This window comes from Diadema setosum, chromosome 22 (assembly GCF_964275005.1).
Source record: "Diadema setosum chromosome 22, eeDiaSeto1, whole genome shotgun sequence".
Classification (NCBI taxonomy): Eukaryota; Metazoa; Echinodermata; class Echinoidea; order Diadematoida; family Diadematidae; genus Diadema; species Diadema setosum.
The window spans coordinates 11,142,038-11,430,395 of NC_092706.1; the positions used below are offsets into that span (position 1 = coordinate 11,142,038).

At 39.2% G+C, this 288,358-nt stretch overlaps 1 protein-coding gene across 1 annotated transcript; it reads right to left on the reverse strand.

The window, feature by feature from the left end:
- Positions 1-23,223: 23,223 nt before the first annotated feature.
- Positions 23,224-201,655, reverse strand: LOC140245489 (receptor tyrosine-protein kinase erbB-4-like). Its single transcript, XM_072325059.1, has 31 exons — positions 201,324-201,655; positions 88,480-88,842; positions 86,182-86,319; positions 84,913-84,978; positions 83,281-83,399; positions 82,400-82,541; positions 80,870-80,971; positions 80,199-80,310; positions 78,408-78,572; positions 75,047-75,054; positions 74,572-74,769; positions 64,050-64,182; positions 63,396-63,483; positions 62,211-62,374; positions 60,979-61,060; positions 60,381-60,476; positions 58,165-58,302; positions 56,778-56,879; positions 54,476-54,762; positions 41,393-41,528; positions 40,578-40,616; positions 39,093-39,302; positions 37,844-38,029; positions 35,731-35,886; positions 34,286-34,361; positions 32,161-32,307; positions 31,173-31,270; positions 30,687-30,866; positions 29,231-29,357; positions 25,833-25,898; positions 23,224-24,496 (listed from the first exon to the last, which is right to left on the reverse strand). The coding sequence occupies exons 1-31, from the start codon at positions 201,439-201,441 to the stop codon at positions 23,967-23,969; spliced, it is 4,572 nt and encodes a 1,523-aa protein (XP_072181160.1). The 5' UTR covers positions 201,442-201,655; the 3' UTR covers positions 23,224-23,966.
- Positions 201,656-288,358: the final 86,703 nt, after the last annotated feature.

Below are 288,358 nucleotides of genomic sequence, written 5' to 3' on the forward strand. Positions count from 1 at the left end.
CTACACAAGCACCTGATGTCAATACATGAACTTGTACTACAAACTGTCTGTAATACACATGTAGTGTGTACTGCATCCTGTATACCGGTAGTACATTACTGTTGAAGGGGAAATTTTTTGCATAATTTTTCACATGGGAATATTTCGCATAATTTTTCGCACAAGGTCGGGTAAGATGAATTTCGCATACATTAATTCTGCATAATGAAAATATAAAACAGTATTGCATCACAATCAAAAAATTTGCATATTTGCGCTGAATGCGCAAAAAAAAATTTCCACACTGCAAAAATGTCCACCTTTATAGTATACTACAGTATAATGTGCAGTATAATTAATATCTTAACTGTCTTATATCAAACTATGCTATGGATTTAATTTCTAAAGAAGGGTTGAAAAGCTATGTGGAACTTCTAAACTGTAGCTCAAAGGCAATTCATTATTTTCTGTCTTGTGTGCTCAGGTTTGCGGTAACGATGATATTTCGCAGTGCGGAAATTTTTGCACATTTGCGCAACCACACCCCAGGGCACAAATAGAAGCATGCAAAATGTTTTGATACGTTAACCACTTCCAATAGAATGGGTAGACGGCTCAATGAATGGATTTCCCATGGAACCCTGTTCAGAAACAGATTTTAGATACTTGCTTTGGCATGCTACTAAAAATTCGGTTTAACAGTTGTTTGCCTTCAAAAGCTTCTTTCACAAAATCCGTCAACTAGAGAAGCACTCTGAGAGTGCAGACCTCCGCCAAGCAGCTCATTTCCACCACTGATCTTGCTCTTCCATAGAGATCAGTGATTTCTACCCATAGGTATGCATGCTGAAAATTGCCTGATTTCTATCCCAATATAGAAACCTTTTGTTACGTCATCAGTGCCGCCAGCTTCGCAGCGTGCCTCGCCTTGGACCAGAAACTAGAGCATGCACCCTAGTGCGCGTATGAAAACCTAAAAAATATGCAGCTTAAACTCCCAACTTCATTGACCCTACAATTGTACATGTACCTGCCAAAACATCGAAAATCCTTCATAAAATCCATGGAAATTCCCGGATCACTACCAAAATTTAATCATCTCTTTCTTGTGTTATTCTCAGCCTTTCCTGTAATTTTCATCCAAACCCGTTCACAACTTTTTGAGTTATTTTGCACACGGACAAACAAACGGTAACGAAAACATAACCTCCTCCCTTGGCGGAGGTAATAAAGGCATTTTGAACTGCACAGAAATGAGCCGTCAACGGTATGACAGATTATTTAGTAAAGGTACCAGCCTTCTTACAACAGGAAATCACCCTACTTCCTAAATATTTTTTATTCATGTGACCATTGGCCTCGAATGAGGGGTTGATAAAGCTTGCGTGCGTGCATACAAACCCACATGAAGGTCTTGATTGTTTTAGTAGATTGAAAAATACATTGCAGCATGTTTTCCTTACATGCTATTACTCTATATTTCCCTAAAATTTACAACAAAAAAAAAGATGTAACAATGCCCTTGTTCATGCCTCATAACATCTTCCCATGGCATAAAATAATAAACTAAAACAAAAACATGTCTTGAATGTCTACACTAGCGACAGCATTGTACAGCAGTAATCAGAAATTTTCCTATCATACTAAGGGTAATGCATCTGGGGGCTTCTCCAAAGTTCACATCATTGTTGCGTATCGACAGATTCAGCTTGTATCATTGTCACTTTAATTCATACATGTATGTAGCTCATATGGCATTTATGAGAAAAGTACCGTTAAAGTGGAAATTTTTGCAGCTTGCTGAAATTTTTGCGCATTTCGTGCAACCAGAAACACGCGCAAAAATAGAAGCACACAAATATTTTTGCTTGCCATATGTTCCAGTACTTGATGTCTTGCTTCTGCGGAATTAAAAACATATGACTGTGAAACTCATCTTCCCTGGCCGAGTGCAAAAAATTACTCACGTGCAATATCCATGTTTACAGTAGTTATTGTTGGTGACTGGGAACATTGCTTTTCCAAGATTTTGCAAGATTCCAGAGTGATGCAAATGGTTTATCATGACATGATCACAGGAAAAGCAGACATGGTGTTGGTAGATTTTGTGTAGTGCAATCTAGAGTTGGCCTGCATTATTCTGTTGAGGACAGACTGATTTTGCTACAACACGCATATCCCATTATATAGAACCCTGCCGGAGTATTAATACTCGGGACTTGTCCTCAATGGGTTCAACAACCTAGCAATGAACTGGGCTGGGGCTTTATGAACAGTGTGGTTCGAAATGATTACAAAGAACAACAGCTATATTAAGGGCTCTGGAATTTATGAACAAATATGCCTAGGTGTAAAATTATATGTTATCATGATACAATAACATGTCTAAGTCATGTATGATAATACTGCTGATCAGTTCCGCGTAGACTAGATCCAGGTTTATGGAATCCTCTCTTACCGAACTGTACACAGACTGAAGGCTGTGATATGCGTTACTGTGCGTAGGGAGATACTCCAGTATGGACACCGATTCTCTGATGATCAGTTATCACCAAAATGAATAAAAGCGCAGGCAGTGCGTGCGCTTCTATGATACCCTTTGGTTATCACCACGTGTTCGCGTGCTATTAGCGTGTAATCAGTGTGTCGACAAGCTGGTGGTAGCTATCTTTTTTCCTAAAATTCCATCCAAATCTTTGATATTTCAAACCGCTGGTAAGCAAATTGTATTCAAGAAATTTTTAATTTGACTACCTTAGTTTTAATTTGCCACTATGAATTAGAAGCAAAAGAGAAAGGTGAGGTACACCTCCATAGGGACAGTGGATAAGCAGCTCCCTACAGCGATGTATACGATAGGCTTCCGTCTGTCTCCTCCGGAGGACCATAAAAGTAAAGAATGTTATGAAACTCCTCTGGACCAACAGATTTTTCCATCTAACGGTACCATAACTAAGATATCAAACATGAACTGACCAATAGAAACGTATGGTTGGACCTACAGTTGTACTTCTCATTGACCGCCTTTATTTGTAACCATTATTTCACCGAAAATATTCAACAGATTTACCTCAATTTCGTCTCACTTTGGGAGAAAATACCGCAGATCCTTACCCCATGCTCAGATTGTCGCTCCGTATCCTACGCACGTAAATCTCGGCGATAAACACATGGGAGGTTTTTTCGTGCGCCCGTAGACTTGGTAGCTCATTTTTTAAACCGACCTCCCGTTTTCCCATTGAAAAGCATGTAAATCCAGTGAATGGGCAAATATGTGTGAACAATAATTACGTGTATTACTAATGAGGATTTTCTTCAATTCTTTTTCCTCCTGTTTCCTCAGGTTATTTACCTCTGTATCCCCCTAATTTTTCTTGATTTGTATTCATGTTCAAATGTTCCAGCGTATTGCGCCCCGTCCCACGAGTATTTTTTATTTTATACGCGAGAAAGCCATTGCACGAGGGTGGTCGATCTAAAAATAGGTGGTCGATGAGTAGTAGACTTACTATACAGTACAGGTACAATGTATACCCTTGGCCGGGTTTTTGAAGCCAGTAGAGTCTATTAGAGGTCTAACTGTAATTTTCTTGGCATTAGTTTGTGTCTTTTTCTGGGGGTGGGGTGGGGGCAGGGACGGGGTGGGGGTGGAGAAGATTCTCCATAATGTCCTGCATGGGGAGCTGGGAGCCCTTTGTGGTTTGACCTTGTATTGTAGACTTCTGGTGGTATATAGACACTACACATTGTTACATTAAGGCTAGCCCGACCAGACCCCGTGCGCTAAGCTAGCACGGGGTCTGACGGTGTGTGATACACATATCTACGGAACCCCATACACATATCTACTAAACCCCTCAAACACGGCCACACAACAACAAAACTATTGAACATTTCTACATTCTTTTCACAAATTTTACGAATCACTCACATGAATTGAGATACTTGGACTATGAGCATGGTATTTCAGTCCATAGTGAGCCCTCACTCAACATACACTGAGCAAAAAGTCCAATCTTAACCCGGAATGCTGTGATCATCGCGGGGCCATTCAAAATAAACCTTTCCCAGCTTTGAACGATGCAAATTGCCCTGCTAGAATTTGTATGCCCGCGAAGTCGACAGCGCCCTCTTTGCCCAGTGCTGCGCCAACATTTCGAATCATTTCTGCAATTTCTACGATTTCTGCGGCGTACAGGACTAAAAAAGGTGCAATTTTTGGTAAGTTATAAAATGAGTATATCAATATCAATAGCTGAAAACGGTAGCTAAATAGATAAAGTTTTCACCTTATGTAGTCTTAGTAACAAATATGGTGCAGTAAATTCAAAATCGCGTCGGCGCCCCGGAATACAGAGATTACGGAGTGTCCACACCGTACAGCCCTGTCGCGACTTACACTTGTGTACAGCGACAGGGCTGTGTATAGTTACAAACGTTAAGGCATAGAAATTTAGAAATTTACTTGGGTTTTCATGCTTCCTTCTTCTACTCGATAGAAGTTCTATGAATTATCATTTACCCTAACCGCAACAGCAACCCCAACATAAACAGCGCCCCACGCCGGGGTTACATTTACCCATAACTGGCTACGGTATATTATTGAATGGCTTATTTTCATCTTGCAAATCAATAGGCCTACCTACCAATCAATGCACCTATAAAGATACGGTACCTGCTGTTTCATAAAGTTGTTGGTAAAGTTATGAACGACTTACGAGCGACTGGTGATCAGTTCTTGTGGTGAATTATTGTTTGTAACTTTACGAACAGCTTTATGAAACACCCTGTTCTATATGGACAATTCTGGACGCAGGCAGGCTTCAGTTTAAACTTTAAGCCTCTCAGTCAATCCAGATATCAATAACATGCATATAATTTAGATCCTCTTCTGCAATGATTCCTTTCTAAACACACACACTGGATAGACTAAGCTCTCCGTTAGAACTTTATAAGCTACATTGCAGTTGCACTTGGTGTCATTTCTACTCTCACTCAGTGAAGTCAATCACCAGTGGCAGTGTCCAATGATCACAGTCAGACTCGGAATGATTGAGTGCATGTGAAACTGTTTGTATCTACCGTTAGTGCACCAGTTTTCGACAAGACCCAGATTTCGACACCCAGCAGATAATTCTTATTAAATTTTATACTCAATACAAACGTCTGACTTCAGCAATCAACCAAGTTATCAATCACATTTCTAGTCTTATATAAACACCGTTTGTCACTTGTCATCATAATCCGACGGTAGAATATTTTGGAGAAAAGCAACACAGTGTCAGCAGAAATATTAATGTCAGCCATTTTTAGGGGTTCAAAACAATATGACGCATTTTATATACATCGCCGTAAAATTAAATTCACCCGTGCCGGCTATCTTGCTTTAGTATCAGTTTGTTTGCCAAATCTTGATGTTTGATTTCATAATCGTCTTTAGTAATTTCATGGCTGAATTCGTGATAAATGAGCAAACTTGTAGAAAGAGTTGGCTTTGAGAATGTGGCACCAGATTTCGACATTCCCATATCAAGACACGTAAGAGGAAACAACAAGTTCTTGCGCTGGTATGATTGCTAGTTTGCGTCCACAATGCAGTGTACGCGTACTGTACGCGCCATGTGATTTCTGTGTGATGCGCGCTGTGATTGTGTCGAAAAATGATGCTGGGTGTCGAAATCTGATGCCAGCGACGACGTGACGGAAATCGCTTAAAATTGAACGCGAGTGCATTCAAATGGGAATTCGTTTAAGGCATATTATTATTGGCCTTTGTAGCTCAACTTCATATCGAAATTCCGAGGTAAAACGGTGCAGTATTGATGGTAAACAAGGAAATGTGCTACAGTGTCGAAAACCGGTACCCTTAGCCTTACTGACACTGTACGTATGTTTTCTACTTCTAGATCTACGGGTCTACTGACAATTGACATTTACAAGGCACTGGTGACACAAAATATAGTTATAGCCATGTTCTAAATGTCAGGTGAAGGTGTCTGCCTGATTAGCATTGCATTGCCATTATAAGAAGACGATTACTCGTTAACGTTAAGCAAAGAAAACACTGAGTGTACCAAGGTAGTCCGTGCACCAACCGTCTTTGGTTTGTCAAATCCCATCAACACTGAGTTAGCCTAGGCCAGTTGGACAACTGTAGAACTTCTACTGTAGCAGCAGTGAAGGTTCTTCTGAACAGTCTGGACAGATCTTCACGACATTAAATCACACAATCACCGTGCAGGGTCCTGACCTTTGATTACGACGAAAACAAAATCGGCTGCTGGCTCTGCGAACAATGCAGGAAAGCTGCTGGGCCTATGCTTCACGCAACGGTTCCGGCTGCGGCGGGACCTGGCGGACAGGATACGTAGGGCCAGGGGTGAGAACGGGCGGCTGGCACGCACGGGAATACATAGGCTCAGCAAAGCATGCAGCACATCGACACGCAGTTGTACACGCGATGGCGCACAGACGATCGACGTGCGTGGCAGCAGAGCAGGCACGTTCGATTTGTTGTATTCATCGAAAGCTGAGCGTAGCTGGCGTTTCCCGGAACTCGTTTTCCAAGAAAAATCGTGGACAAAAGAGGAGTGAAAGAAGATTGGCACGGAGCCCTGGCATTGCCAGGGATCATTTCTCCACGACATTATTAGGCTCAGTCGGCTAAAAATGGCTCTGTATTCATATCATTGACGTTTCAGCGAATCGATTGGGACATTCAGCTCTCAATTAAGTGAAATTGATCGATGAGTAGAACTAATAATATTCAGATACCAGTCCTTATAAAGACTGGTGGTCTATAATTAATTTTCATGGTGTCTTTTTTGTTTTGTTTTCATCAACAACCAGGATTAATAAAAAAAAAAAAAATGCGTCAAGCACGACTGTTATTACTACGAAAAGGAATCATAATAAAGTGTCCCTATGCAATGTAAGTTTGTCTTTTATCTAAAAATATCTACAAATGGCAATTAGTGAACATCTATTTCTGACATTTTAATGGCAATTTCAAATGACGTGCCTGCGGTTACCGAGAAACCATCTCCTCACCGAGGCGATCGCTTTTTACAGTGTGCCAGTCACCAAGCATGGCCCCTTGTGCAATGATAAATCTGTCTAACGACCCAATCATGTTTTACGTGCAGAAACACTGACGTAGAGAGCTGCATGTATAGCGATTACTTTTCTCCCGTAAGTTAAAAGTATATAGACTCACTTCCATGCGCAAGTTCAGTTTAATTTTGTTTCTGTATCTCCACGAGAATACGCATGTATTATATTCACATTATTATGATAATGATCATGATAATCTTTGCATTATTTGAACGAAAACGATGAGATAAAGAAGTCATCGATATAATAATTTACAGCTTGAAAGAGAGTAGAAAACAAAAATGAGAAGCTTTCGATGGAAGTACCCATAACACTGGAGAAGAAAGTTAGGTATATAACCTATCGTTTCTCCCTTGAAAAAATAAAATGGCTAACAAACTAAGATAAGACGATTTGATTTGGGATGGTCTATAGTTTGAGGCAGTTTAGAAATTTTCCGAAGTCACAATTAAGCATCCTCAACTAACTTTCCGTCTTCTGAAGATAGCCCGGGGCCTTTTCCCTCACCCCACCCCCATCACATTAGTATACCAACTGCGCATCGAAAGGTTATTGAATCCCATGACAACGTGTGCAAAGTGACAATGAACCTGGCTTTAGGGTAGGCCCTAATGTCTGTTATTCCGAAGGCTTGCTGATCCGAAAATGAAATAGGGTTCGTCATTGCGAAGGTTCGTTATTCCGAAACGCGCAAATTTCGGTTTATAGATGTTCTTTAATCCGAAAATGAAAAGGGTTCACGTTATCCATACATTTTGTGGCAGTTAACTTTAATTCCCTGTACGGGTTCGGTATTCCAAGGTTTCGTCATTGCCAAAATTAAATTAGGTTGGTTATTCTGAAGGTTCGATAATCCGAAAGTGAAAAAAAAAAAGGTTTCTTCTAATCTTTTCCGAAAGTCCGTTTTAATCCGAAAATGACAAGAAGGTGAGCAACAGAGCAAAAACGGCATTCGGAATTACGAACCGCATTTCATTTTTTTAATTAACGAACCTAATTCGTAATACGGAAGCTTTGGAATAACGAGCTGTGAACCGTTAAATCTCAGGCTCGAAATGAAAATAAAATCTAAGCAAATTGAATGGGAGACATACAAAATTGCGTTGACAAAATTAAAACGATAGCGAGGAGAAGAGGATGCTATGATAATGACATAAATACCTAGATAAACACTTTGTAGAGATGAAACTAGACACTGCCTATATAGTGCTCACGTTGACTTTCATGAATACATTGTACTTCAATTTTTATAGGTCAAAATCATATGGACCAAATCAAAGAGGTTTCACCAATAGAATCGGAACTAAATTGAGGAAAGTAATGTTAAAAAGTTTCATACTTTTTCACGCGGGACAATTACACTATGCAGTAAAAAGAAAAGAAATTGATTAATTGAAGAAAAAAAAATCCCAGGCCTGTGCAAATTATAACGTGATAAGATGTCATTATACATTGGCCATAAGTCTCTCATTAACCTAGATACTATGTTTCTCTCTTTTATTTCCGTTATTGAGTGGGGAAACCAAAGAGGAAGCGTGTTAAAGGGATAGTTTAGTATTGGTTGAGATGAGTTTACAGCTTTTAACTTTTGTAAAAGACGTAGAAATCACTTTCTTTTAATTTAAAAAAGATTACAATTCTAAGAGGAATTCAGAGTTTATTTGATGAAAATCGGTTTTTAAGATGGCTGAGATATCAAAAAAAAAAAAAACTAAGTAAAAGAAAGGAATCCTAATAAAAAGGTGGGTTCCATTTTTCATTAGGGTCGCTTTGTTTTGGATATCTCATCAGCCATTTCAAAACCAATTTTCATCAAATAAATTTTGAATTTCTCTAAGAATTATCTCTTTTTTCCCCCTCATATATTTTGGTCGTATGTTGCATTCGTGCTCATTTTTTTTTTCTACACTCTGTTCAGAAGAGGAACCTCCGTTTATCAAGCTTGCTTTTAAGTAGGTTCCATCATATTTCTCTAGCATACATAGATCCAAACTTACAAAGATTGACCGCCATGTCCTATATGTTCACAATGATTATTCATTGTGCATCCTAGTCGGATATTGTGTTTCACTTTAATTCACAATATTTGATGTATATTCCTCCATTGGGAAATATGAAAATAGATTGAATTGAATTGAATTGAATATTTCATGAGAGGTTTCTCACTATCTATAGGAAGAAATCATCAAAAGACCGTGGGATTAAAACCCATCTCAACAGAAACTGTATACCACCCCTTTAATTCAAATATATTTTTTTATCCTGCTTTTACGCAACGAGCTAACAACCATGCACTTTTAGGGTGACGGATGTGGTTGCTAAATTAGTATGTGGTTGCAACCAATTCCTATTGGTAAGTGGGGGAAACATGCAAACCTTTATCAAAATTCCAGATATCTGTACTTCTTAATTCGGATTGAAACTCTTCCATTCTTTACAGGCGATTTCACTTCCTGTGTAATTGCATCCGCTGAATCAAACAATTAAAAACATATGCATATATATAAAAAAATGGATGAAATAGTTCTATTTCGTTCGCATTCCTGGTAAATCTAATAAAATGAGTTCAAGAATCACAAGGCTATCGATCTACGCCAAAAGTACCACATACGCCATAAATTGTATTTACCGAGTCTATTTTTCCGCCAATCCGGACTTCCAGATAAATTCGCGAATAATTAAATATGCTATAGTGGACTACGGAGAATGTAATAGGGCTCACACCTGTAGATATAATGGAATATCCCTGACCACTTCACAAAAGGTACTGAAATGAATGAAATAAAAATCAGAAATGCAGTTTGGTTTAAAAAAGAATATGAATAGCTGCAGATATTGAGTAAGAATTCCTCTACACAATGCATTTTGGTTGAAAGATGAAAGCTTTTCTAATGGAATTTGAAGGGACTATGTATTTGATTGGGTGCATGTACAAAAAAAAAATTGATTTTTTTAGTAAAAAGAAGTCGCAGTCTGGCTTTGCGAACCCTTGGACAGAGTTTGAGCTGAAGAATCCCCCTTGGAAATTTGATGGATGAAAGGGTATATCTCATTTTTTCAGGTTAGTGAAGATGAGACACCTCATTTCTCCCAGCTATTTTACAGATTTTTTTTTAATTTTGAATTTTTACACACGTCTCTATATGGGGAAATTTTTACCGGTGTGAGCCTTATAGTGTGCCCCTCACATTCATGTCGGGATCAGAGTTGAGATTTTCGCGTGTTTTTAAATTCGCGAAAACTAAAACCTCGCGAAATAATATTAGTAATATTAATACGGTAAAACAGAACAAGGTGATTACACATTTAATACGGTTTCAGTTCCACTTCGATATGGTTCTTCTTGATTTTGTTCATTAAGTTTCTTTAGCTTTAGATAATAAAGAATATCTTATTGGTTTATTTCTTAAGTTAAGTAATTTAAGATTTTGATACGTTAGATCATTCAATTTTGTTAAGTCGGTCTAAATGATATGATTATGGAATACGCGGGAATATCATGGTATATGAGAATAATCTGTTTAATCGATATCAGTTTGTGATGTATTGGCAGTCACTGTTCTTGATACAAACATTGGTTGCGAAATTCCTCAAGGTTCAATATTTGGACTTTTTATACGATATCGATGTATCACGGCATTTTTAATTCATTTCAGTTCTTAAGTTTTATACTTTTTTTTTGGTTGTTGACGACACCAGTGGGTTAATGTCAAATAATGATAATATAACAATCTTAATTCATTCATGTAGCTTAATTAGGAATCGAGAAACTTGAAAAATTTAATTGTTATAGTTAATGACAGACTATAGTTTTGAATAGTAAAAAAACAAACAAACAAACAACAACACCGAAATATATGTTATTCACAGAACAGGATAAATGTAATATATTGATTGTATACCAGTCAATTTCAATAATCATGATTTATCATAATTATGTTGCATCTATAGTTTTAGTTGAATACCGTAATGTACATATACTGTATATATTGTCATGTACATGGCGTGAACACATTGGTGCCGTCTGCAACCGCGTAACCAAATTGTGTCGGTATGCTGTAAACTCCCCCTGACATTATTTTTCAAAAAGAGAAATATTTCGATTATGATATATTACGCTTTGATATTTTCTCATATCAATTACGGCAACGTAGCTTGGTCCAATTGTTCCGATTGTTTATGAAAAGGTTATTAACTACGTGTATTACCGAAAAAATGTAGTTTGATTAATTTCGAATGCCCCTTTTGATGCCCATCATCACATTGCCAATTTTTCGTGAATTACAAAATGTACACGAAATCAGTCTGTTGGTCACAACCATTTTTACGTTTTGTGTTCCACAGGTTAACTGCTGTAGATACGTTAAAGAAACTTTGAGTTAAATAATAGTACCGGTATTCATGATTATCATACACGAAATTCCTGTCATTTTCATCTTCATTTGGTCTGAACAGAGGCTATAATTATAGAAACACTAATCATATAAATTATTTTAATGGTCCTATCCATTGGAATAGTTTATCACCCGGTCTTCAAAATATCCAATTCCGTGAATATAAAGTTCATCTCATGAGTTTTTCTTCCCGTTACTGACTTTGATAAAGTATATGAATGTTACTTTTGTTAATCTACTTTCTATGATTGTAGGGTTGTGCTTGTGTCCGTAATGTGAATTTTTTTTTTTTTGGTACTTCAGGGGTCAACGTGTCATAAGACTTTTAAGCTGTGTTTGTTGGTCCCCATTCACATTATATAAAGGAGCACATAATTGGAGTCTTTATGGATCTTAGTAAAGCATTCGACACTATTGATCATGACATTTTATTTGAAAAATTACATAATTATGGCGTGAGAGGGATTACTTTGTCGTGGTTTAGAAGTTATCTAAGTCATCGAAAACAATATGTTGCATTTAAATCCAGTTACTCATCATATTTGAACGTGTCATGTGGTGTCCCTCAGGGATCTATCCTCGGGCCCCTACTTATTTTGATTTATATTAATGATAGTATTAATTCCTCTCCTCGTTTAAACTTCATCTTATTTGCAGACGACACCAACGTTTTTCATTCCCACGAGGATATTGTAACACTTATTGATACATTAAATATGGAATTAAGCAATATTTCGAAATGGTTAGAAGTAACAAGCTTTCATTGAATATTGATAAAACATGTTTTATACATTTTCATACGCTTCAATCCCAACCCACCCTTCCCCAAAGTATTTCTGTTGATGATATAAACATTGCTGAAAAACATTCAACCAAGTTCCTAGGAGTGACCCTAGGTAGCAATCTAACTTGGAATACTCATGTCCAGAATATGACAACAGCAATATCTAAAGCAACTGGTGTTTTAAGGAGAATAAAATACTAAATTAATGATCACACTTTAATGATGTTATGCAACACTTTATTTCTACCATATGTAATGTACTGCAATGTTGTATGGGGCAACTGTAGCAAAACCAAATTGAACACAATTTTTCTTCTCCAGAAAAAGGCTCTTCGTATATGCACACATTCAAATTTTTTGGCTCACACTGATCCCATACTTTATCGCCTAAAAACTCTAAAGGCCCATGATATACATTTATACCTAACTGCCATATTTATGTATAAACACATTCGAAATTTATTACCATTTTTCCATAATGCCCTAGTAACCAATGACCATATTCACCCATACTCTATCCGTCGTTCCCATGATTTTCATTTAAGTAATCCAAAGCTTTTACTTGCTCAAAAGTCGATTAGACATCACGGTCCGGATACATGGAACACTCTTCCTGAGGAGTTGAAACAGTGTGCCTCCTTGTTTTCATTTAAAGCAAACTTAAAGAAGCATATTTTACTACAGTATACTTCAAATACAAATTAAGCACGAATAATTTATATGACTCATGTTGGTCTCCCGATAGCAACATCGTATGTCGTTCCCTCTTCCAGCAAACCAATTTTATTATTCTAAATTCTAGCCTATCTGCCCCTGTGCACTTTCAAGCACTTGCACGCACATTCACCACCATCACACATCAGAGTTTATTTTCCCCTGCGATCTTCGCAGCAGAATTTGTATTGTTACGAATCTAGTACGTCCCTACCTTTTCCTCGGGCCGGCCATCTTTTCAAGCAATGCTTACAATGGCGGCCATCTGCATCATCGCTTCTTAAATATAAAATTGGTATTGTAATCCCTGCTGCATAGACATGCATACTGTAATATTATATCATTAATTTCCTTTTATATCGTTGTTTATGCAAGTCGAACGACTCTGTTTCAAATATACTTTGTATGTTTCCCATGTTCATGATTATGTAATTTATGTTTGTCAATGTTTGTAGTTGCATGTGTCTTTGTATTTTGATGTATTTTCATGATGGATGAAGTAAGCTGAATTATAAAATGGGCTTTAGAATCTCTGCAATCTGATAATAATTGGTCAATATTGTCATGCATTGATTTTTAGTGATCCACACTGAGTCATGCGTCCTGTAAGATCCGAACGTATGCCTCAAGTCTTGTATAGTGTAGTAGGTGTACCGGAGCATGATGGGGAAAATGGTTGTATTTTATGAATTTACGGGCCCATTTCATAACACAAATGACGCACAGGCCTATTTCTTGGATCAGTGAGAATTGGATGCTCTTGTTTAACTTTGGAACAGTCTAAAACCCACTCGCTGTGTTCGTAGGTTTAAACAGTTCCAAAGCTAAACTCGCGCATCCAATTCTCACCAATCCACTCTGTCCTGCGCATATACTTGTATACTGAACTACACTGAGCTGAACTGAACTCAATCTTCAGATGTTTTCATCATTGACAACAACGTTACAACCTCCTGTATATTTTGCTCTACACTTTACCTCTACTTCTGACGCGTCTACCTCTACCATTTATGTCCCTATACATTTGCTCCAGATACTAATTACCTCTGACATTTTTGTCTTTCACATTTTCACACCTACACTTTCCCTCTTGACATTTAACTCATGACTGTTTTTACCCCGGACATATTTCTTCCGACCTTTTCCCCTGACATATTCACTGCTGGCATTTTTATATCAGACATTTTGACATCAATGCGATAATAAACACACATATAAAAGCACACATGCACACATGCAAACAGACGAGTAATAAAAAATCAATATGGCTATAACACACACACAAGAACACATGCATGCGCGCACACACACACACACACACACACCACACACACTAACAGATAAAAGAGTAATAAAAAATCAATATGGCCAAACACACACAATCGCATATGCACACACAAACACAACAAAAGACCCAGCGGTTTAGTGCTGGTTACAGTTTATTAATCCGAGGGTTCCTACACTAAAAAATGAAATCAAGTTTGTTATTCTGAAAGATTCGTTATTCTATAAAGGTATTATTCCAATAGTTCATAATTCCAAAATAGAAATGAGGTTTGTTATTGCAAAGGTTTGTTAATCAGAAAAACAAAAGGTTAGTAATTCAGAAGGTTGGCTAGTACTGAACCGTCTGACTAACAAACCCTCTTTCATTTTCGATTTATGAGCATCTAGGTTATATAGAACCATGTACCGATATTTTGGGAATAACTAGAGTAATCATCCTGTTTGCTGCAGGGTTCCTATTTCAGGCAGGGCACTTTTATTCATCAATAAAACAGCTAATGAATATCATGTGTGCTTAGTCCCACTTTAGAATACAAGCAGGAGTTACTCGCATGTGTTATGGGAAGTGACACTGATTGGGTCTTTTCATTAATGAATGAAATGGTCCCTGCCGCAAATAGGCACCCTGTACCAGGCCTGCCGCAAACAGGGTTGTTTTCTCTAATCTTCAAAAAGGCAAAAATATCATCCTTTGCGCTCACCTGGGTATACCGCAATCACAAGTTCACCTACTACATATTTGTGCATATTTTTACCCATAACCTAAGAAAACATAACAAACTTGAAGGGGGGGGGGGGGGGGGTTGAAGCCCTCCAGGGGACATGGTGTCTATTTGTATATTTCTATTCCACTGCTAAGTCTGTCAAGTTTGTAGAAAATTCGACCATGCATTTTTCTAAAAGAACAAAATAATGTGAAAACTGGCCCTTGATTCAGTCGCACGGCAACTCCTAGATTTGCTATAAACAACATTGAAAGTAAATTCACAAATGCATTTTTTTGTTTTGTTTATGGAAGTTTATTTGTTTGTCTGTTTTTGTTTTGTTTGTTTTGTCTTAATGTTGTTAGATTCTCAATATTTGGGGGTTTTACTCCCCTGAGAGTCTGCATGGGGGATGGGGGGGGGGGGGTGGGGTGGAGCATGGTGCCCATTTCTACAAATATATATCATTCTGTCACCCTACACTGATAATGCCTGTCAAGTTGGTGAAATCTGATCATGTGTTTTCAAGAAGATGAAACTGTGAAAATTGGTCCCCAGTTTGTTTCCCTCTGGAACATCCCCCATCAGATCTGCCAAGAACAAAGTCGAAACTACAGTTACCAATCTACTGACTGACAGCACTATTTAACTGAGCTTATCACCTCGGGTTCGACTAGAGAAGAAAATCTGGAAAGATTTCTTAACCCGTTCCTTACGGGAACCCGGTATACCAGGTTCCCAAAATGAAGACAAGAGAGCATGCTTTCGTGGCCTAAATTCATGCTTCTTTGTGTTATAAAGTCCCCAAAAATGGGTTTGATAAAAAGGTTAGAGTTTATTCTATCAGCACTTGTTCTCTTTCTGTTGGAAGAATCCGTATATAACAGTATTTTTACCTTTGATCTGATTTAGTTTGCCCATGCTCTGCTACAAAACTCGTATGAACACATACATTAGCGATCAAAACTGATCACCGTGTTCGCTGACCCCAGTCGTTCCATTCTGGTGCCTGATTTGTGTAGAACAAAAGAGTCTGTGAGCCCATCAGCGCACGCTCTATTCATACATCGCAACCGATCGATATTTCTATTGTTCAAGGGGACATGTAGTTGACCATGGGGAGGGGATGCATGCACCGCTTGACTTGCTTTCGCACAGGTGGATTACCAACCTGTCCATTCTCTTGTCGACGGGCAAAAAGAATCTCGTTTGGGGACATTGAAGGTATTTAGAGAATTGCGGAAGGAACGGGTTAATTTGGGGGCTTAAAAGAGAGATACATTATATGATTGATTACACAACAGCACAAACACATACACCACACATTATGAAAACACTCTCCAGTAGTTTTCTATCTCCAAATGACAACACTATTACCAAATGTCTGCAAATGATCAAGAACTGTATATTTATTCACCAGTCCCTGCATCGAATGATGTACATGATATAATAACACAGTTGTAAGATATTATAGATATATACACGCTATCATAGCATAAAAAGTTAAACATTTCTTGTTATTCTTATCTCTCAAATTTTTTTTCTGTATGTATTGTTTTATACATGCAGTCATGTCACACCACCACGTATCATTCGTTCATAATCACATGTTGATAATTTAGAGTAAAGATAGTTAAAGATCTAGTACGAGTAATATCTATGAAGTTCAACCTTCTTTGTAGCTTGAAATGAGCCAACAAGAACTCGAAGTACAACGTGCACATTTGGGCTTGCCCGTGCAACACATGTTAATCAGAAGCAAAGGCTATGAAAGTTCAGAAGACCTCAACTTGTAATCATAGAAGAACTGACCACTAAACCATGAAGATGATAACACACTTTTTTTAGTACTAAAACATTAGTCTCTTCTACACAACATCTATCAGAATTCTGCAAAGAAATGCTGCGACGATCAGCATTACTGTAGACACAACATATTGCATGAGAAAATCATATACCTGAAGTCATCTCCTTCATTAACCAGGAGACAACAGTACCATTTTCAGTCAGATTTAGACGGAATGCTTTAATTCCGCTTGTGACTCCTGCGACCGAAATCACGTCTCCCTGAAATGAACATGAGACAAGTTATTTATAGCTAACTGAATACCAATTTCCTTTTAGAGTCGGTCTGTTTTGATTTCCGAAGAGAGAAATAGAAACTTGTTGAAACCATCATAAAGATCCTGGTAAAATGGCCTTTAATGTTTTGATGTTTTATTGTTGATTTTATTTGGCATGGATAAATTTGACTTTATAGTAGAAAACTTTTTTCTCTTTAAACAACAACACACCTTTCATATAACCAAATGAATATGCACATAAAACATCCGCTGAACAGAGCTAACACTTTACAACTTTGCAACAACTTACAGATACATCATACATTGTCATTTTTTTTTCTACTTCTAGCACTACGTCTTCATAAAAGGAAAGAGGTTTTCATTTTCACAAGAGCAAGAGTATCAAAATATAATTTACACTTTTAGATTGCACCAACCATAACCTTTAAGTTAATCTTAAAAAAAGATACATGAACTCCTCCTCCATATACTTTTTTTTTGGCCACTTCATCTACAGAAGATATCGACAGATATCTCTTAAAAAACAGTACTTTCTCATTGCATTTCACAACTGAAAAGATTAAAATTCCTTTCTTTCTGTAACACATTTTTGTGTAAACTCAATCTGCAGCAGGGAGTCATCTGTATATAGTAACTCCAGTAGTGACTTTGTGTCGCAAAAATCTTTTGAAAAAGTTTCCCTCATAAGACTGTAGAAATATTTGAAGACAAAAAAAAAATCAACAACAAACTTTTATGAAGTACCAGATTTTGTACTGTAAACTTCAGATTGACTGCTTCCACTGAATTGCTACCAAGTGACTTTAACCAACTGAGTTTGAGATCCGAGGAGAAGCGACCGACTCTAGTACTGGCTGGTGCAAATGTACGAGACTCTGCTCTTGAAGGCAGCAAAGACTTTACTGCTTGCGATAAGAATTTATAGTACACACAATGAGAACGGATCACTGCTCCCGAGCTTGCAGGTTTTGATTCCTCCAAGTGGACAGGTGAGCTATGCTAATTGCATGCATGCAGTGATCGCAATCGCTCAACATCTATCAACCTGTTGAGGACAAGATTTCGCTATAACATATATTTCCAATATACACCTGCCCGAGTATACTTGGAACTAGTCTTCAACTGGTTAATAGGCTTTGGTGATCTGGTATGCAGCTCCATTATATGAAGAGGGTTATCGTCTGGTAATCATGAAAAAAAAAATGCAATTGGTCACAATTTGTGTATCATTCCTTCTAAATATGAGCCTGATTTGGTACAGTGTCTTTTTTTGTGTGTTGTTACACACTTAATATCACAGAAACCCTTTATTCAAATCCCTTTGTCGAAGCCTGGCGACATCTCTTCAAACATGCGCAAAGTTTTCGCAGAAGTATCGTTTGTGCGCAGCTTCAAGTTTTTGCACGATCAAAGCAAACCCCTTCACCAGTCTTAAAAATGCCATCCTTACAGCACCATAATACTATTTGAATGAAATAACGCTAACCAGTTACACCAATCGCATCACATGTTCAAATTACTTGGAAGCGACATTGTGGGATAAAAGAAGAACAGATAATATTACCATACACATAGTACCATATTGTCACCTTACACCGTAATACACAGTCTAACATTTGTTCGAGAGAAAAAGAGATGAATAAAGAGAGAATCCTAAATATACACAAATTATATCAAAGAGATAAAGATATAATACACTGACATTGCTCAGTACGGAACACGATCATCTGAAACTCCACGGCTCACAGCACATTTAAATCTCTAAACGAAACTATTTCAACGCAAGATACAAAAAAGTACTACAAACAAAAATGAGGCTAATACATTTGGAAAACAAAGACAGGGGAATAAAAACACCAAGCTCTGAGAGAGATACTTAGAGATTACTTCCACAATCAGGAGATGAGCCATGAAAGACAGCGAAAGGTCATGAATTGTGAAGATGTCGCTTTTGTTGCATAATTGGCAGGAACTTTCTAGCACCACTTAACCTGTTACTGAATTCTGAAACCCCCATAGACTTAATACACAGGCCACCAGGTTCGCGTATGAAACGAGTTAAAGAAAACAAAACACCAAGAGACAGGAACTGCCCAATTGAACCCCAATTAAAGAAGACTCAACTCTGATTCATACTGTGAAGATGGCAAGTGTCAAAGTCACAAATCCCCTAACAAATCTTCCTATTCATTTTTAATTTTGAGAGTGTGTGATGTTTCGTTGCCAATCGCTTTTGATTAATGATATAGAAAGGGGTGACATGGTCTGAGAGCTATAGCCCAGCAATTATCTTTGCAAAGTTTACACACAGGTTGTGGAGTGTCCGACACCCTCGACTGCAGGACGTTTATATACTCATGAGACAGTGGCTTACTGGTACAAGGTTACTGTGGCATAAGGGTTGTATCCCTTATGAATGAGGGTTTGGGATTCAAATCTTAACAATTCATGCTAGGTTGAATAAAGTGGTGGACACACAAAAATTAAGAGGCACACAGTCAGGATCATACAGCACAGCACATGGCTCTGTAAGAAAATAAAAGGGAAATGGTGAGAGAGAGAGATGGTGAGAGAGAGCGGGAAAGATAGACAGATGGAGAGATTTAGAAATACATGGATGAATAGAAAGAGAGATAAAGAGACAAAGACAAAGACACAGGAAAACATACAGAGGTATATTGATAGATGTGGAGAGATAGATGAGTAGATGGATAGAAAGAGAGAGATATATATGAAAGAGAGAGACAAAGACACAGGGAGATATGCAGAGGTATATGGAGAGTGGGGAGAGATAGATGAGTAGATGGACAGAAAGAGAGAGATATAAAAGAGAGATAGAGACACATGGAGATATAGAGAGGTATATGGATAGTGGGGAGAGATAGATGAGTAGATGGACAGAAAGAGAGAGATATAAAAGAGAGATAGAGACACATGGAGATATAGAGAGGCATATGGATAGTGGGGAGAGATAGATGAGTAGATGGACAGAAAGAGAGAGAGAAACAGACAGACAGAACGAGAGATATAGAGTTATATGGATAGATGAGTAGATGGACAGAGAGAGAGGGAGAGATAGAGATACAGAGGCATATAAACAGATATAGAAAGACAGATGAGTAGATGAACACAGACAGGGAGAGAGAGAGATAGGGAAGGGGAGACTGCAGGAGAAAGAGAAAGAGAGAGATTACAATGTACTTCTCTTCATATGTACAGTATCATCTAACAGTTTCAATATTACGTTACTGCAGCATGCTTGACTTGCAGTTGGCAGTGATATTAAGGTTATATACATACAGTAACATTTGCACGTAGTGAGTCATCCATTTCCCACACATAAAAACATCACGGTACCTAGTGACCTAAAAATAATTGCATATAACGTATATATCTAAACCTTGGTATAATAGGTCTATTTCGGTCCACTGGACAATGTCCAAAACACAAACACATGGACTCATCATTATAAATGAGGGGGAAAAAAAATCGCCAAGCTAAATGCATATTCCAGATGCCTCAAATGTATACAGAGTTAGTAAGACGAGTACATGAACTGTCCATTCGAATAAAAAATTCTTTGCAGGTCTGAGGAAATGATTTCTACAGATACACATAGTTTAAGAATGTAAAAATGTATAGTATAAAAAAACTTTTTAAAACATCTAAAAAAAAAAAGAATTAATCTAGGAATATTGTGAGCCAAACAAACTTTGCTGTCAAAAGGTCGTAAGTCTGCATTTGAAGTTGACTACCTTCTGCCTCTCCTCCTGAAACTTTGGTTGTTGTTTTTTTCTTCCTTTCTCTTTGTTTCCCAATTCAGAGAGGGGGGGGGGGGGGGGTCTATACCACCTTAATTAAAACATGTACACACCCGTAGAGATTGCTAACACATTTTGTCAAATTTCTTGCTCAATCTCCATGCACAGCTTCAAACATAGAAAAAAAAAAATGCTCTGTTAAAAGGATAGTACTGCTGGAAAAAGTACCACATAGGTGAAAGAAAGTTGCATTGAACGCAGCAGTTAGCAACCGGCTGAAGATCATAATTTATATGATCTTGGAAGGATAAAGATTGCTTTCTGCCTAATTGATTGAAGCATGGTGTAAGGACAGCACTCTCCAATTTCTCATTCTCTTTTTTTTTTTTTTTTTTTTTTTGGGGGGGGGGGGGGCAGGGAGAAATATATTTAGAGCCAGAGACTTACAAACATCACTGAAGATACCACCCTTCACTTGCATTACAACTACATTGTACGAGGGCATCCCAATGATAGAAACGTGGGGAAGTTAATAAATAGCGAACTGGGGACATACGATAAGAAGAATGGTTGTAGATTGTTACAAAATATAATACAGAATCATTGCATCATATTTATTCAGTGAACAGGATCTGTTTTAAACCCCCAATTCTGGGAAATGATGAACTATGTATCATGAGGGAAATGACATATCATATATTACAGGGGAAAAAAATGAACACACAACAGGATACTAAGTAATTGCGGCAAGTTAAGTCAACTCCATACAAAGGTTACATATGAACCCAAATTTTGATGTCATTTTGACTTTGACATTTTGACACCCCCCAAAAGAAATTGAGTTTTATAAATGTGTAACAACTGCATGGGATGGCTGAAAATCTTCATCGGGATGACAACCCCCCCCCCCCCAAAATAAAAAAAATAAAAAAAAAACAACTTTAGAAACTGGACAAGAAAGTATTCCTGTCTTTACATGTCTTACCCCTCCCCCTCTCTCTTCTCACAATGATCACTCCAACGCTGTATTGCATGAACCCTCCTCACCTCCAGGGCTTGCCTGTCAGTATCAACCCTTGAACTCTTGACCTGTTCAACAGAACACTCACATAAGTGTACATGGCTTCTGATACCTCATTGTGTCTCACCACCTACTTAAAAAAAACACTACATTTTCATTTGTGATACACTCATCATAAGTCCATACTTTTTTTTGGATGAACACCAACACATTTCACATCCATCATTTCACAGAATGAAAGAAAGAAAAAAAGTAGAAATAAAGTATACTCAGGAACTTAATACAACTTGCTACACTTATAAACAAGTACTTGAGACTGTTAAGTACTCAGCATCCTGATTCCTGTGGTTGAAGAACTGTATGCCACACCATACTCCATGTTTCCATCTGCTTCCTACTCAAATGTGATGCTGGCAAAGAAATTAGCCATACTTGGCTGCCTCTTTTTTTTTTTTTTTTTGGTCACCACAAAGTTTAGTATGTACAATGACCTGGCCATAACTGAGCTATGCTTTTTTTTATTGGTGTCACTGATTCATTAAAATATTGACTCCAGACTCTCTGACAGCTTCAGATATATAAAGAATAAGTGACTTCTGTCCAGTTTTTAAATAGATCATTAGAGCTCAATCAATGTGGAGGAAATGTTAACAATTTGCAAACAGTGGTCTGATCTCGTTACTTTTACATTGAGATGCAGCTACGTTTCAGACCACTCATATAGTACAGACTGATGACTCTTTTCAACCTTTGATCTGAGAGCTCAAAGTATTCAACAGATTATTGTCAACTCACATATCCGTGGCAGAATAAACCCAATGTGAATGTCATTAGTTAAAATGCGCATAGGAGAATCACTTTTCTTTTCTACGGTACCAGCCTGAATATATGGAAAAAAAAAAAAGAATAAGAGAAGACATACAGAACAGCAGACACATATGAAAATATTACCCGTGACACATTGCATGTGCCGGGATAGTACCATGAAAGACATTCATACAGTCATACGCATGCACGCTCGTGGCCGAAAGCGGCCGCGGTCAAATCTATTTTAAGTACTGTGCGACATTGAGAGGTGATAGGAGTCCGCATGACGTTCTTGCAGTGCGATGGATGTACAGAGCTTTCATCCAAAGGCTTATACGTATTTCTGGTGGTTGGGTTCCACAAATTTTGGGAGGAATACGGAAAAAAGGGGGAAGAATTCGCAAAGCCACGCTGGATTACAGAGTCATATGTCAAAAGAAGACTGGATTTCTGTTTTTCTTCTTATTCTTTATAATGATGAAACATGTGTGTCAATCAACGGTGCTGCTAGCCCAGGAGGACAACTTGATTAACAGCTTTGGATGGAATAGAATCATCATGTCTTGAATGGGGGGCGAGGATGCGTTTCCTAGGCAACGAGGAGACTGGATGCGGAGAACTGGACCGCCATGCACATCCACAAACATGCCCATTTCTGGAAGATGATCTTACGGTGGAACAATTATCAACATATTCATATACATCTATCTAGATTTGGCTTATTACGATAGGAATGACATCTCTAAATGATAAAAGGCCAAACATTTTCATAACCAAACATTTAAAAACATCATGCAAACAAAGTCCACTGAAGGTGTTCATTGAGGAGATTGATGGGAACCCCAAATTTCTAATTTTTTCTTGTCACATGTCATCTGCGCTATCAACAGACTCTATCCTGCTTTGTTCCTGTGGATTCCTGTGAGGTGTAAAAAAGTCGCTAGTTCTCTTCACACCTTCAAATGAACCCTCTGTTACTTTGTCCCCTTATTGACACAGAGTTATATGCAACAGCATCTCCTCAGGAAGAACGTCGGCAATTTTCGCGTAGCATTTCGTTGCAGACAAACAATCTCTCCAAGAATGCTGCAACATGCCTCTTTTGCCCATTTCCAGCTGCACTGGGCATAAGATGAATATATGGGATGGGATTTGCGTATGCATCCACATAAGTACTATGCCATAAGATTTTTCCTGCTCTTTGCTGTGTTGATTATTCATCCCAATAAAAGGTCCCATCTTGAAAAAAGAGGAGGAAAAAAGATACAGAAGTCAGTCACTGCTTGCAGAGTTGCATGGAGTTTCTTTTTCGCGAGCGTCACACTGTCGACTCGCCGCGGTCAGTGACCACATCAGAGTTCACATAGTCGTTCTCTGGAGCGTCCCCGTTTGACCGCCTCCCGAGGCTTCCTGAGCTGGAGGAAGGGAGCTGGGATCGGTAGGCGCCCTTCGTGGCCCCACTCTGTCCATTGGCCACCCCCGGCGGGGACGCGGTCCGCGGCACCGGCCCCTCGAACGAGACGTCGCTCAGCAGCGGGGTGCTGTAGCTGACGTTGGGGCTGGGGTAGTTGGGCGTGGTCGGGGTGCGGGGCTGGGAGGAGTTGCTGTGCTGACGGGTCATGAGGTGCGGGTGCTGTGCCACCATCGGGGTCCAGGGGTCGCCCGTGTGGATCGTCGGCGACTTGGCCGTTGGTGCCGCTTTGCTCATGATGGCGTGGTACTCCATGTTGTCCATCATCCCACCCGCAGAGGGCGTGCTCGGCTGGGAGCCGGTTCCGTCGTTGAGGGGGAGGTATGCGTCACCCAGGTTGGCCGGTCTTCTGGGATCGTTCTGGTAGTCGTGCTCTTCTGAAATGAGACAAAAGCAAAGGAATGGGAGATTAAAAGATAAGAACAAATTTTCATGTACAGTCACTGGACTCTATTATCACATCTCTAAAAAGTTCTATGCTCATACTAAACTTGAAGGTGATGGCATGCATTTTCAAGATCTTAGACTGACCAATAAACCATAAAGGGATCGTATAGTTTTGGTTGAGACCTAACGTCAGGTGTATAACTTTTTTGGTGAGATAATGAGAAACCTCTTATGAAATATGAAAGAGCTGTAATTCCATGAAGGATTCAATGTTTATTTGATGAAAATTGGTCTTGAAATGGCTGAGATATCCAAAGAAGCGATCCTAATAAAATTGACAGGCCACAACTTTTATCAGGATCTCTTTGTTTTTGGATATCTCAGTCATTTCAAAACCGACTTTCATCAAATAAACTTTTGATTCCCCTTAGAATTGTATGCTCTTTAGCATTTCATAGAAGGATTTCTAAATATCTTGCAAAACGTTACAAGCTGAATCCTCTCCTCAACCATTACTGTACAGTCCCTATAACAGATGACCACCTTTGTCATCAGGAACACACGAAATGTTCAGACCTCAGAGTTTGAATTGCAGTTTAGGGGAGAGGTTATAATATCCTGAGACAAAAATTAAGGGACTAAGAGCCTTCCTTAACTCTTTATGTGCCACGTTCGCATGTCCGACTCAGTCTACGGGGTGCCAACTTCGCATATTCTGCTCAACAAACAAAGCCGCCAAAACCGATTGATAAATCGCTAATCCCGCGGTACAATCAAAGCGTTTCTCGCGCTTTTGTTCCTCTCACATACGACTTGCATTCTATGTGGTGATTGACTATCAAGCGGTGTTCCCAACTAGATTTGCGTGTACATTCTTCGTTTCTGTCACTACTTTATGTGCAAAAGTCATGCCTTTACAGTAATGTAGCAACCGGTAATTCAAAAGAAAAATTGAAAATAAAATTGTCATACATGGTATATGAAAGCAAAGTTTGGCATTCCTCTTTAACTTTGCTCACTATTATGTCCAGCTTAACAGAAATTTGTAGAAGTTATACAAATTGGAAAAACAGAATTCTTTCTCAAAGCATGACTACCTTCGTGTCTCAGAATAACGTGGCACACAGGGGGTTTCAACCATGGCACATAAAGAGTTAACAGCATTTCAAAACCTCTGGTCAGAAAATTGAGCTATGTCCCACCCCATCCACCAATGAAGGCCAGTCATCATGATCTAATTAATATGCAGGCCAAAGTGAAACTGCCATCTCCATTGAAACCTCCTAAGCAACCACCAAAAACAAGTGTGACAAGACGTGAGCTCACCCTCCAGAAGGGGCTGTGCATTCTCCAATTTGTTGTTGGGTATCAGATAGTCATCATTCATTTGTTCTGAAAACAAGACAGACAAACAAACAGAAATGATTAATAGACATGGTGCAAGCTCCAATTTGTCGTTGGGTATCAGGTAGTCTTCATTCATTTGATATGAAACACAGACAGACAGACAAATGGAAATGATTAACAGACATCAGATGCAAGAACACATCACATCTGTCAAAGACTATCATATCAGATGCAACTGACAATTACTTTTTAAAATCATAAGGTTGTAAACTTAATTCATTTTACTTTGTTGCTGTTTAGACAGCACCAGGTTTCCAATACTTCCTAGCAGATCTCTTTGTCACTTACATTGAGAACTTTTTACTCTTCCACCCTCAGTCTCAATCACTTTCATTTTGAAGAGGGAGGACCACTTCTAGTTTAAAGGGACTGTACAGTACTGGTTGAGGTGGGGATTCATGTTTTGAACATTCCTAAGTGAGATAATGAGAAACCTCTTATGAAATATGAAAGAGCATGCAATTTTAAGAAGGATTCAACATTTATTTGATGAAAATTGGTTTTCAAATGGCTGAGATATCCAAAAAAGTGATAATAATAAAAGGCGACAGGCCATGCCTTTTATTAGGATATCTTTGTTTCACATTATTTTTGGATATCTCAGCCATTTCAAAACCGATTTTCATCAAATAAACTTTTGATACTCCTTAGAATTGCATGCTCTTTGACATCTCATGGAGTGATTTCTGAATATCTCGCAAAACGTTAAAAGCTGAATCCTCACCTCAACCAGAACTGTACACACCCTTCAACACTGAGGGGGAGGGAGGGTAGAAATGGGAAGGGGAAGGGGCAAAGGGGGAGGGGTAAAGAGGGGAGAGGGGGGAGGGTATTAACATAATCCTAGGGATGGACACTGTGTGTGGATCACACTTACATGCACTCTTCCCCCTTTCCATAGGGAGAATTTCTGAGACAAAGATAGGAGCCCCTATGGAAGTTGCATATGTGATCGAGGCTAAGCCATGAAAACATACATTCTGTTAAAAAAAAAAAAATGAATGAAAAGATTTGTTTCTCTCTCTCTCCCTCTCTGTCACCATTCTTTGTGAATGACTAATTTGAAGGTGATTTTTTCCCCCTTTGCTTCATTTGCTTTTTTTTTGTTGCTTTTGCCATACTTTTAATCATGTATTCATTTTTTTTTTTTTTTTTGGGGGGGGGGGGGGTGGGTGGGAGAGGGATCCTTTATGTACATGGTAAAATCTACCTTCAGTTATTGCTGAAATTTTCCAGTCTTTGTACGCGAAAACACAACACCATTTCACAGCATAAAACTGGTTTCTAACTGTGAACTCTCATGAACATACTCTAGTACTGTATGCTTTCAAAAGTCCTGCAAGACACTCATGTTGGTTCTTGAAATTCTTCTATTCAGAAATGCAAAAAACAAAAAAACAGAATAAAAAAAAGCAAGAACAAAAAAGACTCCTGATTAAAAATGTAACATTAAATGCCACTGGTAACCAAGGTTTGACAATGTAATGTTCCAATTAACGATGTTGCATTACTTTCAATTTCTTTCGAACAAAGGTTTTCAAAGCGACCTCCTACTGATTGAGGCCGAAACACTTACACAAACACCACTGGAAATTCCCCACGACAACGAAAAACATGAGAAAGTGTTTCCTCGAAAGTGACATTCACTTTTGATCTTTGGATGCAGTCTTTTTTTGAGTGGATTCAATGAGAAATGAAAACCTGGCTCACAATACCGACTAAAAAGACAAACAAAATGATACAGAGTTTGTCACACTTTTCAGTTTTGTATGCTCCGATGGCAATCAAAACTGCGAGGGGATCTGGAAGACACTTGAGATGATTTTACCTCAAATGGACGTAATTGCTGTGACTCACGCTTGCGAAACATAAACCCTTAATGTGCTTTGTTTGCCAATTCTCACGTCCACAACAGTACTTTCATTGCCGATTGGGACATATGTCTGGGCACTTACTGTCAGTGAATAGAGATTACCCAATCCCCCGGATCACTATTGCTTAAGTATGACCTTCCAGTTGAACTGAGGCACGTTGTTACACCAAAGTTTGCAGGCTAACCTATTATTTGATCAAATTTGGATGATTTAACCAAATGCTGATGGAAACAAAATGGCAATTTACATTTAAATCCTTGGGCACACAAAGATTTAAGGGAAGGTCTACTATCATTTTGTTGTTTCGTGTGAGAACAGAAAAAATGAGAGAAGTAGATCAGTGAAAAATTTTTGGAAAAAATTCAAACACACAAAGAAAGTTATGAACTGTTAAAATCTAGAGAGTTAAGACAAACTGGCAACTAAGATGTAGTTACTGAGTAGTTCTACATTTGATTCGTACACAGAAATTCACCATTTTTTTTCTCGTTTTCAAATATTTGAGCACCGACAGAACAAAGCTACCAATGAGGACATTAAAAAATGTATTTCTCTCATCAGATACCATGACCAATTCTGAGGGAAATTTTTCTCTAGAGGAAAATGGAAATTGGTGATTTTTTGGGTGTGGTCCTTTTGTTATTCACTTTACTGGTATCTTCTCTTCTTTTAAAATCATTCATGTTAAATGGCCTGCAAATCAACTGAATGCTGGCTTTGACTGAGGTGATGATGTAACAATAGTTTTATATTTAGAGACAGAAATACAATACAGAGAGAGAAAAAAAAGCCTCTGGAATGAATAGAAAGAACAATGTGAAGCATTTACTGTGCTGGACTGTTCTTATTGAGGTTCTGAATAATACATTTGAGTGGCCTTTGATTGACTACTCAAGACTGACTTCAAGTATGAACACAAAGCAATTTAAATATACTAATCACTTGGGTCGTGTGAATAATGAGCTGACTTCTTGTGAAGAAATTTGTAGCGAAAAAAAAAGTGTTGCATTTTACCCTTTTGTATTTCTTTGTTTTTATTCTTGTGTATTTCATTGTTTTACCACCCAGAAACTGTATTGAAAACATAAACATTAATAATATTGTAATGGTAATAAGAAACGGCGTTGACTGCTTGCAGTAAGTTTGATCTTGTCACAAGCTAGAAAGTTTTGATTATTTCGCTTGAATTGCATGTCATCAGTAATTGTAATCTGACACCACATCCATGAGTCTGACTTACACGAATGAGGCATCAAAATGTGCATGAAACGTCAGAGTAAAAAGTCATGAAATTGACATGCAAAAAAAAAAATATATATATATATATATATATCCTCTGTGAGGGAGTGTATGAAATTTAGAAGGGGGCCTTCCAGCCCCAATCCCCCTTCCACCGATCTCAAACACAAATCTCTGAGGACTTGAGCCTCTACAACAACTCACCCTGAGCGCTGCTCTGTCTGTCAAAGTTTGCCCGGACTGTTGGGTCCTGGCAGTACCGCAGGAGGCTGCTGTCTTTTCTCGATGGCATCCCCGGCTTCTCAGTGGGAGACTTTGGTGTGGAACCGTTCTGTTTGGGGAACAGGCAAAAATATTAATGTAATGTGTCAAGGTCAAGGACATTGTTACTTTATCCAGACTTCATCAAACCATAATACACTGTCACAGCGTAACATTTGTCTGTAGTGTGAAGTGGATTAAGAGTAGACGATAGACAACAACTTCTCTGTTACTCTATGTCATATGATGACATAAATGGTATCCCGGGGTACCAAACAAAAATCAGCCATTTTGTTGAATTATTTATTTTTTTTAAAAGGTTGTACCCTGGGTGCCAAAAAGAGGAAATTATTTTGGTGCTGGAGCTAGCGCGCGCTAGCTACTGCACTGCACTGCACTAAAGCACACGCTAGTGGTATCGCAGCTTCCATGCACGCATAGTATAACATGCAGTGGCATATCATGGGAATGACTATGTACACGCACACACAGTGCATGCATTTTTCTCTGGCTGTCCTCGAGTGGACGTGAGGTGGCGCTACACAACGCGGTTACCCGGGGTACTACGGTACCCCGGGGTAACGCGTGATGCATCATATGCAAAAAAGGGTGCACAAGAGTAGCACAGGAGTATTCTATTATAAAATCAAGGAAGTATATGTAATGTAATTGAATTAAATTGAGAGATACAATGCCTCTTTGTTCACTAACTGAATGACTGCCAGAACTGTGGTGGTGTAAGGTGGAAGGTGGTCTTGCGCGACCACGCCCATGAACGGACTCGAACTCTGACCCACTCCACTGTTTATGGCAGAGGTCAAGAGGTCATACCAAGCTTTTGTTCTCCCCCTTAGGCTAAATTTTGTGGCAGTGATATGCCCAGAAGAGATTTTCAGTGTCACCTCACACGCAAATTGACCTGACCTCTGAGCTACACATTTTGTGGTGGTAGAGGTCAGGAGGTCAAGAGGTCCTGAGGTCAACTCAAGGTCACAAGCTCAGTTTCTACCCTATGGCCATATTTGTGTGGCAGTGACACCAAAAGATATTTCTGGTGTCACCATACACACAAATTGACCTGACCTATGACCTAAACATTTTGTGGCAGCAAAGGTCAGGAGGTCATGAGGTCCCGGGTTCAACTCAAGGTCACAAGCTCAGTTTCTACCCCATGGCCATATTTGTGGTAGTGACACCAGGAAGATATTTCTGGTGTCACCACACACATAACTTGACCTGACCTCTGACTTACACATTTTGTGGTGGCAGAGGTCACGAGTTCACGAGGTCAGATCTCTTTCTGCCCCCTCCCCCTTCTTACTAAAGGTCAGAAAAGAAGTGGTGGCTTGGCAGAGAGTTCAAGTCTGACCACGCCCACCCACACACACTTAAAACTCACAGGTGGGAAGAAGCCCTGTTGACTCTCATAGGTCAGGTTGTGGGCGGTGAGGCTCATCGGCTGCAGGTAGTCCTCGGCATCCATCAGGAGGTCTGGGTCGGCCCCGAGGTCAGTGTCTGCCATGAGAGACTTGTAGAAGTCTGACGGGGTGGGGCTGGGGAGGGCATTGATGCCGTCATTCTGAATACAGAAAGAGAGAAAGATGTAATTTTTTTTTACCATTACCTATAGCAGGGCTTGATACTAACATTTTTCTCTAGTGACCCATTCTGGTCACTAAAATCTGTAAATCTATATTTTTTTTTGCCCAAAAAAGAAATGTAGTGGCCCAAAATAAAGTATGGGATGAACACAAAAGACAGACAAGAAAAGATGAAAGTTATGTCAGAGCCAGAAACACAGAGAGGCAGGTGTAGAAAGAGAGAGATAGAGAAAGATATAATCCTATCAAAAGTAAAAGGTATCACTGAATTATGAAGGAATTACCTGAATGACAAGATATCTCTGGGGGTCTTTGGTCATCCTTTCTAACTCATCCTGCATCTGCTTGAAGGTCGGTCTGCTGTCCTCGTCAATCAGCCAGCCTGGGGGGGGGGGGGGGGGGGGGGGAGAGGGATAGGAGACAGAGATATTGACAGTGACCCTTTCTGACCTTTGACCCTCTGGCTTGTTCTTCCACTGGGACAAACCAGGAAAGGGGAGAGGGAGGCAAATACATTGCCACATGTGATGTATTTCACGGTATTCACTAAGAGCCATGTTGTTCTTTGGAATGCAGAGTATGAGAACATACAATAGATGGAGGAAGTGGTAGCTAAACAAGATATATATATAGCCTGTAACATCAGAGATATTGACAGTGACCCTTTCTGACCTTTGACCCTCTGGCTTGTTCTTCCACTGGGACAAACCAGGAAAGGGGAGAGGGAGGCAAATACATTGCCACATGTGATGTATTTCACGGTATTCACTAAGAGCCATGTTGTTCTTTGGAATGCAGAGTATGAGAACATACAATAGATGGAGGAAGTGGTAGCTAAACAAGATATATATATAGCCTGTAACATCTGCTGTGCACTATTCTTTCAGCCTAATGCAAGTATACCCGTGCCTTTACAATGTATGTCCACGATTGAACACATCACCTATTTATATGACAGAAATAAGATATACAGTTCTCTTTCTTTTATTCCTCATACAACGCAGAATCTAACCCACACTTTCACATGAATACTTTCATTGTGAATTAACATATCATAATCATTTAGATGAATTTCCAAATAAATACATAATCAAATGAAGGAATAAATCAATGAATGAATATCAGTACACCAATAATTCAAAATTTAAATAGATGAATACCTTATCAAATTAATACATGTACTCACAAACTCATCATTTAATTCATATCTATAAAATACTGTGATATGTTTGCCATGCTCTTTGACAAGTCTATGAAGAGACTTGGACTTACACTTGACCATCAGCATGTATATATCGATGGTGCAAATTGGCGGCTGCGGTAATCTCTCGCCTCTTTCCAGGAGGTCGGGAACCTCGCGGGCCTTGACCCCCTCGTAAGGCTTCCCACCAAAGGTCATCAACTCCCACAGGGTCACACCTGATCGGGTCAAAGGTTAGAAAAAGACATGTCACACAAAAATTGATGGCATACACCCCATCACAAGGACGTAAATAATTTGAAGAGTTTAGTCGCAAAATGGGTTATACTGTAAAACAAGGAGTATTTGCTTACATTTTAATTTTTCAAAATTTGTGAGAGCCAAGATTCACAAAATTGAAATGCACACAAAAGTTCCTGTCTACACTACATGTGAATGCAAGTGACATGTCGTGAAAATTTCATGCCGTGAAAAAGGGTGTTGTCTCCAATTTGCGAAAATTTCATGCCATCATTAATAATGACAAAAATATCTTGCCTTACAGAATGCATCATTTTCAAACATTTTAGAGTAAGTTCATCATCAGAAAGCAAAATAAAACCTTTGCAATGATACATCACTTTAACAGAGCAAGAAATATTCTTGAAGTAATTATGACACAATATATCGAATATGATTATTATATTATTTTCTTTGTTTCTTAGCAAGTTTAATTTAAAAAATCTCATATCAACACAAATGGAGTTAATCTGGCTTCCATGCAAACCCTTCATTTTGTCTTTTTTTAATCAACCTGAATGCATTTATGAGAAAAATCTTGTGAGGGCTTGTGATGCAACACACAAAAAAAAAAATAATAAAATTAATGCTGAATTAAGAATTCATTCCAAGGAGAAATCATTATGATTGAAAGGCCATTCGATAAAAACAACAGAACAGAGCAAAACTGTCACTGCATAAGAGCGTGCTTTCAATTACACATTCATCTATTTGATAAGAATCTATCTATGGTGTATGTGTCTTACGTGAAGACTGAACGTTTCAACAATGGACTAAATATAGATTTTCTTCACCATGTTTTCTGTATCAATATTTCTATTCAATCGATGAATCATGTATAAAACAAGATATGGATATGAGCACAAGTGCTTCAGGGACTTTGCATGAAATCATTCCAACAATATTGAACCACTTTTGTGAATCTGCACCAGTTACAGAGGGGAATTTTATGTGATCATTGGAAGTAAACTGTCTTAACCCGTTGAGGACGGTTTGATTTTGCTACAACACGCATTTCCCATAGACACCTGCCCGAGTATACTCGGGACTCGTCCTCAACGGGTTAAAATCTGTAGGGATGACTTTACATTAAAAAAGAAATAAAGAAGTAAATAATGAATTAAGAATTGAAGGGGTCCGTGCAATATAGTGCTAACCCACACAATGTTCATTTTGAGATAATCGCTGTTGAATGTTTGGAAAGTCCATACATTGTACATTGATAAAACATTTTTTTACCATCTTATTGGTTGAATTCAAATATGATATTTTCACGGAGGTTAGAGTGAAGGATAAGGATTATGAAAATGCATGTAACTCAATTTTGACAGAAGTGTGGGTTAGCACTATATTGCACCGACCCCTTCAATTTGTAAACCAGGTACAGCCATCTTCTAACCTCCTTGGAGATAATACACTATTCAAGTTTTAAACAAGATACCATGATATCCATAACCAAAGATACTGATGAGCACTGCTTCACTATTAAATGTCAAAGCCTGCTCATGAACATAACAGACAACCTATGATGACGATATCTGATATCACACAAGTGAAAACGATCACATGTGATCCGCCCACTATAATAACCTTCCCGAAAAGAAAATCTTCCTTGTATATACTGCCTTTACAAATGTGTTTATTTACATTTGCAATCTATGTCTATAAATGTGTGCACAAAACATATTTTTGTCTGAAATATAAAACCAAGGTTTTAGGTTATCTCTGAATATATACACGTATGCATATATATATAGCAACAGTCTTCTCACTTTTCTATACCCTTGACAACTGTGAATGTCAGATATCACATATCAAAATAATTACGCTTTTTTTTTTTGGTGACCACAATGCAATAGAAACTGGCGTTATCGAGAGTTGCGAAAGTGAAAGTATGAAAATGGTACGGCTACTTACCGAAGCTCCAGACGTCGCTTTTGTGCGAGAATCTCCTGAACTGGATGCACTCAAGTGCCAGCCACTTAATGGGCATCTGTGTCGCAGAATGAGAACATACGAGATACAAATACCAATCGAGGGGAAGACAAAAAAATAATACAACCAAAAAACCACTGACACACTGACCTGAGAACATGGAAGAATCATTTTGCAGGCAGTTTCAGTGTATGTCAAATTCCATCTACTACTGGACTATGGTACCTTTTTTTTTTTATATATATATATTATGGTACTCGCTACTTTTGGCTGAAAATCATTTGCACGCAGTTTCAGCGTGCATCATATTCCGTCCACGGGTGATACAGTATGTGGTGTCTCATATAAGAGCAATGTACAATAGCTCATCTTACACATGGATTATATCTGCAAATTTAGCCATAAATGGACAATGCATCCCATTCCCCTTTACTTCAGTCTTTACTGCACCTCCAATATCCTGCTGAATACTGCATTGAAAGCATGTCATTCAAGAGGTCAACGTCCTCCAAGGAATGCGTGCGCTGCACTCGATATAGACTCAAGAAGTACGGTTGAGAAAACAGGGTAGAATTTCATTTGAACGTTAAGAAAAAAAAAAAAGAACAGGAAGGATTCCAGGTAAAAATAACTTCCACGCTTTCCCTTAAAGAGAGCCTCGGGAGGAGTGGCGGGAGTTTTGTTTCCTGCCAACTCTGCGCAACGTCACTCTTGTCGCGAGAGCGGACATAAACAATGAGTAAGCAGGTCTCGAAATCGTCATTGTTGAGATCCGAGTGAGGTGTGGAAAAGGATTACGTACACCAGGAAGGTCGTCATCCCCTACACACTATGATTATAAAAACATCTGAGTTTCCTCTTCTCTTCATTTTCTGATAGCACCATTTCACTATGTGAGTACTTGTAAGCATGCCTGAAACACGTGTAAATTAACACAAAGTCACTCTCTCTCACACACACACACACACACAAATACATATTATTGGTATGCAAATAAATTTGCACCAGTCACAGGGAAGCCAACTTTGTGAACAACATTGTAGTATTCTTGGGGGTGAAAAGGTTTATCTTCAGAGGAAAAAACAGTCATTTTTGCCTTTCTTGCATGAGACATGTGTAGCAATACCATTTTGGGAAAACAGTATTCTCCACAAAACCTGCAGAATGTTTGCAAAAAAAAAAATTACACAAGAGAATGTAACCAAAAAGGAACAGCTGGTATCTCTGCTATCATCCTTTACTATCCCTGCCATATATGACTCATTTTCCTTCTAAGGGGCTGTGCACTCTTTAGAGTCAGTCAATGTCAGCGACACTCAATTCTACCAGTCCCCTTTGCTTTCTTCATCACGCCCACTCCAATTAAATACCTCCCCCCCCCCCCCACCATCACCACCCTACCCCACCTCCCCTCCTCTGGCACTCACTTTTCCTCCCTGCGCTTTGTACTCGTTCTCGTCGATGTCCAAGAACTTGGCCAGGCCGAAGTCGGTGATCTTGACCTGGGCGGGGCTCTGGACCAGAACGTTCCTGGCGGCTAGATCCCGATGGATCAGATGCTTCTCTTCCAGGTAGACCATACCCTGATGGCAGGAGGGCATAGAAGAGTTTTAAAAATGGATTCAAAGTGATAGACAGGCCCGGATGGATGGATGGATTAAGATATAGACACTTAATTTCAAACCAGGGAGGTATTTTGACAGAAATATATAAAACTGAGAATATGTTACAACAAATGGAAACTGTAGAACCAGATCCACCTTTCTTAATGCAAGAAACTTTTGGAAATTTTGTGAGGAGCCAAGATCTCAAAGTATAACGCACGTGGTCATGTTTGTCCACACAATGCATCGAATACCAGCGGCAATCTGCAAAAGTTTCATGCCGCAAAAAAGATTGTGGGCTCCAATTAATGAAAGTTTCATATGTTTCTGGCTTTTACATAAAGTAGACAGATTGGCTACATCAACAAGATTGATTGGTAGGATATACATTGTACATACAGACTGACAAGCAAAAAGACAGATAGACACACACATATGTGACCCGCTACAACAAAAGGATCCGAAAGTCGGGGGAGGATAATTTTCGAAGAATGGCATGACATTACTCCCTAACTCTTCTTCTTTAATTTCATGTATAGCACGACTCATGAAAGTACTCGGTTGCGGAGATATCGATGATTTTATTAGTGCATGTCAAGTGGTTGAAGAAATTAGAGTTTCGAGAAAAACGTCTTCAAAGTTTCCCTTCCAACGCTGTCATGATCAAGGGGAGACGTGAGAGTTTTCACCGCTTGACAATAGAAGGCATGCTCCTAGCGACCTCCGGGATGTTCATTCAAGCTTAGCGCCAGCGGTCTACGCATGGCCAATCAGTAATCAGGATGCTACGCACTGACCAATAAGATCACTTCCTCGTTGCTAGGGGCGGAGTCTTGCTGCGGCACTAAATCCAAATCTTCGGACACGTTTCTGTTACGTTGAAAGTCGGAAAATCATGGCCCAGAAAAATGCTGATTTCTTGCCTTTCCCTTGATCATTTAGCTTCAAAATTTTGGCAGATGATAGACAAAACATTAGACTACAAGATTATGCCAAAAACAGAAATCTGTTTGTTCTGACCAATTCTGATGATGTGACTTCAAACTCGATTTTTCTCGGCTCAGCCGTCAGCGACTTTAGGATTCTTTTGTTGTAGCGGGTCACATATACATAACTTATGTGTTTATGTATGCACATTTATACACAGAAAGACAAAAATAGATTGACAGAGCTATTTTACAAATTGACCTACATATCATGATACATAAAGAAATTTAGGGGCTAAAAGTTTTATGTTCACAGTATTCTTGTCATACTGCATTAAATGGCATTTGTCAAGGCTCAAACTAATGCTGCAATTACTCATAGGGGTCTCTTTTAAATATTCCAAAGGGAATACAACAATTCACTCCATATCATTTCATGTTTAATCACTCATTTCATTTCACTTCCATCCATTCATTCATTCATTCATTCATTCAATCATTCATTCATCCATTCATTCATTCATTCATTCATTCATCCATTCATCCATCCATCCACTCATTCATTCATTCATTCATCTATTCATCCATCCATCCACTCATTCATTCATTCATTCATTCATCCATTCATCCATTCATCCATCCATCCACTCATTCACTCACTCACTCATTCATTCATTCATTCATTCATTCATTCATTCATTCATTCATTCATTCATTCATTCATTCATTCATTCATTCATTCATTCATTCATTCATTCATTCATTCATTCATTCATTCATTCATTCATTCATTCATTCATTCATTCATTCATTCATTTCATGTCATTCATTCATTCCCTAACAATGAGTTGATAGCTAACTGCCCTAGGCACTCACATTTCTACACAGTGAACCATCTGAAACTTGTACACATTTACCCGAGACGGGTTACTGGATCAGTCTAATGAACAATACAATCAAAGTAAACAGACAGACAGACAGACAGACAGACTGACCAAACCACCACTGACCTTGGCAATCTGGTGGCTCCAGTTGAGGAGGTGGTGGGAGCCAATCTGCTCCTTGTGCTGGCGGACGTAGTCCAGCAGCGCCCCCAGCGGCATGAGCTGCGTGATGAGGGTCATGTTCTGGGCGATGCAGACACAGAGCAGACGCAGCAGGCACGGGTGGTCCACCGACGCCATCACCTTCGCCTCCTGCGGAAAACGGACGGACGGAGAGGCAGGAAATGATTAAGATACCATACAACCAGAAATTTTTGCATGCTTGAAACTTTCGCAAATTTCACTAGGAGCCAAGATTTGCCAAAGCAAAATGGCTACGAATGGTTTTGTTTACACAATGCAATGAATGCCAGCGGCAATTTGTGAAAGTTTAATGTTTCTAAAAGGACACCAGCTCCAATTCGAAGAAGTTTAATGCCACAAATGTTTCTGTTTTCCACAAGGTGCACAGACAATGAGTGATGAGGAAAACAGAGGTGGAAGAAGTACCCATTAAGATTAATTCAGAAGAGACAGCTAAAATTCCTGTTTTCCTCGATTCTCACAAATCCCATGAAAACAGGACAAGGCCTGCAGGGTTAATGCTGTATGAGTTTCTATAATTTCTCTGTTTGCTGTTTCTCGTTTATCTTTATGTGTGGGTATTATATAAAACGACTACTGTTTGACACTAAAAAATTATATACAGAATCTATGCCACAATTTGTATAATTCATAGAGCACACATACACAGGGCAAACATAAAGAAGTTGACGCAAGTTCAATGATGAAAGCATTTTGTGCTTCCTTTGCTGGATTTACTTTATCATCAGTTCAGAGACTCCAACCCAAAGCACCTTCTGATCTGGAGATTCTCCCGCCAGAAACCCCTAGCAAATGGGAGACTCCAAGTTAATGTGTGCGAAGCGCGAAGTTCCTAGGGTTATAGATGCTCTCTGGTGCTATCTAAGGCTTATTTTTGCAACATACGATAGCAATAAGTAAGAAATCCTTTCCAACGGGAGACATTGAGCCAGGGAGGGAGAAATTAAATCTCGAACGGGAGAACGGGAGATTTTGCAAAAATGGGTTTTCGGCGGGAGATCTCCCGTCGAAAACAGGAGAGTTGGAGTCTCTGTCAGTTTGGGAGCATGCAGGGTTATTATGGACTCCACAAGCTCTGTGCAGCACAAACACCCCTCTGGTTCTCAAACAGGGAACGTCCCTGTCCATCTGACACCCTCCTCCCCCTCCCCCACCCCTAACTCAAACTTACTTCCAGGAGCTCCTCTGCAGCACTGGAGGACACCTCACGCAGGGCCTTGATGGCTACCGGTATCCTGATCTTCTCGCCCTCCGGGATCCAGAGCCCCTTGTACACGGTGCCGAAGGCCCCCGAGCCCAGCACGGGCCCCAGCTTCAGCTCCGTGTCCTTGATGATCTTCAGCTGTGCCTGGTTCGGTGTCACGTTGCTCGGGGTCAGGGGCTGTGGGGAGGTTCAGGAAATGAAGAAAAAGAAGAAGAAAACAATATAGAGATTTAGCCCATTTCTGGTGACATTCTGAAATTCCCTTTGAATTTGTAATAGCTACCGATTCAGTGGGGGGTTCCCATTGGCAATGACCAACAAAAAGAACTAAGCTTGCATATCAAAAATTTGGCGACTCTCTGTTTGTGTAGTATTCAGTATCTCATGTGAACACCTCCATAAATCCTACACAATTTTGTGATATAGATATGAAAATAATTTTTTTTATTTTTTTAAATTTCTTTAAAACAAGTGGAATATCTTTTGCCGAGACACAGCACTATGCTATCATGCAGTCAAATATACAATGTATCATCTCTATTAACATTGCAAACAATTTTGAGATTGAGACCAAAATGAACATTACTGATTAAATTCCTCTTTTGGTAGCTTTACACACTGGCAGACAACATAATATGAACATACAAAACATAGCTAAACTTTGCAGTATCTTAACCCACGGAGGACGAGTCCCAAGTATACTAGGGCAAGTGACTATGGGAAATATTGACCGATTCTGTGACGCGCTATGTGTATTTTTGGCAAGGGCGCAGCCATAGTGGGTGTATCAGCCGACCCCCCCTCCGCACTCCCCCACCCCTCTCCCCACATTAGCACGCACGCAGAATGAAAAACTGCTTTAGCCAATAGGCGTCTCGTATACTGAGTGCGCGAATGCTTGCTAGTACGCGAACCTTTGTTACAAGTGCGTGATAAACATGTTGCCCCGGGGTGGGGGAGAGCAGGGGGGGTCGGCTGATACACCCACTATGGCTGCGCCCTGTGCCGTAAAATGTCTGCTGCCCTCAACGAACCCGAATCGGTCAATATGTGTTGTAGCAAAATCAGCTCATCCTCAATGGGTTAAAGGGACCAGAGCAGTCACAAATCCATCTTTATTTACTGCTCACTGAGGTACTGTACAATGTATGTTCAAAAACCAAGACTAGTGCAGGCCTGCCAGAACTGAATTGCCCATCAGCAAAATATGAGCACCAAATAGTGTACGCTCATCTGTAGCATGTATCCACTCATTTCGAGATTCTTCGGCTGTGTGTGTAGGGCCTACAGCTGTGCACAATTGACTACGAGGATTTTGATGGTAGCCTAGATGAGCAGACCTTTTGAACTACGTCATCTCTCCAAGTTCTAGTCTTTTTTTAATCGGACAATTGCCAGAACATGCAGATGACCTAGTTTGGATTCAAACTGTGATCAAATAAGGTTACTCACCCCTCCGCCATAGTCACTGCTTTTGATATCGTGCAAATCCTGTGAAAGATGAGAAGGGGAGAAATAAGAATGCATTATGAAATGTTTGAATAGTAGATTATCATTAATGGTTATACGCACTTGTATAGGAATATATTCTACTTCACATATCGGTTCAACGTGACATGACCTTGGTATTGCATATACACTTGTATGTATGCTAAAACCCTCATCCATGCATATACATAGGTGTATATGGAAATCATATACATTGTATGCACGTATATTTACTTAAGTATTCATGTATGTATGTGTTAAGCAGTGTGTGTGTGTATGAATGTGTGAAGTATAAATGTAGTGTATGTGTGTATGTAGGCCTATGTGAGTACTCACTAGGCCCTGTACTTATGTAAGTACATTTCATATGCAACTGTATGTTCAATAATGAATAATGATTATACAGTGATATTAGGATATTGTATACGCCGAATATTTCGTGAGGTTTTTATTTTTGCACATTTTGTGAGTCATATGCTATTCGAAAAATTAAAGACACATGAAAATATTGACCCTGATCCCGATATGAATATGACGTATGCATATACAATTCTCCGTTCAGTACAGGACTCCATGATCGCAACTTTAACCACTCGCGAAATTGTTGGGAAGTCCCGATTCACTCAAATTTAGACTAGCTGAATATGTGGCGTATGCAGCAGACAGATGTCCAGTATTCTATTTATCTCTACATTCATTTCTATCAATCATTATTTGGGCAGGAAGTGTGTTATGTTGTCGAAGTAGAAATGTTGTGGAAAACTTCCTAATATACTCACGATGTTTGGTGGGATGTCGATGTACATGTTGTTCTTCGTGTGCCGCCGGTACCAGCAGGCCAAGAGGAAGATGATGAAGAGAAGGAGGCCTCCGGCTACGCCTATCGCTGCCATGACGCCGACCGGCATTGGGGAGCTGTTGAGTTGTTGCGTTTCACTGCATTAGTCATTGGTTTATTCATTCATTCACAGAGGGCGTCATTTATTGTATGGCAAAATGTATTCACAGTGACATGCACACGAATATACAGTACAATCAGTTTATTCATTCATTCATAGAGGTCGCCATTTTGTATGGCAAAAATGTATTCACATTGACATGCACACAAATATACAGTATAAACATAGGTATTTATTCCCACGACAATGCACATTTCCATTATATTTCAGTGGAGACATTTGAAGAGAGAGCCATTTGCAAAATATGTGCCGTTATGGCACAAATTAAAGATCCCATTAAAGACATCAAACAAATTGCCAGCAAATTGATATTCAAATCGACAGAAAGAGTAGGCAGGCAAAAGTGACAGAGAAAGAGACAAAAATAGATGAAATTGCATTTCAAAAAGCATGATTGAATTTGCATTAATATCCAGCAGTCCCAGTGTTAAAGCAATGCATTTGGAATGTGATGTGCATTGATTGAAAATTTGGACCACATTGAATAATTAAAATATTAGAAATCCACTCGCCAAAATATTGTCAGCAAAATTTGTCAGCAAATTACCATGAGAGACAGGGGAATATTTAAAAAAAGAAATACCCGAGAAATAAAGAAAAATTGATAAAATCCAACAGAGAGAGAATTATAAGACCAAACCAGAGGACCATTATTATGGTGTCAGGAAGTGCCAAATTGGCAATGCGAGGAAGGAGAGTGCAGGTGCAGGGGGTGACGATGAGAGGTCGTGGTGGCATACACAGATGGTCAATAGCGCGCAGGTGTTGTTTATGTACGTGTTTGTCGCAGAGGTCGATTGGACGGGGTCACACAGCGGAAGGGCGAACAGACACAGACGCACAGAAGGACATTATCGTGACATACAAAAAGACAAGACAGACAGACGGACAGACAAAAGGTGAGAGACAACATTAGAGCTGCTTCTTCAGACAGAGTCGATTTCACGTAATTGAAGGTATGGATAAAGATGAAAACATAATGCCATGATGTGTTAAACGTCCTAGATGCTCCATTGACTCGATATGTCTGATAAATTTCTTGGACCCCGTTTACAGTGTGGGCCAGGGCCGAGCCGCGGCCAAGCCACGGCCAAGCCACGGCCAAGCCCAGCCTCAATTGCGGGGCCGAGCCCCGCAATTTTGTCCGTTTACACTGCCGGGCTCGGCCACGCTTTTGATTGAAACCTTTCAATATTTTGTCGTAGTGGCGCTCTGCTTGTAAACAAACGCAATTTGGTATAGTCTGGTTTTCAGACTCTTTGCCAACTGGATTCCGTGGCGACGAAGTCGCCGTTCAGGCAAAGGCCTTTGCCGAAGGAAAAAATTGTTTGCAGGACAAAACCACCTTAAACTATACTAGTTTTTGACGTTGAGGGGGTTAATATCCTGAATAGTGAAATAGTACAGGTAGAGGGTTTGGAAGCCAGACTAAAATTGGCCGCGGATTTGGCCCAGTTTGCGTTTACACTGAGAAAAGGCTGGGCTCGGCCGCGGCTGAGCCGCGCATTTGGCCCCCTCCAGAGCGTGGCCAAATGCGAGGCCAATTTGGGCCTCGCATTTAGCCTTTTGCGCGTTTGCACTGAAATGAAGGTGGGCTCGGCCGCGGCCGAGCCTCGCACTGTAAACAGGGTCAAACTAAATGCATTGATTGAAATATAAATCTTTGCTTGGTGAGGATTTTTCTCATTTCACATTATTGGTACTGACATTAAAAAAAAAATGTTTTAAGAAGGAAAAGTAAAGGGATAAAGAAGACATGAAAAGTATTGTAATGAAATGACGATTAAGTAGATTGCGTACAAGTATGTTGTGTATATAGCTTACGTGTACGTGTATTGGAAGGGCGTGCGCGCTCGGCAACTAATTATAGTACATGACAATGTGTAAAGGGCGGACGCGCTTAGCGCTCGTAGTATGCTATGGGTATATCTGCGAGCGCGTCCGCGTAGTTGGGGAGAGTTGCTGAGCGTTCACTACAGCGGACGGACGTGCTGTCTGAATTCTCTCCGGCAGACTAATCGTCACCTACGAGTTACCATAGGGTTACGTGTGTAGGTGTTAGGTGCTAGGCGTCGGCTTCAGGCACCCACTTTGTGTCGACTGGATCGTCATATACGGTAATAAAGTTCTTTATCTTCATGAACTCGTTATGATTCGCGTGATTTAGTGTGATCAATTCTGCGATTATGATGTGGCGTGGTTTGTTGGCGTGATTTTTAACGTAAAGGCCGTGACCGTAGAGCCTACATAGAATACATCGTATATAAGATACTGTCTACTGAATGTTCAGAGAGAGAGAATCTAGAAGATACTTACGGTTACGTTACATTTTGGCGGCAGCGGTGGGATGCAACAACGGTATACAGATACTCATTATCTATATTAGTCTACGATTTACGGCAGAAGATGTCAGAAAGACGTCGGCAACATCGCCTACATCGACGCCTGTGTCGCCCGCAGTAGCACTGACGCCTACCATATCTCAATGTACACAGAGTGCGCCTAGTAGCGCCTAACAACGGGAGAGTGCGAGTACAACACGGCGCCTGGCAGACGCGCCTAGATGACACGGCGCCTAGTTACGTGCGCCTGCCAGTATTGTGACGTGTTGGCATAGGTTATATTGCGCCTTACCAGTAGAGCGCATGTGTCACCTTCTGCAGGAGCGCCTGTGGAAGTAGGTTACGCCTACTACTGTAGTATATGTACGATATATTCGCTACGCATATATTTGTATATTCCAGTGAGGTATATAGAGCGCCTATGTAGAGCGCTACATACGCCTTCTCAGTTTAGTGCGCCTTTTGTGTAGAGCGCTATAGGCCCCCACGGCTTCTTGTAAGTCCTCGTTCTGGCTCTCTATAGTGTGTTGCATAGTTATGTGGCGCCTATAGAATGCAGGTTGAAGAGAAATAGGGCGCCTTCTATATGAAGAGCAGCCATATTGGGCATGTCGAGAAATAAGCGCCTACTGTATTGTTAAATAATGTGAACGGCTCTCAAGGCAAGCTATAAAAAAAAAGAGTGCCACTGACTTTAGAGCGCCTGTAATATACAGACACTAAATTTGTTAATGCGCCTTCAAGGTATAGTAGCATAGCGTTACATAAAGTTCCACTTAAAGATTTTCGGATGTGGGTGCCTCAGTTTGAAATGAAGGACTTGTGCGCCTACGTCATTTAGATACAGTATAACGTACATACGACTATAGCTTTTTACTTCCATAGATACTGATAGATAGAGCGTGTTAAATGGTTCTTCAGTATATAGCGTTTACATGACGCCTACATATAGGTGTACCTTTTGACACTGCGCCTACCAAGCGGCTATTGTATCACTCTACAGCGCCTACAGAATAATAGTTGAGTTTAGTTTCTATACGACAATCTAAGTGGAAGAAAATGGCGACAGGAAAAGTCTCAGCTGAGGATGAGCTTGACGTTCTCACAACGGAGTTGAAGCAAAGTGAAGACAACCTACAACAGTCGAAGGAGGAAAACGATTTGTTGCTAGAACAGAACCGTTTGCTCAGACTGCAGATTGAACAATTGACACTAGGAGTGGCCGCAGATGGCAAAGTGACACCCCCAACCTCTTTGCCGCAATCGGCATTCTCCGTACCTGATTCTCAGAACAAGGTGAAAAGGGTAACAGACGATCTCGCTGATATTCAGCTTTCAGGATGGATGCCTAAAGCAACTTCAACGACAGATAATCGTTCACGGAGAAGGGTAAATGTAGATGGAGGAGTGCGAGTCGGTCAGGGAGGATTCCCAGAGCTTGGTAAAGCAACGGAAGAAGTGAACCTCGATGCTGTCACAACCACTCGAAAAGATGATACCAGACATGGTTCCGAATCACCTCAATTCAGACAGAATTGCATGCCACTGAGGAATCTCTCCAAGCCAAATATTCTACCAGAGAAATCCGACGGGAAGACATCTTGGAGGGACTATTTCAAACATTTTGAGGCGTGCAAAGAAGCCAATAATTGGCAAGATGCGGAAGCTAAGGTGTTCTTGGCGGCGAGTCTTCGGGGCCAGGCAGTGAAGGTACTTGGGGATGATTCTTCCTTGCAGTACAAGGAGTTGGTGCGGCTTCTGGACAAACGATTTGGACCAGGGCAGTTAGCAGAAAATTATCTGCTCGAATTACGGTTCAAGCGTCAAGGACCCAAGGAATCACTGCAAGAACTCGGACAAGTGATACGAGAAATGTCAACTTTAGCTTACCCAGAGCTCTCTGAAGAAGCACAGGACCGTCTGGCTAGAACACATTTCACAGAGGCTATTGAGGACCAGGCGATCAGAGAAGGTGTGTTCCGGGCCAGGCCCGTGTCCATGGACGAAGCTATTCAAGCTGCATTAGCGACAGAAAACTTCTTGAGGTTAGAGGAGCAACGCAATGGCAGGGGTCGAAGTTATTTGAAGCATGCACGAGTTGCAGATGACAAGGAGAAGGATTCGATGTCCCTGATTTGGGAGGAAATGAAGAAGTTAAAAGACGCAATAGGAAAGCAAGCAAGAGAACACGCAGCGAAAAAATCGGAAGGTAGCAACCGTAGTGGACAGAAGAACTCAGGTCGAAGTCAAGAGTGTTATAACTGCCACGAGTTTGGACACTTTGCTAGAAACTGTCCTAAACGGGCTGCTGAGAAAACCTCCTCGGGAAACGACAACCAGCCAACTCTGGAACCCGAGAGGAGGCTGTAGGAGGTACAGGGTTCCAGCCAATCAGAACGGGACAAAGGAATACCACGACATCTAAAGGAGGTGATCACACAATATTTCTTCCAAGAGGGTGTGCGAAAGGTGGACTCTATGTCGACGTACAGGTACGAGGAGTTAAAGCATTACTCCTGGTCGATACTGGGGCAACTGACACAATTCTCTCCTCATCTATGTACTATAGGATACCACATGGACAGAGGCCGAATTTGAGCTCATTTGAAGCTGATGTACGGAATGCCGATGGGAGTGAAATGGAAACCATGGGCAGTGCCATCATGGAAGTGAAAGTGGGGCACAGTGTTTGTACATCACGTGTTGTGTTTGGTGATACAGGGAATCTAGAAGGAATCCTTGGGATGGATTTCCTGTTGGAAACACAAGCCCGCGTAGACCTCCGAGATATGCGTCTGGAACTTAATGGTGAGAAGATCCAGTGCAAGAGCAGGTATGGCGACAGAATTTGCAGGAGAGTGGTTGTTAGTTCTACGACAAGCATACCTCCTGGCCATGAAGCTTTGATTTCGGGGTTAGTGAGAGGGCGACCTGAGGAGCTTGGTCTCGGACTGGTGGAACCAAATGAGAAGAGTGAGATAGTAAGCAAGGGAGTAATTGTGGCACGAGTAGTAGCATCGGCACAAGGTAATATCGTACCTGTTAGAGTCTTCAACCCAGGAGAGAGAGTGTGTGTGGTCAGAAAGGGAACAGCTGCTGGGTACTTCACTCCTTTAGAAGCAAGTGATGTGGAGGAAGTCAACACAGACTGTTTTGAGAGACAACAGGAAGTCGAAGTCCCTGAACACTTGAGCGATTTGTTGAAACAAAGTTTGGAAGGGGTTGATCCACTATTTCACTCTAAGATCGCGAAACTGTTGAGTGATTACCAAGACATTTTCTCCAAGTCTGACGAAGACATCGGGTATACAAACCTAATTCAGCACCACATTGAAACGGGCACCACATCACCTATTCGACAACGCCCAAGACGGTTTCCCCCCAAGGAGCAAGATGAGGTGGATCGACAAGTGCAGAATCTGCTCAAAACAGGTCGGATTGAACCATCAGATAGTCCCTGGGCATCGAACATTGTCCTAGTGCGGAAGAAAGATGGGACTAAGAGGTTTTGCGTGGATTATCGCAAACTTAACAATGTGACAATCAAAGATGCGTATCCTATTCCACGAATTGACGACTCCCTAGATTCTTTGGCAGGTTCAACATGGTTCTCAACCTTGGATCTTGCTTCAGGATACTGGCAAGTTGGTATGGACGATGAAGCGAGGAAGAAATCTTCATTTGTTGTCAGAGGAGGGCTGTACTCTTGGCGAGTCATGCCGTTTGGTTTGTGTAATGCACCTTCAACCTTTGAACGCCTCATGGAACGTGTTCTCTCTGGACTCCATTGGAACATCTTACTAGTCTATCTAGATGACATCATAGTCTTTGCGAGAACAATTGATGAAGAGCTAGCACGTCTGGCTACAGTGTTTCAAAGATTGCGGGATGCTGGTCTGAAACTGAAACCAAAGAAGTGTTTCCTCTTTCGTCGAAGCGTTCTATATCTTGGGCATACCGTGTCATCAGAAGGGGTATCGACAGACCCAGACAAGATAAGAGTCATCAAGGATTGGCCAACCCCTACCTGTGTGAAAGAGGTGCAGAGTTTCCTTGGCCTTGCCTCGTACTATAGGAGATTCATCAAGGGATTCTCATCTATCGCTCGCCCTCTACATCAGTTGACAGAGAAGGGACGAGATTTCATTTGGACAGATGACTGTGAGCAAGCCTTCAGGATCCTTCAAGACCACCTTGTGTCGGCTCCAATCTTGGCGTATCCAGACCCTGGAAAGGAGTACATCCTTGATACGGACGCAAGCAATGTCGGCATTGGTGCGGTCTTATCCCAAGAGGTGGATGGGAAGGAACGGGTGATCGCATACGCGAGCAAGACTCTGACAAAAGCAGAAAGAAACTACTGTGTGACAAGGAGGGAGTTGCTTGCCATAGTTGTCTTTCTTAAGCAATTCCGCCAATATCTGTACGGCAGTAAGATCACAGTCAGGACTGATCACGGGGCACTGAAATGGCTTCTCAACTTCCGTGATCCACAAGGACAGATGGCCCGTTGGCTTCAGGTCATAGCTGAATACGATTTAACCATTGTCCATAGGGCAGGTCGCTCCCACGCGAATGCTGATAGTCTCTCCAGACGTCCATGTGGGACTTGCCGACAATGTGATTGTAATCTCGAGGGCTCGACTGGACTAGTTTCACACTTGAGAGCACCCCCCTTACCGGAAAGTGACAAAGGACAAGCGGGTCATAGTTCTTCAGAACCTGAATCAAACTTGAGAGCCGATGGTGTATCTGACCGCAACTACGTTCCTGCAGTAGAAGTAAAGGCTGTGACTGCTCAGCCGAATGTTACCACCGCAGACATAAAAGCTGCACAGTTGGAAGACTCATCCATGAAGTGGATCATAGAACGTAAGGAGAAATCTGACCCAAGACCAGACTGGTCAGAGATGGTAGGCAAACCTGGAACTGAGAAGACATATTGGCGAATATGGGATCAGTTGGAGTTGAAGAGTGGTGTATTGTGCAGAAGATGGGAATCAGACGATGGAGGCGAGGTGAGATGGCACAGAGTCCTACTGGAAAGTCACCGGAAAGCAGTTGTCAGAGAACTGCATGGTGGTGCCACAGGAGGCCATCTCGGTATGAATAAAACCATCGCAAAGGTGCGCATGAGATTCTACTGGCCCAGTATGGATGCGGACATCAGGTCAGTGGTTAGAACATGCAACATGTGTGCCAGCAAGAAAGCTCCCAATGCTCACAAGAAAGCACCGCTACAACAAAGGCCAGTAGGAATGCCAATGGAAAGAGTTGCTCTGGACATAGTCGGACCTCTACCGGAGACGGAACGGGGGAATAGATACATCCTTGTCGTTGGGGATTACTTTAGTAAGTGGATGGAGGCTTACCCAATAGCAGACCAATCAGCAGAGACGGTAGCAAACAAGTTCGTGCAAGAGTTTGTGTGCCGATTTGGAGTTCCCTTGACGTTACACTCTGATCAGGGCCGAAATTTTGAGTACCGAGTGTTCAAGGAGATGTGTCGGATTCTAGGCATCGAAAAGACCCGTACGACACCTTACAATCCGAAGTCTGACGGCTTGATTGAGAGATTCAATCGAACTCTAATAACCATGGTATCGTTGATGATCAATCCACTTCAGAGGCAGCGTGACTGGGATGAAAAATTGCCATTAGCTCTTCTTGCTTACAGGTCTGCCCCTCAGGACTCTACAGGCGAGACGCCTAACATGCTGATGCTTGGGCGTGAGACACGTCTGCCGATAGACCTCACGACAGAGGTACTTCAAGACGAGCAGACCGAGGACGAACTGCAGACGGACTATGCGGAAAATCTTCGAAGACGCATGGGCTTAGCTCATGCAAGGGCAAGGAAGAATCTTCAAAAGAGCGCTAGACACCAAAAGATGACTTACGATAAGACTGCTGGTAAGAGAGACCTAAAGGTGGGGACATTCGTCTGGTGTTTTAACGCAGCCAAAACTAAGGGCTTGTCACCAAAACTCCAGAGGAAATGGCAAGGACCTTACCTTATCATCCACAAGTTATCAGATGTCACTTACAGACTTCAAGCAAAACCCCAGGGGAAGATGATGGTTGTCCATGCAGATCGCCTGAAACCGTATCAGGGCGAGGAGTTAGAAACGTGGAACCAAGAACCAGGCACAATACCAAAGCAACAAGACGTCGATTCGTCAGAGGGCGAACTAGCAATTCCAACAGCAGCACCACTTATCGAGTCAGAAGTTCCTGGTCTAAGCACCATGGATGTAAACACTGCTGTGGACCACCAACAGGAATACCATAATCAATCACCTATTGTGCGTCAGACTCCTGCATCAGCAGCTCGTAGGAATCCACAGAGACAGAGAAGAGAACCAAAGCGGTTGATTCAAGAAATATAATGCTCAGTCATTTTTATACTAAGCCACTAAGCCGATGTGATGCATCTGTGGTCATTTGCTGTTTATATTGGATTACACTTGACTTGACCACAGGTCTTCAGGACAGTAAAGATGTGTCCTGTTTGTTTGTTTTTTGTTCTTAATTGTACAGGTATTTCACTATGGTTCGGTACGAGAGCGCCACCTTGAAGTGCTACACTTGTCGACGCTTCTTTCGTCATCGACGAAGTTTAATGCGGCATATAGATGTGGAGCACCGCAGGCCAATGTCCTATCAATGCGACCAGTGTGAGTGTGCATTCAATCGAAGGGACAATCTTCAGGCCCACATTAGGCACCGTCACCAAGGAAGGGATCGTCGTGGGGTAGGAAGCAGGAGTCAGGGCGGCATGTTTCCAGAGCGCCCGTCTGCTAGACAGGGACGGACTGAGCCTGTGGCGAGCAGGAGGGAAGAATCGGGAATTGAAATTCTTGTGTCGCCATCAACTAGGAAGGCTGTCGATGAAGAGCCGACGGAAGCGCTGCCATCGAAGGAGGCAGCGAACGGCCCGGCAGAGATTTCTGATGGCGAGGAACGTGCAGTTCATCTGGATGAAACCGAGCCTGTTGGTGAAGAGGCTGAGCTGCATCAGGCCCAGGTACAGCCAGCTCGACAATCTTCCGTAATTGTTCGTCCCCCTTTGAGTGGAAAGCCGAGGGGAATGATGGCTCTCATTCAGGATGGAGCAGCATTCACAGACTCATCTGAGGAAGAGGAAACGGAAGAGGCTGAGGGTGATGGGATTGGGAACGGAAATGCGCCAATTTTGAGAGCGACTCAGGTTGGCCGTCCACTGCAGGAGCTAAGCGTCCACAAGCTGACTCCCGGTCAATTGCTCAACGTCAGTGAGCAAACCTCCAGTACAAGCTACAGTGGTGACGATAAGGTGTTTGAGGAGCATAAGGAACGGCGCTACCAAGTGATAGTGCTGCGACGGGCTACGGTACATACGTCTTCTCCTCCCACGAAGGTCCGCAAGCTGACACGGGGAGAGGTCGGATCTCCAATGAGCACCTCCCAACTTGAAGAGGCATGCGTCGGCCGAGTCTACCGCATCAAAGAGACAGCGAAACGCCAGACCTACAATGACGGAAATCTCGTCTTCCAGGAGGACATGACCACCGTGTATGACGTTAGTCTGGACGCAGGATTCCTTGGAGCTTGTTAAATGGCATTAAAGAAGGACATGTGAACTTTAAGGGACGCTGTACTCAGCTTTTTTGTTGCAAAGACTGTTGCTTTTCTTTCTTGTTGTGTAACAATTTATACACATCAATTTTTATCAGTTTCAGGTAAACATTCTTACCTTGAAAGTTCCTACGAGAACTTGTATCTGAACATTTCCGATAAGTACAGTTGTAGTTAAAAGTTGAGGTTGAGAAACGTTTCCGGCCTATAGAGGGCGGTGGTAGTCACGTGGCATGGAGATGTAATTAACACGGAGAATAACATGTTTACAAAGTGTTCTATGGAGTCAAAAGACATTTCATGATGTTGTACGAAGTGTGAGGTTATGAAGTCTTTAATGTTTTAGAATGTTTGATTGTCTTCCACAGTTGTCATGGTGACAAAAAGATTTTATTGTTGAACTGTTGCACTATAGCGTTCTAACAATGATGCGTATTCGGAGGACTAGTGATACGGAACAGTGAAACATTTTAATACCTCATCAATTTTGCTTTTTGAGGGGCTGAAACCCGATACATGCTGGTAGCAAGTGCCTCGTTAGCAGAGGAGTTCCTATAACGTTTGAAATGTTGAAACACTAGCTTGTGTAAATACGTGTATTCAGTAATTTCTTGAAGGAGAGAATGTGTTTTTGTAACATATCCATGTGTACTTAGTTGTATGGCATGATTACAAGAATATAAGTGAAGAGGCTGCTAGGCTAATTGCTTGGAAGGAAACATAAAAAAAAAAAAAAAATCGGTGTTCGGGGTTGGTCGTTTTATTATTCAAACAAGCCATGAGATAGATAGTCAAGGGACTGACTATTCTAAGGGAGGGGCAATGTAATGAAATGACGATTAAGTAGATTGCGTACAAGTATGTTGTGTATATAGCTTACGTGTACGTGTATTGGAAGGGCGTGCGCGCTCGGCAACTAATTATAGTACATGACAATGTGTAAAGGGCGGACGCGCTTAGCGCTCGTAGTATGCTATGGGTATATCTGCGAGCGCGTCCGCGTAGTTGGGGAGAGTTGCTGAGCGTTCACTACAGCGGACGGACGTGCTGTCTGAATTCTCTCCGGCAGACTAATCGTCACCTACGAGTTACCATAGGGTTACGTGTGTAGGTGTTAGGTGCTAGGCGTCGGCTTCAGGCACCCACTTTGTGTCGACTGGATCGTCATATACGGTAATAAAGTTCTTTATCTTCATGAACTCGTTATGATTCGCGTGATTTAGTGTGATCAATTCTGCGATTATGATGTGGCGTGGTTTGTTGGCGTGATTTTTAACGTAAAGGCCGTGACCGTAGAGCCTACATAGAATACATCGTATATAAGATACTGTCTACTGAATGTTCAGAGAGAGAGAATCTAGAAGATACTTACGGTTACGTTACAGTATGATAGGCAGATAGATAGAAAAATGAATGAATGAATGAATGAATGAATGAATGAATGAATGAATGAATGAATGAATGAATGAATGAATGAATAAATAAATAAATATATAAATACATAAATAAATAAATAAACAAACAAGAGAGGATATGAAAAGGGTACGAAAGGAAAGGCATGGAATGGGGACAATAAAGGAGTGAGGGGAAAAGGGGGGAGGGGGTAAAATAGGGAGAGGAAAAGGAGGGAGAAGGGAAGGGGCTTGGAAGGGTAGTGAAGGAGGATAGAGAAGGAAGTGTGATAGAGAGGAGAAAGGAGGGGGGAGTGGAGGGGGAGGGAGGAAGGGGAGGAAGGGATGGGGAGGGTGGGATGGGAAGGGAAAGGGAGGAGGGGTGGAAAAAGGTGGGATGGGGAGGGGAAAGGGGGAAGGGGGAAGGGGTGGGGAAAGGGGGAAGGGGTGGGGAAAGGGAGGGAAAGGGAATGGGAAAGGGAAAAGGAAGGGGAAGGAAGGGTGAGGAGGGGAAGGGCAAATAAGGGTGGAGAAAGGGGATGAGAAAAGGGGTAGATAAAGGGTAAGAAAAGGAAGGTGAGGTGGGGTAGGGGTGGGAAAATGTGAGGAAAGTGAAGAGAGGGGAAATGGTGGGAAAGGGCAAGGAGGGGGAAAAATTTTGTGATGACATGGAAAAGAAATGATAAGGTGATGGTGCCCCTGATAGCTGGAAGGCAGGGTGGGGAAGAGAAATATCTACATTGCGTGTGCTTTAGGATTATTTAAATGACATTCTAGTGCACTAGGTATGTGGCAAAAGCAACAGTGGTTAAGACAAGGTTTTGCAAAGTATCAAACATCGCTCAACCTGCTCGTCACTGACAGAAATAAATGGGCTGTCCCCTTGGCTTGGAATAATTTTCTATTCAACTTCAGCAAACAACAAAGAAGCCCTTCTGAACAATGATAACATTTATGTTTTGTGTAAGTAAAGTACCACATCTCAGCTACATTTCACTGAAAATTGTCCCATTATCATGATCATTTTTTTCATCATATTTTCAAACACTGGTTAGCAAGGATGGCTGTTGACTCATAGAGCCCTTCTTATCACACATAATTGATTTGTGTGTGTGTGTGTGTGTGTATATGAGTCATAACAGAGAATCTTCTTTTAAATCATCAATTTTACCTGCCCAGTTGGTTCCATGAGAAATATTGGGCAGTACTCAGGAAAAATGAGAAGGGTGTACGTACACCTTTGGAACTCTTACGACAGAAATGCAACTGCTTATCATCAATAATTTTATTATAAGCATCCTAGAAAACCCTCTGGAGTTGTTGTTGTTTTTTCAGGCTGCAGACATTACTGCACAAGTTATTGCCTGTAATGTCAACACATTCAAGATGAATCAATCTGATATGAGACATACGTCTGAGGAGAATAAGCACCTAGATGCAGAGTTTACATTTAGCAAGGCTTAACAGTACACCAGAAGTAAAACATGAAGTAAAACATGAAGAAAAGATGAGCAGAAAAAAAACCAACAACAACACCAAAAACATGTACTTACCCGGAGGGGTTAGTGCTGCGGGAGGGGTCGACATACAAAACGCAGGTGCCGTTCACCTCCTCCTCGCCGGCGTGGCACCGCTGGTAGCAGCCCCCTTGCCACTTGACGTTGCGGCAGCTGAAGCATCCCTCGTGGGATCCGTTGTGGCAGCCCTCCAGGCACTCGGCGTGGCATGGGGTGCACACCCGGTTCCGGTTCGGGTAGTAGAGGGGCTTGCACGATGCGCCGCAGATGTACGGAGACAGCTGGTAGGGGTAGTCCTTGGGACATTCTGGGGCGCAGAAGAACTGAGATGCACCAAAGAAAATGTGAAACTCGTGAGATATCTAAATTAGTAGGGCAGATATGTAACAAAAAAATGGTCCAAATGCTCACATCCGGCGGAAAAATAGGGGTATTTTGGGGCGCTGATTTCAAAAATTGCCGGATCCAAGAGATCTGACCACGGGGTCAGCCGCCATTTTGAATTCCAATATGGCCGCCATCCCAAAACATATTTAAAGTTCCCTATCTTCAGTTCTAAATGACCTGTGATGCCAAAATTTGGTATACAAGAGCATTATAACATGCTGAATTTTATGACAGATTGATTTGAAGTGCCTGACAAACATAGAATGGCCGCCATTTTGAATTCCAAGATGGCTGCCTCGACGAAAAGGTTAAAATCCTTTTCTCAAATTCTAAGTGATGAGTGACGCGGAAATTAGCTGCAAACAGGTATTTTTACATGCTGAGTAAAAAAATGGAATAATATGATGTGTCTGACAAACGCAATGCCCGCTATTTTAAATTCCAATATGGTTGCCAAGACAAACATCATGACTAACATTCACAAGCACGCCAAAAAGTGCAGCAAAAATAAAGCATAATGCCCCTTTCACTGACGTCACAATGTAAATACAATAGCGCGCACTCAATCACTTACAAATGCGCGCTCAATCAGGTAGCCTAATTTACAAACCTGAGATAGAAATTTTCCACACTCCAACATGGCAACTTTGTAGGAAAATTCAAATTGGCTGCCGCGCAGCTAATCAGACATATCAAATAAGTCTGTTATTGAAGGGGTCATATCACCATGCTTCTATGTATCAAATTTTTAATGGCCTATTTTATTCAGAACTGAAGATAGGGATCTTTGACGGCGGCCATATTGGAATTCAAAATGGCGGCCGACCCCGTTGTCAGACCTCTTGGATCCAGCAATTTTTGAAATCAGCGCCTCAAAATACCCCTATATGCAAAGTTTCATATTTTCCGCCGGATGTGAGCATCTTTTTCCCATATCTGCCCCACTAAATTGCTATAATATGGGAAAGTGAGGAAAATGCATTTCACCCAGCTGGTTGGACTTTCCAGCATTTTCTATGCTCATGTTTTGTTGGTTTTTTTTTTTTTTTTTTTAGGGGGGGGGTTCAAAGAAGTAACTATTATATTAGCAATTAGTTATGAAATTTTAATTTCTTTAGTGAGTACTTGAATGATAGCTGTGGGAAAGACCCACAATATTTCCGTTCATCTTCTCCACAGCTGTCAGTCAAGTACAAATACCCAACATGGGCATCCCATGAACAACTGCAAGGAATATCAACACTGAGCTCCATCCCCCAACCTTCCCCCCTCCCCCCCCCCCAATAAAAAAAAAAAAAATCTTTATTCCCATATAGCATGATGATCGACATCTTCAAAAGATATTGAAAACTGTGTCTAATGATAAGTTAAAACTTCATATCAATTTTTGGAATGACAAAATGTGATTGGTCAATGCCTCACTGTAGCTCTGGTCTACTGCAAACACGAAAATTTTCACAGTACACAAATGAAGGGTTTGTTCGCAAAAACCGATAAGTCCATATTTGCCAAATGGAGATATTTGCGATTAAAGGTCAAGAAAAATAAAGAGAATAATAAGAAAATTTTTGCTTGTTTTGACCATAACTTCACAAATGTACCTTTATATGTAGTGACCAATATATCATTTAAAAGGTATTATTTTGTACTTTATGATAGAGACCGTTCTTCAAAATCTTCGAACATGGACTTATCGGTTTTTGCAAAGAAACTCTTCAAATATTCGCATATTTTGCAGTACTTTTGGCTGGCGCAAATTCTTGTATAAACCCTGAGTATATCATCACAATTCACTGATATCAGTGCATTAGGGCATATGATTTGACAGCAATGCAGTAAGAAAGTGCCAATAAATGTGTGTTTGTTTGTTTTTTTATCAGATGGGGCTTTTTGTATCCCGTATCACATATCTTCTGGATGGGAAAGCTGGATTTAGCTTTAATTTCCTTACCTGCTCGTCGGCAATTTCGACCTTGTGGGTGTTGCACGTTACGCAGTCATACTCTGTGCCATTGTAGCAGGTTCGGCACTCACCGTGACATGGCATGCAAACCTGGAAGAATATACAAACAATGGGTTTGTTTTAATGTTCAGTTGTCCACTCAAATACGACCTCTCATCATCATACAGTCACAGATATCAACCCTTGCTGTGCTTTTTCTTTTTAATGCCGATTAGCATAGATCGCTGTTTTTTTTGCTAACTGACACAGAAGACTAATTGTCGATGAATAAAGATCACCTAATCCCCACAAACCCTGAATCTATGACAACACTGTAGGTCTAGTTTCAAGTGTTGTTTGAAGATTTGCACGATTTCATTTGACAGGTCAAAGGACAGGTCAAAATCGGATGGACTATTGAATGCTGGTGGTAAAAGCCTGGCGAGCTAATGTGGTAAGCTGAATGCCTGGGTGTGCAAAGGGTTAAATGTATGAACACGGCAAAACAAGGTGATTTTGCTGAATTGTGCAAAAACTTGAATTTCAGTCAAACATCTGAGGTTTTGTTATCTATACTACCATCTGTCCAAAATTCAAAAGGCTAAGAATGTACTGTAAAACCAGAAATGTTCGCTTGCATTTTAATTTTGCAGATTTCCCGAAAGCCAAGATTCAGGAAATGAAGACGTACACAAAAGTTCTTGTCTTCACAATATGCATTGAATGCCACTGACAATTCACAAAAAAATTTCATGCCACGAAAAAAGGTTGTCAGCTCCAATTCGAGAAAATTTCATGCCATGAAAAAAGGCTGTCAGCTCCAATTCGAGAAAATTTCATGCCACGAAAAATATCTTGCTTTACAGCTTTGAAACATGAAACTTTTTATTCTGTTTTGTGAGACATTAACTCAGGTAGTTTACTTTGATTGCCCATTGAATCTGAATGTCAGATCTCGTGCATGTTAGGCCACACTTAAGATAACTCCAGAGTTGCTTTTCTCACAGTTTTATTTTGCTGGTGACCAGCTTGCTAACCTTCTTCAGGCAGTTGGTTCTTTGTAATATAGGGGATATCTTTCTACTTCATTCATAATTTGGACAAAATAATTTTGACTATTACATGTATATATCAAAATCGATACACTGACATTTAGTGATTTTGTCATCCTTTAGTGATAATGTGTCACAAATTAACATTTAACCTGACCTCCAAAGAGATGCTAATTCTTGTGGGACAACATGAAATTAGTTTGATAATGACCATTGTGTATAACCCTCCCCCCCCCCAGGTATACTCCTTCTTTCTTCCATTTCTATCCCTCCCCCCCCCCCCCCCCCCGTCTATTTGTGTCTCTCTTTTGCTATTTCCTTGCTCTCCTGCGGCAGGGGCTTACGTTGTTTTGGTCGGGGTAGGTACCGCTCGTGCATTCCTGGACGCATTCCTGGTTCTGCTTGACAAACTTGCACTTTGTGCAGCGCCGCGGTCCCGCGCCGTCACATCCGACGCACATGGGATCGCACCGCTGGCAAATCTGGTAGGACAGAAAGTTGGGCAATGAGAGAGGAGAGATACGGATGAAATGCATTGCACACTGAAAGCAAAACGGACAAGTCTTCCCAAAAATGGAACCATAACAGAGTAAAACAAAAGAAAGAAAGAGAGGTAAAAAGGGATTATATAGTTTTGGTTGAGACCAAACTTCAGGTTTCTAACATTTTTGATGAGGCAATGAGAAACCTGTTATAAAATATGAAAGAGCATGTAATTCCAAGAGGAATTCAATGTTTATTTGATGAAAATTGGTTTTGAAATGGCTGATATATCCAAAAAGGATTGCTCCTAATAAAAGGTGGGATCCACCTGGAGGTGTCGTGGCTGAGTGGATAAGAGCGCTCGTCTGTGAACAACATGAGCGTGGTATGGTTCGTGGGTTCGAGCCCATGCCAAGCCCGACACTTTTGCCCTTCAGCAAGGCACTTTATCCACATTGCTGCTCTCCACCCAGGAGTATAAATGGGTACCCGGTAGGATGAGAAAGCTTATGTTGGTTGATCAGCATGTGCGCGCCTGTAAAATGGCTGCGACTGGCTGGAATGCTCCCCAGGGAGTGGAGAATGAGCACTGTTAGTGCTAGTTGGAAATAATGTATCCAGTGACCGGGGTAATAATAGTCTGTAAAGCGCATTGAAACCCTGAAGTGTGTGAAATGCGCTATATAAAAACCAGCTATTATTATTATTATTATTACGATAGCTTTGTTTGACTTTGCTTTAGGATGTCTCTGCAATTCTGAAACCGATTTTCATCAAATAAACTTTGAATACCTCTTAGAACGGTATTCTCTGTACTATTTCATAAGTGATTTCTCGGTATATCGCAAAAAGTTAAAGCCCAATCCCCATCTCCACCAATACCAGACTATCCCTTTAAAGATTATGTTTCAGATCTGAGAGAAATAGAACTATAAATGAGAAGAGACAGAAGAGAGCTGAGAAAAACCTGTGCATCTTACATCTTTATCAAATCTGTTTTAAGGAGACGTAGGCCTTAACGAAAAAAGAGAAAGAAGTAATCACAAAAGGAAAAAAAAAAATGACACAGAAAGATTCATATAAAATTTAGACACATCACAAGTCTTTTGGACCAAGAAGAGATGATTTACATTTTCATAGAATTTAATGTCATCATTTTATCTATAAAATAAAAAAAAATAATACATTACATTTATTGTGCCTAACACAAAAGTTTACAGCGCTTTACAAAGATGTGTGATCATACAAATAGGCCCTACACTTACCTTAGAAACTGAACTGCAGTAAATTGAATATTACATGAAATGCTGCAATACATTGAACATCAAAAATATAAATTCAGTCAAGGGAGTTAAACAGAAAATGCTTCATCTAAAAATGGCAATCATCAGGAACAATGCATCTCCACATTCGTCATTGCACCAAAAACGGCACTTAATTGACTTTGTTTGTTTTGGTTTAACTCTGTGCTACAGACAATACTTCAATACACTGCATACATAAGAACACGGTTGATAAACATTATTACCAACTGATTCCGTATCAGTAAATTGACAATCGACCAAGATAAATTGATAAATGGTGTATAAATGAAAGATGGAATGAATGAGGGATGAAAGTGTTGATGAGTGGATACTGAATCCTCATCTCAATCTTTACACTCGACTTTAATACTGGGACCTACATTTAACAAGCTTGCTATTAAGTAGGTTCCATCATATTTTTTTTTTCTAAACATCTATTCTCAGATTCCAACTTTTATAGATTGACCACTATGTTCTGTACCAGGTATATGTTTGCAATATTCTATTATGCTTCCACGCTGGATATCATGTACTATTTCATTTTGTTATATCTGATGTATTTTTTCAACAAGAAATAGGAGAATATATTAAAATTGAAATTGAAATTGAATCAAAGTATGGAAGAAATGATTCACAGGGGAGATGAGGATTGGCGGGTCACATTTGGAACACCCGAGAGAAAAAGAGAAGGAAGAGTACAAGTATATGGTGCACATGCTCAGGAGAAATGATCAAGCAGGTTTCATTTGGGACGGAAAGACAATCTTTCTCACCGTTGATCCGGCCAGCTTGTTCGAGGTCTGCGAAAGCGAGATGCGGTCGTAGAAGTAGTCCTCCCCGCACGGCTCTCCGTGCGGCATGCACTCCACCTGCAATGCGCATCGCAAACGTTCAAGAGGGATTGATGGTGTCACTATCAGATTACCATGGAAACCAAATTCCTTTAAAAAAACACACAAAAAAAAAAAAAACAAAAAAAAAAACTGTGACCGTTTTCTTCTCCAAAACTACCGTGTTAGTTGGATCTTATCATTTCCTTCTCATCAAGCAGCTTGGAATATTGGTAGTGTACAGGATGTAATTGTTGTTTCCATAGTAACAGCTGTGCACCGTCAAATTGGCCACCATCAATTTCGCCATTGCAAACCTTTACTGAAATGAAGTGAGTCATATATCATTCTAACTCTGAAAATCTCCTTTTTCTTGCTAATGTCATGACCTTAACTCAAATATCTCATCTGGCACTTTTTATTATCATTTTTTTTTTAATTCAATACTGGCTCTTGGATGCAGGGTAACGTTTCTTCAGCTGTTTAGATAAAAAAAAAAAAAAAAAAGGTTGCTGCTAGTAATCCAAGACTGCATTCTTACCACTTTCGCTGTGTAGTCCAATCTGACTTGTTCACACTTGAAACAGCCTGTGATGCCAACGGTATTGTCCGGGCCGTTGCAGCTGAGGTGGGGGGAAAGAGAGATAGAGGGAGACAAATATTTTGTTATCATTACCAGTCCGATAAGGATGGACTCACACAGATTCTAAAACTAAATTGCAATGCGCTCTGTTATGAAGGGAAAGTAAAACAGGAATTATACTGCTCAAGGCAGATATTTCACAAGCATACTTCTTTTTTTTTTGTGAGTCAAGACTTGCACAATGCTGGCGCAAGTGGTAAATGTTGCAATTTAGAAAACAAGAGTATTACTAAAAGGCATGCCAACCAAGAATATCCTCTTTTTGAGATGTAACCTTGGTGATTTCCCAACCTGAAGACTATATTTTCTACATGAATACATTTACATTGTATCATACTGCACATGCATTGTATGGCAGGTAATATTTATGCACATTCCAATTTTGTGAATGTCAGCAGACTTATGAAATACTAAAAAATACATCACGGTAACATCATATGGTGTGGTACAGTATATTTCACCGAGAGAGATGTGGGCAGATCATGGACGCATATCAGTGAAGGATTATGCTCTAACCACGTTCTGATGCTCAAGTTCCACATTCACTGATGGAAGAGGAAACCACCTATAAATGCCTGGTATCATTCACTAAGTTTAATGCTTCTATGGCAGGCAGACACGGTTTGGGAATTGTCAAAAGGATATTCATCTATCGACACAGGTCAGTGTTTATTTGGCTCCATGACTATTATTTCTCACGTTCTTTTATCCTCTCTCTTTCTCGTTTCACTTCCTTCTATAGCTTTACTGATCACATCATTTGTTCATTCATCGGTAATCCTTCTATCTATCAATCTATCTCACTGTTCGTGTGTCTGTCTGTCTGTTTGTCGTGTCATATATCTAATAATTGAAAAAAGTTGATTGCAAAATGGGCCAAGCACCATCTTTAAAAACATTCTTAAGTACATCATGAAATAGAGTAAAATAAGTATTTTCATTGATAACTTACTGCTAGAATAACAAGGAATATTCTTGAAGTTACGATGTACAAAATATCCCATATTTTCTTTATCTTTTTCTTTGTTTTTTAAGCACTTTTAATTGCAAATATCTCAACTAAAACCAGCAAAGAGTTAAGTCCTTTTGCCATAAAACTCTTCATTTCTTTGTGCTACAGTTGTACGTACCCCTCAAGACAATTGGGATGGCAGTCGGTGCAGTTCTTCTGGGCGTTGGCGAACTTGAGCTCAGGGCAAGACTGTCGGCAGTACGGACCATCCTGCACGTTGCGACACTTCCTCCGGCAGTTGGGCCCCTCGTAGCCCGACATGCAGGTGCAGTTGTCGGGACCCTGGAGGTGAGTGTTTGCAGATGGAATATCTTACTGAGCCACAGACAAAGCACTTTGATTTAACTTTTTATGAGACACACTGTAAACCACGGTGTAAACCCTGTGTTGCCACCAGACTAAAACACATTCTGAGTGCCTTTGGAAAACATTCTATTTTTTTTTACAGATGTATTCAAGCTAGAAATGCAGTACAGCAAAATTGCGGGTCTGGAAGATTTGCAAGCTTTGCTGTGTTAGGCAGATATGTGTGAGGAACGGAGTCGCAGAGGATGCGTTCAGCATAGTGTGGCATATTCCAATTTATCAATCAGTTTGTGCACAGTTGTACATTTGAGCAAAATATGCAAAGCTGGCACAGCTATTGACCGAGTCTTGTGTCCGAATGTGGAACACAAAGAGTTAAAGGATGAATTAATAAATTCATCATTTTGCAACGGGACACTCACCTAGGAAGAAGTCTATCTGACACTACTCTGTAGTCCAGCTGCAAAACTTTACTCTATAATACTGTTGACAAGGATCATTTACCAGTATATTTGCACTGATATTTCTTGAACACACTCTTATGATTGCATTGAAAAAATACACATTAGGAATTCTTGTCATATTCATTAAGACCTCAGCTTGCACAGCCATTTAATTTTTGAAGGGTTTTGAAATATGTATTTCAATCACAATAGTAGCAACTCTAATGTTAAACTGATGATATGATTACCAATTCATTAAGTCATGTTTCACATGCACCATCTTCCCAATAAAATTCACAAGGATGAATGATCTTCACATGCAACTACCATACACTTTCACAAACTGACTTGCCCTCATTACCTCACTTTACTTCGGCCGTTGTTCCGTGTTTTATTTGAATGGGTTTGCCGTAGTTTTTGTGGCGTACATTACGGTTACGTTTTCACAGGGTTGGTTTCTGTTTTTTCTTTTGCCCCCCCCCCCCCACTTCCTTGCCCCACCCCCTCCCCTCCCCTCCCAGGGTGGGAGGGTGAGAGGAGTCATAGAAACTCACCGGTCCGTAACATCCGGCACTGCACTCGACGTCGCACATCTCGCAAACTGCGGGGTTGTCATCAGTGGCAGGGGTTTCGACATATTGCCTGGCAAAGACAAGAATCACAATCCGTCATTAACTGGTACACGTTCCATCCCACACGACATGATTAAAGCCTACACGTAGTCTATGTGCATCTACATGGAATAAACGAACAAAGAATAGTGATATAATTTATCTGTCACACTAAGAGCAACCCCTGGACTTGATCTACAATGTAATATACAGTGGAACTTGCTTATACATGTATGCACTCGGGATTCGAATGTACAACCGTCGTCGGTAACAATAGCACACTTTCGACAGACAGGGGGCCAATTGTATTGATCTCGGTTTCATATCTTGTGCATGTCACATGCGTTAGTTCGGAGCTATTCAACAACAGGACAAGATGACAATCACAAAGAGAAGTTTGGGTCAAATTATTTCATCTTCTGAAGATAAATCCTCAAATCTTAAATTTGAAGATCACTGCACGCGTAAAATATCCTCAAAAAATGGCCATAGCTATTCCGATGCACCCAATGCACCTATCCTAATAACGTTTGAATATCTCATATGGAGACTGCTGCTAGCTAGAAACAACCAGCAAATAAAACAGATGCAACTCACCCATTTTCCAAGTCACACTCGGCCACGCACTTGTTCCCGATAATGGCGTTCTTGCACTTGGCACACTGCATAGGGCCCGGACCCCAGCAGCCGATATTGTCGCATTGTGGGTCGCAGACCTTTCCCTCCGAAACTGATGGGGGTGTTGGCCACATTTTTTGATTATCATTTTTTTTTCATTGCAATCACCAAATTGGCAACACACACCACATCAAAGGGGGGGGGGGGGGAAGAATGGAGAAGCCTTGTTTAAGAAACTGATCCAGTGACGTTTAGCTTGCTCAGTTTTATCTTGTGAGTTTGAATCTAGCAAAGTTTTATTAAAGTCTGAAAGATGTTCTAGACTGACAGTTTCTACACATGCCCGAAACCCTAAATTTGTGCAAATTACTTCACTGGACTTGAAAGTCATTTTGGATATTATTTTTAATCTGTATCTGTTTAGTATTTTTTATTATGAATCTGTTTTGTACTGTTCTATTCAATTACAATGTACTAGCATGTGAGCATTTGACATTTCTAGATCATATTATGAATATCACGTTAAAGAAATCAAATGGTTCAACTATCATTTTTCTGATCAAATCAATATACTCTTTCAGGCACTTACATTTTCAATCTAAAACTTAGGATGTATCACATGAAAGCAACGTAAAGAAAGCGACAAAAATTTCATAGCTAATGTTTTAAAGGTTAAATGACATAAACTAACAAAGAAATATTTCTATTGGATCTCACTTTATACTGTGTCTTTGACATTATGATTCTGAGGTACATGATACCATAAGAATTACAGTGCTGAAGGGAGCAATCTTTATTTTCTTGTAAATACAGTGAGACAGATCAATATTCATTGATTTTTTTTTAATACTTTATTTTCTACTCTTTCATCAGAGCAGCAATACAAAAACAAGATGACGAAAGAAATTCCGACGGGCAGAAAAATGAACAAACGATGGGTAAATTAAGCCCAGTCAACAAAGTTAAGATATTATGTAACACTTAGACCAAAAAAAAAATACAAAAAACAACAACTTTCAAACTTTTAAAAATTTTCAAACTGATTGAAAAATACAACAAAGATTAAAATTTAGACGGCAACTGTCAAAAGAAGGCTGACAGAAAACAAAGTGAGGAAAACAAAAAAAATCAATGAATATGTGCATCAGACTCACTGGCAAAAGCATCAAATTTGATATGGCGTACAATGTATATTATGATATAAACTATACAAGGAAGCTACATATAAAAGCAACTATGAGCAAATATAACTGAAGAAAAAAGAAAGAATGGATGCAACTATAAAAAGCCTGCTTCTATTCTAAAGCTTCTCTCATACACGGCTACTGTACGTGACAGAACAGACACATCGATAGACAGACAAAAGACAGAGCATTTTTTTTTCTTGGTATCACTTCAGAATGGTCCTTTTTCCCTATAAAGAATAAATGGCAAGTGGAATAAGCTGGAAAAACAGAGAATCAGTGAAAAAGGACCAAACTGTGAAATAGAAAGTGCATATGGCATGGGAGATATTTCTTTTTACACTTTTCTATTCTTTTTTTTTTCTTCATCTCTAGCTGAAAAAAAAATGGAAAATGGAAAAATAATTTTTGAAGAATAAAGCTTCTCTTTTCTTGTGGATTTTTATTTTTTATCATGAAGTTCATTAGTCCTTTGTGGACATCATGGAAAACTTTCCCTTCTTGTAATGAAGGCAGCACTAATGAAATAATTCGAGGTATTTCTTGAAGTTTTGCTTGTGGCCTTAAAAATCTTTCAAGTCAGGGATTTCTTTTCATTTATTTATTTTTTTTCTTTTCATAATGACACAAGCCAAAGCATTCTCTAGGCAGTGATACTAAGATAAACAAAACACATATAGCATTCTACGAGGTGCGGAAATCATGAGTTGTCTGCAGTGATTGAGTGATCATCAGACAGAAATCTGTGCTTGTGCACTCCTGTCTGAGGGTAAAAGTTGCTTTTTTGTTTTAAATCTGATGGAAAAAGTGATAAGTAACATTTGTGGGAAAATAGCATGTTTAATCCATTCCAAAACATGAGTTCCAAACATATTATATATCGTGAAAATATGTCAAATATATATGCCAAAATATATATTCAAGGAAATATATGAAGGATGTACTTAAAAAATACATTCAACTCTGTGAAATAAACACCTGTGTTTAGAGTTTTTGATTTGTCTTATTTTTCATTTTTTTTTTCTTTTTTTTTTTGTCACCAGTCATTCAATGGTTTGGGTTTTTTTTTTTCTTTGGTCATGTGACTGGGGACCAAATGCTGCTACAGCATGAATGTTTCTTGCTTGCCTGTCACCAGAAACTTCATACCTGATAGAACATCAGCTTTTTGCAGAAAAGCAACATTTACCCTTTAAATTACAGTGTGGGAAAAAAAATAAGGTGCAGAAAATATTCTTGCCATTTGTAATCAAACAGACATTCAAATTTCCTGATTCATCAAAAGCTATGGTGATCACCATTGTGTGGTCAATGCGACTGAAAGTCTTTGGAACAATGAGTGACTGAATGACTCACAATATTTATGAGAAAAGGTGTTGGTTTTAGCGTCATCGAATGGAAATCACGTAATTTGAATGTCTGTTTATTCACATGGATGGTAAAAACATACGAATGTGCTAGTAAGTACTTTATAAACAAGAAAGAAATGTACAAAGAAAGAAAAAAGAAAAAAAAATTGCATAAGAATCCACTTGAAATAAAGTGAAGAGATGAAATCAAAATGTGCGTTAGAGTGAAAAGTTGGTGAGAATCGAGTGCACCGAGTAAATAAGAATTCAGACCAACCACCAAGCAATCGTCTTCTTGTTCACATCAATGTGAAAACCCACATTTTCGCAATCCCCACCAAGGTGTACACTGCCGTAAATCACCTTTTGTCTGTTTGCCAGAAAATTTGGACAAGATTTTGGACTGTAATGAAACTAAAATATCTTCCCTTGTCATATATAGCAGACTAATCTGCAAAAATGAAGCAGACATTTACACAGAAAGACGGAGTGGAGAGAAACGCATTTTGTTTCCTCCAAATTAAGGGCGACAAAATTCTCTGCGGACTTTCTTTCAGCAGTACACCTTGTGTGGATCAATGCTAATTGCAGGTTTGCGGGTAGCAAACAATGCATTCCACCTATAGCTGCAATGTGGGAAGCTGCGTGGGGAAAACGTTCACGTGCTCGGCTGCCACGCCAACGTCATGAGCAGCGGCAGGCGCCAAGCATCCGCCAACGTTTTACCCCCCTAACGCAATCGCAGCCACTGGTCGGAATGCATCGCTGCCCCTGCTCGTAATACCACGATGATAAACCAGTGCTGTGAGTGATGGTGGGGGACAAACATTATTTATCAAAACTGTGATGCATTCTCGTCATCCGCCACCAATGGAGTGAAAAAAAAAATAAATGCAAGTGAGGAAAAAAAAAAAGAAAACACAAATATACAAGTATCTATGTATGAAGTAGAAAAAAAAAATCATATATAAGTAAGAGAATCAATGGTGAATAGAAATATTTGAAGTGTGAAAATGGAAGTTGCATATAGTGTGAAATGAATAAGAACAGAATTAATAACAACATTTTGAAGGGGACAAATCACATATTTCTTTGCCCTAAACTCAACTGTTGCATCTGCCCTTTGCACAAATTACTTCATTTGCTTTCTGAAGAGAACATTTCCATAAAATGCTTCTTTGGCCAGTAATTCCATACTGCAAAAAAAAGACAGCAATGAATAGTAACCTCATGTAGCCCACATCATGCTGTACTTTTCGCTTTTTTTTCCTTCATTTTTCTGTCCATGCACTTAATGTGACTTGTCCCCTTTCATAACAAAAATTGAAACGGTGCTTGCCAAAATAAACCAACACAAGTAGTAAACTGTAGCTTTTTCTTTCAAGAAAGACGAGGACTACTCCTGAATACAAAGCCACAGATTACTGATGGATGTAGCATTTCTTTCTTCTTTTTCTTTTTTCTTAGCTTTAAAAAAGTCAGAAAATCATTAAAATCTAGTTTCAACCTATTAAAAAAAAAAAATTCATCAATGATTCTTTTTTTTTTTTAATCATTGCGAGACTTTAGGTAGTTGCGACCGACAATAATTACCTGACAATTTGCTTTCTATCTGACTGGAAGATACCTGCATTTTTTAGACAGAGCTTAGACATGGGACTATGCTGGAAACTTTATGCTTTTGCTGCTAATCAGTAATTTGAGTAAATATTTGCTTTTCCAATACTCTGTGTCACCTCCAGAAGAAAGTTTGTTAGATTTTTGGATTCTTCTACCGCTGATAGACACTGCATTTGAAACAAGCGATTGACAGATTTAGGAGAACCGTGATTCGAAAATTACACTTGCATCAATTGCGACCAAAAATTTGGACATGAAAATGTCACAGAAAGAAATGCTACATCATATGCAATAGAAGAAATTAGAATACAAAAAAAAAAGAAAAAAAGAAACACAGAATCACAGAATTTCATTTTGTTTAGCTTTTTACAGAATCCCAGTCACCAGAAATGGTCCAGCCGAAATATCTATTTGAGAATGGAAAGGAACAAATGACCTTGAAAACGACAAAGTTGTCTACTTTTCAGCACAGAGGGCTGAGCGAATTCAGCTGGAGTCGAAAATCGCGACAGGCAGAAGATGCGTTACAAAACAGCCACCACTCAGAAATAGCTTTTACAGAGAGCCCTTGTAGAGCAGTTAAGAGTCCATATCACAAAAGCAAGAGTACGTAGTTCTGTTCGTTTATTTCTTTATTTTAAGGAAAGATCTGCAAAGCCAACTAATTACAGCGAGGATGATCAATAACCTGTGTGTTTTATGATTGACTCAACTCATTTATTACTTTGTCTTGAATTATCATCTTTCAAGGAATGTGTTGCATCTTTCAAATCAGACTGTATGCATACTGACTGGACCCACACTTGTGACTTAACCAAGTATCATGCAAGATATATTTCTTTCCTGTTATGTTTGTCATGCTGTATTCTATAACAACAATATTTAAAAGGCACAGTGTACGAGTTTACGGATATGAAAACCATGTGAGAGCAGCCCGCGCGAGTTTGACCAAATACATTGTATATTATATACCACCAGTGTTACAACCCATGGATGGATTAAATTTCACTCGATGTGATGTCACATGTTTCCGTGCGCAATCAGGACGTTTTGCATCTCGACAGTCCGTGATCGCGCACACAGAAAGACGAATGCGCTACCATGTCATCATACTTTGTTAGGATGGACCCTCGTCCCACAATGCAATGGATTCTACATGATTGGGCAAAGGTTTGTGGGTGGGGTCGGAGCAGGGATGTGGGGTGAGGGAGAGGCTGGGGTTGAAGTTGGGAATAGTTTATTGATAGGGGATACACAGATTATGACATCACATAAACATGATGAAGCCAAAAACTTGTTGGAAAAATGTTGAGAACTGGTGGAGACATGGTTAAGCCAGTTTTCTACTCACACAACAGGATTGGCTTTTTTTTTTTTGGGGGGGGGGGGCGTGGGTTGGTAGGGGGTATAGTTCTCTCTTAATTATGAACAATATCTTTTCACACCATGCATCCTGTTCTACAATAGTGAGCATGTGAGCTCAAATAGCAGAATCTTTCATGTGTTAATTCCCTACTGTACTCAAATCAGGGCCAATTAACGATGGAGCATCATCAGCCAGTTTGGGAGCATTCAACTGCTTCTTTTTGCACCAATAATGTGTGCTGTTGTAACTATAATCGCTTGAATTGAATGTTTTGTGTTTCATGTGTTAAACATAGATGGCAGGCAGATCAAACATACAGACTGGTGATTCAAATCTGAAAAGTCAAATAGACAAACATATCTGATTTCCCATTCAGGGCTTGTCTCGAAAGGGGAAACTTTTTTTTTTCCCTCTCCTGAAAATTCATTATTTTTTTTTAGATACGAGGTCTTGTTATCCCAAAGAGGATATATACATATGTATATATCCTCTATATATCATATAATATATATCTACTATGGGCCAAAAGGGAATTTGGGTAAAGGGGTCCTTCCCTATTACAATAATATCCGACAGTGAGCTGTAGTTGCCCTCGGCAAGTATGCAAGTGGGTTTGTAGCCATTAAGATTACTATTAATTGGCAAGATGGTCTGTATTGTTGAAAGACTTTCAGTAGTTGTGGTTGTATCTTTGGAAAAACAAAGATAAAAATATTTTATATAAAAGATATTTTTTTAGTTGTGGTAGTATCTTTTTTAGGTAGAAATGTGCGCTTTATAAGAGTCTCACTATTATTATTATTATTATTGTGGACTACAATTCCAAGGGATTTTGTAGAAGAACTTGTAAAGGAATTGGATGAAGGGGAGAGCTAGAGGGGGTGATGTGTGGAAGGCTACAATTGTTTGAGGTACCAATCTTCAAAAGTAAAGATCATGCAAATAGGGTCTTAAGGGTCACATTTGTTACTCCTTTTGCCATAACAGACCTGTAGGTTTATGTCTCACATCCTTGTTAGAAATAGTTCTTTACATCTTTATTTTGCATGAAAAAATCACCCTTTGAAAATTTTTGAAAAGATATAAACCTGATTCCTTGATTTTAAGATATGCAAAATGGTACAACTGTGCCATTTTATTGCCCACTAAACCCTTTACAGAAACAAGAGCTCACGAGTGGACATGAACCTCTGTCACTATACACAGCTGGTACAAATGTACTTGTATAAGGTCATACAATTTCGATCCCATATTGGAGGCCATTTTTTCTTCTGGTTGGACACACACATCCTTCATAGCCGAGAAGAGGTAGGTAGAATGTGGGGACACTGGGTATGAACGGGTTAAACACATGGTGGGGGAAAGGAGGGGGTAATGGAGGAGGGTAAAACTCTGTCTGAAAGTGGCCGGGGGGGGGGGGGGGGGGGGGGGTAGAGGGGAGGGGAAGAATTATGTTGTTTGAGGTAGGGGATGATTAAAAAAGTTTTTTTTTTTGGGGGGGGGGGGGGGACAGGAAATCCAAACTCCCATCTGAGAAAAATACTGAAAAGAGAAATATTTCGTTTTTTTTCTTCAAAATTTTGTCATCAATTTTTATATAATGACAGATACAATACATTGTACCAACATTCCCTAAAGAGGGTCAATCTTTAACTCCTGAAGTACCACTAATTTGAAGTACCACAGACTCCCAAGACAGGATATTATGCTGCAGGAATTGAGAGGGTTAACTGGAGGAGCATGGGGGGGGGGGGGTAGCTGAATTAGAAAAGAATACTGCAGTATATTTCTCAATGGTCAAATGATAAACAAATGTTACTTTCTTTAAGGGGGAAGGGGGGGGGGGGAGAGGAGTTTTTCGTACAAGATGTTGGGGAGGGGGACATTATCACATGATAAATATTTTTAGTTCACAAAGTTTACTACATGGTCATCCCACATGATACAAATTGTAAGCCCTGGGTTTCAAGTTAGTGAGACTATAGATGCCGACTATGTATCGCCTCGGCCACTAGCATATCGTACGTTTGTTAGGGATGCCTTCAGAATAGAGAATCGTGTCAAAAATCTATGCGGAACGTCCAGTGTGTCGTAGAGAATGCAAGTTAAGGTAAAAGACTGGATGCAATGTATATGTACTATCACATTCTCATGCACGGATGGCATTACAGGTTAGATCGTTGCCGTTTCCATTAGTGGTGTTTCTGTGATACTTCATTTTTATCAGCTTTATTTTTTCCAGGTGGTCTAATTAATTCAAGGTGTTAAAAGCTGTGGCACTACATGTTACATGAGCAGATGTTATATTAGTGGCTGTGCAGATGTTGGTGTTGGTGATGCAGGTGTTTCAATATCCTTGCCCTGGTTTACACTACACATTGAATCAATACAAGTAAATCTTTTTTGCTAGACTTTTATTATAGAATTACTCTGACAATTTTTTCCCAGTTTTTTCTTCCACATTTATTTATTCTTTTTTTTTGTTCTTACCATCACGTGAACTTGTAGCCTAATCTTTAATCATTTAATACCACAAATTTTATCGACTTATTTATCTATTTCTAATCTAACCTTTTGTAAAGATAGATTCTCATATTATAATTCACTGCTCCTTCTATTCATTTAGGTCTTAGAGGGAACTGAATAGGGAAAAGAAAAATCACATTTAGTGAGCTGAATATTAAGGAGAGTTTTCTGCCATAGAAACTTGCTTGAAATTTGCTATGTCTTTTAAAGAATTTTGATATCCATTTGAGCTCAATTCCCTATTCAGCTGATACTAAATTTCAAAAATATATTCCTGCAATTGCAGAATTCATAGTCTGTTAAGGACTTTTTTTTTCCCCAGTAACCTCATACGTTTAGAAAAAATATTTTTTCTTTTATTCTGTTGAGTCACACTATGAAGTTTTTTTTTTTAAGACTTTGAACGGCTACAGAGTGCAATGGCTTTATCTAATGAGTGTTGCCTCATAATTTTGACTCAGAGAGATAGAGAAAAACAGTATTTCTGTGACTGAAGAAATAAAATAACGAAATGTGATGCAAATCAAACACTTCCAATCGAACTGAAACCTGTGCGTAGTGAATTTAACAGATAATCATGTGCAGAAAAAAATTGAAATAATATTTATACTGGTTGTAAACTGTGCCTGTAACTAGAATGTATCAACAAGCATAAACTAGGTGCTGTGCAGTGAAACTTGTATCAATATATCCAGACTATTGACTACTTGGCCTTATGTTTGAAGAGGGATCATAATTGTTTTTCTAATTCTTTTTGGACCTACATGTTGATATTCACTTCTGGCTTCCAAAAATATTTTGGATTTCTGCTTCTTAGAATTTTTCCACCCACTTTCATCATGGGGAAGCACTTATTCCAAAGACAAGAAATGTGTTTGCTTTTTTCTTTTAAATAAAACATACTGGTTATGTATCCCTCTTCAGATCATAACAGTTTGTGTGTGGTTGGTGCAAAAGTGTGTATGTGTGTGACAATTAAGGTAGCTAATTAGCATATATATTCAAAGTGGGTGAGTCCATTCTACCTGTGTGCGAGGGGTGCAAACATGCACACATGCTTGATGCTGTGGTCAAAGTTCTCGCATGCAGGAGGGAAGAACCGAACGATAACCATGCAATTCCAAGCAACTTGCCAGAGAATTTCATTAACAGAGCAAGATATTGATCAAACCCGCAACAAACGGGGGCTAGCCATGACTGAATTTGATTAATGTCAGAAAAATATGTAGATGCATGATGCATTGTTTCTCTTGGCAAATTGCTTTGACTGATAATACATGCTAAACTGTCAGGCTTTATTGATAAGTGGTGAAAAAAAAACAGAACATGCAAAGGATACAATGTAGATGGTGCAAGAGAAGTTGGTTAAATTTAGGAAATATGCATGCAATCATACAGTGTCAATATCATACGCAAAAAAAAAATAAATAAATAACATGCTGGTATTGCAAGCATTAAGCACAAGATTTAAAGGGAATAGGGGGGAAAAGTCATGCAAAAAAGTTAAACATTCCCACAGCATGCAGTGACGTATCAACTTTGCTTCCCCAAAATGCATTGGGCTTGAATGAACTGTCTGGATAAAACACACTTTAAACATTGCTTGACGAATCAAATCTATATATAGATCTGCCTACACACCAATGTATGGTGATGTTCTGGTTTTCCCAGTTGTATTTTTTTTTCTGATCTGGCAAGCAGACGGAATAAGTAAACAACAGCGAAAGAGCAAAGAAATATAAAACATTCTTGTGAGGAAGATTTAAAGGTACATTCTATATAGATACCCTTTCCTTAACTGCTTTTGTTCTTGAAATGCAACACACCACCAAAGATTTGTGAAGGTTTGCGCATGACTGTTTATTTTGGGTGCCAGAAACTCTGGCAAGTCCGAAATCAAGACCAGTTCATTCAAGCTCATTGTTAGAGTTCAGCTATATGACTCTGATTAGATGAGTGAAAATGGTTCGGAGCTAGGCGTGGGGAAGCTGAAGCCAATAAAGATGACGAATCAAACGACATTCAGATGTTATCAGTTCGCTGTAAATGTTGGCAGTTTAGACAAGCATGATCATGAGATTAAAGGAAGAATACGTGCAGTGCATGCAAGTTGTGCAAACATATGAAAGTAGAACATGGACGTTAGTACTACATCTACCCATGCATTGACACACAGGGAAACCATGAAACCCATTTTTAAGTAACATAATATGCAACCCACTGATATAAAAGTTTTACATTTCAGAATAGCACAGTAACAAATGTACACACTTTTGCCTTGCTTTCATACAGCAAATATGTTGATTGGTATTCAAATGAGAACTGAATTGATTAAGGGTCTAGGTGGGGTAGTGAATTGTTCACGTATGTTTCTGAGGACAAGAGGGAATGTCGGTGGAGTTATTTACGATATGGTCGGGGGGGAGGGGGGAGGTGGAACTGTGCAGAATACTCACTACATAGAGATTTGTCTCGGTTGTTCGCGAAGGACACCGAGAAGTCGTCCTTGACGAGGGGCAAAAACGCGCCCTCATCAAGGTAGCAGAGGTTCCCATTATTTTGAACGTAGACGCCGCCGTTGGTAATGCTCTTGAGAGAGACGAAGTTGGCAGTCTCCACGAAAGTGTTATCAAGTATGGCCAAGGCGGCGAACTCTCTATAGGAACACGACAGAATCGTGGATGGGAACGACAAATCATTTGTTAGGCATCCCAGAGCATCGGAGAGAAACAAAAAAAAAAAAATCATTGAGGAGAGAGATTAGCACATAACACTTGTGTTAGACATGCTCTCCATCAAAAATGATTTTTCAGTGACTACCATAATCACTGACGAGAATGATGATAAAAAAGAAACAGAATTGATAATCTACCACGTGAATAAAATGAGGAATGTAAGAAATCATAAAAAAAGAAAGAGTGGTGTGAATACTGGGTTCACTTCCTATGTGCTCTTTGGGATTGATATAACGTGCAAGATGTACAGATGATCCTGTTCTGCGCTGTCCGTCAAGTACCGTCAACGGAGTTTTCTTGCATTACTGACTCTGCTTCTGAAACCATCCGTGAAAAGAGTTGGTTGAAGTTTTTTTCTTTTCTGCACCTGTAAGACGCTTTACCTGTTGGAATTCAAACTTTTGCTGGTTAGTCGGTGAATGGGGTTAGAACTACGTACATCCATGTAAGTTCTACTTCATGCAAGGGTGAACATGCAATCATGTTGCTCACAAAATCTTGTTTGTTCGTTTTTTTTTTTCCATGCAGTCACTAGTTTGGGATTCTCCAGGCCAGCGACAAGCAAAGGGATGGTGCAAGTGATGTTCAGGATGCCAACAAAACAAAAAAAGGGGGAAAAATATAAATAATCGAAGAATGTGGAGGTGGGGGATTGACAGGCATGGGACTTCGTGGTGGTGGGGGGGGGGGGTGGGACTGTGAGGGGATTACTTACGACACTCTTGCGGGTCACGGTTATCTTCGACCGTGATGTCCTGCACGTTCGATTGCCTTATCGACTCAAACATGCTACTCTTGGCGTAGCAGAGTTTGGCGTTCCCCTGCAGGGTGATGTCCCCCGTGGAGACCTGGCGGAGGCTGGTCATCCCGAGGAACTCGAGAAATGACATCGTGACATGGAGAGCCTCCGTCAGCCGGTCCAATCTATGTCGTTTTGGGTTTGTTTGTTTGTTCGTTTGTTTCACGTTCAGTGTGCCAATGGAGAGTCCATGTTTGGAGATGTTTGTTTGTTTGTTTGTGTTGTTGGGAAAGAGACAATGTGCAATGTACATTGAGACACCTGATGCTACTGAAGCCAACTTGAGTGAGGGGAGAGGAAATGTGACTATAAAACTCTTCCCAGTCTATGAACTTGACAAACTAAAATTCAAACCAATCACCAAAGCTATGGCTGATCATGGCAACTTCCTTCCTTCAAACTTGTAACGACAGCAAAACACACTCGAATTATACTCTCCCCGTGTTACTGTTCACCGAGTAATCTCTTATTTGAACTGTCTTTGCGCAACTTCCTTCCTCTAGACAATTCAATTTGAGTTTGACACTTCCTCCTCAACTTTGGTTTGACCTCTGACCTGGTTTATGGTCCGATGTAATTCGCAGATAAATTGTTACAATGTACCCAAACCTTGACCTTTCTTCAACATTTATAAGATTACCTCAGTAGATGCAGCTAAAAAGAAAATTCGGCCTTGACCTTGACCCCCGATTCTCAGCACACCAAAGTTGAGATTATCTCAACAGATTATGCTGATTTTGGAGAAACTTATTCTCATTTGGATTAGACTTCACACAAACTATTTTCAGTTTTGACCAACACATAAATATGTCTTTGGATGCTGTAAAATCTGACGTTGACATTTCACATTTTCTCAGTTTCTCCCAAAGTCCTGTCATCTCTACTCATGTCTAGTAGTCATAGCCAGCATCTGTTGTGTGACAATTAATGAATGTATCATTTTAGACTTTTCACCATTATTAAACCGAAAATACACCTTTCAACATAAGATGAGAAAAGTTGATTTCCCATTATCTATGTTTGTACTAAACTTCATTGAATCACAAAAATTTTTGAAAAATTCCCCCCCCCTTTTTTTTCTTATCACGACCTTAACCTGACTTAAATTGCCATAAATCTATAGTTTGGGAATGTGACAAGTTTTACTAAGAAATACAGACTTATGGACCTAGGATGGAAAAGGAACCTGAAATCTTACACTATTGTACTACAAGGGAGAAAGATTAAACCAAGAAAATATATAACACAAATGAAAAAAAACCAAAACACCCTCGCATCAAATGAAGACCACTTTCCCTCTAGACAAGAAAAAAAAAAAATAGTTGGATAATTATGTAAGCTTGGTTTCAAGGAACTAGGACAAAGAAAATAAAGTGCAGAAAAGTCTAAACCTAATCAAACACATGATAGAAAACCGTTTGAAGACACTTTCAAGATAATTAAAACAAATGGGGGTTTCTCGGGGTCACACTATATGTGCAACAAGGTATTGGACTTGGATGAAGTTACTCACCATGTACATTTTGATTCACAAATGTGAATTAATGCATTTCAGAAGGTCTACATGAAACAAGACATATGTACTGATTTTAATACTTGCTTTATAAACATATATCTTGCAGTCAAAAAATTCACAGCACACATATGGTTCAGCAGTTACACCATGAATTAAAGTAATATGCAATGATAGGACTTTTGGAGCAATACATGTGGTAAATTGTTGGTAATGTTCTAATTGTTACCACCACAAAATAGCTGCAGAAGCCATCCCGGTTATGAGACATGAATCCAAAATATTTCTCTCATATCACATTCCTGACTTCTCTCTTTAAACGGCAGCCTGAAAGCACGGTTTTGCATGCATTTGTTTTGATTATCTTCTGGTGGGGAAATGTAATATATGATAACATACGGTATACATGTAGTGTTAGTTGGCTGAAATGCCAAAAACCACAATTTTTTACTGGTTTTTGATTGAACATGTAACAGTAGCAGACACATTTCACATAATCTCATAAAGTTGTTGAAAATTTAAACAAGGTGTCTTTGAATTTTACTCTCAATATATCATCTAAGTTGTTGACAACAATTTCAAAGCGTATGGAACATGAGAACAGAACACCAAACTTGGGTTACAAAAGCCAAATTTAGAATCTCCACCAGAGATGGTAAAAAGACACCAGCTCAGCATAGTGTCAATGGATTTCTGGATCTCAACCGTAGATACGACAAGATTCTTTTTCTCTTTTCATTCCTTGTGGAGATTCCATGGGTTGAAGGAAAGCTCAGGGCGCAGATTCTTTGAAGTGGAAGCGTGTTCGTATTCCATCAAATGTTTTATACAAATGAATACACACACTAAATATCTCAATCGTTAAATGAAACTCTGTACAAAATCACTTGTACACACAAATGTGTGTGTGTGTATACATATATATATATATATATATATATATCACATAATATAAAATCAAATGGATAAATGTACATATATGTGTGTGTGTGTGTGTGTGTGTGTGTAAGAGAGAGAGACACAGAGAGAGAGAGAATAGTAGAAGAAAAGAAATATACTACGTAGGTGAAGGTAGCATGTGTAAGAGAGAAAAAGAATGAAAAAGAAATAAACGAAAGGTATTACGAAAACAAAAGAAATGAAAAGAAACAGAAAAAAAAAGAAAATAGGAGCAGACCATTCAAGTAAGTTCTGAGAAAAATCCCCGCATTGAAATCAGATGGGGTCTACGCCTAGATTCCTTACCCGTAAAGTGCGCGGCCGTCGATCCGCTCCAGGTTGCGGAAACTCGACAAGTTGGTCAGCTCGGTGTGGTCAGCCTGGACGGACAGGTAGCCGGTGATGTGCTTGACCGTGCTGAACACCTCCAGCTCGCGCGGATGGAAGCCGATGCGACCTTCAAAGATATCCCTGCGAGCGCAGTGCAGACACACAAGGATGAATGAATAACGGCAGTTTGCTCTCTATACATGACTGCTGAAATGCACTTGAAATACTAACAAAAGTACCATGAAACTTCCACCGTTCTTTTCTGTTTGATCGTTTTCTCTTTAAAGTCCACTCGAATACACAGAGTGGCAGTGCGCTTTTAAAGCTTCACATGTGAACATGCAGGCCTCTCTTGGTATGTATCTCACCCTTCCAGCTCCCTATCGAGATATTGATTTATCCTACTGTTTTGATACATATGTGTCCCGCTAAGGATCCGAAAGTTGGGGGAGGACAATTTTCTGAAAATGACATGACATTATTCCCTTACTCTTCTACTTTAATTTCATATATAACACAACTCCTAAAAATACTCGGTTGTGGAGATATCGATGATTTTATTAGCGCATGTCAAGTGGCTGAGGAAGTCAGGGTTACGAGAAAAGCACCTTCAAAGTTTTCCTTCCAACGCTATCATGATCAAAGGGAAGCTAGACAGTTTTCGTGGCTTGACAATAGAAGGCATGCTCCTAGCGACATCCGCGATGTTCATTCAAGCTTAGCGCCAGCGGTCTACGCACGACCAATCAGTAATCAGGATGCCACACACTGACCAATAAGATCACTCCCTCGTTGCTAGGGGTGGAGTCTAGCTGCGGCGCTAAATCCAAATCTTGGGGCACGTTTCTGCTACGTTGAAAGTCGGAAAATCATGGCCCAGAAAAACGCTGATTTCTTGCCTTTCCTTTGATCATATAGCTTCGAAATTTCGGCAGATGATAGACAAGACATTAGACTACAAAATTATGCCAAAAACAGAAATCCGATTGTTTTGACCAATTTTGATGACTTGACTTCAAACTCGATTTTCTCAGCTAAGCCGTCAGCGACTTTAGGATCCTTTTGTTGTAGCGGGTCACATATACATCTACCCAGATATCTATCTGTATATCCAGATACATGTATCTATCCATCTGTTCATATATCTATACATCTAGACAGCTATCTACACTGTATCCATTCATCCAGATATCTATCCACCTATCCAGATAAAATTTTATCACGATATCTATTCAGCTATCCCAATATCAATTACCTATCCAGATATCTATCTATGTGTAGATATCTGGCCAGATATACTATATTTGCCCAGATATCTACCCATTTGTCTACATATCTATCTATCTATCTATCTATCTATCTATCTATCTATCTATCTATCTATCTATCTATCTATCTATCTATCTATCTATATATCTATCTATCTATCTATCTATCAAACATCTATCTATCCAGATATCTATCCATAAATCCAGATAGTTTCTACTCTTTTATCTAGATATCTACCTATCAAGATATCTATCTATCCATATATCCAGATAACTATCCACTTATCCATCCATCTATCCAGATAGCTATGTATCCATATATCCAGATAACTATCCACTTATCCATCTATCCATATACTTTATCCAGATAACTATCTATCCTGACATCTATCCACATATCCAATATCTCTTATCTATCCAGATATGTACCCATCTAGCTTTCTATCTATTTAGATATCAATCTATCTATTTGGATCTTCTTTCTCTCCCTCATACATACCCATGGAGTGACCTGGATGTAATGATGAGGTTTCCGTTGATCTTGGTGCAATTCCTGAACCGATCAAGGTGAGTCTCATCCAAGATTTCTTTGGCTTCCAGCCCGCTGCATGCTGGAAGAATGAAAAGAATGAGGCAAGCGTAACTAACCGCACATGGAATGGACAACAGGAATCTTAGAAAAACGATGCTTCATGGTTGCTTTTTTCATCTCAATGAAAATGTCTATTCCGGCACCTTTTTGAACTATACATAAAAGAAACCTGTACAATGTGAGCCCTCATTGATAGAATTTCTTCTTAAAATGATCTTATAAGAGTGTGACTTCATAATTATTTCCATGCAATCAACTCTGGTGTCATTTCTGAGAGGCATCCTACCGCATATGCAGACAAAACTTTAGCTGATGGTTGCAATTAGCTCCTCATCGTAATCCATACTTGCTGTAAGATGATAATAAACTAGATTTGGTAGAAGGCAATGACCGCAGCTGACCAATACCGATTGAGTTCTACAAGCTAGTAAAGTACTGAAGTGTTTGCCTGTCTCCCTACTCCCATCAGCTGTTCATCCCTCTGCGTAACCACTGCAGGAGGATTTGAAATCCCGACACGACGGGATCATCCAGTGATCCCAAATCTGATGAGATTTGGAGCCCCCCCGAATACTCACTGCTTGGACAGACACCGTCGCACGGGATGCACTCGTTGTCCTGCTCCCGCTTGCCCGGTCCGCAGACTTTGACGCAGTTGTCCCCGTCAATCAAAACATTTTCTGTTGTTAGAGGGTGAGAAAAAGAGCGAGAGAGAGACAGACAGAAAAGGAAAGAGGGGATCAGATGTAATGCAGTGAAAGACAAACACATCAAGCATTTGTTTTTTCAGGATTGCAGTTGCGAACTGACAGAAAATTTGCAGGTTACATGCAAGAACTATAGGTAATGATTTCCACCCAATACATTCCACTGACATACCTTCAAAAAAAAAATATAAAGGTTTTCATTTTTGCATCTGCTTATTGACAGTTTCAAACGGGGCAGACAAATAAATAGATGAATAAAGATACGGATGATTGAACTATTGATAAACAAATAGAGATTGAGGAATGAATAATCGGTGTAGCAGTGCAGCAGCTCTAAGGAGGAAGCGGATGTTGCCTATGCTCCCATGGGTAGCAACAGAGAACATCGTCTCCTCTTTCCTCGATCCACCACCCATCTCGCAAGCCAACCTCTCTTCCGCCCTCGCGTCAGCAATTCATTGTCCCATCTGCTATCGCATGACCTATCTACAGCCGAATCTGAGATCCCTTCGTAGACAGGGACGTCTCATCACCCCAGCACCTGTCTGTCATGCTCCGGAGTGGGGGTGGGTGTAGGGGGTAGAGGGGGGTGGAGGGGATCGAGTGGGGGGAGGGGCTGGGGTCACATGAGCAGTTTTGCACCTGGTGTGCGTGGACATGAGATGCTAAAGTGAATGTGCTGGCTTTTATTACTTCCCCACACCTCCATCAAGCCTTCCCCCATCCTATTCCTCCTCCCCCTCTCAGGGCAATGGGTTTCAACCACTTCTGTCATCCTATACCATCATTCGATACTCTTCTCTGGTTACGGAAGGCAGGGCATCTTCATCTTAACCCTTCATGTGTATGTGCCCGCATACTTAACTACAACTTTCCAAGCTATCTGATGACGTTTTTTTACTCATTCTCTCTCAAATCTTGACTTGTAGGCTCTCCTCCACAGCTAAAATCTGTTTGATCCCAAGCACAACCTTTCTCTATTCTTTCTATACTGTAGTATTATGCAAGACTTGTCTTTCTTTGCAAGAGGACAAAATCACAAAAATGTTGTCTCTTTTGTGGGTTTTCCCATATTTTCATACTCTACGATTTACTGACATCATGAAAAGAAACATGCTCTTCATCTACATCTGATTACACCTTTATATTCTGTTCAGAAGTCGACTTGTCCTATGCTTTATACTCTAATGACTGAGTTATGCGAAGTTGAATAGAAAAGTTTCGCAGCCCACTCAACTGTGACACTGACCCTGACACAGTTCAGCATTAAGTTCACTGTGACGGAACAGCCATTTTGGAGATCGTTCCTTAAATACTCAAGCACTTCTAACGATGCTCTAATTTCTCATAACATTTCGTATGTTTCTCTGGTGTTTGCATGCATGTTTCTGTATGAGTTACCTGGGCAGTTCTTCAAGCACCTCGATCCATAGGAGTATCGGAAGTTTGGGTTGAGGACATTGGTAAACGTGGTCCGGTCGTACTCCTCCCTACGAGGGCAGCTTTCCACACACGTGTTGTCAAGCGAAAATTGACGGCAGGCCTGGAGGTATTGGCGAAGCAAATACAACACATTCCGTTACATTCATATATTATTGGCATTGGGATTCACCATAAATGGTAAAGAGTGTACCTGGGCGATAGCTGGCACTGTGAAAAATTTTTCCCACCTCTTTCGGGGATTCCATCACTAACACATCAAATCCTAGGAGGGTTCCAAGAGGCTTGTATGTTACATATCTCAATAGGTCACACTAATCTTTAAGCCGTTGAAGATGAGTCCTGAGTATACTTGGGCAAGTGTCTGGGAAATGCGTGTTGGAGCAAAATCAGTCTGTCCTCAACAGGTTAACTCAGGAGAGCTCTGTTTTGGTTTTTTGTTGTTGTTGAGATGAATCTTATTTTTTTCCTGGGAGCCACCCGCAGAATCAGGAAGACTGGCTGCTATAATCTGGCAGGTATTCGAACCCTGGTTCCCCTGTCTAGAGATCCCAGCACCTTGTCGCTCACTTCACAGATCTCCTCGAAAGCAGTTAATCTTTACAGAAAACTGTACAAAACAGCTTTTAAAATGGGGGAGTCTTAGAATGGCTTAAAATAGTAGCATGGCATACGGTGGAATAATTAATCCATTCAGGATGAGTTCTAAGTATACTCAGGCAGGTGTCTATGGGAAATGTGTGTTGTAGCAAAATCATAACGTCCTCAAGGGGTTAACATGACAGAAGATGGTAGGGGAGGCAGTCGAAAGGGTGAGAGAGAAGGGTAGAGAGGTAGCTTACCAAGCAGCCGGCGTTGGTGGAGTTGGTGCAGCCCGCTGCACAGCTCCTATGGCAACAGTCGGCCTGGGTACGGCCCCGACACCGGTAGTCACAGGTGGAACTGCAGATCTTGAGGGTCACTGAGATGGAAGGATGATCCGCAAAAAGAGAGAAAGAGAAAGAGGATTTGTAGACAACTGCGAAGTATTGCTGACAATTTTTTTTTCTCTATACAAGCAGACCTCAGTTTGTCATGTGAATTTCCTCTAACATTATGATGTAACACGGTGAAAAAAAAAATCTGATAGATATTGTGGTTAGGTATAACAATAAAAAAATAGTTAAAGGAAGTCTGAAGGTTTTGTCTTTTCCCTGTCAGCAAGACATGTACAAAATTCATGACAATTTTGACATATGCACATCACGAAAAACCTTCACATAGCTTTTGACATTGACGTATACACTAACAGTTCTGGAAAAAAAAAGGAAGGAAGCAAAACATGATAGCGATACTTTTGAGATTATGTTAATTCAAAGCTCTTCGTAATCAACATCTCATGCCATGTGCAGCTGGTGGGATGTACCGGGAGTCCACCTATGTTCGTATCCGCAATGCCATGCAGCAAGGGTTGTTTTTTTTTCCTTTCAGGAGTGCGCCTTTGGGCATCTCACCATCGATCAGGTCTAATTGCCTCTCAAAGGTGACTAATTAACTAAATGGACGCAGTCGTGACCTCCGTGCGCTCGACCTAATTGGGCCAAAAAAAGGGTGAATCATTTACTGCAATCTGGAGCTACTACCGGGAACTGCTCACTGAGGAACATGGGGGCCCCCATGCATTCTTCAACGGGAGATGGATTAAAAACAAGAAGGGCATTCCACTCCATTTCTTTCTGATGCAAGCGAGATATCCCAATATATCTCTCTCCTTTTTCTCCCTCTCAAATCAAAACACTTTGACCCCCCCTGGACTTGAACCTTCACCTCTTGACCTTTCCTAAGCTGACTGTCTTTGGAATGCCAGTAATGTGATCACCCAAAGTGTAGATCCTGAAGCGATCTTTTCATCCAAACATTAGTTACCCATCACTGACGTGACATCGATATTGTTATGAAAATAAAAACAGAAGCTCTGTCAATGATGATTTTTTGTTCTTCTGCTGATTTTTCACACTGTGTGCATGTTCTGAGGGGATTGGCAGAAAAATTTCAATATTTCTTTGTCGACCCACCTGAAAAGTAATGCAAATATTACTCATCTTTCAATATCAATTGATCATATTTGCACTTTCATCCTATACTGAATATGCACTACCGGTTCCACAATGGAAAGTCACTCCACTTCATCCCCACATATATATGAATATAAGGGACCAAAGAGCGTACAACTCTTTTGTAACTTGGGGATGAGCACAAGACATAATTCCATTGGCATTCAATCCATCACCAAACTCAGATAATAATGATAATTTCCCAAACTGTTTTGTTTACTTTGAGCACTGATTGGCACAGAAACCCCACAGCATTGTACGCATTGGCCTAAGTCCCTGGCACAGAAATGGTTACAGAAAGAAAATAGCCTGCCCTGTGCTAAATAAAAAAAAAATGGACTGAGTCAAAACTAGGAAGATGGGAACTGTGGCAATACTTACATGTTTGGCAGTGTTCGGGACCAGGGCCCCAGCAGTGTCCATCGCAAGACTCATGGCACTGAATTTCTGGAGAACAATAAAGGCGGAGAAATCGATCATGAGGAATGATAAAAGCCAGCATTACTGTCACAGTGATGCAGAAATATGATTGTGACATAGCAATGCTCGTCTGATTTTATGTAATGTAATTTATGTAATTTTGTGTTTAAGCCCTCATTGTGCAAACATATCAGTAAGTTTGCACAATCTGTGCTTGTGCTGTTTTCTAGGATTTGTTTTGATCAAAAATGATTTTGTTCAGTTTTCAGTTTTCATTCCTCTTCCTTGGAATATAAACATGCTTCATGTTTGGATGGACAAGGTTTACATACGACAAGATGTAAAAGGCAGATCGAGCCCAAGTGCCAAAATTAGGAAGAATAATTAAACTTTTTCCGTATCAATTTCTCACACTACTTGTTGAAATGGTTTACATTAAAAGTTATTTATCGTGCGCAGTTACAAACCCAGAGCGTGAATGACGATTTCACGGGGACTCAAAACTCCTTTAAGTTGAGGCAGCTACAGCCAGAAAAGAGTTGAAAACACATTATGACTTCACATATCAAGCAACCACAATGTAGGAAGCCTCGATCTGTCGGTTTCACAAGGGCACATTCATTTAAGAGAGAAGTACAAAAACCCTTGTACATACATGTATGTGGTAGACTTTCATATGCCGAGAAAGGAAGATACTCGCAATGTCTAAAAGCTCCATAAATTAAAGGGACTGTACAGTTCTGGTTGAGGTGAGGATTTACCTTTTAACGTTTTACAAGATATTCACAAACCACTCTATGAGATGTTAAAGAGCATGCAATTCTATGGGGTATCAAAAGTTTATTAGATGAAAATCGGTTTTGAAATGGCCGAGATATCCAAAAACAGTGTGAAACAAAGAGATCCTAATAAAAGATGTGGCCTGTCACCTTTTATTATTATCACACTTTTGGATATCTCGGCCATTTGAAAACAAATTTTCATCAAAATAAACGCTGAATCCTTCTTAAAATTACATGCTCTTTCATATTTCATAAGAGGTTTCTCATTATCTCACTTAGGAATGTTCAAAACATGAATCTTCACCTCAACCAGTACTGTACAATCCCTTTAATAACTGAGAGAGACAGAGACAGACAGACAGACAGACAGACAAACAGACAGACAAACAGATAGACAGATGGGAGGGGGGGAAGAAAGAAAGTGTGCATGTGTAAAGTTGAGACTTACCCGAACAATCTCTCTTTGGGTGGCTGTCCCACATGGAGATGTTGGCCACAAGACCCGGCTGCATGTCATCCCAGGCAATGGTCTCCACATAGCAGAGCTGGTTGTTCTGATGGAAGTAGACCTCGCCTCGTAGAATTTCTGTCGGGCGTTGGGAGGGGGAAGGGGGAGAAAGGAGAGATTGATATCCATAAATAATCAAACCATCACAGCACATACAGACTTTAAGAAGATATTTCATTTCATTTTCATTTCAATTTATTTTCATATTTCTCACATATATCACAATAAAGTATATACATATGAAAATTATAGAAAACATAATTTAGATGAGACTTCATCGGAATGTACAAAAGTTTGATTTGGTATATAAACACAAGGTCTGTATACATGCGAATTGAACTGTGGTCATGATGCGAAAAAATATGATGGGGCCTGCGTAAAAGCATTAGCTTGTACAGCCGCAGGTCCCGTGATAAATCAGATTAGGGGAAGTTTAAAATGCAGATGTTTTTAAAGACCAACTATAACTGGGGGAACCGATTAAAACAAACAAAACAAACAATCCAATTAAATAAGTGTCACTATAAATAAAATACAGAATATATATATTCAGATTCAGATTCAGATTCATTTATTGTCTTTTTAGGATTTTTTTTTAGAATAGGCCCATGGGCTTACACATAGGAATATCTACATGTATAGGAATATATATATAGTACTGCATAATTATGTACATATAAATATATATATATATATATATATATATATATATATATATATATATATATATATATATATATATATATATATATATATATATATATATATATATATATATATATATATATATATGTATATGTATATATATATATAAACATATCATGTATTTCCTGAAGATACATCATCAGTTCAGAAGTGAAAAGGCTTTACCTCCACATACATGTATATACAGCCAAACCTGTTGATAGTGGCCATCCATGGGAGATGAAAATTGTGGCTGCTATTGACAGGTAGACGTTATAGACAGGGTATTCAATACAGCTTTCCTCTTGGAGGGAATTTTTGTTAGTATGCCGTATACGGCAGGTGGCCGCTATAGACATGTGGTCACTAAGGAAGGTTTGACTGTACACATGTATTTTCATAGTTTTAATGACCTTCTGGGTCTCGACCAGCAAGATGAACAAGAACACGAGACAATGAACCAGGAGATATCTGTTTTATAATTTTGTGTTCTTTTTCCGCCACTGAATGCTTTCCTAGCTTTAAAGCGCAATTCTTGAAGTCAACCAAGGTTCATGCGCTGAGCCAATCCATGATCATTGTTGGTGATGGAGGTCTTTGACTTTAGAGAAATGAAACATTAAAAGTCTGAGCAGTTAGTTGCAAACATTGTTTCCAAAACATGGAGGACATGTGACCGGCATCGGAGCCATAATGCTGTAACCACAGCCCCATTCTGATTTGTGACTTCCGATACAAATACATCCGATACTGTTTGAAATAATCTACAGAGATAAGGGCTTATACTGGAGTGAGATACTAATCTACTACATTCAGGTTTCGGGGCTGTCGAAAATCAATGAATGTCAACACTGCACATTGATTTCAATACCCATTGTTCTTCCTTTGTGCTCTTGCTTACGTGAATACACCAACAGAAATAATTCTGTGAGTTTCATTCTTTGCCAAGTTGCAAGAAAATTGATAATGTGGAACATGAAACTGAGAATGCAGTGTACTGATGTAGGAAATTATCAATTTGAGAACACTTTGCAAAATATGTTTCTTACCTACCGTACCTGCTATTCCTATGACATGCTGTGGGCTTTTCTGTATAGGATTAGCAATTGAAATCGCAACTTTGATACTGCCTTCGAAGTTCTTTTCCAAACTGGCGAACATATTTCTACGAAATATGATGCCAACTCGGCAAGGCCATCTACAAATTACTGTAAAACAAGGAATGTTCGCATGCATTTCAATTTCGCAAATTTCGCGAGAGCCAAGATTGGCTAAATTAAAATGCACGTGAAAGTTCTTGTCTACACTATATGGATTGAATGTTAGAGGCAACTCGCAAAAATTTCATGCCACGAAAAAAGCCGTTGGCTCCAATTCGCGAAAATTTCATGCAGTCCAGCTATAAACTTCGCACAGGCAGAGCTTGAGCTATACTATTCCATCTGCACATTCATAAAGATCACTGCAGAATCTGCAACAGAAGCACTATCAGATGGAATGGTTAATGGATGGCTACTGTTTGAGCACATGACTACAGGCAGGTCAGGGACTCACCGTGGAGTGATGTCAGCCAGATCTCCTCGGTTGCTATGCTGGAGTCCTCGGTATGGAAGGTGAGGGCCACGTAGAGGGCGTACTTGTCCTCGTACAGCCGCGTGCCTCGGATCACGCGCAGGTCGGTGAGCGGGATGACGCGGGCGTAGGTCAGGAGGATGAGCACGTAGCCGGTGACCTCGCGGATTGAGGACAGGAAGCTGAGGTCATACTCCTGGCCGTGGAGGAAGGAGATCTCCAGGTTGCCATCGACGTAGGTGCAGTTGGTGTACCGCTCCTTGAGGTCGGCATAGTACCGCGCCTCGTCGTCGGCGTTACCGCTGTTGTAGGGACGGGCGGTGCCTTGGTCGGTGCCGGTGCATACTAGAGATGGTAAGAGAAGAATGTTGAAACCTCATCATTAATGACACAAAGAAAAGACTTGCACGCACGTAAAGTAAACTGGCAAGGAACATTTTCACGAAAAGTTTATTTTTCATTAAAGGTTGGTCAGTATAATCAGCAGTACCCGTCAATTCTTCAGCAGGCTTACATAGATTTCAATTTCACATTTCTCAGCATTTTTCATCCCCTCGATCAGTAAGTACCAGGTAATTAACATGCCAGCAAAAGCACACACACTCAATTCACTGTTGCATACACACACAGGCATACATAAGCATACAAAGACACATGCCAATGTACACTTATACATAAAAGTCAGAGATACATCGTCGCTGGGGTGACAAGACCTCGTATCTCAAAAATGTCAAAAATTTTTTTTTTAGCTTAATGGTCAAATAATGGGTCAAGTGATGTCTTGGCCAAATCCTAACTGTCTTACTCCAAAAATGAAGCCACCATGACATGTCAAAGAGAAGGCTTTCCCATTCACTATAGTGCTTTGGCCGCCATGTTTTTTCGCTCTCCTGAACATTTGACAATTTTGAGATACGAGGTTTTGTCACCCCAGCGACGACATGTATAATGTCTAACACACTTATACACAGTCAAATCTAGTGGCCACCTGTGTATAGTGGCCATCTGCTGTATACAGTCACTAAACAAAACAAAAAAAATCCCCATGAGACCCTGTCTATAGCAGCCACCTGTCTATAATAGCCACTTTTTGGGTCTCCTTTGGGTGGCCACTACAGACAGGTTTGACTAAATACAATATGTAGACAGCGTAGGATGGACATAGACTACATGAGTAAAAGAACTGGGATAGAGCATTGCTAATGTATACATGTACTTGCAATGTTTTATATGAAATGACAAGGAGGAAAAGTGGGAAAGGTTAATAATCATGAGAAGAAGGAAAAAGCAATGTGATTTGACAGGGACCAAAAAAAAAAAAAAAAAAAAAAAAACCCAAAACTGTGGAGATGAAGAAACAAATAAATTCAAAATAAAACAAATAAATGTAAAATCGGAACAGGTCAAATCAAACATGAGTCATACACAAGTTCAAAGTCCAATAAACAAAAGAAAATCTCTTTTGTTTCATATAACAAAAAAAAATCTCTCTTCTTCCTTTTGATTCTCACTGCAGAGTTTGGAATTAATGAGCATATACATTTTTTTTTGACAAATGATGTTGACTTTGGTGACATTGCTATGGGGGATGAAATTGATATTTTTCATCTCCTTTTCATTATGTTTGTCCTCGGCAAACATCTACAAAAGAGCAATTTTCTTGGTAAACATACTCTTTAAGACCTTTTTTTTTTAGTCTAGCTTTGCAGAAATCAATTTGCAGTCTTTTTACGCGGAAAAGGGACCATTATCAATTTCTCAGTATAGGGTCTACCTTCCAGAGGAAAAACAAACTGGGGGCTAGAAATGAACTTTGAATTTATGCTGTTCTTTATAAAGAGAAAGAGAGGGATGGAAATTGAGATGGGGGGGGGGGGGAGAGGAGGGGAGGGGAGATAGAGAGAGAAAATATCAATTTTAGTTTACTGCCACGAATCAAAGTTGGCATATGACCAAAAGCAGTTTTAATAGGCAGTGAGATAAATAGACCCAGGGAATCAGGATTTGTTTCTTAATAAACAAGACCAAAAAAAAAAAAAAAAGAGAGATGGGGGGTGGGTGATAGACAGAGAGAGATAAAAAAAAAAGGTTAGAGAGAGAGAGAGAGAGATAAAGACTAATTGAGAAGGTAAAAGAGTAAATAGAGAAACATTCAACATGCTAATGTGGATACTCTTCTGTTCTTAACAGATAGACAGCACTAACATGTGAGCAAGATTTCTCTGTTCAGCTCAAATTGTTTTATACTCTATGAGAATCATATCTCTGTCCCCTCACCTCCCCCCTACCAACATTCCTAGCAGTCACACAAGGGAGTTGAGGGACCCTGGAACTGCCCTATAAAATCATATTTCAGGCCATATCTGGTTGCCGCAGTCTGTTATGATAGAAATCCATGTTTGCTGTCCTGAAAAGCCCCAGAGAAATCTCCGGAGACTCACACACTCGTCAGAGGACGCTATTTTTTTTTTTCCACAGTACCAGTCAGGTTCTCCTCAAAGGTGGCAAGAATGAAAAGAGTCTGGTTTGTCATAATGTGCACTTTCTATTGGCAGTAATAACTGGGAAGACAAATGAATGAACGTGTGCCATTTTCGCCAAATCACCACAATGCATTTGTGGTCCTCACAACAAGAGATATCCATCAAGATTTTTTTTTTCTAATGCAAGGTTTGTATTAATGGTACTCTTATCAAATGTTGTCTTTATTCTTAAGAGTGCATGCGGACAAGGCATTTATCATGACACACTGTGAATGTTTTAATGCAGCAACCACCCGATACATAAATTACAGCTTAGGTCCCTATAGGGCAAGTTAACTCACATATCATAATGGGATTTGTAAAGCAGGAAACTTAGTGAAACACATTAGTGAAAGTTATAACATTATACAGTTTATCTGAGGCCTTTACAATGGGCATCAAAACAGCATGTGGCTTTAATAGCTCTACCAAGAGGCCCAGAGAATTATACTAACCTGTTGAGGATGAGTCCCGAGAATACTTGGGCAGGTATCTATGTGAAATGCACGTTCTAGCAAAATAAGTCTGTCCTCTATGGGTTAAAGGCATAATTTACCATTTGCAGATGAAAGCATTAGTGCTTTAAAATAGTTCTAAAATGTGAGTTAGGGATAGAAACAACCACTGTCAAAATTTGAATCCGTATAATCGATGTTAAGTGTTGTTAAATACACAAAATGTGAACAATAGTTATAATAAAAATGTTTCCAGACTAAACCGTATACAGTTACGGTTTACTGAGAAAAACCCTGATATCTCCTTATATTTTAGGTTTTATTGCAAATATTTCATATGGTAGGATGTTTTATGATACAACAGACCTACACATATGCATCAAATGTGATATCTTGAACATTTTTGAAATCACTGCTCCCAAAGGTAAACTGGACCTTTAACCTGAAACACTTCTAAGAAACATGTCATGGAAGACATGACCTAAAGAAAATAATTATTCAACCTTCAAGCTTGTGTACACTGTGCATCCACATGGGGAAAGTGTTGTGTGATTAAAGCTTGAAAGATATTTTCTTTTACCTACAAGTAGGAATGGAGCATGCACATGGGCAAAACAATGGTGAGGTAGTGTATCATAAAATTGCACAACTTAAGTGGAGTCTTTTCATTTGGGGTTAATCATTTGGGCTTTCAGGTGGTGCCTAGCAACTCTGGATGAAAGTCTAGTTACGTGAGAGAAATGTGGATCTATTCACTGCCAATGTTTAATAACGTCCCATTAGTCTCTACACTTGGCAGAGTGTCAGATATATTTACACACCATCTAGCTACGCTGAAGCACGTTTCTCTGGACGAGACTCTAGCAAGTGCGCAGAGAAAGAAATGGGGTGTTGACTCCGGGAGAAGTTCTTCTCAAAATGCAAGTCATCGGGGACCAGGCGGGAGGGTAGGGGATGCCCTCCCAAGTTCGATCAGATGAAATGGGTCATAGACACTGTCAAGGGTGTGGGGGCTGGTTCCATAAATTTTCCGGGTGGAGGGTGGCTTAAACAGGGGGTTCGGTTGGGAACCTGTTGTACGGCACCCTGTGGAAAATGTTTTCAGCCGTGACCTTCGTAAGAACCTCATCTAGAGAAAAGAGGGCACTGAAAATTCTTAGCCCGGGAATCAAGGTCAGATTTGGTTTCCTTGTTGACACACTGGAACAATGAGAGAAGAGCATCTTATAAACCAAACACAACAACTAATGCGCCTATCATCACGTCCTTTATCACTTGTTTTGGCAGTTATCCCTAAATGTCCTAAAACTAATATGAATGCATTTGATCATATCATAATGATGCTCACACATTCATTATGTTTATCATAATTTTTCTTGACAAAAAGTCTAAACTTTTCGCTTCTTGCCAATATCATCGCATAATTATCTGAGACTCCAAAAACTGCACTCACAATATCTGGAGCAATTTAAGGAGTTCATGTGTTAGTAAAAGATAAGATTTTATATCAAAGGGGGATGACCAAAAGGGGAAGTCAAGGAGACAAAGCCCAATGAATAAAGATGAGTATGTGAAAAAGTGAAGAAAGGAGAGACTATCTGCTAAGATTGGAAGATGAAACAATAGATAACAAACAAGAAACACACAAACAAAAAGTTTAGAAATGTGCTATCAACTGACAGAGAATGGGGATAGAGCATTAGGAATAGACAGAGAGAGAGAAGAAAATAGAGACAAGGATTTGAGAGTGGTTTCCATGGCAACCCTTCCTCCTCCTTGGCCCTCGTCCCGACTGACACCTAAAGCTAGAAGTAATTATTGGGGATATGACAGCAGGTGGTTTATTTCATAAGATTTGCAGCATCTAACTTGACGAGGTCACAACTGCCTCACTGGTCCTATTTTCATCTTTCCCTCTGTCTGTCTGTCTGTCTGTCTGTCTGTCTGTCTGTCTATTTATCTCTCTCTCCTCTTTTTCTTTTTCCCCTTCTCTTTCTGTATTAGCTCTTCCATGAGAAACCCTGTGATTCTAAGGGACAGGTTGTCAAGAACACTTTATTTCTGAAAGTCCTCATTTGTGCATGATTTATCACTTTTTCTCTATTTTTTTTTTTTTTTTTTTGGGGGGGGGGGAATCATATGCAACCAATTTGTGACAGAACAATAGGCACAGTTACTTGGTGTCACATCACAAATTCGCAAATTTGTGATATTGAAGAAGAGCAGAGTCTCTACAGGTTTTTTGTTTGTTTGTTTGTTTGTTTTAAATGCCATTCCAGATTCCCCTCATACTCATGAATTATTTCAGCATATTTCATCGTTGATAACTCAAGATGAGAAGGTTGATCAAATGGAAGTCTCCCCAAGAAAGCCATTCCACATGAATGATAGAGTATCAAAACACTGGACAAGGGACAAAATGGACTATAATGAAGATGACGCGCTCAATACTGACAGTGTTCTTATCTAATCAAAGTGGTTGGTACGCTGTCAATAATTTCTTTTATCACCATCTTACAGAAGGTTCTATCCAGATACTTTGGATATTTCTTAGCGTTGAACTTCTCAATACTTGACACCTCTTACTAGCGAGAGGAACATATCTTGTCTAATCATTTTTAAAAGTGACAAAACTGGAAAATTCTTGAGATATGATTTGCTTCACATGATTTCTAAAGAAGCAATGAACACTTGTAAGCAAGCAACAACAGGACTGTTAATGGCTTTTAGTCCCCTCCAAAAGATGAAGCAATGAGGATACATTGCCTCACCTGCAGACACCACAGCTACTGCTTGGGGATTTGAACCAGGGACCTCAAGATTACGAGGCCATGGTCTTATTCCTTAAGCCACAACCATTCCTCACTAAAGAAGAGCATAATTATTCATCTTCTCATTCCTTAGTGACTGATCATGTGGCCTGCTAAATTAGGATTATGAGAGACTACTACCAATATCGGCTTTTTGCAAGTCTCTGGGTATTTCATCAAAAGTCATATTGGAGTACCGATATGCCCTCACTGAATTCAATTAAAAATCAGTGATATGATCTCTTGTGCCCCCCCCCCCCCCCATCCTACCCATGTACTGTCCGGTTCAGAGCAACAGTAGGAGAGTAGATGTTGAGGTACAATGTACTTTATCGCTCCAGTAATTTAGAAAAAAGGGGTCAAGCAGAAACTAAGAGAGGCTAAAGCAGAGGATGAAAGATGGAGGCTCGGAGTGGGGTATCCAGAGACAATCTGAAGCGTAACAAGTATCAATGTCTAATTATCTACATATTATCAGTGACCCAAGGGTTAGAGACCATGGGGTCAGACAAGGGGGTAACAGGATCCTCCAGGAACGCTTGACTCGCATCTATAAACACACTGTATCACCATGGCAACACGAAACCTTTCACCACCAAATTGGGGTTTCGTGAAGTACACAAAGAGACCAAAGACTAAAATAAAAGTCACCGAAAGGAATTTTTTTTGGTCCTTGATGAAAATAAGGAGAGGAGCAGGGTCCAAACTTGGATGAAAGTTTTTGTGGAACACTCATGGCATTCTACTCACTCTTTTACCAATACATTTGGACTCTTGTTTTATTACAAAACTTAGTTAGTTAGTTATGACATGATAAGATGAAATGTCACAAAACATGCTGGCTCTGTAAAGCTCAGATGTAAAGAGCAGCAAACTGCAATGCAAACATTGCTGTGGGGTAACATTTACACTGAAAAAAAAAAACAAAAAACAAAAAAACAGGTGCCCATTCCACCTCAAAAAAAAAGGAGTTACATTTGATTGACAAGACCTGAATGTCTGCAATCAATTCAGAGGATTTGGAAGGCCCACCCAAATTCAATCAAATCACATCTGCTGCTGCATGTTTAGATCATGACAAATTTCTACCAGTTGGCATCACCTGTCTTACTCCAGACTCAAAAGCAACTTCTTCTCTCTTTTTTTTTAATTTTCTGGCGGGACTGACAGATATCTTATTACATGCTTCCCTATCTCTTTCTAGGCTAAGGGCATCTTCATATAGCTTTGCAATGATGATATACTCCAATAATTTGATATGAAAATGTTACATCTTGACCAATAAGTGGACAGTGTAATTTCTTTGTAGTCTAATCTATTATCACTGGCCACCAACAGCCTATTCAGTGCAATCTAACCTCTCCCCTCCCCACCATCCCCACGTCAATAAAAACGCCATCCTTGACAAATTGAGATTACATCAGTTTTCAAATTGTGCCACACATATATAGAGTTTGATATTTATATATAAATATTCGTCACCTATAGTGAATGGAGCAATTTGCGAGGCCATGGGCCTTTGCTGTTATACAGTGATCAAATATTTCATTTCAACGCATCCATCAGCCTTGTGACTAAACGGACAAATCCGAGTCGTTGACCCCGCGTGACCCCCTTTCAGGACTTATCCACACAGCCTGTGGGTAGGAAATCGATCAGGACTCGAGCTCCACCAGAATTAGCATCATGATTGCGACCTCCCCATACAGTACCTACAGTACAGAATTCACATCATTCCTGCCACCCCCTTCAATTTCCACGACACCGGGGTCCAAATCTGTGTGGGAGATTTAGATGTCTGCGGGTGCATTACCCCCCTTTTGAATAAAAAGAGTGCAATTTTCATCTTATCCGTCCCCCCCCCCCCTTACCACCACCACCCATACTTGAGGTACATGTATCATGTTGCGGCATATTGTGCAATATGAACTGTGATCACACTAAGTGCATTTCTGAAAAATGGAAACCAAGAGAAATAGAAAAAATAAGGGAAAAAAATGATACTTAGAAGTAGCCTGTGTCTTGATGTTATTTCTAAGAAGTGTCCACCTCTGGATTACACCCAGAAACTCATCTGAGAGGTGTCCATTTTCTACCTTGATACCCTGGTAAGCTCAATGCCCTCAGTGAACCCTCATGTACATGACAAAGGACAATGGGAGATAGTAAGAAATGACTAAGAGGTCCTTCACCTTTGGAAAAAAAAAAAGTTCCTCATCACATTTTCTAGCTTATTTTGTGCCAATCAAATAAATTTGTTTTCTTCAGCCCATTCCTAACCACCCCCCCCCAAAAAAAAGCATTTCTCAAACCATGTTTGGCCTCTTTTTCATTGAGAAGTGCAATGCAGGGGAGTTGAGCTTGATTTTGTATTTGTTATCTTCATGGCTGGAATTTGAAATCATAACAGATTGGGTAGAGCTCAGTTCGATCTCGCATGTACATTTGCACTTGTGTCACAGTGCATGCAAGTTTAGAAACCCGCTTATGAACGAGTTACGGCGTTAAGTGTGAAACCCCTCATCCCGCACCGGAGGATCACCACTACCTCTTGTCGAGACCGAGATGAAGCGAGCGCTGTTTTCCCCCCGCACGTGGACTGAGGCGGGAGAGGGGTCGAGAGAGAGAAAGTTCTCCGGGTTAGAGAAGGGAGGAAATTCCTCTCTGACATCTCAGTCTCGGCCTCTGCGTTGACAGCCGACTCAGCCGGAGAGAATGGGAGGGAAAAACGCCTCCGAGGTACAAACCTTCTTTTGGGGGGGACGCGGTCGGAGTACATGTACATATTCCTTTCGCTTTCTGGGTGTTCGGCATCGATCTGCTTGTTTTCGGTGCTCGACTTTCTCTCCCCTAACTGGAACCCAGTTTCATTTGGTACATGTATCTTACACATCAGCATTCTTTAAAATATACCTCATCATTGAATGCCTGGCATTTTTCACTTCAGCAGGGATGGCATGTCACCTTAAACCTATCCAACCCCTTTAAAGGGGAAGGCTAGTAACTGATCAGTGGGAATCAGTGGAAATGCTGGGAGATGATTGTTCCAATCCTTATGGGATTCATTCAAGATTACATTGTATATCTATTGTTGTGTGAAAATTATTTACTTCAGAATGGTCTCATATTCAAGTAATGTGCAGTTTAATGCCCCGTCACTGACCAGGGACGCTTACCTGGAAACATTAAACTGCACATTACTTGAATATGAGACCATTCTGAAGCAAATAATTTTCACACAACAATAGATATATAATGTACTCTTGAATGTATCCCATAAGGATTGGAACAATCATCTACCAGCATTTCCACTGATTCCCACTGATCAGTTACTAGCCTTCCCCTTTAAACATTGAAGGCATAATTCTTACACATTGCAAAATCAGTTTTCCATCATTTTTAGTTTGGATAACCCAGCATGTCCCAGAAACCACATTCTTGTGGTTTCGTGCTGTATCTGTTTTATAACATTTGTGGTCCCCACAGGATCAATGCAAGATGATTCAATGGACAGAACACTAGTAAAAATGAATCATTAGGTGCATTCACATTTGAATTATCATGACATGCCCATGCACATATCTCCAATGAGAAAAGACATAATGTGCGTCAGGTCACATGAAAAATGCACCACTGTACAATCACTGGCACAATTCACACTCAATCTTGCATGTGTATTTCATGTAAAGTTTGAATATAGCCCTATTACAACATTCATGGTATTTCACAATGTCTTTTGCAGTGTAATTTGTGATGTATTTTGTGGTGTATCAGCATTTACATTACAACATATAACTCAAAATACTGTATTTCAACATCAATGTGAATGTGCACATTGATCAGACCTGCACAGAATGGAAGACATTCCAATTCTTTTCTTGTTTGTAACCTTTTTTTTTTACCACTTGTCACATTTCCTGGAGAAAGATGAGTTATGACATTTGTGATAAAGCAATATCCACCATCTTTTTTCTCTCTCAACTGAAAACCAATGCCCGGAGCCCATGTCTGGCAGAAATTTTTGTCAGAGATAAAGAGGTGTAATTTTCTTTCATTGCGTCACCTGTCAGGAAAAGTGCCTCAAATACAGCTGAAAACATTCGGATCATCTCATTAGTGGAAACTTAATCTACCTTATCCAAGAGTATTACATGTATGCAGATTCATGACGGGGGGGGGGGGGGGGGGGGAATGAAGGAGGAGGAACACAAGGAGAGGAAGAAAAGGGAGGTGGCCTCACTAATCTGGACTTGCTCCAGTATCTGAACTGTTTGGAAGGAGGGGCAGGGGTGAAGGAAGGGGGCGAGAAGGGGTGGTAGTGGAGAAGGGGGCTAATCTGGACTTGCTATACAGTCCTTGAGGGTGAGCTGCTGGGGGTGGGCAGGGGGTGAAGAGAGGGGGAGGAAAAGGGGTGGTGGTGGTGGAGGGGGGGGGTGGTTAATCGGGACTTGCTACTGTCTCGTGAGCTACTTCAGATGCTGCACAGCCACAGTCAATGGTGTGGTGAAATCGCATGCAATAATTAGCTGTGATCTAGATCTGGATGGTATTGCCCGACTACCTTGCAAAGTGGTCATGTAACAGCCATGAGAGAGACAGAGATAGATAGATAGAGAGATGGATATTCATGAAACTCTCCTTGCATTTTTCCTGCTTTTCACTATTTTCTTGCAGTAAAATTCATCATTACTTCCTACCCCTTTGGCTTAGTTGGGTCTGATATTTAAGATGCATGCTTTTATATTCTGTTTCAGGGAAAATATATACAGGTGTGTGTACGTGATGTGTGTGGAGGACACACTACCGAACATCCATTAATCACATACATGTAACACTTATTCATTAAGTTAGATTGCTATAAAAGTCAGAGTGTGTGCTGGGGGGGGGGGGGGGTGGAGGAGAGAAAGAGAGAGAGAGAGAGGGAGGGTAGGTAGTGCTGAAGGACAAAGAGCGATTTTACATAACACAAGGCTCGATATTCCCATTTTCTTTTGGCGGCCCATTTTGGCCACAAAAACCATCACATTGCAATTTTTGGTTGCCCAACAAGGAACTTTGGTGGCCTGAAAATATAAAGAAAAAGCATGAAAATGCAATAACTTGATAAAACATTCAAATAATGGTGTACAACAAACCATGATGCTAAGAAAATTTTCGGCATGACAAAGTGTGTCAAATACCACATACTGTGACTAAGACGTAGGGAAGTGTAAAAAGAACATTATAAAGTGAACTGATTTGATAAGATATTAAAATGATTTTTACCTTACTACGCATACCTAACTCAATGTGCAAAGGGAAACAACATTTAATTTCCTGAGTGCTCATGGTTGGCATTGATCAGCTAACGTGATGCGAATGGAAGCCTTCAATCCACTTTTGTGACTAACACCATTTCCTTCGTGGGCTATGATAACTATTAAAGAAATGACATTTGTAATTCCACAGCTAGAACCTCAGGGGAAATATCCATACAAGCACATATAAAGAATTTGATCCCCAATTTGGTTATATGAGAGTAATTTTCAAACATTTTAAAGTAAGTTTATTATTAGACAGAGCAACATAAAACCTTTCCAATGATACCTAACTTGTTGCATTACAGGGGATATTTCTAAAGTTATAAGAAATTTCCTACATTTTTTCTATTTTTTCCTATATAATTGCAAGTATCTCATATTGACAAGAATGGACTCAACTCCTTTTCCAATAAAACTCTTCAGATAGAGATTGTGATAAAAAGTCTAGAAGTTTTGCTCAACAATGTTTTAAATCAAAACGACAAGGAAGCATTAATGCAAACATTCTGTTCGAAGAATTCAGTTTCTCCAAGTACATGTCAACTGAAGAAGAACAGGATGATCTTTTACAGCTTTATAGACCTCCCATGCCAACCCCCTCCCCCGCATCAATGCCTTTGGCAGCAAAGCTCAGATAAATATTGTTTTTCCACGCTGTATTTGCCCTGAACCGTTTTCTTGTTTTTGGGTTAAGCAAACACAAGCTGAACACCAATCCCGCAATGCTTGGAGTCTCTGGTACTCATCCTCATGTCCAAAAATGAAGATGATTGGTCACTCTGAGACTCGATACTGTTCATTCCATGAGGACTCACGCAATACAATATCGACTCACACATTCATAGAAATAAAACCTTGATGCAAAAGCTACTTTGAGATCGAGGGGATTGTAACCCACTGACCTATGGGTCCATTCATCACACGCCAGCGCCAAGAAATTGGGTAATTTTATCTTCATTACCGACACTGTGCACAGCCAAAAGGACCTACTCGGCTCAATGTAAGAGGCAAATCGCTATCGTAAATCATGGACGTCGCATAATCACTGTTGCTCAATGATCAGATCATGAGGTAAGCAATAAAGTAAGAAAGGAAATGAGCCATTCCTTTTTTTTTTCTTTTGCATAGGGGGATCTGCCTTTTTCTAGCCTACACATTTCCTCTACCACATGTTTTCACCTAACGTAACTGGATAGCAACATCTGTTTTTAGAATTTGTGTCTACATGATAAAATAACACACACACACACACACACACACATACACACACACACACACATATTTAATATATACACATAATGGAAATAAAATACCAATCTGAAATGACACTTTTTTTTTCTACAGTTACAAGAATATTTCACTCTCTTTTTGTGACAAGAGTGGGAAAAAATGTAGATAGCAGCCATGTTATAGCAGTAAAAGTATAGCGTCTGTGTCCATATCAAACCACAATTATAAAGACTCTCCCCTTATATTTGTGCATTATGAGATACTGATAGGTAAATAAAACATATATAGGCCCTGTATCCCTTACATTTGGAACACAAAAGAGCCATTATAGCCCTCATCTGCAATGTGCATTTCAATGCCAAGATGACTGAAAAAAAGAGAAATTACTAACATGGTGAACTTAAAAGAAACAATGTTGAATATGAAATGTATCCTGTACGATTCACCTTGAGTCATCAATGTCAAAGAATGCCATTTTTGACATTTTGAAATAGTTTTTTTTTAATCATCTTATATAAAAACTCCCAACAGAGTGAAGTAGACTCGTACTCTGTCTCACACACCCATCAGGTCAGAAGCAAAGAATGTGGCTATATTCCACTATCTACTGTAGATGTAGACAGAGTCAGTTCACAAGCACACATTTCTTATTTTCATCTCACAACACTACCGTGTACATTAACAAACATCAGGGTTGTGGCTCATTATCTTTGTATGTATGCCACTTAAATGCTTTCTCTGCACTGAAGCATTTGAAAATTTTATGTTCTTATGAAGCCGTGATCTCATTTGGCTCTGAAAGATTCTTGGTACAGGTGTGCCTTTGGTTGGAAAAATATGGCAATGCGCAGGCATGGATCGTGAATGAGGTCAGGCACGGTGAGAGATCGGGGTGTCCTGCTTAACGGGGAAGAGGGAGAAGACGACACGCGTCCAATTAGATCATCAGCCTCTGCGAGCCTTAGTGTTATGACGTCAGAATAAACAAAGACCTTGTCATTCCTCAAGCACAGTTTACTCACAATTCAAAGAAAAAAGAACAATTACGGATCCTTCCCGCATTCCAGGAAAAACTTGGAGCGCTTCCTTCCAGCGATTCCACGATGTTGAACAAGTTGAGTGTCTTTCTAGAAATCTTGAGGGGGACAATAAACATAGTATTTTGAGTGTCATTTGCATCACTGAATATCATATCCATCATCTTGAAATTGCAGATGTGTGTTTGCATTATTCTGAATTCACTGTCGTTTAATTTACATTCACTTTCATTTCCATCAATGGGCAAGCAGTGAACCCCAAAATGAATTGTTACCTCTTGGTGGCATAAGTTTTCGAAGAATTGAGTCAATCGTTTTATTTTCTTGACAATCAGGTTGGTCTCAAAAGCCCAATGCATTGCCAGGTTCGTCGCATCTTCCATTTCTTTTTTCATTTCTAGCTGAATCAAGCAGGTGAGTGCGAAGCCATCAGTGACGTCTGAAAATTCATAATAGAGCTGTGCTTACTCTTCTGTCTCGTGAGCACCAGACCGATTTGATACTTAACCTTTAAGGGAGAGACAAGCCTGTCACAGTTGTGGACTCGTGCATAAAAGTCTGCACACTTGACAGCAATACCCCCCCCCCAAACCCTTTCCCATTTCTGTTCCTTTCTTAGGGTACCGTATCGTTCAGACTGATGTGAACTTGCTTTCACTTTTTCCCTTGTTCTACTCGCTCTCTCGCGGCAACAAATTCCGGTTGGCTTTGATTTACGATTTCGAGGTACTCCACCACTGGGGCAAGCGGGCAGAACATAAACACTCCGTCGATAATTTCTTGTTCTCTCCTTCTTCGGCCGCCGCTCATCTTCTGCAAGTGGTTTTACGTCGTGGATCTCGTGGCGGCGCTGCGACTGACAGGGTTGGATGCTTGACGCAAAAAAAAAAAGGGGAAAAAAAAAGAGCCACAGAGGAGAGTAGTCTCCGCTCTGCGTAATCTCGACAAGAGATAAATTTTGCTTCGTTAGCGGAGACAGGGGGAGAGAATCGTGGCGTTTACGGAACGCTTGATGTTCCGGCCATACATCTTTCTGACTGCTTCGTAGCCATGGTGACAGAGCTTTCCTGTTTTATTGTCCTGCAACTTTACACGACTGTAATATTGGGCTTAAAGGACTGCTCACATGGAATAGAGCTAAGAAGATCTTGTCTTTCAAATAAAGAAAAAAAGACAAGATTTTGATTTCAGAAAAAGTGAGATGCCATCAGTCATATTTCCTTCAGGTATGTAATATACTATTAAAGAAAGTGTACTTTTACACACTTATGACTCGAATAACTTGGGGAAAAATGTTGAATCATGTTGCATGTTTATTACTGTGAGAAGATTTTCGAAGTAGTCTCATATTTCTGAAATGTCACAATCATACGACCGTCCACTCACATGTGCGATACATTCATTTGTTCATCCTTAGCCACCAGTTTATCACAAACTTATTAATCCCTACAAGCATATCATGACCTATTCTAAACATTAAATTGAAATGGCTTATAAATATTTCTACCTCCTCATTTGATCACATGTATCTAGTTCTTTCTTTCTCTCTGCAAAATTCTGGGGTTGTTTTTTTTTTTTGCTACCAAAAAGTGTGTTAATCTGGGAAGAGACAATTTTAACCAGAATAAATATTTGCAGAGCAAGCATACTCGTCATCATATGCCTATTTGTTCTACACGCATACACAAGCAAATAAATACTCGAGTGCACAATGATATTTCTCGACAAAAGCAAAAAAATCAGGCATTGAACTGAATTCAATTTCTTTATCCCCCGCAGGGCATTGGGGTCAAGGGTCAGAACAATGGGTTCAACACTGATGGATAACAAATCCAATTTCATTGTGTGTAAATTAGTAAATATTGTAAGGCATACACTGCAAAATCCAATTTAGGCAGGGGGACACACTCTTCCCCTCTCCCCTCCTACCCCTCCCCATTAAATGATACACTCACGGCTAGAGAAAAAAAAAAATCTGTATGTGGGTAAGAAAATCTGAGTGTATTCCCAACCTCCCCTCCTCTCCTTTTTCTTTTCTTTTTTTTTTGTTCATTTATGGGCATTTATGGTAAAGGTGGTACGCTAATGTGAGTGGCGTGGCGTATCCAACCAGGCTGAAATGATGTGCAAGTGCTAAGAAGACAGATTGGATATATGTTGTAAATGATATGATTGTCTCACTCACTAAGAGAGCTCGGCCAAAAAGGAAACGGGGGGGGGGGGGGGGGGGTGGTTATAAAAAAAGAGAAAAATAAAATGATCTAGGGGGACTTTTAGTCAGCAACCTCAGTGGTCCAATAATTGGATTCTGGTGTAGATACTTCATGCAGTTTTAATATGGAGTAGTTCTGCCTTTTAACACATAAGATACCATTTTGGACAATGAAACACTTTTTAAAGGCAAATACCACTGATCAAACTAATCATTGAATTAGACAAGAATTTACAGATGGAATACTTATATTCTTGTTCTGGCAATCAACTTTAAATACAAAGTTTATCCTGCAGAGGTTGAAGCTTTGAATGAAAGAGTGTTAGAAAAAGGGAAACACCAAATAAGCACACAAAAAATCTGCTGATGAAAGACATAACTACTTGATGATTTTTTCTTTTAGATGACTGTCATTTTTTTTCTTTTTCTTTTTTTTTAAAGAAAACTGTTTACGGTACACAAGATTACCTACCTGTCTCATTCTATTTATTTTGTTTTTTTACTTGCATGATGGAACAAATTTATTCTCATCTAAAAATGTGCATGAACACTTAAAGTAATTGACAAGCCTTGGTAGAGCATTGATGAAAAGGGTTTCTTTGAAGAAAATGTCACAAAGCTCTGTGGTGCAAAAGTAGTATTATTTTAAACAGCTTAAAACATGACTTAACCTTACAAATATAAGTAAATACTGATACTGATAAGACTAGAATACAAAGAATCATATTGTTATCAAAATCTTATAGCATAGCAAACATGTCTATTTGTAACCAAACCCCAAAACAGTACATGCTCTCATTCAATTACTCTCTGAGAATTTATGTTCTAATAGCAGTAACATTCTAGAAAGAGAAGCATTTCTGACGAAAAGACCTTCATAACGGGATGAAACTGATAGGCTGTAGCTAGAATGTTCAACATCTTTAATGGCTAAACGGAAGAGACACGCTCCACAGCAATGTCATGAGAGCCGGCAACCAGGAAGCGAGAAGCAAATTCACTGATCAGGCAAAAGCAAGGGAGGGAAACTGACCCTGAATGCAAAGCTTAAACTTCAGTTCTTGTGTGTGTGTGTGTGTGCGTCCGGCCAGCGCTGGTTAATGGAAATATTATGAGGCATAAGGGATATCTTGAGTGAGGACAGCGGATGAGGATGGAGGTGGTGGTGGTTTGGTGGAAGAGAGGTTATTGGGGTTGATGAAATAGTCTATAGAGGGGGTGAGGAGGATGCAGAATGACAATGTGATGATGGGCAGAGAGAATTTCAGTACCGGTAGTCTCGGCTCAGGGGATGTAGTCTCTCTTGACCTTCTATTCACTTTCAATCAACTACGTGTGATGATGAAACGGGGAGGGGGGGTGAAAAAAAAAGGCACAAACCTATACAAAAAAACTGCTAGAATTAAATCGTAATGCAGCATTCGATAATCTGAGTGAACACCGGGTAAGAAAAAATAAAAGATTGTCGGTTCTGGTGACCTTCACGCACTGAAAGAGAGGGAGAAATGGTGTTAATACGGTGGCAAGGTTTCTCTGGCCTTTTTTAAGCACCCCATCTCCACACTTTGAGATTGGATATTTCAGTCTCTCTCCGAGCCGGCTACTAATAACATCTCTCGGTCTCTATTGAATTTTCATCATCATATCTTCTTTATTTTTCCTGGATGTTTTCTACTCGTCTTGTGTTGTCTCCTCTTACTTGGCAAAGTGCATTCTCTCTCTTATGTCCCCTCAAAATTTGAAATAAATGTCTTGAATCATTCAACATTTTTTTTTCACTCCTCTAATGGGGCCAGTACATACTGTCATGGACACAGGACATGCTTTGACCACTTGAAAATGCTGAAAGGACACTTCTCACTTTCCTCAGGGGTGACCAGATTCTGCCGTAAGCACTCGGAAATCAACAACAAAATGAACATTTCGCGGCTACTCTGGTTTTCAAACCGCGTAATTCTTGGGCGGTTGCGCGCCAAGATTTCATGCATCCTTGTAGGGTATCAAATGCCACTTAGGATGAATTTCGCGAGAAATCATGAGGGGGAAGAGCGGGGACTCATAAAACCTGACCGATGTCTTCGCCACTGGAGATGCTGCCGGAAGACTGGTTTGGGGGGGGGGGGGGAGGGTGGGTGGTGTTGCAGAAACCAAACTTCACAGAATGGAGGAATACAGTGGGTTGTGTTAGAAATATCAACAAAGAAAATAAGAACGAGGCCAAGGAAGAAGCAATGCAGGTGAGGAAGGTGGCGTGAGAGTCGATCTCGACGCTCTTAAGAGGCGGAAAAGGAGGGAGGTAATTAACTCCCTCGATCCCAATGACAACATGTCTATCTACAATGTGTACAGGATGACAGGATCACGGTCCTGAAAGGCTTCAAGAAATAATTCATGACATTAGTCTTGCAAACAGATTTTAAAGGAGAAGGGGGTACAAAAAAAAAAACAGAGTGGAAAAAAAAAAAGCAGACCCTACAAAATTTGGGAAGAACAGGATGAAACAAGTCTATTCAACTCCAAATATTACCTCAACAGCAATTTGAAGTGATATTGCATGATCCTATCTATAAGATGCTGTAGCATTAAAAAAAGGGTACTATGAGATCTGTCATGGATTTTTTTTTTTTTTTAATGCAAAATGTTCACAAGATATCATTAAAAAATACCTACAAATAGAATCAAAGTTCACAAAAGCATGAAGCTGCCATTAACAGTCTTCTGTCTTTTGATAAATAACTGCAAACTGTAAAGCAAAAAAAAAAAAAGACACTACTGCTACACAGATGTATAACTATACGCCTATCATCCAATATCTGAAGACATTTCTGTTTTAGCTTGTTTGATTTTTTTTTTTTTTTATAAACCAGTGGTTGGCCTTGAAACCCAGAGGGTTCTACTTTGATAGACAGGTAAAATTCAGCACTGCAGCTTTTGTCGAGTGAACTTCTTTGAATGCCATACATCAGATTTTTTTTCTTTAACAATTGGCCCTACCCTGGATATTCATTTTTTCTTCTATTACGTTTTTTCTGCTCACTGTATATTATTTTCTTCCACTACACTTCTGTCTCTGACTGACTGTCTCTCTCTCTCTCTTCAAAATGGATTGTACCGAAGTTTCTACTCTCCCCGTACCTGCGCTGTTTGTTGATTGAATTTGTGTGGCAAATTACGTGAGCCCCATTTCGGCCTAAACTGCTGCCATCACCTGAATTAGGCCCTTCGCTGCTAATGGTCTATGGGCTTACGGCAAATTGCTGGAAGTGGTCTTAGTTGGTTGGGTGGGTGTGGGCGAGGGTGTGGGTGAATGTGTGGGGTTGGGGAGTGAGTGGGGTACGTGGAGGGATGTTGTGTGTTTTGAGAATTGAGTGAACAGGGAGGAAACAAGCAAAATGACACAGACATAGATAAAACCACAAAAAAAAAACATAAAAAAAAACATAAAAAGACACTATGTACTGTCAAACCTGTCTTAGCAACCACTTGTCTATAGCGGCCGTCTGCTGTATACAACCACTAAAAACAATTCCCTCCGAGAGAAAAAGCATGTCAGAGAACCTGTCTGTAATGGCCAACCATCTATAACGGCCACTTATTTCTGTCTCCCTTGGGTGGCCACTATAGACAGGTTAAACTATACTATGAGTTACTAAACAGTAATGTGAAATCACAATTTTATCTTCTCATTTGGTATCTCCACTTTTTTCATGTCCTCATCTAGCCATGAAAGATTAACAGAATTCTGCACAAAATAATCTGAGTATCTAAGATTGTTTGTACTGTATTATGCTCAGAAGGGAGCACTGTGTAACCGTTTTTTCAGAAAGAGAGGGTGAGGGTGTAAACATTCATTCATTCATTCATTTATTCAATCATTCATTCATGCATTCATTCACTTATTTATTCATTCAATAATTCATCCATTCATTCATTTGTTCATTCACTCATTCATTCATTTATTAATTCATTCAATTATTTATCCATTATTCTTTCATTTTTCATTCACTCATTCATTCACTCACTCATTCATCTATTCATTCATTCATTCATCCATTCATTCAATTATTTATCTATTCACTCACTGTCAACTCCCTACTCAATATTTCTCAGGTCACAACAATAACATACAGAAACAAAGTATCAAAATGTATGACAACCAAGACAATTTTACAAATAAGTTGTCGAACCGATAGAAAAACAGCAAATGATGATATCAAAGAGAAAGTTCATGGCACTCAAACACTCACAGCATTCTTGCAATTATTAATCACAAATGCTGAAAGATGTCACTGGGATGAGGGCAAAATATTTAAAGAGTTTACTAGTAGAAACTGATTCCACAGGTTCCAACTGCACTTGTAGAACACAAGAAAGATAAGTCAGTCAGTAGAAAACAGACAGGAAAAAAAAAAAAAACATTCTCAAGAGAGATCGATGATGATAATCGTCTTCACATCACCCTACATCAAACACATATGACAAAATTAATGACTAGATAAGAGAGTGAATGCACCAGACTGATGAAACTTTCGGATAGAATGAAAGAAAAATACAGAAAAATGAAGAAAACTATGTCTGCTAATGGGTCTCAGTTAAAAACCACAAAAAAAGTTTTGTCTAGTTCTGGTGGCCACTTCATAAAACTTCTGACAACTGCCACATTTCTATGACAAATTTGCTCTCAGCCAATCAGATGCAAGGATTTCAGTAGCTTGTCACATCTATGACAACTTGTCACTCATGACAAGTTTTATGAAACGGGCCCCAGGTCTGCTTCTGTCTGGAAAAATACATAATACCATGATGTCCTTGAAGATCTCCCCCCCCCCACTTCCAGCCAAGAAGAAAATGCATCTTTATGAAGAAAGCATTCACTCTGCTGGCAAGTGATGTATGATGCCAATGAGGCATTCCATGCAAGCAAATGCAAAGCAAATCATGTGACATGGGGGGGGGGGGAGGGGGTGGGGGAGACTATTTTTGTGGTGCTCCTGTGGATGTCGAATCGGATGATTCACAGACCGTTAAATGGTCATGACTTTCCTTGCATTTGTCCCATTTCGCTTGACTTTCTTCCCCCGTGCTGATCTGTCCCGTTTTTTTTCTCGTTTCGGTCCAAATGTCTCCTTCTTATGCGACGAAAGGGGTCTTCCTTTTCGAGGCAATTATTCGATGTGTCGTAAACGGTCTGGCCGGCAATACAGCATTGCAGCCGTACAACCCATCCCTGTCACGGATTTCACTCACCCAGTCATATGGAATACCATAATCCATCTTTTTCTTACACTTTATTTCCCTCCTCTATCACGTTCAGACATTTTTTTGATGGCCTACCAAAACGATTTGCTGCGCGGGGACCCATTACCAAACTGGGCGCATGCAGCGATCCCCCAATGCTTCCGTGAGCGCCGAGGTGCGTGCACATCCCCCGTTGCCCAATAAAACGGGGCCCTTTTAAATGGAGATATTTATTGATTAAATCAGGTAGGAGATTTGGTTTCATTTGCAGAAATATTTAAGTGAAGCAGAACAAGGAAAAAAAAACCCTGATAACCAAAGGCTTTAACATACAAGCCATTACTGGAGCTCATACATGCAATATGTAATACCTCTCTCCTTCAAAAAAAAAAAAAAATACAATGTTGCCCTTCTAAAGAAATCCACCGGAAAATCAGGCATAGCATCCAACCTCTTCTGACTGAAAATTGTGAGCGAGCATCTTAAAAATCAATGGCCTCTATCTACAAATGAGACCCATTCATGAAAATTCATCCATTAATATCGACCAACCATTCCATCTTCGCTCTTCGTCCAAAAAGATATAAATTGTACCGCGGCGGCAAAAGTTTTTTCCCCCTTTTTTTGCGACTCCTCCTCGCCGCGTAAGCTTCCCGCCGTCCCGCTTGTCCCGCTCCAATATTTTCTCTTCCTAGTCACTGAGTTTGTAATTTAAGTTTTCTGTGGGGTGGGGAGGAGTGGGGGAAGCACATGGTAGATGTGGGTGGAATACGTACATGTCTCCTTACAGCACGGTTTGAATGAACAATGAGGCGTTCACGAGAGGTTTCACTATTTCATTTGTCACTGCTCACTTCTCAGAGTTTAGCCCTTATACTTCACCACCCTTTCCTTCCTCTCAGTATCTCAAAAGACCATTTTTCTCTCAATATTTCTCTCTCTTTCTCTTTATTCTCCGTGCCTTAACATGCTTACTAAGAGTGAATACAAATTTTATACTCTCAATCATTATCATGATCAATAATACATACATTCTGGGGGGGGGGGGGTTGGTTGGTTGACAGTTTGCAACTGAAGTACTACTAATGTTACATCTGCATCAGTCGAGTTTGGAATCTTGGGATAAATGTCTCCCATACTTTACAGATGAACAAGTTTTTGAGGATTCTATTTAGGCCTACATTTGTTGGAATCAAAAAAGAACTTTCATATTCTATCTGTCAAATATACACATATATATCCACATACACACATACATAGATACATATACTTACATTATTGCATACAATTCTACATTTTATACATTTACCCACATGTACAATCAAATATTGACATACATACAGAGTAGGTAGTACATAATGGATAAACTTATTCATATACATACATATAAACATGATTTTGTATCTCCTGTTAAAACTGGTTCACACCCACGTCAATACTCTGCAAAAGGAGTTATTCATAATCAAGCCACTTCCTACGCATTTCCGATATCTCCAGAGACGATACGCAGGACCCATGGACCATAAGGGTTAATAAAGGGAGAATTTGACATTGATGCAAAAGCTTCCCCTTTCATTTCCTGAGACAAAATAGGAACAGATGTAGGTCACTCTCATATCTGAAAATCTTCCATTTATTGCGGCTTCACAGAACTTTCTACCTTTCTTCGCGCTGTGGTCATTCTTTTTTGGAAAAAAATGGGTGTTACAAACAAATTTGGCAGCCTGCCTCAAATTGAGAGAGGACATGTTATTTAACCCGACACAGTTCTTGCAATTATGTGATTCTCGGCCGAGCGTAAACCCTTTCACGGCCTAAAAGGGAAGGGTGAGCAAGGTCTCAGACAATAAACTTTGTCTGTTTTAATGGTTCCATTTCAGCCATAACGACGACAACATCACTGATTGTAGTTGATGATGAACAACATTTAACAATAATCAGTCGTGTCATAACACCTGTTGATGAGCTTCAGGGAAGAAATCATTGCGATCACATGATGACTGAATGAACTACGTGTCATTTTGACGAAGCAACGGCTCACGATGATGAGACAACCGCAGGGTTAAGAGACCACCGGAGGTAGTATGCAACAAGACAAGGGGGTCACACTATCTCTCTCTAGGGGTACGATAAAACCCCTAATGACAGGCAAATGAATTCCTTTCTTTCACCCCCTTGATTACCTTGATTATTTGCAGCTCTGCTCCCCATCATGCATGCCGCGGCGATAATCGAGACCGACTCCAGACGATACAAACACAGCGAGCCGACGACTGAGAGCGAGCCCGGGTGACGTGAGGCCCACCCGATATTAAAAACAGAAAATTCTCCCGTTTTAGGGCACAAATGTGGAGAGCCCTTTCCTCCAATACAAACTGGGTCATTTGTGATAGCCCCTTCATATTATATGGTATTATCACAGAATGGACTTTTTTTTTCAATTGGTTTAAAAGCATAGTACATTTGTCCCTAAATCAAATTTCCCAATTTTACTTCCTTCAGGATATAAAACAAGAGGAGGGATAACAGAAATGATAAAAACAAGCAGAACAAAAACTCAGATAAAAAGACAAAGAGGAGTAAAAATGATAAGAAGCAGCGGAAGAGAGAGAATGGGAAGAATGTAAAGGAAAATGATAATGATAAGAAGAAGATGGAAAAGGGAAAAGGATGAGCAACGAAGCCTTGGACAATGGTGAATTTCAATAATGAGAAGAGAACAAGTCATTTGGTGCTAAGTGATTTCATTCTTTTATGCAAAGAATACAAAGGAAGTTGTACAACTGACATAGCCACAAAATATGCAGCAGCACAGGGAAAGAAAAGGGACATCAAAAGATGGGAGAAGTTCTGTAGGTGCTACCAGAGGAATGGAAGATGGACGGAAGAGAGAAATACATACATGAAGAGAGAAGAAGCTGAATGAAAGAGAGATATACATGTAGAGAGATGCTACCAGATGAAAGGAAGATGGACGGAAGAGAGAAATATATGAAGATAGAAGTACATGTAGAGTGATGCTAGCAGATGAAAGGAAGATGGACAGAAGAGAGAAATATATGAAGAGAGAAATACATGTAGAGAGATGCTACCAGATGAAAGGAAGATGGACGAAAGAGAGAAATACATACATGAAGAGAGAAGAAGCTGAATGAAAGAGAGAAATACATGTAGAGAGATGCTACCAGATGAAAGGAATATGGATGGAAGAGAGAAATATATGAAGAGAGAAATACACGTAGAGAGATACTAGCAAAGAAATTGAAGATGGATGGAAGACGAGATGAAGAGACACTGGTCGGAGAACAGAGATGAGGGCAAGGGAGGATGGAGTGGGGGAAGAAGGAGGAGGAGGTGAATAAGAGGATCGCATGCAGCTTTAATTGCTGGAAAAACACCTGAAAACGACGGAGGAAAAAGCCCTCCTGCTTATTACGGCCCGGCGACTAATTGGAGTGACGCAGTAGGCCGTCACTGTGATCAGGCTGACAACGCTGTCGTGTCAGCGCAGATTTAATCTGGACTGCTCACTGACCAGATTTAATGGATGGGCAAATGTCCTCGGACATTTAAATCTAACTGAGGGCGGAAACACAAATCTGAACTATTGACACGTATTCAAAAATAGCCACAATGTATTACAATATATTCCTATTTGGTCCATCAACTGGATACAAATACTTAAGAAAATTCTAGTTTGGGTCAAGATAATACAAACGCACTTCAAATACCACAAAATTAAAACTGAAAAAGGCTAAAAAAAAAAAGATATTCAATGAATATTAAGTTTATAACAACAAAATAACCACCTGTCTCTCAACTAAGAATGTGAGCTCCTACTCCACAAAACCTTTCTTTAAACTACATACATACCACTGAAAACTCTGTCTAAGATCAGTCCCAGTTTCTGCTCGATGCACGAAGGTTAATTTGTGACACAATCCCACTGTAACAATTAGGCCTACAGTGAGTTACCATGCCAGTTGTATGAACGGATGACAAGAATCCAAAGAAATATCACTGTATCTGTTATTCTTTGAATGCACCACCATGCTGTAACAAAATGATCTTGGTGTAATCAGTTGGTCATTGTAATCCCAATACTACGTTCACATCAGCAGCAGATCATTCCAGTGTTTTACAATACATCCTCTAGCCTCATGCTATACTAGATTCTGCTACTGTATGTGACAAAAGCAAAAGGATGTAACAGCCATGTTCTCATACTCTTGGTTGTGTTGCTTTCTAACACTGCATTGGCTCTCTCATTGTCTGTCATTCTCTCTGTGTTTTACGACTTTGTGACGTTTGCTCCTCCATTACACATCATACAGTACAAAGAGAGAAAAGGCGAATGCTAAGACTTGAACAGAATATCATCACCTCTCCTTTTGGCTTGCATCTTGTTGTTGTTGTTTTTCTTGTTCTCTCACAACTTAACCAATTCTAGAGTATACATATAAATATGTGGCTCTCATTTTACCCATGATAACATGGAATTCACACACAAATTTACAGATAAATAGAGAAAAAGAATAGCGAGAGAGAGAGACTATCCCAAGGCCATCAGCTAAAAACTGCAACTGACGTCCTTGCGTCTTCCATGCCCCAATGTCGTAATCAATAACACGCGGGTCTGTATATTGAATAAATAAGCAGTTGTACAGTTCTTTCCTTGCCACCTTGCCTTGATACATTGATACACGCAGCAAGAGGGATGTCTAGGCCATCTGAACAGGATGCTCTCTTTCAAGTCGGGCGCACAAAAACGGATGAATGGACAGAATTAACCCGAAGACTGCCGAAAAAACCCAGCAAGTCCCCTCAGGCAGAGCCCGCGGCATCTTGGGCAGAATCGAGTAGTGAATGGGTTAAGGTCTCTGAGTCTACCCTCGAAGAGAATGTTTTTCACCGTCACTGAACGTCAGAAATAACTGCAAAAATTCAATACGACCTTCTCATCTCTACAACAACAAAAAAGAAGAAAATGAATACATCAGTTTTCCTTTTGCCATCGATCAGTTAATGTGTCTCTATTTTTAATAACTTCATTAATTTACCCTTGAATTTCTTGTAGCTTTTAAGTTTTATACAAAGTCAGATGATGACCAAAAACAAAAAAAGGACACACAAGGATGATAAAAAAAGGTACAGTCTCGTGTCCTGTACGTCTGAAAAATTGAGTCAGCACAATCATTATCTAACTGCCTTGTTGACACCAACAGGTCCATTTAAACAAGCCTGTTGCATTACGTATCGATCAATATCACCATTTTGTTTCACCGACACTTTCAGAGTGCAGAATGTCTCTATTTCATTCAGCGTGAGGAAGTTCAAGACAAGTCGTACGTGAGAGAAATAAATAGAGAGAGAGAGAGAACACTGAAAGGCATTGGTAGTCATGAATGCCTTTTTCCTGGCGGCGTTTTGCCTCACAACTAGGCACATCAATAGTACATGGCAACCTTTCTGGCGCAAAACACACACACATCCATACAAGAGGATACTGCATGACTACCTCCCTAGCTGGTACTGCAGCCTGTTCTCAGCACATCAATTCCATGTGAACTTTAACTGCACCATAGCCTCACTGTTCATCTATTCCACATAGGGCCCTATATTTTTCTCAATGGAGGGCTTGTCTACAACAAGCTTAGTTATTTCTTTTTCTTCTCCTTTTTTTTTTGCCTATGGGCCTAAAATAAAATGCTGCCAGATGAGATGAGTTGTCTAGGTAATGAATGAATTCCAATTAAGTCCTGCACATGCCAGTTTGTGAGCCCTTTAACACTGGGCAAAGACTCGGATGTATTAAGTGACAGACAGGAGCCTGGCGAAATGGGGAAAGTGAACCCGACTCTGACGGTGGCGCATCGGGGGAGGTGTTGCGTTCTGCGCACGTGGAGCTCCCGAACATGACCGGCAATAAATCACGTGCCCCAGATTGACTGTTCGGGTGGACGGAGAGAGAGAGAAAAAAAAGGGGGCAAAACAACAGAACGGAACAAGACAAAAAAACAAAGAAACAAATTAATGAAAAGGGGGACAGAAGAAGCCACAAATAGATTAGTCTGGAAAGGGCAAGGGTTGGCAACCAAAGTTTCTGGATCCTCCCCCATCACAACCCCCAAGAACTAGTAGGAACAGGGGGACATGTCATGCTCTCTGATGTTTGCCCTATTCACTTCAGTCAAACAGACATCTATATACCTTAAAGGAAATAATATTTTCAATAATTCACACAACAGATATTTGAAATACTTTAACAAAACTCAGTCAGTTAATGTAATATTATAATGTTAATAGTTACAAAATTGGTAATGCTAACAACAATAATAGTAATGACAATAATGATAATAATGATAATACTATAATGTTAATCAAAACAAAACAGGAGAATACTGACACAAGCTAGAATATTATCACAGAAAGGCAAGAACTTTTCTCCATCTGTTCTATGTCCCCCCCCCCCCTCTATATACACAGTATATCCATCTCTCACTTACATCATATACCCCCATCCTACTTCTGGTGCGTCTGATACAACAGACAGGATGAGACGCCCCGAGTGACATAAGTATTGATTAGTTGCTCCCTGGGGTGATATTCAGGTGTGCGCCGCCCAGCGATTATGACGCCAATCGCACGAAAGACCGACACATGGCATCAGAGAGAAAGGAAGAGGAAGAGGAGGAGGAGGAGGAGGGGAGAAATTTAGGAGATGAAGGAGGAGCAGAAGGACCTAGGGGGACAAAATATGCCGACAGAGTTGTTTGGGGATCTGTCGTGATTCTCAGCTGCTAAATTAATTTTTGCACTGTCACATCACCCCTCCTAAAAAAAAAAGGTATTAGAAAACAAGAAAGATGTTCTTCAGTGCATGATAGGGTATTTCTGGGATCTTTTTTTTTTCTTCTTACTCCTTATCAAATTCTACAATGATCCTTATCTTTTGTGGCAAAAGTCTGCCATGCCTGCAAAGGGGGGGGGGGGAGGGTAGGGGTAAGGGGTGAGGGCACCACCTTTGCAGGTGGAAATCATTCTGCGAAGAGCTGGAAGTGGTGATGGCGTCTGCTAACACAAAATCCTTGGAAGGTAATCAGCTATGATCCTCATTAGAGCATCGATATCAAGCGGGGGAGCGTAACTACTCAAATACGTCTTCCTGTGTACTCTGAAAGGGGTTCAAGGGCCATTCATTTTTTTTTTCTTTTCCGTGTACACAGCCATTAACTCTTTATGTGCCATACTGTAAACCATCTGTGTGCCACATTATTCTTAGACAGCAACGCAGGCACGCTTTGGGAAAACATGCTTTTTTTCAAATCTATGTAACTTTCAGGGATTTTTGTTTTCCTGGACATGAATCCATAATGAGCAAAGTTGGAGAGGAACTGCAAAGGTTTGCATAGACATAAATTGCGTGACAGATCTATGACATTTTCCTTGCATGACTTTTACACACAAAACATAGACAGAAACTTAGTTTCCTAGCCACTAGGGAATACTGCTTCATAGTCAATTACCACATAAAATGAAAGTGACAAGACTGAACTCGCAAGAAACACTTTGAATGTACTGTGGCATTGGGTGATTTATTCCGTTTGGCGTGTATGTGCGTTTGAGCAGAATATGCGAACTTGGCATGTTGTAGACCGAGTTGGACATAAATATAATATGCAAATGTGACACAGAGAGACTTAAAGGCTTGCACAAGACTCCATTTTGCCATGATCACAATAAATATCCTCTTGTGTATGCTAACAGAAGCTACTTCTTACAAAAACCGTTGTCCCTCTAGACCCTGTACAACATTATTCCGACATTTTCACATTTCCAAAGTCAAGTTCACAATTTACATGTGTGGTAGTTAGCATACTTTTGCATGATTTCATGTGGGGTTTTTTCTCAAAAATTTTTAACACTCTCTTCATCAATTACAATTCATTCCTTCTGTATGATCTCACAACAGTCTTAGATTTGATTCATGGTCAACAGATATTAAGTTGAGAAAGAGTGAGTTTAGTACAAAATGTACTACTATTCATGGAGACCTTTAATAGACAAACAGAATGAATGAACGAGATGAATGCTATTCATGAAAGGTGGATGCAAAATAAGGAGTTCAGAAAAAAAGAAATCGACTTTTACATACAAAATCAAGCGAAGCTTGCCTCTAATTTCATGTTCCGAACACTGTACATTTATATAAGGAGATTCTTAACGCAGAGAGACAGGATTTTGTTAAATGTTTCTTTAGCATGTGGGATAAAAATACACACATGCACACACACATGCATGCACACACACACACACACACACACACACACACAAACACACACACACACACACACACACACACACACACAAGGTGTAAAAACGAATTGCCAACAGGTTTTTGCCGGTCATTAAACCAAAACATGACTCCACAGGCAGATCATCCTTCTGCTCTTTCTTTTTTTTTTTTTGTTACTTTTGAAAAAACCCTTCAATGTTGAATTCATGAATTTCAACATCGGAAGCAGGGAGACAGAAATCCTGCCCACACAAAACATTAATCACCCGCGTCTCGGCGCTGGTGTCCTCATCTGCTTTACATCCAACCCCTCTCTGGAAAATTCTCGCCGGTGTTGACAAACATTTCTCATCCCCTTTGAAATCTTTGCTCTCTTGATATGGAGGGACGACTTGTACCTTTCTGCTTGATTATAGGTGGGGGTCAAAGGGTCATCAAAGGGTGTCCAATCTCCCATAACATTACTCCATCTGTTTTTAATTGAATGGAGCTATGATTTTTTTTTTGATTTTTTTTTTTACCTGGTCACAAAAAAGAGCACTGAATGCTTGTAAGCAAGCAACATTGTGCCCCGTGGCTTTCCGTCCACTCCAGGGGACCATAATGGCTGCTTGTTAAACCCATTTAGCACTGGTCCCACCTATAAGAAATTATGTCAGCGTGAAAAGATACAATGTATGCACAACTTGAACCAATACTTTCCTCTTCCACCCGATAACATATGCCATTAAAGGTGTAATTTGACGCCATATCGAACACTGGCTCTTCTAAACTGAGTCAGGATGCTATTGGCTTATATTCTACACTATGTACCCATATCAACAAAAGCTTATATTCTACACTATGTACCCATATCAACAAAACCATATCAACATTATTCATAAACACACACTCTTGTGTCTTTGTGTGTATTATGTATGTAGTTATTTTTTTCTTTCACTTTTGCTAAATATATACATGGATATAGATACATGCGCGTGCACACACACACACACACGCACATGCATGCAAAAACAAAGCTGCCATTTAGCCAAGCAAAAATATTTACTTTTTTTTTTTCCCACCACAGTACTCTCCAACAGGAAGCGAAGTCCTAATGTCGCAGTCTTCCATGACTGACTTTTGCTGACTTTGTGCATACGCAGCAAGCGTCTAATGAAATGCCCGAGCAATTATTAACTCCTGGGAATGACCCGCGCAAAATGACCTTCCCCCCCATTCTCCACGCCTCGGAGCGCAAGCCCCAAAAGTTGGAAAGATTGAGCTTCGCCGAGAGGAAATAAAGAAGAATGAAGAGAAAGAAAGAGAGTGAGAGAGTGAAGAACAAAGAGAAAGAGAGGGAGAGAGACAGAAGAATAGAAAGAGATAGATGGACAGAGAGTAGGGCATGGAGGAATACCATCCGGACGAATAAAAATCAACCGAAATGAAAAACCAACATCTGTAATAGTCATTAACACTAATCCATATTTTCCACACACACAAATAAAAGAGGACACAAATTTTCCGATTTGCTCAACCACCAAAAGGCCATATGATCCTCTCAAGCGGTCAATTTAAAAGGAGCATTCATATCTCGGTTTACCTCAGAGAGGTATGTAATGCCTGAATGCGGTAAAAACAGAAGCTACAGGAGTATGCACAAATTTGGGCCAAATCAGGCAAATATCGAGAAACTAACGGGAGATTGAAGGTCAGTAAGTGGCCTAATAGGGTGTTCAATAGACACCTTTGAGTGTTTCCTCCAAATTATGCCTTGGAGTCTTTGCAGGCTTTTTCTTCTTCTTCTTCTTTTCCTCTTCCTTCTTCTGCTCTTTTTTTGTGTGCAAGATTTCAATTTTTTATACTTTCAAAAAAAAAAAAGAAAAAAGAAATTCTGCATGACTCTGTAATCTGGAGATAATCATTCACACATTTTCTTGCACATCCTCCAATACAGAACACGGTTCAATTAAGAAAGCTCAAGATAAGTATTGTTCTCATCTCTTTCAGAACAATTTTTTTATATATACACAAATCTATAGCTATATCTATACATATATATCTATGTATATCTTATATATAAAAGGATTAAAAGTACTAATATACATAAATGTATACATACAAACACACATATATGTCACACAAATATATGTCTGCATGTACGCATGTATACATATAAGTTAAAGGTATTCAAGAAAAAAAAAAATGCACACGCGCACACAAAAAATATTCTTCCTAATGACATCTTACAAAGTAGGGATAGGTGTACTGCAGCTCTTATGAAAAAGACCGGAAACTCATTTTTTCCTTTCATTCTATCTTTTTTTCCTTTTTTTTTTTTTCTTTCTTCTGATAAACCTGTGGTTGTATAAATGAAACATGACAGGCTGGAGGAAAAGAAGACCATTTCTGTGCTAAACCTGCCAATTCCCGGTAAATCCTCACTGAAAAGCTTGCTGTATCGGATTTGCCTCCGGGCGATAAGAGTAAGGGGAGAGCGATAGGACACGCGCGCTACCGCGATACACAAAAGCTTGAGAATGAAAACTGGACATTCCACAATTTTTTTGCTGCTATGCTCGCTTAAAATTCTGGCGCTTCAAACTTCCACTGCAGTCCACATCTCTGCTCCCCCCCCCCCCCCCACCACCACTAACATCAATGTATAACACCCACACATGGACAGAAATAAGAATTGCATGAATGATACTCATGGCTTTTGTTTCCGAATCTACGTCACGTCTGGATTTAAACGAAACTCCAGGTGCGGAAGACTAGAAGCACACACAGTTGAGGGCGCCACTTGATGCAAGAGAACAAATCTCTTACCCATCTCACCCACTTTTCTTCTTGGGGTCGCTGTCTCTCGGCGAGTGATCCCAAGTGCGGCAAAGAAACAAAATCCAGCTAGTTGTTCCACGCACAACATCATGTACTTGTATCACTCCCTAAACGATACTCCTTCTCGACGGGCCACTAAAAAATGTTGTAACATTTCCATCCTACTGGTGGGAATTAATGACAGCAGAAACCACGTAAACATCTCCACTCCAGCAAGCTAATGACAAAAAAGCCTTAAAGTCATGAAATATCGAGTGACAATCTCAGAAGCTAATGACATGAACTACCTGACAGAACTGGCCACTAGTGTTTATCTTTGAATTTTTCTTATGCTATAAATAATCCTTGCTCTTCCACACCCCCCCCCCTTCATTCATACCAATTCTTTCCTGACAAGAGAGAAAACATGTAAAGAAAATGTTTGTAAAAAATTAAATCCTTTTCCTTTACACTTGACACTCTTGAGATTTCAAGCATCAAATGCATGAGGTGCACATATTTGCACAATTTGATCTTTTGATGTAAATATTTGCCAAATCTGCCTGAGAAACAGATGAATATCAATGCAAGCACCATCACAGGGGTTTTTTTTTGTGTGTATGGGTTTTTTTTTTTTTGTCATACAGTTTCAGCGGGGAACACACGAAGGGTATGAGAGAATTTCACAAATTCTACATATTTCTCAGGAATGGAAAGTCCAAGACAGGAGAGGAAATGAAACAAGATGGCACAGGAAAAATATACATAAGATATACATAATTTGTTGTCAACTGTTGGATATTTGGAGATTTAAAGAAAAAAAAAAGAATGTTAGATAAGGGTGAGAATGTCCAGAGGTTATGTAATCACTTGACACTATCCTGGAGCTTCAAGATATTGTGTAACATTTCCATGGCTCGATTTTAACAAATTGTAAACTCTGACCTTTGCTGCCTGAGTAGTGTTGATGATGTTCAAATGCATGAAAAACAACAAACAAACAAACAAACAAACAAACAAACAAATAAACACTCCAGCATACTGTAGTTTTAGAAATCATTACTGTCACAATCAAGAAGTTTTCAGGTGTAGTGCACCAGTCACTCATAGATTTCACTGTTTTGAAGTGTTTAATTTCTTTAACCTAATTCCCCTACTTTCAGCTTCATACAAACACATGATCAGAGAGTTTGAGAGAATGTAGGACAATGCATCTCATTATTTCAAACCAAAAACACGGTTAAAGAGTGCCTTTGGTGCACCTGAAATGAAAACATCACTGAAGAACGTGAGAATTTAAATCGTCATCATCATCGTCATTGTCATCAGATCAGCAGAAGAGTCCTAGCATGAAATTTCACAACACCCCCCCCCCAAAAAAAAAAAATCAAAAAAAAAAAAAATCAAATTTTTGTCCATGACATAATTTGACAAGAATGTTGAAAGCACTTTCACAAGATGCAATTATGTGTATGTGTGTGTGTGTGTGTATGTGATTTTTCGAGCCTCTAAGCCTTACGACTCTTCTGCTGTCCAGAAAATGAGATTTATTGACAGAAAAGCTTTCAAACTTAAAATTACATATATGTCTACTCTGCATGAAATGGCTGAGGAGAGTTTCATTTTTAAATGCGGGGGGGGGGGGGGGGGGGGAGGAGATGTAAGGAAAATGATAATGAAATTTATCTGTGGCAGCCAGACAGCAGAGAGTGGATTAACAGGCTGAACTAATTACATCTGGGCTGCGGTCAGAAAGGAATCGGCGGGCCTGGATACATGTATGAAGGTCGGACAAAATATGACGTGTTGATGTAAAGCCAGCTCTGATGACGATGTCGGATCCGTCCCCTTCTGCACAATTCTCATTTAATTCCAGTGCTTACAGCATGCCTTTGATACAATGCAGAGCTGACCCCCTTGACACACTGGTCTACTACCAAGGAAATATTGCTGGTTTCATCATGCATATGAATACATTTTTTGGGTATCAGAAAATTCTATGTTCGATATGGCATTGACTAAATATGACAACAGAGTCTACCAATTTTGGGAGTAAGAATAGTGCGGGATGTGTGTGAGTGGGCAGGGTCAGCAATTAGCACTTGATTCCCTGCCCTTCATCTTTGCTACCCCTCCCCCCCCCCCCACCAACCCTGTCATTTTCTGTCTTAAGATGCGACATGTAGTGACATTTGCATCCCCTATTTAAACCTCTTTTCATCCACGGCAGAAGGTTCTTGCTTCCTGCTCTTTTGTTTGGTAACCCATTACCCAAATCCGTATATATCTGCTTTCTGGAGTAGATATGGAGCAACTTTGGTTCACTTTAAAACATGGCCATTCATAGAGCTCTGCATACGACTAGTCTCGATAAATAGTAGCATTTATACATGAATATATGTATGAAATATGCATAAATATATATAAAAATAAATATTTTACTATGTATATCAAATGTACATACATATATCAATTTACAAGTGTGTGTGTGAGAGAGAGAAAAAAAAACCCACACAAAAGCGACACTTACGGAAATGATTCATTATTATGTTAGGATGTATGTGCTGCTTTTATTTTCAAAAATGATATAGCCTTTTAAGCACTGTGTCATCTGTATCAATGGCCTCCATTTTCATAAAGGTTAACATACAGGACTGTGAATTTTGCTATGTGATTACATTATTATATGAATGAAAATATTAATAAGCATTAAAACTAAAAATGTGTGTGTGTTGACAATATGGAATTAAATTTAGGGAATATAAAGACCGGAATATTACTGACTGTTGAGTTGCCCTTTTCATCACATATTCCCTGCAAAATCTATTCATTGGCAAATTCTATCTGTCGTGTCATAGCGGCATATTTCTTTGTGCGTGTGTTGTTGTTTTTTTTTCTAGGGAAATAATCACACCGCATCATTTGTATTCTTCCGAAGTTTGGCCTTTACTGGCTCCGATCCCGATTATCATCTTTTCTAATTAGCGCCATTCGGGTCAAATGCTATATCAAGTTTAATGATAATTTTTAAAAAAAGGTATTTCCCAGAAGAGCAGATGAGGTCATGAGAGACTGCTGAATTATTGACAGTGGACGGTGCTGTTCCAACATTTTGATTGTTTATTAAAAGACACAAAGATATTAATAATCTACTCTGGACAGAACAAAATAAATAAGACAAAGAAATGAATGCATGAATACCTATGCAGCCCTTTGATGTAAGCCACAGTTTCCTAGCAATGCTGCTAAATCAATTTCCAACTTATTACTCATCCAAGTGGATCTATGAGATGGTTCCTTTTAAAATATTCAAGCGCACAATGTTGAGTGTATTAATATTGTGCAGGTGATAATTGTTGAGTACCTCCCCAGCCATTTCATAATTAACTCATATGTATTGTGTTGTTGCTTTATGAATCTTTCACACACACACACACATGCACACAAAAATGTGCACTACTTATGGTTAAAATGGTCACATTTTTCACTGTGATGGAATCTCTTAAATAAAATTCCACTAAACTAACAATACCGAATGACCATTTGCTTGATATTTATTATGAATTTTCTGATTCTTTTATTCCTTTTCTCTCATCCACCTTACAATGAACCCCCGTCCTAATTGGAGTGGGGTTAATAGGATACAACACATGGTACATAAATGGTGATATCATAAAACTTCAGACAAAATGGATTTACAATACAACAGATTATCAATTATGAACCACTGCATAAATTTGAGGCCTATCCTCAAAGGGGCTACCCCTGTCTAAAAATTACTCCAAAAATATTATCAGTTAAGTGCACTTGTAAGCCGCTCAAAATCTATTATAATCTCTTTCTCTACATGGCATTTATCATGATAGAATATCTACGATAAGCTTGCGGAGGAGGGATGTGTCCCGCCTACGTGGCAACACGCAACGGCCACAATTACTCGGAAATACGTTAGTAGCTATTTGTGCTCAAAGATGCACAAATGGCAACTTTCTCATGCCTCATTGGTAGATCAATAACTTCTTAGGAAAGGTAATTTAGAAAAAAAAAATCCTGGTTTCATCTTGGAACAACATCATTTTCTGGATGACAAGGATTTTTTTTTTCTTCTGGTGACGATACAGAGTTTCCCCATTCTGAGTTAATTGACGACAGAAATATTTCACCCACTTCATCTCATCCCACTCATTTTTTCTTCTTCCTCCTCCTCCTCCACCTCTTCCTCCTCCTCCAAAGTCTGGCTAAATATGATCACCTCTGCTTCGATGATGATCCCCATCCCCCTCCACCATTCACCATGTTGCTGTGCCCACCACGCCCATTATTTATGGAAGCAAGCTGGAATAGTGATTTAAAAGATCTATGCCAAGGAGGGGAAGAGAGAGCAACATGTGTATGAAAAGGAGTACTTATTTTTGTCCATATGGGACTAAGGAAACCTTTGTGAGATTGGACATGGGATTACAAAACACATCAGAGCATGAAAACACAGTTACAGTTTGTTATTTCATGGGTTTGTTATTCCAAAGATTCATAAATCCCAAAATTGAATAAAAATTTGTCATAGTATGCACCTTCTTTTCATTTTGGGATTAACAAATCTTTGGAATGATGAATCTATTATTTCAACTGCAGATAAACAAGTTTCAGAAAAACAAACATCACCCAAAAACATGCTAGAGGACACATGACTAGTCATGTCTGAACTCATTGATGAGCAGACAACGTATTCAACGGATGCTCACAAAATGGTGCCAACAACATAACATTTTCAAGCAGCAAACATACAGCACCTTTAATGTGCTCCATCCACACTTTCCTACTTTCACAATTTATTACTTGACATTTATTGAGGGGGATCAATTAGTGGGGTATCATAAAACAATTCCCATATTACTATTTCCCTCCCTTCGGTTTTTTGTAAACAAGTTAGAGCCGTATGCTACAATGATCTAGAGATGGGTTAATGGTCAATAAACTACTTATTAAAACAAACAATATCATGTTGCCATAGTAACTGCAATCATTACAGCATTATGACATTTGCAAACCACTCTGTACAATGGTCCTGTAGTCCACGGTACACAGTCACATCTCCTTTATCGATAGTAGCATTATCACAACTAACCATTCCTTCTTGTAATACTGTAAAAGTGGATGTTTTCGCGCGACTAATTGTTCGTACGCCACCCGGTACGAAGAGTTTCGCATGTTTTTAATTCCACGGAATGAAGACAGGAAGTACTGGAACGTAAGGCATGCAAAAATATTCGCATACTTTTATTTTCGCGCTAGTTTCTGGTTGCACACAATGCGCGAAAATTTCAACACCGCAAATATTTCCACTTTTACAGTACATTGTACACTTTTGTTTTCTTTGAATCTGTATTGATAACAAACATGTCTCATTGGGAATGAAATTTCATTTGAACTGGAAATAGACTGCACAGACAGTGCAGAGAAGACTACCAATCCTAGGGGTGCCGGTCCCTGATGCATTTAGAACAGATGCAATCAAACATTAGTCATAAAATCAAACATAAGTCAGGTATCGGCCAATCAGAACAAAACATTCAGAGACCTATGTTTAATTTTCTGACTTAATTATAATTGATCTCAACTTTTATGCAACAGGGCCCAGCTAGTTTTATACTTAAGAAGCCTGGGAAATTTTCAGCCTCCGTTCATCTCCTTGGCAACCTACTTACACGACCTTTGTTTAGAAGCTGATTCTTTCTTTTAACACAATTTTTCTCTATTTTGTTCTCTTCCTTTCTCCATTTCACTCTGCCGACGTGACAATCCTGTTGTAAAGATGGATTGACAGAAAAGAAAATCAGTGACAGTAAAACAGAAGATGGAAGCAAAAACACACTCACGCACGATTAGCATGATGGGGGAAAAAATAGAGAAGGGAGAGAGAAAAAAAATGATAGAGAGAGAGGGGAAAGGGAGAATACAAGAGAGGAACAGACAGACGGCTTGGGATAGAGAAAATCTCGAGTATTGAAAGGATCGAGGGATTCGCGAGATAATTGGCTGCCAAAACAGACTGACAGACAGGGCTTATTGACGAAAATTATCCAAGCATAACAAATAATCGGCAACCCTTAAGGAACGACAATAAACAAATGCCCTTGGATCTGCCATCGCCATGGATACATCGCGAGGAAAGAAGGTTCGGGTTCCAGCGATGTGTTCCTTCGCTAACACATTCTGTCAAGGGTTGCATCATAAAAGACAAGTGTTTCTGAATCTCTGTCCCGATACTCTGTTTGACTTTGGGACTGCAATGTAAAAGTTCACTTCTGAATTACTCAAAATTCACACAAGAGTCATCTTTTGAAATAAAAATTAGACCACTTTGTCCACCTAAAGATTTATCATTTCCCCTTTCTGCCTTGAATCTGTTGGCTTGTCCCAATTTCTTTGCAAAACATATAAATTAAACAAATCTGCAAGAATCATAATAGCCACAAAATATTTCACTGTCCAACAGAATCATTCCCTGGGCTGTCTTTGGGATAAAAAACAAGATAAAAGAGGGTAACGGAATAACTAGGGGCTGGGGAATATATACATCCCCCAGCTCAACCTCTCCGAAAAAGTTCATTGACGCAGCGTGATCTTCGAGCAATAAGCTAGATCCCGGCGAACAAACAGCAAGAACAAACTACAGAGACAGACGGAAGAAGCTAGAGCTAGGAAAGAGTGAAAGCAAACCAGTGAAATTGACAAGAAATTGACGATAAACAGCGCATTAATGAACGAGGAGCAAATGCCACGGTGTCCGCGACAACTCTCGAGGACTTGCCCATGTTGTAACATCTTCGGCCGTCTCCTCAGCGAAAGGGGGGGAGCTAATAAAGGTAGCCGGCCTGGCACGGAATACTGCTCGGGGTTCATTAAGGAAGAAGGAGAAAGCTCCCTTTTGGGAAAAGCTGGGGTGTTTGCTATCGGAAGTAAAGGGTGGTGGGGGAGGAAGAGGTGGTGATGGGGGTGGGGGCACGGATTTCCGCGCCTGAGAAAGAGATGGCAGAGATCCCCAGTGGAGTTTACCATGGCAATGAGCGGTAAGATTTAGTCAGCAAATGTAAAGGGGATTTTATCCTCCCAGAGACAAAACAAGCTCACTCCGCGTCCCACGGGTGCATTTCCAAAGAATTCAGAACTGCACGGTTACGAGGAAATCATCTTGTTTTGGCATTTTATTATTCCTTTCCCATGGAAATCAAAAGCAATAAAAGAGCTTAATGCCGGCAGTCCCTGATTTGCTGCTGTGGCATTCTGGAAGCCTCGAGAAAGGGATGGTTGTGCGACTAAGATCATCAGTGCGTAGCTGTCATACTGTCCTTTATGCTCTTGACAAACTATCATATAAACCGCTGGAGATTACCAAAAGACTGCAACTGAGGCGGGGATGAGTTACTTTGGTTATCCCCATTCCTAGAATTCAGTCTTTGCTGATACAGAAACCTACTTCTTTGTACGCTCCGTGTTCTTTGCTTAGATTTCCTTTTGTTGTTGTTGTTATCAGCATCTGGGATGTTGTATACGATCTTTTTCCCAAAATCAATCAACTCTTCACACAATTGCCGCAGTAAACAGTGGGACTGGTGATTTAGGTTACCAAACACTGGAACCATATCAGTCTGGTTGAGTTACTAACGTCTCACAGGAACATACAACCTAGCTGTCATTCTATACGCACTATATCCATTCAGCATAAACTTGGCACTGACCTGCAACAACAGCATGCTAGCATTACACAAACACACACAAACAAACCTACAAATGATTTTGCATCTCCAATATTTGGAACGAATCCAAATATTTGCAACTAGTCCAGCTAATGAAATCAAGGCTTGGACTCGACTTTGGACAGCTTGACAGCTTTTGTCAACGATGTTACATTGCTGTGTCCACTGGAATCCCATGACCTGCATGGCTTAAACCTGCATATGACACTGTATTATGTCATTACCACAGGCAAATGAAAAACATGAATCCACTGGTTACAGCTACATCTACATTACAAAACCTTTTGACTGATTTTCAGCTGATATAATACCTGGGGACAACATAAATCTATATGCTGCCTAGAGCTGGCAATGCTTTGCAAAATGTATGCATTAATATTACAAATTTGTCCCATACTTGCAAAAGAAAAACCCTGAAGCAATTAATGTTTTATTGCTAAGTCTTTGGTGTATGTGTGATGTGGATGCAGTATAATGCATGCAGTAATATGTACACTGACCGACGAAACCTGGCAAAAAGCCCACGGCTCCTTCGGCAACATAGTCTATGTGTATTCATAAACCGCTGAACTTAAAAATGTGATGACGTTGGCATAAATATTTAACTTGCGCAGACCGCATGGCATGAATTATGCGTGATACTATGACTGCGAAAAGTTTCTACGAAACGTTCCCCCATTCTGATCTCAAAGCTGATATCAGCATTTCCATGGTTTGTTTGTTTGTTTGTTTGTTTTTTGCTATTGCTGTTCATGTGCTACTGCTTTCATGAATGTTACGCTGATGTCCTGGAGTTGTTCTGCTCAACAATTAGATGATGAAATGATCTTGGTAGCATGCCAGGAACATTAACGCTTCAACATACTATCAATCATACTTTGCAAATCCTCTCTTCCAAATTTCATCTCTTTTCAGCTGCTTTTTATTGAGGTAATTCTTTCTATATTTCATCTCCACCTGTCTTTTTCACTTCCAAGTGCCTTTTCATTCTTCCTATTTCATATCTGTAACAAATAAAGACAGAAAAAACTGACCAGAAAGAATATAAATTATTAGTGGACAAGTGAGCAAAGAAAATGGGATTCCATCGGGAGTCGAACCCGAGACCTCCGGATTGCTAGACAGGTGCTCTACCGACTGAGCTATAGAAAGCCCTAGTACAGTGTTTGTCCCAGAAACCCTTAATTCTCAATGCTCGGGTGGTCAGAAGCTATAGCAGTGTGTTTGTGTGTGACACACACGCACACACTTAAACCTGGCATAAACCCGAATAAATAATTTATTTCATATCTGATCTACTTCTTTTGCCATCTCTAAGAATACTGCTTTTTTCTTTCTACCTTCATCCTTGTCACTTCATATCTTTCTGTTTCTCTTTCTTTTATTTCCAACTTATATCTGTCTCTCTGCCTTCCTTTCTTCTTTTGCTTTTCTTCCTTCATCCATCTCTCTAACTTTCTAGTCATTCTCCTTCTTTTTTCCTCTTTCTGTATTTATTGAAACATATACACAATGTACGTAAACATGCCAAAGATGACAGTACAACATCTTTGTAATACTCTCTTACTCTGTAAATGATGAAATTTGTCAAATGCATCAAGAGTGGTTCATTTCTTTAAATACGAGGGTTCATGTCTGATTCAAATGATCATTCTTTCCTGTTTAATAGTCTTTTCTCTGTTAGTATCATTTATATACTAGAATCCTTCACACCATCAACAGCTTGCTTGGGGGAGACAGTGTGTCTGGACATTTTGTGTTTTCAAAAGCACTTTGTGGGTATAATGACTCACAAAGGTGAACAATGAAATAAAAAAAAAAGAACAACTTGCAAAAGATTCTTTGCAAGTAGTTTCAGTACTCAACACTGCTGAATACTGAGCTGTATTAAAGGAGTGTTGTCAACAACATTGCTATTTGTCTAATTCTTCTAATCTGTCTCTCTCTCCATACACTTATCTCTCTCTCTTTTTTTTTCCATCTCTCTCTTTCTTTGAATGGACTAATAGCTCCACAATCCCCTGTTACTCTGAATGCATCGTTTGCAGCTATTTTTCCAAAAACATGTTTACGATAGAAAAGCCTGTATCTTTGCAATATTCCTCTCACTATTAGATCTCCATACTCTATTATTTGCCTGCATGGATAGATGACTTTCAAGAATAACCATTGTCAAAAAAAAAAAAGTTTCTACTTTTATGCACAAACCCACCACCTGAACAATCAACACTGGTTTTTTTTTTTTTCTTCCAAAGTTTGTTCACATTTTCGTTATTTTTTCTGTCACCAAGTAACACCACAAAAGATTCATGAAAGCTTCACAATGGATACATGAACTTACATTTGTGTTCCGCAAACATTGCAACGAGCTGAAAATTACATGCATAATGTTCTCCGCAGGCAAAATGTTTAGAAATCTGATCGAACCTGAATGACTCACTGCATGAATATGAGGTGGAAATTAAAGGGGTTCAGATGACAGCTTTGCCTATTTGAGAATGATTACACTATTGTGTGCATATGACAAAGTTTGATTGCAAAATGGGCGAAGTGCCATTTTTAAACATTTCAAAGTAAGTTCATGATCGAATGGAGCAAAATAACAGCTTTTCAGTGATATCTCTCTTGTAACATAACAAGGAATATTCTTGAAGTTACAGTAGAAAATGTCCTGTATTTTCTTTGCTTTTAAGCAGCTTTAATCATGAATATTTCAATTCAACAAGAAAGCAGTTAATTCACTTTATGATCAAACTCCTCATATTTCATTCATATCTGTTTGAAGAGACACATACAAACATAATTTGAGCATGAAAAGTACATGCAATGCATTGCTTCTAGATCACTTCTTGTTTCATAGGATGTTGTTTGTAATCATACACTTACTGTATGATCACAAAACTGAGGCATTATTTCTGGCAAAACTGGTATATATGTTTCAGGGAGAAACATATATACTGGCAGCTTAAAAGCAACAACAACAACTAGGAAGGTATTTGCATTGTACATTGTGCAAAGACTTCTAGTCATCTGTGTTAATGCAAACAAGATATACACCAAAAATACTTAGACTCCCCAATGTGAAGTGTTTACAAGTGTAAAAGGTCGACCTCTGACCTTCTTTCTTTCCATCGACTTGCCTCTTCTTATTGATTATCTCTTGACAATTGAATCGGTGTTTAATAGAAACCAGAAGTGATAACGAAAATACCACGGAGAGGAAGAAGCAACTAATATGATCAAAAGCATTGAAAGAGAGATGAAAATCTTGACCAGTACCAGCAAAAATGATAAACTGTTAACAAACTCGAGATGTTTAAGAGGGCAATACCAATGAACTGAAAAAGACAAGGATTTAAGGGTTCCACATCCAAAGAAGATGACAGAGATGGTGGAGGGAAAAAAAGGGGGGAAAAAAGAGAGGAAGGATGATGAGGCGAGAGGATGGGGGAGGTGCTCCTCCTTAGCCTGACTGACCCGGGGCAAGTCACCGGAGGAGCCATCCAGAGGACATGGTAATTGATCGTTCCCCGAGGACACTCCCTTCCAAAGCTGCCAATTACGATTAGGGCTTCCGATTCTGGCGAGATCATTACGCGACTTAATGCTTAACCGCCACATCCACCGCTTTTCTTCGTTCCCCTACCCCCTCCCCCTCCCATCCCTCCGACCGCATTTTATGCAATCAGATGTGGAGGCTTTGTCTTGTGTATAATTTGAAAATGATACCGTTCTGACTTATAGGTACTGCTAGGCCCTCCCCCGCAAGTGCTCCCAATTTCAGACACTGACATTCCATTTCCTGCTAGGATGGCAAGATTTAAATTCTATCTCAAACTATCACAGATTTTTTTTTTCTGTGAAAAACCAAAGTCCTGAGTGTATTCACAAGAGACTCGAGAGTGAATTAAAGTCCTCTCCAAAAACAAAGAGTCCAATAACACAATGAAAATTACAATTCCCAAACATTTTTGCCACGGCAAAGGTACAAGGATTAGACATCACCCTCCTGTCTAATTTGAATATGTGGCTAATACTGCCACCTATGTTTCAGGAAAAACATGTTGCACTTCAAAGTTCCATAACTTTCTCATTTTTGGTCCAAGTTAGATGAAAAATCTTGTCACTAAAATCTACAGCACAAAAAAAAAAACCCTTCTGTAAAGGTTGCTAGATTTAAGGTCAACATCTCACACTATCCCAAATTTTCTCCTCACTTTTACTATCTATCTAGAGTCCTTTTTCACCCTTTTCATTCTCTGCGTCATCAGATTTGTCTCCCGAAAGTCACCCTGCGATGATGTCGCCCTCATCACCGAGCAACCCATCAAGACTGCCATCTCGCGATCCATCATCCGTACCCTCATGTGCGCCGGCACCGATTTTCCGGAGCCTTCTCAACAGTCATTTTCTCCACCATCATCGTGAGAGTCGAGTGCGCAGTGTTTGCAAACAAAGTTTAGACCTCAACTACATTCACAGAATTCAAAGGGCTCTGTTTTTAAGACATGTATTGTTTCCTAGAATTTGAGAATATGAGGATGGTGTTGCAAGAAGCCCAGACACATAGAGAAGAAATAGGTTGAGCAAAACTTGAGCATGTTTTTTTCTCTACCCTCCTCCACTTTAAAGAAACAAAAACGAAACAAAACATGCTCGTGGATGTCACAGGTTACAATACAATGCCACCTAATGTTGCAGTCATCTTGAAGAGTAAAGTAAAATCAAATGAAAGTATAATGCTACATGAATGCACAAATGGCATAAAATCACCAGCTAACACTTCTCCTTTATTGCAAGTTTTTGCAATTAGACACCGTTCTAGTTTTTCTTCAAACTGTATTCGTCTTCTACCTGAGTTTCTAACTTTTCTGTTTCTTGTTTACACTGGTCTTTGGAAATAAAGTGGGAGTTTTATATATTGGTAAATATGAAAAACTCATATACAAAGGATAAGGTGAAATGAAATAGGAAAAGAAATTCACATAATCATATACTTTTGTAACATAGCATTAATCAAAACAAATCAAACAAAATCACACAAAAATAGTTGCACAACAATCTGAAAGAAAAAAGACAAATGAAGCTGAACAGTTACACGATATCCAGCATGATCTCTGCCAATATATAGGATTTCAGATTGAAAATGCACGGGACTGACTACATTTCATGATCTTTTCATCTGGAATAAGGAGTTACACAACAACACACTATTTACTAATCATCCGGGATCCAAAAGCGGCAACTGATCTGAAGATGGTTACATAATCCTGCTCTCTCAATCTGTCTTAAAATAAGTCTTTAATTAAAGATTTCATAATGTAGGCCACAAGGGAGGGTGCCGCCATCTCCCCTTACACCTCCCACGGGGAGACAATCGGATCCTTGGTGCACATGATCGCATCAAATCCTTTGTGATGAACAAATAGTTTGTTACATATGCTGGACTCAAAATAAAACAAGATTCGATGAAAAATGAAGAAATATAGCTGACTAATCTAATATCATGTTCTACAGCAACATTCTTCTTTTTCCTTCTCTTCTCTCTCCCTCTCTTTCTCTTTTTCTCTAATTATATAATCTACATAGCTTTAATCAAGCTCACACTTTTAATCCCCTCCTGGGTATTAATATATCAAATTTTGCTCTTCTATTTCATTTTATCTCTCTTTTATGATTTTATTTATGTGTGCCATTTCATTTGCGTTCTATTACTAGTTATGATACGCTCAGTTTCTTCATGAAAACATGTTTCCAGATTTTCATTCTGAATAATTGTAAATGTATATAAATGTAAATACATATTCAGCATGTGAGGTGGGAGGGGGTAGGGTTGGCAGACCATCTACAACTGTATGAGGAGATCTGTCACTAATGTATAAATATGCTAAACAGAGCAATGTTTGAAAGAGCACAGAGCACAAATACTGTTGTTGGGAAGATTTTGTTTATTCATGAGAAATATTGTTTTTATCATTCTAAATATGGGCTTTCTACCGACTGTAGTTATCTCACAAACATGTGAGTGTGTGTGTGTGTGGGGGGGGTGGGCTAATATGTTTTTAGGTGTTTATCCAATATCATACTTCTAGCACTGACACTTCGTTTAATCACTGGGATAGTTTAATTCTTAGTCCCATGGGTCACTAAACTCCAATAAGCTGATAATAGTATGATATGTCAGCACTGCACAGTTTCTTTGTGTGCTGACCGGTCGCCTTTGTCAGGGAGATCTGGGACGTCCCTCTGTCCGTCCGTGCATCTGTTGTGGTGGCGCATTCGCTGCATCAAAGTTTTATTGTGCTCCGCAACCCTCCATGTAATTTCAAAACCATCTGACATATTTTTCTGTCTCTCTGTCTCTCTCTCTCTCTCTCCCTCTCTCTCTTCCTACTTCTCCCTCTCCTGCTCTTTCTCTGTATCTCTTTCTCTCTCCCTCTATCACTATATGACTCTACGTCCTCTCCCAGAGGTAGTCTTGGTTCAATTTCCACCTCTGACCCCCCAGCCCAGCGGGTGCCGCTCTATTTAACAGGGCAAATTAAAAGGGATTTCTGTGGGCATCGATGGTAGCCATTATATTGGTTTATATCAATGGGTTTTAATCACAGCAGCAAATTATGTTGGAATTAGATACCAGGCACATGAAATATTTGGACAATAGATAGACTGTTATAGCTTCCCAGTAATTGGAATAAAAGTCTATGCTTTTTCTTAATGTACAGAAATACCCCTATCTCCTTGGCAATAAATGCATGTAATATTAAGCAATGAGAAGTAAACATCAAAATTGCCAGAGTGCTTAGTTTTTCTGATATCATATTTGATATTAAAAAAATGACACATTCAAGAATTTTTTTTTGTTAGTCTTCACTGGGACAGGATAAAGCCTATAGGTCATTGTCCTCTTGCATTGCAGTTTCAAACTCTTTGGTATTATCATGACTCTATTCAAGTCTGCCATTACCACTGGAAACTGTACTACACAATATGTCAATAACATTTTAAAGAAAAGAAAGAAAATATACAGGAAATTCAACAAAAATTCACTTTTCTAGCATTATGAAAGAGCACTTGACTAACCGCTTTCAGAAAGCAGGGGGAATAATTGCCACCCTTCACATATGTCAGTATCAAGTTGATGGAATTTGTAATTTTCATGAAAAATGAGTTTTTGTGGAATTTTCTTTATATTTTCTTTATATTGTTGTCCACTCACACGTCATAACCTCTAGTAGTCTCCTCATCCAGCGGTTCCAACACCAAAACTTTAAAAATTCGTAACTTTTGCATCGATTGTCCGATTTTCTTCAAACTTTCACTGATGTGTTCTACTGATGTTGCTGCTTTCACTCAATTCACATTGCTCTTTGGGTTTGCGTTCCCTTTAAGCTTTGGTGTAACAGGGTTAAGAAGATTCAACATCTGTCTCTTCACAAACATATCCTCCATACTCTGTGTCCTTCTACGTTATCCCCACTACCACCACCAACATCACCACCACCACCACTACCAGCACCATCACCACTACCATCACCACCACCATCAACGCCATCAATATCACCACCATCATCACCAGCACTACCACCAACACCACCATCACCATCACCATCACCACCACCACTACCACCACCATCACTGCCAGCACTATCACCACTACCATCACCATCATCATCAAAGCCATCACCATCATCAACCACCACCACCACCATCACCACCACCACCACCATCACCATATCAACCATCACCACCATCACCATCAAGACCAGCTACTACCACCACCACCTGTCCCCAAGCCTATGGATCTGTCATCACCCCTCATCGGCAATCCCAACAGCCTAACAGAGCCTAACAGACCTTATCACCATCATCAATTCATCATCATCATCGTCATGGTTACCGGCCGTGGACCGCAAACGAACCCTTCCCCAATATGTCACCATATTTCTCTCCAGTCCCCTCTACCAGTGTGTCCATGAGAGATACATTGCAAATGGTATTTTGATGGCAAAACAGGGTATCCTCTTCCAGTCCTGATGAACACACAAAAGAAATTCTTCAAAATGCGTACGTACGCTTTTGCATCTTCCTCCCCCCCCCCAAAAAAAAAAGTCATCCACCTGTTAAATACAAAACCATTTCCTAAACAGATGGGAGGAGCCACAGTCCTCCAGGCAGTCCAAGGGGACTGAAATACACCCCAAGCCTTCTTCACGCTTCACTTGACACTTGAAACCCTCTGCCTCCACCCCTTGGTCTACCGTTGCAACATATTTCTCTAGCACACTCACAAAATAAGAATTGCTCCAAGAGCACATGCAAAAAAAAAAATAGCCATTACTTGATATTAAAGGCATTATTTACTATTTGCACATGAAACAAAAACCCTGCTTTAGTGCTTCAAAATAGTTCTAAAATTTGAGTTAGGATAGAAATAGCAAAAGTAAAAACGTTAATCAGTATAAGCAATGTTAAGTATTAATATACAAAATGTGAACAATAGTCAATTGTCTCCAGAATAAACTGTCTACAGTTAGGTTTAGTGAGAAAAATAGTGGTATCTCATTATATTTAGACTTTATTGCAAAATTTTTATAAAATGATACAACTGACCGAGACATATGCATCAAATGTGATTACTCGAACATTTTCTTTAAATCACTGCTCCCAATGGTAAACATTGCCTTTAAAGCTAGGGAGGAATAAAAAAAAAGTTCTTGCAATTTACTTTGTGTCACAATGGGCAGATCTGTACAAAATGTCAGCCACATTTAGCATCATGTCTAACAAAAAAAAAAAAGGAAAAATCTCCCTTCTATTTAAAGATAGTGCCAGTGCCATCACAGATGAAATTCATGTACGTTACACGACCACTACAGAAATACAGAGGTAGGGCAAAAAAAAAGAAAGAAAAAGTTTTGATCTACCTCTTAATAAAAAAATGTGGCTTCAATGCACTGAGCCATGCATGTGCTGTTCAATTGCCATGAAACACTTTCCCTATTCGGATTTTCCTAAATCTCGTTTGTCAATCAGGCGCCATTTTTAGACATTTCAGCCCGAGTTTGACCCGCAGTCGCCCCCCGGGCACGCTCCCGTCTGTGTTATTCTAGCGATTCACGGCGAGGGGGTAGAGGCAGAGAGTAAACTAGTGAATATCTCATTAACACAACATGCTTTCTTTTTCCCCTCTTTTAGGAAGGGAGGGGGATGAAGGGGTAAGAAGAAAACACCATTTATATGACAGGTAAGGCCGTAACGGAGGGTAGGAGGTTGAAAAAAAAAGAGAAAGTGAGGGAATGGAAAGTAAGTTACAATAGTCTGCATTCCAAGTATGTCACATGAGAAAGAACGTATACACAACTGCTGTCTTCACTGTACTGGATCGCGGCACCATTCCATACGGCTCTCCACAACTCTTGCAAAGTTTGAATAACTGCAGTTTTCTGTAGCAGCAGCCATGCAGCAACCAATCACATGTGAGTGTATGTGTCATTACCATGGTAACTGCTGATCATTAATCAATATTCAATCATTGCAAACCCCTTTATGAAATGGGAATCCAGGTTGGGATAAACAGGACATGTGTTATTCTCTGAAACACTAACACCATATTTTGATGGCCTGTTCTGTCCATTTCACACTTGTGAGGTAAACTTAAACAACATTTTCAATGGACATTAGAGAGTTATTAAAAGGGAATATACACAGATATATACATTTATTAATCTATTGATACATATACATATGTAAATTGCATGGATAAAAACTCTTGGCATCTAGCATGAGAAAGAAGAGAGAGGGAGAGAGAGAGAGAGAAATAGACAGAGAGAAATATATTAGACACAAATATTAACAAGGAGACTGAAAAACAGGAAGAGGGGGGGGGGGGGGAAAGAGAAAGAGATAAAAAGAGAGAAATATATTAGATATGAACATAAACTGTATAACAGAAAACCAGGAAGAGAGAAAGAGATTATAGAGACAATTACTGAGGATTAGCTTGACTGGAATAGAATAAACAAGATAATGGAAATATTCTCTATTCAAAAGGTTGCAGACTGATAATGCACTTAAATTTTTGCATGACGTAAAAGTCTCGCCTCCGGAGAGCTGTATTCGCTCTGCGTCAACATGTTCACTGACTCGAATAGAACAAACACGCCATATTTAATGTGCAACCCCCCAAAACACAATAATAATGGCAACCGATGTTTCTGTCCTGAACTTTTTGTTCAAACAATGCACCCTCCATGTAACCTTGATCTTCTTTTTCTGTAACTGCCCATTATGTAGGCCACACCTTCTTTTGCGATTTGAGGTCTGTGACAACATGTTTATCATCACTACCAAACTGCACAAAAATGATGCAGCACGGGCTAGCAAAAACTCTTGTTGCAGTTTTAAAAAAACCTGACTTCAACTGTTTATGTGACATTGTTCCTCTTTTCAGACACAAACATCACCTACAAAACCCTCTAACTCTGCATGCTAAACAGCTAGTGAGGGGAAAAAGGAGGGAAAGAAAAGAGAGAAAAAAAAAGAAGTAAAAAAATCAATTTGTCCTTTCGTGCAGGCCCCGGCGAGTGATGTCCATCTTAATTCGCAGGTACACAGAACGAGCCGATGATTCTCCAAAGTCAAACAGACAGGAGCCGTGACGGATACATCCCCGCACTCTCATCTTTAACTTTTCACTTTCTCCCTTCCTCCGCCTCATCTCCACGGCTCTCACCCGGAGCACTCCTGTGGGAGGGGGGTAAAGAGATGGAGAGGGGGGTAGAGGGGGCAAGCGGTGGTGGCACCGACGGCAGCGGCGTCTGGTGACTGATGATTTGTGTTTGCGCAACGAGTTTGAGTGTCCTACATCGGCGAGAGCGCCAGTGTTTCTATCTCGGAGAGGGCTAGTCTGTGCGCATCAGACTCAAAACATCACTCCGTCTTTTCTGCAAAGCTCATGTCTAATGTGTTTTAAAAGGCACAGACAAACAATGACTGACCATCACTTTCTTCTCGTTTTTGGTAAACTGTGAGGTTCGAGTTTTAGAGATGAAGCAAAGACAAGTGGTCTACAAACCTCTCCGGGCTGGCAGAAAGTAAGCGAGGAAAGTTGAGATCACAGAAGGATTGACTTTGAGAATTTCATTGAAAAGTGGTGGTGGTGCTGGCGGTTTTGGTGGTGGTAACACACATACAGGGATCATAAATGAAATCAGAGGATGGTAAAGACAAAAGTAGTGAAACTGATGATAACCTTGATAACTGGTGGTGATGAAGATTAAAGATGAAGATGATCACAGCTGAGACAATAACAAAGATGATGAGTTGATGATGATGATGATGTTGATGTTGATGATGTTGTCAATGATGATGATGTTGATGTTGATGATGTTGTCAATGATGATAAGGATGATGTTGATGCTGCTGATGATGCTGATGATGCTGATGATGGTGATGATATTGATGATGTTGATGATGAGGATGATGTTGATGCTGATGATGATGCTGCTGATGATGATGATGATGTTGATGATGATGCTATGGATGATGATGATGATGATGATGATGATGATGATGATGATGATGATGATGATGCTTTCCACATTACAGCTTACACATGAGGATGGCAAACCATGAATCACACTGAGAACACAACCGCACCGTGACTCTCTAAGTGACATATGCATCAACATCTATAAAATAAAGGAGAGGGCCTACTCCAGTCTTCTGTACTAAAGTTTTTATTTCTCTTCAGAAATCACCCTCAATGCCACAGCAAGAATCTCTTAGAGAAAGACAGAGATACAGATCAAAGAAAAAGAAGAATAACAATGAGATAAAAAGAGAAACATGGACAGATTCTGAAGGAAGGACTACTGGAGGAAAATGGGGCAAAAGTCAGTAACAGCAACAACAAAAAAAATCTACGCAGTGACGGAGAGAGAAATGTCTACAATGGCAAATCAGTAGATTTCCTGGCTGCCCTGGATCTTTCCGACTAGTAGACTTGTCATCGGGAGGTGAAGGCTCATCCTTGCAAATTAGCAAACCCATCTCCTGGATCTGGCCCTTGATCCGACGACTAAAACACAAGAGTTGACACATCTTTCTCGGTGTGTGTGTGTGGCAGGCTACCAAAAGGAGGGCGAGGAGAGAACGAAATACCTACGAATTCGGGCCTCGAGCGATGCAAGCAGAAAAAAAAAGAAACATTTCTTTGAAAGACACTCAGCCACTAGGAGCTAATTCTGTTTTCGTTCATTCTTTGTATGAAATAATCAAGATTATGTTTCCACCACAATTTCAATCTGTTTCGATTTGAACAGCCTCTAAAGTTACCTCCATTCGCACCATAAATCATTGAATTTTAACCATGTCTCCACTTTTCAATAAACTGTCTGCTCCACCATCATGGGCGAAAGTGAATTTGCTCCACTGAGACGAAGGGATCTGAAAACTTGCAGTGACACAACAACTTCCAAATTTGCTGATATGTCTGATTAGACTATCAGGGTGTGTACTTGATGTGCGGTTCTGACAAATGACGGACATACACAGTCTCTATTCACTGAAATTCAAGCACAAGACATTTATAACTTATTTGTGAAAATCCATCATCACACAAAAAAATTCCTCATTTTCTGTTCGTTTGTTTGTTGCTCAGTGCTTGGTGTCCTTGTCAATCTGGTAGATTCTGTCATTCACATCCTACTAATTATTATGCTTTGGGTTAATATGGTACATGAAAAATGAGGGTAATTGAAAATTAATGCAGGCATTAGGCAAATCCCCCCCCCCCCCCTTCTATCTTCAAAGTCCACTAAATTTAAATTCCTGGCTCGAAATTTCTTTCGAAAAACTTGCCGGTCGCCATGGCAGTCACACTGTGGCGCACTGATTAATTTGAAGGCGACGATTATTTGTCTCAGCAGCAACATCGCTTGTTCACAAACTGCCCGCACTCAAGTGGAGGCGGCCCACATCTCAATATTCCGAAGCGGGGGGAAAACTCGCCAACTCGATTATTGCCAGAGAAGGCACAATGTGCCGAGACGTGTTGAGTGCCGGTGTCATTTTAAGAGCTCATCACTTTGGATTGGAGACCTCGTCTTCAACCGACAAGTGTGAATGTTTCTATACACAGTCTTAAAGAACGAATCACCTTTATAAGCAACATCTCATTCTCGACCAAAGCCATGATGAAGATTTCCTAATCCGCAAATAAATCGGCAAATCAATTGGAGCGAAGTCTACTAAAGAGAATACCTCCACCAGTATTGCTTATGTAAGACCCAAAATTATGTCCTTCTTCCCCACTCCTCACTTCCCACTGTAGATGTCCTTGCAGTGCATTATGACGCAGGACGCACTGGTTTATTTGGAAAGTGGTCAGTCCCCACTGACCCATGCCACCCACCGATTATGAGCCCCTTTGTTTAGACTTCTTCCTAAAACACTTGACCAGCACATTCCTTTGTGCTGACGACCACTACTAAGGGCTTTTTACACTTGTGTTTCTTAACCCCGGACTTTCTCTGACCCAGGACTATCGTTAGTCCCGTACCAATTTTTTCAGCTTTTTACACTCGCCAATTAGTCCCGTACTATCTCTTGTCCGGGGCTAAGGAGAAAACTGACCTTTTTACACTCGTCTTTCTTAGCCCCGGACTTTCCAAACCACATGAATATTCATAATTACGCTGTGTACTGTACACGTACACGCACGCACCGGCAGCACTTGATTACCTCGTTTCTGATTGGTCAGTGAGGGTCGCACTTCGTCTCCGTCGCTTAGCCCAGGATTATTTTTTCGTTCTGTTTACACTCACTTGCTTGGCACCGCAATTGCGGTGCTAGCACCGCAATTGCGGTGCTAACCCCTGCTATTTTGCAGGGCCAGATAGTACCGTACTATCGGTGGGGCTAGCCCACTTTGGCAAAAACGAGTGTAAACAGAAAGTGGGCTAAGGATAGTCCCGTACTATCGGTGGGGCTAAGGCCCCCCCTTAGCCCCACCGATAGTCCGGGGCTAAGCAAAAATTTACAAGTGTAAAAAGCCCTCTACAGTTCATTCATAAACTCTCATGACCAAATATGGTATATGAACTTTCCCCTTCCCAAATTTGGATTGCCTTCTAAGAGATATCCTGCATATGTATTAGTTAACAATAATCTCCCCTTTTATTTTATGCAAAGTGTCAATAATAATGTATTCACAAGTTTTAGTATAAATGCCCCTGTAAATCCATACTCTTAGTTCTTGTTCAGCCAAACTTACACTGGTTCGGCCAGGCCTCTAGCCACCCGGCAGAGGGATATCAGCGATACACTCCAGCCCCGATTGGGAGCATAGCAGGGAGTGCCAAGTGTTCATACATTGAGATTGTACTTTCACCAAGTTCCTGTATTACTACCAATAAAGTATACATTCTGGCTGAACTGTACTTTCCTTCGCGTCTCTTCGTCATCATTATCATTGTGTCATCCAGCTGAGACTGTCATCGCACATTCTACTGAACTGTTATACGTTTCTAGTAACACTCAGTTATACAAGTGCTACGAGTGGTGACTTTGCATTATTATCACCGTCGTGATCCTGATACTTATACTCCAGTGACACTCGCCTATAAGTCCACGCTTACCACAATCAATCCAAAAACACAAGAGTGTTACAGTGGTGGCAGCGGTGTAAAGCGGAGCCATCTACCCGCTCGACGTTACTCTTGGTGGCAGCAGCAAAACGGTGACCTGCAACCCGTTGGCGTGATTGACTACTCGTCGTGCTGCTGTTCATCCGGATGTCAACTTATATGAGCCTGGTACATGTGTATGTTTCCTGCATATCGTACAATTGTACGATAATTTTTTTGGACGCTCTGCTGCTGTTGACTAACTCAAGTTAGTCAGTGTTCCCGTCTACTCTGTCTGTGTTTCCTGTTCAACTCCCCCCGGTCATCTCTTCTCATCGACTTTCTGGGATCCTGTTCATCTTCTTCCTGTCTACCTTCGGCTTCTACCTGACGATCTTCTGTACCTGACGATCTTCTGTCGACCCATCATCTTCCCTCTACTGTGGTCATCCTCCTCATCCTGTCTCTGGACTTGTGCTACCTGAAGCTGCGCCTGCAAGGAAGCTGCCTTCGTGGGCTTCTCAACACAGCCTTCCCGGCAAACTTCGCCTGTTCATCTGTCACTTCTCTTGTTAAGTCTACTTTCGAACTTTATTTTCCCTCTTTCTATATTATTTCTATTGTATGAATTATATTGCATTTTTTTTTGTGTATAGGACCTCATGTTCTATTTTAAGTTTTTATGTTAGCTGTCATTATCACTGCATTCCATGATTTCTACATATATAGATATAGGTATTGTGATAGCTTATAGTAGTATATCATATAGTTTGTTTTCTTTGCTTTACACTATACTACCCCTCCCTTTGTAGCTATTGTTTTTTATTGTGTGCTGTCGGCTGACGCTTTACCAAGCGAATTACATTTTATCTTATAGCTCATACTTTTCACTGCGTAGTAGTGCCCCTCATTTCCCTTCAGTGTCCTGTTTCATTCTCTCAGTCTTATATCTCATGGCGCTTCTTTCCTCTTTGCTATTTCCCCCCCCCCCCTCATTGTGAATACTGTAAACATTTGGTTATATTGATTTTGTACATTGATATTCCTTCTATTCCCCATACTTTTTCCAACACAATGTATTCTTCCCAGGATCATATTTACTCTCAAGATCGCAGTTTTCGACCCCATTCACCCTCTTATCATTCTTATCGCTCCCGCTATCACTCCCGTTCTCCCTCCCCGGAGCACCATTCATCCTATTCCCATTCTCATTCACACTATCGTCCTCGTTCTCCTTCTCCTGGCTATAGTTTTTCCCATTCCCCACATCATCGCTATGTTCACTCGCGCTCTCCTTCCCTGATCGTTACTTTAACTACTATAACCGCTCCAGAAAGCTTTCTTCTCCACCCCCGCCTCCTTCTCCTGGTGGTCATTACAAAGGTGGTCATGACGATTTACCTGTATCTTCATCTTTCCCTTCAACAATAGACAGAGGTCATAATCCATCCCCTCCCTCATCTCTATCACCAGCAGTACCGATTAAAGTAGCTTCACTTCCGTCATCGACACCAGCATGTGCCGATTCATCGTCAATTTCATCTCCTCCCTCCCCTCCCGCTCCTCCTACTGATGTTGCCTCCTTTTTTAGTGCTCTGTTAGAACATGGTGTACGCCTTCATCAGGCTCAGCACCAGAATCCAATCATCCGGCAGGTCACTGCCTGGATCCGTTCTGGATATGTACCCCCAAAATCGGCCATCCCTCATTACGAGGAATGCTTGTTCAAGTTTCGGCATCAGTTTGAGCGTTTCGTAATTCGTGATGGATTGTTGTGTCGGCGAAAGAGACATCCCTCTGGGATAATGATAGAACAGGTTGTCATTCCCTATTCTGTGATCCCTACTGTCCTGTCTGTCATGCATACTTCCATGTCAGCTCTTCACTTCGGTACAGCCATGACAATTGAGCTTATCGAAGGGTTCTGCTACTGGCATGGGATGCGCAAAGACATTGCAGACCTCTGCTCTCACTGTGAGGCCTGTAATTCATATCGCACCTCTATTTTTCCGCCTCCCTCACTACCACAAACATGTGCAGTGATTTCCCATCCCTCATCCCCACCTCCCCCAACTCCAACCCAATCACTGAAGGACACTCTTCCCATCTCTAGCCCACTTTCCCCTCTTTCTATTGACTGCGACATTCTTCCCCTTGACTTTGACTCCGACGCCCTTACATCATCTTCCACTGGGACTGATTCGGACAGTTCCGCCCCTCTATCAGTCTTGACCTCATCTGACCCCGTTGCAACATCACACACACCAGATGATTACGCAACAACCCTCCTCCACCGTTTGCACTCAGCATTTGAGCATGCCGACGCAAAGACCGAACGGGCGCGACACTCACAAAAAGCGCATTATGACAGAACCACACGTTTCATCCCATACGAAGTAGGAGACAAAGTGCTTGTAACTGTCCCAACTCGTGACAAGCTCTCTGCGAAATGGAAAGGCCCCTATCGCATAATGCGGAAAGATAACAATGGCATTCTATACCACTTATCAGATTTGTCTAATCCCAGCTCTCCCCCTAAAGTTCTCCATTACAACCGCCTCAAACCCTATCTTGAACCCACATCACAACCCGCGCCCCCTTTCACTCCCAACCCGCCCTCTCCACCTACATCCGAGGAACAAGTTGTTTTTCACATACCTGTGTTTCCATTTCCTACCTACTCGTCTTCTCAACCAACTGCTGAAGCTCCATCTCCTCCTCCTCCATCTCCTCCTCCTCCTCCTCCTCTCCCACCTTCCCATGATGCCCATGCCCGAAACCATGACCCTCACACCCACACTCGTAGTGGTAGGTTAATTAAGAGACCTGATTTTTATGGTGTTCCCCTTTACTAAGACAATCACACTTTGATGATGACTGTACAACGGTACTACAATAATAATGATGTAATTCTAATGCTGATGCCTAGTTATACGATATGTTTATCTTCATAGAAATTGATTTTGCCTATATGGTATGTCTCTTGATGCCTGCTGACTTTATGTGATGGTTAATCTTGTTTTAACTAGCATTTCCTGATTAGGTGAAAGCTGAATCCACCGATTTCAAAGTTTTCATACAACAGGTTAAGTCCTTATTGTATGTTCATAATGTTACATAGCCGACAGTTGGTACAATAACTTTACGTGTACTTGAATTACATTGATATTTTATGTTTGTTTTGTGTTTTTATGCCATTTTGTTTGCTGTAATCAGTTGATTACATTACCATGTTTGTATTTTATCATGTTTCATATGTTTAATTATGTTTCCAGTATCAGTCCGTCATTCATTTTAATCAACACTTTCACTCAGTTTGCCAATTTTTATTATTTTTGTTAAGTTAATCGCATCTATGTGTGTTCGAGTATACGCTTTTGAGATTACAATTTGTACATTCCCTTGCAATATTTAAGACTAATGTTTGTTTAAATTTCTTATATGAAACGAGGACGTTTCTTTTTGAAATGCCGGACGAATGTAAGACCCAAAATTATGTCCTTCTTCCCCACTCCTCACTTCCCACTGTAGATGTCCTTGCAGTGCATTAAGACGCAGGACGCACTGGTTTATTTGGAAAGTGGTCAGTCCCCACTGACCCATGCCACCCACCGATTATGAGCCCCTTTGTTTAGACTTCTTCCTAAAACACTTGACCAGCACATTCCTTTGTGCTGACGACCACTACTACAGTTCATTCATAAACTCTCATGACCAAATATGGTATATGAACTTTCCCCTTCCCAAATTTGGATTGCCTTCTAAGAGATATCCTGCATATGTATTAGTTAACAATAATCTCCCCTTTTATTTTATGCAAAGTGTCAATAATAATGTATTCACAAGTTTTAGTATAAATGCCCCTGTAAATCCATACTCTTAGTTCTTGTTCAGCCAAACTTACACTGGTTCGGCCAGGCCTCTAGCCACCCGGCAGAGGGATATCAGCGATACACTCCAGCCCCGATTGGGAGCATAGCAGGGAGTGCCAAGTGTTCATACATTGAGATTGTACTTTCACCAAGTTCCTGTATTACTACCAATAAAGTATACATTCTGGCTGAACTGTACTTTCCTTCGCGTCTCTTCGTCATCATTATCATTGTGTCATCCAGCTGAGACTGTCATCGCACATTCTACTGAACTGTTATACGTTTCTAGTAACACTCAGTTATACAAGTGCTACGAGTGGTGACTTTGCATTATTATCACCGTCATGATCCTGATACTTATACTCCAGTGACACTCGCCTATAAGTCCACGCTTACCACAATCAATCCAAAAACATTAGAGTGTTACACTTAAATGCATACTCTACAAACAAGCTTACTTACATTTGCTGGAGGAAATGTACTTCTTCGGAGCAAGTCTAAATTGCCTTGGACTACTTCAAATGTAACTGTGATCTCCCTTCCCTCCCCCCCCCCCAAAAAAAAAAAAACCAATAATGTCCATCATGTTTTCATGGATATGCCAAATTTAAAATCCAGCTATTATCGAAATTAGCTGCATTTCTTACCATTTCTTTGATTTCACTAAAACATTCACCAGTTGATTCTTGTTTTTTTTTTTTTTTTTACTTTCATTGCAAAAGGGGCTATCAAGGTTATAAATCAACATTTTTGGGGAAAAAAGAGACATGTAGCCAGCAAGAAAGACAGATGAAGAAAGAAGGACGAACAAATAGAGAGAAGCACAAGGTCTAGTAGTCAGCTAAAGACTCGGGCTCAAATGATCAAACAATGATAGTCCAGGTCAAGTCAATACCTATGCACCCATGACTCACGCATGAGAAGAAAGATCAAAAGACCAATTCCGTGACAAGATGTTAAATCCACATGGAGATGCATATATGTGCTGTGTTCGATGAGTCAGATTTTTGGGGTTTCATCAGACCCCGCAACGATTTGTTCGTAATTGCTAATACTCCAAGTATGTGCTTCTAAACTAATATCTGGAAATGGAGCAATGATTGTCACATGCAGAGACACACAATCAGACAGACAGACACACACAAATGTATCAGCATACTGGCAGCACAAAGAAAGAGAAACAAAGGTAGCAATGTGTAATGTCTACTTAGCAAGTTGACACCTTCGGGGAGCTCCACCAACAAAGGAAACGGGAGAAGTTCTTTCATTTTGTTACTAAACAAAAGCCCCCTTCCCCCCCCCCCAAAAAAAAAAGGAGATGTAAAGGAGACCTGTGAAAGCCATTTGAGCCACAAAGTCACACATACACAAGTGACCACATTAATCCTGGCTCTAGCATATGATATAAAATTTCATGAGATTCTCAGGTTCTTTCTCTCTGGACAGTATTTCTTTTCAGCTTTCACACATGTATGGAGAGGGGTCGGGGTATGAAAAGTATCGGGGGGGGGGGGGGGGGGCTTCAAGCGCTACCACAAGAAAACAATCTACACAGTTAGGCCAGTTGTACTAATTGCCAATTTTTCTCCTCCCCCTCCCCACCCCTCATCCCATCCCCCCTCCCCACCCTGCTCCACCCACCCCGAAGCCTATCGCCCCCATTGTCAACTATAGTGTTAAAAATGTACATGGTACTTCTGAACAGTGGTCTGGATAGGGTTAACGGTAAAATCAAGTTGCAAATGACAAATCGGCTCAGACATATCTCGACAGCTTGGTGGTCGCTATGATCGAACGACTGACCGACCAGCCAGCTCGGGAAGCGGTGGTACGAGCAAATTACAGAAGCTCGGAGACCCGAGTTGTCTGATCTGGGAGTCACGCGTAATCCGCAGTGATCGATACCCATTAATACTTTATTAACGAATCGCAAGAGCAAACATCAAATTGGGTTCTCTTCAGGAGAGTAGAACAGAAGACAGACGAGAAGGCATAGAAGATAATGAAGGGGGGGGGGGGGTTGGAGGAGTAAGTATTTACTTACCCTGTTAGTAATTATTTCTCAACACTTTTTCCCCCTCAAAATCTCCTTCCATTCATTTAAATGCAGCCTTCTTCTTTTTTTTTTTCTTTCATTTGCCATATTACCTCTCATTTACCATTAAACTCATTTTGCAAGTATAACACTAATTTGTAATCTATGTATATTTATCATACACATCCTATATTCAGCACAGGTAATCATGAGTGCTCATACATTATCATGTCAACAAAAGTACATCACAGCAAAATGTGTATCACATACATAAACACACGAACACAGACACACACACACACACGCAGACAGTCGAGGACAACACAGACACACATACACACGCACACGCATACCCACACACAAACGTCATCACTTCGCCATTAATTTTGTGCTCATGCCCTTCTGACGGTATGCCATGGCACGTTGCTCAACATTATGAACGATTCATTTGCTTACCTGTAACAAAGTGATCCATTCGAAGAAGGCCACAGAATGGATGACGGGGCACATGAAATGATACAAAATAAAGGAAAAAATCAATGAGTTTTACATTCATATCCTTCATAGGTATCAAAGGATTGGACATTGATTTTTTTTTTAATGTACATAACATCTGGCACAATAAAAAACAAACCCACATGCAGATTTGAGAGCAATGATAGTCAGAGAAGAAATGAAAGTATCATAAACCTGGGAGAGAAATTGTCAATATCTATATTTCATGATCATTCCAGTATGTATTGATACATAAAACTTAGACTAGTGTAAACATCCTCATCTAAGTCACATATATCATCTTATGTAATATGCAGTGGCCAAGATGTTTTCTATGCAAAATGGTAAATGTGCTGGTTAAACTTTGTACACATCCATTGCATTATCATCATCATCCCCATCATCATCATCGTCGTCGTCATCATCGTCGTCGTCATCATCATCATTGTCATCACTAACAACATAATCATCGTCATCATCAACTTCATCAAAGTCATTATCATCATTGTCATCACTAACAACATAATCATCATCATCAACTTCATCAAAGTCATTATCATCATCATCATCGTCATCATCGTCAACATCATCATCATCACCATCAACATCGTCATCATCGTCATCATCATCACCATGTACACATATCTCTTCTCAGTCTCAGCACCTGCTCAGTTTCTTCACCACCATCCTTAGCCGCAAATTTTCCACCCCCGCAATCCTCTCGCCTCGTTAACCTCTCCCGAACCTCTTTGATGGAATAGGCTCACCTTTGCAGACTACGTCTAACTAGAGTCACCAAGCCAAAAACAGAATGTATAATTTGTAAACATCTTTGTCTTCCTCTCTCTATCTCTTTCTCTCTCTGTACGTACATTTTTATGCACATGTCTGTATCTTCATATGCATCAAAAAGGTCAGAAAAGCATATTTCATCATTGATGTCAATTTCCGTTACACAGAGGTGTGACCCGCGGTTTCTCATTCACGAGCAGCCTCTGTTAATCCATCTATTCCTTTCCTCCCACTCGCATCGTCGATACTGACCCAAGAATGACAGAGAGGATGACATCAACCGGCAATATCGCAAATAATAAAATGTAGAAATGGTCTTTACACACACAGACACACACACACACACTCCCAGGAAGGGGCAGAAAGGAAAAAAGGTCATCAAATGATATTTGCCTAACACCATCACCACCACCACCACCAACATCGCAGGCAAACAAAAATAGCTTCCATGGCAACGGTATCCCGCTCATCGCCACGACATCATCCTGCATCAATTTCTGATCGTCACTTCCGTGGCAACAAGTCATCATCTCTGGATGATGTCAATCTCCCTCCCCCGTCCTCTTTATCTGATGGAGTCATCCTTTTGATTCAACGCTGACAACGGTAGTGGCTGTTTGCCTTTCAAATAAATGAGGGGGTGGAGTGACAATTCCCCCCCCCCCCCACCCACCATATTTTTCTCCCATCCTCATAACTGGGGCAGCTTTGATGCAGATAATGCATAATTACGTTGCTGAGATTTGCAAGCTTTACTCAGCACCAACGTCATAATTTGGGGTTAAATCTAGAAATAGTGCTTCAACAATCAGCATCATCTACCGGTGTCACAAATACACATCTATAAATGTCAATATGATCACAACAATACAATCGCAAGTGCAGGTGAAAGATTTCATCTCTTCTGCTGCCTAGTCTGGGAAATCTCCATGAAAAATTCAAACCTATCATTTCTTGATGACTACAGATAAAAGAAAACATTTATTATTGCCGAAAGCCTGCAGCACAACAAATTAGCCAGGATTGTACATTTACCTGAACATTCAGAAAGGTTTGCCCATTCCCGTCCAGCAGCTTGCTTGATTTTGCTGCAAAGCATGCAGGGAATTTCATGCTAACTTTGACACACTCTATCCTGACATGACTGTGGCAATAGACACAGGACATAATTACAGATTGATTACTTCTTGTGAGAAATGCATACATATTCTATGGAGTTGTAACCATCTGCCTTTAACCTCTCAAGTTCTGGTGGGACTTCACTACAAAAATCATCACCTTATTGTTCAACTGACAATTCTGAATTTCACTGCTGAATATCCTACATGTATATTAAAGATTAGATGTAACTAGTTGAATTCATGAAATCTACATAAGTTCAGAAAGAAATATGTTTAGAATATCTTGCCAACTTGCAATGTTAATTCAAGAATCAGCAATAAACTTAACAATTTAGTGCCTTTTGAAAATCCTGACATTATGACAAACAATAAAACAAGGAAAATGAAGGGCTGAAATAAAAAAAATAAAAAAAAAGTGCTGTGTGTAATTCTACCCTATGAAGTAGTCACACAATGAATAGTAATAACTGCAGTAAAGAAATACGGCCGAAAAAAAAATGTTTCTGGAGTTAAAGGATTAAACTGACAAAATGAACCTCTGCTCTTGCAAATGTTTTAGATCGGCACAACACTACTGGACTCCAGTTCAGTAACATGGGGGTGGACCCTTCAATGTGTGGAGTCTTTGACCCCCCTATTGAAAGACGTATCACGTTTACTTTGGCTACATTTGATGGATGTACCTTGAGCATTCAACACCACAGCCGCAATTGTCAATGCGTCAAGTGCGCTGGTTTTGATCCCCGGCACAAATTGAACCATGAATATTTGAAATCTCGATATGGCAGGGGTGTCCAACCCCCTCCAGGCCCATGGGGGGCAACCGATGGCACCTCTCAGAAATCCCCCCTGGACGAATCCAACCACAAGTTTCTTTTCATTTTTTTCCCCTTCCTTCACCACCTCCATGAAGCCTTTAACCTTTTGTTAGCATTATCTCCCAAAAATAACACACCCTGTACTGCATATCCACATCTCTTCTTCATTCATTCATGCAACAGTGACATATCATCTATGTTTGAGTCCTGCAGCAAAACTTGCGCACTCTTTCTCATTAAATTACATACATGTATGATATCATATTTCCCATAAATTAGCATCGACACTTCATATGCTACTACGCTGCTTCCCTAGCTTTCAATATGTTTCCCCAAAATAGACACAAGAAACATTCCTGCTAACCACCTTAACAAAAACAGAAAATAGACTGAATGCTACAGACATACAGTAATGTACATCAATATCATAAAGGTAAATTGTATATGTATACATGCATTTTTTTAATTCATTTATTTATTTATTTATTTTTTATTTATTTATTTTTTTTTTTTACTTATAAGCAGTTTTATAAAGAATGTACATCTACTGAAGATTACCACCAGTAAATTCTACCACTCCGGGGGCAATTTTCATAGCAGCTCACTATACCAATTTCGTGAGAGGTTGCAAAATGTAAAAGCAAATATATGAACCTTGTACAAGTCTTGCCAAAGACCTTTCATTATTTTGGCACTTGGTTATCATATTCACAGTTCTTGATTGCTGCATCAAACAATGCCAGAAGCCTGCATTTATAAGAAAAATTTGATAGCCCATACAAGCATATCATATATTTGTTTGCAATTGTGCCTGTGCGTGTGTGTGTATTCATGCGTATGTCCAGGAGTATGAGGGGGAGTATCTATATATGATATGCAGGAATAATACATCTTCAACTAGCACTCAAGGGCATCTCTGTTCACAGGTGTTTGATGGCGTCATCGAAGCCTGAAATTCAGATTTTGATTGTTGTGGTTTCCAAGCTTTGGGCCACCGTTTCCATGGCAACTTAGGGGAGACAACAAATGATTGTTTGGAGCTTGGGAGAGAGAGGGGGGGGGGGGGGGAATAAACAGCATCAAAAGACCACTGCCCATCCCCCACCCCCCACCCCCGAAATAACCCGCATCCCATGTGGACAATACACAAAAGCATCAGCCCTGAATACGAAAGAAGGGGGTAGAGAGGGAATAATATGCCCCCGCAGCATCTCCCGGGGACAAACGGACCTCACTGGTACCTTCCATGTCATCTCCTTCTCCAAGAATGTCATCAACCTCTATTGTTGTCTTTCACTCACTGAAAATACAACAATAATTCATCTTTTCTTTCCATCTTTCTTCTTCTATGTTTTCTTGTTGTTTGTTTGTTTGTTTATTTGTTTGTCTGTGACCTCTGCATTTCAGATTTACATATCAATGCCGCCTACAACCTCTTTTGAGGAAAGGCTGCTGACTTTTAGGAAAATTAATTTCCTTTTGGCGGCAGAGCCCAAAGAATCTCACCAAATCCCATTATTATTTTCATTCTTGTACCACAAGACAAGCAAATCACTCAGATTTTGTGCAAAATGTGATTGTCCACAGCCATGAATTTGTGATAGGGATTTTTTTTTAAACATGTTTTCGCTCCATGAGTGAGAAGCCAAAATATATTTGTCTACTCCCTATCAATATTTCTCTTTCTCTCACAAATAAACTAAGTTCATCAGTTCTCTTCATTTATATACATATATTTATCTCCCTATCTATATATATCTGACTTTCTATCAATATCTATATTTAATCTTTCAATCTTTCAAGAAATATCTATCTATCCATCCATCTATCTGTCTATCTATCCATTTCACACATGTATCACATGCATTATGAGATCTTCTTTTTTGCAATTAAAAATGAAGAAATCAACCCTTTATTCAACTTTCTCACCGAGAATGACATCTAGCGCATCTGGCATAAAACCACTTGTTGACACATCTCTGGATGACAGGACCAGTTTTTGAATGAGAGCACCACGTGTCCTCTATAAGTTGGAACCACCGGCTGTCCCTCTAATAGAGACCATAGACCACCACCCGCACCATCACCATCACCAAAGAAAGGTTAGTCATATACCCGTATTCCCTTTCAACTAAACTAAACACTTCCAATTGTCATGCATCAGCATGGATACCTAACATCTGCTTTGGTGCTTGATGCCTCTTCACTTTTCCATGTTGTGATGGACTGTTACACGAACAAACCCTAATTCCCCTTCCCCTCCATGCAATTCATTTGACAGGGCTGTGTGATGAAAAAAAAAAAAAAAAAAGTTGTCAAAGGTTAATGACCCACCAGGTACAATTTCCATTTTCCTCTTCACACAGCTGAGTCATTCACTGCGGTTTTCTACAATCACTAAATAATAACTTCCATGACCTATATATATGTTTTCCCATCATGGACAGATGCTCCCTTCCACACCACCTCCGCCTGAGTTCCTTGGCAGGACAAAAACAAAAGTTCCGTTCACACTGAAGCTGCTCATCGACGATACGATCTTGCCCCCTAAACTACGATGTGCATCCACAGGACATTTTAATCCTGAAGATGAAACTTTCAAGAAGAGTCCCACTGGATGATAAAACCATAGAACCAGAATAAATACATTAACACAGCACTAGCGATAAACCTGATCATGGTGCAATGGATACAGTAGTATACGACATGCTCTGGAGGTTGGCCCAAAATCTGAGGGGGAACAGTGTTCATAGAAAGGTTATGCTAACTTTTGAGTTTTCTGATTATCGTTTCAATATGAAGCTAAACTACGAGGGGGACCCCTTGTGGCTCATGGATAGAGCACAAATCCTGAAAAATCTTGTGGTTTGTATCATCCAGTAATCTTTGAAATAGCTCATTTTCCAGTGTGTCTATATGGTATATAACTTGGAGGTTAATCAGCAAAGTTTAAACCTTCAAGCTAATCTTCAAGTTTAGGAACATCATGTGAACGTATCTAAAGAGATGAGTTGCGGGACATCATGAATATTTTTTTCATATCAAGAAAAGTAGGGCGATGGTGAAAAAAGTGAAAGACTTGATCATAAACAGATTAAGAATAGTTCATTGTTGAATATCCCCCCCTGCCCATGTACCCCACCACGAAAAGTCCCTTGCAGTAAGGTAGATGAGACCTTTCATTGACATTGAGATTGCGAATCCGGCGAGTTACTTTACTTCCGATCAATTATGGGCAGACTGATGGATTTTCAGGTTTCTGGCCGCCGTGTCTGTATCTTCCATTAATCACTTGCACCTTTTAATGTTTACTGTCACTCAGTCGATTCAACGCCACAAATGCCAGAGGCCAGTATTGCTCATGGGAAGGGTTTTTTTGTTGTTTTTTTTTTGTTCTCTTTCCTAATCTGCATGTAACATGCATTTTTTTTTTTTTCATTTAACATGTTGTCAAATTTGTTGATGTTTTTCTTTTACCTCAAGTCACATTCACTTTACCTTACAGGCAAACCTTTGCTGATTTTTTTTTTTGTCTTTTTGGTGGTGTTCTCATCAAAATTTCTGTCATTGTGTTTCTACAACCGACAATTCTTACCAAAAATTACTATATTTTCTCTAGAAATAAGGGTCTTCCACTGACATCATGTTACATTTAGGACTTTATGTCTTCAGAAAGTGACAAACCTCAAAGAAACTGTGAAAAATAAAAAAAAAAGAGAAAAATGATGGAAAGATAACCACGACTGGGTATCACTCTAAAATTCTGTGTTGATAAATGAAAACAGGAAATCCACCTAAAAAGGCAGTACTTTAGTGCAAAATAAATAATAAACAAACTCCGAATACCACATCGATTGAATATACAAATTACTCTCACATATTTGGGAATAGCACAGCTGAGGATACACTTTGTAATGAAAGGTTCATTGAAGACAACTGTATTTTATGATTATATGATTGGTACAACTGACTAGACACGTTTCATATTCATTGGGTTTTTTGTGCATTCAAAAACACAGTCCTGTCAGATGATATGCGACCCAACTCACTCAACCGCAGAAAGTTCAGTCCCCCTTTGGGCGACTATTAGAAGTCATCGGAAGACACAGAGTTAAAAGGCCTATCACAATAGTCACTTCATGCCTATCAAGCGCTGAAAACTGTTTGTCGCAGAAACCGTGCGCCACCAATGCGCAATTAGAAGAGGCCTGTAATTTCTCAAGTACACTCACTTCCGTCAAAATTGATTGGACTGGCCGACAAATTCTTTCAATGAGCGCCACTCGAGGCTATCCGTTTCAGATCCATTCATAACTTTTCCTACTCCACTGACATTCCCCCCCCCCCAACTTCGGTCTTTTCATTTTCGTCCTGAATATTAAATTACGTATTAGAAATTCGAATAGAATTTACCCATCAAATTATCCCCCCTGATTTCATCAAATCCAATTTCACGTGCTTCCTTTTTACACTTCCCACTCCTAAAATTAATTTAGATACAATAAACTGGCGAATGATACTAAAAAGTGCATCTTTAGAGCAAAAAAAAAAAAAATACATATATACAAGTGCATACTTTAAGTCCTCTTTCTTGTTCTGTATCTTATCTCCTGTGTTCCGCTGTATAGTTCCACTGGTTTATCTAATTGAGAAGAACTCCACTTAATCAAGGCTAAGTACATGAGTGGCTGCAAGAAGGAGAAACACGCAATTGGACAAATTTCTCTAATTTGGAATAAAATCTTCCGACGACGCTCGCGGGGTTCCTCAACAAGATTGCCGCGAGAGAATGAGAGAGAGAGGGATAGAGAGGGAGAGAGAGAGAAGAGGAAGGAACGGCAGCTTATAACACCGCGTAGCAGAGTATGAGCATGGATGCGTCGACCATGGGTACTTCTGGCTGCCCAAAGACCTTCATACAAGCGGACAGAGACTATAAAAGTGGAAGGGGGGGGAGGGGAAAAAAAAAGAGGCGAGCCGAGCGGCAATTCAGTGTGCAAAATCCCATTACGGGACCTGGAGGAAATAAAAGGACACATGTAAGAGGGTTTTGCTCTCTTTTTTTTTTCTTTTTCCATCCTCCCCCGTTTGACACGAAGAGGAGTGAATGGGATGTGAACGTCGCAGAGACCGAGAGGGAGGGGATGGAGTCATAAAAGGTTTCTGACTGAGTATTCAATTTGACAAATGCGATATGTGGTTCTCTCCTGCTGTTGGTTTTCTTTTATACGTTCCCTTTCTTTCTCTACCCTGGCTCTCGTCCCAGTGTGCGGTTACAATATTAACATGGCACAGACAGACCATCCATACATGTGGGTCGTTATGCTGAAAATCAATACGCACGGACGGTTGGTCGAATTCAAGGCAATTGCTTTTTCATTTTTTTTTTTTTTTGGTCCCTCACAATGACGGGAGGTGATATTTACACTCGAAATCTATTTGGACAAATACGATAAGGAGTGTGAGGTATTGTGTTCAATTCTTAACCACACACAATTTTGAGTGTATGGGCATGGATGAAGACAATCTTGGAAGATGCACTGTTTTATATCCCCCCCCCCCCCCCCGCCAATCTGATTCTCATCCAGCCACTCTTTACGAACAATGACTAATACACTCTCATTCACATTCCAGAAATTTGGGGACAAATTGGTACCAAATTGAAATGAGGGCCCTTAGCAGATCATTGATAGCGCAAAGAATTGTCCACACAGACCGCATTCCCTTCCGCTTGAATATTCATTTCGTGTTTGGTTTTCAAGAGCCAGCGGAGTGTTGTACTGCCACAATCGTGCGGCAAATTACGACGGCAATATGACACATCCCCGGCAATAACGGATTCAAATTTTTTAACATTGATTTGCATTCCTCGAAAAAGCGTAGCAGCACTGGTTAAAACATCATCCTCTCTCCTGGACCGACAGCCGACAAAGTGAATGAAATCGGTACGCGCGTACTATTTCCGTCTACTAGAGTAAGTTACGAGGAAAAAGACAAATGTCTCTCATTATAGAGAGACACACACCGCATTCTCGTTGATGAACAATTTGAGGTTTGATAAAAGGGTACTAATTCTGTAGATTTAAAAAAAAAAATTAATACAGTCTGTACATTCTTCTGCTTCTACACCATTAATATTTGGACGTAAATTGCTGTGAATGGCACGGGCAGTTTCATTTGTGGAAGGTTTCATTTGTAAATGACGAATGCAATGTACTTTTTATGAGGTGTTTGGTTGACTACCTACTACCCTTCTGTAACTGGAATATGAACATTCAACAAATTGCGCCACATTTGTATAAAAAATATTTAAGTGGAAAAATTAAATGAGATGTTTAATATCATTTTCTCCTTGCATATCAGAAGGCTATCCATACATCAACCTGCTACTCCATGTAAACATCCAACAATACATTTGAAAGTCTTCCATCTTTTTGACTTTCAGGGATTTTTTTTTTCCAGTTACACTTTAGGATGAAAGTGTTTAGCATAAAAACCACAAACTTCATATCAAAAGTGAGCTCAAATATATATGAGGACTAAGTCTTTCTATACAGGTACAGACAGTATGACCTCCCCCCCCCCCCCCCCCCCCCCCACTCACCTACAATCGATCAGTTTATACACCATGGTGCCCATGTGGGTTAACAGCAAACACAGCAAGTTCTCCTGCTGCAAGAGAGCACGGGCGTAGGAGGAGTCACTACGGCAACCCCAGTCCACCGCCCCGCATCCCACCACGTCCTTCCGCACACGACTTCCAGCTCTACCTCATGAAAATTGCATCTCCAAAGCAAATAGCCCGTGGCGAAGGTCAGACACTGGGATTCAATCGTTTCCCTCTTTTGGCATGTTCTTGCTTCCTCATCCTTCTCTCTGCCTCCCCCCTCACCTTTATCCCCTTTCCTCATCCCCTTCCCCCCCCCCCCCCGCCCCCATAAAAAGGAAGAAGAAATGAGTTAATCCGAACTTACGATGACGTAGTTCCACACAGTGATGAATGTTTTAGAGAGTGGTGCTGCATGAATGCCCTTTCTTCCCCTTCAACCCCCTTCCGCCTACCAACCTCTCCTATCTACCCCCTACAAGGATGTTATCTGTGATGACGACGATGATGACGATGATGATAACGATGATGATAAAGATCATCTTTATAGCACCATTTATCTGAAGGGAACATTCAAGGGCGCCTGGTTCCCACAAAATGCAACACACTATTCGCAAAGTTGTCAAAAAAGACATTTTGTTGGTTCAGATTTGAAGGTATCAATGCTGTTTACCTACTTCCAAAGTCGGACTGGTAGAGATACCACAGTGTTGTTCTAGATGTGATAAATATATCAGAGATGAGCTACTAAGAAAGTTGAACTACAAGCTGGTGGAGCAGTCACCATGACAAACGTCACTGCATCTTCAAGGACTTTGAGATTTTATATGACTCTGATATGATTTTTCTACAAGTTTCACTCCAGATACTCCAGCAAAAACAAATGATATATCGATTCCTTCAGGACGATTATTTCAAATCTGACCTGGCAATCCATGAAATTCATAAGGACTCAAAAGACATCTCTCCATCCCCCTCCCACAGAAAACAAGAGAAAAGATAAGAAAAGGGGTGCTGTATGGCAGATAGAATGGACCTGCCATTGAGGGGAAACAAAGAAAGAGGAGTAACTGAGAACTGGAATGTTGAGTTTCATTTCTGCAGGAGCTGGCTCGGAAAAAAGTGCAATAACAGGTTCATTGACTGGAGGAATTGCCCAATTACTTAAAACTGGGACTAATGAAACAGATATATGCCTCAAATCACTTTTTGTTTCATTTTTTTTTTCCTTCTCTGTGGGAATTTCTTCCCAATGTAGTACTAACTCTACAGTGCCAACATCTTGTAGGAAGAACAAAATTGAGAAGGGGAAAAAATTGATTGCGCAATTTATTTGGTCGCATCTCTGAAAAAAAATTGTCTTTACTGCTCTCGTACTGACTCCAAAAGTTAAGAGCTGTATGAATCATTCTTCAATTTTGAGCATGTGTAGGCCCATTCACACGTAAAAATAATCCGTCTTTGAATTGCATTGCAAAAGTCGGTTTTATTTGCCACAATTTCACACATGGCCAAAAAAATCATTTAGTTTCAAATGAAGCAATCAAAAAGAATACTGAAAACTGTTAATTTGGGCATGTGAGAACAGGAATTGTATGGAACTTTCAGGCAATATTCTCAGCCATACAGTTATCCCCCCTTCCCATTCCCATCTTGTCCATTCACTTAGTTTAATCAATTATCGTGTACACACAAAAACTTGTCTTGTGTAGAGGTAAGGATATCATCTCACACAAAGTAGTTCACATCCTCAACTTCATTTCAAAAACGAGATCCTTCTGAGGTACACACTCTCAGATTTCAGCATCCCACAGAAACTTCATAATTACCTTTTCCTCCCTTTACTCAATTGGTAAGCTCTACATGATGGATTTCTGCACTGAGTGGTCCCAATGATTATAAATCAACAGTCATTTACGGCAGCAACAACAGAATGGACAGAAGGTTTTTTTTTTTTTCCCTTCAAGGAACAAGTCAACAATACAAGTCCCTTTAATACCACTCCAAAAATCAGGTTCTTGATAGAGAGAGCTCGTGCCGATTGCCCTGATGTCTTCTGTTCAAATCAATTTATCACCCTGTCAAATTAAGGGATTGATTCCCTGTCGCTAACAGCATGCCGGCCGCCAATGCCCCGGGACTTCTGCCCCAGGGGGGACGAGAGAACAACCCACAAAAATCGGAAGCACTCCAAGGGGGTAAGCGATCGGACCCCAACTCTCACCCCATCAACCCCATCTTCTCCATCTCCTGGCCTCATGGAGGAGGACACCATTGTGGCGTGCTGACAAACTCCGGGAAAAAAACAAAACCTCTCTCGTTCACTGATTGCACAAGATCAGCTTTAATTATGAGACTGTACTCAAGTGTGTGGATATATTCACTCTGTTTTTCTCTCTGTGGTAGACATCCAGCTCTGGTCCATTACTATAAAACGAGGAATGTCCACATGCATTTTAATTCTGCAAATTTTACAAGAGCTAAGGTTCACAAAATCAAAATTCACATGAAAGTTCTTGTCTACACTATATGCACTGAATGCCAGAGACACTTTGCGAAAATTTCATGCCATGAAAAAGACCTTCAGCTCCAATTCGTGAAAATTTCATGCCGCGAATGTATCGTGTTTTTCAGTAACCCTTTCAGTCCATAGCTATGTACAATTTCTACAGCATTTGAAGATTGTTAACTTAAAAGGTTAACCGTTGTACAACACACTTCCCAAACCTTCTGTGTGTGTATGATCATCATTATCAGCGAACTCCATTCATTTTCTGAACACACTGCAGCTAAAAACACACAATGGAATTCAAAGAAAAATCTCAAGACAGACAATAACACCTGCAGTTAAGAAGCTCATTGATAAAGAATTTTTTGGGTCAAAGATATAAATATTTCTGCTCAAAATTCTTAAGGCCAGAATATAAGGATACAGCACCATGAGGAGCGTGAATATCTCAACTGCAAAACTAAAATAGTTATCAATTTTGCGAGACTATTGTACCTTGTTTCCACACAAACAACTTCCAACTGAGTAAAAACCATGGAAATATTTTGTCCACGGACTCCGCTATTCCACTCTCAAAACGTTGTCCGACAGATTCAATAGGCCCGTTCACAAACAACGAAAATCGAAATTTCAATCGCGATCCAAATTTCGATTTTTTTTTTTGACTGTTCATACACAGGGAAAAATCGCACTTCGCAGCAAGGAAAGAACGATCGGTGGCCAAACTGCGCATGCGCGAATCTTGCATGACCGAAGACTGACCCCGCCGCAGTCCCAATAGAGTTTCGCATGCGCTACGAACGATGGGACTAAAAATACCGATTTCCGAATCTCTATCGCGCTCACACACACGACGCTTGGCAAAATAATCGCGATTATTCTGAAAAATCGCACTAATAGTGCGAGTTGGATCGCGATAAGGATCGCGGTAATTAGTGAGATTTTTCTGTCCACACTGAAAAAATTTCGAAATTTTGATCGCGATAAGAAAATCAATTTTTAAATCGCAGTTTTTCCCTTGTGTGTGAACGGGCCTAATATCAGTAGAAAGTGAAACAAGTTACTATCTGCTGGTGGGAATTCTTGTTTGAGGGGAGAAATAACGAACAACTGAATGGTTTGTGACTATTTGACACCTCCAAAGTACCGGTACTCTCATAGCAGTAAAAGAGATTCTTACCATCCATTTAGCTCTCGAGTAGCCAACATTCAAGCCAGAGATATTCGCTTTCCAATGATACTACTGGTAATCAATAATATCAAATTATGTTTTAATAGAACTCCAAGGAAGGCCAGCAAAACTATGCAACACAGACATCTCTATACCTCAAACCCCCAAACTTGACATTAGACATTGAAGTAAAATGATGTGTTTCCATCATGGCAGCGTGTCATTTGATATGCTATTCAGATTGGAGTTTGAATGTTGGTGTTTATGATGACTTTTGCATATGTGATGCTAATTCATAAAACAGATCAATTAATGCGTTCAACGGGTCAGACTACAAATGGGCACAATGCTTTCAGGACAACACTTTCAATCTGCACGCATTCTAAAACAGTCTTGTCCATGGGTACAAAAGGGTTATGACAAGAAAATGACAGAAAAAGAAGATATGTTTCAGTGTATTTTCTCCTTTTTTATGTTTTATGCAACATTTGGTAAAACCTACAAATAGCATGATCTTTGACAAGCCAAAACTATCACTTACATGCAGTCAAGCATGCAGCAATACATCCCCATGGTGACAAGACCTTGTATCTCAATTGACTCATACTATTCAAAAACCTCCTAACTCATTTAAGTTCCAAAATACTAATTTGAGTTTGACATCATTATGATTATTCATGTGGTAGAAAACAATGTTCCCACATTATTTGACATCAACACTGATGTTACTTTGCAAAAAATGTGCAAATACAAAAGTCTGAACCACAAGGAGACATCCATATACAACTGGCTATTCTGAGGACACAGCCCCGCTTTACAGCTTTTACACATGAATGCGATTAACAAAGCCTGTACTACCTGTGGAAGCATGGCTTGAGGTGAGAACATTCTACTCCCTTTAAGTGACCGTTCAAGCATGCCACAAAAAGGTCATGTGCAAGAAAGACAGTCCACTCGAATGCTACCTTGCTTTTCACGTCCCTGCTAGGTTGTGCAAGATTTACATTTTATATCGGGTAACGACATAATTGTATGTGAGGGACTAAAATTGTCAACATCGGCAGCAGAGTCTATAAAAAGACGGCTTTACCTTCACAGCAGAAAAAAAAAATGAATGAGAGAAACACAAATGATGAAAGGAAAAGAAACAAAAAGAAAAAAGGAGACAGAGGAATTTTGAAAAAGAAACGAGAAAGTAAGTGGATACTAAGCCATTCACAACTCTCCATTGTGATTGGTCTGAGATTTCTCGAGCTGCAAGCTTGGCGACAATGAATCCGTTGGAAAAAAAGGTGCACAACTTTTGGTGGGAATTCCTTTGCTTTGGAAGAATTTTTTTTTTCAAAGGAGATTTCCACTTTCTCGTCTGCGGGAGGATTTAGACAGGAGAATAGAAGAAAAAAGAAGGAATTTCTTTGAAAAGGGACAAAGTTTTGCAAAAGACTTTTGCAAAGACTCTTACTCACAGTTTACAAATTACTTTGTAGCTCCAGTTCTACGCACGCCTTTACGGAATCAAGTGCTTTCCAAAGGGACCAACGAAAAAAGGTGATCTCGTACCAAAGGAGCATTTAGCAAACTTTCTTCCTGACATTTTCTGATGAAATAATGCAATTATTCAGAGTAACTTTCTTTTTTTTTCTTTCAAATAATATTAATTCATATCTAAAACAACAAAAATAAAATCAAAATTTTCATCTACCGCCATAAACTACAGATAACGTCAAACATAATCAAATAAGTCATTTGGAAGAGTAAACAAAGGTCTGCCAAAACATATCAATCCTACATGCCCTTGAAAAATAAGTCTCGGCTTTTAAACAGTGGAAATGCATGTCTCTCTCTCTCTCTCTCTCTGTATGTACCTAAACTTGGCCACCAACATTTTAGCCCCAATTCGTATCAAAACACTTGTCGAAACCCAAGACTGAATCAACTCCAAAGGGGATAAGCACCTGCTCCCACAATGCAATGCAACCCCTGCTCTCCCCCCCCCCTCCCCCTCCGCTCAATGAGATACTGTTGAATACTCCTGGCATATAGAATGCTCAAGTTGAGGGTGAGTGCTTTATGGAAAAGAGGTCTTGTGCTAAGAGCGAGTCCTTGAGCAAGCAATCACATGATCTAGGTTACAGACATTATTTCAAGTGTCCTACTATAGTTATGTTCACACACTGTTCCTAAACTCTAAGTTTTAGGTCAAGAACTTAACTCTCAATGATTACTTTGTAGCTTAGCGCCATGTGGACGCACTCGAAAGTTAGCAACCTTAAGTTTAGTCAATGATTACAAACCACAAGACATCTTAGGGTTTACACTCTATCCACGAGCCACAGGGGGTACCAACCCTAGTTTCGCTCCATGTGGACACAATAACCAACGAGCTTGTGTGCTAGCGTGAACCTCGCTTCTCGTTCGCTTCCGGGTCAATCTCCAGCTGCGTTATTTTGTATGGGCATACGGTCATAGTGAAGACTCTGCACTTCCGGTACAATCATCGAGTTACATTCGTTCGAATGTTGTATCTTAAAGTTTAGGTGAGCGTGTGAACCTGTGTCATGAATTCACGAGTGGAGCTAATCATCCCCATTGAGGACAGTTTGATTTTGCTACAACATGCATTTCCCATAGACACCTGCTCGAGTATACTCGGGATTCGTCCTCAGCAGGTTAACTTCAAGTTTGGCAACTGTGTGTGAACGTATCTTATGTTAGGTCTGCTATGTCCAGATTATGCATTCTGAACTTCAGCTGCCCTTCACCAGTGACATTAGTATGATGAATGTGAATATGATGTATGCATCTTTTAATCCGTTGAAGACTAGTCCCGAGTATACTCTGGACTCGGGATGTATGCATCTTTTAATCCGTTAAAGACTAGTCCGAGTATACTCGGGACTCGGGATGTATGCATCTTTTAATCCGTTGAAGACTAGTCCCGAGTATACTCGGGACTCGGGATGTATGCATCTTTTAATCCGTTGAAGACTAGTCCCGAGTATACTCGGGACTCGGGATGTATGCATCTTTTAATCCGTTGAAGACTAGTCCCGAGTATACTCGGGACTCGGGATGTATGCATCTTTTAATCCGTTGAAGACTAGTCCCGAGTATACTCGGGACTCGGGATGTATGCATCTTTTAATCCGTTGAAGACTAGTCCCGAGTATACTCGGGACTCGGGATGTATGCATCTTTTAATCCGTTGAAGACTAGTCCCGAGTATACTCGGGCAGGTGTCTATGGGAAATGTGTGTTATAGCAAAATCAGCCTGTCCTTTAACTCGTTGAGGACGAGTCCCGAGTATACTCATGCAAGTGTCGCTGGGAAATGCACGTTGTAGCAAAATCAGCGCATCCTCAGCGGGTTAACGGGTGAAAGAAGTAAACAAAAGCCCTACAATTACACAAGTGAGCACTGAAAACATAGAAAATCATGACAAGTTTGCACTTTCTATCCCCCCCCCCTTCATATGATGAAAATATATTCCTTAGAAATATACACATAAAAACACCTTGGTATTGTGTGTGTCATATTGTGTCTGAAAAATTATGTCAGAAGTCAAATTCACTCCTCCCCCTCCACTTCTGAAGACGCCTGATCTATTTCAGTACAGAGGAAAACAGATGTTGTTTGTACATTAATGTGAGATAATCTCTTTCTTCTTTTTGAAACATGTGATGAATTCACATACAATTTAGGGAGGAGAAGGGGTATAGGGAAGAGCGGCAAGAAGAGAACAATTTAAAATGATTTTGAATACAATGGGTGCTAAGTGGCTGCCAAGAAAACCACGGAAGAGTTTGCTTTATATCCACAATTTAATCATTAAATGAAAAAAAAAAAAACCCAATCAAACTTGAGACATTCTAAAACTCCCAAAATCCCTCCCTGGAAGTGCTGTTCAGAACATAAACATAAATCACGAGGCAGCGTACAAAGCTTGATGGTCTCTCAAACGGCATGCAGGGGCCCTGAGCCACTGACGTACCCTGACATGAACTCAGCCCCTGGGAGGGAGGGAGATACACAGTACAAACTCATGAAGGAGTCAACTTTATCTTTCATGAATACCAAAGAACAAAAGGACATAGATATCACTAAAAGTTGGAGCAAATGAAGGATAAATCACAACAACAACAACAACAACAACAACAACAACAAAGCAGCCACCAAATCACTATGGCAACAGAGTCACATACAATTGTATTTAACATGCTGCACCTCAACAGAGTCACTGCAGTCATGTGATGGTTATGTTGCTTAATCCTTTGTGTGTTTTTGAGTGTTGACTGGCACAAAAAAACCTCATAGTATTACACACACTGTACAAAATTCCTGACACAGAAAGGGTTAATACTCATATTTGATCTTGTGCAGAATGCCATACAGCATAGAAACATTCAACAATAAGAACAGCCCACTCCCCCCCCCCCCCCCCCGTACCACAACCTCTTTCCCTCCCACCCCAGTATTCCTACACTTTTATCTCAAAATATAGAAGACCAAAAAACAAACTTGTTACCCAGTCTGCCCGAAGTCAGAGAGCAATTATTTGTCTATGGCACGGTCTTACACGTACATGTATGCTCACAGTGCCTCCATAACAGAGCACACTCAAAATGATCATTACAAATCATTCTCGCATTTGTCATCTCAAACTTTTGTTTACATTTGAGCCCAGAGCTGATGAAAAGTCATGAACCACAACATCATAGTGTTTTATATTTAATCTGGCATATCTACCTCACTCTTTATCTATCTATCTATCTATCTATCTATCTATCTATCTATCTATCTATCTACGTAACTATCTATCTATCTATCTATCTCCATGTTTACTTTTTTCCCTATATCTATTCTTAGAAATCTGGCATTTTGTATGCTCAACAAGTTGAGTCATTGTCAAGGCTGGATCATTCCATTCATGGTCAAGGGGTGTAAAAGATGTAGCATCTTATTATCTACACCCTTAAGAGATCACTGTTGTGTATGTCACAATTCGGCTTATCTCTGAATTGGTGCTATTCCTCCTGGTGCCAACTTAGAAACTCACCTCAATGGACACTGAAATTCAGAGGTCCAAATCACTCCTATATTTCAGCCTAGCTTTCCAGTTCGTTTTATTTCTTGAGTTGTACAAATGAAATCATCACGAGGAATCAACAACATTCAAGTTCAGTGTTCAAAGTTCAACACTTTTCTGTGTTTTGCAAAGATGAAATAATGATGAAATGACAATACTATAAAATCATCAAGCCCAAATTTGACATCTTTCTTCTCTCAGTAATTCAGACCTCCCAATCTGTTCTGTGTGTATGTGTTTATTTTTCTTAATATATATACATATGCAATCATTATTTGTCTTGATGAAAGACTACATCATTCTTTGACTCAACTGGATCAAGCCAGCAGCGAAAAGTGTGAATCCAAGGGGCTGTGTCAATGTACACATTGTACAGTGCATGGTGTGTGGGTCTTTTCTTTCCTCAATGCACCACCAGTGCCCTAAAGTCTCTTGTCTATTTGTTCTTGATTTATGCCCGTTCTCCTGAAATCCAATATTCTGTAATTGACACATTGTTGTCTCTAGTTGTGGAGAAAAAGAGATGTCGCCTTGACATTGGGGTTTAAATCCTAATACCCAGCATGACGAAGGAGGGGAGGCTTGGGGGGGGGGGGGGAAGCAGATATTGAGAACCCTCCTTTCTTCTGCTTTCAACACAACAAATCCAACTTGGGCTCATAATGATCATTTACGACTTAGCAGACAGTTTTAATTGGAGCACTGTCTAAAACAGCTTAGTAGTGTTCCTAATGTATGCGAGTTGCTAGTATTGTTGTCGTTTTTTTCTTCTTCCTTTTTTTGTTTGGGAAGAGGAGGGTTAATGGGAAGGTGGAGGATTTGTTCTTTTTTGTTGGGGGTGGGGAGGAGGAGGGGGAGGTGGTGACAAGTTGGGGTAGAATCAGAGTTTACCATTTTTGGCCAGTTTTGCACAAATTTCTCTTACTTCTTTTTTTTTTCAAAAGGTACATTGTAGCAGTTCTTCTTTGTACCTTCATGGAGCGGGAAAGGGGTGGAAGGAAGGGTGGGGCTGTCTTGCTTCCACAAATATACTTATTGCAGCTTGTAAAGACAATTGATATACGACAAGATATGTCTGTTTCTGAGCAAAATGTAACATGTATCTCTTCAGGTTAAACATCTCATTACTCTGGAATTCTAACACGATCTTGACCTGCATCAAAACCAAGCTTGGCTTTATTCCACGTAAGTAACACAGAATTCAGGGAGTATATTCATTTCTACATGTAAGTTAATAGCAGCAGCAATTTTGCGTTAAATCAGCATACAATATGCCTTTGTGTGTGACACTCAATTGAATCGAATCAAATCATATCAAATATAAAAGAACTGTATCATCTCATGATGAAAAAAAAGATTGAAGGATATTTTTGATGGGAGGGGAAATTGCTTGCACATAAATGCATTCACAATCAAAATCGCGTCTCCTGGATCTTGCCCACAAATGACAAGAGTGGGAAATTGTATGCATATTTAGCAATTTCTCATTTGACCACCGACCCGGGACAGAAAATGAGGAAGGAAGATGATGAGGATGTGATTGACGTTTGGTCTCTGGTTCCCCTCTGGCGTCCGCTGGATCTCTTCCCAAATAATTATGATTTCCTGCCATCTACTACCTCGCGCTCTCTCTTTCTCTCTATCTATATATATACTGCTCTGTCTATATACAAATCTCTCTAATATACAATCTATCTATCGCTCTTTGTATCTCTATCTATCTCTATCTACATCTATGTATCTCTTATCAAAATCCACTTCTATCTATCTATCTCTGTCTATCTCAATTTATCTCTGCCTATCTCTATCTATCTCTCTCTATCTCTATCTCTTATCTACTTTTATCTATCTCTATCTCTAACTATCTCTATCTCTACATATTTTTGTCTATATCTATCTCTCCTATCTCTATCTATCTCTATCTCTATCTATCTCTATCTCTATCTATCTATATCTACCTCTATCTATCTCTTATCTATTTCTATCTCTTATCTATCTCTATCTTCTTATCTATCTATCTATCTATCTATCTATCTATCTGTCTATCTATCTATATATCTCCATTTCTATCCTCTTTATCAATTCTATTTCTCATCATGCATCAACAGAAAAGTGAAATGTAACAGTGGGAGATCGAAAGCAATAAAAAAAAGACAATTTTCACACTTTCACACACCAACATGTCCCATCTGTCTGGTATGATTAGAGAATGTTGTGTGCCAAATGAGTGAAGTTTGGAAAACTGTACGCACCATCACACAGGGCAATGACTCATCAACTTTTTTTTTTTCCTTTTTTTTTCATTCACTGGAAATCATTACTGAATCCATGTATAAAAGTCACGAAATTTCCTGGCTTATGACTGACCCTGGCAAATTCTTTACTGTACAAAATCCTTCTATTCAGTCATCTTTCTTTCCTTTTTTTTTTCCATTTATTATTATTATTATTATCATTATTATTGCTATTATCATTATTATTATTATTATTATTATTATTATTATTATTATTATCATTATTATTATTATTATTATTATTATTATTATTATTATTATTATTATTATTATTATTATTATTATTATTATTATCATTATTATCATTATTATTATTATTATCATCATCATCGTCATCATCGTCATCATTATTATATCATTTTATTTATACATTATTTATTGCCATACAACTCAATTCTTTTATAGCTTGATTTCATTGGTCCTTATGATCATACTTTGAGCTCACAAGATACACACACACACACACACACACACACACACACACACAAGTAGATAATTTGAATTATAATTTACACTTGTACATATATCTCATGTGTGTGTGTGTGTGTGTTTCACAACTCAATCTTATGTATGTACATTTATATGTGTTTGTGCACATATGTGTGTGAATATAATGTGTGAGTGGAGAGAGAGAGGGAGAGAGTTAAAAGGGAGAGAGAGGAGAAAAATGTCTGTTCTAGAAGAATAAAAAGTGAAGATGTTGCCTCATTACCACAGTCCAACGGCTCGTTAGACTGTTCATGAGGCAGTGCCTCGGGCCTGCATCAGCACTGTCAGGCATATTACCATCGTCCGCAATCACTGCAAGTGAAGCCACCCAAGCAAAGCAAAGGGATACATAGAGTGACAGAGGGAGGGGGAGAGATGGAGGGATATATATATATATATAGTGAAAGAGAGAGAAATATATAATGGGAGAGAGATGAGGTATATAAATATAGTAAGAGAAAGGTATAGTGAGAGAGATATATATATATAAATATATTGAGAGAGGGAGGGAGAGTGGAAGAAGCAGGTTGATGAGAGACACAAACACATTGACTGATAGCAAAAGACAGGGTATTTGAAGGTATTGAGTGCAGTAACATATGGCTAATTCACAAAGCTATAGTACGATGCTCAACTTTGCTTTTCTTGGGGGTTTTTTTCTTACATGACTGTTACCCGAGGTGTATGGTCCCAAAGGTGACTAGAGTCTCTCACAGTGTGCAGATATGAAGTTGTGATTAATTCCTAGTTGAAAATAATGCTAATGCTTACAAAAAAAAAAAAAAAGTGAATATCTCTAAGTGACTGGGTTCATGTACCATATTCTGCATCTATCTTTCCCTTGGGCAAATGTGTTAGAATACCCCATTTAGTGAATGATTTATTACAATAATGATATTTGTTCAGAGATATTTTGATGGGAACTGCATCGTTCTTCATATTTTTGTGAGCTGGAGCGTGCTTTCATGCATTTGAAAATCATCACGCAGCTCAGACGGCAAAGTTATGATGATTTTAGAAACGGAGCCACCACAATGTTCAAAAGTGTTTTGCAGAGGTTGTAGCCCCAATATCTTCTCTGGTAGAATAAAGCGTCCTGGTGCAAACAGGTTCAGTAGTACTTTATACGAGGTAATAATCTCTTTAAGTGATCAGGGATGCCACTTAGAATGAGAAAGAGGGCCTGAAATAAATCTACATGAAGCTACTTTGTACAACAACAACAACAACAAAAAAAACGAAAAGAAAAGAAAAGAAAAAAAGGAGCCTGAACTTTGATACTATTGTACCAGGGTCTGAATTCAGGCGTTTGCCTGTCATCCCTGAGTAATCTATTGTGAGCTATATGGTACGGGGAGAACATATGAGTAGCTATTGAAGAATCTTTCCAGGAACAACACAGACGTTGCGTGCCACAAAAGTTAAGTAGTGGTTTCATGCCACTTGAGCCTTGCTCTACTGCAAACTCACACACAATATCCTACACAGGACAGCAATGCCAAATGCAATTTACTGGGTCACATCATGGACCTACATGCAGGTCCACAGTCACATAATACTACAGTCGCAATCACAGTTGTTTCAATGTCTTTTGTAGAGTGCAGACAAAAGTGTATGCTTGAATAAACATTTTGTACATTGCATCTATCTCTCTCTCTCTCTCTCTATCTCTCCTGTTGGTACAATCTCAAACAAAGAAATATTTGAGCTGGTGTACGATGGAATGTTTAATTACTTTCTGCATCAAAGAAAATATGGACTGGTAAGGCTACCATTTAAGCAACATGCCCTAAACATGGTCTCTACAGTACAGGTATGGGAAACTATTCATAGACACACATTCACACATACACGAAAAAATAATGTAGAAAAGGCAAAATTAATTTAGGGATCTCCTATATATGGGTCAAGAGCACTCCTTAATAAAACACAGAGATCCTACTTACAGTCAGCAATTAGGGTAGATCAGAAGGTTAGCATCTTAGTATTCATAGTTTTGTTGTTCTCAGTTTAGTATCCGTCTGACCCCTAAAAAAATAGAATGATGTACACTGAAGGTGTTCAAAATTCATCATCTTTATCTTCTTGTTGCAATGACAATCAGGGAAACATGTTGGATGCTTTTCTGCAACTCATCATCTTCAAGGGTAGAGCACACTATATATATAGTTGTTCTTCACTATGCCACCACAATTGCATGGAGCACAATCTAACCCTCTTTCGAACGTCATCTTAAAATGGCATTGACATTCTGTAAAACATTTTAACTACGGTGATGAAAGAGTTAAACACTTTTTCATGTAAAGATGTCGCTTATGCTTTAAGTATGGATTTTGGGTGAAAAATATGCAGAGATTAGTATCACACCTTTTAAAACAGATATATACCAGCATGTGATGAACTGAATGCGTATTTCTCATTAATTTTTTTTTCCTCGTGTCTGAGCCGGAACGCGTAACCTTCAACCCCTCAGATTCAGGGCATAGTGACCGATATATCTGACCCTGCTCACTTACGTGCTACCACTTAAAACTTCCCACTTACTGGTATTGGGGCTAGCTGTTCTCTCGAGGGAAAATATTTTGGGGCACTTCTTGATTGATGCTTGTCGGTGAACATCTGAAGATGATGGGGGGGGGGGCAAGATATCGCTGCCATCGAGAATGACGACGCTCCTCTTGCGGAGCGTCATCGTCGAGACGTTCGGGAAGAGATGGTTAATGATTATCCCTGTTGCCGTGGTGATGGGGATATTGCAACATCCCGTGGAAGGTAGGATGACAACAGGTGGAGGGTGATGCATGGACATGAAGACAGACGTGACGCCTCATACGACAAATCTTCCGGATGGCATCCCGAATTTATGGCACCCTCGGCGTGATTATGTTGCGTCATGCGTCTCTCTGTTCTAACCCCATCCCCGCCCGGTCCACGTTAATGGTTTACTACGACAAGGTTAGGATACAATGAAGCAACACCGGTACTAGCTTTAATCTTTAAATGCCAAATGGGCAAAATCATAAACTTGCTCTGCTACTTCTTTTTCTTTTTTCCTTCCTACGGATTGCTGAAAACAAATATCCCCACCAAATGGGCTGTCTCTCATAATTACAATGATACCCCTTTAGTCCACTACATCTCTCATCGTTTGATGCAAATGAGTAGCCAATCGCTTCAGAAGACAAATAGATAGAATCCACACATGAGACAAAAGGGGGGGGGGGGCTTAACTTGCAGCCCCTCCACCCCCCAAAAAGCAAAACAAAAAAACTATGAGACATAACTAACATGGAAAAAATTAATGATGGTAAAGAGAAGGAAATGGTACAATGAAGAAAGAGAGCAATGCATGTCAGAAATGAATTTTCTCTTGCTATGGAAGAGGACAGGCATTAATGTGTGATGGCAAATGAAACACAGCGTACAGTTGGACAGGGCATTTTCGTAATTATCACTGAATCAATCATTTGGCCTTTAACCCCCTTCTGGCTCATGGCTAGAGTGCTATCGAGTCCCAAGGGTTGGCATATGGCCAAAATCAGCCCATAGTAATTAAGCATACACTAGGATCAGTGGTTCTGCCGAATCGCATAGTCCATTCGTGTGGTCATCTATCACTTCTCTTTTGTCTCTTTCTCTCACACACACACTCTCTCTCTATATTTATCTATTTATCTATCTATCTATCTATCTATCTAACTAACTAACTATCTATCCATCTATCTACAGTCTGTAACTATCTATCTATCTATCTATCCATCTACCTATCTATCGATCTATCTATCCATATATCTAACTATCCATCCATCTATCCATATATCTACTATCTATCTATCTATCTATCTATCTATTTATCTATAGGTATATACATTATATAACTTTCTATCTCTCTATCTATCCATCTATCTATCTATCTATCTATAGGTATTATATACATTATATAACTTTCTATCTCTCTCTCTTTCAATATATAGGGCACCATCCATAACCCTGGCATCACTGAACATCCTATCTACCTCTTTTTTTTTCTTTCTCTATCTCTACCACTCTTTCTGATTCTCTCTCTCTGATTATCCCAGGGATCCTACTTTGCAAACATTTGTCAAAAAAAAAGGATAAAAAAGAAAAGCCTAATGAGCATGAAGACAAAAAAAAAAGCAACAGAAAACAAAAAACAAAGAGCCGGATGCATGTAAGGTTTTATAGCAGTGGTCCATTTCGGACGATTGGCAACGTATAATGACTGACATGGACACCGCTGGAGATGGCACAAAGCGCTTTGATTGGGAGGAAAATCGACTCAGACTGCGAGGTGTCATCGAGAAAAAGTGCAAGCTCGTTTGGAAGGGCGTCACCATAGCTACCTGGCTGTAGACGACCATGCATTAGCTACTAAAGTTTCTCATTTTTTTTTTTTTTTTAGTCGTTTCTCCCCTAATTTCGCAAAGATTCATTTCCTGTTGAATTCTGGACAATCAAGAGAAAAGCATACCACGGACATTCTGTTTAGAATACTCATACTACTGTAAGACTTCCCACAACAATCTCCACAACACAATCATTTTTGTTTCTGTTTTTGTCTTAGTGGGAATCTTTAGCTACTGAATGATGAATTACTCAGAGAAACAACTTTTCCAGTGTTATATCACACAACTCAGTTTGATGATGATGGTGATTGTGAGTCAAAGCATTCGAATGGTGCCACATCACTTTTTTTTAAGCATTCACAGATGCAGACTCCTCCAAGACAGTTAGCAACTGTATGCCATTTTCACTCCAAAAATTAAACAGGAGCTTTTATCAAACCCATCCTGTGACTTTTGCACATCATTTGACCTTGGCCATTAGATTATCATTTCTTTGGATGAGCTAAAACAGCATGACCTCAAGTCTTTTGCAGATAGTCAGAGTATACATTTCTGAGAAAGATAGTCCATGCCGAACTAATCATCCTTCATTAGCAAAAAGTTGGGAGCAATACAAAGTCTTGTTTGACTTCTTAAACAAACTGATTTTAAAATCGTTAACCGCATGAGATCTTTTCATACACAATCCGTACATAATCCGTGTGGAGAGTTGACTTACACTCCGCGTCCCCGGTACCTGGGAATCGACTTAATTACGGGTATTGATTAAACAGGTCCGAAGACTCAAATGTTACCCCCTCCAGGGGTCAATGATTTCTGCGTAGGTTTGATTGATGAACCATACAGGTTGGAGTACTGAAGTAAATGAGCGTCCTCCTGACGATCGTTATCACGGCCAAAATCTACCCAGTTCAATGTTTGGTAAACTACGAGGGACTGATGAGGGGTCAAATCATTAATGAGCAGTAAGTCGGTAATGAAGTTTGGCATGAATGGAGACCACAACCTGTGAAGGGTCAGGGTGAATGCAAAAAAAAAAAATGCAGTGAGAAGTCCATCTGTTTGCCCAATAAAAACTCAATGCAAAAATGAATGGCAAAATTTAAGCTAGGGTAGGACACTTTGTTCACTGCCTTTCTGCATCTATCATAAAGATTAATATCTCCATCTTTGATTTTTCATTACCTGAAATGTCACAAAATGAGGAAATGCTGCAGTGTAGGGAGTATCTTTACTAGATGAATGTATACATGGTGGTACGTTGAGAATGTCTGTTCACACACGGTGGAGGTTGTAACAAAATCAATTCCTCCACAATGGATTTAATTACAACGACCCTCTTCCTTTTCAGGAATCCCCAATGCACTTTGCTAACGCAAGCTCGGTGGTGTACGTCCAGCGAGTTTCGTAGGAGAGTTCAGAAACGATAACATGTATTGATTCCCTCATAAGATACTGTACATTACCTCAGAGCTAGATGTAGGCCCAATACCAATAGCAACAAAAGAATCAGTACTAGTAGCAGCAGTAGTAGCAGCAGCAGCAGTGGTACAAACAGTTGCAGTGGTAGTGGTGGTGGTGGTGTGGGTGGTAGTATTTTATAGTAGTAGTAGTAGTTAGTAATAGTATTAGTAGCAGTACTAGTAGTAGTAGTAGTAGTAGTAGTAGTAGTAGTAGTAGTAGCAGTAGTAGTAGTAGCAGTAGTAGTAGCAGTAGCATCAGCAGTACAAGAGCAGCAGCAGTAGTAGCATCAACAGCTAATAGTAGCAATAGCAGAAGTATGATTGCAGTAATAAAATTGTTATATATATAGAGGAAGAAGTCAAAATAGAACTAACTCAGATAGTAGTAGAAGTAGTAATAGCAGCAGCAGCAATAGTGGTAGTAGTAGTATTAGCAGTTGAACCAGCATAAATAGAAAGCATTGTGGCAGTAGTGCATGGTAGGAATATTAATATCGGTAAACAGTTAAGACAGTTAAAAATGCCTGATATCAGTTTTTCTTGTCTAACTTTAGAAATACAAAAAGGGATTTTTTTTTAAAGAGAAAAGACAGAGAGACAGACACTCGGACATACGAGAAGAGAGAGTAAAGTGCGACTCACTCAAAGCACATTGGCTTAGGACTCAACCAATATTGTGCTCGGTGTGTCAAACATGTTTGCATAGACACGAGAAAGGTCTAAATCTCACACCAATATCTCCATTCCCCCTCCCCCCCCCCACACACACACACACCCTCCTTGCTTTCTTCTTCATCTTTGTTTTCGTTTTTGTTTTTTGCCTTTCTCACTGGAAGGAGCATTATTAAAAATCAGAATATATCAGTGGCGGAGAGTGCAACGTCAATAATGGGAGTCCCTCCCCAGCTGTTAATTGCCCCCAGATGGAGTGGAACGCACTCCACATTTAGCCACCACTTCACAGTGGGTTTTCTTTTTTTTTTCTTTCTTTCTTTCTTCCGTTGCCCAGTCACTAAAAAACGGGAGCGGAGAACAAGCGAACATGATAGGTGATGTAAAAGCTAACCCTCACAAGCATCCTACAGACTGCATACTTCTAGTCTCTATCATCCGTGTCCCTTTCCTTGATCACTTTCTCTTTTGACTAACTTTCTCTTCACCTTTGAAAAATAAAAGGGCCACATACTGCCTTTAAAGGGTATGTACAGTTCTGGTCGAGGTGAGGATTTAGCTTTTAACGTTTTGCGAGATATTCAGAAACCACTCTATGAGATGTCAAAGAGCATGCAGTTCTAAGGGGTATCAAAAGTTTATTCGATGAAAATCGGTTTTGAAATGGCTGAGATATCCAAAAACAAGGTGAAACAAAGAGTTCCTAATAAAGTTGTGGCATGTCGCCTTTTATTATTAGCACTTTTTTGGATATCTCAGCCATTTGAAAACCAATTTTCATCAAATAAACGTTGAATCCTTCTTAAAACTACATGCTCTTTCATATTTCATAAGACTAAGAGGCTTTTCATTCATTATCTCACTTAGGAATGTTCAAATCATGAATCCCCACCTCAACCAGTACTGTACAGTCCCTTTAAAATAATGATCGAACACGCTATTCAAAATACAATTTTTATAATTCAACAATACTAGGTATGCTTATCAATCTACTGCGATTTTCAGCTGAATCAGTCAAAAGCATGAAAGCAAGAGGAGGAATGAATCCTTTTATACTCATTACAGATTATTATGATGATGATGATGATGATTATGACCATGCTTGCGATCATAATCATGATTCAAATTATTATCACATCAGTTACTTCACGCATTATCATTATCATTACTTTTGTAGTAAAGGAATCATAAGGGAGCACATGAATGTCTTAATTCGCACAAAAGCATATGGTCTCATACAATAACATAAACTACAAATGTAAACTGTTACCTGCATACATCCCAGCATGCTTTGGGGGATCTGAAGCGGTTACATAATCCTTTTACTCTCCGGGGATTTGAGTTCACGCGGAGTTTAACAAGATTAATGCAAACTGAACGTTGAGAGATACTTAAATCGTGCTCCCTACCACTCAACCCTCTACCTTTAAAAGTAATCTTATTAATGGTACAGCTCATGGCTTGGACAGTGGTAGAACATCTTCTACTCTATTCAAATGTCATGCGATGTAAAGTTGTGCCACGCTCAGATTTAGTAATGGTTCCATAGTCAGTACAAGGGATAGGTATAATTCCCTTCTACGGTTCCTGGTTTATGTCTTTTATCACCAACATGCACTGATATCAGCTGCTCATCTGGGTTAGCTCTGCCAAATGCATGTTTGAATTATTGATATGTTATGTTTTTTTTTTCTTGTTTTGCTGTCTATTTTTCTTCTTTTCTTGGGGGGGGGGGGTGCAGGGGAATAATGAGAGCTATTGTTTTCACTCTATTCTTGATATTGACTTGATGATTATCTCACCAGCCACAAAACAGAAACCAAAACTAATACTTGAGCAAAACCAAAGCAGAAGCAGATCATGGAGTTTATATACATGCACTAAAACTTTGATAAAAATGATAAAACAGTAAGCCATCACCCCCTAAAGTTAAAGGCAGCTCACAACCCAACGCGGATGGACAGGTGACCAGCGGTGGTCACACCCATTTTAACCCCCTACACCAGGACACCTGCTCCATTGGAAGTCTCGGAGGGGGAAACCCCCTCTGCCATGCTGAAACCGAGCTCACCATGTGAAGAATACATGGTGCATTCAGCATGGGGGGGGGGGGGGGGGGGGGAAGACCGGGATATGAACCTTCCAAAAAGAGGAAGTTTTGTAAAGGAACACAACAGAAAGAAATCGCACATCGCTCAGAAGGACTGAAAACATATACGTATACATCATTACAAACGGAGCGTCATGCAATAAAGGTCACACAATGTGCTTATCCACATGTGGATAATAGGACATATAAATACATATTTGCTTTTGCATTTATACAGTGACAATGCTGAAAAATGGACTTTGATCCATAAGCTCAGCTGATCAATACAAACAGTAATCAATATCTATTCATATCTGAAGTTGTATGCACCTGAACATGAACTTTCAAGTACACTGATACTCCAATGAAGCATGAACTTTAACCCGTTGAAGACAAACTGATTTTCCTATAACACAAATTTCCAATTCACCCCAGCCCAAGAATACTTGGAACTAGTATTCAATGGGTTAAAGATGCAAAAGATCCCTTAGAGCGATGACTGAGCTATCAAAGAGTGTTTAAAGTCACTATATAGGACATTGATTACAAATAGCTGATAAGTTTGGAACATCAAGAAGAGAATTGACTTATGACATAATAATGTCAGATGTATTGGTCAACAGCTCAGATTTATAAGTAAGTCTAACAGGGATTACCTCCTAAAACATCCATACTTTCAGTGAACAAAAACTTGAGATGTGCCTTCAAGAACACGTCCAACATCCAAGACATGAATACAGTTTGGGGGAAACAGACATAAAACATAATATACCCAACTTTGCTTCATCCTCAAAGTAGTCAGAAGTCTGACAAGAAATACATATGTGCATGAACCAGAGAAATGCTGTACGAGTAAGAGCTTAATTGAAAAGAGTTTTTCACAGACAAAATTCAGATTAGATTTCTATCATAATAAATGGAAAAAACATGATTTAAGAATAAACCTCACTGCCCAGCACTGGCATATATTTCACAGAGGTTTGTAGCCACCATGATAGCAGAAAGCTTTTTTTTTGCAATTCTTTTCTTTTTCTTATCTTGTCGGTCAACATGCTTTTGGACCCTAAACATGAAATGTTGCAGATGTCAAATACTTAGAACAAACTGTCAGCTATTTCTCTAGAAATATACAGGTATGCACTTCCCAATAGTAGTGGAACTGTAAAGAGTACTCCCAGGGAAGACGGGCAAAAATACCGTTGAGACAGTTGATAGTGTGAAGGTACAATCTAAAGCTCAAAGACAGACTGGGGATGCAAGCGCATACACATCTTCAAGTACTTCACACTTTATTTTTCGTTTAATGACTCCAGATGAGTCGATTTGCAGTGCCTCCTTCACGTGACCTTAGACCCAGGGGAAGATAAAGTCTACTATTGAGCTCTGATCAAGCAGGGAGGCCACCTCCCTGGATCAAGGTAGCATACGAGGGTCCAAACTTCAGGGACTGTATAACGCATGCAGTACAGTACAGAGCGCATGTTTCGTTGTGTAGGAGCCACATGGGTGGATTCTTTGCTGTAATTCATGTTACCTGCTTGTTTGTAATAAAAGCAAATTCAATCCGCTCCGCCATCAACTCACCGCCCCCCCCCCCCCACCACCCCCATCTACACAATGTTCAGATGTTCAATCAACTTTGCTCCGTCAGGTAACAACAAATCAACCTAATCTCAAGGGGCCCCTTTGCTCTTTCCATCCATCTCCACCAACCCATCCCCCCCCCCCCATCGCTGTGATGCAATCAGTCCCATGTATAGAAAATTGCGTTGGCATCCTTCCTGTACACAGGAACAATTAAACATGAATGACAATTTGCAGGGCAGGTCTTGAAGTCTCGTGCCATCATTCAAGTTTTACAACTGGTCTGACCTCAGGTTATTGATTGTCCCACCATCTCACGGGATATCTCGTTTCAAGAAACTAGCTCGGTTGCCTCCGTGGATATAGCGTTGGCTTGATCCCCACAGAAGACAACTAGTAACCAGGCTCGCGAGCTTAGCACTGATCTACAAAATGGTCATGCATGGCACAGCGCTATTGGGCCTGTTTCGATTTTTGAGATTGGTGCATTCTGAATCATTAGCCGCTGTGATATATTCTGACAAATTTTTGTGCAAGAGGCAACGCAGAACAGGCATTAACCTCTGGAATAGAAAATAAGATTTGAAGTATGTCATGGCACATCATGTGTGTCAGAATGGCATAATCCAATATATCAATCCATTTCAGAACAAAAGACCCCCCCCCCCCAAAAAAAAAAAGTACTCTTTCGTTCTGGTGCAGGCTGATGCAGTTTTGACTGGGTCATGAGGGTAAAAAAGTCCTTGCCAGATTCAACCACAACTCTCACTTGACAGATACACCACATCTTTTCAAGCTACAAAAACAAAAATAGGACAAATAGTGTGTCTAGGTGCAAACAATCGCATCCATGGAGAGTGGAACCAAACACAGCCTACAATTGCAACCTCCCATTCAGACTCAATATCATGGCTGTCTCGTTCACCAAATTAAAAAAAAAAACCACCAACAACAACAAAACCAACATGGATGAAAATTAGGGCACCGCAATTTACAATGACCAGTCATGCAGAGAATAATATATGGGGAAAACATCTGACTTGTATTCCCGACGTAAATTTCTCTTCAATATAAGATGTGAATGTACTGAGACTGCAGGGTGATCTAAATTTGATGCAAGCCTGCAATTAACCCCGGGCATTACCACGGCAACCGGTTTAAATTAAATGCCAATGCCATTTTTACACACAGCGACCCTGAAAGGGTTAAAATTACCTATATGACCTATGTTTGTGCATGTACGTTCTTCTGATTGCAAATGAAACTATTCAATAACATTTCCACAATGGCTGATTGGGGGGGGGGGTGCTCACAAGGGACAGACATGATATATTTTTAGACATTTGTTCACATTTGATTAATTCCTGTGGATCTTAGGGCAGCCATCCCTGATAAATGAAAAATGGTCTACTCAAAAGACAACCCAATCTAGTTCAAAATGCATCATAAGAAATAATTTCAAGACTTTACTTTCAATGTAAATTTTCAATGTGTCATTCCCCATTCTCCATGAAAACATGTGTTTGTGGGGGGGGTGTAAATGCTTGGAGGAGAATTTGATAAGATAACTACAAAGGAATCCTACTTCTAAGACTTCCTGCCTTTGAATTGGATGTCTTGAATGGTATCAAGAAATCATCAACATTTTGCCATCTGAAGGCCTGCTATTACAGGGAGGGTCAATTTATCTTCTACATCTTATGCTCTCTTCTAAACCCCCTTCCCCTACATTCAAATGATTAAAGTTTACGAGTGTTTACCTTGTATCACTTTGGTAAACATTCCTGTTGGATTGGCCCTCGTTGTTTACCAAAGCAAAACGAAAGTTCTATAGGCACAGGACCTCCAATTCATTGAGTACTTAATCCTATCTACTATACATGGAAAAAGAGGGAAAACTATTGGGTCCAATTTGAGAAGTAATTTGTGTGGTATGGGGTGAGAAACTGTACTGGCATTTGGGCTAAGAAATGAGAAGAAAGGTCCACATTTCAGAAGGAATTCCTAATACCCGATCATTATGGTCAGAAGGGGCAAAAACCCTATTGTTGTGTGGAAATGATCCATTCTCACCATATCATGAAACACTGGACTACCATGGGGGTCCTTACCTCTACGTTTCTACTGTTATGGGTGCCTTAATGAGCCATCTTCCCTGACAAATGAAAAGGGGGGCAGCATTAAACCCCTCTCGAACTTCAAAGGGGTTCCAAGAAGACCCCCTTGTGGCCCTTTTGTCAAAGGGTCTAAAAGGGAGGATCCAGCCTTGTGGGGAATGATGAGCAAAGGTGAGGTGATAATAGTGGAAGCGTCCAGGTAGTGAAAATTTCATAAGTAAGGTAAGGCCGGTTTAGATGACCCTCTTTCAAGCAGTCAATGGTGTTTGTATTGATCTTTGTTGAGTTGCTTTAATCCAATTGCGTAACACCAGGATTCTACCAAGGAAATCCCCATCTGTTTGGAAAACAGTTGTTTGTTGGAAGTTACGTTGTGTGCTACTTAAAAATGGAGAGTGATCGCAGGAATTTGAAAGCCTCGACTGATATAACACGATGAGCACTCTTTAAAAAAAAAAAAATCTGCCCAGAGCTGTCAAGTGAAAACTGTACGGAACTTACAAGACTAATTCTTGTATCAATATAGTAAGACTATACAGAGTCTAATCCATCAAATTCTCAAATCCTAATAATTCCGCCAAATTGGTTGAGGAATAGAGAAAGAGAAACACGACCCTTGTATTGGCAAACACTTGAATTATGGAGGGGAAATGAAGCTCATGCCAGTATCTTCTAGCGTTTTTCTCCTTTTAATCTACATTTGTGAATGATTGTAGGAGCATGTATTTGCATACTCTTGAGCTAGATTTTCAAGCAGTGTATGAATCAGTACAACCCCTCATTCATGATGCTAACAAACTACCATGCATGATTCAAATCATCAATCAAATGACACAGAAGCAACGTGCAGCAACATATGCCCCTGCAAATTAACATTGGATATTCCAAACATATTACGCACTTCACAATAAGACATCTACTCTTTTTTTCCCAATCATACACAGTTCTGAGATTCTGATACTACTAAATATGAATGAAAGGTGACATGAAGAATGTTATGTAATTTTCTTTGAATAATGGCATATGTGCTGAATAACGTTTTACAATAATAAAGAAATAAACTTTTTAGAAGAACAAGTTTCATTGAGTACATTTTAAAACAATGTTCTTGTATTCTTTTAGAAGCAAATGAATGTAACAACCAATCTGTAACACTTATTTGCAATAATGCAACACCATGGAAACAAATAGAATAAAGTACTGTATCAAATAAAAACTTCTTCATTTTGGGGGTTATTTATTATTTTTTTTTTTGGTAATTTCTCTTTTGTGACTCATTTCTCATCAATTGATGCCAAGGACAAAATGAATGGTGGTCAAAGATCCCGACACCAGAGCCGCCCGCTAAAAGAACGCGAGATGGGATCGATAAAGAGGGAAAGTCCTCGCCTCCCTGGTGTGGGATCGCCATGGCAACCTCGTCTCCCATTACCTTGATCCATATTGTCCGGGGCATATCAATGGGGATCAGTGGATGACTTTGCAGTCATTTTCCCATCAAATCTCCTCTTTCCTCTGTCTACCATTCATATTTTTCACACACTCTCTCGCTCCACTGGGAACTGGATCGCTATGAATCACATCATTATACGCTAGGGACTGGAATGATTTTCAACACCTTTCACGAAAAACAAAACTCACAAAACAAAACAAAATATAATAGGAAAAGCATGACAGAAATGCACAAAAGTATCATACTTATACTTCACACATTTTTTACTTTATACTATGTACTGCCCCTGTTTCATTCATATGATTAACAAACAAACAAGCAATGCTCTGTTAAGCCTTTGAAACAGAAATTCTGGGGATCATTAGTAAATGGGCTTCTAGGATCAAAATGCGTATTTAGCCGGTAAGGGTTTGTCCAAATTTAGGTTATTTTGCAGTGATTAGAATCAGCCCTGCTTTCAAAGATTAATGGAACGAACCAGTTGAGCAAATATATTTCTGAGAATTTGGACATTTTTTGTTCCTGAATATACCATTCTGAACTTAAAAATAAAAATCACTCGTAAAACATTGCAGAATACCATATGTCCCCTAAAAAATTAAAACGGGACCCTCTGCATCGGTTACTTTTAAAACTAGTGAATCAATTCAAATACAATTTCAGGGTATGAAACTATAACTTATTACCCACATCTTACAGAAAACCCAATCCAGTTTGCTTCAGTAGTCAAAGAGAAATGAGGATCTTTTTTAAAGAGTGTGTCAGGAATCCCTTCCCTCCCACTTCTGTCCATTGTGTTCACACAATGTGGTTCTGAGACCATCCAAGTGCTAAACTAGGAAGAAGCAGACCCATGACACGCTTTACAATGATCCACGTTTCTCTGTGACCACTTAACCAAATTGAATGGGGGTGTTGAACTGCAAAATATAGGTAAGATGTTATATTTTTAGATCCTGAAATAGCATTCAGACATTTTAATCATATTGAAAGTTATCAATACGGAAATTTGATCGCAATTCTTTTTTGGGGGAATATGACTGTAGACATGACTATTAAATTGACTGTTTGTACATCTGGTGGGCAGATATTAATCTACATGTTCATAAAAACAACTAATAATGTTGATGAAACCCCATTAGCTCATATATAGGAAATTCTTTGAAATTACATCCACAGCATCATTATGAATATTTCTACAAAGGTAGCACAGGTGCAGAACATCGATAAATATGTTCAAAATTAGACTTTTTCAAACCAAGGTCCTGTCATCATCAGTGATGTGACGAATGTTTTGAAACTGTCCGACTATAATGGCCATTTCCTAGAAATAGACGTAGGTTAGCTGGCATCCACTAGCAGCCAATATCAAATCGCACCAGATCATATTAATGCATGCCTACAGCTGTACTATGATTCATCTTTAGTCTAATGGTAAGGGTTGTTGACCTCATCTTCAAAATGATAAAGCAAGGTGGGGGGGGGGGGGGGTGAGGGGAGGGGAGAAGTGGGAGGGATCTAAACCACCGAAGCAGAAGAATGATGATTACAAAACTTTTGTACCAAATCATGCACATCAAAATGATTCAAGTTTCAAACTATGACAATTCTTGCTAAATGTAACTGGGAGGTATCACTATACATGTAATATATCAAAGAGATGAGGGAATTTGAAATCAGGAGAGACACACATGAAATCTCTGCATTTTTCTTTTTGGCAAGATCATGAACTATTTTTATATGAAATTTGTGATGCACCATGCACCATGCACTGTTCACACTTTGACACATTCTGCCGAATTAAGTTTCATCTGAGTATGACATTTGAAAGATGATATTGAGTTTTTGATGAGGAGGAGGGGCATCATTTTGGAAGGTATTTTTGGTTTTCAACAGAGTGACTTAACAGTGAATGCAAGAAGATGACTTTCATTCACAGGGAGGCAGCTTCGCCTTTGAAAGTGATAGTGAATGTCATTCAGTAATGAGCCAGTGACTGGCAGCGCTCGCGAGAAACGGGGACAACCACCAGCACCACGTAAAACCAGCTCTTCCTCTTTAACCCGTTGAGGACGAGTCCCTAGTATACTCGGGCAAGCGTCTATGGGAAATGCGTGTTGTAGCAAAATCAAACCGTCCTCAACGGGTTAAAATTGATACATGGGATGACTTCCAGAGGTCAATTTGAAACTAGGTAGAGTAAACATCAACCTTGTTCGAGTGGATGGGCTGGGCGAACGACAATTAAAAGCACGCATTTGAAAGCGCAAAAGCTGTTGCTGCTCTGCAGAACTCCTACCACGGCAATTCTCCCCTCTCGCGCGGCAGTTCAATTTACTTCTTGCTTAACTGAGCACATTTTTCTCTGATAAATAAAATGCGAGGACACACCAATTAGTAATTATCTCCCATAAGAGTCATCATTTGCCACTCACAGTCGATTCCTCCCCCCCCCCCCCCTTTCCCTCCCACCGGTAAGAGTGCTTTCAAACATTTTGATGTTGTTTGCACAAAGTATCAATAATCGAGAACATCATTAGCCCAGTCTGCAAAATATTTCCCCTTCATGCAAAGTGAGCTCAGGCTCATTAATGGTATTATTGGCCTCTCTTTGCTGTGAACAATGTTTTCTACCTCTGAGCACTGAACATGTGTGCTGTGGCTGAATGACAACATACAAATTGTTTCTTTCTGTCAGTTATTACTGTTGGTAAAAAACTGCACATTCTCGGAAACGAAAATGTAATCATATCAGGAAAATGCATCCTTGACCAAAGATTGATCCCTATTATTTTGTTTTTAGTGAAGATTTCCATTAAAATTGAATTTTTCACTTTATTCACCATCGGTCAGGAGGTCAAAGGAAATTCAGACAGAATGAATATCCTCATTTGACGAGATTTTTAAAAAGAAGAAGTAGGAAGCTGGCAAAATTCTTCTGGTTCCACATCTGATACAGAATCTCCCAAAGTTTGAGATTTGAGCAAGAAGCAATTGGCAGCTGGTAACATTCTCCTTAATGCTCATAACTGTTAAAACCAGTGGCGTTATTCAAATTCTGCAACAGCGTGTCAACAACTCTGTGCTAGTGCACAGCACGAGCTTTTTTTTTTATTCTGTGCATGAAAAACGTGTAGCACTATCCTTATCTCTAGACTATTATATTTTTGTGGATTTTCTCAGCAATGGTTACTTGTTGGCTTGTTGGACACAAGAAATATCAAGTTACAAGCTCTGAAATGCATTTCTATCATAAAGTGGCAATGTTTTCGTCACAACAGAAAGAGAAAATTTGTATGTGATTACCGCATACAAAGCTCTGCACCAGAAGTGCACCTGACCACACGTGCAAAATTTTTACATTTATATGTAATGGGGGAAATTCTTCCAGTTTGGGCACTTAAAATCATGTGGGACAGTTGCACTCCAGAAATGCCTCCAGGTTTGATATTCAAATGCAGCAAATTAGCTAAAAATAAAAACAAAATTTGATGACTGGGAAGAAAGCCCAAACCTTTTTGGATGGCATCAAATCAGCTCGTTTCCTAGTCCCATGGCGACCTTAATCTAGCCATCTTTGTTACAGAACCTGCTTCATGCAAAAATCCCTACTATTGCTTTTCTCACAGAGATGAAAAAAATATCATATTTCTTGAATCCCTTCCAAGGAAGAACTTTCTCCCGTTTCCTTCGGAGGATATACAATACCCGAAGCAACGGCAAACATCCTTGATTTACTTCTGAAGGGGTGAAGAAGGTGATATAGCAAACAAAACAAGTGAAGATTATGAAGCTTAGACGAAACGCTCATATCTGTGCTACAGGGCTATTGCAAGGTGCCCGCTAAAAGCCGTATCAGGTAACCTACATCCAGAAGGTCAGCATTCTCTATTTTACAATTTGTCACTATTTTCCTGTTGCCTTCAGACAACATAAATTTTGTCCTTGGAGTACATTTTCTATCCATTCTATTCAGCAAGAAAAATGGCCGTCTGCATGAAAGGCTGTATCCTTAATAACTTTTTGGAAATTTGATGGCCATGATGTAGTGCTTTCATGACCAAGATGGAGAACAAGGTGATATTCATTATGAAATGCTTGTCAGTGAATGTTTTTCCATTTTCCATGAAATGTTTTGCAACCATCACACAAAATGAAAAAGCCAAGACATCTGGTAATACATGACGTAGAGCAGTAGCACTTGTAATTGAAACTGATCACAATAAATGTGCTTCAAATGATTACAACTACAGGACAACATTGCCAGTAGTTGCAACTGATTGGCTCTTGGTGCATTGCTATGGTAATTACAAGATCTTGGTTGCACTGGATTGCATGTGCACCAGTATGTTGTGTATGTTGTGGGTGTTGCGTACATGTACATCACATATATGTGTAGGTGTGTATGAACAACCACATCAGTTCATCATGAACCTGTTCCCTACCATGAGTATGAAATCTCCATAGACTATACACACGACCCGCCAGGTTGCCTGTTTGGTGATACCGGTAGTGCCGAGGAATGAATGTACAGCATGGACTACATTGATGCATGATGATACAAGGACCAAAAGTGCATTGAGGAAAGTGATGAGAGATGCTGTTGGTATGTTTGGGGGGGAGAGAGAAGGGGGTGGATGGGGTAGGGTGGGGTGGGTGGAGAGAGAGAGAATGACCGGCAGCCAGCGGAGAGGATGTCATCAGAACTATGTCATCTTCATCACTTGCAGCAGACGGGACCTGGCTCGGGTTTCCGCAAGTTCGGCACGTCTACCACACACACACACACGCCTCCGCAACAGCACAATTTCATTACTCATCAGCCACACTGTATGCGAAATGGCCGTGTCGCAAAAGGCAGCATGAATGTTGGCAAACCGCTGCCACAAGATTATATATACCGCCTCCGAGTGCCAGCATCATCAGACGTGGTCGTCACGACGATTCATCACGGCTCATCACCCCACCCAATGGACTCAAGATCATCAATGTTGGCTGATAAACACCTTGTCCCTCAACAAAATTTGAAAACAATCGCATCACTTTTCCATGTGGGCACTAATTCCCCTTTTCAGCTTCTTCTCTTTTATTTTCTCCCCCCCCCCCCCTCTCTCTCTCTCTCTCTCATTCATTTTGGTAGAAATGAAGTAGAAACACATCCAGAAAAAAAATTCAGTCAGATCATTGACTGAAATCGTAACTGCACGATCATTCTTCAGTTTACCAATGCAATGCCATCGATACATTCTATTGCCTAGCGGGAGATGATAGTCCCATAAACAACAGATATTTCTGGTCTTACCTGATTGACATATGAGCGGATGAAACGGGAGAAGTTACAGGAGGCCACATGGAAGAGAAAAAAGGGAGAGACAACATCACAAATGGTTATTAAAGTAATTTGCAACATGCATAGAGCGAGGCGATTTACGTCAATGAGATTTACACTAATGCTGCTATTTATTCGGCATTTATCAATTACCAAAGTGGCGAAGCTTATATGCCTCTACAATATAGCATGAAGAATTTGTCCAACTGGCCTAATGTCATCACTCTTCACAGAGAGATGACAGAAAATAACAAAATGGATTATCATTATTATCATCATCATCACCATCATCATCATCATCATCATCATCATCATCATCATCATCACCATCATCATCATTTACTTATTTATTTGGCACTTTATCATAATATACCAATAGAAAATCATATTACATGATATGAAGAATGTGGTGATTCTAGGTGCATACCGCTGGTTGCCAGGGGAGGAAAAGGCAAAATTAATTGCTAAGGCTCGAAGCCTTCCTCCCCATCGGTGCAACGGCTGAGCAAAGAAATGTTACATACATATGTATACTATATGATTTACACACTGTCTCTGATTGCCACTGGATTAAGAAGAATGATCAAAATCTTCCTCCCCCACCCTCGCATCTATACAGTACTCCTCCCCATCCATGTGTCTTGTGTGTGTGTGTGTGTGTGTGTTGGAGGGGCGAGAAGAAAATAGACTACTCTTCTCAAGCAGAGAATGAAATGCCCCCCAAATTAAAAACACATCTGATCTCGCCTCCCGCCAGCTATTGTTTTCCTCCGCCCAATCGAATAATCCCTCCGTCACTTTTGCGTCAAGATGCCCTCCTTTCTCTTACCGCTACCCCATTCTATCCCTCCTCCTCTCCCCTCCCCTCCCTCCTCCGGCAGCCGAGCAAGCCAGAGAATCCCCGGTGTCAACTACACGGCAGAGTCCTGCGAGTCGTAGCAGGCAGAGAAGCATCGTGCCTAGCGACACGGGGCTCAGCGGGATGCGGCCGAGGTGTCTTTTTCCCCCCAAAGCTTGCCCCTCCCCTTCGCCCCTGTTGATGGTGTTGGGTAGAGCTTTTCCTCCTACGAGCTGCTGGATGCATCAGCCTTGACTCACTGGCAATGCTGAGCTACCAACCCTGTTCACACTCAAAACATAAGCCTCCTCAAACCTCCAATTATCCCTCTGATTTGCCTTTGTCTTTTCCAATCCTAATTTACACCATTATAACCCCACTTTTGATCCCTTCTTTAAAACTTTTGCTTTATGTGTTTTCCCTCTTTTTCATACAAGGCAACCTTCTTATAGAAAAACCCTTCCCCCTCTATTTCTCTCAAATTCGATCGGAAGGTATGTGCAACGTCCAGAAAAAGATCTTGTTCAAAAGCTACTCCATGCTCAAATTGATTGAGGTAAATTATGTAAACACAGAGAATGATAGGAGGTTCATCAACTGAACATGAATTAGAAAATTTACAGAATTTTGACGTTCACTTACGCTTCCACAAAATGGTGATATCCCACACAGATTGGTTGCATGTGTGGTTAAAACCCCCACTCAGTGCAATTTAGATGGATGATGGTGATGCCATAATATCTCAAAACTCTGCAATGTATGCGCAAAAAGAAATCTCACAGACAATATGTTCTGGTAAATCATCTAGCATCTACCACCTCCATATAAGCCATAATTCTTATATCAGTTCTACTCTACGAGAAATTGATGCAAATGATGCCCTCATTCTGTTTTATGTAATGTCAAGGCAAGGAATTGGAAGGGCAAATTTTGCTCAAGTTTTACTGTTGCTGTTTGTCAGATGCTGTTCTACTGAGTATTCAATCCAGGGGACATGAACTTAAAGGGGCAGTTCAGCTTTGACTCAAATTTCAGCAAAGAGTTGCAAAGAAGGGAGTATATTCCTCAAATTTCATTCCGCTTTTTCCTTCTACGTTGGCCTCACAAAGACACTTTCAATGTTTTAAGAATGCCAGCATTCCAGCGAGCTGTCCGCGGAGTATAGTGAAATGCCTGCCTCATGATTCATCTCATTTCAACTCAGAGTTGCAGTTTAGATCATAATATCAAGTCACCCGAGGCCTGTAACAGAGTGTTGAAAAAATGGAGGCCAACCACCTTTGAGAGGGCAATGCAGCCTCCCAACACATTCTAAAATCTTCTACAACATTCCACATGTAGGCGGTACTTCATGTGATTATTTGAGGCATCATCAACTTAATTTTTCAAATGCCCAGAAGCAGACTGGATGCCTTCTACATAAAAAACCATACTTCTTTTTTTTCAGGATTTGGAATAAAAACAAAACAAAACATAGTTGATGCTGTGAGTAATCATTCAAAACAGAGTAAGCACAATGACCAGTTACCTCTTTCATCAAATTCTACCCGTAGGAAATTAACCTGAAGGTTTTCTCATCATATTAATCCAACTCATGGATGCAGATATACCCATCTCTTCCCTTCAAGGGATATAGATGAAAAGAAAGAGGTGACGTATTTACGGACGCATTTAGACAGATTATTGCCAGTAAAATGGATAGATGACTTTCAATGGATATCTTGCCAAAGGAATTATGCTCACTACCCTCAGTGTCAACATTCCAAAAGAATCTATAAAAGTTTCTATATTGTTTTTTTACTTGGAACTGATACAATTTTGATCATGTAAAGCACACTCATCGCTTTGATTTTAATAGAAATGCGCTACTCAAAAGACTGTATTATCATTATCATTAGCATTTTCACTACAGATAAAGGTTTAATATATGGGATAGAGATATAGAGAGATACATAGAGATAGAGATATATAATAGGCAGAGATAGAAATGAGAGATAGACATAGAGATAGACATAGATATAGATTTAGAGGTAGAAATACATTGCACAGATAGGTCTATTTTTCACATACACATGCTGATACATCTGTTTCGTGATTTTTGGTAAAGTGCAACAGACCCGTGACTCAGGATCTCCACAAATACCTATCAGGTCCACCAGACAGAACTGATATTCCCGGCAAATGAAAAGAACCTGCACGGGGCAACAAATTGGTGGACAAATAGCCGCAGCACTATCCGCTGACCGATCATAACCACCAGGATTTCTAAGAATGTGATTATGGGATGTGGCAATAGAGAGAATATGTGTATCACACGTGAAATGCATTTCGTATGAGTATCACACATGAAATTCATTTCACGAAACTCATACCTCTAAACAGATTCCTTAGCCATTCATCACACACAATACAAGTATTTGCAAAAGAAAAAAATACATTATATTAAATTCAGAGTACATCTCTTTTATTATGAACTCCAATTCACAGCAGTTGTATGGTTACAAATAAATGAGGAAAAGTGAACAACATAATTCTTTTGATTTAAATGCATTACAAAAACACAAGGCTCATTGTTATGGCATTGTCAGGGGACTTTGAATTGTGACTCAGGTACAAAGGAATGATGTCATGGTGGATGTGTCTACATGTATTGGTTAACCTATATATGAACAGATATGTTTGATGGTATTTGTATGAAAATAGTATGAAACATTATATTATGCTTTTATTTCTCCTTACTGTACACTTTTACTTGGTATTAAGTAGAGTTGGGTCTTGTCTGAAGAAATGCAGGATGGTCTATATGGAGGGTTTGAGCATGCAGCTGCAACGCGCTCAAATTCTTGTGCAACATCCTCAAAAGCCGCCAACATGCTATGCAACATCGTAAATAATTGGCAACATGCTCAAAATACGATGTATTTAAACATGTGAAAAACATGTGCACAACTTGATGCAAATCATCAAATTACTTAGAAATTTGTGAGCAAAATATGAGACAGAACATCAAGTCCAAGCAGCACAACCAGAATAAGTTGTGCAATACTGTGCGCTATGAACTCGTGATGTGCACAGAGTGCACATACAATTTCAGCAATATTCTCACATTCAGAGCTTGAAAGATGCTCAGATTTCAAGGTGTGTACCATCCTAGAGTTGACAATCTTTTCACACCCTGCCTCATGCTACTGGCACGAAGAGAAATTGTACTACTTCTATCATCGATGTCGGTCAATAGCAGTCAAGAGTTTCTCTCGGGCAGATAGTTCTGGGTCTAGTGCGGACAAAACACACACACATGTGTTTGGACGGAGCCAACATGCCCGTACCTCATTAAGGCAAACAAAGTCTGATTCCATTTGCTGGTAATGCATGCTTGATGCCACGGACACGGCAATGTTACCGTCGGTGGGTTCATCGTGTGGGACTGAGCGCCATTCGTCTGCAACGCCAGTCATTAATTGATCTCTGCTATGACAATGGCACAGCATGAAGCGAAGCATGTCAATATGGGCATGCCAATAATGTTGGGCCATGAAGACGGGCAGGACAGGTAGTAGTGGTAGTAGTAATGATAGTGGTAGTAGAATAGTAGTATTGATAGTAGTAGTAATGATAGTGGTAGTAGAATAGTAGTATTGATAGTAGTAGTAGTAGTAGTAGTAGTAGTAGTAGTAGTAGTAGTAGTAGTAGAACACCTGAATGTAAGAACGACCCAAGTCCAAATTTGGCTATCGCCTTTGGAAACCATTTACAAAGTCATGCAAATACAGATAATCATTCAAGTGACTGTTTTATACTATTCAAATTTGTATGAATACCATCCCAATAAATGAAAATACTAAAAGCAGTAGGAAGTTATTTATTCATTTCTATTTTTCCTAAAATTTCTCTAATGGTCTTGGGTCATTCTTATATTCAGGTATTCAGTAGCAGTAGTGGCAGTAGTAGTAGCAGCAGAAGCAGCAGCAGCAGTAGTAGTAGTAGTAGTAGTAGTAGTAGTAGTAGTAGTAGGAGTGGTAGTGGTAGTGGTGGTAGTAGTAGTAGCAGTGGTTGTAGTAGTAGTAGTAATAGTAGTGGTAGTGGCTGTAGTAATAAGTAGAGGAGTAACAGTACTAGAAAACTAGATTAGAAACAGTAGTACAAAGCATCAGCTGAGATAGTGGAAGTCACAGCAAAATGAAGCAAGAAAAATTATGCAAGTTAAAAACTACAAATATTTGCCTTCAAGTCGAAAAACATCCCCACGCAATCACGTCCCCTTGATTCTGAATGGGCCCAATCTTTCCTTATCAATTCTGGAGATCAGAGTTTTCAAAGCAAAAAGCTATTATCAGTCACACCACTTACTACTACTCCCCTAACCTGATGCAATTCCTATACAGAAGTGCACAATTACCTAAAAAATGAACAAAATGTTTGCAGGCAGTCCAATCTACCCGTACAAATGCTTGCTATTCTCCACATTGTTTCTCTGCAAGATAGTCCACTCGTCGGCCTCAGCGAACCGGATCGGGGCATACAAAGTCCCATTGTGCGCGGCGTGCGCTTCAGCAGACACCCCCCGCTTGACTCGTCGACCTTGAGGGGATGTTCGCCATTTTGGAGCAGCAATTGAAGAGCAAGGGCAGGAATAAACATCCTAAAATGTCATAGTCTTCAGGTTTATCTCAGTTTTTAAACACTCCATTTTCAAATATATTAGAATGGAGGAAATTATACAAGAGAGAGAAAAAAAAAATATAAGCTTGACTATACTGAAAAATCGCCCCCCAAAAATTCATTCAAAAAATTCTCTACAAATATTTATCCCCATAAATGGTGATTTACAGGTGTACTCCTTTGCAGGTATCAAATCTCAATAACCAGTAAAGCACATATCAGGATCGGCAAAAGACATTCACTGAAAAATAAATCAAGTCCAAACCTGTCCCCAAGATCAATCATCTATAGACATAAAGGGAGATGATAATAGCCTCACCACAATGTTCATTTTTACTTTTTCTTAATGTTTGATGTACAGGCTCCCTTTTGATGTAAACATCTAAATTGTCCCGCCATGTTAACCCTACACCACATCAAATACTGTGATAGGGTTAGTTAAATGAGATACAGGAGAGCATTTGTAGCTCTTTCTCTCAAAAAAGAAATAATCAATATTAAGTACTGTACCTAATACCAAAATTCGCCCAAATTTGACTGTTTGCAAAATGGATCTAGGTTTCTACAAGTAGCCGGCAGGTGAATTTTGGATGGCTTACTGTATATTTGCTCTAGAAAAGAAAAGCATAAAGGTGTAATGCCCTTATTGGTTCTTAATCAATTCATTCTTACGAGTCATTTGAACCATCTCTGTACAAAATAATCAACAATAAACATTTTTCATTGTAAAGATATTTCTACATTGGTTTCAAAATGACAAGGGACACTGAATTTTAGAATATTAGAAAACATGTGATAGACTGTCACTGTCACATCCCATTTTGGACCTCTCTATGCCACTGTGTATGCAACAGTTTATTTTCTGAATTGCAAGGTCATCTGAAAATCTCACCAATCAGATTTATCATGGAGATTATTCCTAAAGCTCATGGCAAAGTGACTTGTATGCAAGCTAAGGTTCAACCTAAAATGAATGGTAGAAAGGATCCATGCTTCATGTTCTCTATAATCATTTCCTAATCAAATTTAACAAAATTAAATAGTGCAATGAGATAATTCCACAAAATTTAACATATTCTTTCCCAGTGCTATATTTAGGCACTTTTAAATTCCCAGTCAATTCACTCTATGATTGTACGTTGTGTTTTGTTTCGTTTTGTTTTGTTTTTATGGGGGGGGGGGTATCTTTCTGAGTCTCGAAATATCACAAGTCATATCTAAACTATGTTCTCATAAACCCAAATACTGTCATTGCTATGCCATAAATTTTGCACAATGTTTTCCCTTCAAGTGACAGACCACAAGGGAAAAAAAAATGCCTCTGGCACCCTTCAAGGAGGAGGCATATAAAAATGATTCAAAACTATACTCTAAGATTTCATCATCCACCATAATAGCGGCAGGTCATCGTATACGTATCAAATATCCACCTAGCTCAGGCAGAAAATTTCATCAATTCCATCAGCATTCTAAAGGTGTCACGCAAACAAACACATCAAAGAGAGAGACATACAACGCGTACTAATTAAAAATGAAATATGTTACTTTCCAAACATGATACAAAATCTATTGTTTACACATGAGCTTTTATGAGTGTTGAATTCTCTGCTCAACATACTATATGAACAATCAAAACTATTTTCCAGATTGGGGAGGGGGAGAAAAATTACATACTATATAGTTCTGTTTGCCCACAAAAAAACTAAAAACTAAAAAATGATGTCACCTTGGTATATCTATTTTGAACACCTTCCCCTCGGATTCCCCTGAAAGTACCCAGAAAACCCTGTTATATTTGCTGAACATTTGGTTCTGGTTTCAAAGCTACTGTGTACTTATGAATCTAGTCTCACTGATCAGTGCTGGGTTCAGCAAACAGAAAAGAAAGACTTTATCACTGATGTGACGGCCACTCCAAAAAGATATGACATGTTTCATTTATCATCACACTCCCTAAACATAACTTCCTTGATATGATGTAGGTTGTCTTCAAGTATCACCTTTGCATCAACACATCATTCCTATAAAGAGAAAAAAATCAGGAAAAATAAAAAAACACAAAATATATGCTTTACACATCATTGTAAAATCTCTCTGTGATCAAAGACTAGATAGAACAATGAGTTATGAACAAAATTAGACATTTTCAGTGTGAGAAGTCCAATGCAAAGACTTTACTCACTCTGCACTGAACTTCCCACTCCCAGATGCAATAAAACAAGGCTGATGTAAGCTGCAGACATCTTTGATAAAAGCTGTAATTCCATCTGAAGCATGGGTACTTAGGGAAATCCCCCGATTAAAAAAGAAAATACACAACAAAACACACATGTAAAGTGTCAATTTTCTTTCGAAATTAAACAAAAAGACCATGCATGGATCAAAAGGTGCCCTTTCAAAAAGCAGGAAACATAGAAAACCACAACTTGGATCTAAATCAAACTGTCAGCATACATCACTGCTTCTGTGCAGACTAATGAATGAAGTTGAATGAACTGAATTAAGACCGTGTTTTCCTCCCTTTTCCGTACTGTGACATACCAACATAAGTAATATGCATGTGTGTGTTTTTATGCAGATGCATGATTGTGTTTACATATGAAGGGTTGAAGTGCGAAAACCAATATATCAATTTTGATCATCTTGATACATTTGAAAAGAAAATGATTAAAATATGTGTGATAATTTCAACAATATCTTCAAAAATATTTGACTACAAAATAAGAGCAGCAGCATTATAAAAGATTTAACTCATCTCTATTTGATGACAGATTGAAAATGATATTCATCTCTTTTTGCATTTCAACTTTTCATACAACTTGCCAAGATTTTATTTACCAAGTACTGCATATGGCATACATTTCACAAACTTTGCGAGTCTGGTGCTATTCGCAAATTTTAACCACGCACGGAAATATCCATTCTGATCCTGACATGAATGCGATGTGCATCTGTACATTTCCTTGTTCATTTACTGCCATGCTCCATGATTGCAAATTCGATCATTCGTGAAATTATCAGGAAGTTCTGAATTGCGTAGGATTAAACTTGCTAAAATACATGGCATATATAGAGTATCCAATTATCATCTCCAAATATGATATGTAAAACTGTACTTTGTGCCTCTGCTTCCTGTTTAGATGACTGTCTGTGTCTCTTTTGGTCCCAGCTAGAAGCTATGTGGGAAGAAATCCTTTGTAACTCCAGTAATCCGCTTTTACATCGCGCTAAACGGATCATCTCTCCTTTCGTAATGAAGGGGAAAGCAATATACATGCCGAAGGGAAGAGGAGATAGAAAAAGAGAGAGAGAGGGGGAGAGAGATAGAGAAATGAAGAGAAGGGACAAGTCATCAACCACTTAGTACCCACAGTACAAATGGGATACGGAGAAAGGTATACAAGTTTTGTAAAGTTTGAATACATTTTGTTGTTGATGTTGTTTGGCCTATTTCTTTCATTGTTAAGATTATTGTGGACAGGAACAAAAAACATTGCAAGTTTGTTTGTGGCTTCAGAATCCTAGTCCAATCCTGCACATTTTTGTAGAGTGAGGGTGTGCACCTACACAATAATTAATGGCCAACCTTATATCCAAGAGGTCTGCTCAGAGCAAGAATGGAGAAGAACAGAACTACTGATGAGGAAAAAGTTGCAAAACAAGATAAAATTCAGTTAAAATAATTGTGACCAGAGCAATAGTCATAACAACAGCTTGTCCTTATATATTGTGTTTCAGCTCTCCACCATTTCATTAGAACTATACAAGAGCAACTCACAAGCTATCCTCCTTTTAGGGGAATCAAACAAATGTCTATCTGCATTATATTGGTCCAGGGTGACATGATTCTGTACACATACACACATATAGATGCTATCTTTGAGCCACATTGACATTCAGCTTCCTCCCAAGCCCCCGTTTACTTCACATTTGGGGAGAGCAGAGCACTGCGGATTGGAGGGTCTTGCTCCAGTCCTGTAACGGGGCTTGAACCACAGACCTCCTTATAGTGAGTGCTGTCCCCTAGACCACAACACCTCTAACTCCTCTCCTGCAAAGAACATCATTTGAAGAGTTTGAACGCAAAACAGGTTGAGTGCTATTTGTACCTATTTTAGAGTAAAACCATCACATAGAACAAATTAAAATCTTTTCATTAATACCTCACTTGTTAGATAACAAGGAATGTTCTAGCAGTTATGATTACAAATATCCCATATTTTCCCATGAATTTCTGGGATTTTTAAAAATAGTTTTAATCACAAATATCTCAAATTAACAAGAATGGAGTTAGCTCGTTTTGCGATTAAACTCTTTCTTTCTCTCCATTGGTGCTAGATACTGCCATGACCTTAGTAAATGTCAGAAGCTTCACTAAGAGGATTATGTGATGCTGTACCTATACATAGCAGAGTTTGAAAGCACAAGTGACTTCATACATCATGGGACTGACCACAATTCTTCTAAGGTCTCCATTGGGTGTCCTTTCAGAAGAGTCAGTCACATTCAAATGCCCACTTGGTGATTCACAGCCCTTCTTTTTTCTTCAAAACATTGTGACTTTTTCAAGATGAAAGGGTACTTGAGCCCAGACCAAAACTGGATAAAACTAATGAACCTAAACTGGACAGAATCAATGAATATACTGTCACAACAGAAATTACAATACTATATAATACAGGGAAAAAAAAGTGACTGATATGACGCTCATCTTACAATTAGGAGGTCTTGGTTTGAGTCCAACCTGAGTATGTATGCCCACAATTTTCATCATTGCTTCGATTAAAACACTTAATAAATGGCATTTATCTACAATGGACATTGATGAAGGGCAATTAGTCAATCGGTTGCCATAAAAACAACTCCATACAAGAATTATTAATTTGAATAATAATTCCAAAAAAAAGGTTCAAAATTTAACTGATACCACTTGGAGATCTCGGCTCAATATTCTGACAGCCAACACAACTTGAAGATGTGGAGCACAGCGAATGAATCACCAAGACAACCCGACACGGGACTTAAAACAACTTTATTTCCACAGACCCAGGACATGACTTGTATTTCCGCCTCTCTTGAGTGCAGCATGTTTATTGCTCGGGAACTAAATAGAACATGAGCAGGAGTTTTATGTCACTGGCGTTCAATCACGGGGGAAAGCCTGTTGACAACTCAGAATATGGAATCCAAATTAGAGACAGAGCTAAAAGACAAGTCCCCGACTCCCGGGTTTGTTTGCCATGGCCCCTGAAATTCCAGGGTCTTTATTGTGTAAAAGGAACCCTGGCACCCATAAGCAGCACACTGGTAGGGCACCGTACTGCAGTGTTATTCCTCCGTTACTGGTAGCTTTCACGAGGTGCCCCAATTAGAGCCCTCAAAGAAACTCTGGCGCTTTGCCAGTTATTCATAGCTTGCACCTCTAGTTATCCTTGATCGGTGTCTATTGGAGGTAAAGATTAAGAGAGAGAAAAATAATGGTTGATTCGTTTTTATCTCTTTTTTTTTCCTTTTTTTTTTTTTAAAGGATGTATGATATCTTCTGTTGGTATTTCATGGTTGGGTGGTTTTCTCTGGTGAAGTCAAGCAGAGCTAGAACTTGTTTACCGCAAGCTCTCTGTGTAATGTATTAGGATGTCTCCCTCACGTGATTGCCATTTTGCATTATTTCTCCCCCCACCCTTTGTTTTTTTCCTGTCGAGAGCATTCAGCTATCTGTTTAAGTTCTATTGTTAATATTTGGTACAGAGTCAGGAAGATGCATTTTTGGTTTTGTTTGTCAGGGGTTTTTATTTTTTGTTTGTAGGTGGGTTTTTTTCGGGGGGGTCTCCATTTTCGAGTGTGGGTGATTGGCAAACAATTAAAACAATCTGCTACGTCCTTGCAGTGTACTCTGCGTGCGTAAATACCAACCACAAGATGTCGACACTAAAGATATAAACAGTAAACAGCTACATGTAACCAACGTTTCATTTCAGATTTGAATAATTTCTTCATAATTCGTACACATGCAATGAATCATACTTGTTGCAGCGTGTTGCAGCTACTGGCATTGCGGTAACCGTGGCGATGGTCGGTGGTTGTAGTCAAAACAACCCGCTTTCAAACTTGCGAGTCGACATTTTGGCGCTTAGTCCAGATCAGTGATTCTTTAGTTTTCTGAGCTAAAATTCTCTAAAATCTCGGCTGAAACAGTCAAAACAATTTTCCCTCTCCCCAAGGTAGCAGAGACGACAAATGAAAGATTTGGTAAACTATACTTGTTTTGTTTTTTTTTGTGGGATGAAAACTCGAAAGAAAGACTGGTCTGTTTATTTTAACCAAACACTGGAATGTTCTCCAACATATCTATCCAACTCATAACTACTATAACAAATATCAAGCAGGGAGATATCAATAACAACAAAAGTTATTGCACTATATGAATAAAAAGTATTTGAGCCATCACTGAAGATGGAAGCTATGTTAATTCTAGCTTTTGTTTTGTTGTTCCAGCCTTGTCGATTCAATGCATGTCAAAAAAAGTGATTTCTTCCAGTTTATTATGCAAGAGATATATGAATAGGTGTGGAGAGACAGTATTAATCATCTGGGGTTACCATGGAGACAGGAGTGAAATTCTCTTTGATGGGGATGTTCAGCACCATTCGAGATACCCCCCAAAGACTCTTACCTCCTTTCTGGACGTATCGACCTTTGGCAGCAGCTGGGGATATTGGTAGGAATGTAAGAATGATCGTCAAAATGGGTAAAAGCATCCCAAAACTTGAAAGTCCGCTTCTCACTATCATGATGATGTCTGTGGACGCGTTGGTGTCGACGATGGCGACGACGTGACAATCGGTGGTATTCCGCAAATTGGGTTAGACTATTCCGAGAATCCGTGGCCGCGGAGCCACGATGCCTCATAACTCCAGTCGCACGTGCACAAATAAATACATATACACTATATACAGGCACATCTCAACATGACGACTTGGGTTGCGGCTTCAAAAATCAGGTGCGCTCCGCTGAATGAGAGCGACTAACGATGAGAAAAAGTGAAGCAAAATAGTTCTCTGACCGCTCGTCAGTTTACACCACAGTGCACAGACACATTCCTCAAGACTTTGACGTCGACTGGTCACAAAACAAGCCTGAGGTGCAAATTTTTTCGACTGAACAAGACCAAACAAACAAGGAGAAGAAAAAAAAAAAGGGAAAATCGACTGGATGGTGGGGTAGTTCACATAAGACGTCCAAGCCGAGTGGCCAAAGTGTTTCCGTCCACGTCGACTGGCCGAGAGAATGAAACACTTGGAAGTCGATTGCCCCGGATTGGTGAAAACGTGCGTAATCCAATAACTGAGGCGGTTCGGCTTCGCTATCTACGGGCGGGCAAAGTGAAGTGAGGAGTGGTTGGCCCGATGCCCCGCGTACGCAAGCGGAATGAACGAGTCCCCTGGGGCAATGTGTGTCTTGGTTAACCAAGAGTGCTAATTACTCCATCTGTGAGTGGGTCGGACAGTCAGTCGTAAATCCCTCTATCTTTTTTCTTTCTTTCTTTCTTCTTTCTTCTTCTCTCCTCTCCTTTTCGCCTTCACAATATTCTCTCCCAATCCAGACAGGCCATATTACATCTTCAGAGCTGTGCACAACAGATTTGAACAGTCAGAAGCTTTGCTTTTTTCTCAGCCAGCACTTTTACACCAAGTTATATACCTCATCCATGCAGGTTAATCCTTGTCGAATATATATATCCTTAGTATCTTTTTTATTGATTTGGTAGTCCTGACAGCCACTCGATAAGGCTTTCCTGTGGCAAGATAATATCAGCTTTGATTCAAGATCTAGTCCTTTTCTCCAAGAGGTGGTCCATTAGAAACGGGTAAAATTGGCACGTCAAGACAGACAGCGATTATAAGCAGCAGTTGCAAGAGTCTTTGAAGCGTTTCCGTTTCCCCTCTCCGTGAGCCGGAAGAGATGGGGCAAGAGTGGATGTTGGTAGAAGCACTAGCGGAGGATTCCCCCTGTATCAGCTGGTAGTGCAGCAGAGAACCACATGTGCCCCTGACATTTCCCTAGGCCTCTACACCTGGCCGGCAAGTTTGACAGAGTACTGCTATACACTGCTGCTCACTCCAACCAAGCACATGCACACACATTTAGCACTTAGCTTCAGTCAAAATATGGTCACTCACATACTACACCACAAGCTGGCCCCTGTACCCTGTACGTGTGTGAAGCCTATGTGTGTGTGTGTGTGTGTGTGTGTGTGTGCATTGGAGTGTGCAGATGCACATTGCTCTGTGTAGCATTGTATTGACAAATCCTTTTATCGTGTTACCCTCCCTTGCTTTCCATCTATCTTTTATACCCCCTCCATTTTTTTTTCTCTCTCTATTGCTCTTTCTTTCCCCACAGGGCCTTTGCAATGTAAAATAAACACCTAACAGCACATCAAATCCACCCTGATCCCTCACTTTACAATGAACATGACTCCCCCCATTAGTCAACAATGGAGCAGCCCACTACTCTGCTAGCAGGGCTAACAGCCAATGGGGACTTTCCAGTAGAGCATTTTTAACTTATCTCTTTGATTTCTGACAACTACCATAAACATCTTTCCCCTTCCCCCTCACTTTCTCTTTTTTTCCCCCCATCAAGTCCGTAGCGTAGATAAAAACACATTTTCCAGGCTATTCTCACTGATATTCATGTTGCTGTGCTGTAAGTGCACGAACCGATGTTATGTCAATGGGATTACGTTGGGTTCCTCTGTGCATCTAATTCTTAGTAATACCCATCCATTGAGTGCATCGAACAAATACTCCCTCTATAGGGGGATTCGGGTTACTACACGGTATTTGTAGTCTTGCCTCAAGCCTTCTTAATGATATATCCCGGGCCCCGTTGTGTCTATTTGAAAAGGAAACCGACCCTTTATTGCATCACTGTGATTTCTCAATCTCAAGAGCTGAATTTCACACATTTCTGAGAAGAGGTGTTGATCTGATTTTGTTTTTATGCCTCCGCCACGAAGTGGTGCCGGAGGCATTATGTTTTCGGGTTGTCCGTCCGTCCGTACGTACGTCCGTACGTCCGTACGTCTGTACGTCCGTACGTCCGTACGTCCGTACGTCCGTACGTCCGTACGTCCGTCCGCTTTCGTTTACGCGATAACTTGAGTAATATTTACTGGAATTTTACCAAACTTGGTCCAAGTATGAAGTATGATGGGGCAACGATTTGATAAGATTTGGGGTGAAATCGGCTAAAGGTCAAAGGTCAAAGGTCAAGGTCAAATCATGAAATTGTATCCGTTTGCGCGATAACTCAAGACTGTATGGAGCAAATTTCACCAAACTTTGTTGGAGGATGATGTATGATGGGACAATTACTTGATTAGTTTTTCAGTGAAATCGGACAGAGGTCAAAGGTCAAAGATCAAGGTCAAATCCTAAAATTTATCTGTTTATGTGGTAACTCAAAACTGGATGAAGCAGCTTTCACCAAACTTGGTCCAAGGATGATGTATGATGGGACAATTAGTTGAGTAGATTCTAGTGACATTGACAAGAGGTCAAAGGTCAAAAGGTCAAGGTCAAATGCTAAAAATGTTGCTATTTCCCCCATATCTATGCAATGCCCGCAGTTATTTTCTTGAAACTTAGTGTAGACATGTACTACTGCGTAAGGATTCTCCAGAGAGAGTTTCATGTCATAAGGTCAAAGGTCAAAAGGTCAAAGGTTAGGTGAAAATGTTGCAATATCACTTTTCTCGCAAATGGTTCAATGTATCTTCATGGAACATGGTACATATGCATGTACTGACTGGCAGGGATTATCTAGGGAATTTAGGGGTCATGGGGCAATAGTCAGGGGTTCAAAGGTCAAGGTCAACTCCTCAAAATGTTACTACTGTATTTCCCTCATACATGTATACTAGTATATGCAATGATTGCATTATTAGTTTTAAAAGTGTTTAATATATGTACATTTATTACTTGATGGAGATTCTCTTGGAAATTTCCAGCCAGAAGGTCAAAGGTCAGGTTTAAATGAAAAAAAAAAATATTTTGTACTGTAATTACACTCTTTCTTCATACCTTGAAAATTATACTCAATGCATAAACTTATAAGGTCGGTCAGAAGTCAAGTAAAAATTTTCAATTCCCCAAATATGTGTACCTGCACTCTTTAATAGACAATTATAGCAAAACCAGTTCGTGGAAAGTGAACATTCAAGATATTTCTGACAAACCTATTATTTCGATATTTTGCCAGTTATGTGAAACTGTCATCACACATTGTCAAGACATTGTACTATACACCTATTGGGAGAATCATGCATTATGGCGGAGGCATCAGTCGCCGTAGCGACATTTCTAGTTTTCTAATGATTCTTCACAAGACAGGCACTTTTTGATCTATCTGACCGACATTCTCAAATTCAGACTAGCATTTTTTTTCTCTATGCATCCACATTCACATGTATACACACACTCACGCACACACACATACATACAAACACTCACACTCACAATGTCAACACTTTGTGTGTGTGTGTAAGCGATCCTGTTCACACAACTCAACTCTACCCTACAAAAACACTCGCTCGATGTGGAGTGGAGGAAATAGAATCACAGCGCCGCGGTTCGACACATTTTTCTGATGTCCCACAGCATCATGGTGTCATGGACACAGTTGACGCAAGCATCTTCACTTCTTGCGTTCAGAAAACATGCCATCAGCACGATATCAACTACATAAACTTGAAATTCTATTCCATCATCATAAATGCCGATCAATTTTAAGATATTCATTTTTTCTTTTGTTTTCTTTTTTCGATCTTGTATTTGGTTATCACTGATACTAAGATGTTAGTATTGCCTTAAACCATTATCTTCACATCACTGTTTTTTCCTGAATAACCTTTAAAAAAAAATTACAGCATAGCCTGATTTGATACAAAGTATGTGTAACTGTAAAATTCTATAACATTCTTTTTTTTCATGTCTGAGTATACTGAAACATCTGATACTTCATTTTCCTTTATCTATCAAAATCAACTTGAAAAATGAAGCAGACTTTTTCTTTGACTCTCTAAAGAATGGATTCAAAACATATTCATGTTTTGGGCAGAAGGAAATATATGCTACATATATACATTGATTCAGCAAAAGCAGAAATATTAGTAGAAAATATGAGTGAAGTTGGGAGGAAACTGGATAATCCATTCAAAATGAACAAGCACAATTGTAAATTTGCAGGATAAGACCTTACAGCGGACATTAAATCCTCTTTTCCATGTTGACCCTAGTTTACAGCAACGTTTTGCCCTTTGTGCATGTCACTTACTAAAGATTCAATACTGGATGACAAAACAAGGAGAAAGAGACTTGCTGTCACAAAAACAACAGATATATAATTCTTGCTTCCTGTTTTTGTTGCATCTTTTATGAAACATAAACATTCATCCACAGCTGACTTTTCCACAAAGGACAGACGAGATAGAATGTGGAAGAGATGGAATGAAAATATCAGTCTAAAAGTGAGTCTGTTTACAGCTCCTTCCCCTTCCCATCTTTATTCATCACAACCACATGCACACACATGATCTTTTCAGCAATTTTTTGCTTTATTTCTGCCAGTTTATCTAATGCAGTTAAACAAAAGTACATGAGCCCCTTTTTTTTTCACTTCGAATGTACAACAAGGAATCAGACATTTTGTGTCCATCATTACACAGAAATCAACCAAGCAATGAAAAGAAACTGATAAATATGAAATGCATCAAGGCAAACACTGGCCAAAATCCATTATGAAAGAGATGACACATAGTGTATACATCACATATTCAGCGAGTCTATTTTTTCTTGAATTGAGACTTCCGGACAATTTAGTGAGTGGTTAAATTTGTGATCGTGGAGTACAGTACTGACCGGAGAAATGTTTGCGTGCATATCACATTCAAGTTGGGATTAGAGTTTTAACATTGTTAGATGTTTTTTTTAGTTTGTGAATAGCAACCGACTAATGAAATTTACGAAAATAAAAACCTCACAAAATATTAGGCACATACAGTATCTTATAACACACAACCACACATACACACACACATACATCATTCACAAATAGAGCAGAAGCCGTATAGTGATGGGGTATGCAATGGCAGATTAAAGAGACAAAAAGATGTCTGCCCCCAGAGAGTTTCCTCCGAGGAACCGGACATCTCAAAGGAGGAGGCATTTCCTGTGACATCTTAAGCTCTTCTTCGGGGGAAAAATCTTTAGCCTTAACCCGCTGAGGATGAGTCCCGAGTATACTCAGGCACATTTCTAAGGGAAATGCATGCTGTAGCAAAATCAGTCTGTCCTCAATAGGTTAAAAAAGACTGGAAAGGAATAGAAATGCATTTCAAGTTGCAACGGAGGATCTACTCTTGACGACTTTCACTTGGGACATCATTTAAGAGATGCACACCTATTATTCTAGGTTCCAGAATGGATCATTTCTTTTTCTCTAGGAAGTTGGACTGACGTAGTAGACCTACACACCCACTACTACTTCCAAGCAACACAATGTCGAAAACATATCTTGTTTTCCTATGATATCTGAAGCTCTCCTTCGGGGGAAAAATCTTTCACTCTTAAAAAAGACCGGAAAGGAAGAGAAATGCATTTCCAGTTGCACGGGAAGATCTTCTCTCAATGACTTTCACTTGGGACATCGTCAAAGAGATGCACACCTTTTCTACGTTCCAGACTGAATCATTTATTTTCTTCTTCTCTAGGAAGTTGGACTGACGTAGTAGACCTACACACCCATTACTACTTCCAAGCAATGTAATGTTGAAAACATAATATCTTGTAGCTAGACCTACTCCTGCTGATATTGTGGGCTTGTACGTACATACACTCCAGCCTCATGGATAATCTCTCCATTCAACATAACCGTAAAACACAGTATTTTTGCGGCATGAAATTTTTTAATTGGAGCCAATGGCCTTTTTTGCGGCATGAAATTTTTGCGAGTTGCCTCTAACATTCAATACCCATAGTGTAGACAAGAACTTTCATGCGCACTTTAATTTCGCAAATCTTGGCTCTCGCGAAATTCGCGAAATTAAAACGCATGCGAACATTCCTCATTTTACAGTATAGGAAAACATTATCAACCATGAGATGAAAAAAAAAAGGAGCAAATTATCAAAATATCTAGGGTATTGACTTATACGTATTAGTGCAGAGATCTTGTTTTCTCAAAGTTACAGCAAACACTTTACGCTGATTTTCGATTCACTACCTACCTACATTACATATTGGTGGTCATGTTTTGTTGCAAATGAGTGACAAACTATCAAGCATACCACTACTTAATTAATTAAACTACTATACTCATTATAATTACCATCCAGGCCAACCACATTGAAAAGCGGTGGAACAAGACATCGAGAAGAATGCGGCTCTTTTTCATAATTGCTTGAACATTTCCTTTGGTTGGTCATGTATGCACAAAATTAATCAATTAATTACACTTTGCATCCACTCTCTGATAGCAAACATGGGGGGGGGGTTGAAACATTTTGTGTTTTCATGCTATTTGGGCAACAAAACCTTGTTTCTAAAAATGTCAAATGTTCAGGGGATTAAAAAAAAAAATGCCAGCCAGAACACAATAACAAGTTGATAAATGCTACCACACATGTGTGTATACTAGAGGCTTTCTGTGAAGGTTACATATTCAAAACGATCATTTGTGTTTTGTTCTGTCATTAAATGGGTGTACTAGTGTAGTTGAGGTGTGATGTGCATACATCAGTATGCCTGTTGCAGAGTATAAGTAGTATATGTACATCCATTTTCATGTATAGAAATGTCAATGCAATTTGTGTGTGTGTAAATTGCTAGAAAACATACTTTCGGGCACTTGCACAGCACAAATTTACAAACCTGCAAATATGTTTCTAAAACTACTTGCCTCCTTGTCCGAGATACTACCAAATAAGCGTTAGGTGAGTAAAATGAAAGGTGTTTGCTTCACTGTCAACTGTATGGGACACTTGCTGAAGGAAAAAGAAATACTTCTTTTATGCGGTAATGCCATGCAGCAGCTTAAATCGGAATCTCTACATCCACAGCTATATCCACGGCTGCATTTTGCTAGTTTTTTTTTTAGAATTGACAGGTGTTACGTGCCAAGAAACCTGGTTGTATACACACATTTCCTCACACACGCTTGACAAGCATCGAAAAACGCCGATTCCGATGGAGAAGTTGATAAACACCAGCGCATTTCCTCCGCAACCCGGGAAGTGTCAAAAAAACGCTCACCCCACCTTATCACTTATACATAAACATAGATGGAGAGAAAGAGAGGGGGGATGGGTGCATGTATACAGAGAAAAGTGTGAGCCGTACTCATCCGTTTCCATGGCGCTGAGCGACTGATGATGACGGATGCACTTGATTTCCTCTCCACAAAGAGGGTGGCAGACTTCGGAGAAGTAACCAAACGAGATCGCTAAGCTCTTTCTGGTATTTTGTGACTGTATTTTAGAAAAATGCCTCTGTGCAACAGAAGCAACAACTCTGAATAATGTTGAATTAAATACATATATATATATATATATATACATGTGTGTGTGTGTGTGTATGTGCGTGTGCGTGTTTTTATACATAAAGAATCCAGATGTACAGGTGTAACAGAAGTGTCAATTTAATCCTACAGATGCTTTTTTGGCTGATAGTATTCACCGCCCAAATTTTCTAACAAAATTTTCTTGATATTTATTTTTTTTTTTCAGTTCAGACAATCTGCAAGTCAATAAGGATCTGCATAATTCATAATCCACAGGGTATGAACAATTTCCTTCACAGTTAGATCTGGTAACTATATAAAAAAAAAATGGCGGGAAATTATCATTCAAACCATTACACCCAAGCCATACGGGGGACGCTGAATAAGAATTTGGCTCATCATATACGAATAGTGACAATGAAACATAACAATACCTGAAAAAACAAAAAACAAATTGATTCTTGGTATAAATGCAACATTTACACAAGAAATCATAAACATCATTTGTAAAGTTCCTGACCTTGGAAATTGCCTTTTGCAAAATGAAAAATGAAAAAAAAAGCTAGCAAGACCCTAGGTCACAATGCTGATGAAACTAACCTTGGGGAAAGGGACATACGTATGCCATGCAATGTTTATCAACTTTGGCCTACAACAAGAATGTATTGTACGACTCATCTGTTTTGTGTGGACTGACAACACATTAATTTTATTTTCTTTCATTTCGCTTTGTTCACTTATGACCTAAATATCTCCGGAATGTTTCTATTTTGATCTCTCTATTCATCAACAATCACTGCAATTCATTGTCATCCTACTACTCATCAAAACAAATCAGGGGAGGAAGAAAAAAAAAGTGATGCATCATATTTCAGTTTGCTGAAGGGAAAGAGCTGGAATGTATTTGCAAACATTCACTGCAAAGCACAGGGGACGGGAACATTTTGCAGGCTCGTGTTGATCAATTGTTTTTTGGGGGGACCTGGATGGGGACAGACAGAGCCTGTGTAAAGTTTGCAGTCTGACTCAAAACATCGCCAACTGCCAATCTGATACCCTCAAAGAATGGGCAAACAAAGGAAAAATGTTGCGTAGGGGAAAGAGAGAGAGAAACATTGGCAAAGAAGCAACATACTACAGAGCCATTAACCTCAGCTCCATACTTTTTCAAACCATTTTTGTAAAAACACTGCAAAAGACTAATGACTATAATAATTATAATTAACCCGTTGAGGACAGGCTGATTTTGATACAACATGCATTTCCCATAGGTATTTGCCCGAGTATACTCTCAATGGCCCGAATTCACGAAGGTGGTACAAATGAAACCATGGTTTAAACCATGGACAAAAACCATGGAGCGCCAAGTGTCGCACGGAATATTTCGTTACGAAATTGGTCATTTCGTTGACAAAATGACCGTTTCGTTAACGAAATTATCATTTCGGGGACGAAATGTTAATTTAGTTACAAAATGTTGTCCTCTCGTTACAAAAAAAATAATTTCATCAACGAAATGACTGATTTCGTAACGAAATATTCCATGCGACACTTGGCGCTCCATGGTTTTTGTCCATGGTTTAAGCCATGGTTTCATTTGTACCACCTTCGTGAATTCGGGCCAATGGGTTAATCGTCTATACCACATTGTAACAAATTAGCGTTCCCTAAGTGCTTTAAAAATATCTATTTTACACCCACACACAAAATAATAAACTAATTGCCTTCAAGGTAGAAACTGAAAATAAACATTATCAAATATACAACACACAGCACAAGCCATACGTTTGAGAGAAATGTTCACTTTATAAATGAGTCTTCTGGGAGGATTGAAATTAAGGCGACCTAAAAATTGAAATGATCGTGAAATGGGTTAAGCGGCATTTTCAATCATTTCATAGTTAGTCCATCAACAAAATCAAACTTTTCAAATGATACCTCACAATTTGCATACAAGGAATATTTTAGAAGTTATAGTTAAAAGCATCCAATATTTTCATACCATTTTCCTTCTTTTTTGGCATGTTTAATCCCAAATATCTAAAATTGACAAGAATGGACTTAACTCATTCTGCAAATTAAACTCTTCATGTACAAGTTTGAACTTCTACATCACATGTAAAAAAGGGTAGACGTAATAGCTTCTTTATTTTGAGAGATTTTCATGAGGTCTCCTCTCTGCTTGATTTCGCTGTGTTTATCAAAGTCAACTTGAGGTCATGGAGTGAGGGGCTAGCATTCACTTTAACAATGCAAATCTGGTGAGTAACAAGATTGCTGAATTTTATTTTTCCCCATTTTTTTCTCTTATTCTATCTGCATGGAAATATGACTTCTAATAAATGTAATATTGTCTGTTTTATATAACCACACATTACACCACAAATCTATCCACAAATGGACATAATAGCAGAGATACACGCAGAGAGCACTAGCAAATAGGCCCATGACTCATGCAGATCAATCTAGTTCAATTCCACACAGACCGCTCAAGTCGATGCTTCATTATAGTCTCGGCAGTGCTCGAAATCAATACTTGACTTTTCCATCAATTGCCCATTACATAAAGCTACAGATGTACAATCATACTTGATTCATGCTGTCTTTAAACTCTTCCAGACAAAGCCTTAAACAAAGACTAAAAGTGTAACAATGGCACTTGGATAGCTTTGCCTACACAAGAGCGTAAGGCTCCACTTCCCCATTTTCCCGCCACCAACCCTAAAGTTCAGATGAAAATAAACAAGGCCTATGGAAGACGTAAACAGTGCTGCAGCTAACTTGCCAAGTGATATTAACGCAGATAGAGATGCAATGTTCATTTCTTATTCACATTGCAGAGAGAATGACTAGTGGCGTTCACACAGACAAAGTAGCGGGACAATGGTCGCGATCCGAATATCGTGATATTTTCCGCCCGTTCAGACGGACAGAAATATCTGATTGCCGGTGGCAATAGTTTGTGAACTAAACTGCACATGCCCAAAATCTACCATAATGGTAGACCTCGACCATGTATTTTTGTGCTATTGTGATGTGTGTTTTGAATTAGGGGTCAAAAAGTTTCAAGATTTTTTGGTCCAAGATTCAAGATTCAAGATTCAACTTTATTTTCACTTCCATCAAATAAACAAAGAAATTATATACATTGCATATGTACAGGATATTTGTAATACTTGCAGAATGTAATTTGACAAGGTACATATGAAAATGAGAAGTAGATGAAAAAAAAATGCAATTACATCTTTGTTAATATATACATAAAGCGTATAATACAAGTCAACTAAGGATGAGGATGGAAGTGGAGGGTCCCACTAAGAAGCAGAGCTTGTACGATATGGGACCCTCAGAAAATACACAAGACAGCAATATCAAACAAAATAAAATGAACCGATGTCAACTGACATCGAGATGATTGGGAAGGGAAAAAGAAAGAAAAGGAAAAAAAAGAGAAAAACAAAGGAAAAACAAAGGGGGGGGGGAACTACAGCACGTGCCATCGTGGACGCAAGCAATCTAGATTCCTTAATGTAAAATAAGTGATGAAATACAAGCTGGATTGAATATAATGCAAAGCATTTTTTATACGTAATTATGTTGGTAAGAATGCAGGAGAAAGAGAGAATAGACACATCGTTGTATTCAGAACACAGACAGGAACATAATTATAAGGAGGACTTACATAAAAAAGAATGATGACTTGATTGAGATGATAAAGGGAAACTAACTCAGTTGGATGTTGTAAGATTTCAATAAAAATGATTTTAATTTATTCTTGAAGGAGTATAGAGATTGAGCTGTTGTAATATTGTTGTGAAGTGAATTCCAATACTTTGGCCCATTGTAGATGAATGTGTTTTGAGCCAACAAAGTTCTCAGAAATGGCAAATGGAAGTCATTTGATCGCCTTGTTGGATAATTGTGAACGGATTGATTTCTTTGAAACATTGTTTCGAATATATCTGGAAGATTATTTTTGTTATAATTATACATAAATTGTCCTAAATTAAACAAATACAAATCATTAATTTTCAATATTTTATGCTCATAAAATAGTGGGTCAGTATGGGACAAAAATGCAGTATGACATATGATACAGAGTGATTTCTTTTGCAATAAAAGTAATTTATCTAAAAATGTTTTATATGTATTTCCCCACGCGAGAATACCGTAATTTAAATATGGCAATATCAAAGATGAATATAGTACAAGCAGGGACGACAAGGGAAAACAAAACTTATACCAATATTACGTGAAATAATTTTACATATACTGCCAATATGAAATTTCCATGAAAGCTTATTGTCAACTGTTATTCCAAGAAATTTTACATGGGAAACATTTTCGAGTGGAGTACCATCTAAAACAATGTCAACAGGTAATGCCTCAGTAGAATTACTAAAGAGCATATATTTTGTTTTTTGAAGATTAAGAGATAACTTATTTGCTTTTATCCACTGGGCAACATTTTCTAATTCTGAATTTATTGTATTAACAAGGGTAAGAAGATTATTGCGTGAAAAAAATAGATTTGAGTCATCTGCAAAGAGAATGAAAGAAAGAACATCTGATGATCTACAAAAATAATTTATGTAAACATTAAACAACAGTGGACCTAATAAACTTCCCTGTGGCACCCCACATTTAAAGGTAAGGAATCCCATTTGCACGCCTTAAATGAAGAGTTGTATAAATACAGTGGTATGTTGAAGAGAGTATCATTTTAGAAACTCCCATAAAGTATTGAAAGTGGAAGGTAACATTTAGTACATTTTTTTTACCGTTAAATTTTGAATTGAATTGTTTTCGGGGCTCACCGTAAATTCCAGTACATTACTAGGCTACCTTTGCAGACCCATGTACTGCATGTGTGTCCATCATGTATATTTTGTGAAGAAAGTTCATCAACACTTACAAACATTTCTATAATACATTCTTGCCACACACTCTATATGTTATTACATCAGCTCTTGTACTTTTAGATTTGTGTTTATAGATCACAAATACAGAAGAATGCAACAAAATGGCTTAAGTGTGGCTGACACACAGAACTACTGAGTAGTTGAGTTTTGTGCATTATTCAAATTTTAGATAACTGTTGACTTCCAAATTTCTAAGCAGTGGCCTAAGCAAGTCCCCAGAGGTTCATATTTAATGTTTTGCTGCATTTTGGGAGGTCTGTAAAAGGTATCCCCTACCTTTAATATTTAACATTTGTGAATTACAACCATTTAGAGAGACATATTGTTTCCTGTTCATAAGGTAGCTCCTGAACCACTCCAAGGCCTTCCTATGCACTCCATAATGATGTAATTTGTTGAGTAAAATATCATGATTGATGGTGTCAAAGGCCTTGGAGAAGTCCAGAAACAGATGAGAAGATTTATTGATAGCATGTGCCACTTTTTCTATAAAACTCAATAATGCATGTGTAGTGCTACGTTTCTCCCTAAATCCAAACTGAGAATTCGAAAAATATATCATTGAATTTAAAGAAATTAATAGTTCTTTTATAAGTAATTTTTTTCAAGAATTTTTGACAATGCAATTAAAAAAGAAATTGGTCGGTAATTATTTACGTCTAATTTGTCACCTTTTTTAAACAAAGGGATGACTTTTGCTGTTTTCATACTTTCAGGGAAGGTGCCGTTAAAAAGGGAAAAATTAAATATATGAGCTAAAGGATCTGCAACTGATGATATTACCCCCTTTAAAAGAAAATTGCTGATGTCATCGTGTCCAGCACTTTTTTGGGAACTAAAATCAGAGACAATACTGATTATCTCCTGAGTGTATGTTGGATTAAAAAATATTGAACTAGAATTTGGTGGACCCCAAAATTCGGAAAAATGTTTTGTGGAGGGAGGAATATTACTTGTCAGGCTCCAGCATTCACACACTCACCTCGGTGTGAATTATCTCTAATTCCAAAATAATCATGAAATTTCTCCGGATTTGGAGTGCAATGTATACTCATTGTGCTATTTAGTGGGATTTTTGTGTCCACACAGGCAAAAATATTGAGATAAAGGCCGTGTCTATGCTTCCCCTTTTTGGGCCAGAATCAGCGTTTTGAACCGTGATTAGTGCAAAACACTGTTGCGTTCATGCTCACTTCGATAGAAATGCTGATTCAAAACGCCGATCTAAAACGCACAAAAAGGAGCGTTTACGATCGGCGTTTCTGACTAATCACGTTTGACGGGGAAGCATAAACGCAACAGCGTTTCTAAACGCGTTTAGAGTGACGTCATCTAAACGCCTTTCCGGTTCACATGAAAAAGCATGTGCCCGGCCAGCCAGATACCCTTGCCTGTGCAGTTTTCCCATGTACTGTGCATACGCATGTCTTTCCCAGCTGCTCTCCCAGGCCAGGCCACCGATCGCAGCGCGCGCCCCAATTTGACCTGCCTCTGCTGAGGTCAGCGAAGCAATCGCAAACGCTCTCTCCAAGACTCGAAGAAAGTGAGCATAAACAGTGCTCCATGAACGGCGTTTTGAATCAGCGTTTCAAAATGCTGATTCTGCCTTCGCAAATTGAGCATAAACACACCCTAAGATCACAATGCAAATCTTGAGATTTGTATCCTGCTTTCCATCGGTGTGAATCTGACTTTAGAATGAGATTTTCTTATAAATTGGACTTTGCAGCTACATCTGCCCTCCATCACAAAAAAAGAAAAAGACACAAAAAAAAAGACACAAAAATAGAAAACAACTTCCCGTGCAAAGCAAATAAATAAAGTCAAACTAAATGTGAAAGGTAATGTTTCACTCAGCTTGTACATATAGCAAAATGTTCCCTATACACAAAAAAAAAAGAGAGAAGTGTATAAAAAATGTGTGTCTTTATCAAGTCTCAATACCTGGCCAGAATGAGATGATTTCACGGCTACAACCTCATCCATCATTCCGGACTGTATAGAATTGGTTGTTAATCACTGTTTCTAATTGATGCCATGTTTGCTCTGGCAGGTAAGAGGGGGATTTGCAGGGGGGGGGGGGGAAGTAGGCTATCATCACTCATCCTTAAGCCTTCTAGAGGGCAAATGTTTTGGGGAAAGAGGGGGGGGAGGGGGAGAGAGGGAGAAACATGGGGTATGGAGAGGGAAAAAAAGGGAAGGGGGAGGGGGTAGAGTGAGCAACTGAGAACAGGGACATTAAGGGGGAACATAATATGTTCCCCCTTAACATTAGTTTCTTTGATTTTGTTTCATATAATGTTTGTAGTTTCATTAAGTCATTATTTGTTCTCTTACGTCATTATTTGTTCTCTTATGTATTTTCTGAGGGTCCCATATCCTGCAAGCTTTGCTCTTTAGTGGGACCCTCCATTTCCATTCCAATCCTTGTATTATGCATATGTAATATACCTTAAAAAATTAATTCATGTTGTTACTTGTGATCACATGTATGTTTTTGAAATTGTTACAAATATGTTCTGTTAATGCACTGTTTATAATTTTCCCTGTTTATTTAATGGAAATGAAAAAATAACAGTTGATTGATTGATATGTCGTGTGTGCATATTTATTTTGTGTGCCTCTGCATGAGTTTGCACGTAACATCATCAGCTGAGAACCAGAAGGGCATTATAAAATCACAATTTGGGGGATACTGAGTTATTGGTATCATGTTGTAGAGCTCGTCTCCTCTACATTACGGTGTCAGTATTAAATCATTTTCATTTGCAGTAAGATGTTAACGATCAAAACCACGAGGGCGCTATTTTGCCCAATATTTGGAATAACGCGAATAAATCTATCCGCTTTTTATTTTTTTACGTCATAAAAATTGACAGTTTCATTTCTATTTTTTGCTCAATTCTTAGAATGCAATAGCGCCCTTCTGGTTCTCAGCCAATGATACAATGTGAGAAGAGAAGAACAGAGAGGGAGAGAGAAAAGATGAATATGGGGACAGGCAGATAGATAAAGAAAGACAGAGATGGGCAGAGAGAGAGAGAAGGAGCTAAAAGAAAGAGGGGGAGAGATGGAGACAAGAAGAGGTACACTGTAGGTACAGTAGAGAGTAAGACAGAATGATTGAGTAATGGTAAACATTTAGCAAGGAGCAATGCAAATGTGCCTGGTCTCCCTTGGGCAGACCCCAAAACAAATCCTCAAAGTTCATCTCCTCCAGGTCACTAAAGAAAATAAGCCCCCTTTTGCTGGCTCTTGAGAATCTACCAAATTTTCATCCAGTGATGGCATTTAGCATAAATAGATCTTGTCCCTAAAGTACCCGAGTTGAAACTACATCTGGTTTTGACAATAATGAGGTAATGTGTGCCCTGTTACTATATTCCCCACTATATTACATGAACATTGAAGCCATGAAAAAACTGGAAAAGTGTGATTTACTTTAACCCATTGAAGACGAGTCCCGAGTATACTCAGGCAGGTGTCTATGGGAAACGTGTGAAGAAATTCTATATTTGTTATAAGATTGAAAGCATGATATTCTAATTATTTGTAATGTTTGAAAATGAATGAATGATTTGAAAATTACCTGTTTATATTACTGAAACAAACTTTGTAACTGCCTAAATTGCAAAGGGCCAGAGTTGACTAGCATTCATACTATTTTTGGGTTCCTATTATCCTTGTTTTTTTTATATGTAGCTGAATGATTGTAAATGTGTATGTTTACTATCACAATGGATAATTGAAAATCCATTGATTGATTGATTGATTGACTGATTGATTGATTCACTCATTAATTAATTAATTAATTAATTATTCATTCATTCATTCATTCATTCATTCATTCATTCATTCATTCATTCATTCATTCATTCATTCATTCATTCATTCATGTCCAAGTTTATGAGTGTTTTGAATTTGAAACTTTTCATATTCTATCCAACAAGTTGCTCTTGTGTTTGATTGCTGGTAAACATCTTATTTCCTGTACATGTGACTTCACCAGAAGATTGGGAGGGGGTCTTATAAGTTACATTCATATATCTTGATCAACTTTCTTTCCTTTTTATGTGGTAAGTGTTTGGAGATAAATAGAACATATTCTGTACATCACTGGAGAGAACAGAGTCTGAAAAATATCTCAACACTAAAATCAGAAAATGTATGTACTGGCAACTTTGATAAGGCTTTCTTCATGAATGGTAACATTCTAATATAATGTCATCTTTCAAATCATACTAGAGAGGACTGTAGTTATGAGGAAGTGGTATAATCCTCAAATATCTTCATAACTTTATGTCAATGTTTAAAAGCAACTTCCAATTATATATCAAATCAATACCTGAATTGCAGTACATTAATTACATTTCTTAGCCACCCCTCTACAAACGATGATATGCAAATAATATATGTGGTGCATCAACACGAAAGCCATACAGTGTCACGAAAATAATTTCTTGGTTTTTGGTAGATATAATTAATGCAAAAGTATGTTTTAATACAAATGCAAATCAAAAGGCCACAACTCACATGAATACAAAATCAAAGTGCATTCACATTCAAAACCACATGACCTCCAACTTTTCCACTTAAGCTGCCTCTTTCCTAATACTTTCATACCATGAGTCAAAACAAACATATTTTTTAGGTCCCTCAGAAACCTTGATCCAGGCATCTGCCAAATGCAAAAATACTAGAGTATAACAAGGAAGTACAGAGTAAAATAGAATAAAATCTTACATTTCCCAGTCTCAAATGAAGCATCTCCAAGTCCCACTGATTCACAGTATCCTGCCGGAAATATCACATCTTTTACACATTTATAGGTTTAACAAGGTTGACATATAAATATGGAGGGTTTGAACACAAATTTTTTAAACATTGTAAAGTAAGTCCATCATCAGATAGAGCAAAATAAAACCTTTCCTGTGATACCTCATTTGTAACATGACAAAGAATATTCCTGAAGTTATGACTAAAAATTTACCATATTTTCATATTACTTTCTCTGCTCTTTAGCAGCTTTAATCGCTAGAACAGAGATTATACATGTTGCAATCAAACTTATATAATGTATTTATGTATATATGAAAATAATAATGTATTAGCTCTGTGTTTTTAATGAGGAAAAAAGGCGGACACTGCAATATCCACTATCATAACAGAAACTGTTCTATTTCTCAAAAGCCATGCTCTGTTTGAGTCAGCTTTCTTGATCATCAATGTATTACCATATAACCAGGGGAAACCCAGACCAGACGGCACAGTATCCTCACGGGTTAGTTTTGACACCTACAATTCTCAACAGCGAACACATCATGCAAATCAAATAGTCTCTTTGCTTATACTATTATTCCTAAATATACCCAATGATCCAAACATAAGTTGCGTGTGCTAAGAGTACACAGCAGACACAACAAGCTCTTAACCTTCTATTCCTTTATAAAGGGGGAGAGAAAAAAACAACAACTAGTACTCTGCATTAAAAAAACAAGGACTAAACTAAATACTGGTCCCTGGAATTCTTTTGTTATTTGTCAAACAACAAATACACTCTATTACATGGTTGTATGACAAAGACATGAAGAATCGATTCAAGCACACATGTACATCTGCGAAAGACTTGGCGCGCAAAAGAGGTGAAGTTAGACTTTGGTCCCAGGTGCAGTGTTTGGTGTTTGCTTTGTTTTGTTTTGAAAGAGGGACAAGGCCCTTGATAGGTCAGCAGTCAACATCACATCGTTGTTGTATTCACATCGAGATATCGAGAGAGGGAGTCACAGTAGTACAAGAAAATTAATCCGCGGCTTACTGGAACGGAGGTTGTCATGCAATAACCCTATGCCACTGACATTATATCAGAAGCAGAGAGGTTAATGAGATGTCATGCTGAGTGCAACAAGCAAACATCAAAACTGGCTCTCTCTTGGTGGAAAGATGCCAAATGTCAAAGACGTAACTCTGAGCTGTCTTAAACAAGACATATGTGGCTTTTTCATACCTCCAGACATGTCTTAACATTTCTCTGAGCATGGATGCCTATATAGACTGGGCACAGCATAAATATAAACTTAATTATACTCTCATAAAGACATTACAATTTATTGCACTGAAGGGTGCACTAAACATGTTTATAGATGTGACTTTGCGTTGTGACATTGACAACTGTGTTTTGCATCGGCTACTTCCTCCTCAAGATTTTACTCTCTGCATACACAAGTATGACGTAGAAATGATGGTCACCGCATCGGCTAAACTGAAACAAAATTTCTTCCACGAGGCAGCAATGACGGACAGGGAACATTTTCAAAAACATGCCAAGACATAAACTCAGACAGGAAGTGAGTCCATCTGCTTTGAAAACTTGTTCTGAATATTTGTAAGCAGTCTCACCACACATAGATGTATTGGCTTTGCTTGATCTTGATATCTTCAATAAATTGCAACAACAACAAGAACAACAAAAAGGGCTTTGTTTCTGATTTTCATGTGAATCACTGAAAACAGATGCACATCAACGAAACACATGTATGCCACGTTTGATTAATGTCACACCCAAAGAAAATGATATCATAGACATATACAAATATTTAATTCAACCCCCAACTGGTTTTGATGTGTATAATAGTGGTATTCAATGCAGTGTGTACAATAGTTTGTGAGAACACATCTAAAATCCTTGCTCATTCAGCAAATTACACTTGTGGCATGAAAGATCAGTTGGGATAAATGATGCTCATACAAATAATATCACTTATCATGTCCTCTCTATTCTGGACGGCCATATTTCAGTGACTTTTGATCTACATTTGAGTAGCCTGCTCTGTGTTTGTTTTGGATATTATCGCCAGCGATCTTTTGTGCCGGTTGACACCAAATTGACTTAGATTAGTCTCATCACTGGCTGCTTAATTTTTTTTTTTTCACATCAAAATGACAGGAGAGTCTTGAGTACACAGGGGCAGAACAAATATTAGAACAAGTATACCTCTAAAAAAAAGCCAAATTTGTCTTCTCCGCCCTTTCGCTGCTCCTCTCATCCACAAACCCTCTACTCAGTACCCGGCCTCACTCTGCATATCAGATGCGGCCTAGAAAGCCATTTTTCATTCCGTTTTTTTTTTCCCTTCTCTAAAAAATGACTAACTGTTGATTTTCACCGGGCAATCAAGCTGTCGATTTACCCCCTCAACTTTGGGTAATGATTGGCGAGATACCCCTAATGAAGTACCACCACTCTTTCCTGCCGTACTGCGATCACATGTTTACATGGCAAATATGCTTCCAACGCTTCATCCATGCGTTTCAAAGAACTCATTTGCATAATTATTCATCCCCCCTTTTTTTTTACCGGGCACTAGTTATCAGAGTGCAGAAACTCTAATTAAATTTGACGAATGTAAGAAATCCTCACTGACTCGTACACGAAGATATATCACCACAGGGTAGCTTCAATGAATAATCCCTCATTTACACTACTTTCTGATATAAATCTGTTTCTAACTCAGCAAAGATTCAAATTTGAGAAATCTGGTGTCAGAGGTCCCTGACATAGTGCAAACAATGGTGTTCTAATGAGGTGTTGACCATCTTTCATGTTAGAAATCAATTAAATTTTGTCAGTGGGGGATGCCAGCAGGATTAGCTGAAGCTTTCAACACTTAAGTCTTCTTCAGCTTTATTGTCTGCTTGGCAGGTGTGTGTGTTGCTTGGGTTGTGTCACGCCTCCCAAGATGACACAATCAGATGACACATTCGGCATCATATCACTATATGACATCATATACAGTCAAACCTGTCTATAGTGGTCATTCAAGGGAGATGAAAACATTGGTCTCTACTGACAGGTGGCCACTACAGACAGGGTTTTTAACATGGCTTTTCTCTCGGAGGGATTTTTTAGTGGCTGTATACAGCAGTGGCTGCCTGTATACCAGGCAGGTTTGACTGTATGTATCATTACAAATGCACCAGAGTTGTAGGTTCATAGGTATTGTACAGTATAAAATTACCCAACTCAAAATTACAAAGGAACACTTCCATTAGTTTCTCCTGTTTCATGCCTCACCCCTCTAAATCCTTGCCTCATGATCCCATCACTTCCTCAAAACAAAACATTTTTCTTTGTATTCTTAGACTTCTTTGCCTTCACCCCCAGCTCCTTCCCCTCCCCTCCCCCCCCCCCCCCCTTCCCTTGAGTAACTGCATGGGAGGAAGATTGAAAAGGGGGCCATCATTTACCCTCAAGAAGAGCGCACAGCGCCCCCGGGATGGTCCCACACCGGCAATCTATCATTCCCGCTACCGCTTGATTGTGCAATTCAATTCAGAAAGAGGAGGACTCTCTCATTTTCATCTATTTTAAAAGAAAATCATTTGTGAATGTTTCTAAATCAGTCTCACGCTCATAAATCAAACTGGAGTCATGTTTTTTCTCCAAGCCACGTTTGGCCAGACATGATCAACAAATGTTCTATAAAAAAAAAAAAAAAAAAAAATCAGTAACGCAAGTTTTGTTTGATTCTTGGCACTTGTTTGATTCTGGAAACTTGGTTGCAATTAGAAAGTATTGCCCTCTTAGACACCACTGACGATATGGAGGTTAGTATGACCTTGTCTTAACCCACTGAAGATGAACTGATTTGGCTACAACATGTATTTCCCATAGACACCTGCCCAAGTATAACGGGGATGAGTCTTTCATGGGTTAATATCTGTTATAAAATGGGTTCAAGAATGTAGCCAATAGGAAGCGCTGAAATGAGTCACATGTGCTTCCTTTATTCTAGTCCCATTGCACTGCGTGTTAAATCCTATTGCCGATCATCTGTGCGCGCGGCGGCTCCTTTGATGAATTGCATGCATACGCGCTGTCAATCCTGTAAACAACTTCTAGTTCGGGCTGCCGGCCGGCCGGCCTTTCTTCCCTTGTGCATAACATGTGTGGCGCATGGCATACGTACCTGTACGTATGTACAGCTATAGACCAAGCGTTGTGGGACTGGACGCGTACATGGAGTCACTTTGAAGGGCAAATCCAACGATTTAGCAGGTTAATTCTCACGCCGTTTTCATAGTATGTTGTCTAGTAGGCCTATATAAGGAGTCTATATCAAGTCTTTAAGGTAAAGGGTGCATATTCTATGTAAAATTAGTAAGTTTTCATGCGGCCGGAACTTAAGTGTCCAGAAACCCAACCCCCCATTATACTTACTAGTATACTGTATGTGCGGGATTTCCGAGTGCGACGTGCGTAAATGTTTGGGATGAACATCTTCGGACGTCTCGACCCACAAAGGTACGTGAAAAACGCTGAAAAATGCTGTTAGTTTTCGAATTTTCGACCCATTTTATAAAACAAATGATGCACAGGATTATTTCGTGGCGTTAGTGGAGGCGTAGCTCACTCTCGGGTATTTACAATGTAGCGCAACATGCACTCGGCTTCGCCTCGTGCATGTTTCACAATTGTAAATACCCTCGAGTGCACTACGCCTACACTAACGCACTCTATCCTGTGCATCATTTGTATACTATGATGCATACATAATAATGCTTTCATGCTTTTGCATGTACAGTAGGTGTATCAAAAGAAACATGCTCATTGACAGATCACTGGGGTTTGTAATGTGACTGTTGTATGGAATACCATTCATTCAGGGAGATTCACTGTTGTGTCTATCTACATAAATCCGTTGAGGACGAGTTCCCATTATACTCGGGCAAGTGTCTATGGGAAATGCTCTTGGTAGCCAAATCAGCCCGTCCACTACGGGTTAAGAAGTGTATTTCAGAAACATGATTACAAATGGATTAGTTGAAAGTGTGAAACTCCTCACTACCTGAAACCAGGGATATAAATAGTAGTCTGCTAATACCCTCTGTGATGTTATATCATCTATGTATATCTATCTACATATTGCTATTTTTCTTACTAGCTGTGCTGTATCACAAGGCCAGGGCCCCATATAAGCTGTGCAAAAAAGTGCTATGCATCCTAAATGTATTAAGTTAACTGTCATGACATTGATCAAGCACTGATGAATCAACATTGAGTAAGTGAAATCAAAATTTAAAGGTGAAGTGATTTGAAACATTCATAGAATTTTACCCCATGCAGGCCAAAGCAATTATCTTCTAATGTCATTCTAGTACTTCACCATCTACCAAAGATATGTGCCACATAGCTACTATCAAGAGGCTTTAACTGGGTTATCAGTTTAGTTGAGGAAATGAATGGGCACATGTATCTTCGCCGCTTTACCAAATAGAGCTGACTTTTAAAGAGAGAAAGGTACAGTCAAACCTGTCTATAGCGGCCACCTAGGGAAGATTTAAAAATGGCTGTTATAGACATGTGGCCCCTATGGACAGGGTCTTTAACATGACTTTCCTGGGGGAGGGGGGGGGGGGGCTTACTTTTTAGTGGCCATATAGGGCAGGTGGTCACTATACAAAGGTGGCTGCTGTTAAAGGCAGGTTTGACTGCATATCATAAGTATACAGGTTTCAGTTGTTGTGCAGTGCTTGTGGACTTTCAAATATTCATGAGGTGCATCGGAATGCCAGAGCAATGTATTAACACAAATACTTTCAGGCAAGAAAAAATTGACTTCCATTTTTGTGAAAGAGAGCTTTTCCACAAAAATATTCAAGAATTTTGCCCTCAACTGAGAACCAGAAGGGCATTATTGCATTTTTTTTTTTTTTTTTTGGGGGGGGGGGGAGGGGTAATCAAATTATTGGTATCAATCACGTCACAGGACTCAATCTCCTCCTCATTCTGGTGTCAATTTAATTCATTTTCATTTTCAGTAAAATGTTAAAAATCCAAACCACAAGGGCACTATTTTTCCTGATATTTGAAACGATGCTTATAAATCTACCCACTTTTGATGGAACTTTTCATTTCATAAAAATCGATTCTCAGCTGACGACATTATCCATGCAGACACTGCTGAAGGTGAATTTCAAACCAATTAGTCGAGACAATCCCCATGTCCTGGTCAAAACGACTCTCGGTCCATTAACAGGAGACAAACACAAATTTATATGTGCTGCCTCATAGCCTACATCTCATCACTTACCGTCACATCCAGAGCAAATTTCTACGAAAAAGACATCACATGCTTCCCCCATAAAGTCATTGATATAAATAGATGTTATAACTAATTGCCGTACAGTCGGGGGGGGGGGGGGGGATTAATTGCAGCATGGTGGAAAAAATAATCAGGTGTTTGATCCTCAAGCACCTATTATCAGCTCTCCATCTCTCTCATTCATTATCTCACTTGCTCCTGCTGTGTCTTCTCTATAATTAGAAACCTGCTACAACAATAGGATCTGAAAGTCAGGGGAGGATAATTTTCTGAAAATGACATGACATTATTCCCTTACTCTTCCGCTCTAATTTCATATATGACGTGATTCATATAAGTACTCGGTTGCGGAGATATCGATGACTTTAGTAGCGCATGTCCAGTGGTTGAAGAAATCAACGTTTCGAGAACGCCGCCTTCAAAGTTTTCCTTCCGATGCTATCATGATCAAGGGGGAGCAAGAGAGTTTTCGCCTCTTGACAATTGAAGGTATGCTCCTAGCAACCTCCACGATGATCATTCAGGCTTAGCGCCAGCAGTCTACGCATGACCAATCAGTATCCAGGATGCCACTCACTGACCAATAAGATCCTAATTTTCAGACATGTTTCTATCGCATCCGCATTCGAAGATTTGAGCATAAATAAAGACAAAACAATCAATTTCCATGAAATAAAAAGTTATTTTATCAAAAGTGGGTAGTTTCATACCTTGAAAATATAGGGTTCAATAGCGACCTTTTGGTTTCTTTTTTTGATATATTACTGATAATAAAAGTATTCAAAATTGGCACAATGTTGAGCAGATCGAGCTCTACAACGTGATACCAATAACTCAATACCACCAAAATTGCCTTTCTGGTCCTAAGCCAAAGATATGCAATTGTTCAATTTCATTGTAAAATTAGATTTAGAGCTGATGCTCAAATAGGGAATACATTTTAGAGCATCAGAGTAAATATCTCTCTTTCAAATTGGTTATTTGTTTCATCGCAAATTTCTTTCCGGTTGTATGCACATCTAATGACTGTAAAGCAGTTCCATCAAATATTTCTCCAGTATATGATATGCTGTGAAATGCCCACAGTTGCCAATTTAATGATCATAAGAATGACAATTTCTGCAAAAAAAAAAAAAAAAAATCCCAGAACTTGATGGTTTAAAGGCATAGTCTTATTTCCATCTTCACAGAGTTCTTTGTTCTATTTTTCTCCACCCCCACACCCCTCCCCTTGTACAATATGTTCCATTCTCCTGGATATTGCACACTCAGGATTTACAATCTTCCATCTTTATTTTTTTTTCTTCCTATCTAACATACTCTTTCTCTTGCTATTCATCTTCTCATTTTATTTCTTCCTTGTACTCTTCCCTCTATTCCACTCTCCCAAATGAAGCTGTGCAAAGTCTGTTTTTAATTGCAGTCAACACTCCTTAAAAAGTCACTTCTTTCTAAATTGCCTCTTCCCTTCCACAGCTTGTATCTGTTGCTATGTACATTACCATGCTTTCCCCTTTCATTATACCCCACGTCAAAGTTTTGACACTGTGTAAACACTTGTCAGCTAGTTAAACAAAACCATTTATTTGTATTTGCCAAAAGCAAAAAAAAAAAAAAAACCTACGTACATTTGTATTTACATAAGGACAAAAAATAAATGTACTGACGAGATAAACCAAATGAAATCAGTTTGCATTAAACATTTGTAAAAATGCTCTAAATGCATCACAACTACCAAATTTCACAATTACTCGAGTATTTGCCTCAAGACATACAAACACCCACACACACATACACACAAACACATGTATATATGCATTTACATAGAGATAGAAAAGAGCATTTTCCCTCAAGGCAAGTTGTTCTTGACAAAATTTTTGCAGATGTTTTTCTCAGAGATTAAAATGCATTTGAAATAATGTATCAGCAATAAAGCAGTAATGAAAACACTACTCATGAAAAACACAACACTATTTATTACTTGATAGCTCAGAAGAAAAAACAAAGTGAACAAATTACGAAAATATGCCTGCTGGTGGAATCAAATTGCAGATATTGTGTTGTAAACTGCATGCTACAGAAGATTCACTCACATGCAACGCTAACTTTTTGTCCTTTTCTTCATCATAAGATTAAAACTCAAATATCCAATGGTATGTTTCTTCCATATCCCTGCTTTTATTCGAAGTATGTAATTTGTCCCTTGTGACACAGGTTTCATACTGAATTGGCAGACATCTCTTAAGGTCAGGTCATGGCGATACCTTGAAAACAGCAAAATTTTACAGATACACATCTCGTTTTCATAAATGGCACACCAAACTCCTTTTCCCCAGGAAGAGAAAATAAGAGTTTTAAAGGGATAGTACAGTTTTGGTGGAGATGAGAATTGGGCTTTTAACTTTTTGCGAGTTACCAAGAAACGCTTATCAGGGGTCGCACTTAACCTTTTTTTTTAACTAGCCAGGCGGACTACTTAGAATCAATTTTGATACTGAAGCAATATTTTGGCTAGCCAGACGGACTAGTAACTTCAGAATTTTATGATTTTTAGCTAGTCCGACATGATTTTGGGTGGCCAATGGCCAGCGGACCATCGCCAATTTCGAACCCTGCTTATGATATAGTACAGAACATACCATTTTAAAAGGAATTCAAAGTTTATTTGACGAAAATCAGGTTTGGAATGACTGAAACATCCAAAAACAAAGTAAAACAGAGCTATCGTAATAAAGTGTGGGTCACACACTTTATTAGAATCGCTCTTTTTTGATATCTCAGCCATTTCAAAACCAATTTTCATCAAATAAATGTTGAGTTCCTCATAGAACTACATGCTCTTTCACATTTCATAAGGGGTTTCTCATTATCTCACCAAAAAAGTTAGAAACCTGAAATTAGGTCTCAACCATAACTGTATGATCCCTTTAACCGGTTGAAAACAAGTCCCCGAGTATACTCGCACAGGTGTCTATGGGAAATGCGCGGTGTAGAAAAATCAGCTCGTCCTCAAGGGTTCATAGAGATACAGCCAACACTTTCCAATCTTAATCGCATTCGTGAAAAAAAAAAAAAAAATCTCGGTCTGATGATGACCGACCGTGTAGGAGAGAGAGAGGGGAGAACAGGAGACATCACACGGTTTTCCCAGTATCTTCCGCGCCTTCCGCGCATCAGCGACCATCTCCACACCCGATTGGGCGAAAGGCCAACAATGCCGGCCCGTGATTGGTCAGTCGTGATGGAGGGAGGGAGGGGGGCCTCCTTGGGGTCAGGGATGGGGAGGGAGGGTCACTGGGCAAAGGCTTTCATAAGAGAGAGTCACACAGGACTGCTGATTTGAAAAACAGAAGACCCGTCCAGCGGCACATAATATGATCATCGTAATAAGACATGTCGGGTGTAAAGATGTCTAGTACTTAGACTCGACCACAATGCGATTCTGAAACTTTGGATGCTCTAAATGCTGTTTGGAAAATGCTGTAAACTGTTATGACTGTGAATTGCTTGAAAGCTTTGATTGTATGTTTTGTCTGCAGCAGTACTTAAATGCATTCAATGCAAGATATGTACATGCACAAGTGAAAGGTTTAAATGCACAAAGAGATATCAATTTTTATGAATTTGATATGTATCACATTAAAAAACTAATGAAAGCAAAGATGAAAAATTGAATTATATGTGATACTTTTAATATCTTCAAAATTATTTTATTATTATTATTATTTAAGTGTGGTATCATTAGAAAGATCTAATTTTTCACTATTTGATAATGACCTCACGTAAAAACAATACCAAAAAATGTGCAGACGGCATACACATGTTTCAGTTTTTTGCATTCAAACTCTTCATGCAATAGATTTATTGAATTGATTTCGAGTGTGATGTGTATAAATTAAAGGAATTTGAAAAGTCAATGACAAAAATTGTAAAATATAGACATCAAATTAGGTTAAATTTACTCAGTTTGACTAAATCAATTTACAAGAATTTGCAAGACATGTGAGTTACATTTAAAAGGATGGTATAGCATTGGATGAAAAGGGATTCAGCTTTTGATATTTTGTGAGATATTTAGAAACAACTCAATTGAATATTAAAGAGCATATAATTCTAAGGGGAATTGGAAGTTTATTTGATGAAATTTGGTTTTCACATGACCGAGATATCCAAAAACAAGGTAAAACAAAGACAGCCTAATAAAAGTTGTAGCTTGTCACATTTTGTTAGGATTGCTTTTTTTGGATATTTCAGCCATTTCAAGGCCAATTTTCAAATAATCAAAATTATCAATTAATAATTATCAAATAAACTGTGAATTCCTCAAAGAAATACATGCTCTTGATTATTTTATAAGAGGTTTCTCATTATCTCACAAACACAAAAAAGTTGGAAACCTGCAGCCCCATCTAAAACAAAATTGTACCATCCCTTTAAAAGGCAAGAACAGGGAACACAGAGAGCGACCAATCCAAAGCATTCAGATGCATTGATTTCTGTGATGATGTGGTATCCAGGGTAGATGTGAACTTGCCTCTAATATACACCTCTGAATTCAATGCTTCCATGCTGGAACCTTGTGGGGCCTGTACAAAGTCTATGCAGAGTTTGCAATCTTGCAGGATTTGGGTTAAGAAACAGGTAATCATCTAATCTTCTGAGGGGTCTACAATGTAAATCTAACCTTCTGCCTTCCAATCATGGAAATGCCCTAAGTACACCTGGTTCACAAGTGGTTCTTTAATTCATTTTTGCAATTGATTCACTCTGAAAAACTGTAACTACCATAATGACACTATGCCTAATTGTTCCCTGCACTATAATTTCGTAATAATCCATTTGTAACTGCAGAGCTAGAACACATTTGTTGTTGTTGTATTTTTTGCTCACATTTGGTTTTGCTAATGTCCATGATATGCATATGTATTCTCAGTCATTTTCTTTTTTGGACTGGCAAACCAGTCAACTAACAGAGACAGAGGGGCAGGAACTATCACATCAGAGCACCACGTATCGATGCTATGAAACTCTGATGATAAGTTTAATAAAAAACTTTTGACTTACAAAGTCTCATGCCTAAAATGTGGCTTATGGTTCTGTGTGCGATTTCCTTCCAAAAAGGAGGCAAAAAAAGGAATTCTTCTTTCTTTCTAAGATTTATTGTCAGCAAAAATATGACCTCAATTCAAAAAGGTGGTTTTACCTGAAACCCACTCATTGCAAGTTCTTGCGCATGAATTCATTGCTGGACTTCCACTAATGCATGCAACGAATCACACTCGTTTTATATGTACTCTAAATTGACATTAACGGATGGACCACATCGAAACAACCTTTGCAGAATTCCGGCCTACATTTTTCTTCAGAGGTTAACATACAGTCTACACGTAACTGAGAGCAAAGCAATTCAGTACATGCATTTTGATGTACATAGGGAACATTCCCCCCCCCCCCCACCTGCCCACCCCTTCCTATTGCACAGGGGAATGCAGTCAGACTCCTAAAGTGTCCTTTGCATAAAATAACAAGTCATACTTCACAGCTCTGTTGGTTTCTCCTCAACAGTCGCAAACCCCATCAAACGGAAACCATATCTGCATTTGCTTTCGCCCCCCTGGGAGGGGTCACTGTCCTGAACATCAATGTGTACTCTTTTACTCGCCACGCAGGAAGTTACCCCTCGTCGGCGAGGCCTCGTGCCGCGTAACACTGACAGAGGCAACATTGTGGCTAAAAACTGAGACGCAGCCATATATGCAAACAGAATCACTTGAATCGCTGTCATACTTCAACACTCATTACACACACTTGACTATAAAAGTATGAAAGGCTTCTTTTTTATTTTAAGCACCTTTCTAAAGGTGGCACACACACAAAATTATCAGAAATATCTTTAAGTATTGCCTTCCTTGACAAAGGGAATTTTCCAAACACTTTACCCACTGCCAATGGGCAGATTAAAATAAAACAAGATTGAAAGTTAAATGCATGTGACTCTTAGAGTGTGCTATTACTGCAAATGTTGTCTCTACTCTTCAGTAAAATCACAACAAAAATTGTGTGTTCCAAGAACTACATGGTACTCTTTCACGACACAGTGGATTCCCATTATAAAAAAGTCGTCGGGACCGGCAGTTTTCTTTCGTTACATCGAAATTTCGTAATAACCTAACAAATAAACAATAAAAAAAAACAAAGAGCGGGCAATGTTGCAGCCTGAAGTTTTACTTCGCTGTAAACGGAATTTCGTTATAACCGTGTTCGTTATAGCGGGAGTGCACTGTAGATACATGTACCTCTTCAAAGTAATTTGTTATTCATCACAGATGCAAATTATCATTCATTTTCCAATCTATTCTTCCCAAAGTAATGTTGATTCATACCCGCACGCACCATTTTACAAGAAAACCTCCATGGATCTTTCTGTTACTGTGAGAAACTCCATCACAAGGTAAAAAGGAACACTTTGAAAAAATTCTGAATAATTTTTGAAACATTCAGCTTGACGATGAAGGTCAAAGATAGTATGGGATGGGTTAATAATAGTTTGTGAGGGGGAGCCTACTTTTAGTGACACCACTCTGCAATTTGTTGATCGTGCGGACTCAAAGGAAAAACAAGCTGCTGGTGATCTCAGTTGTTACAATGTCTGTAGTGCTCTTGGCCCGCAACAGAGCCGTAAATGCTGTTCTGTGGGATGTCGAGATGGACGCCACGACTGATAACAAACACCGACTGCTTTTCTAATTTCACGGACCACGGTGTCTGAGCAGAGGGACCCGTCCTCGGAGAAAAGAGGAGGAGGAGGAGGAGGGGGGTGGTTGGTGGGGTGAAAAGAAAAGTTTTCTCCGGATCAACACACGAGCCGTGGTCACCAGTTCAGAGGCATGACAGATGCATGTTGGGAGAAGAGGGAGGGGTAGGGGTATGGAAAAGCTCCGAAGGGATTTCCATGATAAGGCAGATTTTTTTTTTTTTTTTTTAAGCCGGTTTCAAGACAGTCATCTCTTTTCCATGCACATTCATGAATCAGGATTCTTGTTTACAGTCTGCATCTACATCGCCATGTTTTCTTAATCCAGAAGTTACAAATTCTTACAAGTGTTTTGCACTGGCTGTCGCTGAACCAAAGCACGCAAGAAGATCAAAACGAAATAACAAATAAAGACGGCAACAGGTCTGATAAAACAAACCGGTTTCCTGCTCGATGGACGTTATATCAGACTGTTTTTCACTGTCCTGCTTTTCTCCCCTGATGTTCTGCCTTGCAAACAGTTATTCCCTTGTAATATGGGCTTCTCAGTAAGACAGATCTTACCTTATAAATTTTCCTCACAAACAGGGCTTACAGTAACTCCCAAATCCCTGGTGAAATATCTCATGCTGCCTCTTACTCAGCCGTGTTGTTTGCGATCATTTAAAAAAAAAAAAAATAGCAATGACCCTCCCTCTGCGAAGGAGGTATGATCTCCATAGATGTCATTAAACTTCAGCTTGCCTTCTGCTTGAATTTTGATCACATATTGTACCCTTTTCCCTTTATTTTTAAAGTTTATAATAGAGGAAGCAATTTTTCAAATGGTGTGGACAAATTCCAGTATCCATACAGGATATGGCTAGCCTAAGAAAAACAGCCTGAACACAGCACACTGCTAATTTATCTCCCTAATTTGGTTCAAAGTCTCCTTAAAGGGAAAAAATCACACAGCATGTGATTGAGTGAAGGGTCCCTAATTCACAAAAGATTGCTAATGAGGAAAAATTGTTACAAATGAAATGACACTTTGTCATGAAGCTGTTATAGTAGATCCAGGCTCAGTGCAATATACAATCCCAGAGGCGGATCCAGAGGGGAGTGCACCGGGCGTGCGCCCCCTCTTTATTTTTTGTCAAAACAAAAGAAATAAAAAGAAAAAAGGGGGGTCACGTGCGCCCCCTTTAGTTTTGTAAAGGTGCCTCCCCTTTACGGAATTCCTGGATCCACCCCTGCAATCCTGTATGACTGTAGCTCAAAGAGTGCATGTTCTTCATGTAGTATTTTATTGTTGGTTTTTCATTTACTTCAATAGTGTCTGATTGTATTGTTCATTTACAGACAACAAAACTTTATGTGAAAATTCCTGTATTTTTATCATTAATAATTAAAAAAGTAAAATCTACATTTCTCTGGAAAAACATCCTAGTAACAGATACCATTCACTGTCCTTTTATTGTCAGAGAGAACAGAAAACTCAAAAGAAACTTTCAATCAAAATGAACTAAGAGCATTCAGGGAGTATAGAGAACCTCCACCAACACCTTAAGGCTGCGTTTATCTAAAAATTTTCTGAGGCAGAATCATGATCCTAAACTCGTTTGAGGTATTTTCAGGGGTTAGATAAACGCAACCATGTTTTCAAACGCGTTTAGGAACGCCGTTTTGAAACGCCTTTCAAAGGGCGTTTGAGACCACAATCGCTGTTCTGTGAGTAGATAAACGCAATGCCGGTTTGAAACGCGTTTATATCTCGAGGTCAAATCCCAGCTGTTTCCGGTTGTACTCTCTACCCATTATTTGTGTGTGACTGAGGAGGCATGTTTTGTGGTTGCAGTTGACCTTTATTTCCCAGGTCAAACGGCGCAAAGCAGCTGCGCAGTGACACCACTGGAATCGCGATTGTATGATGGTTAGATAAACGCGGCTCATCGAGAATCACGTTTCAAACCACGTTTACAAACACCGTTCCAAACGCGTTTGGAAACGTGATTCTCTCTCTCAAGTTAGATAAATGCAGCCTAAGGTGACTATTAAAGGGATGGTACAGTTTCGGTTGAGATAGGGCTTCAGGTTTCCAACATTTTTTTTTTCTTTTTTGAGAGAATGAGGAACCTTTTAGGTTATATGAAAGAGCATACAATTCTAAAAGGAATTCACAGTTAATTTGACGAAAACTGGTTTTGAAATGGTTGAGATATCCCAAACAAAGCGATCATTATGAAAGGTGGAACCAACCCTTTATTTGGACTGCTTAGTTTTGGATATCTCAGCCATTTCAAAACCGATCTTCATTTTAAAAAAAAAAAAAAAAAAAAAAATTGAATTCTTCTTAGAATGGTATGCTCTTTAACATTTTATATTGTGGTTTCTAAATATCTCACAAAAGGTTTTAAGCTGGATCCTCACCCCAACCAATACTATATCATCCCTTTTAAATGTCATAGCACTCTGAACACATCCTTTCACACTTTCTGTGTCAGGGACTTTGGACATTGTGTACAATGGTTTTGTGCCAATCTGCATTCAAAGTACATAAAGGTTAAAAAAAATACTCTGGATCATGATGTGAACCACTACCAAGGTGCTCTTTTTATCACAATGGTCATACTCCTCAAAACTTTGTAAAATCCCTTCATAACTCTACCATGTCATACTGCTAAAAACACACACAAGCAAACCAATGCCAGAGATACATAATCTATTTAGCACTTATACAAAAACATAACCTCCTTATGCATTTATCATGAATGCTTGTATAGTGCATGTATGTATATGTATGTATGTATGTATGTATGTATGTATGTATTTACATGTTTGTGTATGTATGTATGTATGATGTATGTACATACTGTAAGTATGCTTGCTTGTTTGCTTGCTTTAAGGTGTTCTGCTAAAGGAGCTTAGGAGAGGGTTCATCCTTTCTAATACATGTATGTTTCAAATTTGTGTAAAGAAGTGATTTATGAGTTTGCCTCTTCTTCCTAATAACCCCCTCCCCCATCCCCACCCCCACCCTCACCTGTCATTAGAATGATGCCTGCATCACTGATATGGGTTATAAGGATGATGTAACTTGATATGACAAGCAGTGATGAATCCAACTCTATAAAGTCTGGTTGCCATGGCACCTGATGGGACCTGCTGCTTAGTTGGAGTGATCATGGTTGCTCACAAATGCATGCTTCTTAGACAGTCGAACTGACTATTCCCCTCCCCCCCCCCCACCCCACCCCCACCCCGTCCCTAATCAAATTCAAGGAGTACTTCAGTCAAGTGTCACTCTGTTTCTCCATTAAGTGTTACATGTGAGAAGATTTTGATAAAGTTAATGGAAGTTGTGGCACAATGCCAATCAAAAAGTCACAAGGCGACATAATATTCCAAACCAGTCAATGCTGATGCTCAATGTCATACAGCATGAAATGGTAATACAATTTGCAATAAAGGAGATTTTAGCAATCTCCCATACTTCGCTTATAGATGTTCACAAAAACAGAGACACAAGCTTGAATGAAGTTTCTCCTTATCATAAATGATGGAAATATTCCACATAAACAGGTATGTGAGCAGTTTGTGCTTACATAAACACACTTATTGCACCAGCTTATCAAATATTGCCCTGTTTAATTGATATAATGATACATGGCTACCTTCCTTGTAATAAACTGCAGTATTGCTTGAGTGAGTACTGTCTGCCAAGTGTGCCTTTCCCACAAATCACCCTCATATATTTCAGCTAAATTCACCTGAAGAGTTAAAAACAGAAATGGTTCCTATCACGGAAGATTTGTCTCCTAAAAATTGATTTTCCAAACTGATATTGCTCCCTCTATAGTCAGCTGGTTAGATTGTTTCAGTGCTGTATCCATGACTGCAGACTGGTTGGCAGGTGTATGAATCCCCAAGTGCATCTTGCATGCGAAGCCTGTAGAGGGCGACATTGCTCCACAAAAGCACTCACACATTCATTTTTGGAGGGGTGGGAGGGAGATAACAGAGGGTTGTCACTAGAGGGCAGTATGCTACATTGCCCATGGGGTAAGATTGTATCAAATGGACTCTGTGAGTGTACTTCAATGTCTTGTTACCTTTGTCAATACCTCTATTTCTGTGCAATGTCTACAGGTGTACCTCACTTCATTCATTTATTCTGATCAGTTACAGAAATGACTATAAAAAGCTCCAAAATCCATTCCATGACTGTCACTTGGCATTACTCTTTCCATCAATTTCCATCTATTGCATCTGAGTATTACTATTAAAGACATTATTTACCATTGGCAGATGAAACAAAAACCCAGCTTCAGTGCTTCAAAATAGTTCTAAAATGTGAGTTAGGGATAGAAACTTAATGTAAAAATTTGAATCAGTATAATTAATGTTAAGTATTGTTAAATATACAAAATGTGAACAATAGCTATAATGAAAATGTTTCTGGACTAAACCATCTACAGTTATAGTTAAGTGAGAAAACTAGTGATATCTACTTATATTTTAGGCTTTATTGCAACATTTTTTACATGGTAGGATGTCTAATGATACGACTGACCTACACATACAATTTATATACATCAAATGTGATATCTTGAACATTTTTGAAATAACTGCTTCCAATCGTAAACAGTACCTTTAAAGTTTGGTTGTCCCTTTGGCAAACCTTGAAAATTGAATTCCTTTCATATTCTGATACATTGTAGAGGTGGATAATTCTGACCTTTCCTCAGAATGATTAAACTGGAAATTTCTTTCTGATGGAGGAGAAAACAATGACATAGATTTCCAGTGATTTCAATCACATCTCAATAAAAAATTTACAACTGTGATTCCTGGTACAAAAGGGGAATGCATTCTCAACCGACATGGGGTTAGTTTTTCATTTCTTAAAAAAAAAAAAAAAAAAAAAAAAAAAACCTCTTAGGTGTATTACCATAAGATTTCATGTATAATGTTGGGAGACATCATTCCTCAAAAATGAAACCATTTTGTGATATTTGCAACTAGAGTATAATGGGCTGGATTGCAATGTCACTGTTCCAAAACAAAGTGTGCTTTACACCTCTGAGAAAAACTCTTCACTACAACTTCGTAACTGTCACAGCACTAAAAAGTCACATGTGGTAGGCCTTGTTTTCAAAGCACCCTTTAACCCGTTGAGGACGAGTCCCGAGTATACTCGGGCAGGTGTCTATGGGAAATGCATGTTGTAGCAAAATCAGTCCGTCCTCAACGGGTTAAACAGTGACAACAGATTATCTCGACATCTTGGTTCAAACTTATAACAAATCCAGCCTTGAGAGTAAAGTAAAAAATGCCATTACTCAATCTTTCAAGTGGTAGAAACATCCGCCTACCAATTTTTATTTAAGTCTGACCTAAAAATCATTGCAAAACACCCCCCCCCCCCCCCACAGTTCTCATGGGTAACAGGGTATAAAGAGAACAACTAGTTTTTCCAGTCTGTATCACCAATCTCTCATAGAATAACACAGCACTACCACATACATGATTGCTCTTTTGATAAATTCTTCTTTTCCATAAAAATAGCAAATTTAGGTCTCCTTCAGCATGGGCTCAATGTTTGTTTTACGACTCCTATTCAGATGAGGGAGCACCTTCATCTTTTTAAACCAAGTCAACTGTGTTTCCACACTGTCTGTCCTTTTGTTTGTCAGTTTGTCTGCCTGTCTGTCTATCTATCTTACATGTATTTGCCTTCTCTATTCTTCTTCATCTTTCCTCTTCATTGCTCTATCAGTTAAGTTCTGAAATTTGAAGAAATGTACCATTTCAGCTGGAATGAGTTGTTTAGAATGTTAAACAACATATCAGGAGTTTTGTAGGAATGCACGACATTCGGCCAGAATGATCTTGTACATATATGATGAAACAAACCTTACAATCACTGGATCCCAACTATCGCACGGCCGCAAAATGGCAAAACAATGTATCTACATGCAACTTCTATTCAAGAAAATTGAGTTTAGAGCTTTGCAATAACTTAAGTTTCCCATTTTTGTTCAATATTTTATTCTTTACCTTCAAAGGACCAACCAAATCAATCAAATGTTAAGGCAAATTCACTGTAGCCCTTATTTTTAAGGTAATTTGCATAAATCAAAGCATATCATTTTATCCCCATAGCCTAGCCGAGCTATTGCTGTGGCAAAATGATGTAAGTCTCAATCAATGGCATGGGTACATTAATGTCCCACAACATCATTCTCCACAGAGTTATACAGACTGCACACGCCTGCGCAGCATATTACTGACTTAACATGTACGTATATGGCAAAACAACACATCGCACGTACATGTAGATACGTTGCTTTGCAAAAATTCATGATAGACAAGTGTTGAGAAAGGGCCGGTATGTTGAATCTTACGCTGTTTTGCCAACAAAATACTGACTTTCCCACTACGAGGCTGTGCCATATCTCAGTAACTGAGCGTGGTCTGATTTCAATATTTGTCTAAGAGTTGGATTACACTAAAACAAAGTGAAACATGTGACTACATCAATTTTCTAAAATATTTGACATACTTTCTTTTGCAAGCTCATGGCCGCACAGAAATTTCACATTTCAATTCTTAATTCTTAAGTGTCTTATTACACACTGATTATCCTACCATAAAAATGGTTAACAAAAAAAAAAAAAAATGTATTCATACCCATACTTGGTCTCCTACAAATTCATATGCTGTAACAATTTGTATCAAAATACGAACTCCATGTGTGGAAGTAAGACAAGTCATTTTCATAATGGGAGACAATCAAACAGATACTGAACCCAACCATTTATTGGCTGGAACTGGGCAGTAATCAATTAATGCTCCTCGCTCCTTTATGATTTGTGATGTCCTCCACGAAGTCAGGGAGTTTCCTCCCAATGTTAGTGTAACCAGCTGTTATCCAGATAATCAGTCGTCTCAGGCAACCATGAAGATGACAAAAACTCAGCAGCCCGTGAACGCCTTGGCATATTATCACCATCCTGGAATTATTAATTTTTTTTTTTTTTTATTCGGTAATGCCCATGCACGTTCTTTCATTATCCCCAGAGGCTAGAATGATGTTTGGCCGCGTCTGTCATCCACCAAATTAATCATTGCATCTTCCAAAGACTCCCCTCGCCATGGTTCACAGAGCTTTCCGCCCAAATTTTTCCAGCGAAAATGCAAAAAACAGACATGTATTCATTGTTCAGCGAAGACGGAATTCAAATGTAGGTGGCATGTGTTTTTCACCTTCTTTGTCCATTCGTAGGCGATGCCATGTGAGGGTGTCTCATTCTGCTTTTCTTTTCTTTTTTTTTTGTTACTGCTGCGAGGACTAATCCCTGAAAAGTGTTGCTTTAGCACATTAGCTTTTCACACATGACAAAAAGGTCATATGAGACGCATTGTACCCTGTCTGGGCGGAGAATGGTATCTCGCAGCTGTCTCTGAACACGGCAGGCAGGTCGTAACTTTGTGAAGGAGGATATATATGACAATCTGGCATTGAGGTTCACAAAAAAAAAAAAAAACAACCATGTCATCCTCTCTCTCTTTCCTTGATTTTTTTTTTCTTCATTTGCCCTTCATTTTTTAATGATTAATCTTGCTTTTTGAAAGAAGAAGGTCTTTCATGAGCTTCTTGCATGACAGGAGAAATGACTCACGATGTAGTGATGGCATTCACCTTGCTGGCTTTGTGGTGCTTTCCAGCTCACGACAACACCGCAGTCTGCGTTCTATTCTGTCTGCCGGGCCGGTTTACAATACTGTAAAACATGGAATGTTCGCATGCATTTTAATTTTGCAAATTTCGCGAGAGGCAAGATTCACGAAATTAAAATGCACGCGAAAAGTTCTTGTCTAAACTTTGTGCATTGCGTGTTAGAGGCAACTCGCAAAAATTTCATGCCGCATAAAAGGCTGACGGCTCTAATTTGCGAACACGTCATGCTGCGAAAATATCGTGTTTTACAGCACACTGTGCTCTTTAGGTCAAACCAAACTTAGAATATATTACAGCATTGTGGGTCTGGGTCCCAAGACTAACACCGTAGATGGCTAGGAAAGTAAAGGAGTTAATGAATTTCAGCTACATTTAACCCACTGAAGACTAGTCCCCAAGTATACTCCGGCTGGTGTCTATGGGAAATGCATTTTAGAGCAAAATCAACTGGTCCTCAACAAAACTGAAATTGAAGTTGATATAGTTATTGCTTGATGTCCCGTTTTACTTCGAAGTTTCTTTCATTACAGAACTTGGCAACTATTTTTTGAACTTGGCAACTATTTTTTGAAAGTGAAAATGTTGTGTTACCAGGTACAAGGCACCTGATTCTTTCCCCACTCCCTGCCTACATTTTTGTGTATTGAAGTTTGATCCTTTGAAAAATCTTTTCTATCTAAAGGAATCTAGGAAAAATATTGATATGACAACAATATAATTTCTGTGAAAAGGGCGTTTCAGACAAGAAACCTCAATCAGAAGTACAGCATGCCCAGAATATAAAAAAAAAAGATAAACCAATCAAATCTTTGTTTAAATGGTTAAGGTGCATCTTGAAAGCCTTTAAATCTGGTAGAGTAATTTCCTATATTTTTGCCCCGAAAATTCTGATATATAAACAGAGGGGGAAAAAATCAAACTGACAAGAGGGACGGGATGTTGTTCAGACATAAAAGATGTATTAGACTTCCTCAACTTCGGGCGGGAAGCTTAAAATCGTGCCCTTTTCCGAGGTCTCTCCACTGACCCAACATTGACCTACAATGACAAGCAGGACAGTCTACTTCATAGTGCGTCAATTCCTTGATCAACATGTCTGATTTCATATTTTGAGAATCAGTGTGACGTGTTTGCACACAGGCAGGGCTTGAAAAATTAGCAACTTTTATTTAATAGCATTGGGAACATTTTTGGTGCAATTACGATCATGGGATAATGCAAGCTCGAAACAAATTTGGAAAGTAAAGAAATATAAGTCAGATTCTACAATGAAGAAAAAAGAAACAGCAAAAGAGACATAAATGACTTTGTTGGGATGTGTATGATTATATCTTATTAGTGTTTAAAAGTGGAATTTTTTGCAGTGTTGAAATTTTCACACATTTTGCACAACCAGAAACTAGCACAAAATTAAAAGCATGTAAATATTTTTGCTTGACATATGTTCCACTAGTTGATATCTTGATTCTGCGGAATTACAAACCCGCGAAACTCTTCTTACCCAGCCGAGCGCGAAAAGTTAGTCGCCTGAAAATATTTACTTTTACAGTAGGTGTAAAAAATCAGTCTAGAGGCAAGACCTGAGAGTAGATATTCTGACTTGCTGGTCTTGCCACTAAAAGGTAAGCACTCAGAGAGTTAAGAGATGTCAGTCTCAGCCTAAATTCTGGGAATTCCTGACCGGAAGATTACCAATAAAAGCTGAGTCCAGGAGATGCCATTGACTTGTGTTTCAAAACCTCTTCCTGCATCTGGGCCAGCTACAGGGGTGAGCTAAGAATCCTATTTCATTCTTGCTTGAATAGATGTACAGGTCTAACTGCAAGGCTTTTGACATGGCTAAGTTCTTTCTTTTTTTTGAGTCAAATTTTGCATTATATTACTCACAGGATATGACATCCAACACTTCGCTAACATCCCATTCCTTTTTCTTCTTTCATTTTCTCAATGGGTAATTCCCACCCACGAACCGCTAAATCTATCCTGGTTGTGCCTTTACACAAAATGAGAAATGTACTAAATTAGAAAAAATGATCAAAGCAGGGATTCCACTAGTCTGAGGGAATGATGTCCAAAATTCAAGTTACAGTGCTGTATTACTAAGTTGTGCAAAGATGGATTCTAATTCACAACAGCCTTGCATCTTTCTAGAATACTGAATGTCATGATTCTTTTCATCATCATGCACTCGAAGAACGAACAATAACGTATGTGCTCCATGACTGATCATCTAAATCAAAAAGAAGAAAAAAACAAAACAAATCGAGCCTGAGTTTTCAAAGAATGTGGGACAAGATGATGAGTTACGGAGAGATCTGGGAGAACAAAGGTACAAGAAAATAAAGGCATGGGACCATGGAATGATCTTCCAGGATCCGATGCACTGTGTCCATTCAATGGATATGCACTGCTAATCAAGAGAAACTGAGATTTGTATCTTTTTTTAAATGAAAAACAAAAAACTAAGAACAAAACCCCTATATATATTCAGATAACTGTGATAACACACTTGGTTAATCAAAAAAAAAAAGGCTTCCTTTTTTTTTCTACTTCTAATGATGTGCCTGGCGAAGTGCTAGTAATCAAGTGGTGAACTAGTTTGTACTTGAAAGCAGTGCCCTCTTTTTAAAGGCTGTCTGTAAGCTTCCTATTTTTGTAACACTGAGCTGAACCATAATTGGCTATTAATAAAAAGAACTACAATGTAGTGTGGTTCCCAGGATATGAACTTTGTTGTTGTTGCTGCTGTTTCTCCCCCATATCAGTATTCTGTCCAATCGATAAATGCATCCCCCGATATTGAGAGAAAAATCAACTTCTCACACACCCGGCCATTAATGGCAGACATGCTATGTGGGAAGGTTTTAAAGGACAACTTTATTTAATTGGAAAGGATTATGTTTTGCCTTGAACAGTACGGAGAACAGCAAAAAGATCATTGAAGAAATTCAAGCCAAATTGGGTAGATACCAAAAACAGAAATATTCTAACCTTTACCAAACAAGCAACACGTCAGTCACATCTGATACAATCTAGTAAGAACCTCCTACGATATTCTGAGTAGATAGAAATAACACTGTTGCACCTTTATTACTGCTATGAATACTTCAATTGTCATACTCCACACTAAACCTTTGAGGAGATATTTCCATCCTTCGTTCTAAATCTGAAAACATCTGTCTGTGGGCATATTACGCAGGGACAATGCACGGTGGCACCAGTACGCATTCCGAGACAACTCCACAGAGCAATCCACTTCCTACGTAAGTTAAGTCTACGGCTGCTGTACACTTGTCTGAATTTCCTTCCTATCAAGGCCGGGATTATATAACTGCAACAAAATCGACGGAGGGAGATCAACCAAAATGAAATACATGTTCCCTTCTTTCTGCACAAACTCACAAAATATCAAGCAAACGATGTGGCTGAATTCCATATGCAAGAGAAGATTCTACTAAAATATTCTCAAACAGAACTTTTCATAATGCTGCATTAGCAAATTTCAATTTCTACAGCAGCCAGACTCAATATCTGCACAGTATGTGATCTGTCTCTTGTTTAATAAACTCTGTACAACATGACTTTCTAAAAGTTCGTTCATGGCTGAAAGACAAAATTGGAAACTGTGCAGCACATATGAATGCACCGTGCCTATTACTACAGAAAATATTTAGCATCACTTAAGATGACATGCTTGATAAAACAATTTTAAAAAAAGTATTTGATATCTGATCATAGCTACAATCACCTCCTTTAATATTTCACACATATATGTATGACTAGAACTGCCATACGCTTTTATCAGCTCACTGAGATAGCATATTTATGAGACATAGGGTGCATTTATCAGAACATTTCCAGAGGACATAATCACAACTCCAAAAGAGTTTGACCCATTTTCCGGCTACAGATAAACATGTTTCAAACTACATTTGTATATGCCTTTCAAGACACATTTTGAGTCGTGGTTCTATCTTTCGAGTTAGATTGATGTGCCAAATTCACAGAGGGAAACTGATTTTCAAGTGGTCATGCCAAATTATTTCTTACCTGTTAAGTGAGAATGATGTAGAGTTATCCCATCAGAATCATCACGCCACAGAATGAGGAGAAAACAAGACAAAGGAAAAAGAAAAAAGGGAAACATTAGTTTTCACATCTTGAGAAATACACCTATTGAAAGTTGACTACATGTAGAGTTGGGGAAAGATTTTTCGCCAAGTGACCTGGGGAGTGTTTCATAAAGCTAGCTGTTCTTGAAGTTATGAACAACTTAAGAATGACTGGTGATCAGTTTCTTGTGCTGAATTAATGAAATTCTAATAAGTATAGCACATCAGAACGTGTTCCAGTCGTTCCTAAGTAGTTCATAACTTTAAGAACAGCTTTGTGAAACACCCACTGTTAACATCTTAACTACTGTGCTTCACATTGCTTTAAAGAAAACAGACAATCAAATAGAAACAAAAACAAAACATGATTCCGACAAGAACAGATATCATACAATGATCTGCAGCTAAAAAATAATAAAAATATCATGTTCACAATGTGTTGGCCCAAATATCATTTCAGAAGCTTTTAGAATTAAACATCTTCATGTCTAAAAACAAACTCCAAATGGTTTCTTGTATCCAATATATTAGTCATGCATACTCATACAAGTCAAAACAATGTCTTAGAAAAAAAAAGCATACTTTCTTTCCCAATATTACATTGTTGCTTTTCCATATTGTCAGCATCATTGTGATAATATTGATTGCATTATTGTCATTGCACAATGTTATCAGGAATAGAGAAGAATACAAATGTGTTCCAACAATTCCCACACACCAAATTGTGTGAAAATGAAATGTGAAGTCAGAGAAGTGCCTCGTACAAAATGCTTTTTGTATTTGGATGCATTTCATGCGGTGAGTTTGGAAGAAGCACTTATGAATGCTTGAGAGCAAGCAACAATTGAAAATACAGCTTTAAGTCCCCTCCACTATCTACATTTTATATACCCTCAAAGGGTCTACACAATGATGATAAAATGTCTTGCCAAGGGCAAAATCTAATTGCTGTCAAAAGACTTCGTCCACAAGGGTTTCAATCGCGATACAAATCTTGAGATCTGTATCCTCCTAATTCGGGTATGTGTGAATCCCACTATTGACTCCTGAAAATGAAACAATAGTGCATTGCATCCCATAACATGTGATCACAAACCATCGAAACCTATCCATGAAAAAAACAAACAAACAATTGATTGTAAAAGAAAACAGGATTCTATAGATTTTCAATGCATGTGACTTCCTAAAGTAACAAAAATTATAATGCATTGTGTCCTTGTAAATATTACAATGGCATAGGTATAGATTTGTTTCATTTTCATTTGCAACCACTGGATTACAGAGTAAAACTACAGAGCTGTTTGTCAGTGCAAAACCTCTGAAGTGAAACCAGATATTCCAATTAAATAGGGAAAATGATAAAATGGTGTTATACTGATACGATGCCTATCATGTTCACAATTTCTCAATGAGCTATCTTAACCCATTGTGGACGAACCCATTTTGCTATAACGCGCATTTCCCATAGACACCTGCCCGAGTATTCTTGGGACTTGTCTTCAACAGGCTAATAAACCCAAAATGGTACCAGATACATGAATGAATACGTAACTGAATTTATTGCTCAATACAGCAGATCTAATGACCTAAACAAGACATTTTGCAAAGGGTGAAGACATTGCAGCCATATACAACTAGAAAAGCACTCAAGAGTGCAAGACGTCCGCCAAGCAGCTCATTTCCACCCATGCACATACTGAAAATAGACCAATTTACAGAAGCCTTTTGTTTACGTCATTAACTTCCAGCTACAAAGCACCTTGCCCTAACAAAGCCAAATCCATAGATTCCTGAATCACTCACAAAATTTAATCATCTGTTCCTTGTGTCATTACCAACTTTTCCTGCAAGTTTCATTCAAATCCATTCCCAAATTAAAAAACAAACAAACAAAAACAAACAAACAAACAAACATAACCTCCTTCCTTGGCAGAAGTAAAATCCAATCTTTGTTTTACATACAGATATTATGTGTACATATGTATATGAACATATGCATATATAAAATACTAATGTAGTACCATATACACTTTGTCGTTGTTTATCCAAGAAATAAAGAATTTTTCGTTGCGACAAAACTCTAGAAAAGATTCTAAAAATCTGCCATCACCTAGAGTGCTTGTTTTTTATGCACTTTAGGGTGGGACCTGTAACCCCTGGGATAAGGTAGAAAGGGAAGTAGCCCAGCCCTGCCCAGTCCTGGTGGTGGTAGAGACGAGAAATGGAACAAGGCAGGGGGGGGGGGGGAAAAAAGGAAGAAAGAAAAAAAAAAAAACTTAAAACACCAAAACCAGGATAGGATGTAAATCATCACGGTGGTTTCTCGGGCTTCCTGTCTCATTCTTTTAACAGATTGGCCGGTGTTTGCGCTGAAAGCGAAACCACCATTCTATCCACCCTAGTTGTTTGCTGGTAGAAGCTCTCCTTCCAGAGGACCGTGCTTGCTCGCGGTAAAGGGCAGTCAACATTTCTACGGCAAGTGGGACTTCAGTCGTGACCTCTCTTACAGCGGTCATCTTGGGAGGACCAAAAACTCTGGTTTCAGGTTGTAACCTAACCCCCTCACGAGCACCGCAAACTTTCACTGGAAGATGACATCACACATGATGTTCTCACGGCATCAACGTATCGTCTTGGGAAATGAAACACACACAACAAACAAACAGACAGACAAACCACTTTCAAAATTCTACTTTCCTCCAATGATTACAAGAAAGGAAATATCACATTAGAACTATGCAAGTACGATCCAAAGAGTTCAGAGACCAAAAGATATTCGTATCTATAAAATTCCTGATTGAATCTAAATAATCATAATAGTCTAGTGTACCCATCCTTTGCCAGTTCTTCTGCGTGCGTGCGTGTGTATGTGCATGAGTGTGTGTGTGTGTGTGTGTGTGTGTGTGTGTGTATGTGCGTGCATGCATGTATTATATATGTAGACTTTTTCTAAACAGGTCTGCAGTTTTCTTTCAATTTTGTAACAATTCTACTAATCCACACAAAAACATACATGGGCATTGGCATGCTTTTATCATTTCCTGTAGAATATTTGTTGTTATGAAAACAATATTAAGCTTTCTGGAAAGATGCCAAACAATGGTTCCAAATAATATAAACAAAATACTTTTAACCTTCATCCCTTTATTACAATGGAAGGAAGCAGTACAGCCATTTGTAGTAGGAAATTAAATGCTTTTTCCCCATTGATGAGCCAAAAATATACCTACATGTGACCTGACCTGTTTGACTTTACAGTGGGATATTTTATGATCAGTGACACACAAATAAAATAGTAATAATAATGATATTAATAATAATAATAATAATAATAATAATAATAATAATAATAATAATAATGATAATGATGATGATGATGATGATGATGATGATGATGATGATGATGATGATAATAGTAATAATGATAGTAATAGTAATAATAATAATAATAATAATAATAATAATAATAATAATAATAATAATAATGACAATAATGATAATGATAACAATGCAAATAATAAAATATGTTAGGATAACAATTTTGGTTGGAACACAACTTCTTTCTAGCAAGAGCCAATCGGGAAGCAAGATTCTAATCTTCACCCATGACACTTGCCATTTAAATGAGACTTGCTGTCATAGCAACTTTCTATGAAGGAAGCTCAGGAAGACCTAAATGAATGGGTAAACCATAAAACAATTGTCTAAAATCATCCACAAAATTTCAAAATGTCCAGCCAGAGCATATCAAAATTGAAATTGATAATGTTGATGAATTTTTTAAGCACATGACAGTCAAACCAACTCAACACCACATTCGGCCAGGCCATTTGTTTACAGGAAGGGGATGTGACATGCATCAAATCTACAGGAATTGCTTTATCCCAATGACAACTCATTATCTATTCACTCACGGAGCCACCTCAGCACTTTATTATAATGTTACCTGGACACAGCAGTCGAATTCAGACTGACAAAATAGCGGGATTATGATAGTGTGAAAAATTTTTGCCCCCATTCGGACAGACAGAAATACCCTGTGGATTGCCGATCATAATAATTTGTCGAGCAAAGTGCGCATGCCCGAAATCTACCAAAACGGTGACCCACGGCCCTTGTGTTCATGGGCTGTTGTGATGTGTGTTTTGAATGTCAGGATTAAAAAAAAAAAATCCAATTTTTTTTTGCTCCTAACGCTTGCACACTTGCCCTGGTGTGAGTTATTATGCTATTTCGCAAATCATCTCAATAATTCCGAAATACTTGCTAAATTTCTTGGGATACGGATGCTCCATGATCACACTATTTAATAAGATTTTCATGTCCAAAAAGGCAAAAAAAAAAAAAAAAAAAAAATCTCGAGATTTGGATTGCAATTTGTATCGTGATCCAAATCTTGAAATTCATATCCCACTACTTTGTGTCACTGCAAATCCCATTTGTTTCTATATCATATCAGGTTTTTGCCCTGCTATGGCGTGGTGTCCAGATTCGTATTTTGGCAAGGGCACAGCCACACACACAGACAACCATGCCCACAAGCGGAGCGGCAAACTGTGCTCAGGACAGGTAGTCAATTCCTCCGAAAGGAAGAAAACAAGGTCGCAATAATGGTTCCATTCTAGCCCATGGTCCGCTCCCCTAAAAATAACTCACATGTGCGAGTTGCCTTGTTTGCATTGTACAAGGCAGTCGCAGTGCCGACAATACAAGCGGCAGGTACATTGTACATATACAATGAACCCAACTCCATTTCCTACTAGCTGAAATGTGCAAACTGAATGCCTGAAAGTCTCTTCCCGTAAGGTAAAGTTTTGGGGGCAGTGAAGATGCTCACAAAAACGGGAATATATTTCAGCACAACTGGAGAAATTTAACCTGTTGTTCTCAAGATATTGTTAATTCTTAATCAAATCAAAAACTTGGCACATCTGGTTTCCATTTGCAATGTGCTAACAACTGAAAAGTAATGTGCATAGTGGTATGAAGATGGTGTGAATGTTGCAATCTATTTTTTCAAAACCCAGGATCAAGACCACATGTTAAGTTTTTGCATGGCAAGATAATAAAAATGAATCAAGCCAAACAGTAAAAGAAACTATGATTACCTTTCACATTTCAGCTCAATTTTGCTGTAATTGTTCCACATTTATCGCACAAACTACTGTGTGTGATCACACAGGAATTGCATATTTTAAGAATTCAAGATGAAAAAAATAAGGTTGAATTACCACCGTAAGGACCATAGAGTTTGGTAATGTTGTTTTTGTGAGGTATTTCACAGTTTATGTGCTTTTATATTACATCATATCCACAAAATACAACAGTATTTCACTGTAAGTGTGTTTGGGCCTACCGATACACTCACAGTAGCTTTAAATGCATGTGGAGAGCTACAAGTATCCCCATGAGAGTTTTTCCACATCATTTCGTCTATCACAGGTTAAGGAGCAGGCTGGACACAAGCTCTGGTGGAAAGAGAAATGATACACAGTAACCTTTTCCAGTCTGCCTTAATAAGACAATGAATCTTTCATCACCCATTTAAACTGTGGGGAGAATAAATCTGTCATATCTTCAGAGAGGGCTCACAGCGGCAGTATTTCATATGCCTTATCAAAGCAGGGCATGGGAATATCATGAAATTATCTGTCACACTATAAACATCTAAACCCAGGACCCTCCTTCCTTTTAGTCTTAGTTCCATACACATATGTCACGATGACCAAGGAGAAAATACATCTACACATCTCTCTCTGTCCTTATTTCTCTATTTCTCTTCCACTTCTTCATTCATATCCCTCTCCTTCCTTCTCTCTTTCTTCTTCTTCTATTTCTTCTTCACCTTCTTTACCTTCCTTCTGTTTTTCTCTTCTCCCATAAACATGTTTTCTATCATTTCAGATGGCTGCAGTTGCTGAAGTTGGACTCGCAATGCAATGGGTTCGCCATTTGGGGAAGTTTGGACTTGGACACGAGCTAGGGTAGAAAGAAAAATGATACATAGTGAGACCTTTTTATTCTGCTCAATACAGCAATGAATCCTCCATTGTGCCATTTGTTAAACTGTGGGGACGATTCAGATCAGATTCAAATCTATGTGAAAAATGTCCACAAGCAAGACTAAATTCAACACCAGCAATCACGACTACTACTCAACATACCGCAAGTCATCTCTCAATTTGAGACGTATGTGTCTTGCCACTCTTACCTTATGCCGAGCTAATAGCTATCTGTTAATGCTCAGTGGGACGTCTGCTTGTATAAGTTTTGATAACCTGACCCCTGCCTCGCTGCTTATTCTTACGTTATGTAAGAAAAAAAAAAGAGATAGCTTCTTTCATCAGGACCACATCTCTGGCAATATATATCTGGTGTACTTGTTACACCAAATAAGATGCAATTTAAAGGGTGTGTACAGTTCTGGTCGAGGTGAGGATTTAGCTTTTAACGTTTTGCGAGATATTCAGAAATCACTCTATGAGATGTCAAAGAGCATGCAATTCTAAGTGGTATCAACAGTTTATTCGATGAAAATCGGTTTTGAAATGGCTGAGATATCCAAAAACAAGGTGAAACAAAGAGATCCTAATAAAGTTGTGGCATGTCGCCTTTTATTATTAGCACTTTTTTGGATATCTCAGCCATTTGAAAAACAATTTTTATCAAATAAACATTGAATCCTTCTTAAAATTACATGCTCTTTCATATTTCATAAGAGGCTTTTCATTATCTCACTTAGGAATGTTCAAAACATGAATCCCCACCTCAACCAGTACTGTACAGTCCCTTTAACAATGTGCTGGCTCAAACACAAACTTTGGCTCAAAACAAAAGATTTGTCAAACTTTGCGTCCCAGCTGTGAAAGACACCAGAGCATACAGAAGTTTTTGAACATTTCACTATCACCATCAAAATATCTATACAAACAAATATCACCATGCCAGTGCAGCATTTCATTTTGGAACAGTTATCCTAGTACTCTAGTAATTGTGGCTGGTATAAGTGGTCACTCTTTATTTTCCCTTTTTTTAATTTTTGAAAAATTACAAAACGGGCAATTCATTCTTAGCTTCATATTTGTCCAACATTGCAGGGACTGGCCCCATGCAGAACCACGCAGACCAGTGGGGGCGTGTATCATAAAGCTGTTTGTAAAATTATGAACGACTTACGAGCGACTGGTCATCAGTTCTGATGTGATATACTTATCAGAATTTCAATAATTCAGCACAAGAACTGATCACCAGTCGCTCATAAGTCGTTCGTAACTTAACGAACAGCTTTATGAAACACCCCCCAGACTTTTAAACTGGAGATATTGTAAAACAGGACACTTTACCATCGGTGTGCTTTGAGCCCTACATGACTGGCAAAGATAACTCCATAGCATTGTACACACTGTCCAAAGTCCCTGGCACAGAGAGGGATAAAAGGATTGTATCATTTTGGTTGAGACCTAACTTCAGGTGTCTAACATTTTTTGTTGAGATAATGAGAAACCTCTTACAAAATGTGAAAGAGCATGTAATTCCAAGAGGAATTCAACGTTTATTTGATGAAAATTGCTTTTGAAATGGCTGAGATATCCAAAAAGAGCAATCCTAATAAAAGGTGGGACCCATCTTTTATTACAATCGCTTTGTTTTACTTCGTTTTTGGATGTCTCAAACCATTCAAAAACCGATTTTCATCAAATAAACTGTGAATTCCTCTTAGAATGGCATGCTCTGTACTATTTCAAAAGTGGTTTCTTGGTATCTCGCAAAAAAAAAAGTGAGAAACCCAATCCTCATCTCCACCAATATCATACCATCCCTTTAAAGAGAATTAAGTGCAATTAAGTGCACTAAAGGGATCGTATAGTTATGGTTGAGACCTAATTTCAGGTTTCTAACATTTTTTGGTGAGATAATGAGAAACCTCTTCTGAAATATGAAAGAGCATGTAATTCTATGAGGAATTCAATGTTTATTTGATGAAAATTGGTTTTGAAATGGCTGAGATATCCGCAAAAGAGCGATTCTAATAAAGTGTGGGACCCGCTTTGTTTTTGTATGTTTCAGTCATTCCAAACCCGATTTTCATCAAATATACTTTGAATTCCTCTTAAAATGGTAAGCTCTGTACTATATCATAAGTGTTTTCTTGGTATCTCGCAAAAATTTAAAGGGATTGCACAGTACTGGTTGAGGTGGGGATTCATGTTTTGAACATTCCTATTAAAGTGAGATAATGAAAAGCCTCTTATGAAATATGAAAGAGCATGAAATTTTAAGAAGGATTCAACATTTATTTGATGAAAATTGGTTTTCAAATGGCTGAGATATCCAAAAAAAGTGCTAATAATAAAAGGCGACATGCCACAACTTTATTAGGATCTCTTTGTTTCACCTTGTTTTTGGATATCATCTCAGCCATTTCAAAACCGATTTTCATCAAATAAACTTTTGATACCCCTTAGAACCGCATGCTCTTTGACATCTCATAGAGTGGTTTCTGAATATCTCGCAAAACGTTAAATGCTAAATCCTCACCTCGACCAGAACTGTACACACCCTTTAAAAGCCAAATTCTCATCTCCACCAATACTGTACCATCCCTTTAAAACTTACCAGGGGAATGTAGCAGGAAACGAAAATAAAAAAGGAATAGGAGAAGGCAAGAATTAGGATGGAAAACAGGAAAAGGAAAGACAAGTATGAAGAAAACTGAAGGGAAGACAAAGGAAAAGACAAAATTAAAAAATTTAGAAAGAAGTAAAAAAAAAAATATAAAGTTTACAAGAAAAAAAAGAAAAAAGACTACATATTGGGAAACGGAAGAGGAAAAACAACGACAAAACAAAAAGGAAGAAGAATACAGATGTAAAATCAGATAAAAATGAATTAGAGAAAAAAAAATGATATAAAGACTGAAAAAAAAAACACCTATAGAAATTGTACATATACATACAACTAGGAGGAATTGGTTTGGGGAAAAGTCACACACGATACATAAAACGTGTTCTGGACACACCTCCTTGACAGTCAAGAAAAACAAAATATTTCCTTCCTATTCCACTATACTTATACTGAACAACACTATTTCTCACAAATCACTTTGACATATAATGCTGGTATACAGTTTGACAATGATTGAAAGGGTGTTTTCTTCTTTGTTTGTTTGTTCGTCTCACAAGATGGTTGCAAAGCCCATCTTTAGCTGCGTTAGCTGGGCCCTGTCTTATAAAACTTGTGATAGAAATCACTCAATCACAAATCTCTTGAAGGCCGCAATCAATCACAATCTGTGATTGATCGATTGCAGTTCTCCGTTGCATTTTAATCATAACTTTTTTATAAGATGGATTTGCATTCAATCTTAAAGTTGTGATCGATTTGAATCAATCACAAGTCTTTATAAGACGGGGCCCTAGTCTTCCTTGGGATCCAGAAATGGAAGGCACAAATGTCTTTAGCATATTCTTAAACACTTGCAAATTATCGACTGGAATGGAAGCAGGTTTCATTGATATACATTAAATGCAATAAGCAAGAAACGGATTGAATTCCATGGCAATTTAGATACAAGCAGTTTCTTGAATTGTCTATCATTTTTACTTCAAACTCAAGAATTCACCCCACAGAGGCTGTAACACTGCACTATTCTCCTGCATAGACTTACAGCTGTACATGAGATTTGACAGGTGGCAAAAGTACAACTTAATGAAACTTTATAATTAAGGTATCTCGTTTAGGCAGAGAGGGCAGGCCATATATAACATTTTGATGACCGCCCTCGCCACATTGTTCAGAATGAGAAGGCAAGAAGGCACCTTCTCATCCTAAACAAGGTACTCAGACCTAGCCAAGTTTTGAGAAGCCTACACGTTTACACCATTGTTGTCCTAAACAAGGCACTTTAGCAGACGGGCAAGCTTTGAGACGTTGCCTTCTCACCTCGCCTTCCTATAAAACAAAACTCCTCGGCCCTCTGAGCTATTCTCCGGCACATACATAAAGATTAAATATCGTCTGTTGAGAATGAGAAGGGCGTTTAGTTGTCTCAAACACTATGGGTTTTGTGACAACTTAACGCCCTTGTCATTCTCAACCGACGATATGTGGTAAGCGTTCAACTTCAGGACAGACAAATAGCTTTTGAACAATCGACTTAGGCACTTTGTTCAGGATGTAAAGGCAATAAGGCACCTTCTCATCCTGAACAAGGTACCTTCCAGGACCAAGTTCTGGGAAGCCTGCCTTTTCACACTGTCATCCTTTATACACTGTCGTCCTAAATGAGGCACTTCGGCAGACAGGTCTTTCTTGTTGTTTTGCTATTTTGATGTAGGCGAGTTTTGAGAAGTAACCTCCTCATCAGCTCGCCTTCCTAGAACAAAGCTTCGGCCGGTTTCAAGTGACAACTTCTTATGACACGTTTTAGCTTCTGTAACTGCACTTAGATTTCACCTCATTGAAACTAACCTGCCGAGCATCTTCTACTTCTAGTGGCTCACATCCAATATTTACTTCTTCAAAGAGACACTTGAGGAAATATGGCTTCCTATTGCTTACAACAGTTTCGTATCCCATCTTTAAAGTACTGGCGTGTAGTTTCTGGAAGTGCATCAGAAAGAAAAATACTACTTTCAACTGTGCTTGTCTCTCAAAATAACATTGAAAAGCATACTTACCTGTTCCCTAATGATTTCTACATGAAGAGAATTTGAGACTAAACTGGATATCATCTTATTTTGAAGAAAAAAAAAGTTTTATCTTATCAAACACATCTATCTTTGATACTCTTTTACAGTCATATCATATAGGCGCTTTCTGGCAAACATGGTGCCTTGGAATCTTAATTTTACAAAGGCACGTGGAAAATGTTAATCAGAATACTAGACTGATACAAAAATTTGCCCAATTTTCCTAAAATATATTAATATATACATTTGTCAATGACAATGTGAAGAATGTTAATAACGATAATAATAACAAAGGCAATATTGATGCTAATAGTAATGATGATGACAGAAAGGATAAAGCAATAACACTCATAACATAACAATTATAACAATGATAATAATAGCAAACAAAAACAATCATGATACAAAACAGTACAAAGGTAATTGCAAATATGATTCTGCATTCATTATTCAAATGTGAGAAAAACAAATATTCTGATCCCTCTTGCCGATGAAGATTACAATAGTAAATTGGTTGAAAAGTCAACTTTGTGAAAATTACATCAATTTATTCAAAACCAATTTAATACATCAGTTAATTCATTGTCATCTGATCCAGTGCAACTGCTGAAGTTGATTGTGGCAATGTTTGTCTTTGAAACTTGTACATTTCTTCTCATTAAATTGATATTTCATTTCATTCCATGTAGTGCTTCTTAAATTTGACATCACCAAACGCTGTGATGTCCTAAACCAGGATGGTCCTGAGAATGTTAACTTGTTTAAAAATAAAACTAATGAGCGCTTCAAAGCTCGCTGAACTTTGATAGTCTCATCGTATCTGCATCCCCTGAGCCTATCAGATGCAGATGCAGGTGCAGAAAGAACGGCTGCCGTAGACGACGTAGATCGAACTAGCCCTCCGAGCTGAGGGCATCTGCAAATTGGTGTCCCATACCGCAGGCGTGTAGATAGCGCCTAATTGACATCATGGAATGCAGAGCATCCCAAAACTGTGATGCCAGGAGTGTTGAAAGGACCTGTTGCCCTTTGGATGGATGGAGGTATTTGTTCTCATCTCCTTACACTCTGGATTAGAGGGAACCTACGGGCCGGTTCACATGCACAAAATCCGATCGCAATCGGAGATATCTGGATTCTCTGCACTCACTCAGACAGACATAAATATCTTACTAATTGCAATATCTTATTAACCAAACTGCATACTAGTATGCCGGAAATTTACCAAAATAATGACCCTTGTTCTTTTATTTGTGCTTGCATTTTGAATGTTGGGATAACAATCGTAAGATTTCTCACCATTTGCAGCATCATGCTGATTGTACTTTTTAAGGAGATTTTTAAGTCTACACTGCTAAAAAATCTCAAGATATTGATACCAATGCAAATCTTGAGATTTGGATCCTACTACTCCACACCAGTGCAAATATGATATCTTATCTAGTGAGATCCTACTTTCAATAATTTTGTCCCTCTTTTCCCATACCACACACCTAGATGCAGTATGGTTCTGGAAAGCAGCTTTTTACAACATATCTTAAGGCAATTTTGCATTAAAAAAGCTCATTATGGTAGCTTAAAGAAATGTCCTTGATGTGTTCTACTAACATTGCTATATTTTCTCAATCCATATGTATACTACGGTGAACTTGTCCTTTAAGCCACATGCAAGATGCTAGGCACTAATCATCACAAAGTTGTATGATTCTACGGTAAAACATTTAATCTGGTCCATCAAATAAAAGATACCAAGATATTTGAATGAGTAACCATCTTTCAGTAAAATTCATTGCTGTATTTCTCAAGATGAATTTAGATTTCCAAAGTAAATGATGAGGACAACACATTTCCTCTTAATGAACCCAATGAACAGTGGTGGATCCAGAGAGGGGCGCACCGGGCACTCGCCCCCTCTTTATTTTTCGTTAAAGCAAAAGAAATAAAAAGAAAAAAATGATTCGATTTTGTAAAGGCGCCTCCCCTTTACGGAATTCTTGGATCTGCCCCTGATGAAGAAAGTATATTCTAGCTCGCACAGCAAAAACTCATTTCCAATAATCAGATAGCTATTAATAGGTACAACAGACAATTGGGCCCTTTACAAAGAAGGAAAGGGAAAGGGAGAGAGAGAGAGAGAGAGAGACAGGAAAGTAGAATATATTGATAACCTAGAAGTCACTAAATTTGTGATGCAGCTTTGAATGGAAAGTTTCCAGCTGTACCCATTCCAAGTACATTGTCAAGGTCTCAAATACAATTGAAGCAGTGGGTGGTGTTCTAGAGTTCAGCTTGCATGGAGGCAAAAACCTAACCACTATTATGGATATTGGTGCTGTCTTTTCCATATAGTTAGAATTTCTACGTAATCTTATTTTTTTTATGGCTTTTAGTAGTATTACAAACAAAAAGTGGTGATATTTTAGTATGAACTTTGCTTGGTTAGCAGTGACAAAACAAAACATAATTTTCTATCATTGAGACTGTTCTCTTAAACTGAGTAGGGCATCTGCCAGAATTCTGAAAACATGAATCCTGCTTTCTTATTGGGTGGTGAAAATATCCCTAGCACCATGAACTGAAACATTGTGATAGATGTTTACCAATATGTAAAGTGCAGTGAACCATTTTTTTTTTTTCACAAGCAACAAAATGAAATAGAAGTTCTGAATTTCCTGGACGTTCGGAAGGAATCTGATGTGGTTATTTGATGTGCTCTGCAGAAAAATCAACAGGGAGACTTGTGTCAGATTCTAAACATTGTGTAACTCTGAACACAACATATGATTGCACCAGGTACAGTCCACAAAGTCTAAAACCACTTAAATTCAATTCAATTCAATTCAATTCAATTCAATTCAGTTCAATTCAATTCAGTTCAATTCAATCCACTTCATTCAGACTTGATGTGTGTACCAGTACATAGCACAGCACATGATTACAAGAAGGTACAGCCAACAAAGTCTAAAACCACTTCAATTCAATTCAATTCAATTCAATTCAATTCAATTCAATTCAATTCAATTCAATTCAATTCAATTCAATTCAATTTATTCAGACAATGAAGTCATGTTTACCACTGCATGCAGGTTGACCTCTGTATGCTGTTAGGAGGGTGGGGGGGGGGGGGGGACTAGATTAGTGAGAGGGGATTTTGGGAGCATGGTAGGGGAAAGGGGAACTCCCTTCTTCCAGACATTAGACTCCTCTTTCCAGCCTCCCTAAGAGGATTATTTGTACCTGGAAACAGAAGAATGCTTGGTATGCTTTCGAGATGGATGACTTGCCAGTTTGTGAAATGAGCAAATCTAGCTTATCGGTTACAGCTCGTTATTCCGAAGGTTCGCTATTCCGAAGGCTCTTCAGTCCGAAGATTCCTTATTCCGAAGGTTCGTTTTTCCGAATTTTGTTTTCGGATGAACAAATCTTCGGAATAACGAACCTTCGGAATAACGCCACAAATGTTCGGATTAACGAACCCTTTTTCATTTTCGGATCAACGAACCTTCAGAACAACGAACCTTCGGAATATCGAACCTTAGGAATAACGAACAGCACCCGCTTATCTGTGGGTCTGGTGGTGATGCTGCAAAAGAAACGACCACTACATTCAATAAAAGTCAGAGGTACACTGTATGTATCCCCCTGTTCAGACACAAGCCAGTTAATACCAAAACTCGATAAAGAGATGACGTATAAAGAATCATCGTAGAGCCAACAGACCGCTCAGACGCTAATCTCGATCGTCCTTGAAAATGTCGCATTAGATGTGCAGTTTCCCGCTGCGCATGCTGTTATGGTCATGAGTGACAGCTACACGAGTATGGGGTCACCTTTATACCATTCTATTGTAGCCAATGGACACGAAGAAATGCTGATTCGTTATCTAGTTCTAGTTCAAAATGATGCTCTGACCGTCGTTTCATTATACGTCGTTTCGTTAGTCAGCATTCAGACATATAAATTCATTGTAGAGCAATGCCGTTTTGGTAGGCTATATAGTTCTAGTATTTTTTTTTTTTTTGTGTGTGTGTGTGTGTTTGAACACACTGCATTACTCTTGGAGCACTGTCAAAATTACTTTTATAGTAGTCAGGAATATACAGACATGTTCTTATCTTCAGGGTTTAAAATGCTATTCCAAGGATGTTCCTTATCGCACTGGTCATCACCTAATTTGCGACTGTTTGCAACTCAAACAGAAACTCTCCCACTTCCGACAGTCGACAGTAGAAGCAGAGCAACATGATCTTTATGTTGACAGCTGACATCTTTTGCCACCAATAAATGTTCCATCACTGCAGCTCATGATTACTGATGAATACACACCACGCTCACATTATCTTACTGTCTTCTTTATACCTGTTTTAGAGTATCAAATTCTTCAACATTTTATTCTCGTAAGTGGAATGGGTGGTAAAGGTCACAGGCTAGTCTAGTTTCAAGGTTTTTTTTCCCCACATTCTGTGTCAGCGACATGTTCAACCTACATGTATACACCACAAACATAATGTTGTCCTGCATTCTGCATTCTTGAGGTGTTGTCAGAAAGAGATTAATGACACAGAAAGAGTCAATGAGATGGTAAAATGTGAAGTCATTCCGATCATAGATGGGTAAAGGGTCTTTTTTTTTTCTACATCCATGCCAGAATTTCAGACTACTCCCAAGTGTAGCTTCACCATGTAGGATGTAGTTTTACCTCAAACCAAACCTCACTTCCTGAATTCACACGACTTACTTCCCTTAGGGCATTCCATTCACATACACACAAACACACACACACACACAGACACAGACACAGACACATCTATAAAAGACGGAAAGATCCTAAAAATTGCAGACTTTTATCTAAATCAACAGACTTTGAATTTACTTCCCTGCTCTGAAAAAAAAAAGCAGTTTAACTTCCTCCTCTTCTATTTCTGCTTTATATTGATGATTTAACTCGAAAATTGAAGGAACTCTTTACATTGACAAATGTCACACCTGAACATGTTTTGAATAAAACCAAAAGAATATGACAATAATTCACTTTTGGTAAGACACAGTGAAATTATATAACATAATGCACTGAGAAGTTAATTGGTTACAATCCTGATGGAATCCTTTTTTTTTTTTTTGTCATTTTTACAATTTGACATGATTTCCTAGGAATTCAATTTCTATTTTTTCATAATTTTCATTTGCTTGCTATCACTCACAAATCATGCCACAAGCACATTACTTCAGACACTTAAAGGCATAATTAATGATTTGCAGATGAAACAAAAGCCCAGCATTAGTGCTTCAGAATAGTAATGGGGTTCTAAAATGTGAGTTAGGGATAGAAACAACCAATGTAAAAATTTGAATCAGTATAATCAATGTTAAATATTGTTAGATATACGAAATGTGAACAATAGTTATAATAAAAAATTTTCCAGGCTATAGTTATGGTTTAATGACAAAAATGGTGATATCTCCTTATATCTTAGGCTTTATTGCCAAAATTTTATATGGTAGGATGTTTTGTGATACTGTAACAACTGACCTACTGTACACATATACATCAAAAATGATATCTACTGTACACAGATACATCAAAAATGATATCTTGAATATTTTTTTAAATCACTGCTCCCAAAAGTAAACAGGACCTTTTAATTCATAAACAAAAATTTCTGTCATTATTCATAACTTTTCAAGCAATTTCATATCTTCGTGCTGAACAATTCAACAGTTGTTCCTGATCTGGTATGTGTGTGTATGTGTGAGTGTCTGTGGGAGTGTCTGTTTGTCTGTCTGCCTGTGTCTGTGTGTGTATGTGTGCATCATTGTCTATGTATGTGCATGTGTGTGTTTAATTCCTATCAAAGTTTTCTTCTTTTTTTTATTTGTTTGTTCTTCCCGCTTTCTGATTTATGGAGTTCAGGTAAGGTAATGATGGCCCTTTGATCTCAGCTGCTTTCTTACCCTTCCTAATGATACTCCAAACTCCCATTTTCCCAGAGTGAGAGAGAGAAAAAAAAAACACCAGTGATTTCCTGTTATGGCAAGCCATAACACAGACCTCAACAAAACCATGTATCACTTTGATATACTATTCTATAGTCTATACAAAAAGATTTAAAAAAAAATAATGCACTTCACAGATGTCTGCAAATGTTAATTTTCCACGAAATCTCTTGATGCATTTGTTTTACAGATGTGTTCTCACACAACCTCACACAGAGAGGAGGTCAGTTTCCTCATAATTAGAACATTGTTTAAAAAAAAAGGAAACAGATTCAAGTTTTAGGGATTTTGGAAATTTAAAGAAGATACACAGAGATGGCTATCTCGCATATATGTGGGCTAAAAACTATAAAGCATTCTACCAGGTCTTTGTTTAAAATAAAAAACTATACAATTGGACATGCAATTGTGACTAGACAGATGCAAAAATTGAACGATACCAGAAATGGAATGATCATAGCTCTAGTCAGATTAGACAGCCATGCAGCGAGAGACAGATAAACAAATACATCAAAGATGGATAAAAGGAATTTGAAAATAGATTAGCAGACAAATTGATAGATAGGTAGATGGGTAGATAAACAGATAGGTACTATTAAAGTGGATAGTTAGAAAGATGATAGATGGATATTTAGATATTTAGGTAGATAGGAAGATGGATGGTTAGAAAAATCACAAATAGGATAGATGGATAGATAGATAGATAAATATTGATAGATATATGGATGGATGCATGGATGGATAGATAGATAGACAGATAGAAAACATAGATAGATAGATAGATAACTAAGTAGATAGATGACATATAGATAGATAAATAAAAAGATGGATAGATAGATAGATAGATATAGATAGATAAATAGAAAGATAGATAGATAGATAGATAGATAGACAGACAGATAGATAGATACATAGATAGATGACTGATAGATGAATGGAAATATAGCTAAGTATGTGACAGAGACATGGGTGATATAAACCATCCTTTAATCTGCTCAAGGATGATTGAAGAAGGAAGAGAAAGATATACACAGATGACAAACAGTAAAAGAAAGACAAAGAAAAATAGAACACATCAGGAGATACAGAGAGAGAGAGAGAGGGGGGGGGGGACAGTGACAAATGTGTGCACATCTTTATGTCTGCGAACAAACACACCAGGAATGTTGCCCACTGATACCACTCAGGGACTTGTATTCACTTCCTAGGCATTCCTGTCCACATTCCTTCACTGACCTTCTATTGAAATACATGCAAGCCAGTCTCTTCTCCACATTGAAATAAAAAAGTAAGGCGCATTCATTCATGCATGTGTTCAGACAAAACATGTAGATTTTCTGGGTCAGACCAGCTGAAGAATAGGCATGATACAAAGGGCATGATATAAGCAAACCTGCACTGGTCATAACAACGGGGAAGGTGCGCATAAACATAGCTGGGAAGTTGGCCAAAATCATAACATGCATTTCATGTATCCAAACCCATATCCAATCCAACCAGTGTTTAAAGGGAAACTTCCCAAAACAGTGATAACAAAACAAACTATTATGTGACCACCTGTAAAGATTGCCATCACATACCCTCTGTTCAGACGCGAGCGAGTTTACACCAAAACTCGATAAAGAAATGACGTATAAAGAATCATCGTAGAGCCAACAGACCATTCAGACGCTAATTTCAACCATTCTGGAAAACGTCGTATAGATGTGCAGTTTCCTACTGCCGCGTGCTGTTATGGTAATGAGTGACAACTATGGGGTCACCTTTCATGCTCGATCTCACTATTAAAGCCCTGCCCAGTTATACCATTCTAAGGTCGCCATACGTTCAGACGCACAATAGACACGATGAAATGTTGATTTGTTATCGAGTTCTAGTTTGAAACGATGCTCTGACTGTCATTTTGTTATACGTCGTTTCGTTAGTCTGCGTTTAGACATATAAATTCATTGTATAGCTTTATACCATTTCAGTATAGCTATACCATTCTAATATAAATTTTTTTTGTTTTTTGTTTTTGTTTTTTTTGTGTTTTTTTTTTTGCGTCTGAACACCCTGGAAGTATCATTGAGAGGGTTGCAGCTATGGAGTGATATCCGGTGTTCTGGCAACAATTTTGCTCAAATTTCACTCAAAGAACTCTAAAAACTACTTTGTGTTCATGTTCACACTTGCATAATAGCTTATAATGTAAAAGCAAATTATGGAATGGTAGAGGTTCTATTTCAAATGAATCCTTAAATAAGAATGCTACAGGATTTTAAAGTTTCCCACATGTCTGCATGACGGTACCATCGAACTCATTGAGGTGATAGTGTTGTAACCTTGCAACTTTAGTAACATGTAACAGAATTCTCTGAAGGTAATAGGATGTTTAGTGGTTTGATGTTTTCACGGAATACCATGTATTCATTCTTTGATGTGAAGGTGGTCCTGAAAAGGACCTACTCAATCTCACCGTTTTGGTTGGCATGTTTGTACCGTCCTTGCAAGGAACCACAATAAAACCATCCATCCACCACTCTGCAGTGGTGGATGGGGGGGGGGGGGCGCCGGGCGTGCGCTCCCTCTTATTTTTTGTTAAAACAAAAGAAATAAAATGAAAAAATGGGGGCTCATGCACCCCCTTTAATTTTGTATAAAGGCACCTCCCCTTTATGGAATTCCTGGATCTGCCCCTGCTCTGGCAGCACCGTAAAGAGCGATGTTGCACAGTCCAATAGGATCTTCATACAACAAATAATGCCTAAACCTTCAGTATTTCAAAATTGCCAGATTACTGTCTATGTCTATGATTGCAGAGCAAAGCTTTAAAAAATATAAAAAATACAATTCCTGCTGAATCACTGTTGATGCTTGTTCAAGAGAAAATAACACCGATTAGTTTCATTATTTCTACATGCCAATGTGTATGACCTTCACTGAAATACAATATGATCTTCATGGATGTTTATTTATGTCACAGTTTGGAGGAAAAAAAAATGATTTTATTGACTGAAAAAGGGCTCAACAGGACATGAATAATCAAGGCTGTGAAATAATGGTGATGCAAGGAATGCGCTCTTGCGTAAAGATACATACAAAAGACAGCTTACGTAGCTTGTTGTATACTGTATGTGTGTGTTTGTATCGAATCTACTAGAATGGCATGTCCAGAAGTTGATGATTTAAAATTTATGCAAGTACTTGTTCAATCTTGAAAAAGATAGAAAAATTATAACAAGGATGACATAACATTGATAACATTTCATTTCTACCTTTTCCTCCAAGCACTGAAATAAACAAAATGGATTGGAATTGTTCGTAAACACACATATTTTTCACAGGTTAGAAAGACTTTACAGAGCACTTTTCACTCTCTGTACATATAAATGTGTTTGGACTTGTCCATATGTTTGTGTATGTTTGCAGGTATGAGTGTGTGTGTATGTATGTATGTATGTACGTATGTATGCGTATGCATGTGTGCCTGTGCTTGTGTGGTGTGTACACATTGATGTGATCGAGAGCTCGATAATTACAATCTTGCAAGCATCACATATCACTACGAAAGCATTTGTGGTTCAAATGAGGGAATTTGCACGTCAGTGAAGGTTCCGCACCGTAGGCCAACTGAAAGTGCTAACTCAATTATGGGCTCATTTGCAGAAGATATATTTGAGTGACTACACAATGTCAAAACCACACACACTCTAAATACCATTTCCTTTCCAAGAAAAAAAGGTAACCCTTTTTTTTCTTCGTAAACTGTAATCAATCTCCATGTTCAAGTTTGATATTTAGAAAGGGTACACTGGATTCAAATGAAGAAAACAATGAAGAATGTCCATGATTTCAAATTCACTAAATGATTGTTATGGAATTCTCGAAGATGAAGAAGAGTTTCCCCGTATGGCTACATAAGAGCAAGGGCATCACACGTATCACAAAATTTAAAGAAAACTTTCATACCTGTCATGTACGATGATGATGGTGATGTTTAGACGACAGAGTTCCAGAGCGTCGAGGAGCGGAGGAAGGATGGAACACACATGCAAGTGAGAAAGAGAGGAAAACAGAAAAATTTAGTAATTTCTTCCATATTTTCTCCAAAATTTCCAGCACAACTCTGGATCTAAAGAGATTCAAATCAAGTGTGCTGTGTAAGTAAGAAGAAGTGACATAAGCTGCTTTCAGACAGGCATACATTTTAATCCGTTGAGGACGAATCCCGAGTATAGTCGGGCAAGTGTCTATGGGAAATGCGTGTTGTAGCAAATTCAGTCCGTCCTCAGCGTGTTAAAAGCCAACGCTTCATATTAAAGGACAAGTCCACCTTCATATACATATGGATTGAGTGAATGCAGCAATATTAGAACACATCAGTAAAAGTATGGGGAAATCAGAAAATCCATTCAAAGTTATCAATTTTTTAAGTATCTGCACAGTCACTGCTGGATGAGAAGACTACTACAGTGTATGATGTCACATGCGTACAGTGCATATAAAGAGAAATATAAAGAGAATTTCACAAAATTTTACATTTTGAAAAAAGTGCACATTTCCTCAACTTGTCACTGATGTATGTTTAAGGGTAATATCATTCCCATTGCCTTCTGAAAGTGGAAAGTCAAATGTTCTTTTATTATGCGAGAAAAGTGAAAATATGTTGATTTTTTTAATATTTCCTTTAAATTGTTGTACACATGTGACATCACAAGCTCTAGTAGTCTTTTCATCCAGCAGTGACAGAGCAGAAACTTTAGAAATTCATAACTTTTGAACGGATTGTCCGATTTTCCTCAAACTCTTGCTGACGTGTTCTATGGATATTGCTGCTTTCATTCAATCCACATGTCAATGAAGGTGAACTTGTCCTTTAAATTTTGTGATATTGCATTGAAAGTAGAATGCAGAAATAAAACTGAACTGAAGGAAACTATGGGACAACCACTCAGTCGGAAGTCTTGGTTGGTTTTGTGGTTTCACCTTCTACTTTTCTCAGTTTATCGATACTTTTGAAGGAAATGACATATCCAAGACTTACTCAAGCTTACTTAAGCTCTTACTTAACCTCACTCCTGCCCCTCATCTCATGGCTGTGAAATTGATAGGTCCAAACCTCTGTCGCACCTGTCATACATTTTTGAGGCTGGGAACACAGGCCACTTCAAACAGTTTCAATTTAATTAATCAGCCAATGAGAATCTTGCAGTTTTAGGTGGCCTTTTGATGATGAAAATATTATCAGTGAATATGGACTCCAGACGTTTATCTTCTGCATACTGTGCAAAAATGACTTGACTTCCACTTTTGTGAGTTGAACCAAAAGAGTCAATAAAAACCATTCATGACATACCACAAATTTGCATTCATTCAGTGCCAATGTGATGCTCAAAAAAGAAGAAGTCTCAACTACCTTAAAAAAAAGTATTATAAATTGTATTTCATCCTCTTCGACTACTACAGTGTACACAATTGACTCCATCTTTCAAAGAGAAATCCTAATAAAACTAATTTCATGTAGGTCTTGAGATTTTTTTTTTTTCTGGTAAAGAAATATGTGTATCCTGTATAGCATGAGTCTTGACGGGAGACTAGGCAATGTGATTTGCATACATTTTTTTTTGTGTGTGTGACTACACACCTGTGACACACAAATAAACACATGCGTATCAATTGCTTACAATTCTAGAACAAATTAAATGGAACCATAATGATTGTTGGACATATGGCTAATGACTACCACAACTGCTGGATCAAAAGTAATACAATTAGCCAGAAACATGACACACGGAAATTGACATCGTCCATTGCATTCCTTTAATGGCATCAATGGAGGTGGGGGGTGGGGGGGGGGAGGTGGGGGATGTATGTCCCCGACTGCATCTCAGCACGTCATCATCCAGGAAGAACGTGTAACCTTGGAAAACATGATCCTTGGGGGTTGGGATGAGTCACACGACATGTGCCGTCGTCCATGCCGATGACGTTCCGTCACTCCCATCATAGTGTGACAGACCAAACCTATGCGTACATCCAACTATCAATTACAACACTGACTTAGATCATCAAAAGATTTGATCATTGTACTCCCATAAAGTAAAAGCATAAGAGCAATAACTTTCCACTTTAATGGTTTTTCTGTTATCTTGTTTGACAAGAGATTCCTAACGTATATTCAAGTGCTTTCAATTCAACTAGTAGGCCTACCTGCTGTCTTCTTTGCATCAGTCTGCTATGTATAAAAGCTCCTTGGTAAAAACTAAACATGTGCTCTTCATGTAAGTGATATGCAGCGATTTATCATTAATTTTCATGCTATTACTACAATCCCCTCCCATTGTTTTCATTATGTCAAATGTAAGACTACTGTACGAGTTGAAATTTTCGCGGTGGTTTTATTTTCACGGTGGTTTTATTTTCAAGAATTTCGCGAATCACCTTCGAACCGCGAAAATAACAACACGCGAAAAAAACAACGTGCGAATAGATAAGTACAATTAGACCTCGCAGCCGCGAAATTAACAACACGTGAAAATGTCCTCCTAGCAGCAATTCGCGAAAATATCTGTACGAGAAAATTTCAGCTCATACAGTATATATTAATCTCAATATCTGACAAATATAAAGTAAAGGGAAATGAATAGTGAAAGATTCTAACTTTTGAAGAGTGTGATGGAGGGGGGGGGTCCTGCAGACCATTGGAGGCAAAACGAAACAAAGCTTGGATATGATATTTGTGAGAAGACTGGAGAGAATCATAAACCAACTTATATTATCCCTTAAATGTGTCTTCTTCTTGTTACCCTCTCCAGCACCCCCCCCCCCCAAAAAAAAAGGACAGCATATGGTCTAGCTTCCTTTCAGACTCCTTGACCTTTCCCAGGGGATGAGGTCACCAGGGGTCATTGCCATCACAGGGTGAAACCTGGACTCACAGAGTTGTGATAGCCTCAGATCTAGACTTCCAGTTTTCTTTCAAACTATATTGAGACAGATTCACAAAAACCAAGCACTTGGACTTGTCCTGGATGACAGCACAATAAACTGCTTCTAATGTCCATAGGTCATACACTAATCTTTCAACACACACTATGAAATCATACAATTGAAGTTGGTATGAAGATATAAATTGATGAACAACAAATAAATACTTGATTTTTGTCTGGAAGTAAGACCATGTATTAGCTGTTTGCAACCAGTTGAGCCAGAGGGTATAGACTCCATTGGGTTTTGTTTATGTTTTTGTTGTTGGGTTTTGAAGTTAATATGGGAAAAGTCTCAAAAACAATATATCATACAAGATATAATCCACTATGAATGGATTTCTAGGACTGTACATCTACATTTTCACAACATCAGCAATTTCACACAAGATAGAAATACAACTTATGAGATACAGTGTATGCACTATGTATCAATGTAATATAATATATACAAATACCTCCTACAAGGAATACTTCATGCAAAAAAAGAAGAAGAAGAAACTAAAGAAGACATCTTTCAAACAATAATGGCAAATTCACTATCAAATACTTTCTTAGTTTTAATCTTCGAGGCTGATCGAAGAAACTGCCGTTGAGTATCACAAAGACTTGATTTTAAAACTGGAGGCGATCTTTCAACAACAACAAAAAACCCCCAAACAACTACTACTTTACAGCAAGTAGGTTGTGACACAGGACGTATCCTTCAACATTGTGGGAAGCGATACCAGGAAAATATAGCTTAGGTTGAGGAGGCAGGAAAGAATGAGAGGTCATAGGTCACCTTGAGACATCTGTCACACAGACAGACAGACACACACACACACACACACACACACACACACTCACACAGGTTGGATATGTTTACAAAATAACTCAGCATGCCAGGAGGAAATTTACAGCACACCGTTTTATATCCTGGATGGACTAGCCACCCCCCCCCCCACCACGAACAAAAAAATGGAGAAGATAAGTGGTGATAGAGCACAAAAATGGACCTACTTATCTGAAATTGTATATTCTTCCTTAATGTAGGTAAAGAATGATAAGAAAGAAACTGAAGATATCCAATTTCTTCTTTGGACCAATTTGTTTAAAATGTAGAATACAGCAGACTGGCTAGCATGATATGCAAACTTCAATACAAAAACTCTAGGGGGCTATTTCTCCTTGTCATCCCCAGCCCCAGCCCCTCCCCCCCCCCCCCCACAAGGAATAAAAAGAAAGACGGCAGTGACTACGATGATCAAAAGTAGAGAATTATTTGAAAGTCACTGTAATGCTTTCTTGGCATTTCCACTTTGCTGTTGATTGCCCAGTTCTTAGCAAAAATAATCTCGAGAATTGAAATAGAGTCATCAGGATTATGGGACAGTCACTTGTTGTTGGGAATTGTTGAACTGCAATTGCAAGGGGGATCTTGAGGGCCAGACTCCCATCTAAATATCAACATATTTTTCTTACCAACTCCCACACTCTCTTACCCCCCCCCCCCCCAATTGTCCCTCAGGTACCTGCCAATACCGTGCAAGTACCTTTGACATTTGACCTTTGGCCCAACTAACATTGACTTTCCTTTCCCCAAGAATCAATCTAGAATCCAACATTCTCCTTCACTCAGAGGTTCTTGCTCTTTCATAGGATGTTTTGAATGACTTTTCTCTTAACTTCCTGGAAGAGAGCCACATTATTTGTTCAGCAAACAGCTACACCCAGGTTTCAGGAGTGCTGCACCTGTACATGTTTGTAACTACATTCAATTTCAGTCCTACAGTCAGCTTTGGATTACCAAGGGAAAGGGGGGAGAAAGCAGAGAAAGAGTAGGGGAGGGTGTGATGCATCATTCTTTTATAGTGATATTCGAAAGACATCAAATAACTTGAGTAGATATGGGGCCAACACACACACACACACACACACACACATATACATACGCATCTATGGTGGAAACCGAGGACCTGTTTTACACATAAGAATTTTACCGCATAACCGAGGACCTATTTTACTCATAGGAATTTTACCGCATAACTGAGGACCTGTGTGTCAGTAGGACTCTTGTCGACCAAGGACTCACCTGTATATTACACCATCCAACCGAGGACTTATTACAATAATGCTTATCAAGGACCTACAAACATGTACTCCTACATGCAAAAGCATGCAAAAGCAGACCGTTTGGAATGGTCTGCGTACCGAGGACGTCCTCGGTCCTCTGTGCGTCCTCAGTGTAAACGTTAAGTTTGTATGTGTGTCCTCGTTTTACACCATGGGTAAGTGCAGACACACACACACACACACAAAATGCCAAATTTCAGACTCAGGTTGTCATACATGACTTTTCATACCTGAAATAAAAGTATAATAGCACTCATAACTCTTTCCATTATCTACATCTCTCTATCATTGTATCTCTATAGGCCTACTTTGTACCTGTATAATAATATGTCAATGCGACTCCTGTAAGTAGTTCCATCTATGCATATAATTTTCATAGTACATTTTCATAACATTTTTTTTTTTTTTTTTTTTTTGCTGGTCTAAATTCATATGGTAAATGAGGGCTCGGTAAGCTGGGTAAACTCATATCAATATGAGTTTTCAGTTCTTACTGAAGTTTTTCTCAGGTAACTGAGGGCTCAGTTTTATGAAGAGTTAAGATTGATTATATAGCTGATCCGTAATCGATTTATTATCTTTTGCTAAAATGGGGCCCAGGTATTATACACATTACCAGGATTACAAACATTCCAACATGAAAATCAAGGCAGTTGCAATAAGCAATCAGGGATATACATGAGTATTGCTTGCATCTCAGTGGGCAAAAATAATTCTTATATCAGAGAGACCATTACATTTCCTTGTGAAGACATGGTGGAATATATATCATATATTTGTTAATACATATTTGTATTTATATATCATAACATATCAGGAAGCTACCTGGAGAATCCAGGAACTGTTCTCTATGATTTTTCCTAACAAAACTAAGAATAACACACCAGGGGGGTGTTTCATCAACGTTTGTCGGCGCTGACAACTTGAATCACCATAGTAACAGTCAGTGACCAGAGCATCTCAGCCAATCAAAACCAAGGATTTTGCTGAAATTGGTCAGCGCCGACCTGACAAGCGTTGATGAAACACCCCCCAGAGCATCTCAGCCAATCAAAACCAAGGATTTTGCTGAAATTGGTCAGCGCCGACAGTTGTCGGCGCTGACAAGTGTTGATGAAACACCCCCCCCCCAGTTTTCACATTAATATCACCTTCAATTCAACCTCTCCAGTATTCATCCTTGAATACAACAGAGTAGACAAACATACACATCCTCTTCTTGAATGCTTATTTTTGCATTTGACGTGCTGTGCACACCCATTCTCAGAAAATTACACAAAAAAGACAATGTTTGCATTCATGTGGCAAAAAGAAAAAAAAAAGTTCTATTGTTCCTACCACAAGGACTACATCAACAAAAGACAACCACAACAGGTGAGTAATCCTTCAATCTAGGTGAACTGACATATTTCCCCCAAAATAAACAATATGCCAGAGTTTGTCTTGTTTACATTGAAATATGCATGCACAGAGCAAACCAAACATGTAAATTCTTTAGGATCAGAAAAGTTCATTGTGGGTATCGCAAGGCTAATGAAGCATCCAACTGCAAATCGCATTTTGTATTTAATCCCGTTCATACCATGGGCAAAAGGGGCTACATGAAACAACAGAGATACAGATCACTCCCAATATGACGAAATCCTCTGGACCAGCAGTTTTTCTTTCATTATATTGACATTTTTGCCATAGCCAAACAAATCAAGTATACAGGTATTTAGATAATAATTTGGGAGCTTAAATTTTTACTTCGTCATAATTAAATTTCAAAGTGAAAAATTGAGCAAAATAAAATGGGATTCCATGATTGAATCCAATTTTTTTCTCAATTTTTCATTTATATATTATACATATTTCTGGTCACTTTCCCTTTGTTTGCATAATTAAATTTTGTTATAATCATAGTCCTTTTAATGGGAGTGCACTGAATCTTTTAACAGCAATCCTGACATGGTTAAATGGGACATGTCAAAACTCTTCTTTTTTGTCCACTTTACTGGAATTTTTCATTCAAAATCTGCCAAAAGGCCATCACAAAGACTGGCACACTTATGGTTGAAAAAATAAAACCAAACAAACTCCTGTGCCTTGGGCACATATCATCCCTTTGAATGGAGCCATGACAGCGTACGTTCCACATGGACAAGTCTTCTATAGACATTCACCGAGCTTTTTATCCCGATATGAATGCGGCAGAGGGCCCAAAAAGCAGGATGTTATTATCGCCCACAAAAGAGCCGGGACGTCAAATCTAGGAGACCAGTTTAAGTCTGTGAGTGCCACGGTCAACTGATTCTGCATGGGATCTCAACAGTGTCATTTGGCTAATGGGGTTGGGAGGGGTTAAGTGATGTGTTCAAAGTCAAGGATGTTGCTGAACTGAATGGTTCATGGTATGCTTTTCACTGCACCTGTTTCTTTCAACTTTTTAATTGTATGGCAGGGATTTCACCGGCCCACTCTAGTATTTGTTCAGCACAGCAAGTCTCTGTATTAGTCTCTGTATTAGTCTGATGGAAGGGATATGCTGAAGCATTGCCAACGATAATCTTTATGGAGAAAACATGCCTCTAGAACAATCACATCTTTGGCTTGTTCAGTGAAATGAGATAGCTAAAGATGTATCATTACATGGGAACCAAACTTTTCAACTAACATGTACACTGTATGATACCCAAGCTGGTGACATACATCTATAAGTTTGACTGAATGCTTACAATGTACACACAGTTATGTTGGACTGTCAATTTTCAGACATCCCCTCAAAAATGTGTATTCAGGATACACTATACTACCTTTAACCCCTGCTCTAATTCAATTATATTTAATCACAAAGTATGTGATGATGATAATGCTTCTTATTTCTTGCATTACTGCTGCAACAACTGCCACAACAACAACAACAACAACAACAACTTCTGCTACTCCCACTACTACTACTACTACTACTACTACTACTACTACTACTACTACTACTACTACTACTACTATTACTATTACTACTACATGTACTGCTACTTTACTGCTACCAATCATGACAATGATGGAATATAATCATATGATTACTAGTAACAATAATAATGATAATGACTGAAAAAAGAAAGGAAAATGAAGAGCAGAAACAATCACAACTAATGCAACAACATTATCACAAGTAACTGTACATTTGATTTGAGACCGAAATGGGATACTACACTGATGACAAACCACATAAACCTGATGCAGATGGTTTCAAATCGAAATTGAGACACTTCCCGGGCCAAGGTTGCTACTTCAAAGCACATAGCTGACAAGAGCAGATGTGCAGATCATGATATCTTTGGGGGGGGGGGGGGGGGGGGTTCCCCTGAACATTGCAGGGGTGATTGAAATTGAGAATCAGAACCAAAATCGGAATCAGAGAGCAGAGAGTTGTGATTGGACAGGTCAGCTGGACACTGGACTCGGAATTGGACAGATTCCTTGTTAAAGATGCTGTTATAAAAACCGTAGTTGCTAAATTTCAAAGACTGTTCACTTTGTCTCGTAAGCAGTGTCGTGATGTTCAAACACATCAAAAACGCACCAGCATAAGAACAATTTGAGATAAATTCAATTCAGTTTAATTCAGTTCAATTCAATTCAATCTCTTTTTCATATTTCTCGAGGAAAAAAATACATCAAATATAACAAAATTAAATAATACATGATATCCAGCTGGGAGGCATGATATTACAAAAAAAAAAAAAATGATACGTGATATCCTGCTAGGAGGCATAATAGAATATTGCATAACAGAATAAATGATGCCACTTTCAAGATAACTCTTAACAGATATCATCACGCTAACAGACAATTTACTAAATGGCTTTATAGGTGATGGAACATATCCTCATCAAATGATTGGTTGAGAGCATAGTACATGTGACCTGGCATTCATTTTGCCTAACATTCATGTTTGTTTATGCACCAGTTATTAGTAAAGTATGTTGGCCAGTCATTAACTACACTTTCAAGCTGCCATGGGGACCTGTATAGATTTCATCGTTTTATTCACTAGGAAATATACGCACTATGCTATCCATCACAGACTTCACCTTTTGGACGTATGTGTATAAAGTATTCATTTTCCACCTTACTTTTTCACAGTTCTTCGTGTTTACATGACATAGCTAGTAGAATGTAGGACCACACAGTTCAGTTTTTTTTTTTTGCCAACTAAAAACATTGTTTAAACAAATCCTTTAAGTTAAAAGACTTCAGAGACTGTTTACTGAACAGACAATCACTATTATCTCTGACATTTTTACACTGAACCTAGATACTCTAAACAGATAGGCAGCCTGTTGTATCTCTGGCATCATTTGTTATGGTATAAATAGTATATGTTATAAATGGTATAAGAATTCAAAAGGTATGAATTTTGAAAATGTTTGGTTTGCCTCTCATATGGATGAGAAAAAAAAAGAATACACAAAGAAACATAACAGTGCATGACTAAAGCTCACTAAAAATATAGCATGATCCAAACTCAACTTAAAATGAATCAATCAAAAAATCTCTATACCATGAACCTCATGTTCTTTATTATTATTATTATTATTGCTGTTATCATGATTATTATTATTATTATTATTATTATTATTATTATTATCATTATTATTATCATTATCATTATCACTATCATTATCATTATTATCATCATCATCATCATCATCATCATCATCATTATCATCATCATCATCATCATCATCGTCATCATTATTATACATGTAGGTTATAAGTCTTTAGAAATTGCTTTTTCTTCTCAATATCAATTGTATCACTTCATTTTTTTCCATTTCATTGCAGAAGTTCATTTTTCAACTCATACAATTGAGCCATTCCACCCCCCCCCCCACACACACACGGAGGGGCAAATGTTGGTGGTGATGTTGTTTTCATGTCACACATGAGCTAGAGTGCACCTGTGCATCAATCCAAGGGTGCAAACGACATCACATCCATGACAAACAGGGGCAGACTTCAAACATTAGCTGACAAAGTGAAAGTTTGAAACTTAGTCTACAGTAGATGTGAGACTACTCAGCTAAGAGGTATGAAATTTTTGCAAACGACTCTTGATATCATTTCCAAAACTCGCATCGGATGAACACTTTCCTGGAAATGCATGCTCACTACCATCCAAACAGATGAATCCATCTGACCATGAATCAGAGCTAGTCTCACAACGAGGAGTTTTTTTTTCTTTTTTAAAGATTATCTCAGGAAATATATCCCCTGGACTTCTGGATCCTAAAACAAGCTTTTGAGGGGAGAGTGATGCCAAATGTCAATACTTCATCATCTCGCCCTCACTCGAAATCCTGGATGGCGTAAGCAAACCGGAGGAATCGGATACCGGGATGGGGTGGGGCTGATGCGAGTGAATGCTGGATGGCTGAGCATGAGGGGGAGATTCCAGACAATAACGGTGACGACAGCGGCGGGATGAATGATCTCATAATGGCATCAAATGATGCCCATTGGGCAACAGGGACAGTCATAAATCTATATCAAGGTAAAACTTCCATGAAGTTTCATCAATCTTTCCGCTCTTTTTTTTTTTTTTCCTTTTGTGCATTTGGTTGATATCCTGGTATTGTGAGTGCATGATTAGATTGTGATGATGAATGTTTTGATGAGATAAATGATGAGAATAAGTGATCTGATGATGGGGGTTAACCAATTTTTTTTTTTTTCGAAAAAGGAAGAGAAAACAAGGATGCCTTTCATGATGGTGGTGGTGATGGTGGTGGTGGTGATGGTGATGGCAATGATGGTGGTGGCAATGATGGTAGTGGTGGTGATGGTGGTGGTGGTGATGATGATGTTAGTGGCAATGGTGGTGGTGGTGGTGGTGGTGGTGGTGGTGGTGATGGTGGTGGTGGTGATAATGATGGTAGTGGCAATGATAGTGATGGTGGTGGTGGTAATGGTGGTGGTGGTGGTGGTGATGATGGTGGCAATGATGGCAATGATGATGGTGGTGGTGATGGTAGCAGTGGCAATGACGACGGTGGTGGTGGTGATGCTGGCAGAGCTGATGGGTCTAAAGAAGCATTTATACAAAAACGTGATACTGTTGGACAGGGCGATCACAATAGTGCCAACAGTAGTGAAGGGTCATCTAACTAGTCTCTGTTTTGTGACCCAAAGCGTACCGGTACTGGAAACTTCATTGACAGTGAATCAAACATCAATGGCAAAAATTATGTCTCAAGGAATCTTCAACTCATGAAGAGCACTTACAACATCGACAAAATAAAAGAACAGGCAATGAATGATGTAGCTCAACCACAAAAAAAAAAAAAAATGGAATTTGAGTATGATGGCAACAGCAGACAGAGATATCAATCGCTAAGGCCCAAAAAAAAAAATTGTTGCATTGGCGTAACCCGCCCGACCCTAAAAATTCCGCCGACCCCATGTTTTTTTTTTTTTTTTTTTTTGCTATCGATATCAAATATCTTGTTGATTGCGATCACGATCGCACAAACCCGGAAGTGGAAACGGCTCTGGGGATATCGGATGTACGATCAGTACGAGGGAGAGATCTAGCGCCTCGCATAAGCCTTCCTTGATCAGTACGTCATCTGTTTCCAACACGGACACGTACTCTAACAAGATTTATTCAGTGTATACGTAGCATTCAGATTGCGATGTATTGTGCACAGTTTTGCCATAGGTTTCTTGTGTGGAGAACTTACACGAATCTGTATATGTGGGACTGTAATAGAGATCGCCGTGTGCGATGAAAAGATCGTACATATGGGTCAATTTGCATCTATCTTATCTAAGTCAAAATAGTGAAATATGAAGTGAAAACATTCAGGATAGGGATTTCAACATCTTTAAATTCTGTGAAGGGGTATAATTCCAGTAATATCGGCCTCATAAATGATTTGTAGAATAGATGAACACAGCACATTCGGTGCAGCAGTTGTAACTGTTTACTGAGCTGAGCACGAGTTTTACATGTAAAATGCAGGTAGCAAAAAAAAAAAAAAAAATCCGCCCGACCGACCCTATTTGAAAATCTCATGTTACGCCAATGCAACAATTTTTTTTTTTTTTGGCCTAAGCTATGCTCACACATGAACTATACTTAACCCATTGAGGATGAGCTGATTTTGCTTTAACACATATTTCCCACAGACATATATGCCCAAGTATACTCGGGACTGGTCTTCAATGGGTTAAGCTGTTCAATTGTCTGGTATAAGAGAGATTTCAGGGACAAAATACAAATGATATTTAAAACAATTTTGCAAGGGGCTGACACTGAGCAATCAGAGTGGTTTCAGAGGGGTTTCTTCTAAACTTGATAAGTGATTACACTGGAAATACTACACTTTATTTTTAAAAACTAGTGATCCATCCAAACTTGATCTAACTGTTGTTGTAAAGTTAGCAAGCCTACGCGGGGGCAGCAATGTGTCTCAATCCAACAGGATGGCCATGGTGGCACAATGGGGGTGAGGGGGAGTTTAATAGGTGATTTCTGTTTTCATCGGCAATTGTGGTAGTTTCCAGACAGCTGTGCTAATCATTGAAGAAAGCATTCCAGCATGCATACGAATCAGTGAAGAGAGCACCGTAAGGGTTTTAATGTTGACAGCTCTGCCAAACGCACCTTCCACTGGCAGAATATATAAATGCTGAGATTTAGTACCAATTATCATCCCAGTTACGCTTGATAATAAATGTCTGAAAACTGGTAAAAAATTGACCAGTCTTGTTCTTTGTGTGGCACAATGTACTCAGTTGATACCACTTGCTGAATTTGTGCTGGTCACAAGGGGTCAACTGAAATGGGGTCAGCATCACTTGTCCATTTGAAATTTGGAGCAGATTATGTATTTCCAAAAATTACAATATTACTTGGTTATTGCTCTCTCACACAGACGGAATCAACAAAATGCTGCAAAAGCTTTGCAGCAGTTTATTTCTGCCCCTGTTAGCTATCAATGTGTGTAAGACCAAACACAAACTACAGTTAGAGATGAGAAGAGAGGGGCAAAATCTAAGATTTGAAAGGGTAAACATTGTACCCTTTTGAAAGATACAAAAAGAGAGAATGCGAGTGTGTGAGAGAGAGGGGAGGGGAGACAGTGTTTATGTATAGGCTATTGTGGGCTATGGAAGATGTGAAGACACAATATATTCAGAAGAGATAACGGGCAGAGGGACGAGGGGGAGGAGGGGGAGGGGGGAGTTCCGTCTGACAGACGCGGGGATAATCTACCATGACGATGACGACAGAGATGAGTTATTATTGCGCTCCCGAGCTCCGTGTCGGGCCGGTCCTTGGCTCACATTGCTGGCATTCCGGCAAAGCGGGGTGATACGAGGAAGAAGAAGCGTTTGGCGCTACGTATGAGGCTGGTTGGCATGTTTTGTTCTTTTCTTTTCTTCCTCACAGAATCCTTCCCCTTTTTTCCCTCATCTCCTGTCTACTCAGTCCTCTCTACTTTTCTACTTTCTACCCCCTCGAATCAGAAGACAATCCAGACGCTCATGACCCTTACCAACAATCAGCGTACACCCTGTGACGCTGAAGAATTTATTCTAAGTGTAAGTTCTGTAAACACAGGCATGCTTCTATGTCATGGACGACCCCATTTGGACTGTGCGAACATGCGAAATTGACTCAATTGTAGCTTTGGCCTGGGCGATAAATCTAATTCGTTTGTGACCCAACTGGTATTCTCCTGCCTATGCAGTGCCATTCGAGAGGTACAACTTTACACAGTCAACCCCCCTTTTTCTGTTCAGTTGTTATGAGGCATAAATAGAATGGAGCCAAGTATGTCCATTATTAACCCTTTTACATATCTGGATTTCTTCCGGTGTCATTTAAACCTCTGATCGATGAAAGAAAGGTACATTCAAAGCAAATTTCACGCAGCTTTGAGTGGGTTTAGTCTAATTCCCTGTGGGTTTGCGCTGTGGGGTAACACGGGGCTGACATGAACCAGTCAAAGAAACAAACACATTTAAAATACATATTGCATTCCTCACATACACTAGCTGTATATTCCATTTGTCTGAAGACTATGGCAGGAATCAGTGTATTTTTAGCAAACATAGACCTTTGCAGCTCAAACCCTCTAAATCAATGGTTTCAGTTTCCTACTGCTGTCATTTAACACTATTAAGGTAGTCATGTTATTGATATTTCTTACATGTTATACAAAAAAATTTGACAGTTTTATATTTCAGATCTGAATGATGGATGATCTGCAAATTCTACAATAATTTGTAAAGTTTACCAGTGCAGCAAACAATGAACACCAGTAGTCCTACATATTGTAAGTTCTTTTCATTTTTTAAAGATTTTTTTTTTAAAGCAGAGTGATGCAGATTATGAATTATGTTACTTACAATGCAGAAGTTTTACTTTTTTTGTCTTCACTCTACATTTACATGTACAAGACGTAGCACTTTTGTGAGCACAGCAAAGCTTTAATTGCCTAACAAATGGTATTTAGTGTGATTTCTAAATATCAACTTTCAACAAAAATTGTAATAAGTCTCAAAGACAACTGATTAAACAGTTCCTGAGTTTCTACTGACCATATCTTTCTTCTCTGATTTTTTAATTGCAAAGAAATTTTTTAGTTATCACTTTGTTTGAGTGATATCAATCCTAAAGTGAATTATACCACTACAAAGAATTGCTCTTCTTTGATGTGAGAAACCTCCGTGTGTTTAAAGGGCAAGAGGGGCAAATCTCAGGCATTTTCTTGTTTAAATGCATCACCTGCATCTCAAAGTTCGTTAGAAAAAAAAATAACAAAGGTTATTCAGGTCCGTCAAGCAATATTGGGAAGAAGTATTGTATGATCAATCCAGAGGGTAATTTTGGGGGCTACCACCCTTCAAAGTGTTAGCCCTCTTGAAGATCTACTTATTCTACATCATACTTGAATCCAGCAAATAGTGATTCCCTGTACTTTAGAATAAGAGTTTGCTCTACAAACATTCAAACAAAATTCTGTAATACTTTTTAATGTGCCAACAAAGATCTGTTATTTCAGAATAAGAGCAAACTTGAATTGCAGTAGACACAATGCAATTGTCATTTATGGACGAAAGCTTATGATTCTAAGTTAACATTCATTCGATGAAGTTGGGTCAATATCTGAAAGAAGCTATTAGCAGTTTGAGAATAAAGTCAGGGTGCCATCAGTGAAACAAACGTAATGCAGGTCGGTGCAAATTTACATTAAAGCTATACAGCAATGACAAAAAAACAAAAAACATGAAGACTTCAGTATACATTTTACACACTTACCTACCCCTGGTACTCATAGAGTAATCTAAAAATTTCACCATTATCTGGACAATTAGCGTCAACGGCGAGTCGTTTATACTCACGACAGTTATGCGGATGATGAAGGAAGGAAAAGATATATTCTGACCTCTTTTCAAAAGGCGCGATACAAGACACCACACGGACTGAAATGACAGCAAATTAATGAAGGGTTTCATAGGAAACGACACACCGTAACTGGTGCCATGTGTAATAAGCATCTCCCTAATCAAGCGTTGCATGTTTTTGTGCTTTCACTCGTGGCCCAGGGACCTTTCACACATAGGCGATGTCGCTCGGCGGGGCACAAAAGCTGCCGTGATGGATTAAAGCCGACCACACAAATCTTTACCAGACATGTAACCAATCAATTCTCAACCCAATGCTTAGACACAAAAGTAAATGTTCTGGCCACAGCATGAGGGAAACCTGAAACTAACCCTCAATCTTTGATCTATGATCAACTTTTTTAGTCAGATTACAGCTGTAAGTCATTGAAGAACTGATATTACACCATACTTCTCTTTTCTCACTCATTACCACTTTGCTGCTATACCTAGAATGATAGCCCATCAATTCAACACTGCATACAAGTTTCTCTGATGTACATGTCCGTGGAACTCGTACAGACATCACTTCCCATGTGAACCCCTTTCCCTAATAACTTTAAAATCTACTTGCTTTGGTAAGGACCAAGATAGTAGTCAAAATAAAGATCAGCATGAAGACTAACCATAGGATAAGGATCAGAATCAGGACCGGGCTTGCACATGTGCTAGTGTATATATGTCATGATCATGCTTGACAGTTCGCATGGATTATCGATATAGACAAATGGGTATAGTATGTTACCCTTGGCCATGTGGTTCACACTGGAAACTCATATCAATGATTCATAGGTGCAGCTGCACTCATTGACATGACTGGATATTTGGTACACACTCGGATTGTATTACCCAATGTTATTTCAGGGTACAACAAAGATTAATAATTAAAAAAATGTGAGTGTGGTACTGATTCCATCAAGTCAATAAAAAAAAAAAAATTAGTGCATGCTTCTTCAATTTGATCGAAAATATTAACTTCAGGATCCCAATACTTATATGTGTACATATATTATGTAGTATCTTGATATAAACAGAAATGAATATATGTATGCATGGGGGATTAGAAACAGATATATGTAATCAACCATTTCATTTTGATTAGGTATGGTTGTAATGAATGCTAGTAATGAGTACCACTTCTCTGAAAACGTGAATGTCAACATTCAAAGCTATCGCTATCGTTTCTTCTTTCCGATGTGATCTGTCTCCACCGTCAATTTCTTTTTTTTTCTTCTCCTCCTTACTTTCAAGTTTAAACTCAGCTTATGTCCTCAATGAGGCATTAAATCAGCATCATTAGCTCTGGCAAGGACAAGGTGTTCAAGCGATCAACTTCTCCTTCTTGCCCACATCCTCTGCTCTCCCTTTCTCAGCTTATGAGACAGGGCTCTATTTTTTTTTTTCTTTTTAAAGGAAAACCATGAAAGCTGACACAACAAATCATCAAAAAGTATGAAAGGCACAAGCATGGCTGGATGAACGATGATATAGTAATGAATGTTTAAACGTCAGTGCATAAGGAAGTTGATACCATACAATTGGAGGGTTTGTTTGCAAAAACCGATAAGTCCATTTTTGAAGATTTTGAAGAACGATCTCTGTCATAAAGTACAAAATAATACCTTTTAAATGATATATTGGTCACTACATATAAAGGTATATTTTTGAAGTTATGGTCAAAAGAAGCAAACATTTTCTTATTATTCTCTTTATTTTTCTTGACCTTTAATCGCAAATATCTCCATTTGGCAAATATGGACTTATCGGTTTTTGCAAACAAACTCTTCAATTGATTTCTAGCGTAATTCAGACCTGATGACTGTCATGTAACAGTGGAATGACTTGCAAAGACGCATATCTAGTTTTACAAAGAAAGAAAACAAAAAACAGTCATGCTTTTCGAGGATTTCACTTTCGCTGTCCTACAGGATGTACACAACGCATCATCCTTGGCATAAGATATCGAACGGAACAAGACTTTGCCTGGCAAATAGGCCCTTTTATCCAGGGATACCTAGAATAAGTATTAGCCAGTCACATGAAATAAACAGAAGTCGAAGTAGTGTAATTTTCAAATGTATCGCCATGCCACCTGAGAAATAGGGCCTACACTATGACTTGCTGTGCAATTTGAAGCAAGAAAGTCCTCTACTAAAGGCAACTTTTCTGGAAAAAAAAATCCTCCTATCATGGGATACCTAGAATAAGTACTTAGCTACTCAAATATAATAAACAGAAGTCAAAAGGAATATCTATCACTTTTATATTACATGTGTACTGCCCAAGCACCTGAGAAAAACTGTGACCTCTGTGCCATCTGATGCAGGAAATTCCTCTACTAAAGGCAACTTTTTTTTTTGAAAAAAAAAACACACTTTATCCTGATCATGTAGACAAATTTCAAACCAGAATCACCAGCTGTGAGATCTGATGTGTGACATACAATATTCTCATGATATTCAAGGGGAAAAAAAATGATAAGATATGCTACACATTAAGGTTTACGGATACACAATTACAGTAAATAGCAGGGTAGTATTGTGGTCTAAATAAAGTCATTCTGTCTTGCAAATATTTGCTCATTTGGTTGTGGAAAGAAGATGTTAAGATTTGCCCCATTTTTCTTGTAATGTTTCCTTTCACTCTCCCACCCAACCCCCTCCCCCCCCCCAAAAAAAAAAATAGATAAATAAATAGAAAACTTCACCAGGGCTTTAAGGAAAAGTACGCAATGACAGAAATCAGTGATAAAGATCTAGATGATGTATCTTCCAAGGATGGGTCAAGGTGTACGAAGGCAGAAACTGTTCAGTCAGGAATCCCAGCGCACAGGCACTGATTAAACTTAAAGGTACAGTGGAGAGTGGCTGATTTTGCTTTAAAGAATTTGTGGATATCGATCATTCCTGACATGCAGAGCTGATAAAGGTGAAATATTGTCAGGTGTATAGTACATTAGCAAACAGTCCAAGTTCAAAGATCAAAGTTCAAAGTGCAGCACTCATGTGTCATTGTCCTCAAGAGGACTACTGAGCAATTCTCTACAAACGAACCAGGGCCCTGTCGCATAAAACTTGAGACCAAGCATTAAGTCAGAAAATCAAATCTAAGTCTCTGAATACTCACTTTTGGTTGGCTGATTATGTTTTATCTTCTGACTTCTTACATTTGATTGCATCTTCTTCTTTTTTTTTTAATGCAGCAGGGCCCAGAAGATATATCTAGAAAGTTGCTTTATATCTCCATGATTTGACTGCCAAATTTTGGATTCAGGTCAACAGAAGAAATTTGTTGTCCGATCCAAACCATTACGTAAGATGATTACCGTCTCCTTGCTTTTCAACTGCTTGATACTCATGTAATTTTCCTGAAAAATTCTTCCAGTTCTTGGCCATGAAAAGTGACATTATTTTGCAAATAGTATACCATGGAGTGTCAAAGATGCCAACATTCTAAAATAGTTGAAAATACATGGACATACAACATTCATGAAAAAGGAAAATTAAAGAGACTCATCTTTCATTAGCGTCACAGCTGTCAAGAACGTGACTGTAAAGAGAATTTCGACGAGGCATTGACATTTAGCGCTCCCATGGAGATGACTTTACAGGTAGGAATGTCGGCCGACGATGACAAGAGGGAGAAAACAAATCTGACAGGGCAGCGCCAAAAAGACTGCCCTCACTGCCAGCCGGGCTAAACCCATCTAGTTCATTAATTTGCTTTGGTGAGCTCATTCTCATTTGGAAATATTGAGACATTGAAAATTAGCAATGTCTTTTCACAATGCAATGAAAAAATTGCAAACTTGGAAATATTGTGAGTTCCTTCCACATTAATGCCCATGTATTTGCTTCTGGTCTGGTAGAATGACACGTATAACAATTGTCTCTGTGTGACTACTGGGAGGATTCCAAACATAGAGTGGAAATCACATGACAAACCAGAGTCTTTCTATGGTGAGTATTTTGAATGCATGTATCATTACAGCAAATCTTGGACAAAATAAGAAAACAAAACCCAACTCCCGTTCATGATATTTCTGGCAATATTTGGATGGGTTTTGTTTTTCGCTTTATAAGAGCATCCATGTATAAAATCTAATGGGACTTGCCTTTAGTTGGCACAGTATGCTATGAATGAGACGGAAAATCTGTGATTCATCAGACAAAATCTTTTCCTCATGTTGTAAAACAAGAATAAGAGAAAGCAATGCGGGTAAGAATAAAGGAAAAACATGGAGAGAGGGGAAAAAATGGATTCATAAGATGATATATATTTGATTGGAGGAGGAAAACATGAATCACAGATAGTGAGGTGAAGAGGACCATCAAAAGGGAAGATGGATGCTTCTACCGGTTCTAAGGGGTGTTCACCTCCGAGAAGGGTTTCAGACTTGTTACAGAACTTGTTTTAATCACATTCCTAAAATTCCTTGTCTACTATGTGTTTAGAATTGCGGAGTATTTACACAAAGAATGTGTCTCCTTGTCATTGATTATCTGTAAAATTATAGTCCAATCAAGCGCCGCATCAGAAACTGTACAGCTTGTCAAATATTCAAATCTCAGAGTGTACAGTTGTACCTTTAAACAGAAACCATGGCTGAAGGGACACTAGTTCATGGTCAATTAAAGTTGGAAACTTGACTGGAAAACACAGCTGAACCACTGCTGGCTAAATGTAATGTGAGAAATATGTTTCTTAGACTGATTCTACATTTCTTTTAGAGCTCAAAGATACATGCAAGTACTTGATTAGTATGAAATGCGTCTCTGCAAACATTTACAAACGAGTTCTCTCGTAAGTACGAAAACCCCTGGGGGGGGGGGGAGGACCAATTCCTCTTCACCTTCCAGCGGCATCTCTCTTGGGGGTACATGATCTTCCATGATTTACAGCACAGACGTTTACACTAACTACCATCAGAGCAGTTTATTTATTGCCGACAGAGACATAACATGACAAACTCGCATTCAGACATGCCTGCTGGACTAGTGCTGTGGGACGTTTCCTGGAGCACTGCACTACAGGAATTCGCTGGTCCCCCCTTGGTATCCCAGAAAGAGCATCTTGCAACAGGATATTACCGAGCGCCAAAGACATACCATACGCACTCCATAGCCACGGTCACAAGCAGAACCTCGCAAAAGTTGAACTTTGCAAACACTTAGCAAAGTGTACTCCTCCATTCACACTGATGGCCAAACTTCTCGAAGATTTACTTCTCGAAGTTTGGGTCACTGCCAGTGCATGTGCAAAACAAAGAAGAAAGTGCGGGCCTTCTGACAGCTTTGGAGGCACAACATACAGGGAGTAGACTGATCACACGACAAACTTTGTGAAGTTTTAGCTGTGTACATTCAGACTGCACAGACTTCAAGAAGATTTGCAGCATTTTGTTAAATTTCTCTAGTTTGTGTGGGAAGTTTTGCAAGAAGTTTTCTGGAAGTTTTGCAAGAAGTTTTCTGGAAGTTTGCAGTCACTATGGCAAAACTGTGAGAACTGAAAACTTCAAGAACGTAAAAACTTCAAGAAGTTTTGCCTGTGTGACCTCGGCTTCCAAGAGTTCATTCTCCCTCATACTCAATAGGAGTTGTTTAAATTTCAGCTCAACCATAGCAACAGATCGGCCACAGTTTTGGAACAATCAGACAAGTGTTTCGAAGATCTAAAAAAAAAGGTTGAACAGCAGCTATGATTACAATATTATGGCACCCTACGGGATCTTCACATCTCCCTTACTGGTTCACATCTGAGGCCACGACATCGCACTTGCAGTCACCGAAAATCCTTCAAACTTTTCTCGAAACTTTTGAACAGAATTCACTTCTTTGTTCTCCAGTATATGTCATAATGTAATGTACGTATATGTGATATCCTCCATTCACAGGAAACTGAAAAGAGTTAAAGAATGCTTACTAAAATTTAATAACTAGTGACATAATTTTGTCAACTTTTGGGAAATCAGATATCAGCAGAAGTGAAAAAATGGCTGCAAGCTCTCACACAGGCATCTGTATGGTATCAATCTTCAGTACAAAGTACTTGCAATTTTAAGGATCATATGACAGTTAAAGAGTTATCCCCAAAAGAATGACTTAGCCAATTATCCAGCCCGAATGAGATTTATCAGAAACAAAACAAATGTGAATCCTTTCTTATGCATCAACGAAAAGATTTCAAACTGATTTTTTTTTCCCCTCTCTGCTACTTTTCCCAAGACGAATGCATGCAAAATGGTAAAATGTTTATCTTGTGGTCACTGAAAGAATGCAACCAAGATTAATCATGTTTTGGTTTATCACTACAAATATTGATAGTGGACAGTTGGAAATAGTCTAGTTTCTCCTCGTTTTCACATGTACCGAGATCGAGTGCTTAATTTGAAACACGATTGTAATGACGCATCACCGGCACGGTTATTCATATTAAAGGACAAGTTCACCTTCATAAACATAAGGATTGAGAGAATGCAACAATATTAGTAGAACACATCAGTGAAAGTTTGAGGAAAATTGGACAATCGATGCAAAAGTTATGAATTTTAAAAATTTTTGTGTTGGAACCGCTGGATGAGGAGACTACTACAGCTTGTGAGTCATATGCGTACAACAGTATAAAGAAAATGTAAAGAAAATTCAACATATTTTCACTTTTTGCGCATAATAAAAGAGCACTTGACTTGCCTCTTTCTAAAGGCAGGGGGAATAATATTACCCATAACATTTGTCGGTAACGAGTCCGGGGAATGTGTACTTTTTTCAAAAGATGAAATCTTGTGAAATTCTCCTTATATTTTCCTTATATTGTTGTACGCATGTGACATCTAAGTTATTCACACACTGCAGTAGTCTTCTCATCCAGCGGTTACTGCACAAAAACTTCAAAAATTCATAACTTTTGAACGGATTGTCCGATTTTCCTCAAACTTTCAATGATGTGTTCTACTAATATTGCTACATTCTCTCAATCCTTATGTTCATGAAGGTGAACTTGTCCCTTAAGCATTTTTGCCATGTGAATGCAAACTAGCTGGAATCACGGATGGTGATTTGAATCGTAATTCCAATCGTGCTTCAAATGATGGTCCAGAGATGTTTTCTAATCATGATTCATCAGAATTACAGAATTAAACAGTCATGTGAATGGACTGACTGGATTTATGACCAGTGTGTCCTATCTGCTAGACTACCAAGCTTCTGCCCAACAGCCAGCACTGTGAATGGACTGACTGGATTTATGACCAGTGCTGGCCGTTGGGCAGAAGCTTGGTAGTCTAGCAGATAGGACACCTGTCCTGTAATCAAAAGATTGTTGGTTTGAATCCAACCTATGGATAATGCCCATGATTTTCTTATCATGGCTACCACTAAAACACTGCCTTGAAGAAGGCAATATTTGTCAATCAGTTGCCAGTTAAAAGAACTTGACACAAGAATTCATTCATTTGAGCAGACCATGTTGTATGTAAGAGGGGCTAATACATCTCTGCCTTGAAGAAAGACTAGTCTATGACTAGGGAGTACCGTGAAGCAATGTGGACAGCCTAGTATCATGCTGGCATCCAATAACAGGCTTGCTCAGAGGTGGTAATATCTTCTTCTTTTTTTTCTTCTTCTACTTCTTCTTCTTTCATCCCCCACCCCAATTTCTTTTTTCTCTTCCAGAGAGCGCAGTGGGGTGTTCCCCTCCGGTCTTCGATGCAAATGAAGTACACGCGTTTGCTGTCAAGAGCTGTCATGACGGCTAGGGCCATCTCACTCTGACGTGACACAAATCACGTATGAATGTGGACTGGGGTTATCTCAGCAAACGTCCGGCCTACCAGTCAGCCACACTACTTGGTCGTGTATGCCATATGCATTGCAGAACTCAGGAGTTCTGAAAACCCGCAGTCATTTCTCCATCTGAGAAAACCTTAAACTGAAATTGCTTTGAACTGACATAAAGTTTCAAGATGGAAATACATATTACATAATAGAGCCAAAATGACAGTCATGCCAAAGTGTCACACAACTAGCGAAAATTGAATACAATTTTAATCTTTTTTTTTTAAATACCAGACTAATCCTTCCTCATTGTAGTCCCAGATGCAACACTTTCTGTAAAAACAATTCTTGATTACCCTGTTTCTGTCTGATAGGCAAAAAATAGAATTGCTCACATTGCTTTCTTTCAACTATGGACTCTTAAAGGACAAGTTCACCTTCATAAACATAAGGAGTGAGAGAATGCAGCAATATTAGTAGAACACATCAGAAAAAGTTTGAGGAAAATTGGACAATCGAAGCAAAAGTTGTGAATTTTTGTAATTTTTGT

Coding starts and splice junctions, on each gene's coding strand:
- LOC140245489 (XM_072325059.1), bottom strand. CDS start 201,441: ATGATAGTGAGAAGCGGACTTTCAAGTTTTGGGATGCTTTTACCCATT. Junction 80,311..80,869: donor CGACGGTGTCTGTCCAAGCA/GTGAGTATTCGG, acceptor TCATTCTTCCAG/CATGCAGCGGGCTGGAAGCC. Junction 56,880..58,164: donor CCTACCCCGACCAAAACAAC/GTAAGCCCCTGC, acceptor ATATTCTTCCAG/GTTTGCATGCCATGTCACGG.